The following is a 222,334-nucleotide window of genomic DNA, read 5'->3' as shown; positions in this document are numbered from 1 at the left end:
CTACTAGTCGATGGCCCCAGGGGCTAGTGGGGAGGGAGAAGAGGCCTTGGGAACTTGGTCACCTCACAGGTTTCTCTCTACACCAGAAAAGGGAACATGATTTAGTTTACAATGTGGGAGCAGGAAGACACCGCAAAGGCTACAAAAACACCGTCAGGAATCTCACACAGACAGGACAGGGAGTGAGGGTTCAGTGGACACCACAGCCCCCAGCTCAGCCACCACAGACCAAGGAGCCGCAAGGTAGGGTGCATCCTCCAGGGACGCTGGGGACCTGGTTGGGGGTTGGTCCAGCTCCCTGCCAGCATCCTAGGGTCCCATGACACCATCCCTACTGCTTGCACCAAGGTGACAGGTTAAGCCCTGAAAATCCTCCACCTCCCTTCACATGAAAAGAAGGGGCTCCCTGGTCTCAACAGAGCCAACCCCACCCCCCTCCGCACTCCTGCAGTTGTTTTCTCCCCTTGCCCCCCAGGCTCGCTGTCCCTGGGAGTGTTAATAACTGGCTGCCAAGTCCCCCGGGGACAGATAATGAAACTGCTTCCTCTGGGCCTTGGGCTCCGGTTGCTCTGGTTGCCCTGGAAACTGGTTTCTCTGCACAAAGGGTCAGCGGATGCCATGGGGACAGGGATCCCCTCTCTGGCTCCCCTTAGGCTGGCCTCCTCCCGGGTGGGCACTAATTGGTAAAACCCTTTTCCTCTTCTTGCACAATCTACTGCATATCCCTGAAGGCCTTATTGGACAGGCTGATGGGTGGGCCCATGACTCTCAGAAGCTCAGGTCCTTCCATCACACCTCCTTACTACACACTGCAATCAGGACAGTGTGGGGAGGAGTCAGGCGGCTGCCTACCCCATCCACAGGGCTGACCATGACCACGCCAGTGCGGAGCACGGGCACAGCTGCTCCTCTGTGAGGGGCCAATGGTACCACGCATGCTGCTGCTTAGTCTGACGCCCTTCCCTAAGGGGCCCCAATGTCTTCCCTGACTACTTGGCTACATCTGGGTCATAGAGCTCGACAGACAGACAGGTCTGTCTTCACAGACCAGGCTGTGATCTCTGGTGTCCTAAGAAGCATCCGCTGAGTTTGCCTGCCAGCCACCTCCCCTTCCTCTGGGTGCAGGACACCAATATTACTTGTTGGGGGTTGATCCAGCTCCCTGGGATCTGGATCAATTACTTGGGGTGGGGAGGCCACCCATCATTCACTCTCAGCCCCTGTAGTTCTGGATCCACTGTCCCTGGTGTGGCCATGTGACCCTGGTCTGACCTATAAGAGGACCACATCTTCTTATCCACTTGATTGGCTCAGGGGTGGTCATGTGACCCAAGTGTGATCAGTGAGAACCCTACTTGGCACTTTAACTGGAACCACTGGGGGAAAGGCTCCCTCTCTTCTCTGCAGAGGCTGAACTGGCCCAGTGAAGGCCCGGAGCTGCCAGCAGACATCTTGCTTCCTATGGGAAACCCACCAGGGAGGGGAGCTCATACAGAGTAGGGCAGAGCTGAGAGAGGGTGAGTTACTGGTTTGAGCTCTTGAGCACCAGATGATCAGCCTGCAGATTCCAGAGCACTGTCCATAATAGAGCCCTGGTACATAGAAGTGGTGTTTGATTCAGGCACACGCCTTCAGAGGGCAAGGCTGCCCCACATTCTATGGCAGCCAAACTTGTAAACCCAGGTCCTGGGCTGCTGACACTTACAGTTACTAGAAGAAACCAGAATACAGGTGTACGCTGGCAGCTCCAGGCCCTTACTGGGCCAGTTTAGCCCCTGCAGAGGGGGAAGGGAGCTTTCCCAGGGGTTCCGTCAGGAATGAGTTGCATCAGGAATGAGTCTTGGGAGCACCAACCCCCACATTTTGAGTTAAGCATTGTCCCCGGGCTCTGAGGCAGACAGAACATGGAGTGAGGGTCCGTGGACACCACAACCCCCACCCCAGCCACCATGGACCCAAGGAGCCGCAGGGTAGGGTGTGGGCCACAGCTCTGCAGGCCACATCTTCTGTATGAGATTTAGTTACATCCTCTTTGATATGGAGTTAACCGCTGAAGGCTAACCAGGAGACCCGTTCTATTTCTTTTTTTTTTTTTTCTTTTTCTTTTTAATATATTTTATTGATTTTACACAGAGAGGAATTGAGAGGGACAGAGAGTTAGAAACGTCGATGAGAGAGAAACATCAACCAGCTGCCTCTTGCACACCCCCCACTGGGGATGTGCTCGCAACCCATGTACATGCCCTTGACTGGAATCGAACCCGGGACCTTTCAGTCTGCAGGCCTATCCACTGAGCCAAACCGGTCTTGGCAAGACCTATTCTATTTATTAGGTTAGAATGTACTACTCCCACTTCTTCAGCCTGTGAACTCCAACTCCGCCTTCAAAACACCACTCAGTGTCACCTCCGCACAGTCTCATTCCCACCTCAGGGCCACACAAAGATCATATACAGGATTGGGCAAAAGTAGGTTTGCAGTTGTTCGTATGCAAAATAGTTAATAAATATTAATACAAGAATAAACTCTGTATTTCATGTACTCAAGACTATAAACCTACTTCTGTCCCACCCTGTGTATGAGTGCTTATTATATACTAGACATGCTGTTGCATCTAACCCTGAAACGTGGGGACTAAAATATCCCTGTTTTGCAAATGGGACATCAGAAACTTAAAGTTGAATTAACTTACCCAAGGTCGCCGAAGAAGGAAAGCACAAGGTTCAAAGTGGTAAAGAATTGTGAATCTCTTAGATTGTCTGGATCCCAGATGGGCTGAGCCACAAAATGGCACCAGCAACCAGGGACGGGGAGTCAGAAATTTTGAAGGACTCTAGGCAGGCTTTCTCTGGGCGGAGAATTCTCTGAGTGGGTCCAGACCCTGGGAAGGGCCAAGGGGAAGGATAATGGTCTTAGCAAGGGGAATGTGGTCTCAGTGAAAGGGGATGTCCGTTGGAAGTGGTCTAAAGGGCAGTTCCAAGGGGAGGGCGTATGGATTTGATTATTTGATCAGACCTAACATTCCAGCCTTTTTGTTTTAGGGAAAAGGGAGGGAGGTCATATCTTCCATGGTGACTTGCTGCTGAGGGGGGACGTTGAGATAGGGGGATGGAATGATTGCAGTCAGCTGGAACACTGACTCCTGGTTGGTGTGAGGAGTCGCAGCAGCATGAGCTCCGTGGGAGACTGGGTGGTGAAGACTCACAAACAGTCCTGAAGGAAGCATGGCGCAGAATACACGGGCCAAAAACGAGGACGAGGAATAGGAATGTCAATGGTCCTATGAAGGGAAGTAGCCAGGCACCAATTTATATTCTTTAGCCAGCAGGCCCATGAGTTTGAGTGACATTTTCTAATCTTTGCGGCCCTCTCTGTTAATTTTTGGGTGGCATCCCTGATAGGCCAGACTGATTGACAGAAAAACAACATTCTCCTTCCAGAAAGAGGCAGAGACCCCCCTTCTCCAGTTAGGTCTAGTCCTCTCTGATTTCTGGAAGGTGACAGCTGCTAGTGAGTCATCTGATCCTGAATCTGAACTAAACTTTTGGTCGTGTCATCTAGGCTTTCTTGTAGGTCCTGAGACAGGATTTCAGAATATGACAGAGCAATGGCTAGGCCCCCTGTGCCAGTCCAGACACCTGCTGTGATGCCGAGGGTGATGAGGAGAGAAATCATCTGAACTGCCCTTTGTGTCGGATCTGATGAGTTACGGGGACAGGCAAAGACTGGTCATGGGGAGCTACATCTACATTGGGTGAGAGATAGATAAGAGTACAAGTCCCTGTCCAACTGAGAGACTTCGTGCCAGACTAAAGCATCCACGCACGAGCTGTGACCACAAGAGAATCTTGCAAACACTTCCTCCTACTCATCTTGCTCCCCATTGCCCCCAACTTACTTGTCCCCACCCCTGGGCCCTGGCATCCACTGAGGATCCCCAGGATGTACCAGGAAGGCTGAACTCTCATGTCCCCAAAGGCCCCCTGGGCAAGCAAAGAGGAAAGCTGGTGGAAAGGAGACTTCCGTTAACGGAGGACCTGGTCCCTTCGGAGGGCCAGCATCTCTCCACAGGCATGGAAACACCTGCTTGACACATCATTAAGTCATCAAAGCAAAGGCGGGACCCATTCGAACAAAAGAGAGTTGAAAGAATACCTAGTCATGTTTGTTTGCATCTGCGAGGAAAAAAAAAAGAACTAGAAGCACAGACAATTATCTAATACAAGGGTTTATTTGTGATGAAGGGTTCAGAGCAGAGCAGATGGTGAGAGGTGTGGGAGTTAGATCTTTCCATTCTATGCTGTTTTGTATTGTTGTGATTGTTGAGCCCTATGAATTATTACCTATTTAAACAAACAAACAGAAGATGTTCAATAACAAAGAAAGAAAGGCCCACTCATCTCCCGCTGACGGTGGCTGCGCAGATCCAGGCCCTGGGGTGCGGGCACTTACAACGTGGGCCCCGAAGGAGGAACGTCCGTCCAGCTTCCTGAGCGGCTCCATGGCGATTCATGACGTGGCTGAGTCCCCGCTCATGGGACGGGGAGGGCGGAGGTTCAGCCTCAGTTTCCCCAACTCCAAAATGAGACCGAGGAAGAGGCGCCTGTGAACCTCATGCGGCTTCGGGGTGTGCGTGTTTGCCGGCTCCTGGCACACGGACGTGGCTCCGTGAGTGCTATCACTCAGAGCCACGCATCCCAGCAGCCCGGCTGCTGATGCACAGGAACTCGCAGCAGCAACTGGCCTGGAGGGGAGGAGGCGGCGGAACTTCTCGTTTTGACAAATGGCTTTTATTTATCCACGACCGGCAAACAAACGCTCCACCAGCATGCAGCTAATCACCCCAAAATATCAGCACGTATGTTCCTCTGAGGACTGTTCCTCGCTAACAAGCACATCAATTGTGGGATGCTGGAGGTGGGCGAGGAGGTTCTGCGCTGCCCTCCTGCACCCCACAGCCTGTGAGAGCCACCCAAGGGCTCCGATGCCCTGACCATTGAGCTCGCTGGCCAGGCCTGTTCCCCTGCAGGCAGTGTTTTGGCCACCGCTACGGCCTCACTATGAGAACAGTGCCAGCACACAGTAAGAACTCAATAAAGATTTGTTAATAAATGAGTCCCCCTGTCCAGCCTCCAGGCCACCTGGCAACTCGTCACATTGCAGGGACAGCCCTGCCCCGTCCTCTGTAAGGCTCCCCTGATCACAAATGTACCCCGGGCAGAGGGTCTCACCCCTTGCCTGAGCTGCCAGGGGTTGGGGTGCCCACTGGCCCCACATAAACCAGCCGGTCCTGGGGGCCACCACGCCACAGCACCAAAGGCCTGCAGGTGTGTTGGGCACATTTTATTTTGTTGCTGTTGTTGTTGTTATTGTTAATACTCACCCAAGGATATTTTTTCCATTGATTTTTCAGAGAGAGTGGAAGAGAGATGAGGTTGGGGGCGGGGGAGGAGGAGAGAGAGAGAAACATCAATGTCAGAGACACATTGATTGGCTGCCTCCTGCACATGCCCCAATCGGGGCCAGGGATGAAACCTTGTACATGCCCTTGACAGGAATTGAACCCTTGACCTTTGGTGCGAGGCCCAACACTCTAACCACTTAGCAACACCGGCCAGGGCCTATTTTCTAAGTTAAAAAATAAAAGTGACAGAGAGAAGCCATGTGTCACAGACGGTGGATTGGAAGTCAGAGTATCTGGGGGAAGCCCAGGCTGCGGAGTCCCGGACAGACGCCTCCTTACGCTGCATGACAGCCAGTCTCTCCCCTCCCCGTCCCCTGAGCCAGGAGCTCCTCCACGGTGGGAGCGTGTCCCTTTCCCCTTTGCATCCCCAGCGCCTGGTCCAGGAGGCTCACGGAGGTGCTCCAGGAAGTGTGAGTGAGAGAGTGAGCCATGAACAGCGTAGGGAACTAGCGGGGTGGTTTCTGAGGCTCCTGTAAGGTCTGGTGTGGCTCCTGTTGACCTTGTAGGTAAAGAACACTCCTGGGGAGAGAACAGCGATGGAAACCGGAAAGGGCACTGCACTGCCCCCTCCCTCTGGGTCACATGTCATAAGCACGAGTCCACATCAGCGATCTTAACAACGCGCCCACCGCCCCACCCTAAGGGACAGTGGTTATTACCCCCCACCCCACCCCACCCCACCCCACCCCCGTCCGGATGAAGAGACGGAGACCCAGAGACAGAGCTGTTTACCGGAAGCCACTCCAACTGCAGTGACGGGAGCTGGAGCGGGGCCTAGGCCTCCACCCAGCACTGCTCTGCCGCTGGCCCGCGGTCACATGGCCATGGCAGGAAGGAGTCATATTCCCTGGGCCCTTCTGTACGCCGTCGGCAGAGACCTCTGAGGGGGAGGGGGAGATCCAGAGGGCACATCCGCCTCCGGTGCTGCTCTCCGCCCCCGGGGCAGCCTGACTGGCCTGACCTCCTCCCACCCCTGCTCTGTTCCCTCTTCCTGGTACCACTGCTCCTTTGTCCACGGCAGCTTCAGCCCTACACAGTTCCTCCCCAGAACCATCGCATTTGTCTCAGCATTTTGGGATATGAATGTCACTCCGCACTAATGAGTTGGGCCCACCTGGTCCCAACTGGCGCCTTGGATGACTGCTGATTAATTGGCACAAAGCTCTGGGAGAGAGGGGAGGGGGGAGAGGAGGAAGGGGGAGAAGACTGGTTCCTGAGAAGACACAGGACGCCCCTGCTCACCAGTGATTTCTGCCCTGTCTTTAAGCCTCCGCTGGTCACAGGGCAGATGCTAGAAGGCCAGTCCTTCTTCGGCTGCTACTGTCCCAGGTCAGGGGAATCAGACAGGTGGACAGGGTGCACGGGGTGGGCTGGGGGAGAGCACAGGGTGGGAACTGAATGACCTGGCTTTGCCTCCCCCAGCTCTGCCCGGGGGTTCCTGGGTCAAGTCGTTGGCCTCTCTGAGCCTCATTTTTCTGGTCTATGAAGTGGAACAAAAATCCCGCGAGAGCACAGAGAGCATAAAGCTCTCAGATCTGACCTCTCTGGGTTGTGTGGCCTTGGGTAAGCCCCTTACCCTCATCGCAAAATAAGACGGTTAGCAGCCCCTGTGGGGTGGCGGTTGGAATTGGATGAGCAACCGACGTACAGTCCGGCCTGACCCCAGCAGGGTCCGCTCAGTGACCAGTAAGTCCGGTCACCAATCCAGCTATCGTCCCTACCACGTCAGCTGGTTAAGCGAAGCCCGTGGCTCCGCCCAGTGGAATACGACCCAGCTACCAAACAGGATGCCTGGGGGCGGGCCGGCCAGGAGATGCCTGCTGGGACACCTCTGCGGAGCACCTGGCCCAGGAATCGGATCTCCACATGACAGAAGGAGGAGCCAGCCTCAGAGAAGGGGCTCCATGCGTCCCCCGTCACAGAGGCGGTCAACAGCCGAGCGGAGATCGGAACGCAAGCGAGGCCTGCCTCAGGACGCAGACTCTGTCCCCTCTGACACCATTCCTGCGCATCACATTTTAAAACCCAAGTTACGGAAGTCACGAGCCCCCAGCCATTTCACTCCCCTCTCTGTCCATGTGATCATGATGGGTTTTTTTTTTTTTTTGCCCGACATAACCATTTTTCTAAGGCAGAAATGATCCCTGTCCCGTGCTCCCCGCCTGGCGGGGCACAGATCACAGGAGCTAACGGCTGTGAGAGGCTTTAGAAACAGGAACGGGCTGGGCCCACGGGAGCGGCCGTCGGCAGCGCTGCAGGACCTGAGAGGCTCGGCGGAATATTACTCACCCGTGCATTCACTCAGCAAGCATTCACAGAGCCTCGTCGTGCATGTTCTAGCTTAGGGGACAGAGCAGGGAACAAAAGAGACGGCCTCCCTGCCTCTTGTCGTTGACAACCCTGTGGAGGAGACGGATGATAAACAGATACAAACAGCACGGAGGGTGAGGCACTGGGGGAGGGGCTCTTTGTCCACAGTGTCACGGAAGGTCTCTCTCTAACAGGTGACATGGGAGGCTGAGATTTAAACGAAGTCAGGAGGCACATCCTGCTACCCAGGGGAAAGCATTCTGGCCTGAGGACACGGCAAGTGCAAAGGCCCTGGGGCCGAAGCATATTGCTGGTGTTGGAGAAAGGGAGGGAGAGTGAGAGGAGAGGGGACACAATGGAAACACAGACGACATAGGGCCTCGAGGCCACTGTTGAGAACTTCCGAATTTATCCCGTTCAACTCAAAGGACCACGTTTTATCATTTTCTCAGGTGAGGCATTATTTGCACTTCCTTTCCCTTCCAACCAGTTTCCATTTCTGACCAGATACAACCAGACTCGCTGGCACCCATTCAAGGCCTTTCAGAGTCCGACCACGCACATGGCTCTCCAGCCATTCCCCGCCCCCCGTCTCGGCCCTCCACCCATCTCCGTGCCTCTGCCAGACAGTTCCCTCTGCGTGGCCTCGCTGAGGACAGCACCTGACAAACATATAATATGGCGATCACTATTAGCTGCCAGGCCCCATGGGGGGCACTGGGGACGCAGCGAGAACAAAGCTTTTAGCAGAGAAGACAGACGTTAACCAGGAACGTGTGAGGAAATGGGTACAGGACTCCCGTGAGTCGTGGAGTTTGGCAACAGCTAACAGGGTCCCTGCCCACTGTGGGTGGAGGGTGGGCAGGGAGACCCAAGAGTGGGCAGGAGTGAGCACTGTGCAGAGGAGGGAAGCAGGACTCCTCCCTCCTCACCGCCCTCTGTAAGCAGAGGAAGGTTACAAGACGGGACAGGACGAGGCTGGTCTCAGAGGACCCTGAGGACAAGAGTCAGGACTTTGTAAGGAGGCCCGTGCAGGGTTTTGCTGCCTGGGAGGCACCCCCATCTCCCCAGCGGGCACATCTTCTGCTGCCCCAGTTTCCTGCCCAGCACCTGAGCCGGCCAGGAGCGGAGCTCAGCAAACAGGCAGTGTCGCCCGGCTCAGCTCTGGGTAAACAGGACTCTGCCCGGCACCTGCAGCCGGCTCAGCCTGCAGCTGCGAGGGGTAAATATTTGCCTACAGCCCGTCCTGCCTAATGAGCGTTCGAGTGTCTGCCGGGCAGGCCTGGTCCAAGGGGGGCTGGAAGGTAGGGGGCCCGTCCTTGGGGACGCCAGTGCCTCATTCCTGGGGTCCTTGGGTGCGGGACGACTTGGGAGAACTAGGGCAGGGCACCCTGAAGGTCTTCACAGCTTCAGTGGGGCCTCAGGAGGCCCGAGGCCCAGAGCCAAGGTCACAGAGTGACCCTGGAAGGGCAGCCCCCCTTCCACCTGGCTGGCCAGATAACAGCCAATGCCCTCCAGCCTTCTCACTCATTTCTCCTCCCAAACGCAATGCCTCCTGGCTGGGAGGACATCCGGTCGAGGGACCTGGGGAAGGGAGCTGAGAGAGGACACACCTCCCCTCGGCAGCTTTTGGACCTTTCCGCCTCGTGCAGCATTATTAGGTATTCAACTGTGTGAACAACACCATAAGGGAGTGTGTGTCCATGGTTTTAAAAATCAAATTGTAAATAATAAGAAGCTGAAAGTCAAAATCCCCGGGCCCTCTACTCCTGCTTTTCAGCTGAACTTCACCTTAACATGGTAAGATTTCATTGTTTCAACACCCAGAGCATTGTGTACACATCCTGTTCTCCTGTCGGTAAGGTGCACCCTGGGTACCTTCCCGCACCCCCACAGCCAGGCCACCTCCTCCCTCTGGCCGCTGAAATGTACTCCACCGTGTGGCGGTCCAGTGACTCATTACACAGTCCCTTTCGGATGGACACTTGTCTCCAGCTTTTGCTATTGAAAAAAATAAATACTGTATTGAACGGTCTTTTGCTCGTCTTTGCATATTTGTTGGGATTTCATCAGTAGAGTAAATTTCCAGCAGGAGGCCAATGGCTGGTGTGTTTTCACACTGAACAGTCATTGCCACATCGCCCTGCAGATGCTGTGTGGTCCTACCCTCCTGCCACCAGCTCACGGAGGTGCCTGCTCCCCCGCCCCCAGGCAGAAGCAGCCTGTAGCTCTCTGACAAACTCATGGTGAAAAATAATATCCCATTGTTACCTGGATTTCTTAATGTTTAGTGAGATTAGACATCTTTCAGGGGTGTGTTTCCCATCTGTATCTCTTTTTTCTGGGAACTGCTTCTTCATACACGTTTTTATAATTTGTTTCATTCCAGCAGTATTTTAGCACCTGCTCTGGGGTGGGTTTTGTGTTCCCCTCTCAAAACAGGATAAAGTATGGCTGTACCCCAGGCGGGTGGGCCCCGGAGGCATCCAACAGTCCCTCTGGGGGGCATTCCCAAGACAAGGGAGGCACCAAGCCTCAAATCTTGCCAGACCGGAAGCACCTGGTTACAGATGGTCTGGCCCCCATCTCCTGTTTTACTGTAAAATAGAAAAATGCAGTCATTCCTGTCCATTGTGTGTTTTTAAAAATTCACAAAACTGTTTAAGTCAGAGTCGTTTCAGGTGAAAGTGACAGAAAAATCCATCAAAACTGGCATTTTAAAAAAAGGAGATGTTATTGGCTCGTGTGACGAAAAGCTCAGGCTTCAGCCGGCTGGATCCAGGTGTGCAGACATCCCCGGGCACCATCTGTCTCCTCCCTTCAGCTCCACTTGCTTCGGGCTCAGATGACCCTCTGCAGCTCCGACTTACATTCCATTGCTTCACACCCCATGAAGAGGGACTGTTTCCCAGGAGCGCCAGGAAAAACCCTGGGGTAGTTTAGGTTGGTCAATCCAGATCTTATTTCCATCATCAAGCCAATCACTGAGGTCTGAATGACGGATTACATACATCAGTGGTCGGCAAACCGCAGCTCGAGAGTCACATGCGGCTCTTCGGCCCCTTGAGTGTGGCTCTTCCACAAAACACGGCCTGGGCGAGCCTATGTTGAAGAAGTGGTGTTAGAAGAAGTTTACGTTTAAAAAATCTGGCTCTCCAAAGAAATGTCAATCGTCCTGTTGATATTTGGCTCTGTGGACTAATGAGTTTGCCGACCACTGGCCTAGATTAATCAGGCTCGGAGGTAAAATAGGAGGATGAGTAGGTCCTGGGTATGAGAATGGGAAAATTCAAGTACCACTACTGAAAAAAATGGGCAGACTCAAATGGCAGCTGCCCCTGCACTGGATTCTGGCTCTGCCTTGTCTGTGTGACCATGGACGAGTCACTGCTCCCCTCTGGCCCCTGAGTTCCTGTAAGATTCAGACATTCAATTCAGTTCCTGATGTTGATACCTTTTGTAGCAGCCGAACTTCTTACTGCTCAATAAGTAACACATGGAACCGGTACAGAAGAGATAAGAGCTGGTTTGATTCAAACAGTGTCAGCCCCTCCCCTATCGGAGCCCCTGTGAGGACAGGCTGGGGCCCAGGCCAGCGTCTGTGACCCTCAGACCCTTATTTCTACCAGCCTTGGCCACCCCCCAGGAAGGCGGGATTATTGGTCACTGAACAGAACGCATCAATGAGATCATAAGAGCCCTCCAGGAACGCAGAGGCCCTGGAATCAGTTCCCAAAACATCCCGAACGAGCGCCACAAATTGCTTTCCTGTTTCAATTTCAGCTACAAAAAGCCTTCGGCAGACCCCAGCCTAACAAGTTCAAGGAGAACGCGGGTCAAATCACATTATGCCCAATCCTGTTAGAGCACCACTTCACCGCGGAGAGGACGCCTCTCCATTGGATTACGACCTCCCCGGGGAGCCCGGCTGCCCAGCCTCTGTCCCCCGCCGACCCAGCACAGAGCCGCGCGGTGCAGGAACCGAGTTACCAGAACGCCTTTCACCCACCGTCAGGAATTTTTTGTTTGGTTGACATGATTTCTGTTTTCATTAGATGCCACCATTAACCATTGAGAAAGCTCACTTACAAATGGAGCTTTATGGGAAACTACAAGATTTACAGCCTGAGGCCCAGTTCCCACATGTGGAGGCAGTCTGCTGGGAACGCATTGCAGCTGCCCCTGTCCCCTCCATGTGTCCTCCACTCTGCAGGCCCCGAGTTCCTGTTCTTACACTGAACTTAGGCCCGTGTCCAGCAGGAATCAGCAGGCAGTTAACCCAGGCCCCATAGTTTCCATTCTTAGAGCATGTAGAAAGCCCGTCCGCAGGGACCATCTTGGTGAGCCCATAGAAACCTCTGTGAGTTAGGAATTATCTTCCCCGTGTCACCATATCGCAGATGATAAAAGTGGGGCTCTCAGAGGAAAATTAATTCACCTAGGACCACAAACCCAGTAAGTCACAGAACTGAGACTCCACCATGAGTTCCTGTTAACTGGAGGTAGATTAAAACTTCTGCCAATGGCGTCCACTTATTTAAAGCGAGATTCACTACGGCGACTTTCTGGCACAAAGACGCTGAACCAAACACACCTGGCTTTGAATCTGGACTCCGCCATGTGCAACTATATGGCTCCATCTCATCTATTTCTGCCGCTCTAACATGGAGCATGAAATACCTTCCTCCCAGGATTATTTCCAAGCCCTCATAGATCTTAGTCGATGAATCTAGAAAATGCCACCTGACCCAAGAATAACACGAGTCAGACGAAAGTGGTTCCGGCTGGCTTTGGTTTGAACAGAGTCTCTGAGAAGCTACAGAATCAAAAGCAGCTTTGTTAAAACCATTTGAGCCATGTAGTCATACTTGAAAATGAGGCCTAAAGAAGGTATTCAGAATATCCTGTCTGTTTGGAATAAAATGATGGGGAAGGGTCATTCTCTGTGACTTAAAATACCTACAGCAAAAACTTGTTGACTTCCCCCAAACCTTGCCTTCTTCCTGCTGGTCACACAACAAGGCCACACAACATTCCCCCTGGCAGTTCTGGGTGGCCCACTGGCTGAATTCTGGCCAACGGAACATGAACAGAAGTGATGGCTGTCACTTCCAGGACTGCCCATCAATCCTTCCCGGCATTCTCCTCCACATCCTCCCTCCCTGGGCCTTGAAGCAGATAAGCATGTGGGAGGTCAAGCTTTGAAGGTTGGTGGAGCCACAGAATGGCAGGATCCCGAATCCCTTTATCAGCAGTTGAAGGAGAAATACCAACTATTCAGAAACATCAGTTTTTTTTGGGGGGAAATAAACTTTGACTTTATTTGACCCATATATATTTGGGGGATATTTGTTACAGCAGCGAGTGTGGACCTGAACAAACAACACCAGTATTCCTGTTGTGAAAGGAAGAAGCTAAGAGGTCAGTAGCTGCCCCTCTGTTTTAGTTCATCAGGCCAGCATGACCAAGTGCTGCTACAGACCATGACATAAACACAGAAATGTATGCACTCACCGTTCTGGAGGCTAGAAGTCCAAGATCAGGTAGCGACAGTGTGGTTTCTCCTCAGCCTCTCTCCTTGGCTTGTCGACGGCCACTCTGCTGTGTCCTCAGAGAGTTCTTCCCTCAGTGTGCACATGTGCCTGATATCTATCACAGTCTGTGTTCTCATTTCCTCTTCTTCAAAGGACAGATGGGTAGGGACCAACTCTTATGACCTCATTTTACCTCATTTGGAGCTGAATCTCCAAATACAGTCTCATTCTAAGGTACAGTGGTCCCTTCTGTAGTTCCCCTGTGGGGGATACATTCTAAACCAAGGGGAGTACCAAACCGTATATATACTATGTGTTCCCCATAAATGTATGCACACATACATACTTAGGATAAAGTTTAATGGCTTTCCATCTTCACTAAGCTCTGTGGTTTGAGGTGTGACAGCAACACTAGCATAAACTTCTTTTTCCTTCTTCACCATTTCATGAGTAGAAGATTCATTCTTACCATAGATCTTAGCACTCAGCATATGATTTTTTCTCTTACCTTATTAAGTCAAGAACTTTCCCCTTTTCATTTAAAGAAAACGCTTTACATATCCAAACTGTCAGCATCCCTACTTTTGCATTTTGGAGTCATTCTTAAGTAAAAGAAGGGTTGAACACAAACACTGCAATATCACAACTGATATGATGTGATGACTGAGTCAGTTACTAAGTGACTAATAGGCAGGTGGTATATTCAGCATGCACACGCTGAACAAAGGGATGATTCATGGATGAGCAAGACGGCGTGAGCTTTCATTATGCTACTCAGAACAGTGCACAATTTAAAACTCGTTTATTTCAAGAATTTTCCATTTACCATTTTAAGACCATGGTTGACCACAAGTAACTGAAACCATGAAGAGTGAAACCACAGAAAAGGGGGCGGGAATACTGTACTGGTGGGGGTAGAGCTTCCACATGTGGAATTTGGGAGGCGGCCTGATTTCAGGAATTGTATGAAGCTACATTAATCAAGACAATGTGGCATTATCATCAAAGCAACCGCATAGATAAATAGAACCCAACAGAGTCGAGAAATTGGCCCACACATACATGGGTTTTTGACAAAATTGCTAACGACAAGCAATGAAGAAAATACAGCCTTCTCAACAAATGGTCCTGGAACAACTGCGTATCACAGACAAAAATGCAAACTGGGAGCCACACTTGTCACCATCTATAAAAATCAATTAAAAATGGATCACAAAGCTGAACATAAACCTAAAGCTACAAAACACCTCGAAGAAAACTTAGGAAAAGACCTTGTGGCCTTGAGTTAAGCAAGACTTCCTGGATCTGACGACAAAAGCATCATCCATAAGAGGGCAAACCAATGAACTGAACTTCATCAAAAGTAAACACTTTTGCTCTTTGAAACACACTTATAAGAAAATAAAACAATGACCAACATACATGGAGGAAACATTTGTGAAGCATATAGTATCTGATAAAGGACTTACATCCAGAATAAACAATAAGAAAACAACCCAATTTTTAAAAACCAGCAAAACATTTTAACAGACGCTTAACCAAAGAAGACATACAGATGGCAAATAAGCACACAAATAGATGTTCTACATTATTAGTCATTCGTTATCAAAGAAACGCGCATTGAAACTGCAATGAAATTACGCATCCAGCGGAATGAAGAAATTAAAAAGACTGACCTTACAAGTGCTGGTGGAGGAACTCCCATGCTGGTGAAGTTAAACACACACTTACCTTGCTATATCCCAATTACCACCATCACTACTCTCATCCAGCCATTCCACCATGGGCGTTTACCTAAGAGAAAAGAAAAAAAGAGAAAGAAAAAATCATATATATATATATATATATATATATATATATATATATATATATAACTTTTTTAAAAGAAAATATATACATTATACAAAGTCTGATACACAATGTTTATAGCAGCTTTGCTAATAGCTCAAAACTGGAAACAATGAAAATGACCATCAACAAATTATGAATGGAATACTACTGAGCAATAAGAAATTAGCTATTTATATAAGCAACAACATGCATGAATCACAAAATAATTATGCTTAGTGAAAGAAGCCAAACAAATGATACATGCTAGATGAGTCTATCTAATACTCTAGGGCAGTGGTCAGCAAACTCATTAGTCAACAGAGCCAAATATCAACAGGACAATGATTGAAAATAGACTCGCCCAGGCCGTGGTATTTTGTGGAAGAGCCACACTCAAGGGGCCAAAGAACCGCATGTGGCTCTCGAGCCGCAGTTTGCCGACCACGGCTCTAGAGTATGTAGGCTAATTTATAGTGACACAAATTCAAATGGCGTTTGCTTGAGGGAGGGTGACATCCATGAGGGAGTGACTACAAAACGTCAAGAGCACACCTATGGGGACAATGGGTATGTTCACTACCTTGATTGTCGTAATGGTTTCATAGGTGCATAAATATGTCAAAGCTTATAAAAGCGTATGCTTTAAATTGTGCAATTTACTGTACATATCAATCACATCTCGTGTTGATTAACAAATGAAAGCACAGAGCAATGTGCTAAATGACACCACAAGAATGAAATACACACAATCCAGACTGTCAAAAACTCTACATGCAAATAATCTAGTTCATTCAACTAATAACTCACAAGAAAAAAAGACCAGAGAGACCTATCAAGTAATGGCAGTTATCCTAGTTTGGGTCTGATGCAGACATTCAATTAGAAATGTGAACACTGACTTAAGGGATGATATTAAGAAAGTATATTTAATTTCTAGGTGTAATAACAATGTGGTTACAAGTTTTAGAGTCTCACTTAGAGATTCATGGCAAAATATTTGTGGATAAATTATATGATGTCTGAAATTGGCTTCAAAATAATATGGGAGGGGATATCATTGAAACAATAGCAGCCATGAGCTGGCAACATTCTAAGCTGAATAATGGAAGCACAGGGTTCCTTATATCAGTGTTTCTCAATCTAGTTTTTCATTATCAGCCCCCTAAGAGCCTTTTCAGACATTACTTTGAAATCACTCCTGGACCCCTGAAATTTCAAAGCTGTGTGTCTGTTTATGTACTGTGATCCTTTGGAGGATCACAACCATTCTAACAGTTAAGATGCATTCATCACTCAAAAAAAAAAAAAAAAAAAAAAATTGCCACCTTTGACTTCCTTCTCCAACCTGGTTGAGAATGCATGCATTATACTAGTATGTCTACTTTTTTATGTCTTTTTACGTTTCTATTAAAATGTTTTTAAATAACTCAATTTCAAAAAGAATCAAGATAAGCCCAGCCAGCATGGCTCAGTGGTTGAACATCGCCCTATGAGCCTGGTCAGGGCACACGCCCATTGTGGGATGTGCAGGAGGCAGCCAATCAATGATTCTCTCTCATCATTGATGTTTCTATCTCGCTTTCCCTCTCCCTTCCTACCTGAAGTCAATAAAAATACTTTTAAATATATTTTTTAAAAAGAATCAAAATGAGGAGTATAATTGTTTCTATATCAAGACGTTGGGCAGGGAAGAATCCACAGAACGAGCTTCTGAGCTGCCTGGAACCAGGATTCAGGTAGCACCAAGGTAATTTATCAGTTGAGAAGCTTGTGTTGACACCTGAAACCACGGAGACATATGGCTCCCTCCTCTGAAGGGCCCAGAGGTAAGGCAGGCGTCACGGGAGAACTCATCCAGTACCAGACCCAGGTCCTGCTCGTCTCTCCTCTGTAAGTGGTGACCTCATCCCAAGACTGGCTAAGCCCAAAACGATGCCCATGTGGTAGCTACATGCTTCTTAGCTCACTCGACAGGAAAGAGAAACTGTGCCCCAGCATTCAGTAAAAGTCCTTAATTCATCCTGGCTGGCCCAGCTTTGGTGCTGCCCATCTCTGGCAGTGGGGAATGGAATGTGCTGAGTGGCCCAGCCCAGACCTGTGGAGGGGAGATCGAGGGCAGATGGGGGAGAGGGCGGGTGTCACTGTTCCCAGAACGCCACAGCTCTCCTGACAGAAATCGGGGCTCTGAAGGGGGAAGGGAATGTCCTCTGCTCCTTTGCTCCTACCTGCGTGTGTGTTTATTCTTTCAGGTCAATGTCTCCACAAGGTGAGGCTTGTCAGATGATCGGTGCTGTGTCAGGGACAAACAGGGCTGTCAGCTCATTTTTTAAATACCAGGAAAGGGTGTGACGGGCCTGGTTTGGGTCACATGCTCCGGCCCAGGGAGTGTGGGCAGAGCGGTGGCATACATGCCGGCACAGCTAGGGTCAAACCCCCACCCCCCACCAAGGAGGTTGCTGTGTGTGCAGGGCCTGTTAGGTAGACAGGATCATAGGAGTCCTCTCAATGGTGTTTGCAAGGCAGGGTTGTTGGGAGGTATGAGTCTTCAATATCTTTTTTCCTTTCCCAACTCCCTGCCCCCACCATGCCCTCCAGATCCAAATTTGCCAAACTGAAGACCGTATCCTGAAAATAAAACACCCTTTAGGCGATTTTTATCTAAGCAAGCTCTGGTTCCCCATACATCTCTCTCTCATCCTATATAATAAAAGGCTAATATGTAAATTCGACTGTGAGTTCAACCAGGAGTTCAACCAGAGGGCGGGGCCAGCCAGCCAACTGCCCGAAGCTCCTCTCCCCTCACTGGCCCTGCCCCCAATCAGTCATCCACCCTGATGGGGTGAACCAGCCAGACGCCACCCATGCATGAATCTGTGCACTGGGCCTCTAGCTTAAAATAAATATCAAAGCAGAAGATGCTTGAGCAAGTCACCACATCCCTGAGGCTCAGATCGCTCACCTATCTTCAGCGTTAGTAATAGTCCCTGCTTCAGAAAGTGTGGTGATGTGAAAGTAATGGCATACAGTAGACACTTCACAAATGGTAACTATTGGGCTCAGTTCCATTCCATGCTTAAAACGTCTAAAAAGAATCTTACTTCAAAGAAATTTTCCAAGAGCATTTCAAAGGGGCCCATGGAAAGACCCTATCACCGTCGTCACAGACAGCACCTGCCCCCAAGGTGTCGCCCACCAGTGCCCACCCTGCAACTCCACACGCCCAGGCTGAGCCCCCTCCATCTGGTTTCTCAGAGCTCGGGTCTGCGAATTAGCCTGCTACCACCTCCCTCCCCACCTTACCGTCATCTGTACCGCCCACCCCGGCAAGCTGCACCCTCACACAGCTTCATTGTTGTGTTCCCCCACCTTTCTCACTCAGGGGAGGAAGAGGCGCAGGGACAATCACACAAGGTGGGAGCGTGGCGGAGAGGATGACAGTCAGTTCCACAGCCCCGCCTGAGAACAGCTCCCAGCACTCCGGTACTTCCGTCTCTCCAGTCTGACCCAACTGCCTGGGCTGATCCTTCTAAAATGCCCACTGACCTAAATTGCTTCCTGCTGCAAACTCTACAATGGTTTTATTTATTTATATATATATTTATGTCAGAGAGGAAGAAAGAGATAGAAACATCAATGATGAGAGAGAATCATTGATTGGCTGCCTCCTGCACACCCCTCCCCCACTGGGAACCGAGCCCACAACCCAGAATCGAACTTGTGACACTTCAGTCCACAGGCAGATACTCTATCCACTGAGCCAAGCCGGCTAGGGCTCTGCAGTGGTTTCCATTCTGGCTCTGAGGATGGTAGTCAAGTTCCTTTTAAAAGAGCCCTCGACACCCTCTCCTGAGTATTTTCCAGCCTTGAAGGAGTCATTAAACAGAGTATTTCTTCCTCCCAAATCTATCAGGCATTCACATGCCTTCGCCATGGTTGTTCCCTCGGCCTAGAAGCTTCTTTCCCAGCCTCCCCATGTAAACCCCTACCCAAGGTGCAGTCTGTTCTCACCCTCAGAATGAAGCTCCTCAGGATTAACAGGCAGAAGTGCACATCCCCTTTGGCGTCCCACCTCACCCCTTCATTTGTAACTGAGGGGCCGGTCTCTGCCTTCCCCTCCCCCCGGTACTTATCTCAACCTCTGGCACTAGCCCAGGACTTGGGGCCTTATAGATGCATTGATGACTAGACGAATGGATAAAAACATAAAGTAGATTTATTCATGGGTGGGTGGAGAGAAGCAGATTGATGGAAAGATGATGGATGGATGGAGGGATGGATGGATCATAAACACTTCAAAGACAGATATTTTTTTTTTTTTTTTGCAATTCTGTTTTCTCAGTGCCTAGAATAGACTCTAGAATACAGTAGATGGGCAATATATGTTGCTGAAGGAGTGAATGATTGAAGGACCACATTATTGTATAAAATTTCTGGACCGGGTCAGAAGACCTGAATTCTATCTCTATCTGTATCCTCGAGATATCTATATGAACCTGAGAAACTTAAGCAAATATCTTCAATTCACTCTTCTGTAAAATGGGTAGATGAAATGAAATGATTTCCAGTCTTTTCCAAACAGTCTTGTGCTCCCCGATTCGAAGCTGCCCAGATCTTGAGATAAGGCTCTAGGCTGGGGGAGGCGCACATCTGAGCAAATGTGTGTTTACTTACAACTTGTCATAATGCAAAGCTGGTCCCAGCTGGGAGGCAGAGTTAACACACTCCAGATGAGTTTCTGTTCGAACTGTCTGGCTGGAAGCCTGGTGGTGGAGATGACAGACAGACTGATGGCAGAGCCCGAGGGGTAATTAGAGCGAAACAGGAACCTCTGTGCGGCTGCACGCACCCCACGCCGACCAAAAGGAGGGAGGGCCGGGCCATACAGAGCCTTCCTGGGCCCCTGGCTGCTGGCCAGAGGCACCCTTTCTCCAGAACGGCTGCTCGTCCCCCCGAGCACGTGGTCCGTCCTGTCGGAGCCACACCTGGGCCTGGCGAGCCCTAGAATAATGACTGTACCGAGAATACCTCTCCCATTCATCACAGGCCGACAGGTGCCAGGCGCTGTCTATAGATCACTTCATCACAGCTCCCTGCAGCCCGGGGGGCAGGAGCGATGCTCTGCCCGCCGTGCAGGAGGAGAAAGCAGCCGGTAAGTGGCGGGTTGAGGGTTTGAACCCAGGGGACACAGGCGGCCTGTCTGGGGACAGCTGCCCTGAACTGGTCAGGTGATAATCCAGACTCTAGACTTCATGCCCCGCCCCCCTCCAAACTGCAGTGCCTCCTGCTGGGACTCGCCTGACCCCTTTGTAATGGTGCTGACCATCACTCCCATTGGAGAGGTGGGGCACTGGGACGCAGACTGACAGGTGAAATGGCCACACAGGGATGGGCCTGAGACTCCAGGGCTCTTTCCTGTCCGATTATTTCTGTTCCCGCGTGGCAGCTGTAGTGGGCATCTGTGGAGTTTGCCTAACAATCCATTCCTCCTTCCTCCGGGGACAGCATCTGAATTCTCTTAGGTGGACCGCACCCCTACACCCCCCCCCCCCCCACTTGCCTGGTCAGCCCATGTGACTGAGGCAGAACTAACATGCCCCATTCTCTCCCCACCTTTTGTAGGCGGGCAGATGATCCCTTGGCCACAGTGAAAGCACGTGACCAAAGCTATCTGGTGAAACTCCACCCCTTGACGCTAGAGGAAGCCATTGAGAATCAGGTACCCTTTCTCCTGGGATTGCCGAGCTGGTGAGACGGAAGCCAGGAGCTGCTGGGGGTCACCTGTGACACCGCAGAGGGGCAGGCTGTCAGAGAGCGAAACCAGCCCAGAGAAAGGCAGGGAACCAGGATGGAGAGTGGCAATTTCCCAAGGACCTGTTTTGAGACCCTGGATTCAGCCATGCCTGAATCTATGCCAGGCATCTGAGCCAGTGAATTTCCTTTCCATTGAAACCAGTCCGAGTTGAGTGTCTGTCACCTACACCGAAGAGGCTCTGGACAATACCGCCCCCTCGCCACCGGGATCACCATCACTTGTGCCTTGGGTGTTGCCCATAGACCCAGATCACTGGAGGGTAGGGAATGGGCCAAGGATCCGACTTGCCTCAATGCCCCTTTGTGAGGTTGGAGGGATATTCAGCCCGAGAAGTCTGAATTCTCTGCCCCGGCCCACCTTTCCCTCTCTCTCCTCCATCCATCTTCCAAGGCCTAATGCCAAGGTTCTCTCCTCTGAAACTGGCCCACTTGGCCCTACTCCCTCCCAAAGGGCTCTCACTCATGTCAAGACCTCTGTCCACTGTTCCTGCCTTGTCAGTAATAAGCACCCTGTCTGACCTCACCTACTGGACTGAGCTTTCCTGAGCACAGGGTCTGAAATGGAGTCATCGATGTATCAATCCAGCCCTGGACATCCTCTGGAGCTCAGAAAACATCCTCTGAATCCAAAGGCTCCTTTCATCCCATAGGCATTCACCAACCCCAGGGACTGAGGTTCCGGAGGTGATGCGGCACAATGGTTAGAAACTACGACGATGCCGAGACCGGTTTGGCTCAGTGGATAGAGCACATGTGTCAAACACATGGCCCGCGGGCCAAATCCAGCCCGCCAGGCCTTGCAATGTGGCCCGCACCGCGCTGTCATCACTGCACTCCGCTGTCAGTTTATGACATTGTCAGTTTATGACTGTTCAGCAAACCATTCGGCCCGCGATTTAGGCTGGATTTTAGATTTTGGCCCCTTCTCTGATTGAGTTCGACACCCCTAGGATAGAGCGTCGGCTTGGGGACTGAAAGGTCCCGGGTTCAATTCTGGTCAAGGGCATGTACCTTGGTTGCGGGCATATCCCCAGTAGGGGGTGTGCAAGAGGCAACTGATCGATGACTCTCTCTCATCGATGTTTCTAACTCTCTACCTCTCTCCCTTCCTCTCTGTACAAAATCAATAAAATATATTAAAAAAAAAAAAAAAAAGAAGAAGAAGAAGAAGAAGAAGAAAGAAAAGAAAAGAAACTACGGCGATGATAAGAGCTAACGTTTACTGAGCTGTTCCTTTGTGCCAGGCACTAACCTGAGCACTTACCCTGCATTAACTCGTTTAACCCTCAGAGCTAACTAGCGAGGCAGCTACTGGCACTGTCCCCCATCTTACCAAGGAGGAAACCAACGTCCAAGGTCACAGAGATGGTGAGTGGCAGAGGCAGGATCGAAGTCCGGACAATCGGACTCCAAACCCATGCTCTCAACCGGCCCGCTGAGGGCGTCATGAGTCCTTACCGGGAATTCTGCCACGAGCCTGGCCTTCTTCTGCTGCCTACCTGCCCCGCCTCCGGAAAGAGCTGGGCTGAGAGGAGAATGGACCGTGCCCAACCGTGCTGACCCGAAGCCTGGGTTCGGAGGGAGACACCTCGTTTTGAATTTCACCTTCTTTCGGCCCTGCGTGCCCTGCAGTAACCTCCGTGAGTTTCAGCTGCTCCGGGATTAATAATACCACGGGGCAGCTATTAGGGTTGAAAGGGCAAATAAGTGAAAACCACTTAAGCCCAGGCCCCAACCCACCAGTAAGTGCTGTTGCAGCCACTGGACTCTTCTGTCGTTCACTCGGGCTAAACCACCTCGTCAACGCAGAGAGCCTGGCACAAGGTACGCCATCGAATATGGCAAACGTGCCCCCAGCTTTCTCTGCCCGCACCGCGTCCTGTGACCTGGGAAGAGCACCTGCCCTTCGCTGAAATGACTCAGCTAACGCTGCCTTCCAAGCCCCTCGCAAGCCCGCTTCCAGCCAGCCTTCGGATGAATTAAGGATCTGGAATTCCCTGTATTTCTCCGCCCCCAGGATCAAAGGGAGCCTCGAGGGCTGAGGAGCACGGGGGAGGGATGCAAGACGGAATGGGCCCAAGTTCTGAACTGGCAGAAGCACAACTGCGGTTCAAACTAGGCTCTGCCGGGCTGCCTGTGGGTGCAGGCCCCCGCCCCCGGTTCTGCTCTGCCTGTGCCCTTGGGAAGTAAACACAGCTGCCAGGAGGCGAGCCCCTCCAGCCGTGGCTAATCCCGGGCCACAGAGCGAGCAGGATCCCAGAGGTGCCCTGCGAGCTGACGTGTTTTTCAAAACCGTCAGCAAGTGCACAGAGCAGGGAGGGAGGGGACGGCGCAATGCAAATACAATGAGGCTTCAGAACGGGAGCACAGGCTGAAAGCACAGGCCGCTGCAGCCTTCCCCGCACGCAGCCTGCCTGGCGCGGCCTTGGCTCCACTGCCCTCTAGCGGCCACACGGGGACCAGGAGGCAGGTGTTAGCTCAAGGGCAGGTGCTGGAAGGAGGATCACAGGGCTTGGAGCCTGAGGAAAACCAGACCCCCTCTCCCTAACCTCCGGCCACTGGCCTGGTGCAGCCTCTCCCTCAGCTCTCCCTGCAGCCCTTCCTTTGTATTCATAAGCTGCACAAAGCAACTACAGAATGCTGACTGCAGGCGCTGTGCTAAGCGATTCCCTACATTATCTCAGTGCACTCTTGCAACATTCCTTGAAATTGGAATTTTACAGATGAGGAAACTGAGGCTCGCATGGGTGAGAGGACTTGGCAGAGGCCATATTGCTAGCTTCTGGGATCTAAAGTTTAAACACAACAGTGTCCTGGGCTGGGCCCCTACACCTAACAGCTTCACCGGCAGCAGCAGCTCCTAGGAATCTGACAGAACCCCAACCCCCACTCCAGGGTGGGAACCAACACTCTGGGGATGGGACAGCCTGTGTGCTTTAACCCAGAGCAGTGGTCACCAACCTTCCGGACCTGACCTCACGGACCACCTGTGCTCTGAGGACCAGTGACCACTGCCCCAGGGGACTCAGAGGTCCCTGCGGGAGCCCTGCATTCCACTAGAACTCTCCTGGAATCGAGTGGCCACGCCACCCCAGGTGGTCTTCCTAACACACACTCCCAACTGCCTGAAGCCCTAACAGGCCTTGGGTCTAACTCCTTACCCAGCATCAGGCCCCTTCCCAGCTGGCCTGTCTCCCACTCCAGCCCCACGCCTGTCACTCCTCCCTGGCCCCAGTCTCCCTCCCCAGCCCCACGCCTGTCACTCCTCCCTTAAACCCAGGAGAGCAGCGGGTAGTGGGGAGTGAACCTAACTCTGCTCTGACGCCCTCTGCTGTAACTCCCGTGCTGAGCACCGGGATGACACGCCCTGCCTGTGGGAAAGTCAAGCTGCCCAGACTGGGGAACCTGCAGCTCAGAGAGGGGAGGCCTGCCGACATGTGTGCCACCGGTAAGTGGCAAGACCAAGACCCTGGTGCCATCTGACACCACTGCCCCCGAGCTTCCAAGCCAGCTGGGGCTAAGCTAGTTAGGGAGCGAGGCCGGTCCCTTTGCCGGTGGGCTCCGATATCTGAATAGGCATGGATTTCCCACACAGGCTCTGTCTTTATTTAATGGAACCAACAGGCCAAGGTGCAGCTGATTCCACCCAAAAAGCCTTCTTGACCTCCTTCTCTGTGACCCTAATAACAGGACAGGAGTTCACAGAGGCCACAGCCCGGGCACTCCCGCGCCATTTCTATTATACCTGACATTCTACAGCCCAGGGGAACAGCAGGGCCAGGGTAGTGGTTCTCAACCAGCTAGCTGTGACAGCTCCCCGGGGGCGCGGCTGGGGTAGGGCGGCTCCAGTGTGCAGCCAGGGCTGGGGAAGGGCCTGGGCTTTGGAGCCGCGGAGGTTTAGATCCCGCGCCTCTAGCCCTGCTTCAGATCCGGGGGATGAGGGCTACTCCGCCTGCCTCTGTGGGTCGCTGAAGGTGGAGTGGGGGTAAACCCCCTTTCTTCTCTGGTTCCTGCCCATTACCATCTTTGCCAGAAAGCAGCAAACTCCGATTTTTTTTAATATATTTTATTGATTTTTTTATTGAGAGGAAGGGAGAGGGATAGAGAGCAAGAAACATCGATGAGAGAGAATCATCGATCAGCTGCCTCTTGCACACCTCCCACTGGGGATGTGTTCACAACCCAGGAACATGCCCTTGACCGGAGTCAAACCTGGGACCCTTCAGTCCGCAGGCTGATGCTCTATCCACTGAGCCAAACCGGTTTCGGCCAAACTCCAACTTTGATGGTAACAACCGTCTAGGATTCCCACCCTTTACCTCTGTCTGTGATTGTTAAGCCACGTCTAGACGAGGCTGAACCTCCCAGCTGGGATGTTGGACTCACGTACAGGACATACACAGCAGAAGAACCTGGGTTTCAAACCTGGCCCCCCCCCGGCCCTGGGCAAGTCCCCTAGCCCCCCGGGCCTCGGTGTTATCTGTAAAATGGGTCCAAGTGCAGTCCAGTCTGATTCCTCCCTCGCTCACAGTGCCCAGCACTCAGGGAGCTCAGACGTCTGCCACCCAGCAATGATTCCCGCCTACAGAGGGCAGAGGGCCTCCCCTTGCCTGGCTGGTTTGGCTCAGGGGACAGAGCATCAGCCTGCCAACTGAAGGGTCCCAGGCTAAATTCCAGTCAAAGGCACATACGTGGGCTGCGGAGTGATCCCCAGAAGGGGGCGTGCAGGGGGGAGCCGATCAATGATTCTCTCATCATTGATGTTTCTCTCTCCCTCTCTCTCCCCCTCTTCCACTCTGAAAGCAATAAAAACATTTTTTTTTTTAAATAGCCCTTCAGCCGCCACCCCAGGGATGCACCCATCATGTACGTCTGACAAACCCTCCCAGGCCTCCATGGTGAGGCCCGTTTCAGGAGGGACTGCCCTCCACATTGACTCGAACCCCACTCTGGGAACCGCCAGGGCCCACCCCGTTCTCCTGTGGCCCTCGGGACGTCTTGAGATCTTCTCAGATTCCTGGCTGTATCTGCCGTGGCCTGGCCTACATTCGAGTCTTCGAGGAAAGTAAGAGGAAACCAGGTGAACTGAGCAGCGTTTTCTTGGCGAAAACACGGTGGTCCCAGGGAGCCCCGGTGGCAGTCCCGCCAGGCAGGCAGCACCCGGTGGCTTCACTGTGACACCGCAGGAGGCCCTGTTCTCACACTCCGCCCGCTCCTCCGAGGGGTGACAGGCCGAGATGCCGGGTGCCTTGAAGTTCTACGGCTGCTGGCTCCATGTCTACAACAGTTTCAAACATCTGCACTGCTAGCAAATTGGTGATCACTGGCTGACTAGCTCTCAATTTAGGATCCCTAAATGAAAATCAAGAGCCTTAGTTCTAGAAGTGGGTATTCGACAATGTGTTAAATACTCATTTCCCCAAATTCCACCCTACGCCCATCCTTTATTGTGCCAAATGAGATCAGCTTAGGGGACAAGGAAAGATAAGAAGGCAGGAAGGTTTATATCGCACTACAGATACAGCATAAACACCTGCACAATACCAATAGCTACTGATCAAACATCCACTATCTACCAGGCATATATCAACTCATTTAACCCTCATAAGCTGTACGGTGATTACGAATGTCACAGAACTCAGCCGAGGGCAGCCTATGGAAGTGACGTGACGTGGCCAGTCTCCCTGCGGGTGGCGGCAGAACAAGGAATTGGCCTGAGGTCTATCCTGCTCTTCCCTGCTTACCGGGCGACTCTGCCAACCAGGGCAAAAGGAAATAGCCCGGAGCCTGACACCCTCCCTGCTTCGCTTCGTCTCCGACGCCATCTCCTATCCCATCATCTTCCCCACAGCCGGGGCGCTGTCAGCACCTCGGCTTTGCTCCAAGCTGCGGCGCACGGCACGTGTCCTCTGCCCTCTGGTCACATCTCCACTTGCTCTCGGTCCACTCCCCACACCCCATCCTTTCCAGCGACCTCAGCGAACAGAGCCCCCCCTCCCTGCCTCCTATCTCCGCCGGCAGTGCGCAGTTCTGACTGAAGCTCCACTGCCGGCAGGCACCATCCATCACGGGCCCAGCCGGGAGCAGACAGCAGGTCCCATCTCTCTCCTCTGGCCTATGCCATGCCCAGTATGATGGACAGCTCTGTTCCCGCCACAGCACCAGCTCCGGAATGATTAACGTGGCTCCCTCACTCTGGCATTTAGAGCCGAGAGAGCTGATGGACTGATGACTTGTCTCCGAGGCCGGCCATGTTCTCATGAGAAGCTGCTCCTCCTGGGGAGAGTTGGGGGGTTGGGGGTTACAGTAAGCAGGCCAGGTGCTGAGGTAGACACCTCACAAATACTGCATCTCGCTTAATTATCCTAACGACCCAGAGACAAGAGGATTCGTCGTCCCCTCTGTGAATGAGGAGAGTGGGACCGATCAGTCACTGCTGGAGCGGAGACCCAGTTCCAGTTCTGCTCAGGTAGGAAGCCAGCCTTGACCTCACCGCACCAGTGTTGGAGAGAGAAAAGAAGGCAAGGCCTTACCTACACACAGGTACGTCTGAGTGTGCAATGCACTTCCATACGTGTGACCTCTCTTCCTCCTCTGAAATATGAGGCTTACCTTTCATTCCATTTATGGGCTGTTTTCCCTCCCAAGAGGGTAGACATTCCATGGTCCCTTTTGTGACTAAAATCCTTAGAGATTAGAATCCATCTTCGACACAGGAAAGAGATTAACCTTGTTTTTATGCCATACCTGGTTATTTTCAACTGGACCCACCCATAATTACACCCCAACCAACTCAGAACATACACATAACACAGGGCCTTGCTCTGGGACCTTCTAGAATTGGCCTCTTTCCGATTCGCCTTGTGGTAGGCACTCCACACCTCGGTCCCTGATATGGACCGCATAGCCTGCTGCGTGGTCTCAGGGCCTCTGACCAGGACACCGTCCCAGCCTCCCACCACTGTCTGTGGCACAGCCTGACCCTACACCAGTGAGGGTGAAGGATACCACACACACACACACACACACACACACACACACACGCACACAACCTTCCTTGGACCTCATGCCCCAGAGAATCCAGGATCTCAGCAAAAGTCTTAACTATGTACCTATTTCTTAGCCTGACTCCGGCCATCACAGCAATGGGTCACTGGGGCAGCACACGTGACGTTCCCTGCCAAGTCAAGTGTAGATCAGGGCTCACCTCACCACCCTTCTGGTTTGCAGGTGTTTCAGCAGTGACTCTCTGACAGCCCTACACTCACTGAGCAAGGAATGGCCATGAGCTTGTGAATGGCATCCTTCCTGCTCTCAACTTAACCCTCACTCAGACCAGGTCTGGACGAATCACGTCATTTCTCCACGGAAGAGCCCTCCAGGACTCTGAAGCTAAACAAATGTCAGCAAGACCCGGACAGTCAGGGAGGGTGACCACAAGCTGGAGCTCTTTCTTCATTGTGTTTCCCTGACGCCACGAGTGTCCATCCCCACTAGCTGAAGGCCACCCATCTCTTAGTGAAGTGCGGGCAGCAGGGATCACTACTTCACAAAACCCAGGGGACCACATGGATGCAAGACGAGGGAACCGGTCCAATACCAAGAATCTAGACTAAACTTGTATCACCTGGTTCTGAGGCCAAGGGGAGACGTATGGAAAAACATGGCAGCAACCAGAGGAATGACAAGTAATTGCAAAATCAAGAAACAACGCACCAAAGTTCACTCCACTGACAGGAACACTGAACCTGTGACATAACGAGGTGGCATGCTGTTTGCAATTGAAAAGGTGGGGGCAGAGCCTGTGGCGGCAGCTGGAGGAAATACTGAGCCTGAAGACCGGATGCAACCAATCAGGCACTGACCCAGGCCGGCAGCTGACTGCCCAGAGCCATGGTTTCCTCTTCTGTAGAATGGAAACACGGGTGAAAACAGAATAGCCACTGCAATAGGAGGCACCTCAACACCGTCACTTCAGGAGTAACACGGAGTAACTTAAACTCCCTAGTACCAGCCTCAGCAGGCTATCGCAACACTTGGGTAACAGCTGATGTTAAGTGCTCGTTACAGGACCAGGCGCCGAGGGAATGGCCGGTAACTAAAAATGTCTAAGATTCAGTTTACTTGGATAACACTGCCCAACATGGTGCTGAGCACCTTGCATAATTATCTTGTCATACTTGTCTTCAAGATGTTTATAAAGCTACACATTTTCATGGATAAATATCATGTACACTAAAATGCTGGGAATACGACTGGTCTTTTCGCTTACCTGCTTTTTCCGAAATTTTCTACAAATATCGCTTACTGAGGTGTATTCCTACTTCTTATGCTGAAATACAATAAAAACCAGGATACTATCACCAGTAAGAACCCCTGCGAGAGCCGCTTCTTTCGGAGTCAGCGCTAAGGACAGCCGGGCTCTCCCTGAGGAGCTGGCATGTGCTTCTCTTTTTGATAAAAATTCACTGACTTGTCCCTTCACTTTGCCACCAGGAAGCGCAGAGTCAACATTTTAGTTCATTCAATTGACTCCTTATTCTTTGACTTTCTATTTTAATTTCTTTCCATTCTAATTTCTATTTCTTAACGAGTTTTTAATAACCTGATTTTGTAGTTCTTATTTGTATGTTAGTTTTTCCAATGTTTATCATAATTTGAAGAGGGAAGCCAGGTAAACATACACATACATACAGACGACTGCTGACTCAAAGGACAGCTGCTGCCCACGCCCTTCACGTTCTGTCCCTGCATTTCAGAGTCTTGGGTTAGGACCTTAAATTACAGATTACCACCTTTAAATCCTACTTGAGATTTTTTTTTTTAAATGAAAAACTAAAGTATCTTCCTGTAATAACATCATAATACCATAATTTAAAAAGTCCTAGAAGTCTCACAGTTAAAGTCAGTGTTATTATTTAATTCTCAAAATTATATGTATTTAAATATAAAGAAAACTCCATCCCCAATATTCTTCTTTATTTTTTTAATTAATTGATTCCAGGAGGGAGGGAGGGCGGGAAAGAGGGTAAAAGGGTGAGATGATGAGGGAGGGAGGGAAAAAGGGAAGAGAGGAGGGAGGGAAACATTGATTTGTTGTTCCACTTATTTATGCATTTATTGGTTGCTTCTTGTATGTGCCCTGAACAGAGAGTAAACCTGGCTTATTGGGACCGCACGGCGCTCTAAGTAACGGAGCTACCTGGCTAGGGCCCCCAACTCTCCCTTTCCCCCACCCTCCAAGCTAGGTAATGTCCAAGCAAAAGCAAATCCTATCCCCAAAAGCAGGCCAGGAGATCCCAGAGAACAGGTATGCTTGTGTCATCACCCACACTGAGAGCCTCACGCAGGAGAGAGAGAAAAGGAACTGCTAACATCACACACAAGAAGGCAACTGGAATGGGCAGCCTGAAAAGGACTTTTATAATTTACAGCAATGTACAAATACTGTAGGTGCGCACCAACTCGGAGAGAACAGACCAACTAATCTCAGTTCGGTCTGTCTCGCGAGGTCAGGTCCTCCCATCAGGAATCATTGGGAAGCCCAAACAGCTTCACAGTTCCTGCTTCCCGACTGCTGTCATATTTGCCATCTTTGTCATCACAGGCAAATGCCAGCAGAGGCCTTTTGGGGTGCCAGGCCACAGTGAAGGTCGGGGACTCACACTGCACCTCCCATAGCTTGTCTCCTACAAAAATCAATATAGAGAAACCAATCAATACATTAGTAAGAGAACACACTCATTAAGCACTTAGCTAAATTAACTCATTTAATCCACTTGAGAGCCCCATGAGACAGACACAATCATTCCCCCACTTTACAAAGAGCACGGAGGCGCAGAGAGGTCACAGGTCATCGTGTGGCAGAGCAGGTTCTGAACGCAGACGGGTTAACGTAAGAGCCCATGCTCTGACCTGGCCGACACTCGGTGGGAAAACAGTGAGCAGACGCTGATGTTCACTGAGCATCCTATGAATCACACGGACTATACTTTATTCTCATAAAGTATAACGACAACCCAGCAAGACAGGTCATGGTTTTCAACACCATCGTACACAGAAACGAGTGACTTAACAGGTAAATCACATCTCAAGGAAGCAACGGAGTCAACACATGAGGTCAATGTGTTTCCAGGCAGCAGATCCACCTACTAAGTCTCAATGCTTTCTAATAAGAGTAATATAAGTTCTTTCTCCCAAAATTGTATTCCTCCCACTTGTTGAAATTCGAACCCCACTCAAAGCGGCAGTGAGCTCAGCAGCCACTGCGCTGAGAAGCTGGAACATTCTGCAAGTGAGGCAGGGCCCAGAGTAACAGGTGAGAACCCCAGCATCACAGGAGCTGCGTGTCTGGGTGGCTGGACCACGTTCCCCATGATGTGGCCAACAGTGGCATTCTTTAAATCACAGAATTTCAAGTTTTTTACTACTTCTCTGAAGTTTTCTACATAGTTTTAATTCTTTACTAAAGATTCATGTATTTCCAAAATAATACAGCTACTTTAAAAAATAAAACTGAGGAAATTCTTTTATAATATGATCACACTCTATTTTTCTATTTGCAAGTTCTGTTTTGCTATTTTTAAAGCACATCACACCTACTGATAATTCCTTAAAGTTTAAATATACATATACATATATATGTATATACACACATATATATTCACATATAGGCAAAAAATAAAGAGAAATATATTACAATGCTAAAAAGAGATAGCAATTAAATGATGGGACCACAGGTCCTTCCTGTATTGTAAATTTTTCATTATAATGAAAGAATTAAGAGTTAATAAAATAAAAAATATTTTCCTAAATCACTTTCCTTCAGACCTGCCCTGGCCTTTCCTAATTCTTTGCTCCCTGCTTACCTGACTGTAACAGTCGTAAAAAACAAACTTGCCTTAAGGAGACAAATTCATTGATACTAATACTGATGGAGTGATGTGCAGAAATGAAATCACATGACAGGAGAAGTCATGATGGCCAGAGATGAAGGAAGAGAAGGTTCTTGTTAAGATAGGGAGGTTTTAGTCACCTGTCTCTACTTCAGCAATGTCAATAAAATGATCTTCTGATGCTGAAGCAAGCATTTTCCCATCATGGCTGAAACTGAGGGTCCTCACAGGCCAATCCAGCCTAAGGAGAAAGTAGACAAAGGAGACATTAGAATAACCCAATAATTCCCTATGCTGATATAAAGTTCAGCATAGGGAATATAGTCAATAATCCTATATAATATGGGGAGGGAGGGCAATGGTAACATATGTACACATATAATACCTTAATAAAATTTAAAAAAATGAAATAAAAATAATCCTATATAAAAGGCTAATATGCAGATCAATCAAATGGCAGAAGGACCAGTCACTATGACGTGCACTGACTACCAGAGGGCTGAAGGTCAGCGCAGGAGCTGCCCCCTGGTGGTCAGTGCACTCCCACAGGGGGAGCGCTGCTCAGGCAGAAGCCAGGCTCATGGCTGGCAAGTGCAGCGTGGTAGTGGGAGCCTCTCCTGCCTCCGTGGCAGGGCCAAGACTGTCCAGCTGATAATTTAGGCCCGCTTTCTAGGAGGAGCGGGCATAAGCCGTCAGTCAGACCTCCCCCGAAGGCTCCTGAACTGTAAGAAGAGGCAGGCCAGGCTGAGGGAATCCCCTAATCCGAGTGCACGAATTCCGTACACCGAGCCTCTAGTATTGTAATAACTATGTATGGTGTCAGGGGGTACTAGACTTATCGAGGAGAACAATTTGTAAGTTCTATAAATATGTAACCATTATGCTATATACCTGAAACTAATAATACTGAATATCAACTGTAATGTAATAAGATTTTAAATAACCCAATAAGAAGGCACAATTTTACCTAAAATGAAATAAAATGTCCCACAAGGCAAGTGCTGGCAGTGTCGCTTACCTGGAAAAGCACCGAACACACACTAGTTCATCCACATCCCAGAGGCTGACCAAAGCATCTGCACTTCCTGTGGCAAAGTACTTCCCCGTGGGGTCAAACTTGATACAGATGCAGTTAGAAGGATGGGCATTGATGGACTGCACAGGCTTCAGCTCTGGGTAGCTGCAAAATATGACAGACAGCAATCAAACTGTGCAAAGAGGACTGTAATGCTAAAGTATTGGGTCGGCAACTAAGTAATTGCGGGTTTCACACATATATGGCTTCAGTTGAATTTTTAGGTTTGCAGACGTAGTACAAATGTAAAACACATTTTGTATTTGATAGTTGGCTATTCAGCTGTTAATCAGTAAAAAAAGTTTTTTGATCTGTTTTGTAGTTTTTGTTTGGCGTTCGTTGAAAAATGGAAAATCAAAAGGAACATTTTCGTCATATTTTGCTTTTTTATTTCCGCAAGGGAAAAACGCATCACAAGCTCATAAAAAGTTATGTGCTGTTTATGGTGACGAAGCCTTAAAAGAACAGCAGTGTCAAAATTGGTTTGCCAAATTTCGTTCTGGTGATTTTTCACTCAAAGATGAAAAACGCTCTGGTCGTCCAGTTGAAGTTGATGACGCCCTAATCAAAGCAATAATCAATTCGGACTGTCACAGTACAACACGTGAGATTGCAGAGAAGCTTCATGTATCACATACATGCATTGAAAATCACTTAAAACAACTTGGCTATGTTCAAAAACTCGATACATGGGTTCCTCACGAACTGAAAGAATCACAGTTAACGCAACGCATTAGCAGCTGCGATTTGCTAAAGAAACGTAATGAAAATGATCCATTTTTAAAACGACTGATAACTGGCGATGAAAAATGGGTTGTTTACAACAATATCAAGCGGAAAAGATTGTGGAGCAGGCCAGGTGAACCAACTCAAACAACATCAAAAGCTGATATTCATCAAAAGGTTTTGTTATCAGTTTGGTGGGATTACAAAGGAATTGTCTACTTTGAACTCTTACCACCCAACCGAACGATCAATTCTGATGTCTACATTGAACAACTAACGAAATTAAACTATGCAGTTGAAGAAAAGTGGCCCGAATTGACAAATAGAAAAGGTGTTGTATTCCATCATGACAATGCAAGGCCACACACATCTTTGGTCACTCGGCAAAAATTAATGGAGCTTGGTTGGGATGTTTTGCCACATCCACCATATAGTCCTGACCTTGCACCATCTGATTACTTTTTGTTTCGATCTTTACAAAACTCCTTGAATGGTAAAAATTTCAATAATGATGATGATGTCAAATCGTACCTGATTCAGTTTTTTGCTAATAAAAAACAGATTTTTTTGAACGTGGGATTATGATGCTGCCTGAAAGATGGCAAAAGGTCATTGATCAAAATGGGCAATACATTAAAGAATAAAGTTATTTAGTTCCATGAAAAAATTGTCTTTGATTTTCTTTAAAAAATCCGCAATTACTTAGCTGCCGACCCAATAACAATAGGAGACACTAAAGAGGAAAACCAAAGATAACAGAATATCAAAGACTGATTTAAGAAAGCTTTCCTTAAATACAGATTTCAAACCACACACCACACACCTGAGACTATAAAGCCAGATGTGACACAGAGGTAAAATTACTGATTGAAAAAGGAAATTCAGTTATTATTAGACCCTTTTGTCAGTAAAACTTTATGCCAAAAGAAAAAATACATATTTAAGATACACAAGCAAGGGTTTTTATAGCTAGCGAGACTGATTATCAATTACAAAAAGTTCAAATATGCACAATAATAAAACATCTATAAGTTTCATAAGTATTTGTTATAACTATGAACTCAGGGAATATTGTTCCCATGAACCATTCCTGAAGAATCTAAACTAGAGAATGAGCTTTGACAATCCAAATGACTAAAGATTTATCAACATCGTGCTGGTGACGAGCATTACATACAGTTTCTTGTAGAAACTACATATGGTTAAAAGGAAAGGTATGTGAAATGGCTCAATACTCTGACAATCTATAGTATTACTTTTTTTTTAATAGAAGAAGAATGAGAAAAGCACATACAACGAGCAAAATTTACTGTTTTAAGTAGTTACATTGGTGGTGGTGGTTATTCTGAGATAATTGTATGTGTAATGTTGGATAAAGGTAATAAGCAACCATCGAGCATTCTAATTCTATAATCCCTTGCATCTTTGAGGACCAGAATACTCTGAAAGGAAAGAGATTCGTAATATAGAAGAGATTTAGTAAAATTCCTGCAGTCCTGAATTTTAATTGGAAATCATCAGTATGAATTCCTAATTTTATCATTTAAAAAAACTGTTTAAATACCTAAGTCCATAATGATTCATTAAAGGGCGCGCGCGCACATACACAAAAACCTCTAGTTGGTCATATTTGTGGGGGTTTTTTGTTTGTTTTTAATATATTTTTATTGATTTTTTTACAGAGAGGGATAAGGATAAAGAGCTAGAAACATCAATGAGAGAGAAACATCGACCAGCTGCCCCCTGCACACCCCCAACCGGGGACAGGCCTACAACCAATGTACATGCCCCTGACCGGAATCGAACCTGGGACCCTTCAGTCCGCAGACCGACGCTCTATCCACTGAGCCAAACTGGTTTTGGCTAGCTGGTCATATTTGAAGATGATAGAGAACTAATTCATTACCCAATGATAAAGAGAATCAAGCATGTATCCTGTTTTCCCAAAATGAACTATATTCCTGAGTAACCAAATAGTAGGTGAGAGGACGTGTCTCATATTCCTACAAATAAATAAGCATTATGAGATCAGCAAAATCCAGACTAGGAAAATCTCTACTGGTTTTTCAATAGTAAGCCAAAGCTAAAAGAAAGGGATGGAGGGGGACCTCTAGATGAACAGACTTAAAGAGACTTATCAAATCCTTTAAAAGGGCAAACGCTAGAACATCTAGAGATACTTACTTGGTCGCTAAAATATAAATAACGATAAAACTCAAGACAGTGCTGACTTTTCAGGAGTGGGTTATGATTAGGAAAACGCGTATGGACTGACTTCTGGGATGGCCAGCAAAGTACTATTCCTTGACCTGAGTGGGCTACACAGGAGTAATGCATAGAACTGTTCATTAAGCTATACATTTGTTTTATGTGGTTTCCCATGTCTGTTTTACTTTCTAATAAAAAGGCTTTGAAAGTAAGTTATAGAATCCCCACTGCTTACAGAGTAAAATACAAGTTACCAAGCACAGAAATCCAGGCCTTTTGCGATCTGGTCCCAAATCGTATTTCAACTTTATCTTGCCACGTTCAGACTCTCTTTTCAATACCTTACCTGCCACCGCTCTCAGCAGCCCTGACCTACCAACTCCTCTCCAAATAAGCCATGTCACTCACACCTGCTTTGTCACCTGTGCAGTTCCCTTCCTCTGACTCTTAAAGTTCTACTCATCTTTCAGTCAAACTCAGAAGCTGCCTCCTTCAACCTCCAACTCCAGTTTCTTTCCTCAGGATTCCCCAGCAAACCCAGCCTCTCTGAGGGAAGACCTGCTTCCGTCTGCCTCGCATCGCTCACCCAGGACAGCAGGAAGAACGGCACCAGAGAGACCTGGATTCCAATTCCACCGTTTCGTTCGTTTAGAGAGCAAATATTTACTGAAATCCTTACTATGTGTAGCAGGGACTGGGCTAGGCATTAGGAATTCAACAGTAAACAAGCTAACCACAGTCTCTGCCCTCATGGAACTTAAGTCCAATGGAGGATACTGACAAGTAAGCATACAATTAGAAGATAAAATGAGAAATGGTCGCAATAGGAAGCACATCCAACAAGCCTCTGACCTTGAGGAGGGAGGGGTGTGAGATGGCTTCCTTGTAGTGAGTGTAATATATTTTAGTTGAGATTCTAAGGGGACAAATTAGCCACAATCTGAGGTGCATCCAGTTCTAGAGCTCACCGGCTGACCGGGGACTCTGAACCCCAGATCCTTACCTATCAAATGGGAAGCACACCATCAAACCCTCAGAATTTCTGTGAGGACCCAGCAAAACATAAGGTGCCCAGCTCAACAGAGGCTAGGGGTTATTCCAGTGTATCCGTTAGGCTCCTTCAGGACAGACTCACACCTAATCCATCTCAGCAACCACCAGCGCCCCCAGCTGTTATGGATAGAACGGTTGCCTGAGCTAGAAGCCCCTCACCTGAGGATGTTGATGCAACCATTGCCATTCGTCAGGAAGAACATGTTATTGTCGTTGTTCCAGGAGATTTCGTTGACCTCGAATTTGAACTGCTCCTCCGCTTTCGAACGGTGAGTCTTGGCGTCGATAAAGGTCACCACATCGTCCTTGTTGCCCACGGCGATGGTCTGCCCATCAGGACTCCAACAGATGTTAATGTTCTCCCCTAGAAAACCAGATGTAATCAGTAAGATCATCTGTGTGCCCAGAATCCTCAAGAAGTTTCTTTTGTCATCCTAGAAGGAAGACCAGAGTTATCTCCAGAGTTCATTCACTAAGGTCATGTCAATGTAAGGCAACGAGCAACTAAGAATCAGCAACTATGAGCCGGGCACATTCATCTACAGACTTGCCCATGTGAGCCTCCCAACACTGTCTTTATTAGCAATTCATTATCGCTCTTCACAGGTGAAGAAATGGAAGAGGTGAGCCAGCCTGCCAAAGCTCAAAGAGCCACTAGATATGGCTCCAAACCTGTTATTCTCTTACACCAGCATTTCCCAAACTCCAGTCATTCACATGCCACTTTCACAACGTTTATCCTAATCATGTAATAGCTATACTTTTCTTTAAAGCTGACTCAAAAAATTTAATTTAGCTTTAATTTAGTAATTATTTCGATAAGTTTTTTTTTCTTTTTTTTTATATTTTATTGATTTTTTACAGAGAGGAAGAGAGAGGGATAGTTAGAAACACCGATGAGAAAGAAACATCGACCAGCTGCCTCCTGCACACCCCTACCAGGCACATGCCCTTGACCGGAATGGAACCTGGGACCCTTCAGTCCGCAGGCCGATGCTCTATCCACTGAGCCAAACCAGTTTCGGCTGGTTCTTTTTTTCTAATAGGCATTTATTTGTGTATGTGTGTGTGTGTGTTTATGTATTATATATATAACCGATTTTTAAAGTTCATCCACTTATGCATCATAGGGAAATAACTACATCATCCCACCTACAGGTATGAGTCTTGCCAACACACTGAACACATCAATTAAAAATCTCATCAACTTTACTAATTCTCTAAGATGCACATATTTTTCATATTTTATTTTATTTTTTTTTTTAAATTTTTTTTTTTTTTTAAATCAATCTTTATTGTTCATATTATTACAAAGGTTCCTCATTTCTTCCTCCCTCCACCAGGTTCCCACCCCACCCTCTGCCCCCTCCCCATCCCCCATTGTCCTCATCCATAGGTGCACAGTTTATGTTCAGTCTCTTCCTCCCTCCCTTTCCCCGATAGTAAATCCCTTTTCAGATAGTAAATCTGTTACTTAGCATTTTCTCATATCAATAATACCTCCACAAGCCCAATGATACACTTCACACAAAAGACATTTTCAAATAGGTCAACCAGCCTCATCCAGGCCCCACCCAAGGCACTCACAGATCAACACCCCAGCGCTATACTAACTCAACACATCCAGATCTAAGCCTTCATCACTTGATTCAGCAGACCCTCAAGTTCCCGCAAAAGTTTCCAGCCATGTCTGAGAGGCAGCCGTGGGCAGGTACAGGTGAGGAGCAAGCTGTTTCGGGCCTGGCTGCTCCGGGCCTGGCCTCTGTTGCTCTGGTTCGTTCCACAACCAGCTGCTCCGGGTCTGGTCACTGCCGCTCCCGACCTAGTTGCTCTGGACTTGGCTGTTGCTGCTACAGGCCTGGCCGCACCCGACCCGGCTGCTCTGGGACCGGTTGCTCCGGTCCCGGCCGCTCCGGGCCTGGCCGCTCCCAGCCTGTCAGCCGCTGCTCCGGGCCTGGCTGCTCCCAGCCTGGCAGCCACTGCTCCGGGCCTGGCCGCACCAGACCCGGCTGCTCCGGGCCTGGCTGCTCCCAGCCTGGCAGCTGCTGCTCCCAGCCTGGCAGCTGCTGCTCCCAGCCTGGCAGCTGCTGCTCCGGGCCTGGCCGCTCCCAGCCTGGCAGCCGCTGCTCCTGGCCTGGCCGCACCAGACCCGGCTGCTCCGGGCCTGGCCGCTCCCAGCCTGGCAGCTGCTGCTCCGGGCCTGGCCGCTCCCAGCCTGGCAGCCGCTGCTCCTGGCCTGGCCGCACTATTTTTCATATTTTATTATCTAGGATGCATCTTAAAGTGCATTGAATGCATGTCAAAATCTTTGGAATACACTGTTATCTGGAAGTTTTATTTCCTTTCCTAATGGCACTTAAAATTTTGGTCTATCTTATAATCAATGACATCTTAATCAAAAACACATTTCAAGGTTTACAGGACAATACTGGTGAATAACAGCCTGTAAAGGCACAGGGCCTTTTCTCCCAGACCCCCAAGCCCTTCCAAGCTTCAGCCATCCTAGCCGATGAGCAGTTTCCCAAATGCTCCATGTCTGTGCACACGTTCCCTCATAGAGCTGCCCTCCCTCCCATCGCACCGACCGCTAAATTCCCACGGCTCCTCTAAGAGTCTGCGCAAATTCTGTGAGGCCCTCCCTGTCTCCCCCAGGCAGACCTCAGCATTTCCATTCTGGGCACCCACTTTACAGAGTATAATATAGGCATCTCCATTCCACGATGAACCACGTCATATTTTGTTAGAGGATTTTTTTTTTTAATGCACTACTAAACTGTGATGTCCTTGGAGCTCAGGATGTCCCATAACCAGCACCGGGCCAGGTATCTGAAATGTGCTTGTTGAATGCATGGAAGTGACGTGTCTTCCCATGGCCCCCTCTCTGAGCTCACCTTTCGTGTTCACAGTAGCGATGCACTTGGTGGTCCTCACATCCCAGATGCGGATGGTTTTGTCTCCAGACGCCGTGACGAAGAGGTCAGGGTTGCTTGGATGCCAGCACAGCTGGTCCACGCTATCGCCATGTCCGCGGTAATTGTTTTCTTTGACCTGAAAGAACAGATTCCAGGTGTCACACATGTGTACCTGCCAAACGTGACTCCTTAACCTCATTCACGTGAAAATCCTTAACCTCACGTGTATGTAACTTCTTAACATCACGTGTAACAACTTAATGTGAAGTGTATGTAACTTCTTAACCTTCTCGGACCAACAAAAATTTAGAAAATTAAAACGAGTCCGGTTCTTCCAAATCTCTTCCCCAAAACTCTTCCCAAATGCCCCTCCCCTTCCTCCCCAGTTACCCCGAAACCACAGGAGGCTGGTTTCCACATCAACACCATTACTGCTGCCCAGCCTGGCCTCCCTCCTCTGGTTTGCCGCCTCCTCTGCCACGAGGCTCCCAGCGCATCCGCTCCTTCCCACAGGAGCCTCCCATAGTCACAGGGGCCCTCTCGCCGGACCGGGACCCCACAACAGCCCCCCACCCCACTCCTCACCACACACACCCTTCCCACCACTCCCACACCCCGCTCGCCCGCCCCATCCACCCTGCACCTGTCTGCACCCCCACCTCCACTCCACTCCACACACCCCTCACCACCCCATCTTCACCCCTCCTTCCTACCACTCCCACACCCCTCCTCGTCCCATCTTCCAACCCATCACCCCCCTCCTCGCCCCTCACCACCCCGTCTTCCTCCCCACCCCTCTCCTTACCCCTCACCACCCCGTCTTCCTCCCCACCCCTCTCCTTACCCCTCACCACCCCGTCTTCCTCCCCACCCCTCTCCTTACCCCTCACCACCCCGTCTTCCTCCCCACCCCTCTCCTTACCCCTCACCACCCCGTCTTCCTCCCCACCCCTCTCCTTACCCCTCACCACCCCGTCTTCCTCCCCACCCCTCTCCTTACCCCTCACCACCCCGTCTTCCTCCCCACCCCTCTCCTTACCCCTCACCACCCCGTCTTCCTCCCCACCCCCCTCCTCACTCCTCACCACGGGCCCCCGATACCCCCCCCCTCGGCCGCACCCCCGCTCCGGGTCCCGCCGCCCTCTCCCCCCAGCCCCGCCCGGCCAGCCCGCGGCCCTCGCCCCGGCCGCGCCGGGCCCGCGCTCACCAGCCGGTCCTTCTCCAGCAGGAAGACGCTGGCCGTCTTGTCGAAGGAGCCCGAGGCCAGGCGGCGGCCGTCGCAGCTCCAGGCCACCGAGTGCACCTTGGCGCTGTGCGCCGGGAACTCGCGCGTCTTGCTGTGGCCGCGGAACAGCTCCTGCATGCCCAGCACGTAGCGCGTGGGGCCGCCGCTCACGGAGCTCCAGTGGGCCAGCGAGCCGGGGCCGCCCGGGCCCAGCGCCGAGGGCCCCAGGGCCGCCGCGGGCACCGCCATGCCGGGCCCCCGCCCCGCCGCTTCGGCCCCGCAGCCTCGGTCCGGTCAGCCCGCCGCGGCCCGGCCTCAGCCAGGTCAGTCCAGCCGCCGCCGCCGCCGCCGCCGCACGCATGCGCTCCGACGTGCGGCGTCTCTCCCGCGCAGCCGCACTGCGGCCCACCGGGAAAGGACTACAAATCCCGCCGTGCAGCGCGCGCGCGCCCGCTCGCGCCTTTTCAAACAGTAATGATTCCGCTTTAAATGTACTGCAAAGTGAACGATTCCGAGACTTTCAGGATTCCTATGTCCCCCTTACCTACTTCTGAGTAGGCAAATGTTATAGTAATAGTAATATAATATTGAATAAGTATTAAAGTGTGGCATTGAAGTGTGATATCTGAAAGTGTGGGATGTAAACAATCTGATAAGCACCTTGGAGTGGCCTGTGTGTAGAAAATAGATAATGTGATCTGTACCCCCTATGTAAGACCAGATAGCAGGGCTCCTGGGACCCGCTGCTAAGACACACTGAAGACACCTCTGAGCACTGAAGACACATAAAAAGCGGAAGCTCCACAGGAGATCAGAGATGTCCTGCTCCTCCACAGAAGGTCTCTCTCCATTCCCCCCTGCCTGCACCAGTGAAAGCTCTGCCCGAGCTGGGAGCCCTGAACCCTGAGCCGCGGGCCGTGAGCCATCGTGAGAGGCCTCAACTCCAGCCGAGCTGCAGCTGCAACGTCCTCCGTGAACTGTGTGTCTGTCAGTGCGGATCCCAGGGTGGCCTGCCTAGGATTCTGGAACCCACCAGGACTCTGGCAAATAAACCGTGAGTGATTCGTGCATTGCATGTCTGTCTCCTGTGTGATTTATGCTCGGTGGAATTATTCATTAAGTACCTAGGGTCATATGTGTCAGGTTTCTGGCTGAAGCACCCTGTCACCTGTGCATACGTCCCTTAGGGAATTATTGGGACAGTAACATTTATATCCGTATTTAATTTAATCAAACCAACGTTATCCAAAACCTCGGTTCCTCATCAGTAAAATACCTTTTTTCTAGAGTTGCTTAAGGCCCCTTCTTTCTGGAGAAGGGCATGCTGGTTAGCTGGTTCCAGTAAAGACTAGGGGGTTGGGGAGAGGGGTTATTGAGAAGCGGTCCGGAGATTTGTTTAAATAAACAAATTCTGTGTTTTTAAAAGATACTATATGCACATGATTATATATGCAAAAGATACAGAGTAAATCCTCATTCCCCACCCTTCACACCCCTACGGTAACCTACAGACCCAGCAGTTTTGAGCTGAAGAAAATGGGGGTGAGCGGTCAGCGACAGGCAAGACCCAGGAGAAGGGCTTTGGAGAGGAGGGGTCAGGGGTGGTGAGGAGGTGGCTGGGAATGTGCTTAAAAACATCTTTTGTGACTTTACAATAATCTCAAAATAAAAAGTTGAAAGCAGGGTATTTTAAAAATAACACATACAAATGTAAGATAACTTGGTAACAAATTTAAAAGTACAAAACTAGAGTGAAAAGTAAGTTTCCCTCCCTCGTGTGTCCCCAAATTCCCCTTCAGAAAAACATTGTTAAATTGCTGTGGGCCTCTCAGAAATAGTGGAAGAGTAAACAGGTGTGTGTGTATATCCTTCCCCCTTCCCCCAAAATGGCACTGTTCCTTACATATCTTTTTTTTAAATATTTTATTGATCTTTTACAGCAGTGGTTCTCAACCTTTTTAATGCCGTAACCCTTTTTTTAAAAAATATTTTTGTTTGAAGCATTACAAATAGTAGTACATATGTCTCCTTTTTACCCCCTACCTCCCCTACCTCCCCCCCAATAAGCCTTCACCTGCCCCCCCCCCCGTGTCTTGTGTCCATTGGTTATGTTCATATGCATGCGTACAAGTCCTTCGGTTGATCCCTTACAGCCCCCCTCCCTCAGCCTCCCTTGCCTTCCCGCTGTAGTTTGACAGTCTGTTCAATGGCTCTTTATCTCTGTAACTATTTTTCCCCATTTCTTTTCTGCCGCGACCCTTTAATACAGTTCCTCATGTTGTGGTGACCCCCAACCATAAAATTATTTTCGCTACTTCATAACTGTAATTTTGCTACTGTGAATGAATCATAATGTAAGTATCTGTGCTTTCTGATGGTCTTAGGCGACCCTGCTAGCGATTCTCCACTGTTTTACAGAGAGGAAGGGAGAGGGAGAGAGAGAGACATCAATCAGCTGCCTCCTGCACACCCCCTACTGGAGATGTATAATACCTGCAACCAAGGTACATGCCCTCGAATGGAATCGAACCTGGGACCCTAGAGTTCATCTATCCACTGAGCCTAACGGGTTAGGGCCTTACATATCTTGCTTTCTATGATAAACACATGTAAGAAATCATTTCTTATCAATATATGCAGATGTCCCACTCTTAATGGGTGAAGCACTTAATGATATGAATGTATAATTGTTCATAGCCCCATATTCAACGGATTATTCAATTGATCCCTTGGATGGACATTTAGTGTCTATGCATTTGCTTGTAAACAATGATACAGTGAATATCCCTATACAAACGTCATTATGCAAATGTCAGCTGATGAAGAGGATCTAACAGTCTGCATCCACCCCCCCCCCCACACACACACACACACCCCAGCATCGTAGGGGAATAGAAGGCCCTAACTGAGTCCACACTGAAGCTCCAAGAGGCTCTTGGGAAATGAGTCCTTTCTTTTCCTAATTCCCTTTCCTTCCCCACTGCAACCAGCAATTCCTGGAGACTTCGCTCCTTTTTAGATCCAAAGAACACCAATGAAAGCACTAAACTCCTGGAGGAGGAGACGCACTGGTGTTCCGTTGTCCCTCCCTCACTTCCATCTTCAGGAATCTTTTCCATATGGCCATGGAGCCTACTAACTGCCAAGAACTCAGTTTCTAACTTCCCAAACAGAAAGCCACCCCAGTGTCTGCAGCCGCTCCCAGCAGCTCCCCAAAGGGAAGAGGAGAATGACCACAGGAAACTCACTGGAAATAACGGGACAAAGCAGGGAACTATCCAGCCCTGATCCTCCCCCGGGAAAACACATCTTACCAGAATGAGGCCCCGTCTGCACGCTTGGGGAGCTGGCGGCTCCCCCACAGCCCCCGGGAAGCTGGAGTAGGGATTTGGGACAAGATCCAGGAACCCCAGGTCCCCAGGGGCCTGGATGCCGGGTTGCTGAAGGATGGAGCAAGGCCAAAGGGGTTGTTGCCCAGTTTCCACCACTGAGTCTTTCCGCGTCTCAGCCCTCCCCCTGCAGGAGCTCTCAGGCTGTGCATTCCCCACGCGATGACCAGCTGGAGAAGATAAAAGGGCTGCGCCTCCTAACGGACTGGGCCCTGGCCCCAGGCCAGGCGAGCAGCATGCAGACAGCTGGGGGTTCCTTACGGCAGTGGGAATGGCAGCGGAAGTTTCCAGGACCAGAGCAGATGGCTCCCAAGAGGCCTAGCACCACCAACACTAAGAACAAAACAACACAGCTAAATACACCAACAGGCCCTGGCTGGTGTGGCTCAGTGGATAGAGCGTCGGCCTGCAGACCAAAGGGTCCCAGGTTTGATTCCAGTCAAGGCACATGCCTGGGTTGCAGGCTCCGTCCAACATGCGGGAGGCAGCTGATCGGTGATTCCCTCTCATCATTGATGTATCTCTCTCTCCCATCCTCTCTGAAATCAATCAATAAAAACCAACTGTAGGATAGAAACAACTTCAGCAAGGTCACAGGATATACAGTAAACATTTTAAAAATTGGTTTTTTTCTTTACTAACAATGAACATTCCAAAAGGAAATTAAGAAAGCAATTCCATTCACAACATATCAATAACATCAAATGCTTAGGAATAAACTTAGCAAAGTAAATATAAGGCCTGTGCACTTAAAACTACAAAATATTTGCTAAGAGAAATGAAAGATTTATTTATTTATTCTTAATCCTCACCTGAGGATATTTTTCCTTTGATTTTTAGAGAGAATAGAAGAGAGAGGGAAAGAGAGAAACATATACTAACCCCCATCCAGCAGCAAGTCTCTCTCCTAAAATTACAGCAACAATATGCCATAAACAGATCCAGCACTCATGTGGACTGATACAGAATTTCAAAAATTGAGATGAGCCAAAGCTGGTTTTGCTCAGTGGATAGAGCGTCAGCCTGCGGACTGAAGGGTCCTGGGTTTGATTCCGGTCAAGGGCATGTACCTTGGTTGTGGGCACATTCCCAGTGGGGGGCGTGCAGGAGGCGGCTGATCCGATGTTTCTCTCTCATCGATGTTTCTAACTCTCTATCCCTCTCCCTTCCTCTCTGTGAAAAAGCAATAAAAACATATTTTTAAAATATTGAGATGAATGCCCAGCCCAAGAATGTCAAAAAAATTTGAGGAAAATTCTAATTTCCAAAAGGAGAAACACCACATAACAAAAAAGAAGGAAGTGCCTGGCCAGTTTTCTCAGTGGATAGAGCGTCAGCCTGCGGACTGAAGGGTCCTGGATTCCATTCTGGTCAGGGGCATGTACCTTGGTGGCAGGCTGGATCCCCAGTAGGGGGCGTGCAGGAGGCAGCTGATTGATGTTTCTCTCTCATCAATGTTTCTGACTCTCTATCCCTCTCCCCACTTCTCTGTAAAAATCAATAAAATTATTATTTTTTTTTAAAAAAAAAAAAAGGGGGGGGGGGGAGTAACACCTGAAGAAATAGAACTAACAGACCAAGCAGAACTGCTGTGGTTCGCCTTTCCTCTGAGCGAGGGAGAAGCATCAGGCTCAGAATACCCCACACTGAGCCTCGGCTTTGACCTTCACAAGCCAAGAATTTGCCTCTCTTGCATTCTGTGACAACGGAGAAAGGGCTACATTCTGGGGAGAAACGCAGGGGTTGAAATATCAAAATATTTTCCCAGCCTACCAAACAAAAGATCGTGTTAGGCATGTTATAATATCAATGTAACAAACAGTAGAATTCAAGGTGAAAAGCTCTAGCAGGGACAAACAGTGATATTTCCTATCAGTAAAAGAACAATTGACAAAGAAGCACTGAATTTTTACATCAGAGCCTATAAAGCAAAATCTAATAGAAACATCAGACTTCTGAGTGAAGATGTGTTTTCTCCTTCAATCCCTGACGAGATGAGCAATAAATGGTGCGTACACACACACACACACACACACACACACACACATCATCATCATCATCATCATCGTCAGCCAAGCTAGATTGGTGCCCAAGAAAATAACCGGATTTGTCTGGAGCCAATGGAAAGGTCAGATTCTACCTTCCACCTCCATTGCCAGGAGCTTTCCTGGGAAACTGATAAGATTCTGAGAAGTCTTGTAAATTCCATCAAACCTGATGAGAATCCTATGTCTGGCCTCTCCTGACGAAGAGGAAGTACGTGCGTACGTACGGCTCCTGCAGAAGAAGGGGAAGGGACAAAATGGGGCTGACTCTCGGACAAAGGAGGAAATTTCAGAGCTACCCCCTGACCTGGGAAAATGTCCCAAAGATGAGGAAACCCAAGTGGACAATAAACTGAAAAGGTTGTTTTAAAGTCTACTGACACATCAGATTGACAAAAACTTGAGAAAGTTATAATACACAGTGCTAAGGGAAATAAAAGGAAATAGGTTTTCCCATCGCTACATATATATATATGTATGTATATAGTATCCAATAGTTAAAGCTTTAAAAATTATAGTTACGGAGAATTTAAAACATGTAAAAGAAAACAGCGGTATAATGGACTCCCATTACACCAGCTCCAACAACTATCAATTCGTGATCACTCTTATTTCATCCATCCTTATTTCATCCACTCTTATTTCAACCACCCCCTTGCCAGCCTGATTGATGCCTAACTGTTCTCCTGCCAGCCTGATTGCCCCTAACTGCCTTCCCCTGCAGGCCTGGTCACCCCTAACTGCCCTCCCCTGCAGGCCTGACACCCCCCCCCCCAACTGCTCTCCCCTGCAGGCCTGGGTCCCCCCACAACTGCCCTTCCCTGCAGGCCGGTCACCCCCAACTTTCCTTCTCTGCCAGCCTGGTCACCCCTAATTGCCCTCCCCTGCAGGCTTGATTGCCCCAACTGCCTTCCCTTGCCGGCCTAGTCCCTCCCAATAGCCCTCTCCTGCTGGCCATCTTTGTGGCGGCCATCTTGTGTCCATATGGGGGCAATCATCTTGTGTGTTGGAGTGATGGTCAATTTGCATATTATTCTTTTATTAGATAGGATTTTATTTATTATTTTTTTATCCTCACCTGGGGATATTTTTTCATTGCTTTTTAGAGAGAGTGGAAGAGAGAGGGAAAGACAGAGAGAAATATTGATATGTTATTGATAGATTGCCTCCTGCATGAGCCCTGACCAGGGCCTGGGCCGGGGAGGAGCCTGCAGCCAAAGTATGTGCCCTTGACCAGAATTGAACCCAGGACCCTCCAGTCCACAGGCTTATGCTCTATCCACTGAGCCAAACCAGCTAGGGCAATTTTATATATTTATTTATATGTGTATGTACATGTTTCTGAATATCTCTGTAGATAGTTACATGATTATGGAGAAAAACTTGTGGACTTACACACCTTTTCAAAGGACATTGATTACATGATAGTGCATAAGGCAAGAGGAAATAAGAATAAAAACAGGTTAGCAAAACAAAAATATTTATGGCATATGAAATGTAGAAATCAAAACTCTTGAAACTAATATCATACTGCATGTCAACTAAAATTTTACAAAACTCTAGTCGCAATATTGCTGCAAATATATGAAACTGAATATGTATATGTAGTGACAAGGACACATGAAAACTCAGGTGTGAGATTTTTATCTTTTTCCCCCCCCACAATAAAGTAACATTGGAAAAAAGAAAAACAGATTAACATTATATGTATGTGTGTGTATATACACTCATAATGCTCAGATAAATAACATATTATAACAATTAACCGCCAACCAGGTTTTGTCTTTCGCTTTGCCTATGGAAAATGCTGATGCAGAAAATGTCTGCTCAGATAACTGTGCTTTACAAAACGGTGTTAGTAACTCAGTTCTTTGCTAACTCACGGCAGACCTCACACTTGGTCACACTGCCCCGCACATTCCTGGAATGCCTGGCTTAGTACAGCGTCACCGGAAACTCCTGCCAGACTCAGGCCCGCATTGTGGTCCTGAATGCAGTGTGGCCTGAAGTGGTGTGCTAACCCAATTATGACTCCAGCCGGCAATGTGAAACTCCTGCACTCTGCATTTCCTACCGCTCGCACTCCTGATGAGCACGCCGGCAGGTACAAAGGCAGGATTTATGCAATCGCCCTCCCGGCACCTTTTCCTACATTCCTCGGATTGAATGAATTGCTTTGTGCAGCGGATTCTTTTGAACTCTGCTTCCCCAGGAGTCCACCAGGCCCAAAGGTGAGCTGGCTCAATCCCCCCTCCTCCCCTCCATTCAGTTTAAAGCCATGAGCTACCACAATGCCAACTGTTCTTCAAACAGCATGTGCCAACTCAGACAATTGTAAACAGAAATATAAAACCAACATTAATATTGCATGGCCATAAAATGATTGCAAATGAGCTTTTAATTGTAGTTTAACTAGAGGCCTGATGCACGCCATGCTCCACTGTGATCCTCTGCCTGGCCTGCGGGATCAGGCCAAAACTGGCTCTCCCATATCCCCTGAGGGGGTCCCAGATTGCGAGAGAGTGGTTCTCAGGTGACGCACCCAGAATTGGGCTCCCTCCTCTCTGGTTCCGGGTGCTTCCCCTGAGAACCGCAGCTGCCAAGTCACCGCAGCTCGGCAGCTCCTGCGTTGGGCGACTGCCCCCTGGTGGTCAGTGTGTGTCATAGCTACCAGTCCGATGGTCAGCTGGTCAGATGGTCGCTTAGGCTTTTATATGTATAGATACTATTATTCACTTGAAAATTACAAAAAAATTTTTTTCTTTTTCTCCCCATAGAATTTTCAGACTCCAGGAGGTCTGAGGACCCAAACAGAGAGGGAGATTTAGGGTTTTCAGCATTTTTTTGATGAGAGCAGCGAGGATGAGAAATATCGTCATTGAGCCTGAGAGCTCAACTCTAACGTAAAGCCTATTGGCCTTGCAATTAGGAGCAACTATTGGTTCTTCTATTTTCCCCTCTCATTTTTCCACTTGGACCATTCCCCCATGACACAAAACTATATTTAAAAGTTTGGCAAGAATTCAGCTTTAAATGAGCAATTCACTTCGAGATTCCTAACTTAAAGAGGTATTTTGTTCAGAGCACAAAGATGTTAGTACAAGAATGTTTGAAACAGCAGTATGATATTTAAACATCCTACATGTTCATCATTAGGGACTCAGTGAATAATTATCCAAACAAGGTAATACTTTGCTCAATATATGTTAGCTATTCATACACATTTTACTAACAACTATTGAAAAAAATGAACAGCCGAGGAGAAAAAATAAATAAATGTGTCTGAACAATGAAAGTAAAACTACAAATGGCCAATGAGCATTTAAAATATATCTCAATGATATTCATAATAAAGTAAATGCAAATTGGAAGAAGATAGCACTTTTAATTTATTTGATTGGCCACAGCTAACAAGTTTGGCAACCAATGCTTGTGGAATTTTGGAAAACAAACACTCTCCACACTTTTGTTGGAATGTTATTTGACACAACCTTTCTGGATGACAATTTGGTCATTTCTATCAACATGTAAAATGCATGTCCCCTTTAACCCGGGCTCCAATACTTAAGAATTTCTCTGTGGCTATGCTCGCAAGATTTGTTAAGATAAGCACAAAGATGCTCTTATAGCATTATTGGTAATAGTGAAATAGAAACCACACAACAAGCAAATACACAAAATCCTACAAACAACCAGGATATCCATCATGGGGAACTCATTAAATAAATGGCAGCACATCCTAACAAATGACTTTTTATGGTTTAAAGGAGAAAGGATATTTATCTTGTCGTTACGGAATGATCCCTAAGATACACTGAGTGCTGAGTGGCCAGATTATTATGGTCTCTGAACACATAATACTGTAATCTGGCCACTCAGTATATATATATTAGAGGCCTGGTACATGAATTCGTGCATGGGTGGGGTCCAGCCAGCCTGGCCAGGGGGAGGGGACATGGGCGGTTGGCCGACCTGCCTGCTGCTAGTCAAGGGGACAATTTAGCATATTAGCCTTTTATTATATAGGATACACACTGAGTGGCCAGATTATTATGCGTTCCGAGATCATCATAATCTGGCCACTCAGTGTGTATTAAGTGGGGGGGGGGGGAAGCAAAGTTAATAACTGCGTATAGTGCCATCTTTTTTGCTGAGGACAAAGAGAGAGAAAGAAATGCGTATACGCTGTCGATAGGAATTTCGCATGCTTTGAAGGATTCACAGAAGCCCTATTGATGGGGAGTTAGCCTTGGGAAGAGCTAGGAAAGGGAGGGTGGCTTTCCGAGTTCACGTTTTATTTTGTAACTTCTTGTAGTCTCATGTTTCTTTTAATTTTACAAGCTGTTCCTTGTAAGGTACCAGGGATGGGAGAATGTGATAACTCTTTTGTTGGCTTCCTTGTGCTTTTCTAGAAAAGAAGAGTAAATATCATCCTATTTTAAGAATATTTTTATGAGCCAATAAAGTGGATAGTGTAGATCTATATTCACAGGCACACAAAACCGTAAAGACATATTTCTTAATTTAAGAAAGCCAATCGCGCTGGAACCGGTTTGGCTCAGTGGATAGAGCGTCAGCCTGTGGACTGAAGGGTCCCAGGTTCGATTCTAGTCAAGGGCATGTACCTTGGATGCAGGCACATCCCCAGTAGGCGGTATGCAAGAGGCAGCTGATTGATGATTCTCTCTCATCGATGTTTCTAACTCTCTATCCCTCTCTCTTCCTCTCTGTAAAAAATCAATTAAAAAAAGAAAAAGAAAGCCAATTGCAATACAACGGGCATCGTATGCTCTCGCTTACATAAAAGATGATGGACGCATGTGCACCTGTGAGGACTGACCATCCAGGGACACCTGAAAAGATGCTACAAAGTGCGATGTGGTGATACGCTTGGCTTTGTAACCGTTCTGCATTGCTTGGATTTTCTCAAAATGAGGATGAGTCATCTTTGAATGTCGAAGTCAGAGCAAAATTTTTACAAAGACTGTAACATCTACTCCATAGCTTGGCAAACTGGAAGCTGGTATGGGGGTGGGGACAGGAAAAGAATGTGACTTATCGAAAATGATGTACACCGAGAGGCTCCCTACGAAACGCTGGTAGTGACAGAAAGTGGGAGATTGTACCGGAGCTGGCAGGGGACGGAGTGTTCCAGGGCCGGGGCGGGTCTGACGGCTTCAGCATGAACAAAAGCGGGCCCACCGGCACCAGCCTGCCATACAATGAAAGGAAGAAAATGAGAGAGAAAGACCTTTTCAAGATGTATATCCACTCAGAAAACCCCCATTAATAAGACAGGAAACCTTACTGCTTGGAACATTTTCACTGTGAATGATGGTTTCAAATTTCTATACTAAAGCAGACTTAATCTTTGAAGCAAAAAAAAAGAAAAAAGTCATTTTGACATGTACATATGAATATCGGTAAATAAAAGAAAAACTCTAGGGACCTTTCCCCTCCCCACGTGGAAGTCTGTGTTTGTTCTTTAATAAATCTCCACCTTGGTCTAAAAAAAGAAAAACTCTAGAAGAACAAACACAGAAGCACTGAGGAGGGGGAATTGGATCTGGATGGAGGAGGTGGTCAAAGGGGCCTCTAACCTGTTCTATAATGTTTCAATCCAGAGTAATCTATAATAATAAAAGCGTAATATGCTAATTAGACCGGACGTCTTTCTGGATGACCTTCTAGACGAAGCCGGATGAAGCCCAGGTCCGGGTGTCAGAGAGAAGCCAGTGCCGGAGCTGAGGGAAGGACAGCCTACTCCTGCATGAATTTCAGGCCTCTGGTTGGTTAATAAAAGGAAGGTAGTCACATATTTTTATTGCGCTAAAATATAGATAAAACTTGCCATTGCACCCATTTTAGGTGTACAATTCAGTGGCATTAGAACAGTCACAATACTGTATATCCAGCACCACTATCCATTTCCAGATCTATTTTTGTTGTTGTTAATCCTCATCCAAGGTTATCCTTCCATTGATTTTTAGAGAGAGTGTGAGAGGGAGAGACAGAGAAATATCAATGTGAGAGACACATCAGTTGTTTGTCTCCTGCACATGTCCCTTCCTGGGATCAAACCTGCCAACTGAGGTATTATACATGTCCTTGACTAGAATCGAACCGGGGTCCCTGCAGGCCACAGGCCGATGCTCTGTCCACTGAGGCAAACTGGCCACAGGCCATTTCCAGAACTTTTCATCATCCCAAATGGAAATTCTGCCCATTAGGTAACTCTCCCTTCCTTCAATCCCTGATAACCTCTGTTCTGTTCTCCATCTCTATGAATTTGCCAGTTCTAGGTACCTCACATAAGTAGAATCATACATGTGCCCTCTTGTGACTGACTTATTTCAGTTAGGGACATGTCCGTGAGTTTCACCCATGTTGTGGCATCTGTATAATATTATAAAAGCCCAGCGACCGTTATGGCAGAACTACCCCAATGACACACCCTGACCAGCGCGGGGCAGATGCTCAACGCAGGAGCTGCCCCCTGGTGGTCAGTGCGCTCCAACAGTAGGAGCACTGCTCAGCCGGAAGCCCGGCTCCCACCTCCATGGCAGCTCTAAGGAGCAGCAAGCCAAGCGCTAAGGAGCCAGCAGGCAGAAGGTTAAGAGCCAGCAGGTGGGCGGTTAGGAGTGGCGGGGTCCAGATGGTGAGAGGGCACAGGCCGGGCTGAGGGACCCTCCCCCCTACACGAATTTCATGCATCATGTCTAGTATGTCATAATGTCCTTTTAAAGGCTGAGGAGAATTCTGTTGTGCAGGTAGACGATATTTTACTTATTCTTTCATCTGCTGATGGACACCGTGATCTCCACCGTCTGGCTGTGATGAATAATGCTGCTATGAAGATTGGTAGATATGTTGGCATCCTTGCTTTCAATGCTTTTGGGCAAATACCTAGGAGTGGAATTGCTGGATCACATGGCAATTGTACATCTCACTTTCTGAGAAGCTGCCAAACTCTTCTCCAGAGCAGCTGTCCCCGTTTATGCTCCCACCAACAATGCGTGAGGGTTCTCATCTCTCCCCATCACCACCAATATTTGTTTTCTGGTTTTTTAAATAATAGCCAATGGGTGCAAAATGGCAACCTATTGTGGTTTTGATTTGCATGTTCACATATAATTTTTTCATGTGTAAATTTTTAATTAAAATTACTTTAAAGCCTAGCCGGTTTGGCTCAGTGGATAGAGCATCGTCCTGCAGAGTGAAGGGTCCCAAGTTCAATTCTGTTTCAAGGGCACAGGCCCAAGGTTTTGGGCTCCATTCCCAGTGTGTGGGGTGTGCAGAAGGCAGCCAATCAATGATTCTCTCTCGTCATTGATGTTTCTATCTCTTTCTCCCTCTCCCTCCCTCTCTGAAATCAATAAAATATATTGTAGAAAAATTACTTTTAAAAAGACAGTAAGGGACTAGGGTTTGTTTTCTTCATTCACAAACGAGGGATACCTGCTTCACTGCAAAGTTCAGTGAGGACAGAGGCCATGGCTGTCTTACCCACTGGTACATCCTCAGCCTGGAACAAACTGCCTGGCACCCAGCAGGCACTCGATAAATCCGGTATTCAGTGGATGAATACATAGCTGTGTTAGGCTCTCAGTTTACATGGGGTGGATGTATGAAGAAGACATGAAAAATGCACACTCAAATATTATCCAGCCATAAAAATTTTTAAAAAAGGAAATCCTACCACTTGCAACAACATGGACAGACCTTGTGGGGGCGCTATGCTAAGTGAAATCATTCAGACAGAGAAAGACAAATACTGCATAATCTCACTTATATGTGGAATCTAAAAACATCCGCCCTGGGTGGTGAGCTCAGTGGTTAGAGCGCCGGCCCCCACACAGAAGTCGCAATTCCTTTCTGAATTGTGCACGGAACTCTCCGTGAGTCCATCACCTGAAGAACACAGAAGACGGCTGAGCCTTGAAGCTTCTGCTGGCACTCCCCAGGAAGCCCCTCCAGACAGTGATCCCCCAACAAGATCGCTGCTGGCAGGAACAGGGGAGAATGTCCAGGAGAAAGGGACTGAGGCTCACCGTTCCTGGGTTGAGAGTGTACAGGGGAGGCCCCAGAAGGCAAGGAGGTGTCCAAAGTAAGAAAGCTCCTGACTCGTTGGGAAAACTGTTACTGCAGAAGCAACGAGAAGCAGAAAGAGAACAAACAGCTCTTCATGGACAGTCTTGTGGAGAACATTCATTCCTCCCCCTCCTCCTCATCCCTACGGGGGAGGAGCAAGAGCCAAGCAGAGCAGAAGGGACTGGCATTGCCACCCGTTCCACTGAACGCTGTTGTAGCCACGAGCCCACCTGCGCCAGGATGGAAAGAGCTATGAGTATGAAATGAAAGATGTAAACTGGGCAGAGGGGCAAGCCTAAGTCATCACACTTGGAATGAGACTGTAGTTGCTACTGAAAGTGACTGCCCAGTTATGGGACCAGGGTCGGGTATTTCTAAGGGAATCGGCTGTCCAGGGAGCAAGACAGTTTACTAGAGACAGTGGGGATGGTTAGTGGAGAAAAAATGGAATTGTTTTATATATCTACAGTAATAAAAGAGAAAGATGCAAATTAGCCATACCTCTATGACGCCCACCAGCCAATCAGGAGTGAGTATGCAAATTAACCCAACAAAGGTGGCAGGTTGATTTGCATAAGCAGGTGCTGAGTGAAGACTGAAGACTGAAGAGTGAAGACTGAAAAGGCTTGGTTTCTTCACTGCAGCCGGAGCAGAGAAGCCTCAAGACTTGGCTTCTCTACTACAGCCGGAGCAAAGGCCTGGGTCCCGGGTGCCGGAGGAAAACCGGTACAGTCAGGGGAAGGAAGGCCTATTGCATGAATCTTCATGCAACGGGCCTCTAGTATATATATAAAAGTCTAAGCGGATGACTGGCCAGTAGCTATAATGTGCACTGACCACCAGGGGGCACAGCCTCAGGTCCCCGCCCCAGCCAGGTGCCACGCAGCCTTAGGTCCCTGCTGATTGCTCATTACAGGAACCCCACCTCTGCTGTGGGCACAGCCATCTTGCAATGGCATGAGGGTTAATTTGCATATTACCTCTTTATTATATAGTATATTTTCATTGATTTTAGAGAGGAAAGGAGAGGGGGGGAAAAAAACATCAATGATGAGAAAGAATTGATCAGCTGCCTCCTGGGGATGGAGCTTGCAACCGCCAGCATGTGACCTGACCAGGAATCAAACCCTGACCTCCTGGTTCATAGGTCCATGCTCAACCTCTGAGCCACGCCGGCCTGGCTAAGTCTCACAGTTTATATCTCTGAATTACAGGGATTATTGATGAAACTGCAAGCTGGGCCGAAACCGGTTTGGCTCAGTAGATAAGTGTCGGCCTGCGGACTGAAAGGTCCCGGGTTCGATTCCGGTCAAGGGCACGTACCTTGGTTGCGAGCACATCCCCAGTGGGGTGGGGGGGGTACAAGAGGCAGTTGGTCGATGTTTCTCTCTCATCGACGTTTCTAACTCTCTATCCCTCTCTATTCCTCTCTGTGTAAAATAAAAAAATAATAATAATAAAGAAACTCCAAGCTGGTACAATTTAGAAGAATAATTTGGGATCCTTTATTGAAACAACTAGGGAAACAGCACCTTTGAGCCAGTAACTAACTTCTAAGAATTCCTACAGATGTACTAGTACTTGCACCTGTGCAAAGTGGGGCCTCTTTCCCCCCTAATCACTCCCCCCACCCCACTCAGCCCAACGCCAGGTCCCCGCCCTGGAGGGACCCTGGGGCTCAGGCACAGGCCCGCTCACACCTCACTTCACACTGGAGTCCTTTAGCAGCAGCTGCGGAAGCCCTGGCAACCGCATTCTCCGACGCCCGCCCTCCTGCACGGCTCAGACCTCACCACCGGCTCAGACCTCTCCACCGGATCAGACCTCACCACTGGATCAGACCTCACCACCGGATCAGACTTCTCCACCTGCTCAGACGGCTGCAACGTGACTTTTCTTCCTTGTTCCTTATCTCCGGTCTGGGAGGACGGGCGCCGCCGCCACCACCACCACCACCACCACCACCACCACCACCACCACCACCACCACCACCACCACCGAGCACAGAGACCTCGGCCTTGACCCTGCCTGGGGCTGCCCCCTGCTCGCCGCCAGCGGCCTGGGGCACGGAGCCCAAGAGGGGCGGGGCCGGGGCGGGCTACGCGATGAGGGGCGTGGTTAGGGGCGGGCTACGCGGCGAGGGGCGTGGTTAGGGGCGGGAGGGGCGGGTCCTGGGCGGAAGGGGCGGGGCTCGGTGATGGCCTGGCTCGGCGCCGCCTCGGCTGCCGTCTCCTCAGCAGCAGCGGGAGCCCCAGTCCCCGCCGCCGCCTGGGCCCCCGCCGCCCGCGCGCCGGCCGGCCCGGCCCGCAGCCATGGAGGACTTCATCGTGATCTCGGACGACAGCGGCTCCGAGAGCTCGGAGGGCGCCCGCTCGGGCCGGGCGCGGAGGCTGCGCCGGGCCCTGTCCCGGACCCCGGGCGCCCTGCCCCGCCGGACCGTGGTGAGTGAGCGCGCCCGCGGCCGCAGCGCCGCCTCCGCTCCGCTCCGACCGTCCGCCGGCCCCGCGCCCCCGCCGCCCGCCGCCCGCCGGGTGGCGCCGCGCGGCTGCAGGGCTTCCCGGCTTCCCGCCTCGCCGCCTCCGGGCCGCGGAGCGCGACGGGCCGCACGGGGGCGGCCTGGCCTCCCGGCGCCGAGTTCAAGCCGAGCGGCGGGGCTGCGAGGGGCGGCCGAGCACATGGGCGACGGCCGGGGCGCTCAGGCCGGGCCCGGGCTTCCCCGGCCTCGGCGGGGCGGGGCGGGGCGGGGCGGGGGTTCGGGTCCCGGGGGCCGGGGCTCCGGGGTGGCTGCGGGCGGGGGAGTGCCGCTGTGCGGAGGTAACGGGAGCCGGGCGGGCGGGCGGGCGGAGGGCTGCGGGCCTGGCAGATGGTGGCGCCGCTCCGGGCCTGGCAGCCGCGGAGGGGCCCGGGTGGAGCCCTGCAGGCGGGCGACCTACCCGCTGTGCGAGCCCCCCCCCCCCGCCCCGAGTCCCCGAAGAACGGGGGGGGGGGCGTCTTGCACTGGTTCTCTCCCCCCACACTCGGCCTCAGTCTTTGTCCTTCCCGAGATGGAGAATCAAACAGCTACGGCCCCTGCTTTTCTAGAACCCTCCACAGATACTGGTTGGACCCCCACTGCCAGGGGCCAGGCGTGGGGACGCCGCAGAGAACGCGGCGTCCGTGGGCGCCGTGGGCCCCTCGCAGGAGGGGATGCGTTCATTCAACAGGTGGCAGTGAGCGCCCCGGGGTGGGGGGCCGACAGGCTGTCACCCCCAGGCCCTCCCAGCCCCAGAGCCACGCCCCGCAGGAAAAGAAGACTTTCTAGGTCTCCCGTGGACAGTGGAAACCACCTTTCTTCATGTGCAAATGCCCCTTCCCGGCAAATCCAGCCCCGCTCCTCCCTTCCCCTCCCGCCACTCGGGCCGCCTCCGCCTGACCCGGTGCTGGCACCGGGACGGAGAACGGACGGCTGCAGGACGGATGGACACCCCGCGCTCTGTTGCCCTGGTCCCAGCTGGCGGGTTCTCCGTGCCTCTCAGGAGAGACTTGAGATGAGATGGGCATAGAGAGATTTTCCAGGGAGACGTGGTCCAGCCTGGTAGGCGGGTGGATGTGCCTAGCGCCAGGCAGTGAGGGGGACACAATAGGGCCACAATAAGTATTTTTTGGGGTGAAATAATGATTGAAGGAAAGGGAGCGCGAGTTCAAGAGTGGGAGCAGGCTTGGTGTGGACCTTCAGGGTGTCAGGTGCCGACGGGAATGTGCGTGGAGGTGGCCGCCCTGAGGAATGATGGTCCCCGGAGAGCAGGCGGGAGGAGGGATTGTCGGCATGGCTATAGACAGCACCAGAGGCCTGAGTGACAGAGGGAAAGGGAGAAGGAAAAAAACACCGCAGAATAACTCAGCCACCTCTCCTCCTGGTTCTTCCTCTTTCCTCTGCCCCTCTTTCTGTCCCCTTGAACTTGGTTCTTCCTACCTGCTTCCTTTCATCCCAGGGGCTAGCCCTCCTCCCTCCTCCTAGCCCAGCTTCCTTCTCAAGCACACAGATGGCATCTTAGCCCAGTCTGCGGTGTCTGTTGTGACCACACACACACACACACACACACTCACTCTAACTGCTCCCCATCCCGTGACCACCCACCCGGGCATTTTGCTCTCGAGCCTTTTGAGTTGAAGAGAAGGTCAAGTTCCAGAGTTTTACTTCTGGAACTTCTCTAGATACTTTTTACTTCAGCTTTCCAAAAACCCCAGGCTTTTCTCCGTTTCTCTCTCTTGCCAACTAGATAAGGTCAGTAGGAGATCAGAGGCTTTGGGATACCTGCAAGGTTTTAAAGCCTCCAGCCGCCCTACCCCCTCTTCCCGAAGGCCCTGAGGGCAGAGACCTGTGAGCCTGGGCCGGTTCTTCCACCTCTCCACCTCTTGCAGCTTTTGCTTTTGGGAACATTAATACCTACCTGGTAGAACCCTTGGAACTGTGGTCGGCAAACTGCGGCTCGCGAGCCACATGCGGCTCTTTGGCCCCTTGAGTGTGACTCTTCCACAAAATACCACGGCCTGGGCGAGTCTGTTTTGAAGAAGTGGCGTTAGAAGAAGTTTAAGTTTAAAAAATGTGGCTCTCCAAAGAAATTTTAGTTGTTGTCCTGTTGATATTTGGCTCTGTGGACTGATGAGTTTGCCGACCACTGCCTTAGGAGATTTGTAATGAGGCCACGCAAGGCAAATGCCCAGCATCCGTGAGAACTTTTGTTACACTCTGTGCTGTTTCTCAGCCAGTCCCGACCTTCTCACACTTGGCAGGAATGAAATGAAAGGATCGAGTTTTACGGTTGTTTTCTTTTTTACAGTATTGACTGAGGGGAAGCAACCTGCTTGAATCCAGGAAATGAGAAAGCTGTCTCCAATACTGTCGTTAATATTTTTTTAAAATATATTTTATTGATTTTTCACAGAGAGGAAGGGAGAGAGAGTCAGAAACATCGATGAGAGGGAAACATCGATCAGCTGCCTCCTGCACACCCCCTACCTGGGATGTGCCCGCAACCAAGGTACATGCCCTTGACCAGAATCGAACCTGGGACCTTTCAGTTCGCAGGCTGACTAATCAGGGGTCTTCAAACTACGGCCCGCGGGCCACATGCGGCCCGCAGAGGAGTCTGATCCTGCCCGCCAGGTTTTTTGGGCAGTGAGCGCAGCCGAGGTGTTACAGTAGGAATTAGTAGTTCATATAGTCCGGCCCTCCAGCTCTCTGAGGGACCGTGATATGGCCCCCACTTTAAAAAGTTTGAGGACCCCTGCACCCACTGAGCCACACCGGTTTCGGCTGTAGTTAATATTTTGAACTCCTGGTCTTCACCTGGGCTGTGGTGCTTCCCTAAGTTGATGAGGTGTGTTTGTGTTTTTAATAAGCTTGATTGCGTTTTCTTTCCCATGCAGAACAAGTACAGATAGTCCGTTAATTTTTGGTTGACCTATTATAAAAATATTTAGAAATGTACATAAAGAAGAAAATTTATATTGCCCTTAATCTCACTATCCCCAGGTAATGAATATAAACATGTTTTTTTAATGTTAACATTTTGATGTTTGTCTGTCCGAACTTGGATCTGTAAATGTGCATGTATACTTGTACAAAACGTGTATCCCCCGATACATGTTTATGCAAAAATGAAGTCTTGCTATAGATGTGTGTGTTTTTTGTAGCCTGCCTTTTTCTATTAATGTATTTTTATCTCTTTCCACATCAATAAATACATATCTTTCCCAATAGTTTTAATGTATTTTATTGTGCAGATTTATAATTATTTTTATAATCTATTCATGGTATCATGCTGGTTGTTTCTAAATGTCCTCTATTATAAACATCCCAGCGAGGAATTCCCTCATAAATAATCATTTCTTTGTGCAGGAGAAGAGCCTCTTGGATGTGAGATTGCTGAGTCAAAAAGGCATGTCCTCCTTTGAGGGCTCTTGACATGTATTGTCTACAGAATTTCCTACAGAAATTATAGTCCCAGCGTACTCCTTCCTTCACTGCCCCTCGATGTTGCCATTTTATTCAGTAAATGTTTATTGAATGCCCGGCTCTTACTACAATAGTATACGTGCTGAGGATACAGCCATGAACAAACCAGGTTCCTGCCCTCATGAGCTGTCATTCTAGTCAGTGAGACCACCAGTTAGCAACCACATACATGTAGCATCGGGTTATATACAGAGCGCTGGGAAGAAAACAGGCCTTTTCCTCTTTGCTGAGTTGATAGCCAGATTCTGTGAGCTGTCATGGTTCTAATGCTTTCCTTAGGTTGTGATCCAGTCTTTCAATAAATATGTTCTCAAGGGGAAAGACAAGCAATACACAAATAAATGAACAATATAGTAGTAACTTGGGTGGGAAGGATACAATTTTCAAAGAATGCCTCTCTGAAGAGTTAACAATTTTTAAAAAAAAAATACATTTTATTGATTTTTTACAGAGAGGAAGGGAGAGATATAGAGAGCTAGAAACATCGATGAGAAACATCGACCAGCTGCCTCTTGCACACCCCCTACTGGGGATGTGCCTGCAACCAAGGTACATGCCCTTGACCGGAATCGAACCTGGGACCTTTCAGTCCGCAGACCAACGCTCTACCACTGAGCCAAACCGGTTTCGGCTGAAGAGTTAACAATTGATCGAAGACCATGGTGACAGAAGAGATTTGTTATGGGAAGGTCTAGGGCCGTGGTTGGCAAACTGCGACTCGTGAGTCACAGGCGGCTCTTTGGCCCCTTGAGTGTGGCTCTTCCACAAAATACCACGGCCTGGGAGAGTCTATGTTGAAGAAGTGGCGTTAGAAGAAGTTTAGGAGCAAAGTGTGCACCAAAAATCAAGACTTGGAGCCCGGCTAGTGTGGCTCAGTGGTTGAATGTTTGACCTACTGTTTTGAAGGTGTCAAGACACCTGTGGGTTAGCCAACTGGAGATGCCAAGTGTGATGTTTGCACTGAGTTTATGGGCCAGGGAGGAATCCTCACTAGAAACACAGATTTGTTGTCATTAGCACATCACGTAGATTGTAGTGATTTGGATGTGATCACCGAGGCTGAGAGGCCACAAGAAGAACATCCAGGGCCGGGCCTAGGCCCACTGTGCCTAGCCCCGGTGAAGGCAAGGGGTGAAAGAGCAGCTAGTGAGGCTAGAGGTCAGAGAGTATGCTCAAGCAGGTTCCTTTTCCTGGCTTGTTGGGGTGTAAATATTAGATACATATTAGATTCATTATGGGTTGAATTGGGTCCTCCAAAAAGATATGTTGAAGTCTTAACTTCTCACTACAGAATGTGGCCTTATTTGGAAGTAGGGACTTTACAGATGTAACCAGTGAAGATAAAGTCATATGGGGTAGGGTGGGCCCCTCGTCCAGTATGACTGGTGCCCTTTTAGGATAGAGTGAAGTCAGAGGAAGAACACCATGTGATGATGGAAGCCAAGATGGGAGTTACACAGTAGCTGCAAATTAAGGATGGCTGACAACACCAGCAATGTGTGATGGGACAGCCAGAGGATAAACACAGAATCTGTCCCAGGCTCTTTTTTTTTTTTTTTTTAAGATCAGGTGGGCATCCCAGAAAGCCTGGGTGCATGCCCAGAGTGGGTCTCTGGGACGACTTCTCCAAGCCCAATATGAGGACGCCAGTGCCCACCCAGGGCGATGGAACACTTGTTGAATTTTCATGTCATCCTTGCACAGGGACCGAGCTAATCTCTATACCGTCCCAATTTTAGTACATGTGCTGCCAAAGTGAGCACCAGGCTAATTTTTTTATAAAGATTTTTTGGAACTAAAATATGGATATGTCATAGAGTAGGAAGCAAAATTCACCTACATTTTGAATTTAAAACATGTCAAAATAATTTGGATCTAAAAATCAGGGTCATCTTCCCTTAAGGCTGGAAATAACTTCTTCATCTTCTATTAACAGCTTAATAGTTTTATTAAGATACTAGTGGCCTGGTACACAGATTCATGCACATTGAAAGGAAATTAATTAGAAGAAATATTTTATTATTGCTATTCGCCTTTTATAATAGAAGTGTCGACCAAATTCACGATTGACAATGACAGATTGAAACACTCATATAATTGGCGCCGGCAAGAGCTTTATATGTATTGTGCATGTGTGAGTCACCTTAGCCTTTTATATATAGAGAATAAACTTGCTTAATTAGACCTGCTTTCTGATTTAGCTAAAGTTTTAGCCCAGTGAAGCACCCCAACTTCTCTTTCAGGTAATTGTTACCAACACAGCAGTAAATATCAACACGAAACAGATTATTATTGTAGATCATGCAGGGAGAACAAAGGGTAAAATATTTAACTGCAGAAGTGTTTGACTATATTCTGTGCAGTGAGAAAACTTGACGTCATTGTCAAGGTCCACCATTTCTTACTTAGTTTCAGTCAGGTCAAGTGTCTACACTTTCTAAATCTCCGTTTTCTGGCTAATGAAAAGAAAATAGGATTCTACTGAGTCTCCTATCTACCTACTCCAGGACTTCTGTGAGGATAAAATGGGATGAGGCATGAGAAAAACGCTTCACAGACATTTGGTTAAAAGTGTAAAATGTTTGCACCTGACTATAAAGCAAGTCGTGTTCCTGGGCTGTAGAAATTGCAAGGAGGCTAGTCACTAGGGAAAGGAAGCCAGGTATTGCTACATGACATCATTACCTGGATGGACACTTAACATATTAGCCTTTTATATATATAGATAATTTCATACCAGACATAAAATTCCCTCAGTTGTACAACCACCACCATCATCTACTTTAATAAATTTTTCTTTACTCCAGAAGGAAGTCCTGTACCCTCCAAGGGCTTTCTGGTTTTTTTTCTTTAAAGTACACAATTATATATTTTGAAAAATAAAATTACCCCATTTTAAATTATAAAAATTATAAACAGGAAAAATTTCAGGACATTAGTAAGAATCCTCCTCTGTTCATTCCCACTCTCTTGAGATAACTAACAGTTTTTGTGTATTATTCCAGAACTTTTTTGTGTATGTACATAAAAATATATAAATGTCTAATTTTTTCCCAATGGAATCATACTTTTTAAAAAACATTTAATAGGGAGAAACCAAGATGGTGGCATAGGTAAACACCTATACTGCTGCTTCGCACATTAATTTCAAAACTGTAACTGGAAGACAGAGCAGACATTGTCCAGAAACACCGGAAAGCTGGCTGAGTAGAAACTACAACTAGAAGGAAAGAGAAGAGGACACTGATTCTCAGGAGCTGTGGAGGACAGAGGTGCGGAGACCTGCGCATGCAGAAATAGCTGATGGCTGAATATGCGGCTGGTTTACTCGTCGTGCTTGGAGAGGGCGGGCAGCAAGAGCGAGACTAGCTTTCTCATTCGGGAGAGAAACAGAACCTCCCGACTGCACGGAAATCCAGTTCCAAGTGAGGGTTTGGATACCTGGACTCATTCAGGGAGAAACTGGACTGTCTGGCAGTGGGCAAAACTCGAGAGCAACCTTCTCTCAGATGTGTGTGTAGCCATTGCCGCAGGACACTGAGACACAGAGGCCTTGTAGGGCAGGGCTGACAGGAAACTAAGGCTGTCTGCTCCACCCTGAGACTCCGCCCCATCCAAGGATGCCGAGCATAGTAGCTCTCCCAACGGAGACATAGCTGATACAGCCAATTTGCCTTGTATAAATCAAAACACACATGTATATCACTCCCCCCAGTGATACTAACAACAATCTAGGCTTAACTACAACAAGTCTGCACACACAGCCCACCAAGAGTGTCCACCTCAGGTAACTAGGGAGGCTGAGCCACTGGGCCCTGCTAGGACACCTAGCACACAAAGCCACTCCATCAACTCAGGGAAGCAGTTAAAATGAGGAGACAAAGAGGAAGGCCACAAATGAAGGAAATGGAAGAAAGAAAAAGAATGGATGTATATTTCAAAACCACGGTTATAAGGTTTTTCAAGAATTTCCTAAAAAAAAAAAAAAAAGACTGATAAATTTAATGAAACCTTCAAGTATATGAAAAAGGATCAACTAGAAATTAAGCATACAATGACTGAAATAAAAAAATATTATACAGAGACCTAAACGCAGACTAGAGGATCACAAGAATCAAGTCAAAGATTTGGAATACAAAGAAGCAAAAAACACTCCTCCGGAAAAGCAAAAAGAAATAAGAATCCAAAAATTTGAAGACAGTGTAAGGAGTCTCTGGGACAACTTCAAGCTTACCAACATCAGAATTAGGTGGGTCCCAGAAGAAGAGAGAGAGCAAGATACGGAAAATCTATTTGAAGAAATAATGACAGAAAACTTCCCCCACCTGGTGAAAGAAATAGACTTACAAGTCAAGGAAGTGCACAGAACCCCAAACAAAAGGAATTTGAAGAGGACCACACCAAGACACATCATAATTAAATTGCCAAGACCAAAAGAGAATATTAAAAGCAGCAAGAGAAAAACAGTTAGTTACCTACAAGGGAGCACCCATATGATTGTCAGCTGATTTTTCAACAGAAACTACGCAGGCCAGAAGGGAGTGGCAAGAAATATTCAAAGTGATGAATAGCAAGAACCTACAACCAAGATTACTCGACCCAGCAAAGCTATCATTCAGAATTGAAGGTCAGATAGAGAGCTTCACAGACAAGAAAAAGCTAAAGGAGCTCATCACTGCCAAACCAGAATTATATGAAATGCTGAAAGTATTCTTTAAGAAGAGGAAGAACAAAAAGGTAAAGATAAAAATTATGAACAACAAATACATATCTATCAACAAGTGAATCTAAAAATCAAGTGAATAAAAAATCTGATGAACAGAATAAACGTGAATATAATAGAATCAGGGGCATAGAAAGGGAGTGGACTCACAACTGTCGGGTGGAAAAGGGTAGTGGGGTGCGGGGAAGAGACTGGACAAAAGCATTCACCAATGGATGAGGACAGTCGGGGGGAGGTGAGGACAGAGGGTGGGGTAGGAACATGGTGGAGGGGAGCTATGAGTAGAAAAAAGAGAAATAATTGTAATAACCTGAACAATAAATATTATTAAATTAAAAAAATAAAATAGCTGAAACCGGTTTGGTTCAGTGGATAGAGCGTCAGCCTTCGGACTGAAAGGTCCCAGGTTCGATTCCGGTCAAGAGCATGTACCTTGGTTGTGGGCACATCCCCAGTGGGAGGTGTGCAGGAGGCAGCTGATTGATGTTTCTAGGTCTCTGTCTCTCTCCCTTCCTCTCTATAAAAAATCAATAAAATATATTTTTTAAAAATAAAATAAAATAGCTAAAAAAATAAAAATAAAAAACATTTCATATATTTTTATCATTTAAAAAACATTAGGCCTGCCAAAATCGGTTTTGCTCAGTGGATAGAGCTTCAGCCTGCGGACTGAAGGGTCCTGGGTTCGATTCCGGTCAAGGGCATGTTCCTTGGTTGTGGGCACATCCCCAGTAGGGGATGTTTGATGTTTCTCTCTCATCAATGTTTCTAACTCTCTATCCCTTTCCCTTCCTCTATGTAAAAAATAAATGAAATATATTAAAAATAATAATAATAATAATAATAATAATAATAAACATTAGGCCTGGCTAGTGTGGTTCAATGGTTGAGTGTCAACCTTTGAGCCAGAAGGTCATAGTTCAATTCCTGGTCAGGGCTCATGCCCAAGTTGCGGGCTCAATTCCCAGTGTGGGACATGCAGGAGATCAGTGGTTCTCTTTTGTCATTGATGTTTCTGCCTCTCTCTCCCTTCCCTTGCTGAAGTTAATTAGAAAATAAATAATAATAATTTATAAAAAATATTAGTATCATTCCTACTATTATCCATTTTTGCTCACAATGGTATTCCCAGTGCATAACATGATGCCTGGCACAAATATTCATTCAATGCATATTTTATCAGCTGCATCTTATCTAACACTAGAGGCCCAGGGAACTCCCTCACTGCCCCTGGCTTGTCCTGCTCCCTGGTCAAACCCCAATGAACTCCCGGTCAAGGCACAATTTGCATACTATGCTTTTATTATATAGGATTAACAAAAACTAATCAGTCTCTCATTGAATTTAATTTTTCTTTTGTGTTTCAGATTATGATGTGATAAAGTCTTCATAAAGATATGTCTGTAAAATAGTTTCTTGCAGTGGAATTCGTAATTTTAATACATCCCACTGTTATGGACATTCTGTTAGTCTTTGTGGGATCCATTGGAATTTTGTTTAAATTTATAGGTTAATTAGAGAAGAACAATAATTTAAAATTTTTAAATATTTTGTTTTAATAGTCCTATGAATAGACCATCTGAATAGACCTATATCTATTAAAGAAATTTAATCATAATTAAAAACCTTCAATATCAGAAAGCACCTGGCCCAGGTGTATTCTACCAAACATTTTTTGTTTATTTTCTATTAATTTTTATTTATTTATTTATCTCTCTATATAAAAGATATATAAAAGCCTAAGTGACTGTTCAGCTGTTCGACCATTTGACTGATAGCTGTGACACGCACTGATAGCTGTGACACGCACTGACCACAGGGCAAACGCTCAACATGCAGGCATGGGGACAGGAACAGACTGAATCTTAGAGGGCAGGGGAGTGGGGGGAGGGCGGGAAGAGATTAATCACAGATCATGTATGCATACTAGAAGCCCCAAATCGACAGTCTGACATCCCCTGAGGGGTCCCGGATTGAGAGACGGTGCAGGCCAGGCCAAGGGATCCTACCAGTGCACAAATCCATGCACCAGGCCTCTAGTTTAAGATTATTTTTATTGATTTCAGAGGAAGGGAGATGGAGAGAGATACAAACATCAATGATGATAGAGAACTGATTGGCTGCCTCCTGCATGTTCCACACTGGGGATCAAGCCCACAACCCAAGCATGTGCCTCTGACTAGAATTGAACCTGGGGAAAGAGAAACATCAGTTTAAGAATTCTCTCTTTTTTAAAATATATTTTATTGATTTTTTACAGGGAGGAAGAGAGAGGGAGAGAGAATTATAAACATTGATGAGAGAGAAATATTGATCAGCTGCCTCCTGCACACCCCCAACTGGGGATATGCCCATAACTGAGGTACATGCCCCTGACCGGAATCAAACCTGGGACCCTTCAGTCCTCAGGCCAATGCCCTATCCACTGAGATAAACCAGTTTCGGCGAGAATTCTCTTTTTAAAGTAACCTGGGTCCGGCAATTTTTGGAAGGAAAAAACTTTTTTTAAAATATTTTATTGATTTTTCACAGAGAGGAAGGGAGAAGGACAGAGTGCCAGAAACATTGATGAGAGAGAAACATCGATCAGCCACCTCCTACACACCCACACAGGGGATGTGCCTACAACCAAGGTACATGCCCTTGACAGGAATCGAACCTGGGACCGTTGAGTCCGCAGGCTCATGTTCTATCCACTGAGCCAAATCAGTCTTGGCGGAAGGAAAAAAATTAATGATTTGATTTGTTTATTAGTTAAAGGACTATTTTGACTTTATATTCTTGAGTCAATTTTAAAATATCTTTTTAGCCGGACCGGTTTGGCTCAATGGATAGAGTGTCGGCTTGGGGACTGAAGGGTCCCGGGTTCGATTCCGGTCAAGGGCATGTACCTTGATTGCGGGCACATCCCCAGTAGGGGGTGTACAAGAGGCAGCTGATCGATGACTCTCTCTCATCGATGTTTCTAACTCTCTATCTCTCTCCCTTCCTCTCTGTACAAAATCAATAAAATATATTTAAAAAAAATAATAATAAAATATCTTTTTATCAATATTACGGAAAATTTCAAACATGGAAAAATAGAACAAATCATGTAATTATCCCCCATATACCCAGCACCCAGTTTCTTTTTTATTTTATTTTATTTTTTTTATTTTTATTTATTTATTTATTTATTTATTTATTTATTTTTACATATATTATTGATTTTTTTTTATTGCCCCCCTCCCTCCCTCCCACACATCCCCTCCCTCCCCATAGTTTTATGTCCATTGGTTGTACTTATATGCATTTATACAAGTCCTTCGGTTGATCTATTATCTCCCCCTGATATCCCTACCCTCCCCACTGTAATTTGACAGTCTGCCTGTTGCTTTACTTTCTCTATTATCTGTCTCTTGGTTCATCAGTTTATAATGATCTTTATCATCCACCGATGTGTGAGGTCATGTGGTGTTTCTCTTTCATTGATTGGCTTATTTCACTCAGCATGACCAGCACCCAGTTTCTTAAGTCAGTTTTGCTAAGCTTTATTTTTTCCAGAATTTATCTATTTCATCTAAGTTCCAAAAAGTGTTTTTGACATAAAGTTATTCATAATATCTTCTCATCTTTTTCTCATTTTTTTTAACCTTGAAAACATCTATAATTTTGTCTCTTTTCATTATATATATATATATATATATATATATATATATATATATATATATATATTCTCTTCTTACTTCTACCTAGTTTTTCTTTGTGGAACTATGTTATTAGGTGTATAGTTTTTAAATTGGATCTTGATGAAATAAATCTTTTATTGTGCAGGGATCCTCTTTATCTAGTGATACTGTTTTCAGTGAAGTCTATTTTATCTGATCTTATTACAGCTACCCTGGCTTTTTGTTGGTTGGTTTTTCCTTGTGGCTTCTCCCATGTTTTTACATTTATGTATTCATTCTAGCTTTTATTAGGTTGGCTTATCGGAGTATCTAGTTAGTCTTTTTGATGAGAAATGGAACTCTCTTTAAAAAAAATACTGCAGTTGATTTGCTAATATTTTAGAGAGGATATTGGCATTTCTATTCATGAGTGAGACTGGTTAGTAATTAGGATGACATTATTTATTATACACACTGATACACTTTTGAGAGTGATAATAATTACCCTAGGATAACAGACATAAACCAAGACCATCCAGAGCAAACAAGGAGCGCCTTTCAATTTCTCTTTTCTCCTGATCACATTCTGTTGTATTATGTGAGGTTTGCAAAATGAAACAGGAAGCTTATGGGCCTTTTTACAATGATCTTGAATAGGATAAATTACTTAATGTCTGTTTCTCTAAGTTTTGTAGAATTAGTTTCTTAAAAATCATCTGAACACGAGAAGTAGGTGAGAGTGAGTGTCCCCAGGGAGTGTGACTGGGCTCAGAAAGAAATTGTTAACCTTCCATCTTGTGTACTGGTTTAATTTTTTAAAGCCTCTCTCCGTTAGGGTTAGCTGTGTGATCCTCAGGTAAATGACTCGTGTCTCTGAACTTCTGTTTCCCCTCCGCACAGTGGAGGTGATAAGCCTTACCTGACAGGGTCATTGTGAAAATTAAAGAACATTTCTTAGCACGCAGTGGAGTCTCTTATGTTAGCGTCTCTTTTCCTGTAGTTGATCTTTAAAAGCTCAGATGTATCTTCTTAGATAAAGCGGAGACTGCCTACTTGACCCTTTGTCTTCTCACCATCCTTCAACAGGACTTCATTGACTTAACCAGAGAAACCAGACCGAGGCCAAAGGATCGCAGTGCCATCTGTGTGATTGACCTGACAAGTACGGAGGAGGAAAACAGACCTATTGCCACCCTTGACTTGACTCTGGAACCCGTTGCTCCCTCCCAGAAGGAGTCAGCCAATCCTCAGACATGTGCCAGCCTCGCCGGCAAAGAGGCGATGGAAGGGCGGGCGGACAGGAGCGCGTGGCCCGCAGCGCGGAGGATCATTAACAGCGACCCTGTGGATTTGGACCTTTTGGAGGAATCCGCATTTGCAGGCTCCCACCCCCCTGCATCCATCCGCGGGGCCCCTGTGTGCCCGGCACAGCCGAACTGCAGCTCAGCCGCGTTCAAAGATGACTTGAGCTTCTTGTCCAGCCTAGATGTTCACTCCCTCTCCCCAGTAAGCAATAATGGCAGCAGCAGCAGTCAAAGGGTGCCCTTGCCATGCCCTCAGCAAGATGTCCCTTGCCCACCACAAGCCTTGCCATGCCCACTGCAATCCTTGCCATGTCCACCACGAGCCTCCTCCTGCCCACCACGAGCCTTGTCATGCCCATCACAACCTGCGCAGTGCCAACTACAAGCTTTGCCTAACCTGCCTCAAGAAATGCCATGCCTTCAGAATATGTCATGCCCTCAGCAAAGTATGACAAGCCCACCTCAGGACTCCTGGCATCCTCAGCACTTACCATGCCCACCTCAGGACTCAACATGGCATCCTCAGCACTCACCAGGCCAACCTCAAAACTCATCATGGCATCCTCAGCACTCACCAGGCCCATCACAAGACTCTCTCTGCCCGTCTCAAGACTCTCTGGGCCTACCTCAAGGTGTACCTGGCCCACCTCAGAACATATCCTGTCCACAAGAAGTGGCACATCTGCAAGACATGCCACAGTCACTGGGAGATATGCCACAGCCGCCAGATGTGCCCCAGTTATCAGGAGACATGTCACAGTCATTGCGAGATGTTCCACGGTCACCAAGAGATGCACCACAGACACCAAGCTATGCACCACAATCACCGAGAGATACACCGCTGCCACCAAGAGATACACTGCGGTCACCAAGAGATACACTGCCGTCACCAAGAGATATACCGCGGTCACCAAGAGATACACTGCCGTCACCAAGAGATACACTGCCATCACCAAGAGATGCACCACAGACACCAAGCTATGTACCGCAATCACCAAGAGATACAATGCGGTCACCGAGAGATACAATGCGGTCACCGAGAGATGTACCACGGTCACCGAGAGATACACCACGGTCACCAAGAGATACACTGAGGTCACCCAGAGATGCACCGCAGACACCAAGTTATGTACCGCAATCACCAAGAGATACACCGTGGTCACCAAGAGATGCACCACAATCACCAAGATGTGCACCCCAGTCACCAACAGGTGTGCCACAGTCACCAAGAGGTATGCCACAGTCACCTAGAGATGTGCCATGGTCACCAAGATGTGCACCACAGTCTCCAAGAGATACACCGCAGTCTCCAAGAGATATGCCACAGTTAACTGCAGAAGTCTCGCATTTACCAGATGTGCTACATTCACCTGGAGACATGCCACCCTTGCTAGAAAACAGGCCTGACTCTCTCCCAAATGATGTACAGAACCATGACACTCCTATGGATGTCTCAGGTCCATCTTCTCCAAGCTGCTCTCTCAGCCCACAGTCTCCACAGTCTAAAACTTCCTTAGAGAAAATTCCCTGGCTCTCTGTCACAGAGACTCCAGCCAGAAAGGGGATGTCAACGTCAGAGCCTGCCAACCCCGGGTCTGCCCACATACAGGCACGATCACCAGCAGGCGTGTTGTACAACAGACCATGCCTGCATAGACTGAAGTACTTCTTACGACCTCCGGTGCATCACCTCTTCTTCCAGACACTAATACCCGATAAAGACATGAGAGAGGTGAGCTAACCTGGCTTCCCCCAGGGCTTACATGCCCTCTGAACAGGCCTAGCATAAGGTTAGTATGCTAGCAGGAATCCAAGCATGAGAGAACATGCCCAATATGAACTTGACATTTTTATCTTCCCCTGTTTGTGAAACCATTTAATGTATTGCCAGACGTTGGGCTACATTTAACACCAGTGGGTCTTGATCCGGCTTCTTGAAGGGTTCTAGAATCTGCAGTAGGGTCTGTGTGTAAATTAAAGAAGAGTCCAGAGATGAAACATAATTTAGAAAGGCATTAGGGGAAGGCAGAGGAGCCTGGCTGAAGAAATCGAGTTCTTGCCTCAGGACCCCTTGCTTTTTATTAACACAAATTGTCCTAAGGCAAGGTGGAGATATACACTTCAAAGGTTAGGGTTTCTTACAGAAGCATTGTCAGAATGGGGAATTGCCTTTGGGTGTTCAGGTGTTTGGCCAACAGGAGGCAATGATAGGTAGATTAAGATGCCCTGAGCGTCTGACAGCAAAGGTTCAATTTAACGCATCCTTTTCAGGTTTGGGGAAATGCCTTCAGCCATTCCCAACAGGCAATAACATATGTGACTCAACCCTCAGTGAAACTCTTGCAATTATGACATGCTGGAATTGGCTTCTGGCAATGTATGACAAATGCTTACTTTCTAAATCTCAGGGTTTATTTTATCTATAAAGTAGGAATATGTACTTTTTAAAAAATATATATTTTTTTATTGATTTCAGAGAGTAAGGGAGAGAGAGAGAATCACTAATCAGCTGCCTCCTGTATGCCCCCTCCTAGGGATTGAGCCCACACTCTGGGCATGTTCCTTTGACCAGAATTGAACCCGGAACCTTCAGTCCGCAGGCCAATGCTCAATCCACTGAGTCAAACTGGCCGGGGCAATAATATGTATTTCTTTTTTTCTTTTTCTTTTTTTTTTCTTTCTTTTTTTTTTTTTTAAATATTTTATTGATTTTGTACAGAGAGAAAGGGAGAGAGATAGAGAGTTAGAAACATCGATGAGAGAGAGTCATCGATCGGCCGCCTCTTGCACACCCCCTACTGGGGATATGCCCGCAACCAAGGCACATGCCCTTGACCGGAATCGAACCCGGGTCCCTTCAGTCCCCAAGCTGACGCTCTATCCATTGAGCCAAACCAGTTTTGGCTAATAATATGTATTTCTTAAGGTTGTTGTGAGAAATGAGGATAAGTTCAATGTACAAAAATTGTTTTATAATTAATGCTATTATTCCTATATCAAACTTCTTAATGTTTGTTTTTATTCTGGTTATGAATGTAATATATGTCCATTATGGAAAAATTGAAAATACAAAAGAGCATATAGAAAAAAATCACCTATAATTCCACTACCCAGATAATAGAAACCACTTTTCACTTTTTTCTCTCCCAGACTTTATATACATATTTTTTTGGGTGAGAAAGCAACTTAATATTTACTAGCAACTGAGAGAGAGAGAGAGAGAGAGAGAGAGAGAGAGAGAGAGAGAAAGAGAGAGAGAACAAAATGGGATCTTTGCCTAACAGTAAAACATAATGTAAAATATATTTCTTCCTCTACTTCAGTACCTGATAAATTATTATAACTACCCCTAAATATCTTATCACCCTCACCCCAAAATCAGCTTAGGCTAGCTCTTGACTCTTTGCTTTTCTTGCTATGCTATATTTTAACACAGAGGAAGTCATGTTATATGTAGAATACAGAATTCTTGTTTTTTAATTTAATATAAGCATTTCCCCATGTCATTGAATATTTTTAGATAAGCCCTTCCAGTCTCTCTTTTTTTTTTAATTATGAATATTTCAAATGCATGGACAACTTTGCTGTCTTCACCCTATTCCAGAACCTCTTGTTTTTAAGTCTGTAGAAACCTATCCTAATTTATTTCTCTTTGTCTCTACAGAACAGGGGTCAAAAACTAGAACCCATCCCCCATCGAAGACTAAGGATGGTCACAAACACCATTGAAGAAAATTTCCCCCTGGGGACGGTGCAGTTTCTGATGGACTTTGTGTCCCCGCAGCATTACCCACCCAGAGAAATCGTGGCGCACATCATCCAGAAAATCCTGCTCAGCGGCTCTGAGACCTTGGACGTCCTGAAGGAGGCCTACATGCTCCTCATGAAAATCCAACAGTACGAGCCTTAGCCGTGGGCAGCCCTGCTAGGGAGCCTGCACTGGGGCTCTGTTCTGCTAGCCATTAGAGAGGGTGACTCGGTTATTGGCTTACTAGGTGACATACTAGAGTTATTTGGATTGCGAGGTGACAGGAAAGCCAATTCACACTGGCGGTCACAGATAGTAAAAGACTCTGTAATGCTGCATGTTACTAGAAACCTAGGAATGAAACGACGAAATTCAGTTAAAAACAGTTACAAGGACCCGTTTTTCAGCTCCGCTCTGCTTCTGCTCTCGGGCTGCCTGTGGCCGCCTTCTCAGCCTCTAGCTTTCGCGATCCTCTGAGTGGGAGAGCGAGCCGGCTTCCTTTCCAAGCACACAGCGTTCTGGAATGGAGGCTTAGGCTTTACTTGGCACAACCTAAGACCTGAGCCCCTCTGTGGACAGTCCCTGCGAACTGAGGGTAGACTGTCACCGGACCCACAGGCTTCACCCCAGGGTCCTGGTGGCAAAGCCAGTGGCCTAACTAACGAAGGTTCATTTCCTCAAGGCAAAATGGGGTCACTAATGCCTTCCAGAGGGGAAGTGGATGGGGGGGCAGAGAAAGAGAAGGAAATCCTGCCTCCAGGTGAACGTATGGTATCGAGGGGGCGGGCAGCAGCGCCCAGGATCAGAGGGGCTCTGGCTTCTGTCACCTAGACCCCAGCCCCTCCCCCTGAGCTCTCAGGACACTAACGGCGCGCCCTTGACTTTCAGGCTCCATCCAGCTAATGCCAAGACGGTGGAGTGGGACTGGAAGCTGCTCACGTACGTCATGGAGGAAGAGGTAACCGGGCAGTTATGAGGGGGGTGTCTCCTGCAGAGGAAATTCTCACCAGAAACAACAGTAACAGCAAAGCGGATAGTCAGGTCTTTGCCATTATTTCCTTATTCTCTCAGCCCCATCAGATAATGCCTACTGACATGGTATGTGCTGTCTTCTATTCAAGATTGAGGCGTTCACGTACCCCTCTCTTTCTCGAGCTCCCCTGGGAAATAGCCGTGAATGAGTAGGGAAGTTGTAAATCCATGGCAATGACAGTAAGAACATTCGGTCTGAGTGAAGATGGGGAGATCTGGAGGAAATGTGAGAGTGATGATGGATGAAGCGAGGCAGAGAAGCCAGAGGCCAGAGGCCATGTGGGAAGGGCCGCAGCCAAGGAGGGAGAAAACCTGCCTAAAGGACATGAATGTGTGGCCAGTGGACACAGACCACAATGTGGGGAGGGCCAGAGGGAGGAGGGCGGGGTCTCAGTGAAGGAGGGCAAACAGAGAAATCGGGGACATGTCTAATGTCAACAATTAAAAATAATAATACTGCCCTAACTGGTTTGGCTCAGTGGATAGAGCATCGGCCTGCGGACTAAAGGATCCCGGGTTTAATTCCGGTCAAGGGCATGTACCTTGGTTGCGGGCACATCCCCAGTAGGGGGTGTGCAGGAGGCAGCTGATCCCTTTCCCTTCCTCTCTGTAAAAATAATAAAATATATTTAAAAAAATAATAAATACTACTACTAATAATAAATAAAATGGTGATGGTAGAATAACTTGATATATTTATAACAAATCATTTGTTATACATTTAAAATGGATGAATTTTATGGTTTGTCAGCAAAGTTCTTTTTAAAAATACAAAAAAAAAAATCAATTTGGAAGAGTATTCTCAAAATTCAACACTATTCTTGAGGAGGTGAAAGAACTAAACTGATAATGTCAGGCAGTATAGAAAGGATTCAAAAGAAGCTTTAAGAAAATAAAAAATCTTCACCAGAAAGAAATGATTTTCTTAGTATACTGTATGTATCTCCAATGTAGTAAATAATTTTAACATAGTCCTTACACTGTAAGCAATATTCAGTTATCATGTTTAAAATCAATTTTATGCAAAGCATGGAAGACAATTTTATTCGCTTTGACAGTGGAAAATAGAAAAGTATAGAAGATAAAGGATGGGAAATGAAAAGAGCATCTCTGAGAATAGTAGGGCTATTACAGTGTCCTTATCTTACAGCACGGAGAGACAGACTATATTTTTTGTAGAGGTTGGGACATAAGTTGAGGTAGTTATTTTAGGAAGAGAAGTGGGATATGGCATAAATGAGATAAGTCATAATCTAGCATAGCAGAAGCCAATCGGTAATGTCGAAAGCTGATAAACAAAAACACAGTGTGATAAGAGGGTTTTTTAGAGATCTTTAGAGTAGCCTACAGGAAGTTCAGAGCTCTGCCCTGCGGCCCTGGAGGACAGATGGCTGCGGAGAGGTGTCACCAGAAGATTCAGAAATCAGCACAAGTCCTTGAGTTTTCCAAAAGCATTTATATCGGTAAAAATGAGAGAACACGTACTTTTGGAAGACAAAGGCATCCCATCCCCACATCCTCCGAAAGAAGAAAGGAAGAAATGGTAGATACTCAGAACGGCCTTCTTCCTGCTGACCAAGAGGTCAGTGTCTAGAAAACGTGCTGCCCTGGGTGTTTGAGAAGGCCCCCGCAGAGGCCGGGCGTGGTGGGTGCCCTCTCGTTCTCTGAAGCTTCGCAGCCTGGTGCCCGGCCTGGACCCGGCACCGTCTCCCGGGAAAGGGAAACGCTGACTGTGCCTGCGCCTGTTGAGTGACGGTGACATCGGCTCTGGTTAGAATGACCACAGGAACCCCGGACAGGAGACTCAGGCCTGCGTTAGATAAGAGGGCCGAACAGACCAACAGCGGAAATGAGGTCTGAGGGCCCCCAAAGCGCACGCTCTCCCTGCGCCGGGTGCTCCCTCAGGGCGGGCCTTCACCTGGCACAGAAAGCCCCCAGACCTGCCGGCCAGTGAGGCTGCATCCACTGCTCCCGCTCCGGAGGTCACCGCCGGGGTCATGGGGCTCAGCCAGCATTCGGCAGAGCTGTTTGGGAGCCGGCTCCCGCCTCTGTCCTGAGAGCCGCAGTGAAGGCTTTATTCTGAAACTGATAGACTGAGTGAGAGACTCCCTTCCCTGCGTCTCATCATCGGGAAGTCTGCACCCTGAGCCCCAGGAACACCCTGTTCCCTCTTCCGTGCTGACCCCTCTGCCTGCTCTCCCTGCCAGGGCAGGCGCACTGTGGACTCGTGGCCTTCCTTGGGACTGAGTCTTTTTTTATTTTCAATATATTTTATTAATTTCTTACAGAGAGGAAGGGAAGGGATAGAGAGCCAGAAACATCGATGAGAGAGAAACATTGACCAGCTGCCTCCTGCACACCCCACACCGGGGATGTGCCCTCAACCAAGGTACATGCCCTTGACCGGAATCGAACCTGGGACCCTTCAGTCCTCAGGCTGACGCTCTATCCACTGAGCCAAACCGGTTTTGGCGGGACTGAGTCTCAGTGAGAGCCCCGTGCTCACTGTCACCGGGAGATGCACTATCGATACTTCTCATTCTCTCCCCCAGGGACAGCAGCTGCCTGGGCGCGTCCTCTTCCTGCGCTACGTGGTGCAGACCCTGGAGGACGACTTCCAGCACACGCTGCGGAAGCAGCGGCAGCACCTGCAGCAGTCCATCGCCAGCACGGTGCTGTCCTGCGACAGGCAGCCCCACAACGTCAGGTGGCCAGCCCGGGGCGCTGGGGCGGCGGGAGGCGGGGTGGGAGGACCAGAGAACGTCAGGTGGGGAGGCACTCCAGAGCGGGAGGCTGTGACAGGGATGGTTACTGAGCCATGGACAGCCCAAGACACATTCTCTCTGCCAAGCGGAGGCTGGGCACCAGAGATGCGTGTTTCTCCCAAGGCCATCAGACTTCCTGTGGTCTGTTCACTGTTGTCCCCACAGCCTCAGGAGATCTAAGAGAAACCTCACTGGCAGTCAGTCTAGGGATAGGAAATCAGTAAGTGGAGAATCCCCAAAGAGCGCAGGACAGCGTAGCTGGGTTTTAATTTAAAAATATCGGTTTGAATGAGAGCAGTTCTGTCCACCATTGTGCGGTGTGAGTGCAGGCATTGGATGGAGGAGGCAGCGGGAGCCACGATCCCACGCTAGCCAATGCTGTCAGTCACTTTCATTCCCGCCCCTCCTGACGGGGCCTCTCACTACACAGAGTGATTCTTGGGTTTAAAAACAGGCGTTTGTGGCCTCAGAATGCAAACTGGGTCCTCCATTTGTGCTCTATCAGTGGAGAAAGCCATCTGTTCCAGACGGAAAACGAGCTGTCTTTGATTCAGTAAGAGATGGCTATGAGATTAAGGCTGTGGCTACATGGATGTAGCCAGTGGGGAGACCTAGGGGGTTAGGAGCCCAGGTTAAGGCTGCACTTCTGAGCACCATCCAACCAGACAAAAGGTGAAGCTTTTTCTTACCTCTTTTCCCTGGCAGAGACGTGATCAAGTGGCTGGTTAAAGCGGTGACCGAAGGCGCGTCGCCTCAGCCCCCCAATGGGAGTCTCACCGGCTCGGGAACCGGCCCCACGAAGGCCGGCAGCAGCCTCGCGCCTCCCCCGCCGGCTCTGACGAGGAACGCCACGCAGGTGTAAGGGCAGGAGCCCCTGGGCCGGGGCTGCGGGGATGGACCAGAAGGGCCCCGCTCCCTCGGAGCATCCCCCGTTACCAGCCTCGAGCAAACGGTTCTCACTACAGACTGTCTTGTTTGACCAGAGGCTGAATTTCTAACTCCAAAGGCAGAGCAGCCGCAGATGCCCCCTCCCCCCCAATAGACGGCTAGGACTCCACTGCGGGAACGCAGATTTATAACCGAAGCGAAACAAAACCCAGGGACACAGCCCTCCCCTCTGGACACCAAGAGGCGGTGCAGTGCAGCTGGCGTCCGTCCTCCGCCTCCGGACAGAGAGAGGGGCGGGGAGTGGGCGCTCGGCAGCCGCTAGTCCTCGAGGCCCTGCGTCCCTCTCCTCCCATCCTGGGCAGGGCCTGGCCGTTCACCCTGCCAGTCCTGCCAGCTCAGAACAGCGGTGGCTCAGACGGGGCAGCCCAGGCGCTCAGACAGCACCGGGAAGAGATGCCTGGAGTTTCTTGGTGGGGCTGAGAGCGGTCTGGGTATTTTTTGAGAGATGCCAAGATTTTAGCGGCTGGAGCTGCCCTATACAAGTAACCCTCCCTCCTGTGTCAGTCATGTTGTGAGAAATCAGTCACGCGGCATTTCAAACACACCACTTGTGCTTAAATTCACAACACTATGTCACAGTCTCTTTGCACAGATTTTCGTATAAGGCCTACGGGTTTTGACTAACTTAGGAAACAGTCTTGCATCACAATGGAGAATGTCCTGGAGCAGAAAAGCACTTACGTGGGCAGCCGTGCAGGAGGGTCATCCCAGAACCCCAGCCTACAGATCCGAGAGAGGCTGACACGGGTCCTTTACAGGAAGCTAATCTCACATGAATAATAGTAACAAGACATTTATTTTAAGTGAATATTAATAGAAATAAAAGTCTATTTACTGTGATCTTACCAATAACAATAGGCACTACTGTTTACCATTCTGGCTGCCCCATGTCCCTCAGAGCACTCACTGCTTTCTGAACCAGGCCCTGCCAGTCATTTGTCAACAGGTGAACAGCCTGTCACTGCAGGCCGGAATCTGAGGCCCGTGCCTCTGGGCCACCTACTGTGTCACCGCCTCAGGCTTTCAACAACAGCCTCTCCCACCACCACGAAGATGCTGTTAGAAAAGGCGGGCTCCGGCCTCGCGCCCCTGAGGGCTGTCCAGGTTCCTTCCGCCACGTTAGCCGGTGGGGTCTCACAGGAGAGGGCCACGTCCCACCAGTTGGCGTTCTGAGAAGGAACTGAGCAAAATGAGTGTAAAGGAAGCAGTAATAGGAGAAAACCGAATGGTGAATATCTACTGGGTTGGGCAAAGTAGGCTTGCGGCTGGAAAAGGACAGAATACAATAACTAATAACTAATGCAAGAACAAGCTCTGCATTTCACAGCTGTAAGCCTACTTCTTCCCACCTCTGTATTTCCCCCTGAATCAGAGATTCAGATACTTGGTAGCAGTTTCTCCATCTGCACAGCGAAAGTTATATAGATGATCCTCCAAGTACTCTAGATCCTTATGACTGTCTGTCTCTCTCTTTGAATTTAAAAGCAGCTTGCTTTTGCAGCTCACCCCCAGGTTCTGAGAGGTTCAGATAGTATGGTCTGGCAGAAGGGACTCAGGTAGGTGGAACGGCTGGACAAAAGCATGCTGGTGGCTTGAGTAGTTCTCCCTGACCTGTGTGCTCCTGAGACCTTGTAGATCGCTGGTGGGCTCCTCCCTGCCAGCAGGTGGCTCCTCCCGGCCGGCCGCCGCTCACCCGCTCTGTTCTGGCCCAGGATCGTGTGCCAGCTGCAGAGGCTGCTGTCCATCGCCGTGGAGGTGGACAGGACCCCCACCTGCAGCTCCAGTAAAATCGCCGAGATGATGTTCGGGTTTGTGCTGGACATTCCCGAGAGGAGTCAGAGGTGAGGCTTAGTTCTGTTTTCCTTTTTCATTCCTGGAACATCATTTTGAAATAAATTTCCGAACAGTAGTGGGGGGTGGGGGTAGTTCCTGTTTCTATAACCTGTAAAAGAAGACAGGTTTTTTTGTTTGTTTGTTTGTTTGTTTTTAAATATATTTTATTAATTTTTTTTTTTTACAGAGAGGAAGGGAGAGAGTAACATCGATCAGCTGCCTCCTGCACACCCCCTACTGGGGATGTGCCTGAACCAAGGTACATGCCCTTGACTGGAACTGAACCTGGGACCCTTCAGTCCACAGGCCAATCTCTATCCACTGAACCAAACCGGCTAGGGCAGTGGCCGTCAAATTCATTAGTCCACAGAGCCAAATATCAACAGGACAACGATTGAAATTTCTTTTGAGAGCCAAATTTTTTAAACTTAAACTTCTTCTAACGCCACTTCTTCAAAACAGACTCGCCCAGGCCGTGGTATTTTATGGAAAAGCCACACTCAAGGGACCAAAGAGCCACATGTGGCTCGCCCTGCGAGCCGAAGTTTGCCGACCACGGGGTTAGGGCAAGAAGACAGTTTTCAATGAATTCTTTTTTTTTTTTTAATATATTTTATTGATTTTTTACAGAGAGGAAGGGAGAGAGATAGAGAGCTAGAAACGTCGATGAGAGAGAAACATCGACCACCTGCCTCTTGTACGCCCTCTACCGGGGATGGGCCTGCAACCAATGTACATGCCCTTGACCGGAATCGAACCTGGAACCCTTCAGTCCGCAGACCGACGCTCTACCACTGAGCCAAACCAGCTTCGGCTCAATGAATTCTTATTATTTGCAACTGAGTCATAATTTTTTGGGAGAAGTCGGGATACCTTAAATGGAGCGTAAACTTTCCTACTTTACCCATTAACTAACGATCTTACTCCTTCTTCAAGGTTCACCTGCTAAGCACAACCTTCTCCCCTGACCCTCAGCCAGAGAGCCTGGCGTACATGTCCATGGGCGGCCTGAGAGGCGGAGGAAGCAGGCATGTGTTAGAGATGATCAGAATGGGCAGGGCTGGGCCTGCGGAATGAGCCCAGGCAGAAAGACTAAGGAACCAGTTTCTCTAACATGAATTAATAGAGCATTCCGCTGGGAGGGGATACAGAAACAGAGTTTTTGGCTAGAATTAAGGATTCTTTCTTTGAACCAGCAATTTCAGAATCCAGAGGAAGACAAGTAAACCGGAATGAATATGAATTCGTGAACACTTGCTGGTACGGGGAGTAACTATGGAGAGCAGTGTACATGTGACCCTCGGAGAAATTATCTCCCTCAGCTCTCTGCTCTTCACCCAACCCCAATGCTCCCAGATGCAACCAAGCGTATTCTTCCTCCGCTCTGGTTCCTCCATCGGATGAAACTGTCCTACCAAACATTAGCCATAGGGTGTAATGCAAACACCCGGCTAAGGTTAGCACAGGCGTCTGTTGGGTCCCTACAGCGCGCCAGTCATGGTCACGTTCTCATATTTTCATGAGACTAAAAAAGGAGAAAAATACTAAATGTGAAATAACTAGTCCAGGGTTACCCAGCTGAACAGATTCAGAATCGGAATTTAAGCCCAGGCCTCTAAGTCGCAGGCTCATTGTCCAGAGGAGGCCGTCTGTGAGAGGTCAGGGAGAAGCTGTGCTTAGATGCTGTGTTGCTTTACCGCTTCATTTGGGTCCAACTCACTCCAGTCATTCATTTAAGCCCCGATTCTGCTGAGAGGGGAGAAGTCTGAGGACCACATAACTATCCACAAATTTAGATTCAATATAGACAAAAATAATTAAAAACGTGGCCCTACTTTCAAACACTCAGAAGGGGCAAATTGGCACTCACCAAGTTATACTAAAAAACCCTTTATCTTAAGGCTCCTTGCTGAGAACAGTATCTAGCACACTGTGAACATCCAGAAATACTATTCTTAACATTAATTCTCTTAGTCACAGTATGAAGTAGTTCTTCTTAATGTCCTAAATCAGTCTTCTCCAATACCAAGGTTCTCCCGCTTCCAGTGGTTGTTAATGAACAAATCTGTGTCTGCCTGTCCCCGGGCCTGGTGAGGGTGCAGGCCTCCACCGGGCTCTGTATCTGCCTGGCCCCGGGCCTGGTGAGGGTGCAGGCCTCCACCGGGTTCTGTGTTTGCCCGTCCCCGGCCTGGTGAGTGTACAGGCCTCCATTGGGTTCTGTGTCTGGTGAGAGTGCAGATCTCCATCAGGTTCTGTGTCTGCCCGTCCCCGGGCCTGGTGAGTGCAGGCCTCCATTGGGCTCTGTGTCTGGTGAGAGTGCAGGTCTCCATCGGGTTCTGTGTCTGCCCGTCCCGGGCCTGGTGAGTGTACAGGCCTCCATTGGGCTCTGTGTCTGGTGAGAGTGTAGGCCTCCGTCATGTAGTGTGTAGGTTCTTTCTTAGCCGCCTGTTTCAGGGCAAATGAGAGCATCCAGGGGGAATGGTGGATCGTTCCTGGAAATGAGAGCCGGCGGTGAGCTCCCTCTTCACCTTCTCCACGCAGAGAGATGTTCTTCACCACCATGGAGAGCCACCTTCTGCGCTGCAAAGTGCTGGAGATCATCTTCCTGCACAGCTGCGAGACGCCCACCCGCCTGCCCCTGTCCCTGGCCCAGGCCCTGTACTTCCTGAACCACTCCACGTCGCTGCTCAAGTGCCAGGTACCGCCTCCCTCCTCGGGTCAGGCCAGGACACCTCCCCACCCGAGCGTCACGTCCCAGGGACTGGAAGCTGCTCATGCCTTCGCCGGGGGAGTGGCCATTAGCACGTGCTCTTCTGTCTCCGCAGTCGGACAAAACCCAGTGGCAGACGTGGGATGAGCTGGTGGAGCACCTGCAGTTCCTGTTATCCAGCTACCAGCACGTTCTCAGAGGTAAGATGGCGTGAGTCTCACGAGGACAGTGTGACGCGTTAACGTTACTGGGGATTCCAGCCAGCCAGCCTTGTCCTTGGTTGTGCCTGTGAGGAGCAGGGAGTGACAGCTGGAATCACTGCTGAGAAACAAGAACCGCCTGTTTTCGTGATAGCACATACACAACACATGGGTCCTCACCAGGATTAGGAGTGAGCAAGAGTCATCAGACAGGGGAGGTGCTCAGTAAGTTCCTGACTCGCTCTGACAACTGACGCAGCCCATCCCTGCCATGTCTTTGCTGACTGACCACAGACATTATAGACATCCGTCAGTATGAGGCACAGCGCGCATCAGCGGGAGGTAAAAGCGCACATCCTACAAAAGATGGGAGGCATCCTGAGGCCTGGCAGAGCGCTCTGCTCATCCCAGGCAAAGCGGAGAAAGAGCTGCTTCAAACGAGAATGATTTGTTAGCAGAGAGTAGGGGGGCCTGGGAAAAGCGATGTGATCATTAGTGACAAAAGGAAAGACAGCGGCGTCAGAAGGAAACTGGCATTCCTCTGGAGGGGATGCCCAGGAATGCCATATTCTTGCCAGAAGTCCATGGCCTGGTCACAGGAAGATCAGACAAACCCATTCTGCGGGATTTCACAGAACAACTGGCCTGTCCTCCTCAAAAGTGCCACTTTCTTCAAAACAAAGGACCGAGAAACTGCTCCATTTTAAAAAGGAACTAAAGAAGCTAGAAAGTACAGTCTTGGGGCAATTGATGATATTTAAACAGATTATAGAACTGCATTAATATTAAATTTCCTATTTTTTATAATTATCCTGGCCTATGAATTTTTTAAAATATACATATATTTCTTAATACTGATTTTTTACAGAGAGGGAGAAGATAGAGAGTTAGAAACAATGATCAGTTGCCTCCTGCACACCCTACTGGGATGTACCCTCAACCAAGGTACATGCCTATGACTGGAATTGAACCTGGGACCTTCAGTCCGCAGGCCAACGCTCTATCCACTGAGCCAAATCAGTCAGGGCGACTGTAAGTGATCTTGATCTTAGGAGATCTATACTGAAGTATTGAGGGATAGAAAGAAGGGCAGGATCTTATTCTCAAACAATAGAAAAAGTATGTATATAACATTTATCTGCATGATCCTGTTGAGGTTGATTTTAGCTCAGTAGAGGCTCTTGGGAAGGTAAGGAAGTCCTAGAACTGAGGTGGATGTTATAGAGACAGAAAAAAAAGAAGAAAAAAAAATCTGGATTTAAGACAGAAGAGCAGAGTTTAAATCCAACCCGAGCACTTACTCTGCGCTGTGCAGCTAACTTGGTCTCTGACCCGTCTCTCCTCCTGCAGAATGGGGTTGGTAATGTTTAAGCTGCCAATGCTGCTTGCAAGTAGGTGTGAGGACTACGTAGGCATGGCTCAGGCATTGTGCGTGGACCTTGGTCTGCCTGTTTGCCTAACCAGGGGTAAGCCACAAGGGTCTTCTCTCTTTCAAGTTTTATAGATAGATAGATAGATAGATAGATAGATAGAGATAGATAGATAGATTTTTTTTTACAGAGAGGAAGAGAGAGAGGGATAGAGAGTTAGAAACATCAATCAGCTGCCTCTTGCACACCCCCCACTGGGGATGTGCCCACAACCAAGGTACGTGCCCTTGACTGGAATCAACCTGGGACCTTTCAGTCCGCAGGCTGACGCTCTATCCACTGAGCCAAACCGGTTTTGGCTCTTTCAAATTCTTGTAACTAAACAGAGTGCAAAGTCAAGGCCACAGCATACACTTGGTACCTGTCCTTCTCAGAACAAAGCCCCAAAGGCAAATTCCATGGGTACTTAGCCTCACTGGGCTTTATGTAACTTTCTTTTGGAGATCTAGCAGAAAGTTTAATATTAAAGCAGCTTGTTCTTGTTTAAAGTTCACCTTTAAAACATCTTGTTCACTTGTTTTGCTTCCCAGGAAATAGACCTGTGTCATGGGCAATAGTGACTTAACACAGACATGGATTCTGATTTAATTACAGAATATTCTTATGCTTTAACTAAGGGAAAGGAAGGCCTCAGATCAGCATACCGGGGTGGCAAAAGTAGGCTTACGGCTGTAATACAAATAAAGAACACAATAATTAATAAATAATACGAACACAAACTTCCAGGTCCTCACAAATGTAAGCTGCTCTGGGCACCCCGCATTGTGAATGGGCCGTGGCGCAGTGCTCGCTCCTTGTCCCTGTCACCCTCTCCAGCTGCCGTGGAGACCACGCAGTTTGAAACAGGGTCCTACCCTGAATGGCACCCTGAAATGGTCAGTGTCCTGGTCAGTGAGGGCTCCCTAGTCATCTCTGCCTCTTCACACATCTGAGGACATTGGGAGCGCAGCCTGTTGTCAGAGGCGGGAAGAAGGGGAAGGTGGCTGAAAAGCCTAACATGGAGAGAGGACGCAAGACGAGCACATTCCCATGCACTAGCTTATATCATCCAATGACCTGTGAAAGCCACTGACCTTTCACAGGCGGGACACAAAGACAGAGAAGAAATAAAGGCAGAGCCAGGACTACACTCGGGGCTGTTACCAAAGTCTGCAGGGAAAACACTGGAAGGAATACCTTTTCTGTGAAATCAGAAAGTGAGCGTCTACGGAACTCCCTGTACATAACTAAATTACTTCTGTGCGGGCCCTGGACCTTGGGGAGAAGTCCAGCCGAACCTTCACATTTTACAGACATTCCCCAAGCGGAGCAGCCCCAGACATGGACGCTGGGCTGTCCGCTGAGCTCATCCTCCGGCTGAAAGAAACCACCCCACCCCCGTCTGAACACAAATGTATTTCCTCATTTGGCCTGTTCTACAATGAGAGGAAGTGGTTCACGTAAACCAATACCACAGTAAACATTCTAAAGACAAGTTCAGTATTCCTTTGCAATTCTTTCATACTTAGGAAAAATCTTCCTGAAGATACTAAAAATTCACTTGAATATTTTTCAAGTGGTTATATTGATTTTAAATATAGTTTCATTGTTTAAAGTTTAAACCAACAAGGGGAAATTAAAATGAATAGAATTATTTAAAATCTGAAAAACTTGAGGACCAGCGAAAACAAGAACAATGGACCTTTTGGAAATAGAGTTACCACAAGTGCCCACTTGGCCTTGACTTGTGTCCCAGTAACTAGTCCACAAGTCTGTGCCCAGACCCTGCCTACTAAACTGGACTTCAGTGTCCTAAACCACAAAGGAATAAAAGCATTCATTTCAACTGACTTGTTCCCTCTTGCAGAGCACTTACGGAGTTCGGTGATCGATCGGAAAGACTTAATCATCAAAAGGATTAAGCCCAAGCCCCAGCAAGGCGACGACATCACGGTGGTGGACGTGGAGAAGCAGATCGAGGCCTTCCGCAGCCGCCTGGTGCAGATGCTGGGCGAGCCGCTGGCCCCCCAGCTCCGAGACAAAGTGCACTTGCTGAAGCTGCTGCTCTTCTACGCTGCGGACCTGAACCCCGACGCAGAGCCCTCCCCCCAGCCCTGGGGCAGCCGCTGAGGCCCTCTGCCCCGAGCACCAGAATACCTCTGGAACTGGATCGCCTGCTACTTGCAAGTTCGGAAAGTCTGGAAAGTAGTTAAAAGACTCACAGGACCAAGCCTATCCTATTTATCTGTAGGTTAGAACTTTCTAACTCTTTAGTAAATAGCTTTTTTAAACTAATCCTATCCTAGCCTATTCTCAAATACGGCTTAAATATACAAGGTGTATATATTTTTTGATAAATTATTTATCTATACTTTTTGAAACAGGTACTATAAGCACTTACATGTTTAACATTCCATTCAGGATATGAAAAAAATCCTCTGAACAAATCCTAGACATCAAATGTGACTCAAGGTACTGATGCCCTGTTCTGAAAGAGAAAGACACATCCGCTTCTCCCTAACGGAACACAAACATCAATATTAGACCTGTTATATTGCCTATGAATTTGATTTTGTGGCAAGTCTATTAAGATATAATGTAACGGGGAAAGAATGGAAAGTTAGAAATTAAAGAGGATGAGTGTTAACAAAAAATGTTAAAAGGATACAATAAAAAGGCAATGGTTTTTCAAAATACCAAGTTTACTTGCTTACCAGGACTGTGAGTAAGCAGAATGCAATAACCACTCTTAACAGGACGTTTGAGAAAGTAGTAAAGAATTTTATTATTAAAACAAGTAAGAGATACGAGCTTAACAGAAGACACAATAAATTAATTGTTCTCACCCTTTGAGACACCAGCTCCCCATGCAGACACGACCCCTCCAAAGCACGCACAGCAGTGCTCCGAGCCAGCGCTCAGGACGGGGACGGAGCACGCGCGGTGAGGAGTGAACAGGGGCTCCCCCTGGTTCCTGTCCCCGGAAGCTCTGTGCTCACGGCCTCAGGCTCACTGGGGGCCATGGTTGCGTATAGAACCTTTTTTCATCCTTCCACGCGGCTCTTAGAAAAAGTGGCAGGTCCCGGTGACACCTTTTCACGTGAATGCCTGGACTAGAAGCTCCATCTAGTTACCACCATCTTTATTTTTAAACACTTTAATATCCATTAATCTATACCAAAGCAGTAGGCTGAATTTTCTCCCTTAGAAATTTTCCTACCAAATTGGAGTTAACTTAATCTCACCTTAAAGTGCAGCAGAGGATATGCAAGACTGGTGTTTGCTGACAGGTGAAGAGAAGCCCTGCCCAGCAGAACTGCGGGAGGCATCCCAGGAGCTATAGCGAGGGCTCCATCTCCACGCAGGAGGGTCCCTGCCGAGCCTGGCTCTTCTTCGTGCCCAGATCTCGTAGGTCCCCACACCACGCACGGAGCCCACAGCTCCAGCCGTCAAGAGGGCCAGAGGCTAGTCAGTGAGCACCCCTACTCCCCGACTGGCCCATGCCCTCGCTGACCTTGGTCTTTAAAGGAATCAAGAAGTCTGGGTTTGGGAACAACGTAAGCATTATCTACCTCGTACGCAATGATAAGTTCTTGTCTAGGCTGAATAATGCAAAAATAGGTGCTCAGGCCCCTACACATCACCGCTGAGAGCACTGAGTCTAACTTTAAATTAAAGCACGCACAGTGGCTTCTTCCACACAAGGACAGGCTTTGCACTAATGTTTCTCAAAAACCAATTAAGTCTCCAGTTCTAGACTCAGGTTAAGATTAAAAAACAAACAAAAAAAAACATTCCTATGTCAGAGCCAGGGTGATAAGGAAGTGGGTGCAAGACACTCTCAGTCATTGGAAGAGAAAGCTCTAGAAGCCGGTGGGTGTGAGCACATTCAAGTCCCGGGGTTTGAGGTTATGGGTCCGAGGCGGTGGCTTCTTCCCTTCCATCACCGGCAGGTCCATCGTGGGCGGCTTGAAGGCGGCGGGGTCCTCGGCCATGCGGGTGGCCTGCATGCGCATCACTTCCATGGGCGAAGGCTTCGGGGCTCCTCGGTAGGGCTGGGTGGCAAAGCCGCCTGGAAGGAACCAGAGCAAACCAGTTCAAAGCAGGAAGCGGCGGAGCAATGCCTCCCGCTGCTCGCTCTCCTGAGGGAGCCGGCTTACCGGAATCAGACTTCTGGATGGATCTTGGGCCAAAGAAGCTCCATTTATCGGCCGAGCTCCTGTCTTTATCGCCGCTGCCGGAATCCATGGAGCTAAAATGTGGGCCGGGTAGGGCTGTGGACGAGCCCGAAGAGAACCAGCCTCTGGCAGAGAAGAATAAACAGCCTGATAGATCCTCCGCCCTCTGGAAGGGTCTCGCGCGAAAAGCCTAGGACTGTCAGCTCCCCCTCCGCTCAGACCACAGCCTCAGCCCCGTCCGCACATGCACCCCGCTCGGAAGGCACAGGCGGGCTCACCTCGGCTTCTGCTTAGGGGAGGAGTGGGGGGTGCTGCTGGGCGTGGACTGGGCGGAGGCCGGCTGCTTCTCGTCCCTCGATCCGTCTCCGCTCTGCAGTTTTAGTTTCTGTTCGGATGGGTGAGAGAGACCTGAGCCAAGTGTGGGCATAAATATCCTGGTCCACACCAGCCTCAGACAAAGGGGAAACATTAAGGGGGAATAATTTCGGATTCTGGAACAGATATTCCTTCGTTTTGTCATACTACCGTGTTTCCCCAAAATAAGACATCTTCCAAAAATAAGACCTAGGGCATGGAAAGATAAGACATCCCCTGAAAATAAGACCTAGCGCAACTTTGGGAGAAAAAAATTAATATAAGACACTGTCTTATTTTCAGGGAAACAGGGTAGATGGAAACCCACCTTTTAAAAAAGCGACTAATTCTATAACATTTCTAAATGACTAATTCTAGACATTTCTGCACTAAAAACCACATTAGAGCTTTTAAATTTCCCACCTCGTCCAGCCAGTAAGTACAAGAACTCAAGCTGCAGGCCTTCTGTGCCTTCGCAGTATGGCCTGAACTCTTCCCTACTGCCTCTCCTGCCGCGGACGACCCGCCACGCCGGCTCTCAAAGCCACGGCTGGGCCTGCCACTCCGCCAGCTGCCTGCTCCCTCTGGCCTCTCCCTCCGTGCCAGCCCCTGGCTCCTTCCGCGCTGCACACACACCTCTAACACAGACAAACGGCTGCGGGCGAGGAAGATCTACTTCCCAGTCCTTCCAGGCCGAGGCTCCCTGCCTGCCTCTGTGCTCCGTGTCTGCTGTGCCCATGCTGAGCCCCAGCCACATCCGAACGCACGGCCCTCCTCCAACTCCCCGGCAACCCCTGCCAGCGCGCTCCAGCTGGCCCCTGTCCTGCTGCGGCCAAGACGCAGAACATGGCCAAGGTCAACGCTACCGTTCTGCAGGGGAACCGCTCAATGGGACTCAGACACGGGTCCTGGAAAGTCCTCCGGGTCAGAGACGCACTCTCCGGAAGCATCCGTTTTGTCTGACAGCTTACACTGGCCAACCAACTCTGATCCCCACAGCAGCGGTGGTTATCCCAGCGAGCAAACATCTGGGGTGCTCATAACGAAGTGCGGCCGTCCACAGGTCTCCTCTCCCTCCCGCAGAGCCCAGGCTGCACCCCTCTTCCCTCTACGTCCTGTGGGCATGATCCTCCTCTGGGCCCTGCAGGAGCCAGGGGCTCGGACAACTCTGGAACACGGGGAAACTCCAAGACCAGGGCATCGGAGGCTGGAGCTCAGGTGCTGGGAGGGGTTACACACATGACCTTGGACGCAGTCTCTTTATTCACAGAACATGGAGAACAGTGTCTACCTCAAAGGATCAACCCGAAGTGGATGCGAGTGCCTCAACGCATAAAGCACTGCTCAGCACAGAGCTGTGTTCCCTGGACTAAGGTCATCTGAAATTATTCATACAGCAAGTTGGTCATCAGTAACCTTACCAAAAACTAGCCTTCACTCCAATTTTAGAAGTGAAGAGCAAGAACACCCAATTCTGCATTTGCTTTTAATTGTTAAACACAGAGCGTCCATTCTGTCCAGCGAGTATTGTGCCTGATGATGTGCCGATGCTCCTCCCCTCAGTGTCCATCGCCCAGGTGCAGGAAGCGACCGCCTGGCCTTACTGGTCCTGACGTGCTCAGCACCCCACATGCGAGAGCACAGCGGCTCCTCTCATCCTCCTGACCAGATGCCCCACTTCAAAGGCAGATAAGCAGCGCCTTCGGGGTAAGAGCTCTGGACCTTACGCTCCCCATGCCCACAGGTGGGCTCACACAGCTCTCCCTTCCTCCCCTCTCCTCTGCGTCACTGCCCGCACGCCCCGCCAGGCTAAGCCACCGCAAGCTATGAGTGATGGCGGGTCGCTTTTGTCAAACGAGCTTACGTGGAGTGCTTCTGCCACTCGAAGGTACTTGGTCTCCTCGGTGGTCAGGCCCTTGTGGGGTGTGTAGCCAGCATCTCTCAGCCCTGCCTGCTGCTCAAAGCGCTGAATGCTCTCCTGGGTCTGCTCTGGGACAGAGGAGACGACAGTCAGCCCACCCGCCCTCCCGCACAGACGGGGCAGAGCACGGACACCTGCTCTCCTCCCCAGAAGCAAGGGCCAGCGGCCACCCGAGGTTCCCCGGACCAGCAGGAACCCGAACCCCACACACAGGCTGGAGCCAGAGGAGCCTTCCCTCACACCTCGAGGAAGAACAGAACCTCCGGGAAGCTTGCACTTCCTGCTGTTGTACACTGACCCCCTCTGTGTTAGAAAGGCAGCCCGGAGAGGCAGCTGGCATCCCCAAACCCTCTCCTCGGGGTCACCGCCCGCATGACCCACAGGCCTTCACCGGAGAGAAACGGGCCCCGTTTTGCCTTCATGGCACCGAGGCACCAATTCAATTCAAACCAGAGAACGTGCCTTGAACTAGTCAAGATCCGCCGAGCCAGCGTTTCTCGTGCGTCAAAGTGCCCCTCTCGGTGACAGACACATGTGATCTGCTCCTACTGTAAGCAATACGTCAGTTATGGGAGCATCGGAGATCTGCTTCCTGGCGTGTTGGCAGTTTGGCTCAAATAAAGTCATGAACTTCTCTAATATATATATAAATAAATAAGTTATACCGGGGAATGAATGACAGCTGAATTTTTTACTTTCTCTGGACACAACCTAAGACAGCCCACGCACAGGAATGTCGCAGCTCTGGGCCAGAAGTCCTTTAGGACTCAGTCATTCCCCTTGGAAGGAACTGTTTTATTTCTATCAGAAACAGAGGCTCCGGAAAAATCCTCAGTGTATAAAGCTGTTTCCCTGTCTGACCAGGTAGTCACCTGAACATGTAAAAGGTGGGAAGGATTTAGTGCACCACAGCGCACCGCCCGTCTTTGGAATGCAGCTGTGTTTAACAGTGTCAGACAGACAGCTGCCAGACGGTCCTGGCAGTGCTGGCGGGAAGGCAGGTATGGCCTCCACAGCTGCAGTCAGGTGGAGATGTGCCACCGCGGGGACAATCAGCGGTGGCTGACAGCGGCGCTGCGGGGAGCTGGGACTCTGTGCCTGGGCAGCTGCCTCTCCCAGAGAAGCCGCCCCGCCGCCTGCCAGAACCTTCTCCGGCTCGCAAAGCACAAGCAGTGGCTGCCAATCCAGACGGCGTGTTTCCATGTGAATGAGAGGACGTCCAAGGGCAGTTTGGACTTTCGGTTCTTGGGCGAGTTCTTGAGTGACTGCGCGGATAAAGGATGCCTCCCGGGTGAGAAACGAGGACTTCAGACCTCACAGCTGAGCCAACAAGAGCCTCTGCGCCCTGTCCCTGGCAGAGGCTGCTGCTGCTGACAAGCAGGACTGTGTACCTAACGACTAATTGTTAACTTCCCACAGAACCAAAGTTTAAAAAAAATGCCAGTCTCATTAGGACCACAAAGCACACATCCTTAAAAATGAAGCTGAGGCAACAAACTTGCCTTAAGGTCCAGAAAGAGGAACATCTTTGAACCACTTAAAAAAAAAAAAAAGAAAGAAATACAAGGCAGGCGGAACCCTCCCCCACCTGCCAGCCAGACTCGCCACTCGTTTAGGAGCCAGTCCTGACGAGAGCAGCAGGAATACACCTACACCAGCGGGTGCCTAGAATTTGGCAAATCTTCACCTCAGTGGAGCTTCCCTGGTGAGCTGGCACCTGTCGGGCACAGCCAGGACAGGCCGAGGCCAGTGTGTCTGCAGAACCCGCACGCTCTTCCTCTTCCCACCCTCTTCCACGCTGCCCTGAGGGTGCCGAGCGCTTACTTGTGATGAGAGAGCTCATGATGACGCGGGTGGCTTTAGCCTTCACCACCGGGACCTTGTCCACACTGTCAGGGGCCGAGGGCAGGGCCAGGGCAGGGGAGGACACACTGGCCTCTCCTTCCTCCACCTGCGAGAGAGGCAAGGAGGCACTGAGCAGAGCAGGCGGTCACACCTCCTCGTCTCCCTTTGGGGAAGAAGTCACTGAATCTGATAGGTAAGGAAATCTGTTTTGTCTCCTCCGGATTAGATAAATATCATCCATAGTGGCAAGAGATAAAGACACTTCCCAGCCCATGTCTGTCCAAGAGGCTAGTGGGACCCACTGCTGCGCACTGAGCAGGACCAGGCCCTGCGCTGGCTCTGGCTTCACTCTTGGCTGCATCCTCAGTGCTGTCAGGCCTCAGAGCGCCAGGATTCCCTGCGTGGCCTGGTAAACAGCTCGCTGGGCCCACCCGCATAGGCCTGGGGTGGGCCTCAAGAACTCATGTTTCTAACCGATTCCCAAGTGACGTGGATGCTGCTGGTTCCCGAGACCATGACATCAGGACTGTGGCTCTCACAGTTCAAGGAATGGTCTTTTAAAACAAAAAACAGGCCAGTGTGGTTCAGTGGTTGAGCATCAACCTATGAATCAGGTCACAGGTTTGATTCCTGGTCAGAGCATATCCCCAGGTTGCAGGCTCGATCCCCAATAGGGGATGTGCAGGAGGCAGACGATCAATGATTCTCCCTTATCACTGATATTTCTCTCTCTCTCCCCCTTCCCCTTGCTTGCTGAAATCAATAAATATATATTTTTTAAAATAAACAAATCAGACCAAAAAACTCTATGTAGCTCCTGATCTTTAACGTGAGAGCCAAGAGCTCACCACCTTCTGTCACTCCACCCGATGCCATGCTCAGGACGAGCAGGGAGGAGGAATCTGGGTTCCTGCTTTGCTCTCCACTTCCCTAGAGGAACTAAGGAAGCGGAAAGGAGGGGAGAAGCGTGAAAAGCTGTCCTGGTTACAAACGGGGACTGTGATTTTCAGCTGTGGCCTCACTGGAGTAGAGGTGGCCCTCTGCCTCCTCACGGGGGAGATGGGACAGTGAGGAAGGAAAGAACGTGTGTGCTGATCCAGCCGAGCTTCCCTGCAGGAGCAGCTGTCCGGGCTGCAGCTGTCCCAGCGGGGCCGCCACGGCAGGCGGGAGGCCCCTCCTCTGCCGGGCTCGCAGCAGCCGTTACAAATGGACGGGTGTGCCACCTTGGAAGCACTGGCAGAGGCCCTGGAGCCACTGCTCTGGCACTCAGGCAGGCTGCCAGGGTCCTTCGCACCAGGACTGCCAGTCCTTTCTGCACATTCGTTTACTCCTAGCAACTAACTGGGTCAGACATGGGTACATAGCGCACAGGGCACTTCCCAGAGCTGCAGGGAGCTTTGGAGAAAGGAGCTCCTGTGCTGAGTTAAGGGAAGGGTGAGGAGGCCCATCAGAAAGGCATCCAATTCAGCTCTACCGAGCAGTCAGGCTGGGAGCAGGCGTCAGTGTCCCCTGCACACCTACTGTGTGTCAGATCTTTCACTCTTTTATTTAACCCCACCTCACCTCCATGGCAAAAGCAGTCCTCTCTCTCAAGTGGAGACGCTCACTCAGGCGTGAGGCTCTGTGCCCAAGGTCATTGCTAATAAATGGAACATTAAGGGGCGGTTGGGGCTGGCAGCTGCAGTTTTCACCCACTGATGGCCGAGCGAGCGGGGCTGCACTGAGTGCCAGCAGCAGGTCCGAGCGACTGGTGGGACCTGGGCATGCGTGGGAGTGAAGAATTTTCAGTAACCACCAGAAGCTCGCCCTGCCTTGGTCTGGTGCCTGCTCCACCATCCAGCTGCCGCCAAAGCCCATCATGCTTTGCACCCTGGTGGTCAGCGCATGTCATAGCAGTTGTTCCACTTTTCCATCTATTTGCAGTTTAGCCTTCTATCATATAGGAGGGTGCTCACCATGTACTTCCTGTCAGCAGCTCCAAGTTCAGTAAAGGAGCTGCAGACTAAATGGCCTCATCTGACCTTGGCAGGCCTCGTTTACTCAGCCTCGTTTATTAGAGTCGGCAGGAAGCGCAGGCTTCAGTAACACGCCTGCCAGAGGGGCTGAGAGAGCAGCCGGTGGGCCGAGGCGTGTAGTGTTGGGAGTGGGAGCAAGGCCCGAGGAAGAGCGTGACAAAAACAAGGATAGCACGAGGCCAGAGTCCAGGAAAGAGCCAGCTGTTCCCACCCCATCACTCAGGACATTTTCTGGCACCTGCTCATGCCAGGGCCTCTGCGTGGCACTCAGGCAGAGCGCAAAACTGGCACCGCTCCTGCCCTGCAGAGCTAACGGAGGTGGTGAGAATGGAGGGCGTGTGGCAGGGCCTGTGGGACAGTGGCGAGGTGACAGTCGGATCAGGAGGAAATCCTTGCAGAGATGTCTGAGTTAAGACTTAAAGGACACCACCTGTTGGGGAGGGGGAGCAGGGGGAAGAGGGAGAACAGGATAGGATGGAAACATTCCAATGAGTAGTGGAAGCAGAGACTTAGGCGTCAAATACCCTGGGAAGTGCAAGAAACCTTGGTGACTTGCATGGTCAGATCACTGGGGAGCGGCTGACAGGATCGGGTCATGCAGAGCCAGACTGTGGAGCTGCCATTTTTAATGCTGCGGCAAATGAGATGGTCTGGACAGAGGAGTCGCAGGCAGAAGACATGGCCATTCTAGTTTGAATTAAAAAGGAAAAAAGGCCCACCGACTCCAGCTGAGGCACAGAGAACACATACAGGGACTGGAGGCGGCCAGACCGTGTGGGTGCCGGAGCCTCGGAGCTTCCGGAGCCGGGGAAGGAGCCAGAAGGCCGGGCTGCCAGGAGCAGGCGGCAGGGTCAGGTACCTTGGCGAGATGCTGGTACTTGCGCTCTGGAATCACTGGCTTCCAGGGGATGCTGCCCATGTCCGACGGAGGAGGAGTCATGGGCGTAGGGTCCTCCAGGGCATCATCATAGCTGAATGCCCGGCGGCTCATCCCGATGGGCAGGGACATCTTGCCTAGAGGCCCACTAGGCTCAAGAGCTGAGAACAGAGACACCTGTCAGCGGGTTCAGCAACGGAGCATGCTCACAGCTTAAACCGCTCTGTAGGCAGGACCCGAAACACTCACTCAGGGACACAGCAAGAAAAGCGAGTCCGTTCGGGAAAGGCATCTGTAGTGCTAACCCTGCCTGTGTGCCCGACACCTGGACCCTCCTCCTGACCCACTCAGCAGCCCCAATCCCTTACTTAATTTAAATGACCTGAGCAAGGTCACACACTTCCAAGCGCAGTAAGTCATCCACGTCCAATCCCGTCCGATTTCAAAGCTTGTGTCCTCAGGCCACGGAGCCTGCCCCACAGCACTCCCAACGCTCTCACTCGACACCGAGGCCATGCCGTTCTGATTCCGGTTTTGCAGACGCGGAAAGGCCCACAGGTAGAGTGATTTGCTCCAATCCACAGAGCAGGCAGCCAGCTGGGGCTCGATTCAAACCCTCTGCCTCCCGGCCTCACACAGAAAACAGCCCGGTTACAGGAAATGCTTCCAGCACGCTGCCCGGCGCCGCTCGCTCCGAGTGCTCTGGTGATCTAAGAGCGGCGCCGACGGCCGGCACAGAATCTGCTGACAACCGCCCGACGCTCACCCGCCGCTGCCAACTGCTCCTGCCCTTCACCCGACCTGCCTGGCGGGAGGCCCCGTGTGACACAGCACCGCCTCCCAGCTCTGCCAGGCCCGGAGCAAAGGTCACTGTTTCATACAGAACTAATGTCCACATGCTGCCTTCAGCGTGACGTTTTCCTGTGGCTAAAATTATAGTCACTCTCCAAAACATCAGCCTGGGTGGCACTAAGTCCAAAACGAGCAGACACGTCATTTAAACAGCAAGCGGACCAAGCAGCTACCATTATTATTGCTATTAACAAATAATAATTACCAATAAATCCCTAAAAACAGAAAGAGGGTTAGTGGCTGCCAAGGACTGGAGGGGTTGGAGAAAGGGGGGAGGAATGGGTTTGAGGTGAAGATGTTCTGAAATTAGTGGCCACAGTTACACAAAACACTAAATTATTCATTTTATTTTCTTATTAATTAATTTTTAAATTTTCTTTATTAAGGTATCACATATTTGTCCTCAACCCCCATTCCAATCCCCACCCTCCCCACTCATGCCCCCTAAATTATTCATTTTCAATGGGTGAATTTGATGGTGTGTTAATTACCTCAATAAAAATAAGCCAATAGCATTACCAAATGCCCTTCCTCAACAGGCACTTACTCCCTCATCTTACCATATTCTCATCAAACAGAAATTCTTCCCACTTTCCAGGTCAGGAAACTGAGGCACAGATCCTAAGTGACATCCAGCTAGCAGTGTGGGTGGGGCCAGAACACGGACCTCAGCCAGTGCTCACTCTACATGCAACACTCCATGCTCCCCACAAGCCAAAGCGTTCACATGACGAGTGCAGCACGATGGTCTGGGATGGTCACAGCAGAACTTACGCTGATCACGAGAGCAATGAAAGACAAACTGAAACGCAAGCTGATGGTGTGGAAACTAGAGCGGATCCAGACTGGGAGCCGGGGAAGAGTCCTACTGCTCCTCTTAACTTGGGAGCGATTTCAAAAACATCGTAAGACTCCTCCCAGCAGCCATCCCAACAGCCTTCCTAAAATACTGATAAAGCCAGCTCATACTAAGGAAATTCCTAGAGACCCCACATTTTCTGGGCACTAAATGCGTATTCATCACTAACTTTGACACATCTTCACGTATTTCATGTTTAAACTTCACCGCAGCCTGAGAGATAGGCAGTATCATCTATACTTCACTGACTACCTAAAATTGACTGATTCAAATTTTGATTAAAAAATCACTGCCCCTCCCACTCAAACAGTCCAAGGTGGGACCGATGACTTCGGTAACCCAGAAATGATTGCCCTATTGAGACCCACGACTCATAAAAGGACTATTGTCTTTCCAGTTAGATTTTGGATTCGTTATCTTATTAACTACCCAGCCAGGTAGTTAATTGGTTAATAAGGTAATGTTACTTATCTACCAGGCTGGGTAGTTAATAAGATAATATTTAAGTGATGCTAATCTATTAAATCTAAATACTCTACTGGCGACCCAGAGTAACCATCAATATGTGGTTCCGAAAAAGTGGTTCTGGCTGAGGACAGAACATGACTTCACCGAAAAGAACTGACTTTACCAAAAAGAATTAGGTTTACCAGGCACTTCTGATGGTCTCGAAGCCATTGAAAGACTGGATCCGGGTATTTTTCTAGATAGCTTTCAGAGCTGGGTCCCTGCCACCTAATGAAAATAACAAAAAGCATTTTCTTACAGTGAACACCAAAGCATAGCTCAGCGCTGTTCTTCTGACAGGCACACAAAGCACAGTTTTACGGCTTGTTTACAACGCTGGACACACAGAAATGAGCCGATGGGAGAGCAGCATGCCCAGGCAAAAATAAATAAATAAATAAATAATATCATCAAAGATCTCACCACGCCTGCGGCTGATCTTAACACCTAAGACACGACAGAAACACGACGCCCGGTGAAAAGGTCACCTTACCGGAGTGCAGTGACGCTCAGGCGGCCGGAGAGATACTAATGAGGAACATGGTCCGGCTGCTGCGCGTTAGCTAAGTCGCTTGGGCAGGGTCCGTCCATTCCCGAGAGTCTAAGAACAACAAGCACAGAGCAATGGGCCAGCCGTCAGCCTAATATTTATATGGGTTTTCACACAATTATCTCATGTTTGAACCCTTGCAGGAGTCCCGCAAAGCGGACATTGTTTACCCCCAATTTAAAGAAGAAGAAAACGAAACATCAGGAGGTAAGTGATGTCCTGGGCCGCAGATAAGTGGCCCTTCTGCAGGACAGGCAGTTTCACCCCCCGTTTACCGGGGAGTTCAAACGAAGCCCCGAGAAAGCAGAGTTACTTGCTTTTCAACTGGCTGCACGCCCCCTCTATTCCCACGGAGCTCAGAGAGCAAACTAAGCCAGTTCTTCATGAAAGAGCATCGCAGAGCCGACGTGCCGCCATCCTCCCGCGTTCCGACCAGATACACCCCCTTCCGCTCCGCGTCCCCCGCCCGCCCCGCCCCGCAGAGGCCGGCCTCTCCGCCCCGGGGCCCAGGACAGCGTCTCCGGGCTGTGAACGGCCAGGTCCGACTCACCCCCACCCCCCAGCGAGCAGGGGGCCGCGGAGGGAGGGCCAGGCCCGGCGGCCGCCTGCGGGGCGGGGGGAGCCCTCAGAGGCCAGGACCCGGCGGGGCGGGGGGTGGGTCCGGGCCGGTCCGGCCGGATGGAGCGGAGGCGAGGCCCCGCGCAGAACAGCGTCAGAGAGAAGGCCCAGCCCGGAGCCCAGGGCCTGGGGAGGCGGAGGGAAGGACTCGGACCCAGGGCCTCCGGGGAGAGGCCGCGCCCCCCGGCCCGGCGGAGGATGGAGCCCAGGGAGGGCCCGGCCGGCCCACCTCCATACCTGGGTGCCGCCCGGAGCTGCCGACAGCCCGTGCCCCGGCACTAGACCGGCTCCGAGGACCCACGTCTCTCCAGAGGTTGTGCTGCAGACGGGATCCAAGCCATGGCGCGACCGGGGGGGTGTCAACCGCGACTCAAAAGCCTCGGGAATCGACCCGGGAGCCTAAGATGCCGGCAGAGCCGCCGCCTTCGTGATAAAGCCTCTCAAGTCACGCGAGACTTGGACCGGAAGACGCTCGGGGCATGCTGGGAGTTGTAGTCTACGATCGGAAAGGCACCCGGATCCCAGCTGCTCTTCTAAGAAATGAAATGAACAGGGACCCTCTCCCAGCAAGAGCTAGGTTAGTCAGGGTTAAAACTAAAAAAGGGGGGCAAACCCCATCCGTCTCCCCTAGATAAGGTGGCCCGAATGTCATTTCCCTTTTAAAACACTAACGAAAGTTATGACCTCTCAAATGTCACAACTGGAAGGAAGAAATTTGTTTTCCTTGTAGGGTTTACAAACATGATAAAGCAACGTGTTTCTACCCCACATTCCAAGCCTGCCATTGAGGCTCATCTCTGGAGGGTTGTGGTTGGCTGGGGAGTAGGTCTCGTATTTAGATTTCAGCATTCATATACAGGTATGCATCACCAGTGATCACAGACAGTGGTGTGGTGAAGGCCCGGGGTGGGGCAGGGGCTGGGAGGAGAAGAGTAAAGGTGAGGGTGGAGATGTGGAATTGGGGGACATCTGTAATACTGACAAAAATAAAATAAAATAAAAATTAAATAAAAAGATTTCAGCATTTGACACTTGCCAGGTCTACTGGGGAGGACTGAGAGGCTTTCACTCAGGCAACTTTAAACCTGAGTGTCATTCCCAGGCCACCTCACCTGACTGCACCACACATTAAAGTCTTTTCTACATTTTAAAAGTAGCCCTAGCTGGTTTGGCTCAGTGGATAGAGCGTCCACCTGCAGACTGAAGGGTCCCAGGTTCGATTCCAGCCAAGGGCACATGCCCAGGTTTCGGGCTCGATCCCCAGTAGGAAGTATACAGGAGCCAACCTATCAATGATTCTCATCATTGATGTTTCTATCTCTCTCCCTTCCTCTCTGAAATCAATAAAGAAATATATAAAATAAATAAATAAATAAATAAATAGCCGAAACCAGTTTGGCTCAGTGGTAGAGCGTCGGCCTGTGGACTGAAAGGTCCCGGGTTCAATTCCGGTCAAGGGCATGTACCTTGGTTGCGGGCGCGTCCCCGGTAGGGGGTGTGCAGGAGGCAGCTGGTCGATGTTTCTCTCTCATCGACGTTTCTAGCTCTCTATCTCTCTCCCTTCCTCTCTGTAAAAAATCAATAAAATATATTAAATAAATAAACAAACAAACAAACAAATAAATAATAAATAAATTTTAAAAGTATCTTGTGAATAAATAAATTGCATCCTGGTGTGTGTGTGTGTGTGTGTGTGTGTGTGTGTGTTAATTTGGAACTTTTAAAATAGTATATGCCATCATTTTTAAAAAATATATTTTATTGTTTTTTTCCAGAGAGGAAGAGAGAGGGACAGAGAGTCAGAAACATCGATGAGCGAGAATCATCGATCAGCTGCCTCCTACACACCCCTCACTGGGGATGTGCCCGCAACTAAGGTACATGCCCTTGACAGGAATTGAACCTGGGACCCTTCAGTCCGCAGGCTGACGCTCGATCCACTGAGCCACACCAGTCCTGGCAATATGCCATCATTTTTAAGCCTCCGTGGGAGCAAAGCTGACCCCTTCCCTCCCCCCCCCCCCCCATCAGCAGAACAGAGTGCACACCACGCCCCAGGCAGAAGCGGAGAAAACAGCACTTCTGTGAACCAAAGGCAGGCTCATCCTGTTTCATTCTCATCCCCAAACCAAAGACAGCTGAAGCCTTTCCTGGACGTTGCTGACTCTCTGGCTTGAAACAACTTTATCTCTGACTTTCACAGCACTGATGTCTGAACTATGGCATGATCGAAGCAGGTAGTAGCCATGTGAGAAAATTGCTGTTTTCCACAAAGAGCACACTAACTATAAACTGTTTAAAAATATATATTTTATTGATTCTCCACAGAGAGGAAGGGAGGGGGATAGAGTCAAAAACATCGATGAGAGAGAATCATCGACCAGCTGCCTTCTGCACACCTCCTACTGGGGATGTGTCCGCAACCAAGGTACACGCCCTTGACCGGAATCGAACCTGGGACCTTTCAGTTCGTAAGCTGATGCTCTGTCCACTGAGCCAAACCAATTAGGGCTAACTATAAACTTTTAACCATCACAATTTTATGGGGTTCTCCCCTTTAAATGGGATTATATATTTTAAATTGGGGAGCTTATTCATCTAAACCAGGAGTCCTCAAACTTTTTAAAGTGGGGGCCAGATCACGGTCCCTCAGAGAGCTGGAGGGCCGGACTATATGAACTACTAATTCCTACTGTAACACCTCGGCTGCGCTCACTGCCCAAAAAACCTGGCGGGCAGGATCAGACTCCTCTGCGGGCCGCATGTGGCCCGCGGGCCGTAGTTTGAAGACCCCTGGTTCTAAACCCTGGACTCCCTTCAAAGTTTCCATGCAAGTAAAGTAGTTTTATTTTTTAAATATTTTTTATTGATTTTGGAGAGGAAGGGAGAGGGAGAGAGAAATAGCAATGATGAGAATCATTTATTGGCTGCCTCTTGCCCGCCCCCTACTGGGGATCAAGCCCACAACATGAGGTGCTGCACGCCCCCTACTGGGAGTCGGACCCCGACCTCCCCTAGTTCGGTGGTCGGCAAACTCATTAGCCAGCAGAGCCAAATATCAACAGTACAAGGATTGACATTTCTTTGGAGAGCCACATTTTTTTAAACTTAAACTATATAGGTAGGTATATTGTTATTAACTGAATTAGGGTACTCCTTCAATCGCACGTGGTGTTTTGTGGAAGAGCCACACTCAAGGGGCCAAAGAGCCACATGTGGCTCGAGAGCCACAGTTTGCCAACCACGGCCCTAGTCCCTAAGTTGATGCTCAACCACTGAGCCCTCCAGCTGGGCTGGGCTAGCTTTCTAAGCGTCTGGTTGCAGAGTGAGAGAGGGTTCAGTCTGTCGTGACTGAATCCACAGAACCCAGGAAGGGTGCCTTGGGAGCTGCTTAAAGTCAGGACATCGTTCTGGGCTCCTGTGGTGACTCTCTTATGGCACTAGACGTTCCCTTCCACCCTCTTCTGTGCTTTTCCCTGACTCTGGTTTTGGTTCTTTATTATTATTATTATTATTATTTTAAATATATTTTATTGATTTTTTACAGAGAGAAAGGGAAAGGGATAGTTAGAAACATCACTGAGAGAGAAACATTGATCGGCTGCCTCCTGCACACCCCCCACTGGGGATGTGCCCGCAACCAAGGCCCATGCCCTTGACCAGAACCTGTTAGGGCTCTAAATTAGCTTTGAGCCTGAATTGTCTTTGTGTACTTCCCTGGGCATTTCCTACTTGAGTAAACAAGGAGCCTCAAAGATCAACCAGGGCCCTACCCGATTTGGCTTAGTGGTTGATTCTGGCCAGGTTTGATTCCGGTCAAGGGCACATGCCCAGCTTGCAGGCTCAATCCCCAGTAGGGGGCGTGCAGGAAGCAGCCAATCAATGATTTTCTCTCATCATTGATGTTTCTAACTCTCCCTCTTCCTTCCTCTCTGAAATCAATAAAGAAATATATATTTTTTTAACCGAAACCGGTTTGGCTCAGTGGATAGAGCATTGGCCTGCGGACTGAGAGGTCCCAGGTTCAATTCCGGTCAAGGGCATGTACCTTGGTTGCGGGCACAACCCCAGTAGGGAGTGTGCAGGAGGCAGCTGGTCGATGTTCCTCTCTCATCGATTTTTCTAGCTCTCTATCCCTCCCTTCCCTTCTGCAAAAAATCAATGAAATATATTTAAATATATATATATATTTTTTAAAACCGACCAGGATCTCTCTTGCGTTCCACTTCATGGGGGAAGGGCCACCTACCTTCCTGTACACCTCTCCCCTCTCTGGCCAGGCCCAGAGCTGGCACACCCATCGGCAGACAGGACCCGGGTCACTAGGAAGGTAGCAAGAGTGGCATTGGCATTGACGTGGAAGCCCGCCCCCTTGTCATCAGCGATGGGCATTCCACCTGGCAGTGCTCAGGGACTGTCCATCTCTGGCCCAATTGGCAGCTGAAGGAACTAATACTTCCAAGGGGACCTTGACAAAGGGATCTCTGCCAGGAAGCAGAGGAGGTGAAATCCAAGCCCAAGACTACGTGTCTACCCGACAGTTTGGCTGCTGGCTGTCCTTGGCCTCAGCTCCTCCACTTTTTTTTTTTTTTTTTTAGAAACATCATTGATGGGCTGCCTTCCTGGCAACTACTTGGTACACTGGACAAAGCTCAACCAACTGAGCCACACCAGCCAGGGCAGCTCTCCACTTTTTTTTTCCCCCCCTCCACTTTTTAAAATCCCCGGGGCTGTGGTCGGCAAACTGCGGCTCTCGAGCCAAAGGCGGCTCTTTGGCCCCTTCAGTGTGGCTCTTCCACAAAATACCTCAGCCTGGGAGAGTCTGTTTTGAAGAAGTGGCGTTAGAAGAAGATTAAGTCTAAAAATTTTGGCTCCTAAAAGAAATTTCAATCGCTGTCCTGTTGACATTTGGCTCTGTGGACTCATGAGTTTGCCGACCACTGCCCTGGGGCAGCAGGTAGCTTTCCAAGGAAGAAGATTGGAAGTAACGTCTCCCTCTAGTGGTGAGGGGGGAGAAAGACTTCATTGCAGAGATTAAGGATGCTGGGCTAGAGACTGGATTGTCAGACTGTCCTTGCAAACCAACTTACCCTGGCCAGATAGGTCCGTTGGTTAGAGCCCGCACCCAATATGCAAAGTTGCAGGTTTGATCCCCGGACAGGGCACATACAGGAACCAGCCAATGAATGCATACATAAGTGGAACAACAAATCTTCCTCATGTTCTCTCTAAAAAAATCAATAAAATAAAAAATTTGTCTAAAAAATAAAGCCCTGGCCAGTGTGGCTCAGTTGGTTGAGTGCCATCCCATGCACCAAAAGGTTTGGTTCCTGCTCAGGGCATACACATACCCAGGTTGTGGGTTTGTCCCTCATAGGGAGGCAGCTGATAGATGTTTCTCTCTCACATTAACATCTCTTTCCCTTCCTTCCTCTCTAAAAATCAATAAAATCATATTTTTTAAAAAAAAGGTAAAAAAAGAAACCAACTTATCCAACCTAATATTACAGATGGTGCAATTAAGGAGCAGAGAACAGGGAATCGGGCCCATGTCACACAGCTGTCTGGGGCAGTTGGTTGATAGAAATTGTGTTCTTGTGTCTTACCTTTTGTCAGGCACTCTGCTGGGTGCCTGGGGTACCTGGGACAGAGGACACAGTCCCTGTGTTGGGCTTAATTGTGTCCTACTGTGGACGGAAGGGGCCACAGGCTGACCTGACCAGCTCAGGGGAGGCCTGCATGGCGGTCTTGCAAACTCAGAGACAAGAAAGGATAGTCTGAAATTAAACTTTAACTAAACGCAGTTGTGGTGGGTAGTCACCTCCTAGGCTGGTATCTTCCCTGACAAGGTCACCTTTACCTGAACTGAGCCCGTCTGTCTTTTTGCTTCTGTAACCGGACAGAGACCACAGATTCCTTTATTACTATGTTGATTGTCCCTGCACCCACTTAAGCCTGTGTCCATCATTTTACTTTTTGTCCAATCCCAGGGGTCCCCTCCCATGCCCCCCTCGACCTGCTTTGCTTTAACCCACCTCCCTAATCTGTCACCAATGAGTTTCCTGTAACCCACCTACGTCCCTCCGCATGCTGCCCTGAGCTTGTCCGGTCAGCATGTGGCCCCTTTTGTCCACATTTCTACTTCCCCCTCTCTTTCTGAAATAAAAATATTAAAAATTAAAAAAAAAAGATGGCATTTGAAAACACTTTGGGTCATTTTTCTCCCTCGGAAATAAATTCCCAGTGAGCACCTCGGTGCTCCTGAAAAAGCCAGTCCATCACCCATCAGACGGGCCCTGGAGCCATTTCCTCCCTGGGGTCTGAGGGGAACAGGTGGCTTGGACTCACAGGCACGCAGCACTGGGGTGCGCCCCGGCCTTCCCTCCTGGGGGGCCCTGTTTTACGGGGTAACCGGAGCGGCGGGAGCTAAGCTCTGGGCGCACGGGAGGAGCTCGGTGGGTGCTGATGTCCGCGCCCCGCTCCTCCCGGCGCAGCCTCCGCTCCATCCCGCACGCGGCGGAGGGGGCGGAGGTCCCTGCGCCCCGGCTCGCGTCGCCCCCCAAGTCGCGCGTCCTGTCGCGACAGCAGAGGTGCATTGTGGGGCTTGTGGTGTGCCGCGGTGGGTGGGTGGGCGCGGCGCGGCGGCGGCGCAGCGGGGCCATCTTCGGCGCCGGCCCGGCCTGTGCAGCGCCCGCGCCCCGCGCCCCCGGCCCGATGGCGCCGCGGCCGCTGAGCCCCCTGGTGCTGGCGCTGGGCGGCGCGGCGGCCCTGCTGGGCTCGGCGCTCTTCCTGCTCTGGAAGGCCTACCGGGGGCGCGGGGGCGGCGCGGGCTGGTGGGGCCTCCCCGAGTGGGACGAGTGGGAGGTGAGTGCGGGGGCCGGCTCCCGCAGGCTCCGCGGGCAGCCGGGCGGTGCAGACCTGGGGGCCGGGGTGGGGGTGGGGGGCTCTGGGTTTGGGGGGCCCTGGGCCTGGGGGGGCCCCTGGGCTTTGGGGGGCCCTGGGCTTTGGGGGTCGGCCTCCCCGCGGGCGGAGAGTGGGGCCCCGCCGCGTGCAGTCCGCGCCGCCCGGCGCCTGCGCAGAGCGCGCGGCCCGGGGATGTCGGGAGGCGCTGCGGGTCCCCGGACTCGAGGTCCCATCGACCCGGGACGGGGCTTGCGGGCTTGGCCCGAGGCCACCAGGGGCCGGGGTGTGGGGGGGTGTTCGGGATTCCGAGGGTCATGCTCGTCCCGATGCCCCAGGCCGTGCCTGCCCGCCCCTGCGGGTGGGAGCGGAATGGGCGCCGTGGTGCCGGCGGTCTGCCCCCGGGACGGGACAGGCAAGGCCGGAGGGTGAGACTGCAGCCTGACTGTGCCCGCAGTCTGAGGACGAGGAGGACGAGGAGGACGAGGGGGACGAGGAGCCGGCGCTGGAGGAGCTGGAGGAGCTGGAGGAGCTGGAGCAGCGCGAGGTGCTGGTGCTGGGGCTGGACGGCGCCGGGAAGAGCACGTTCCTGCGGGTGCTGTCCGGGAAGAGGCCGCTGCAGGGCCACGTCCCCACCTGGGGCTTCAACTCCGTGCGGCTGCCCACCAGGAACTTCCAGGTGGACCTGCTAGAGAGTGAGCAGACCCCCCGCCCCTCCACACCCTCACACACACACACACACACACACACACACACACACTGCCTCCCCAGCCCCTGATGGCACCCAGGCCGGGCCCTCTGCCTGGGGGTGGCTCCTAAATGCACACCTAAGCAGATCTCACCCCTGTAGGAAAGTCTTCCCGCGGGTCCGGGCGCAGGGTGCAAAAGCAGCCTCCTGACAAGGGGGCCCTTTATGAACAGGCAGCCCCAGCTTGGTCCTCCTGCCTGCGCCTCCCGCCAGCCGCAGCCCCAGCCCCTGTGCCTGGCACGGTGCTAACGGCTAGCTCTGTGTCCAGTCATCCGCAGGCACGGGGGCAGGGATGCTTCCCGGGAAAGGCGTCCGTAGGGGATCTTATCCTCATGCGAGCACCATGGAGTTCACTTAGACACCTAGGGCCGTGGTCGACAAACCGTGGCTCGTGAGCCACATGCGGCTCTTTGGCCCCTTGAGTGTGGCTCTTCCGCAAACCACCACGGCCTGGGCAAGTCTATGTTGAAGAAGTGGCGTTAGAAGAAGTTTTAAGTTTAAAAAATTTGGCTCTCCAAAGAAATGTCGATCGTTGTGCTGTGGATATTTGGCTCTGTGGACTGATGCGTTTGCCGACCACTGGGCTAGGTGGTGCAGACTGCTGCACAAGTCCGGACACATGGGACTGTGCCGAGCACTGTAGGCAGTTGCAATGTGTTGTGCTCCGATGTCACCAGGCAATAGGAATTGTCCAGCCCCTTTCGAATCTAACGGGACCACTGCCATACACGTGGTTCCATATTGATCGGAATATGTGGTGCAGGACTGGCCAGTAACTGCTGCCTCCACAGGGCCTTTGAGCCTGGACTCGGCCGCAGGTGTCCATTGGAGACCTGGGCCTCTCATCCCCCCAGAACATGCCCTTCGCGTGGTCTCCTACGACGCCAGGCCTGGAACCCAGCTGAGGAGGGGTCTTTGATTTTCCCTCCCCCGCTGCTTATAGCCATTGAATTAGCTTAGTTCTGTCCGCTTTATCCTTGTCTGCCCGGATTCTGGTCTGTCCACTCCTCCCTCCTCCGCCACCGTCTGCCTATCCAACCCCGAGTCCTCTCAGTACAGCAGCCTCCTTGCTGGTCTTCCCGCTCTCCGCCTGTGCCCAGGGCAGCCAGTGGGGTCTTTAGATCGGGTCACTCTGAAAACCCGTCAGGGCCCCATAGCCCCCCCTGGCCTTCCAGGCTGTGAGGCTCAGCCCCGGCCAGGCCTGCTGTCCTGGCTCCCCTCTCCCTCCGGTGGTGCCTCAGGCACTGGCCACCTTCTCCCGTGTGCTCTTCCCTCTGCCTGGAATATTCTCTCTGCCTCTTCATGGCTGCTTCCTCCTCATCAGCCCGGACTCGGCTCCATGCCACCTCCGTGGGGAGACTTTCTCAGATCTGCAATCCAGAGGCGCCCCACAGCCACATTCACTTGTCCTGTCCTATTTCCTCCCTTTCTGAAACGCGCTGGTGTTACTGCTGCCTGTCCTGAGTGCGGGGAACCCCATGAGAGCAGGCCCCTGCTGCCCCGCTCCCCACTGCTTCCCCAGCACCCGATCAGTGCTTGGCACCTGGTGGCACTCAGTCGGTACTTGTTGAGTGCCTGCTGTGTGCCAGGCATTGTGCTGAGGGCTTTGGGGGTCTGAGCTGAAACAGAGAGAAACGGCTCTAACTTTCAGAGCTTAGCATCCGCAAGGGTCAGAATTATAAGCAGAAACACCAAGCTGCAGGGGGACCAGTGGGGACTGTGCAGAGGGACAGAAGGAAAAGGAAGGCAGCCCACATTGGGGGCCTATATGGTAGGACTGACGATGGCATTTCTGGGGGAAGGAAGTGGGGTGACCAGATTGAACAGAAGGAGCTGAGTGGAGAATGGCTGTGCACAAGCAGGGCAGGGAGTCCTGGCTTCTGACCACAGCTGCTTACCCAGGAGGAAGCCAGGAATCGGCAGGAGGCGAGGCGGCCAGGAGGAAGCAGTGGAAAGTACCGTTTATTGAGCACCTACTACCCCCAGCCCTCACACAGAGCAGTGCGTGTGTGCCTTTGGGGTTGGCCGTGAGGGAAGGTTAGCAGGGAGGAGGCTAATGTTTGAAGGGAGCAGCTTGTCCAGGAGACCCCGCGCTCGGGCAGAACTAAACCCGGGTCTGATCGGCTTTGGAGCCCGGTCTTTTCCTTGTTCCTGTGGGTGACGCCGCGGGAAGCTGGGTCAGGGTGGGGATGGGCTGTCTGCAGAGCCAGGGCCTAGGAGGCTCTGAGCTGGCCCCTGGCCTCTCCGCAGTCGGTGGCAGCCAGAACATGCGCTTCTACTGGAGGGAGTTTGTGAACGAGGTGGATGTGCTGGTGTTCATGGTGGACTCGGCGGACCGGCTGCGGCTGCCCTGGGCCCGGCAGGAGCTGCACAGGCTGCTGGACAGGGACCCGGACCTGCCTGTCGTCGTGGTGGCCAACAAGCAGGTGAGGCCCCGGGAGTCTGGCTCAGTCAGACCTGATCACACGTGGCTGGGCTGGGTACCCAGGGTGCACTGGGGAGGGACTCAGGCCCAGGCCCATGACCAGACCCCGGCGGAGAGCCTGTCCCCCACCCTGCCCCTGCTCCTTCCTCACCCCATAACCCCGTCCTTCTGCCTTCCCTTCTGCCTCCTGTCATTGGTCATCGTAGGGGTGTCGAACTCAATCAGAGAAGGGGCCAAAATCTAAAATCCAGCCTAAATCGCGGGCCGAATGGTTTACTGAACAGTCATAAACTGACAATGTCATAAACTGACAGTGGAGTGCAGTGATGACAGCGCGGTGCGGGCCACATTGCAAGGCCTGGTGGGCTGGATTTGGCCCGCGGGCTTTGTGTTTGACACGTGTCCTAGAGGAATGAGAAGTCATTATGAAGTATCCACTAGATGCCAGGTGTGGCTTTGAATGTTTTCATATTATGCTTCTGCTGACCCTCCATGGTATGAAATGCTAGTTCCACTTTACAGACAGGGCATCTGAGGCTCAGAGAGGTTCTGTCATCTACCCACGGTGGTTCACAGTAAAAATAGTGAAAGTGGGATATCTGACTCCAAAACCTGCGCCTTTTCACTCCGCTGTGTCCTTGTGACTTCCGGCTCTGGTCAAAGAGCTAAAGCCGGGAAGGGAGGGGAGATTGACAGAATGAGTTTAATAACTGGCACCGGTGTGCGTGCTCACAGTGCACCTGGCACCTGGCAACCGTGACCTCACATCAGTCCCACAAAACCCCGCACAGGCCTTGCTGCTGTCCCGAGTGCCCCAAGTTCTAGGTGGTAAGTGGCAAAGCCAGGCCTGGACCTCAGCTCGCCCTCAGATAGCCTGCTGTTAACCGCTGCACTCCACCTCTCCTGGGTGCCAGAGCTGTGCCTTGGGCCCAGCAGCCTCCTTCCTCAGTGCCGTTCTGAGCACAGGTGACCTGCCCCAGTACGGAGTCCTGAAGTATTTCCTGTGGCCTGTGCCCACGTCCCTGAGTGCCATGGGACACCTTTCCAACCTGTTTGGGGAGAGGCTTGGGTCTTTGGCGTCAGATTCCCCCTGCCTATTGGGAAATACGTGACATTTATAAACAGGTGACTGTACGTCCTGGCCTGCCTGGGACAGTGCCCATTTATGCCTGTTATTCTAGTATAATTATCGATAGTAACTACTTGGAGTCTCAGAAACACCCCAGTTTGGACAGTGAATTACATCATCACCCTACATACAAACTGTAATTTATAGCAATTTTGTTTTTTTTGGGTTTGTTTTTTTTTAATATATTTTATTGATTTTGTACAGAGAGGAAGAGAGGGATAGAGAGTTAGAAACATCGATGAGAGAGAGTCATCGATCAGCTGCCTCTTGCACACTCCCTACTGGGGATATGCCTGCAACCAAGGTACATGCCCTTGACCGGAATCGAACCCAGGACCTTTTAGTTCCCAAGCCAACGCTCTATCCATTGAGCCAAACCGGTTTAGGCAATTTATACCAATTTTGGACCTACCGGGGACAACACTGAAGGTCCCAGCATTCTGTGAATTGCTCCGAGAAGAATCCTTTCCCTCTTAAGCCAGGCTTGAAATTATAGCATCCCCTCACCAGCAAGCTCTGCGGGGGCTGACTCTCCGGAAGTGACCACTGTAAGGCCTCTCCACTGCTGAGTCAGGACACAGCCGATTCCTGCAGGGTCCTCAGCTTGGGCATCACACCCACCCGAGTGTGAAATGTGGCTCTGCCCGCTCTGTTCCCTTGGCCATGACTTCCCCTGCTCTGAGCCAGTGTCCTCATCAGTTGGTTTAAACTGAGAATTGAACAAGACTCGGTACCCATCACAGTGCCTGCCTGATGCATAGGAAGCGCCGCTTCTAACCCCAGAGGTTGGTGATGAAGAGGTTAGCACAGGGAAGACAGGGAAGAGGAAGGGTTTGGACCAAGGGGCCACTCTGGGAGCGTGGGCCCCGGGCTCCCTGCGGTAGCTCAGCTTTGCTCCCAGAGGCGCTGCGTGTTGGGGAACTCGGTGGTGTTTCGCCAGGACCTGAGCGAGGCCATGAGCCTGGTGGAGCTGCAGCAGGAGCTGGGTCTGCAGGCCGTCTACCGCCGGCGGGAGGTCTTCTTCCTGGGGACCAGCATCGCCCCCGTGGGACCCCGATCCGAAGACCGCGGCACCGTCCACATCTGGAAACTGCTCCTGGAGCTTCTCTCCTAGGCTGGCCCCTGCTCACCACCGGCCCTGGGAGCCCCCGTTCTGCTGCTCCTGCCCCTCCATCACCGGCCTGGGCCGGGGGCAGGAGCTGGTGGCAGCACGTCCCTCCCTCCCTGCCCTCAGCAGGGCCGAGAACCACGCAGAAGCCTTCCTGGTGAGGGGGCCCTGGGGCTGCAGTGGGGTGAGGCGGCGGGTGGGCTCAGTGCTCCCCTCCCTGCAGGGCCTGGTGGCTGAGTCCTCGCAGACAGGACCTAGGCAGGGCCCAGTGAACCCCGGCTCAGTTCCACGTGGCCCTCCAGCCCCAGCTCTGCCCATCTGGTTTGTGGCCTTGACCAGTCTCTTCCCCTCCGGCCCCGGGGCCATCCTTTTAAAAGGAAGGCGATTTCTCTGTGTGTGTGTGTGTGTGTGTGTGTGTGTGTTTGCAAACTGAGCAATGCATTTCCCAGCATCGGAGAAAAATGCAAGGACAGACCTGGAGATCCTGGTAAGGGTCTGCAACCTTCCCGCTTCCCCAAGCTGAGGCCTAGCCCACCCCCTCATGACTGCAGAGTGAGTGGTGGTCACCCTAATCAGAAACACTGAATTTCCCCCCCACACCCGGAGACAGAAGCTGCTGCTGTTGTGTTAACTGTGCCAGCACCAGGTTTCCATAGCGGGGAGACTGGAGTGCCATTCCTGAGGAGACTGAAGACTCCACCAGAGCTGGGCCTTGATGCAGAACTGCATTGTGATTATTTATTTATATAAGGAACAGGCCAAAGATTTAGCCTCTGTCTCTAGGTGCTGTTATCAGAACCCCAGACGACTGCCATGGGAGTCTGGGTCTTCGAGGAAAATGCTAGAATCATTAATGCCGTGATAAGCTAGGCAGGTCCAGGAGCCAAAGCTGTAGCTCCCCCTGCCCTTTGACCTTAATGACACCAGGATGCTGATCCGCATGAACTGGACCTCCATCAGTGCCAGGTCCCTTCTGTGCGGATGACAGAAGACTCTGGGAGAGGAAATTTCAATCGTGTAAATCCCGGTAAAGAAATGGGATGGAGGGCCCAGCCAGCAGGGTGGCCCGGGGGCGCCCAGCCACCGCAGCGCTGGCCGGAATTCCTGGTGTTCTCTCCAGTTCGTTCAGGATTCTTTCCAGCGACCGGCCAGTCAGGAGCATTTTGTCTGCACACTTCTCTTTCATGCAGGCCAGAGGAGCCTTCTGTCTGTCAGGGCCACTGACCAACCAGTGGCCACAAATGGGCTATTTTTTTTATCAATTCTGTTTGCTTTCCATTTGAGAACAGGTTCCGTGCCTTCCTTCCATTTGTTTACTTTGTGCTCAATCTTCAGCTGGCGGGAGAAGAGGGGGAGGGAGGCAGAGCTGAAGAGGAGCTGGCTTTGGGTTAATTTTCCGCATTAAGAAGTCTGCTTTTATTTTAAACAATTAAGAAACGGCTTGGACTGTAGAGCAGCCTTTGAAACTTCTCTGACTTTTCACTTCTGTGTTCTGCGAACCCCACCTGGACCCCAGTGCTTGGAAGTTACCTTTGGAACCAGTGCTGGCAAGGGACCCTTTTTTCCTCCCTGAGCTCTGCCTGTGGCCTGTGAGTATCAGTCTCTCCCTGTGTACAATCTTTACAGTCCCAGTGGGGAGAGGTGAACTCAAATAGAGTTCAACTACATGTACATGAGGTACTTCTAAAGACCGCTCAGAACCAAAAGATGCAGTGCCATCAGAAGTCACACTGCCGAGGGGCGCTGGAGGGCCAGCCCGCCACCACCCTGATGCTCACATGGAACACGGACGCTCAGTCTGCCTGTGTCGAGCCTCAGCAGGCCCGTGGCGGGCCGCTGTGCTCCTGTGCGGGGCTGCTGGCCCGGGCTTGAAGCAGAGTGCCGCCGGGACCTGACTGAGCAAAGCAGAGCAGCAGGCTCTCTTAGGAGCAGCTGGCTGCCTGGCCGGGTGACTGACTCGGGAGCCGAATAAGTGCTTTGGGGAACCAGGCGTTACTTGGAGATTCATCGCAGCAAGGCTCCTGGGAGGCACTTCCCACCGCTGCCCTGACCAGCTCCTGGCCGGTCTCCGCGTGGGAACAGGTAGGGGGTGTCCGGGCCAACCTGGCCCAGAGCTGGCACGTGGACAGTCCGGCCAAAAGGGCTCTCAGGCTGCCGGGACCACCACGCTGGACTGACTGCCCATCCCAAGAAGCCTCTCGCACCTCTTGGTGCCCACAGCTGCCCAGCGTGAGCTCGTGCTGATGGGCGGAGTCAGTCCTCACTGCGCCCCTACCCCACCCTCCGCGGAAGTTCTGGTGAACATCTAACTGGCCTGTGTGCCTGAAGCATCGGGTTCTCCATGAAACCTTCCCACCTGCCTTCGGGAAACTTTGTTCATATGTAGTTTAGTAGCAGCTGCCTGGCCTGGGAGCGGTGGCCTCGTGCTTGCTCTCTGCTCACATGTCCTTTCTAGCAGCTCTGAAAAGGGACCCGCCGACTTTTCCTCATCTGCTGCCCCAGGGGACGGGGCTCTGAGGGACAAGGGGAGGTTTGCCATCGAAGATCTGGAAGCAGAGGGCCTTGCTGCCTGCCTGTGCCTCGCACCCAGACCACAGGCCCAGGGCAGACAGCGGGTGGGGTGCTGGTGGTGTGTGAGGTACTCAATAAATGCCAAAAAGGTGTGCTTTCACTGGAGTCCTGATTCTGACTGGTGGGTGCTAGTCTCCTCGGGGACAGCTGCAGCGGGTGGTTCCAGAACACCTGCTGCGATCATCTGTCAGTCCCAGGCCCGGGGCTCTGCAGCACACAGGGTGGGTGGTGAGGAGCACCAGCTTTGGTCTCTGCCTTCTGGGGAGCATCCGACCCTCCCGCTCCTGGCTCTGGCCCGTCAGCCAGGGGTGGAAATGGGAGCAGGGATATCTGAGCCTCTGTGCCCACGGACAGGAGGCCGCTCCCCCGCACTTACAGGCAAGTCCCTGCACTCTGGTAGGGTCTAGGGGGCGTCAAGCAGATGAAAAGGCAGCTCTGGCTGGTGTGACTGCTGACAGGAAGTGGGGCGTGGGGGCTGGAGGGGATAGTAGTAGGGGAGGCCTCCTAAAACTGGCACTGAACTGGTAAAGAAACAAGGTCAGGGGCCAGGCTAGTCTCGGCCTGAGTTTGGGATGCTGTGAAGGACTAGAGTTAGGAGGTCAAATAACGAAGGCCCTCGAGCTCTGCCATAGACCAGCTCCAAAGGCCGCGTGCTGTGCCCATGGCCGTCACTGCCGGGTCTGTGTGGCCTGAAGGGGGTCAGGGCGCCGCCTTCAGAGCCAAGGGGGAGGAGCAAGCGGAAACTCAGGCCGAGCCGTTGGGAAGACTTGACTTCAAACCCCCACCCCTGATGCCATCAAGCCCGCTTCCTTACAGGTAAGGTGAAGACAAAACCACACACCTCACAGTTTCATGTGAGATAATCTATGTAAAAACACGGAGCCCTTTCCAAGAGCAGCAAGAAGAGACGTTTAGGTGCTTGTAGGAGAAGCCACAGGAACAGGAACTTTCCTGTTATTCACGGCCGCAGACGGACAAAACGCCAGTGCCCACCCACACCTGCCTGTGACCCCGCTACGGAGCAGTCACCCCCTCATGCCGCCCAAACCAGGCAGGCCTGGCCCCGAGAACAGGGTTTGGGCGGTCTCTAGCCACACACCCCTCCTTGCCTTAGGCCCCAGTTCCAGCTTCTGGGTCCAGGGGGAGGCGTCAGCCTGGGGCAGGCACAAACCAGTCACTCCACCTCCATCGCATTCTTCGGCAGAGAATGAATGAAGGCTTCCCACTCGGCTGGGTAGAAGCGCTTATAGACGTTGATCTTATTCCGGATCTGCTTCGGGGTGTCTTGGTAGTAATTCTTCTCGTCCCGGGCCATAGCCTGCGAAGGGAGAAGGGCCGCTTGAGGGAGGGACAGGCAAAGGTTCAATCCTAGCTCCATGGAGGGGGTCGCCACTTCCTGGCCTGGAGGCTCAGCTTCCTCACCTCAAAAGCCACAGTGTACATGGGGAAACGGAGGCAGAAGCCACAGGGCCAGCTGAGCAGCTCACGCTCCATCCACAGCCGACCCCACGAGGCATGGGGGGGGGGGGGGGGAAGGGAGGTCAGTGTAGACCGATCTTTCCATTTTTAACAGCAAGTAGTAAAAACCTCCCAAAACTAAAACAGCAAGTAGTTCAGGTTCTTTGTAAGTACCATGCAAGCACGCCAACCTGTGTGGGCCAGCCCCCCAGGCTACCTTAGCCATTAGCACTGCCAGGAGGACCCACCGCCAGTCTCTTCCCCGTTTCCACGCAGGAAAAGGCCCCCAGCGGGCAGAGATCACAAACAGTCTGCGGCTCACCTTGTAGTCCTCCCCGTGGCTCTCCACCATGTAGCGGACGTAGTCTATGAGGTCCCGACTCAGCGTGTTTCCCTTCTTCTCCGGGAGGCTGGCCTCTGCCTCGAGGTCTGGGGGAGAAGCCGGGAGACAGAATGAGGTGCTGCTCCCAGCCACCCCTCTGCCCAGTCCCAAGCCCCAAGAGCTGCTCCCCAGCCACGTGACGGGCTTGGCCTCCCTCCCCATGTCTGGCCTGGAACCTCCCTCTTCAGCCCCTTGGGGCCCAGGCTCTGCCTGGGACACAATCACTTATCAGTGGCAACTCCCTGAAAGGCAAGTCATCGCTCCGGGCCTCAGGTGTAAAAGGCAGGCAGCAAACTTACAGCTTCACTGAGTGCCAGGCCCTGGGACAGCTGGAGGTCCGTGGGCCGGGGCTCCCTGCCAGCGGCACAACAGCCCCTTCTCTTAACGAGCTATAGCGGGTCCCAGCAAATGAGAACTAGGGTCCGGGCTGGGCCCAGGCACTCTGTCCACTGAAGGGAGAACGCCAATAATGGCTTTGCTTGTAACATAGCTAGGCAAACACTCCCCGTTTCTCATCTCTGAAGGGAGGAAAATATAAATAGCTCACTGAAATGAGGTGGTCAAGTCTTATCCAGATTTAAGTGCTCAAACTGCTTATAGTAAAAAATTTTACTATAATCACAATTTTACATATGCAATCCAAAGTGAGATATATTGGATAGTAGTACCTCAAGCAATTCTGTATCAAATGTCTGGCCATTCAAATCCTACATTCAAAGCTATTAAAAACCTCAGACAGGTGAGCCCTGGCCAGTGTGGCTCAGTGGTTGAAGGTTCGATTCCTGGTCAAGAGCATGTCTCAGGGTTGTGGGGTTCGCTCCTGGCCCCAGTCGGTGTGCATGCAGGAAGCAATCAGTCAGTATGTCTCTCTCACATTGATGTTTCCCTCTCTCTTCTCCCTCTCCCCCTGCCCCTCTTAATTGAAAAAATATCCTCAGGTGAGGATTAACAAAAAATCCCAAAAAACCTCAGACAAGTAATAGGAAGGGTGGGTAGAGAATTCCAGAGGATTCTGTCTTCCCTGCAGAATTTACTGTGTTTTAATATTCAGTTTCTGTGGCCTCTGTGAACATGAAATTGGTCATTGGGAAGATTAAATAAGATGGTGAAATCTCTAAAAATCTGTTCATCCTTAAATTCAGGAGAAGCTGCGCTTTGTGCCTGAGACCTAATGGGATTCTCTTCTGACCTCAGACACCGGCTCATCCTCCCTGAACATTTCTGCCCTCACTTCACACACCTGAGTTTAGCCAGCAGACCACACGCCCCAGCGGGAGACACAGCCCTAACTGTGCGAGCCCCGGGCCAGCTCCCTTCTTCCCTCTGACCCTGCTCTCTCCTCCTGCCCTCTCCAGCCCTGACCGGGCTGGATGGTAACCCAGAGGAACGAGGCCAGCACCCACCGCTCAGCACATAGGGCTTCCGGATGAGCTCCTGACGTCTCTCGCCTCCGTCCACCTCCATGGCCTTGACCTGCAGAGAACAGACCAGCCAGGGAGACCAGGAGATGAAGGAAGGATCCTGGATGAGAGAAACTTCCAGAGGCTCTTGCCCACCCCAATGCCACGGCATGGCCCGTAAGAACCGCTGCACAAGGTTAGGCAGGAATAGACGAAAAAGAGCACCAATGCCCTGGAGATTTCATGATCCTCCCGAGACCCAAGCAAGCAATCCATCTTTCTGCGCCTGTGAAACGGGCACAGGGACCCTGTCTGCCTCGCTCTGTGGGATGACGGTCCAGTGGAATGTCACAGTGACAGGGAGATGTCAGATCTCTCCGGCGAGGAGCCACCGAGCACCCGTTTCCTCTGGCATGAAGGGGTGCAAAGAAACCTGCCAAAGGCGTCGGGACCAATTCAATCAGTAAATCCACTTACTAGGTTAACTACTTATTGCATTTTGCTAGGGGAAAGAGATAAATGTATAATACACCACCAAGTGCTATAAATTAAAGCAGGGCAGACGTTAGTGAGGGGGTGGAGGGGGGAGAAAGTGTTTTTTTTTAAAGGGCTGGTCCAGAAAATCCTTACTTGGGAGAAATGGGTCCTAGGAGATGCCTCAGACCAAGGACAGTTTTGGGTGTCTCGGGGGAGGATGTAAGGAAAGTAGGGGCAGAAAAAGATCAGTTCTGGAGCATACCATTGAGATGCCAAAGGACACAAGTTAATTTCAGAAGATAAACTGTAAGTGGCGAAGCTCCAACCCAGGCCCGGTGTGCTGGGGAGGGAGGGAGAGGCGGGGGGAAAGGACCCTCGGCCATCGGGGAAGGCGGCCGAGTCGGCTGCGAGGGTGGCACACCGGGAAGGACGCGGGGGAGGCGCCGGGCGGGCGTTCGGAACCCGGCTCGCTGCGGCGGGGCGTGGCGCCGGGGCAGTACCTTTCTCTTGTGGAGGGGCACCGCCTTGTTGGGGTCCATAGCCAGCCCCATCTCGGCCAGGTTCTGCCGCACGGACTTGGCGTGGTCCCAGGCATGTCGGATGTGGGAGCTGCGGGGAGAGAGGGAGAGCGTGGAACTGTCACCGCGCCGGCCGCGCCCGCCGGGCCCGCGGCCTCCCGAACCCCGGGCCCCTCACCACTCGATCCGCGGGGCGGCCTTCCGCCGAGCGGTCCGGTTCAGACGCTTCCGGTTAACACTGTAACCGAACTTCTGCCTCCGGGTCTTCCCCTTGGCCTTGGGCATCGCGCCGACCACCGCTCAGGCGGTTCAGACTCGGCGCCTCTCGCTCCCAGAGCCTCGTGCAGCGGTGCGGGGGCTCCTTCCGGAGGCTGCGCGCAGGCTTTCTGGGAAATGTAGTCCTCCCCGGAGCAGTACGGCGCTCTTACTACAACTCCCAGAATGCAACGAGACGTTGCGCCTGCGTACAATGCTCAGCAAATTCCTCCCCCCGCCCCTTTCATGACCAGGAGGCGGGGCTTAAGGTCCAGTTTTCTCTTCGCGCCGTTGCCTGGGACACCGCGTCTCCTGGCCACGTGACTCCCGAGGCATCCTTGGAACCTGCGCAGCGCCCACTAGCACCTTTGCAGCTAATTCTCCAGTCTGCACCGTTCTTTCCTCGGTGCCACAAAGCCGGCTCCTCCCTCCTGGCAGGCCGTGCTTGACCTCGTATGACCCCCTCCCTCTGGGCCCCATCCCTTGCCCGGGTACAGAGTAAAGGGGAGCTGGACCCAGCTGGTGTCCAGTCTTTAAGGCCAGCCCGGCCTGGCCACCCTCTGAGTCTAGGAGGAAAGACAAGCTCTGCATGGTTATGGCAGGTGGAGCGCCTGCTTAGGCTCAGGAATGCCAAGGGGCAGTGGCTTTCACCACCTCCTCCTCACCGCTGTCTGATTCCTGCAAGGCCCTCTGTGACAGCGACGTCACCGGGCCCAGGTTTGCGCACAAGCACCGTTGCAGTCAGGCGCAGAGGGTAAACTGAGGATCGACAGGGGCAGGGACCCTGTGCGCAAGCCCCCTCTCTGGAGGGGGTGCTCCAGGCCCGTTGCCCAGCGCCTGGCACACGGTGGGCTCTGAACCTTTCTCGAATGAAGAGCCGCACCTGTTAGCGTGTGCGTCACCGGCGGAGAAGCTCCGGGGACCACAGGGCCGCTCCGGCTCGGCCGCGGTGCGGGCGCTGAGTCAGAGCCGCAGGCGCAGCCGGGAGGGGAGGGGGCGCGGGCTGCGGAGCGGAGGGGGATCGCGGGGAGCGGAGGGTGCGGGAGGGGAGGGGGGCGCGGGAGGGGGCCCTGAGCCGCTGACGTGCGCCGGGGTCCGTGTGGCCGGCGGCGGCGGCGGCGCGCAGCGGCTCTGGGTCCCCGGCGAGGACGCGCCCGCACCTCCCCGCACCTCCCCGCGCCCCGCGCCCCGCGGAGAGGCCGCCGGCGCGGAGTCCAGCCGCGTCCTCTCCAGCTCCTGCCGCTCCCGGAGCCGCCATGGCCCCGGCCCTCCGGCTGCGCGCCAGCCGCGTCCTCTGGCTCGCCTGCGCCCTGCACCTGGCCCCCGCGGCGGTGGCCGCAGGTAAGGCGCCCGGGGCCGCCACCCGCTCCCCGCGCCCCGCGCCCCGGCCGTGCGGGAGCCTGGGCTGCTCGCACCCCCACCCCCGTGCTGCGGGGACCCCGCCGGCTGGGTGCCGGAAGCCCTCTCCTCTCCCCCTCCCCAGAAGACGTCTCCCCACTGGAGGGGGACCCCCTCGCCCCCCGCTTTTCGCTGCCACGCATCTGGGCCCTGCGCTGCCCTCGGAACGGTGCGCGGTAACCGCGAATCCCACCCGATGCTGGGGACCTGGCAGCCGATGGGGGTGGGGGGCGGTGCGGGGAGGGGGGCGGGTATGTGCGGGGTCAGCCATCACATAACAGCCAGGCTGCCCGCGGAGCAGCAGTCTCTGCTGTAAAACGTCTCCTCACCCGGAGAGCCCTGCGCCCTATCTGTGTTGGATTGCGGGCAGGGATGCGATTTCAAAGCCCAGCCTCCCCCTTCCTCTCTATATTTCCAAATATTTCCAAAATGGACCCCGGGTAGGTTCCGCAGGGCCCACCCCATGTCCCTGGTCCCTCCCCTACCATCTACTTCCCTCCCTTCCCCCCTCCCTTGGCTCCTGCCACCCCCTCACCCCCCCCCACCCCCCTTGCTGGAAAGTCTGCACCACATTTTCGAATTCATTTTCGCAGAAAAAAAGGATTGTCCAGGCTGGAGAGCTGTGGGGGAACAGTTGGGATTTGGACGGTTATGGGAGGGGATGTTAAATATTACCTAACAATTTCATTCACACACACACACCCACACACACACAATTTTACAGAATGGGAGAGAGAGGAAGGCAATTCCGTGCAACACAAGCCACAGGTAAAACCAGAACTTGGACCTCAGCGATGGAATAAGAGAATTCTGTACGTGGCCAGGATCACCTGCCTCCCCTGGAGATGCAGATAGCAATGGCCTCCTGTCCATGGGGTTTACCTGTCCAGATCAATGTGGCCTAAATGACAAAAAAAAAAAAAAAAAAGGGAATTATTTGCAAGTCCTGTGTGGTTCCCAGACTGGCCTACTGTACCCACATATGGTCCAAACAGCTGGGAGTGGGGAGGGGGAAACCCGCGGGGACACATAGAGGCTCGGATGCCCGTCCACCGGCCTGGGTTCCTGCACCAGGGGAGGAGTCAGAAGTCTGTGCCCTGGACCGTCAAAGAGTAACCCAGACGTCACAGGTGCCCAGAGTACACTGCGAAAGGCTGATGTAGCCATATTCTAGAATGTTCAGGGCTCCACACACTTTTGCCAGAGAAAGGTGTATGCTCCCAGGGCTTGCTGGTGGGTGGGTGTTGCTTTGTGGCAGTTACCGCGTTCCTTCTGCCGTGGCCCTGCCAGCTCTCGGTCTCTCAGGACCCGCTGGTGCCCGCTAAGCCAGGCCGTCAGGGCTCTGTCCCTGGGCTCTCAAACTGGCAAAGATAGAATTCGCTGCGTGGGGTACCAGGACCTGAGCTTGGTTCCTCCAGGCAAGCCTTCGTGGTCCCTTCCCGCCTGGGTGTCCTGGAGCCTTCCCAGAGCCCTCAGGCAGAGGGACGGCATCACGGGAGCCGTGAAACACCTGCTCTAAGAAATGCTCCATGTCGGGCCTCAGACTGAAGGGTCAAGGACGTATCTCCATGGCAGGCTCCATCCCTGGCGCTGGCCAGGGCGTGAGTGTGTGCAGGAGGCAACCCATGGATGTGTCTCTCTCACAGGGTGTTTCTCTCTCTCTGACTCTCCCCTTCCCTTCCACTCTCTCTAAAAAAAAAAAAAAAAAGAAGAAGAAGAAGAAAAAGAAAAGAAAAATGTTCTCTGGTGAGGGTTATCAGCAGCAACAAAATGCATAAGAAAAGTGCCCTTGGAGGCATTTTGTGTCTGCACAGGTAGGGGTCTCCCAGGAGCTGTTCCAGGGTCCGCCACAATGTCTGCTGTAGGCACAGCCCCTCCCTCCCGTCCCTCCTCCTCCCAGCTGAGCCCGCCCTCCCGGTTCCATTGCCCTGGCAACGGATCTGCGTCTGGTGCTGACATACGCAGTGACGCACGCTGTCCCTGCAGATGCTGGATGGCCATTCACAGGCAGCCAGCCCAACGTCCCTGCCGCCCGCCAGCCCTGCTCCCCGCCATGCTCCTTGCCTGGGGGTGGGCAGGAGCCAGAGGGTGAAGGAGGGGGTGGTCTCTTACCCGAGCACCTCTTGTCTGCACAGGCCAGCCAGCGGGAGGGAGAGAGATCTCAGCCGGTTCTGCTCCCTGACCACAGGGAGTGGGGTGATCCCAGGGTGCTCAGGGTCCCTCCATGGAAAACACGCCCCTTACCTTCTGGGGGCAGCTTCTGCCACAGCATCTGGAAACCCCTCTCGGGGACATGGGCGGGGGCATTCTGTTTGCCCTGCACCAATCCAAGAGAGCGGGCAGCGGTGGGCACTCCTGAGCAGCGGCTGCCAGGGTTCCTCCTCTGGCGGCCGGCAGTCCCCTCTCATGGCTGAGATGCAAGGCCAGGAGGGCCAGGCCATGCCATGCACACGCTCTGGAAGGTAAGTCTGGGACACTGGGAAGAGCATGTGATTCGGAGTCCGCCAGGCCCCGGTTTGAGTCCCAGCTTGACAATGAACTAGCCATAGGACTCTCGGGCGAGTCAGCTGAGCTGCCTGGGCCTCAGTTTCTCCCCCGGTCAAGTAGAGTAACAGAAGCCAGCCCAGAGGGTGGCCCTGTTGTTCCTGCCACGTCCCCTCCTCCCCCGCTTCCTCAAACGCAGTTTGTGTTTCTGGGCTCCTAGGCCTGTACGAGCTGCGCCTCGTCTCGGACGGCCCCGTCACCACGGGGGCGGAGGTGAAGGTCACGGCCAGCCTGGGGGCCAAGGACAACGGCAGCCTGGTCCTGCCCGCCGGCGCCCGCGCCTTCCGCTTCCACTGGGTGCACAGCCCGCTGCTGCTCACGGGGAAGACGGACGAGGCTTTCCGGTCCTCCATCCGCGCCGTGGGCTCCGTGCCCGGGGACTTCCCCGTCTCCGTGTGGGTTACCGCCGACGACTGCCACGCCTGCAAGCCCGTGGCGCGCAGCCTGGTCGTCCTCTCCTTCACAGGTGGGGCCTCCTGTCGGCTCATCTGCCTGCAGATGCGGGTGCGGGGGGCCGTCCAGCCTGGCGGTAACGACAGACGCGCAGACTAGACCCCTGACTCCTCTGCGGTCGGTTAACAAAGGCCCCGCCCGGCCCTCATGGCTCCGGGGTTGCGTGTCGACCTGTGAACCAGGAGGAGGTCACGGTTCCATCCCCGTCAGGGCACAGGCCCCGGTTTCGGGCTCGATCCCCAGGGTGGGAGGCAGCCAGTCCATGATTCTCTTTCATCGTTGCGGTTTCTCTCTCTCCCTCTGTCTTTGAAATCCATAAAAGTATGTTAAAAACAAAACAGAAACAAAGGATCAGAAGAGGGTAACGCTGGCAGGGCCGTGCTGAAACCGGCACTCAGAGCGCCTGCTGCTCCTGGGGCCGGAGTGAACGCGGCCCCGTGGAGAGCAGCGGGTCAGCATGTAAACGCTATTCTACATCCGGCCCGCTCATTTCCGTTCTCTCTCCTCCACCGCCCTCCCCCCTCCAGAAGGCCCCTGCTCTCCTGGAATTCACAACCTTTTCAATCACCTGCCTTCAGGAAATAGCCCCCGTGTGGGCGATGCTGTATGCACAGGGGTGTTCATGGCAGTGGTGTTCATAAGAGTAGAAGATAGAGGCCGGGACCGGTTTGGCTCAGTGGATAGAGCGTCGGCCTGCGGACTGAAAGGTCCCAGGTTCGATTCCGGGCAAGGGCATGTACCTTGGTTGCGGGCACATCCCCAGTAGGGGGTGTGCAAGAGGCAGCCAATCGATGATTCTCTCTCATCGATGTTTCTAACTCTCTATCCCTCTCTCTTCCTCTCTGTGAAAAATCAATAAAATATATTTTAAAAAAATAAAATAAAATAAAAAATAAATAAAAAAAAAAAGAGTAGAAGATAGAGACAAGCCAAGAATTCAGCCATGAGGGGGATGGTTAAGTATACTGACATTTTTTTAAAATATATTTTTACTGATTTTTCACAGAGAGGAAGGGAGAGGGATAGACAGAAACATGGATGAGAGAGAAACGTCGATCAGCCGCCTCCTGACCGGCATTGAACCCGGGACCCTTTGGTCCGCAGTCTGACGCTCTATGCACTGAGCCAAACCAGTCAGAGCAATATACTGACATAGTTTGTGTAATGAACAATAATGACCTTTACATTGATTGAGTTTGGAGTTTGTAATGTCCTGGGAGGACACTCATGCTTGTAAAATTTTATTTATTTATTTATTTATAAACATATTTTTATTGATTTCAGAGAGGAAGGAGAGAGAGAGAGAGAGAGAGAGAGAGAGAGAGAGAGAAACATCAATGATGAGAGAGAATCATGCATGAGTCGGCTGCCTCCTGCATGCCCCCACTGGGGGCGGAGCCCGGAATCCGGGCATGTGCCTTTGACTGGAATCAAACCTGGGACCTCTCAGTCCCCAGGCTGACACTCTATCCACTGAGCCAAACCATCAAGGGCCTTGTAAAATTTTAAAAAGCAAAACAGCTGGTGTGGCTCAAGGGTTGAACATCGACCTCTGAACCAGGAGGTCATGGTTCAGTTTTCGGTCAGGGCACATGCTGGGGTTGTGGGTTCGATCCCCAGTAGGGGGAGCGCAGGAGGCAGCTGATCAATGATTCTTTCTCATTATTGATATTTCTATCCCTCTTTCCCTCTCCTCTCCTCCTGAAATCAATAAAAATGTGTTTTTAAAAAAGCAAAACAAAATTTTATAACCAGTTTGATCTGTTGTGTTTAATATAGATATACACTTGCGCACTCAAAATGTGTGTGAGTGATAAGAATTTTCTTTCTCCTTTTCAGCATTTTCCAAATGAGCACCATTGAGCACACCTTACCCTTTGGCTTTATGCTGGAGAGAAAAAAAAAAAAAAATCAGCTCTTCCATTGCTTTTAGAGGACACAGCACAGAGGTCCCCCCAGACCATGGTGAGGTGGTCCATAGACCTGCTCATTCTTTTTTTCTTTAAAAAAAAAATATATTTTATTGATTTTTTTACAGAGAGGAAGAGAGAGGGATAGAGAGCTAGAAACATCGACCAGCTACCTCCTGCACACTCCCTACTGGAGATGTGCCCGCAACCAAGATACATGCCCTTGACCGGAATCGAACCTGGGACCTTTCAGTCCGCAGATCGACGCTCTATCCACTGAGCCAAACCGGTTTCATTCTTTAAGGCCCATGTGATACTGTGAAGAACTTCCCAGAAGCCACTTCCTTCTCATTCTGGGCATCTTTTGTGCCAGAAAGGCCAGGGCCCTGTAGAAAGGGGTGCGGGCGGAAGCTCTGCCCGTCCCCCCGGCTGTGGGTCTCCACGCTGTCCACCAGCGGGCGCCATGACTGGGGGGACGAGCGCCTGTGTGTGCAGTGACCGGCAGGTCCCCTCTCGCACCCAGCTCTGACAGCCGGAAGGTCAGGTGTGTGTGGGGGGGAGGGGACGGCCGCTCCGCCTAGCGGCCCTGGGGTCACTCCTGGCTCCGCCCTCCCGGCCCCTCCGTGGACCCACCCTCCCTCGGCGGCCCTCTCTCCCAGAGTCCATCGTGGGGAAACTGGTCATCGCCCAGAACGAGTCCCTGCCCTGGCCCAGCAGCTACCGCTTCAAGATGGTCTTTAAAGCGTCCTTCCTCCTCCACGACCCCAGCGACTTCTTCCGGAACGCCTCCTTTCTCTACAACTGGGACTTCGGAGACCGGTATGTCCCTGTCCCTGGGCGCCCCGGCCCTGGGCCCGCGCTGGCCCCGCGGTCCCCGCAGGGGCCTGTCCCGTCCCGCCTCCACCCACTCCCTCTCGCGCACCGCACTCTTCCCTTGAGCCTGCTCAGTGGCAAGCTTGGGGTGCGTGGGGACCCGTGGGGAGTCTCCGGGGACCTCGTGGAGGGGGTCACTGGTGCCCCGAACAGCCCTGTGAGGAAGGCCGAGGTCGGCAGGGTTTCTCTCCATGTGGCTTCGGAGGGGCCTGTGCCGGCCTCCTTTCCCCCTCCTCCTCCTCTGCAAACCAGCCAGGCTGCAGGGGCAGGTGGGGAGGAGCCCAGGCAGCCCCCGGGCGCCCCGAGTTCATGCAAAGGGGGGTGCTCAGTGGACACCCCTCGCCCACTGGAGTTCCCCCAAGCCCCTGGCCCCCAGTCCACGTGCTGAGCCTGTGATCCCCTGGGGCGAGGAGGGGGTGGGGAGGGCTCCTGAGCCTTCGATGAACCTGGGAAGCGTGTGGGCTCTGAGGGCTGATGTCCTGGGCGAGCCTGGCCCACATCTGTCCGCGAGGGACGCTGAGGTTTGGAAGGCGGTCGCCGAGGCCTGTCACGTGACTTCTTAGAGTCACTTCTGTCCCCTGTCTCCCCCCTGTCACCTCACAGCACCCAGATGGTGACGGAAGACCCCACCGTCTATTATAAACGCTCGATCATGGGCACCTTCACCGTGAAGCTCAAAGTGGTGGCCACGTGGGAGCAGGCGGCGCCGGCGGCCGGGAAGGGCCTCGTGCAGAAGACGGGGCACTTCTCAGACTCGATGAAGCTGCAGGGTGGGTCCCGGGGGGTGGAGGATGGGGGGCGGGGTGCAGGTTCCGCCTCGGCCTCTGGCCCCGGGCACAAGGCACGGGCAGAAACACCGAAACCCTGGCTTTGGCAAGAGGGCGCTCACGCAGCTGCGCCTGGGAGCCCCGAGACCTCTGACCTTGGGCACCAGGTCTCACGGGCCCTCTGCCTTTCAGAACACCTTCGGGACATCCAGGTCGTGGGGCCCAGTCAAATTGAAGCCTTCCAGGAGGTGACAATGACCTTGAAATTCATGGGGAGGTGAGTGAGCCCCAGAGTGCACTCTGTGACCTGTGGCCCCGCCGCTCTCCCTCCACAGACGTCCTGAGCCTGCTCCAGATCCCGAGGGGGGGCAAGTCTGGGGGCTCTTGGAAGGCTGGTGCTAACCGGCCCCTTGGCTGTGCCCCGGGAGAGCCGTGGGCACCGCTCCATTCTCAGGGTGCAGGGGAGAGGGCACTGGCCTTTCGGGCTGTCTGCAGGGTGGGCATCAGGGCAAAGGCCGATGAGCGAGGGTCCCCTTCACGAAAGGCCCTCCGTTTGTGTCTCGGGCCTGCGGTCCAGCCCCCGGAAGCCAGCCATCCTGGGGAGGACGGGGCCCAGCTCTTGGCAAGAGGGCGTTCGGCTGAGGGTAGTGAGTGACACGACAGGGAGAGGCCGGGGGTGCTTGCCCCAGGAGGGTGGGCAGAGCTGCCAGAGGGCAGCAGCTGGGGCCCAGCCCTCCAAGGGGAAGACCAGTTCCCCCACGGGACAGGCTGGAGGGAGGATGAGCGGAGTGGCGGAGGAGGACACACAGTGGGGGTGGCTGGTGAGGCCTCAGGAGGCTGCGGGGCAGGGCAGGCACCTGGAGAATGGGCTGGGAACCAGGGCCTTGGCAGCCTGGTTCTCGAATGTGTGCGTTACCCGAGCCTGGGATTGTGCGAGATGGGACCCCTCGCCTGGCGTTCCTTAGACCTGCGCCTCCCCGCTCGGAGCCCATTCTCAACCCACCCCAAGCCGACCTCCCCTTCCGGATCCTCCTCAGAGGCCACCTCCTCCGGGAGGCTCGCCCAGCACGCCACACGCCTCACTGGGCATTCCCTCGGCCTCCCCCAGCGGCCCGGGCGGGCGGGCCGTTTGCCTCCTCGCGGCCTGGCATCCCCTCGGGGTCCCCACCGCCATCCACGGCCGCCCCCCAGTCCGGAAGGGGTCCTGTCTGGAAAGGTCACGGCATTCAGGGCCGCCTGGCCCTTCCTGGGCGTGGTCTGTGCCCACACACTCCTTGCCCAGCCTTCTCTGAGCCGCGGCCTGCCTCCCCCGCAGCCCCCCGCTGAACGTGTGCTGGAGGGTCCAGCTGGAGTGCTTCCCGCTGATGGAAGAGGACTGTCGCCGGGAGTCGGTGACTGGCACCGTCTACAACATGACCGTCATCCTCATGGACCCCGGGGACTACTGCATCAACATCCGGGGCCAGAACGCCGTCAGCATTACCTATGTGTACCACAGGGTCCAGGTGTGGTCCCCCTGTAAGTGACACCTCCCTCCTGCTCCTGCCAACCCCTCTAACCCTAGAATCACCGAGAACCTAATGATCACCCAATACCATTGTCCGTCTGCCCGTACCTGCCCCCCCCCCCCCCAACCTGCACCAGCGCCACCACCAGCCAGCTCTAGCACCATTCATTCTAGGTGGTGCTTCCTTCTGGCCTTTCCCGGGGGGGGGGGGGTGGTGGTGGTGGTGGTGGTGGTGGTGGTGGTGGTGGTGAGGGGCTGGTCTTCCCTAGGAGAGTCCTTGGAGGGCTGGGCCTTGGCTGCTGACCTCTGCAGCTCCGCCCACTGTTGTGGGGCAAAAGCCACCCTTGACCCCACCGCTAGCAGCAACAACAGCCAGCTCAGCACCACCGGCCCACCTGGCCGGCACCATGACCACATGCACTGCCGATACCTCCCAGCTCTGTAACTGCTGCTCCCATCTGCACTGCCATTAACACCCCTCCTGCCAGGCCACGCCACTTGGACCAATGCCACCACGGCCATGGCACCCCAGCGTCTCCGCTCTCTAGCTGCCACCGCCATTGTCACCCACATCCCTTCCACGTTACCAGTGCCACATGTGTCCCCAACATGAACACGCCCACACAAAATGAGCCACCATGATCCCCATCTCCTATTTACCCCCATCTCCCCAGCACGTGGCCTCTGTCATGATACTGTTGCCACGTGCAACTTGGTTTTTGTGAAATTCTGGATTTTCCTTTTGAAGTTTCCTAGTTGGGATGCATATACATAAGAACAAGGCTCTGGTGGGGTTAATATTCTCTCTTCTGTGGCCTTTTGAGAGTTAGCATTCAATACCAAATACTTGGGTTTGTGACTTCACCCTTTCTCACTCTCAGTCTTCCAGCCGGCTAGCTTTGCTTTCCCTTATCTCTATGCCATACTGACCTCCATGATGATGGGATTTATCATCTTCATGATCCTGAAGAATACTGGTCAACAGAAGGACGTGGTGGAGGTGGGTGCTAAGGAGGGTGGGAGGTTGGACATCTAGGTCCTGAGAGGAGGAGGATGGAGAGGTTGTATGGAGAGACATGGGGGCAAGGCCAGAGGGCTTGCAAGGGTCTGGATCCAGGGCAAGACCCTGGGGCTGGGGGAGATGTACCCAAGAGGCATGCATAGACCAGGCAAAATTCTTAATTTGGCTTCTTCCCATCTGACTTACCTCTTGCTAGGCAGCTGTGCCCAGGGGCTAGTAAGGGAGAGGGGCACTGAAAGAGGGATCCCCAGGAAGCAGAAAAGCCCAGGGCACAGTGGCGAGCTGTGCGGTGCCAGAAAGGTTTTTGTAGATGCTGCCACTAGGCAGCTGAGCTCGTAAGGCCACCTAATGAGGCTCCTGGTGGGTGGGTGATTGACCCTCGGGGTTTTGTTCATCATAGGTGTCTGACTTTGACTTTCCCCCCATGTCTGACAAGAACCCGGAGGCCCCCGTGTCTGACAAGGACCCGGAGCCCAAGAACCCGGAGCCCCCCGTGTCTGACCAGAACCCAGAGCCCCTTACTGAGGCCAAGTGCTGCCCGATGTGCTGCGTGCCCTTCCTGCAGGAGACCCCGTCTGAGTACCTGGAGGTCGCCCGAGAGAACCACGAGCTGCTGCCACCCCTCGCTAAGTCTGTCAAAACGTTCACAGTGTGAGCACTCCCCACCCAGCCTCCGCTTTAACTAACTGCCGACTCCACGCTTTCTGCAGGAGGTGCCTGCCACCCAGCAGGAGCGGTTCATGTGTGCGGAGCCCTCTGCCCTGGCCATCCGTCCATCTGTACAGTCCAGCTGCTGCCACAAGCCCCCTCGGTCACACTCCCCACCCATCTGTCCACCTGTCCAACCCAGCCACTGCTGTAAGCACCTCTCAAGTCCTCCCCACCCCTCACCTCTGAAGAGACTGGGTACCTTCTCTCTCCGGGTGTGCTTGGCTGACCCTACCCGATCCTCCCATGTTGGCATGTCTGCTGGCCACGTGGTTCGAGCTTTCCTCCCCCAGGTACCCCTATCTGGGTCAGAGACCTAGGAGGAAGACCACAAACGATTAGGGATACATCCCAAAAGGTCATGCATAGAGACAAGCACACACACACACACACACACACACACACACACGTGCCACACAGATATCTTGGACGACCTTTGTATTGTTCAGCCGGTTGCTGGGATGTACCCTGAATTAGAACAAAGATGAAATCTGACCCCCACTGGGCCCCAGTAGCTCCTGGGCCTGGTCCGTCCCTTTGTGAACTGTGTCTGCAGCTACCCGGCCCCATACTAAGGATGCCTGCTCCCTGCCTGCTTCCTGGGGGCTGGGAAGGGGCGGGGCTAATACTTGGTGAGAAGGAAGTGCTTCATAAAAGCACCTCCTTTCACGGAGGCCCTGTTCCCGTCCACCGAGAAGGCCTTGAAGCAAAAGAGAAGTGGAGCGGGCTGGGACGTGGGAGGGAGGGGACGTGGTGTGGCCGCCCAGATGCCCCCAGAGGAGCCTTGAGAAGGAAGAGGCAGGACTGGACACAAGCCCAGGCCTCTCCCCCGCGAACCAGTGGCCGGGGCAGGCAGAGAAGAGGGAGGGAGCAGGTTATGGTGCAGAGGAGAAGCACGAGGCCCCCGCCCACCGTGCAGGGGTGCCGGGAGCCACGTGGGCCTGTCTGGTGGGGGGAGGCCAGGGCGTGGGGGCGGCGCTCTGTGGCTGTGATTGTTGGCTCTGAGACTTTGCACAGAAAACACACCCGTGCAGCTGGTCCTCTGAAACACCGCCATTGTTGCTGAATAAAGCCCGCGTGCTCTGACTATAACCACGCACCTGCTGGGAGGCGGAGGCGCTTTCTTTTCCACGCGCGGCGTCTGAGTGGTTCTTGGCCCAGGCAGGGTGTCCTGGCGTGTGTGTCTCTGGTGATGTGGTCTGGATGGAGCTGCTGTCTGGGGCCTCAGGACCGGGTCAGTGATGCTCAATCTGCTGCTCGGGCCGCATCCTGATGAGGGTCTGATGAGGATCTCTCGGAGGAGGAGGGCTGTCAAGGCGCCCTCTGGTGACCAGTGTGCAGCTGAGCCTTTGACCTTGATGACCTTAACACACACACCTCCCCCACCCCCTTCCAGCGCATCCCTGTGACTCTGGCTTCCTCAGGCTGAGCTCTAGCTATTCCCCGTGCCAGATGCTCTTCCCTACAGGTGTCTCCCTCACCTTCTTCACTTTAAATATATATATATATATATATATATATATATATATATATATATATATATATATATATATGTTTTATTGAGTTTTAACAGAGAGGAAGAGAGAGGGATAGAGAGCTAGAAACATCGATGAGAGAGAATCATCCATCAGCTGCCTCTTGCACACCCCGCACCGGGGATATGCCTGCAACCAAGGTACCTGCCCTTGACTGGAATCGAACCTGGGGCCTTTTAGTCCGCAGGCAGACGCTCTCTCCACTGAGCCAAACGGGTTTCGGCACCTTCTTCACTTCTGTTCCCGTGCCCCCGCCTCGGTGAGGCTGACCCAGCCCTCCTGCCTCCCGTATCTTACCCCCCCCCCCCGCCCTTAAAAGCGCGGGTCACCTTCTAAGATCCTATTACTTTTACTAACTTACTTATCTCATCTGTCTCCTTCTGTAAAAGAAAAACTCCGAGAGCAAGGGCCTTTGCCTACTGCACTCACTAGTCCTAGTTTCAGCACCTAGAACAGCGGTCAGCAAACCTATCCGTCCACAGGGCCAACTATCAACAGGACAACGATGGACATTTCTTTGGAGAGCCACATTTTTTAAACTTAATCTTCTTCTAACATAGGCTCGCCCAGGCCGTGGTATTTTGTGGAAGAGCCACACTCAAGGGGCCAAAGGGCCGCCTGTGGCTCGAGGGCCGCAGTTTGCCGACCACAGACCTAGAACCATGCCTGGCACAAAGTAAGTGCTGGTGAAATATCACCAAGAAAAGGAGGGTGGAAAAGTCCCCCCCCCCAAGAGAAACTCATGTCCCCCCAATGTCTAGAACTCAAGAGAAGAAAGGGCACGTTCTGAGGAAAGGAACCCCTGTCTCCCCAGATTGTCCAGAAGGAAGCCCTGGTCTGGATCTTCTCTCCTGCACCCTGGAGAGAGGGACCATTGTGTGTGTGTGTGTGTGTGTGTGTGTGTGTGTGTGTGTGAGGGGGGCAGGGGGGAGGGGAGGGGAGTGTCCTTCCCGGCCTGGAGGACTTGGGACTGCCCCAAGCATGGCGGCATTTGAGAAACCAGCTCTGCTGCCTGTCCATCCTCAGAGCGGAAGCCACGGGGCTGGTTTCTGAGTGGGGCGCGGTGTTCTGTCCTGAGAGAGGGGGTGTCGGAAGGGGTGGGGGACGCAGCTGGAGTGTGGAGGGGGTACCAGGGCTGGAGAGGCCAAGCAGGGCCGGGACCTGCTGGGCCAGAGAGCTGTGGAGGAGCTGGGGCCGCCAGGCAGGGTCTGGGCCGCCATCGGCTCTTAACCCGGGGTGCCCCCACCCAAGGGGTCCGTGGAGAGCATTCGCGAACGTCCATGGGAGCAATCACATCCTGGCTGTTACAAGCCTCCAATAGCATCGTGCATTTCCTTTCGCCGTGGATACAGACGAAGATCGGCGGCGGCGGTGGCAGTGGCCACAAGGAGGCCGTTGGGAGAAGGCACACACACACCTGTGTGTCGCAGCCTCATTGCCGGGGACCTCACAGGAGCACCTGTGCGGGTGGTGTCCTCAGCTGCTGTTTTCCTGCGGAGGGCCTCATTTCTCTATCAGATACCGTATAGTCACTGCTTTCATATCCGTATTTCAGTAAAATTGGTTTACTTTGTAATCCTATTACTTTACATGCTTTCAAAACATTATTCTGAGGGCTTGAGTGGGCTAGAGGGGGGCTTATGGCGCCTGGGGCCCTGCTTTCTTCCAGCCATAGGGAAGGAAACATCTGGGGTCCTAAGGCTGCGTCTTCCCCCCCACCCCCACCCCCTCACCCCCAATCTGATCCAGGAGCCCAGGTCTAGCCCGGACAGGCTGCCTGCCTGCAGTGCCTGCAGTGCCCAGTGTGAACAGCAGGTGGCAGCCCTGCCTGGCCATGCTTCCTGCAGTCTCTTACCAGTCTCTTACCAGAGGTAGCAGGTGGGCGCTGCGGGGGAACGGCAAGCATGTCGGGAACATTTCGGTCATGGGAGTCATGTGACGAGTCTGTATTTTGGAGACTGTGGTCAGCAAACGGGAATGTGGGCTTTGTTTTTTCATTTTCTTCTTCCAAATGCCCCAATGTGCTTCCAGGATTAGACACCAGGGGGCGCCATAAACTCTTCTGAGAGGAAACCGGCCGCAGAGCAAAGACTGGAAGGCCAGGCCTCCCCTTCCAGAATCAGTGGCTCCCACTTGATCAGTCACTACAGTGACCCTGAGGGGTCACTCCCAGGTCCCCAAGGAGCATGTGACCGGGCCCCAGGCCGCTCCTAGCCTGACCCCGGAGGCGGGATGGGGCTGTGGGATGGGGCTGTGGCAGGCGCCGCATCTTCTCTCAAACAGGAACCGCAGCCCCTGGCCCCCAACAGAGGCCAGATCAGCTCCCTCTCCTGCTCACCACCCTCAGCACCTCCGCATGACCCTTCGCACCTCGGCCAAACTCTCCGTTTGGCATCCGAGGCTCCCCCACGTGCACCCCCGCCGTCTGTGCACAGCATTCACCCTGGGCCCGGACCCTCAGGGCGCACCCTCCCTTCCTTCCCCCCTCCCTCCCTTCCTTCCTCCCTCCCTCCCTCCCTCCCTCCCTCCCTCCCTCCCTCCCTCCCTCCCTTCCTTCCTTCCTTCCTTCCTTCCTTCCTTCCTTCCTCCCTCAGCAAACGTCACGGTGCCACGTGCTGGGAGGTGCAGCCACGAACAAAGCCAGGCCCAGCCTCTTGGGCTTCCCACCCTGTGGACGACCAACCAACACGGAACCAAGAGCCACGGACAGGCCACCACCCGCCAGGGGCCGCCCGTGCCGCTCTGGCGCCTCTCCTTCACTCTCTGCCCCGGAACTCGGCCTGGTGCCGAGAGGCTGGGAGTCCCGGCTCGGACCGGCCCAGCCATGAGCGTCCTGGAGGCAAGTGTGGCTTTTCAGGCAGAAAACGAGGCTCCCCAGGCTCACGCTTGCCATGAGATGCTCTCGGATTCCGAGCTCCAGGGGCCGAAAACAGCAGCAGTGCCCCGCAGGTGCCTGCTGAGGCCGCCCAGCTCCACCGAGGCCGTCCCTCCGCCAGGTGTAAGCGTCCTGGGGAAAGGTGGTGCATGGCCCACGTGCTCTCACATTCCACTGTGGGCACCGTGGGCGTCCGGGCTGTTTGCAGATCCATCCCCTCGGCCGGACGGGTGCCTGAGCCCCTGGTCTGCTGGGAATGGCCCCTGGGTGAGCCGCCTCGCTCAGCGGCCTCTCCTGCCCGCACCCTGGGCCGCAGGGCGGAGGGAGGAGGCGCCCAGGATTGCACCACCCGCTGCAGCTCCCACCTGGCGCTGCGGCTCCCTCTGCGGCTCCTCAGCCTTCAGAGGGGCCCCCTGTCCTGGGCCTGACAGGGCAGAAGCTGAGCTGCAGGGGCTGCTCTGGCCACCAGGGGGCAGTTAGGCCCCAAGGATGGCGAGCCGATGGGCCTGAAAGCAGGGCTGAGAGCAGCTCTAGCCCTGTCTCCCCCTTTCTTCCCTCCCTGCCTGAGACCTGAACAGCCGAACCCAGTACCGAAGGGCAGGGCCCAGCCCCGAGAGTCTAGGAAGCCCTGACCGGTGCAGCCTGGCCCCGAGTGAACAGCCCAGCCAGGAATTCAGAGCCGAATCCAGACCCAAAGGGTGCACACTAGTTCCGAAGAGCCGAGACCTAAGACCCCGCCTCGTCCCGGAGAGCCAAGCCCTCCCCCTGTGAGTCCTCCCCACAGCCCTCCCTCCGGGAGAGCCAGGCAGGGCCGCCGGCTCAGAGCCTTCAAGCCGGGTGACCGGGACAAGTCTCACGTCCCTGGTGGTGACCGAGGAACCACAGAGACAGAAGAGCCGGGGGTGTGAGCCCGCTGGGCCCCGTGCAGCCACTGACCTCTCTGAGCCTCGGTTTCCTGGGATGAGGCCCTGGAAGTGGCTGGGAGTTAGGTGTGGGGGTGTGTCCCCAGGGACCCTGGCCCCACCTTGGGGTTCCTGGAGGACAGGGGCCAGGTCTGAGGTCTTGTTCCCCGGATGTGCAGTGACCACACCCCAAATGCAGGCAGCCATGCCATGGGGGTCCGGGGGTGAGGGTGGATGGCATCCATGGGAGTCAGAGGAGGAAGCCTGGAGGGAGGGTGTGGGGCAGTGGGGGGCGTGGGGAGGGCGTGGGGCAGTGGAGGGTGTGGGGTTGGGGAGGGCGTGGGGCAGTGGAGGGCATGGGGAGGGTGTGGGGCAGTGGGGGGCATGGGGAGGGCGTGAGGCAGTGGAGGGTGTGGGGCAGTGGAGGGCGTGGGTCTTCTTTCTAAAAATGCGATGCTCAGAGTGCGGCAGCAGCCAGCGTCATCCTGGATGAGGGACTGGGCTTAGGGGTCGCAGACGCCCTTGTCTGAAGGGACCAGGCTGGGATGCTGTGGAGGATGGGGGGCCACCTGTGTGCCTCCCTGGTGCCTATGGGCAGGAAGGAGCTGTGTTCTGGAGCCACACCCAGGACCTCTGCCTCCGCTGGGCGCCCAGAGGTGCCCCCCCCCTGCGTGTCGCCCTGGGGCCGGGTGACCTTCAGCAGGCGGCTCTGTGATTGTCCTCGCAGCCAGGCCCGCATCTCCAACTTTAAAAATAGTTGCAAAAAGCCCATTGCTTATTCAATGAGCTCTTTTGTTAAAAAAAAAAAAAAAAAAATACCCGCAGCTTTGGTTTGTTTAGTTCATAAAAAGCTGACAGATTATAAAAGAGGCGGCTCATTAAAGAAAAATGAGGTGGAGAGGGAGGGGGCCCGGAGGTGTGGGGGCTGGAGGGGCCAGGCCCCTCTGAAACCTGGGCCATCAGCCCCCCTCTGGAAGCCTCAATCTCATCTGTCTGTTGGGGGTAATAATAATAATAATAATAATAACACAGGGACCCCCACCTCCCTGCACCAAACCCCTCCCCCTCTGCCCCCCCAGCCCAACTCTGGAAGGAAGTGACCCCCTCAGGCCTCGCCCCCCTCTCACACACCCCTCCTCCTCCCTGCTCAGCGCTCTGCCAGCTGCTCTTCCCAAGGTCATCAGGGTGGCCAGGCACCTCCTGTGAGCAGGCAGCTCCCTGCGGCTTTCGGCTCTCACCTCGCTGGGCTGGGCGGCAGCCTTCTCCTGGGCAACAGCCCGTCCTCCCGAGGCCTGCAGACCCAGCTCTCCGGAGCCTGGGTCCCTCCCCCCGCCCCACGACAGAGCCCCCTCCCCCCAACGCTGGGCGGAGCAGGGCGTAACCTGTGCCTGGACACACCTGAGCGCCTAACCAGGCACCATCTATAGACTCTACATTGAACCACCCACCGGCACCTGCCAAACACCCCCGTGGTTGGCACACTGCGGCTCGCGAGCCACAGGCGGCTCTTTGGCCCCGTGAGTGTGGCTCTTCCACAAAATACCACGGCCTGGGCGTCTATGTTGCAGAAGTGGCGTTAGAAGAAGATTAAGTTGAAAACAATTGGCTCTCCGAAGACATTTCAGTCGTTGTCCTGTTGATAGTTGGCTCTGGTGACTCATGAGTTTGCCGACCACTGTCCTAAGCCCTTGCCCCTAAGTACCTGAGTGCCTATGTCCCTTATGTGGACCGTATATTAGCCACCAATCAGCGTGTGCCGAGTACCCTAAGCCCCACCCTTCCCATCCCCCCCTCCAAAGGCGTGTTCCCCTCCGCACGGGCTGCCTCTCCCTGCGGGACAGCCCGGAGGCCCCTCTCCGCTAAGGAGGCCTGAGTCCTGTGTCCGGCCTCGGCCTGACCTTCCATGACGCCCTCCGTGGACGTGGCTGGTTACCTGCCCAGACTCTGTCCCTTCCGTTTGCATTAGGACGGTGGTCCGGTTTCCTCTGCGCCTTCCCCAGCGCCCTGTGCCTCTGCTGGGGCGGGGGTGGGGGTGGGGGTGGGGGCTGATGAGAAGAAACGCCCGCAAAGTCCCCTTAAGAGGGAGGCAGAAGGCTCCTCCCGATCCTGCAGCCGCCACCCTAATCAAAGCCAGGAGCACTGATGGCACCGGCTTCCCGCCTGGTGCCCGCTGCCCGTTCTCCCCAGCGCTGCCAGAGGGACCTTCTGGGCGTGGACACGGGACCCTGTCACTGACCTGCTCAAGCACCCGCTGTGGTTCCCCGGGACCCAGGACGGAGTTCAAACCCTGTGCTGAGCCAGCAGCCCTCCTCGCCGCGGCATCCCTCTCCCTCCCCGCCCGGCCCCTCCTCCTCCCTCCAAGCCCCAGCCCCACACTGTCCCACAGAAAAGAACTCCAGCCACGCGTGGCATTTAAACTTTTCTAATGTTCTCATTTAAAAAGAAACAAAACACGCCAGGTTATTTTAATGATATCTTTTTAAAAATATATATTTTATTGATTTTGTACAGAGAGGAAGGGAGAGAGATAGAGAGTTAGAAACATCGATGAGAGAGAGTCATCGATCAGCTGCCTCTTGCACATCCCCCACTGGGGATGTGCCCGCAACCAAGGTACATGCCCTTGCCCGGAATCGAACCCGGGACCTTTCAGTCCGCAGACCGATGCTCTATCCACTGAGCCAAACCGGTTTCGGCTAATGATATCTTTTTTAAAATATACTTCCTTATTGGTTTCAGAGAGGAAGGGAGAGGGAGAGATAGAAACATCCATGATGAGAGAGAATCATTGACTGGCTGCCTCCTGCACGCCCCACACTGGGGATCGAGCCCACAATTCAGGCAAGTGCCCTCGGCAGGAATCGAACCTGGGACCTTTCAGTCCGCAGGCTGACGCTCTATCCACGGAGCCACACAGCCAGGGCTTCCAATAATATCTTTAAAGCAGCATCACTGAAATGTCACCGTCCAACGTGTGAGCAATGGAACTGTAGCCCGTGGGACGCGGCGCCTTCGCTTTCTCCGGCCTCGCCTGCGCCATCTGGCGTGGTACCTCCTGTCGCAGGCGTAGTTTCCCTTAGATTTCATGGAGTGTGCAGCTGGAAAAACGGGCGCACGTTCCCCCCCTCATTCCAGCTACGACCGAGAGTCTTCCAAGGACCGAATTAAAGGCCGGCTTCTCGATGTGAACGGAAAGGACGTACATCTGAGACTCCGTTCCTCGGTGGCACCGACCGTATTTCAACTGCGTGGCGGCCCCGCGTGGCTGAGGGCTGCCACCACGGAGGGTGCAGCCTGGGGGCCGGCCCAGCGGACGGACAGCTGCAGAGAAGATGGAAGGGTGGCCATGCCGCCCGCGGAGGCCGAGGGCTTTGGAGTGCTGAGCGCCTGCGTCCTGTTTTCATCGATTGATTCCTCCGGGTAAGCTGCTGTCATCCCAGGCCTCTCGCCTCCGGGCCTTGGCCTTGGCCTTGCCTGACCCCCTGGTCTTCCCCTTGCCTCTCGGCCCCTCCTCTGTGGTCCTCCTTACCCTCTTCTGTTCTCCATCCCGATAGTGACATTAAAAATACATGTATTTTTATTGATTTCAGAGAGGAAGGGGGAGGGAATCATTGATCGGCCGCCTCCTGCACACCCCCTATGGAGCCCACAACCCAGGCATGTGCCCTGACCGGGAATTGAACCGCGACCTCCTGGCTCATAGGTCGACGCTCAACCACTGAGCCACGCCGGTCAGGCCCAATACTGACATTTTTATCACAATTAATTGTGTTAGTTTTCTTCCCAGGGGAAGGGTGAGCTCCAGGTGGGCACCCGCCATATCTATCTTGCTCTTCACTCTCTGCCCAGTGTCCTGGGACTGGTACATGGTGAGCGTTCCATAACACTTATGAATGAATGAATGAATGAATGAATGAATGAACACTCAAGAATGAATGAAGTGTCGCAGGGCCTGGAACGCCACTATTAGATCATCGTTTGCTCTGTGGTTCAGCTTTGTCTTCTTTCTCTTCTCAGACCTGTTTCCCCTTGGAGGGCGAGGGGGGCCCCTGACAGGCTGCCCGGCACACACACGCCTGGATCCTCCCGCTGAAGCCCGGGTTGGGCTTCTAGAAAGCCCAGGGGATGGACTTCCCCGAGAGGGGCCAGGAGAGCCCCGGGCAGGGCTGGGAGGGTGCGGTCTGGCCCACGGGGCAGCCCAGGCTGAAGACCGGCCGGAGTCCGGGCGGGCGGGAGGGCTGTCTGTCCAGCCGCCGCTGGTGGGACGCTCTGGCGCCGCGGCCTCGGCAGGGCTGGGCAGGGGCAGGGCCCTCTGGGCAGGACGGCGCCGGAGCAGACCCGGTCACGGCCTCGGGCCGGCTGCCTGTCTCAGTTAAAGACACCGGAGGCTGCCGGGAGCCGGAAAGAGCCGCCTGCAGGGCGAGTCCCTGAGCCGGAGTGTGACGCCTGGCGGAGGGCGGCGGGCCCAGGGCGACACGGCCTGGGGCAGACGGAGGGTCAGCCAAAGCCGCCGTGGCCGCCCGGAGCGCGTGAGGCTGGTGTCCCCCCCCCTCCGGCCCTGGGCAGGGCCAAGGCCAATGCCGTGGAGATGGAACAGGACGAGGTGACTGCTGCCGCTGGCGGGCAGAGGGTGATAGAGAGGCTGGAGAAGCCCGAGCTGTGGTTCTGGCTGCGTTGCCCACGCTCACCGACTGCTCATACACCTGGGCGGGCACCACACCGGGCGGGCACCACACCGGGCGGGCACCACACCGGGCGGGCACCACACTGGGCGGGCACCACACCAGACAGGCACCACACCGGGCGGGCAACACACCGGGCGGGCACCACACTGAACGAGCACCACACCGGGCGGGCATCACACCGGGCGGGCATCACACCGGGCGGGCACCACACCAGACAGGCACACACCGGGAGGGCACCACACTGAACGGGCACCACACCGGGCGGGCACCACACCGGGCGGGCACCACACCGGGCGGGCACCACACCGGGCGGGCATCACACCGGGTGGGCATCACACCGGGCGGGCACCACACCGGACGGGCACCACACCGAGAGGGCATCACACCGGCGGGCACCACACCGGACGGGCACCACACCGAGATGGCACCACACCGGACAAGCACCACACCGGACGGGCACCACACCGAGAGGGCACCACACCGGGCGGGCACCACACCGGACGGGCACCACACCGGGCGGGCACCACACCGGGCGGGCACCACACCGGACGGGCACCACACCGAGAGGGCACCACACCGGGTGGGCATCACACCGGGCGGGCACCACACCGGGCGGGCACCACACCGGACGGCACCACACCGGGCGGGCACCACACCGGGCGGGCACCACACCGGGCGGGCACCACACTGAACGAGCACCACACCGGGCGGGCATCACACCGGGCGGGCATCACACCGGGCGGGCACCACACCAGACAGGCACACACCGGGAGGGCACCACACTGAACGGGCACCACACCGGGCGGGCACCACACCGGGCGGGCACCACACCGGGCGGGCACCACACCGGGCGGGCATCACACCGGGTGGGCATCACACCGGGCGGGCACCACACCGGACGGGCACCACACCGAGAGGGCATCACACCGGCGGGCACCACACCGGACGGGCACCACACCGAGATGGCACCACACCGGACAAGCACCACACCGGACGGGCACCACACCGAGAGGGCACCACACCGGGCGGGCACCACACCGGACGGGCACCACACCGGGCGGGCACCACACCGGGCGGGCACCACACCGAACGGGCACCACACCGGATGGCACCACACCGGACGGGCACCACACCGGGCGGGCACCACACCGGGCGGGCACCACACTGGGCGGGCACCACACCGAGAGGGCACCACACCGGACAAGCACCACACCGGGCGGGCACCACACCGAGAGGGCACCACACCGGGCGGGCACCACACCGGGCGGGCACCACACCGGGCGGGCACCACACCGAGAGGGCACCACACCGAACAAGCACCACACCGGACGGGCACCACACCGGACGGGCACCACACCGGGCGGGCACCACACCGAGAGGGCACCACACCGGACGGGCACCACACCGGACGGGCACCACACCGGGCGGGCACCACACCGGGCGGGCACCACACCGGACAGGCACCACACCGAGAGGGCACCACACCGGGCGGGCACCACACCGAGAGGGCACCACACCGGACAGGCACCACACCGAGAGGGCACCACACCGGGCGGGCACCACACCGAGAGGGCACCACACCGGACGGGCACCACACCGAGAGGGCACCACACCGGGCGGGCACCACACCGGACGGGCACCACACCGAGAGGGCACCACACCGAGAGGGCACCACACCGGACGGGCACCACACCGGACGGGCATCACACCGGACGGGCACCACACCGGACGGGCACCACACCGGGCGGGCACCACACCGGACGGGCACCACACCGAGAGGGCACCACACCGAGAGGGCACCACACCGGACAGGCACCACACCGAGAGGGCACCACACCGGACAGGCACCACACCGGCGGGCACCACACCGAATGGGCACCACACCGGACGGGCACCACACCGGGCGGGCACCACACCGGGCGGGCACCACACCGAGAGGGCACCACACCGGACGGGCACCACACCGGGCGGGCACCACACCGGGCGGGCACCACACCGAGAGGGCACCACACCAGACAGGCACCACACCGAGAGGGCACCACACCGGACAGGCACCACACCGAGAGGGCACCACACCGGACAGGCACCACACCGAGAGGGCACCACACCGGACGGGCACCACACCGGGCGGGCACCACACCGAGAGGGCACCACACCGGGCGGGCACCACACCGAGAGGGCACCACACCGGGCGGGCACCACACCGAGAGGGCACCACACCGGGCGGGCACCACACCGAGAGGGCACCACACCGGGCGGGCACCACACCGAGAGGGCACCACATCGGGCGGGCACCACACCGAGAGGGCACCACACTGGGCGGGCACCACACCGAACAAGCACCACACCGGGCGGGCACCACACCGGGCGGGCACCACACCGGGCGGGCGTGCGCCCAGCCAGCCGGCCGCAGACACACTGGCACACACAGCCACAGGCTCCCCTCCCCTGCCCCCAGGCGTACACCCACACCTCCGGTTCCTAGAGGTGCGATGCCCTAGAAATCCCTTCCGTTCACCGACTGCTGGGTGTGCAGCCAGTTGGCATCCCTGCCACGGCGCTCTCCGCAGACCTGCCAGGAGCGCCGCTGTGGGTTTATTTCGGGCGGAGAGGCAGCGAGGGGAGGAGCCGCAGACGTCTGGATGCTGCATCCACCGGAGCCTCCGAGCCGAGCCCCGGAAGCCAGGCCTGGCTCCCTCCGGGGTGGCGGCCGGAGCCCGCCCTGGCAGCAGGGGAGGGTGGTCTGCCCTGTGGCCCAGCACCCAGCACCGCGCCGGGCCAGAGGGCAGGAGTGCAGTCTGCCCACAAGCAGGTGTCAGGACAGGATTCTATGAGGGGGTGCTGGGCGGAGGGCTGGGCGTCCCCTCCCCCCAAATTCACGCCCTCTCGGCCTCAGAATGTGACTTTGGGAGGAGGGTCTGCGCAGACAGGCTTAGATAAGGACTCCAGAGGGATCATCCTGGCGACGGAGGACCCTGAGCTGTCCCGTCAGGGGAGGAGAGGACACGGAGACACAGGGGAAGGGGCCGTGTGACGACGGAGGAGAGACGGGAGTGATGTGGCCGTGAGCCACGGAAACCACGGCGTAGACTCACTGAGCGGGTCAGACTCCTAGGGGGTGGGCAGAGACGCGGGGGGCAGAGACGCGGGGGCAGAGTCCAGGAGGCTCCCCGTGCCCAGCTCCCACTGCCCCTCCAGGGAGCCTCTCCTTGGGCAGCACGCACCTCTCCTGGCAGTGACACAGGGTCTGCTCCTCCGGAAAGTCCCCTGAGCCGTGGTGTCAGTTTCCATCAGACTCCATCACAGACACAGTTCATTGTCCACATGGCTGACCCCAGCCCCTCCGGAGGTCAGGCTTTTAGGACCTGACCCAAAGCCCCCCCCCTATTCACATGGTTAGACTTCCTGGCAGGCCCCAGGGCCCCAGGTAAACAAAGTCACCGTTATCAGACGAGACATCCTGAGGGCTTAGAGGGTGCCTCCCAGGGGCCGGCTGATTCTTTAGTAGACACCCATAAACGGACCTTGGACAAGACACTCAACCTCTTGGGACCTCAGTGTTCACACCTGCAAAATGGGTAGATGGGCGTGCGCCTTCCTTCCCGCATGGCCGGGAGGATTGTGGGAGATGGCGTCTGTGCGCACAGCTGGTCTTCAGGAAGAGGAGGCCGCGCGGGCTCAGTGGGACGCCTGATTCGCACGTGATCCATCCCCCCTCCCACCGTGGCTCCGAGATCTAAGGGCTTGTTCAGGGTGCGGGTTCCTAAGGGAGCTGACAGCCGGCTGCAGAGCAGAGCCGAGCTCATTAGGTGCGACCTTTCTGATGAATTAGGAAGAGCGGGAGCCACATGCTGAGCAGGGGAGGGAGGGCGGGAGGAGGCGGATAGAAGGAGAGGGATCTGGTTCGGTACCAGGAGAGCTGGACCCTCTGCAGCACGGCCAAGCAGGCTCAGGGCTGAGAGGTGCAGAGCCCTGGGGCAGGGGACCCACCAAGAAGACGGCGGCGGACCAGGTAGCGACGGTGCCTTATGGGCTACGCTGCTGTGCCACTCGCTGGCGTGAGAAGGAGCGCCCTGAGGGCTCCTGCAGCCCGGGGAGGCCCGGGCCTGCGGGCGGGCGGTGCTCTGTGGGCAGCCTCCCTGCAGAGGGCGCTCAGGAGGCAGAGGGGGCGGGCCGAGGTCCTTGGACCTCCCACTCCCCTGCCCTTCATTCATCTTCCTGTCTCTCAATAACTTTTTAAAAATATATCTTATTGATTTTTTACAGAGAGGACGAGAGCGGGATAGAGAGTTAGAAACATCAGTGAGAGAGAATCATCGACCAACTGCCTCTTGTACACCCCCTACTGGGGATGTGCCCGCAACCAAGGTACATGCCCTTGACCGGAATCGAACCTGGGACCTTTCAGTCCGCAGGCCAATGCTCCATCCACTGAGCCAAACCGGTTTCGGCATGTCTCTCAATAAATTTTATTGATATTTTACAGAGAGGAAGGGAGAGGAAGAGCGAGTTAGAAACATCAATCAGCTGCCTCCCGCACACCTCCCACTGGGGATGTGCCCGCCACGAAGGCACATGCCCATGAGCGGAATTGAACCCAGGACCCTTGAGTTTGCAGGTCGATGCTCTATCCACTGAGCCAAACTGGGTAGGGCTGGACCCCACTGTTCCAAACACCACATGTGTCTGTCCATAAGTCCCTTTGGCAACTCAGTGATTACCCAGAATTTGCTTGTCTCTTCCCATTCCACAGCTCCCAGCAGGCTTGTCACCCCCCAACGGTCCCGGCATCACTGCCGTCAGCCCTGGGCTGTCTCCTCGCCGTCCAGCCTCAGCCAGTGTAAACCACGTTGATTAAAACCTACGTTGCTTAGGCCTCACCCCTGCCCCAAACCCCCCATGTCTCCTGATCTGGCTCTGAGTCCCCGACCTGCTCCCTCTGGGCTCCCTGTCCTGCAGAAAGGGGGCCTCAGTGGGCAGCAGGGGGTCAGGGTGTGTGTGTGTGTGTGTGTGGGTCACCCGGGCCCTTCAGTGCTGGGAACACCCGCCCTGTACACAGGTATCAGAGTGGGCACCCGGGCCCCAGGAGGGGAGAAGGTACACCTGGGCCTTCACCTCTCTCTCTAACCTCCACCAGGTGGGAAACACCCCGTGCCCGGCCAGGATCTGCCCCCGGGAAGGATGCGGCTGGCCCTTTGCTTCCTAACGGCAGCCGGAATCCTGGAGAAAACGCTCTAATGTACGCATCGGTGTGCACACACGCACGCACGCACAGCCCTCCGCTCCACATTCCTGATGCGATTGGAATCATCGAATCACGGAGCCCACAGGACCGCCCCCGAGACAGACGGCGGCTGCTGTCTGTCTCCAGGTGTGCGGGTTCCCCTCCATTCCCTCTGGAGCCGCGAAAGTACCGTCAACACCAGCTAACCGCCTGGGACGCCTCCCGCAGGCGGACAGGGGAAGCCTGCCCAGCTGGGGGGACACCCTCTCCCGTCTGGGCCACGGGGGCTCGGAGCCACCGGCCCTGGGATGAAGCTGGAAGGGTTGGCACCCAGCCCCTCACTCCAGGGGAGCTCGGGGCGGGACCACAGGCAACTCCGCTGCCCTGAGCGCCAGGCCTCACCGCGGCGCCATGGCGGGCACGGGCCAGGCCCGTGGCCAACTGCTCTGTGCTCTCTGGCCGCCTCAGGCCCAGCAGGGCCCTAGCGGCATAGGGGTGGGGAGTGGGGGTGTAGGGCGGCCTCTGCCTTACAGATGAGGGCACCCAGGTTCAAAGAGGCCACACCAAGTGCTCCGAGCCACTGAACGCTGAAGCTGAAGAGCTGGCCCCGAGCCTGGGGGCTCACTCTGGCCCCCGCTGGCCCTCCTCTCCAGGCTGGGGTGGAAACACGTGAGCTCTTCTCGCCTCTCACATCTCTCCCCTCCACATTTCCCACAGCAATACCTAGCCTGCGCGCCGAGGGCCACCTGCCCGTTCTCCAGGCCTGTCCACCCTTATCCAGGCTCTCAGGCTCTCCCCAGGGACCCGCTTCCAAAAATACACCTCGGCTCCGGCGAGTGGCTGAAGGGCAGGGCAGCTGGGAACTGGCGGGGGCGGAGGGATAGGGGCGGGTGGAGGGGGAGGGGGAGACACTGAGAGAGAGTCAGCTGGTAGCTCCCCTGATGGAAAATTTCCCCCAAACTCCTCAGAGGTGGTGGGAGCCACTCCGGACCCCAGCACCGGGGCATGGATGGTGAATGACCATCTCTTTGGCGGCTGCTACCTGCCGGGCGCCTCTGTCCCGGCTGGTGTGGAGGCTGGAGCCTCCGGGTGCATTCCTGCCGGCCTGGTGGGGGGGGGGGGGGCAGGGACCCATCTCATCAAGCTCCTCCTGTCCCACAGCCCCCTGCGGCCTCCGGGGCGGGAGGGTGAGTGGGGGGTGTCCCGGGTCCTCGCAGCCTGGCTGGTTCTCCCGGAGAGCCCCATCCGCGCCCTCACGGCCGCCAGGCGGCAGCCCCGTGCCCCGTGGGCCGCAGGCCTGTCGGTGCGGAAACTCGAAGTCGCTTTTTTTTTTTTAACTTCTGCTGACAGCCTGAGAACGCTGTGATGTATACGATTAATATGAGAAGCAACATCATCATTCCGTTAATATATTATTCATCTCACCCGTGATCTCCTCCCGCACGGAGCCCCGGGTTTTAATGGAGCCGCATTGTGCGCGGAGCGCGGCGCATTAAACATGCATGAGATGCGATCGCAGTCCATCCGCCCCTCCGGCGGAGACAACAATGCCGGCCCCCGGGCGGGCGGGCGGAGCAGCGGCTCTCATTAAGGAATAGTCCCCGCTCTGAGGGCGCCTGGCTCCGGGGCCAGGGGAGCCGCTCTGCCCTCCTCTCCCCGCCTCTCCCGTCACCCCCAGGGCCAGCACCTGCAGCTCAGCCATCCGCCCCGGGACTCTTTCATCTCCCTGCTTACTCAGCAGACCTGCAGGAGGGGGTCGGAGCACCTCCCTTCCAGGGCAGGGGCCCACCCCAAAGTTCCCACCGCCCCAGCCCCGCCCCCACCGAGGCCCAGGACAGAGGGGGTCGCCCCACCGGGCGTTGGTCCCTCCGTCCTCCGGGGCCCACAGAGCTGTGTGCAGTGCGGGCTGCACGGTCTCCAGCAGCCTCCCCACGTGGATGTGTGACTCCCCACCCCTCAGGGCCCAGCGCCCTCTGTGCCCGGCTGCCCAGAGGATAAGGGATGACGCTGCTCCAGCATCACCAGGTCCCGGGTTCTAAGCCCCGTTCGCCCTCTGGAGCCCTGCAGCCCTCTCTGACCAGCCCTTTCCAGGGGGGACACAGAGACACGTCACCCACAGGGAGCGGGTGGCGGCAGCCCTCACCCAGCCGCCTACAGGCTGTGGGTGTGCGGACAGCCAGGGCCTCCTGGGGGTGGGCTGTGCCCTTTTCTCAGAGTCAGGCTCCCGGCCACGGGCAGAGGGAACACCACAGGCTGCGGTAACGAGGTGGGCACGGCCGGCCGGGGAAGCTGACTGCCGTGTGCCGGGAAGCAGGTAGCAGACTCACCAACACAACCTGGGTGCCCGGGCAGATCTGGGGGTGGGGGTGGGGGTCGTCTCTGGGCGGGGGGGCTTAGGTCACATCAGGGCTCCTGTGCGATCCAGCCTCCTCGGAGCCGAGGCCTACTCCTGCCCCGCCCACCGGACAGCTGCCTTCCCGCCGCCCATGTGCACCCACTGCCGGGTCCCGGGCAGGTCTCCGACCTCCCTGCACCCAGGAAACGAGCAGCTGCCCTGGGTGGCCTCGGGGGCTGAACCTCCTGATGTAGAGCCTCCCGGCTCCCCGTTGCTGCCTCTGGGGGTCCCCCCGGGAGAGCTGGTCCCGGGAGCTCCGCCTGGAGCGCTCAGTGAGTGGCAGGACGGACCCCGCCGCCCCTGGCAGCCCTAAGCTGGTCCGAGGCTGTGCTGTTCCTCCCCTCCGCCTCCTCCCTGCCTCTCCTCTGCCCGCTGCTCCCCGCGCCCGCCCGTCACCCCCTCGCCACCTGTTAATGAGTCCCAGGGAGAGGCCCTGCGCCAGCGTCGCCTGCCCGCCTCCCCGCTGGCAGGCGAGAGGCCCCGGGAGCCCCGGGCACGCCTGGCTCTGCGGAGTGCGGCCCTGGCTCACGGTTTCCATGGCAATGGCACTCGCTACCAGCCTTGGCTTGTTACCAGGGCCGATGACAGCCATGACAGCCGGGCACACCGAGTCCAGCTGCGCCCGCTCCCTGCCTCCCTGTCCTCGGGGGTCCAGCCTGGGGCGCTGCGCCCAGGAGGCTCGCCCCGGTGCTTGGACAATTGGGTGTTGTCAGCAGGAATGTTAGGGTGCAGGAGGAGGACCGAGGGCAGGCCAGGCCTGTGCCCCCCTGGGCAGGGCTGTGTCCCCTCAGGGCCTCTCTGCAGGAGGACAGAGGTTCCGGGAGCAGATGCTGCTTGGCCTGGAGGGAGCACCTCCTCTTGGTGAGGTTGCGATCACTCTCCCCTCGGCCGGCATGGGCTCTACTACGTGGCCTGCCTGACCCTGCTGGCTCCGCGGAGAAGAGAAGGCTCCCTGCTGATCTGGCCCGGCCCCGCGTCCCCCAGACCCTCCTCAGAAGGGCCCCCTACCGGTCACACCGCGGCCCCCAGGCTCGTAGTGTCCTCAGGCCCCGCTGCTGCCAACAGGCCCCCATCTTCTCCGCGAACGCCTCTGAAGGGCCGAGGCGGGCGGTGGGCGGACACAGGCGCCTCCTGCCCCCGGGCCTCGCCGGGCGGTGCTCACACGCCACTGACATTTCCCAAGGAGCTCTCGCAGGTTCCAGCCCGAGGGAAGCAGAGCGTGAATGAATCACTGCTGTTTCCCTCCCTCCCTCCCTCACTCCCTCTCACCCTCACTCCCTCCCTCCCTCCCTCCCTCCTGCAGAACAGACCGCCCCGCAGCTGTCCTGTCTTCCCTCTCAGTCCCTGGGCTGGTGGGGCTCAGCGAGCAGTTCTTCCTGCCCCTGCAGCCCTACAGCCTTGCAGGGATTGTCGTCTGTTGGTAGTGGCGGGTGTGTGTGTGTGTGTGTATCCATAGGACACGGGGGCATCTCTCTGCTCCGTGTAGTGCTGGCGTCTGCCCCTCCGGGCCAGCGTCCTAACCACCCCCCGGCAGCGGAGCGCGCGGCCTCGGCCTCCCGGCAGTCGCCTAAAGCCGTGGTCGGCACACGCATCAGTCGGCAGAACCAAATACCAACAGCACAACGATCGACATTCCTTTGGAAGCCAAACGTTTTAAACTTAAACTTCTTCTAACGCCACTTCTTCCACATAGACTCGCCCAGGCCGTGGTATTTTGTGGAAGAGCCACACTCAAGGGGGCCAAAGAGCCGCATGTGGCTCGCGAGCCGCAGTGTGCCGGCCATGGGCCTCAAGGAACCAGGTGCCGCACCAGGAGTGGGGAGGTTACTCTCCCGGGGACGAGGCTGACCAGAGGGGGTGGGAGATGGGACACAGCTGGGAGACACCTCTCCTCCGCTCCTCCTCCTGAAACACTGCTCCCAGTCACTCCGCACACCCTGCCGGGGCGCCCCCGGCCCGGTGCCCTGGGACACGCACCTCTGCAGGTGCGGCGGCGGCCAGCCCGGGGGCATGTCTGTTCCTGTAGGTCTCCCCCGTCCTCACTCTCACCCCCCTGGGGTGGCACAGCTAGGCATTAGCCCTCGAGTCTTATCTTGGGGTCTGTTTTCTAGAAAACCCGACGGAGACAGACTCGGCTACGGCGCACACCGTCCTCGCGTCCTAGGGAGGGCGGGCCTTTCTCCCGGGCGGGACAGCAGGCAGCAGCTGAGCTTGGGGGCGGGAACTGCTTATTCAAACCCATTCATCTGTGGGTGGGCAGGGGGCCTGCCCCCACAGGCACGTGGCAGGATCTGTGGAGACCCTGCTTCCCGTTCTTTGGGGTTTGAACCAGCGTTGGGGTGACTGGATCACGGGGCAGCTCTGTTTTTAACTTTTGGAGAAGTCATCCACGTCTCTCAGGCAGCGCCTCTCGGGCGTCTGCAGGAGAGCCAGGGTCAGGCCGGGGACAGTCTAGCATCGAAGGCGTCAGCAGTGGGGCGTGGCGGTGGGAGGCCGGGCCGCCGTCTGCCCTGTTCCAGGCGTGGCCGGGGAGCTGAGGCCTGGATCTCCTGAAGGGAGAGGAGAAAGGAGCTGACAGGGAGGCCGCAGGACGCAGAGGCTCCTCCCGAGAACCTCACTCTGCACCGCTCCGTCTGACGCTGGTTCGCAGCTATTATCATCCGCCCGGCAGGACAGGAGAGGACGGATCCCTGGTCCCCAGCGGGGCTCAGTCAGGGCGGGAGCCAATGAGTCAACACCCATGACGGCACCGCAGTCCGTGACGCACGGGCGGCATCCCAGGGCACGCCCGTCACACCATCCGGACTCCAAATGCCGCGATGGCCCCGGGAAGGGGCTGGCCGCTGTGCTGCCCGAGGGGAGACACTGTCCCGAGGCCCGCGGCCGGTTGAGGAGACGGGAGAATCAGCATGATGGGCGAGCCTGGTCCGTGGCCACCCTGCTGGGCTGGGAGGAGAGAGGCAGGGCCCAGTCTTCGGGGAAGGCGGGTGGAAGGCGGGGTGGGAAGGGACACGGGAGGGGAAGGCGTGATGGGGATGTAAAAGCAACGGCAGAGGCCAGCACAGCAGGCGGCCCCTGGGGCTCAGCACCCCGGGCCCCAGGTCCCAGGACCGAGCTCAGGGGCCTACAACGCTCCGAGGCTGCCGGCCACGGTGGGGTGCATGAGAAAGAGCACACCTGTGTGTGGAGCAGTGCGCACCTCTGAGAGGAGAGGGTCCGGGCGTGAGAGAGGGCCTGTCACACCCTGCTCCACCCTGAGAAGCTCAGAATGATGCCTGAATCCACCACAGCCCTCTCCCCGCTGCAGGCCTCTGAGCTGCTGAGTCACAGTTCTGGTGGCTACAAGGCCAAGGTCAGGTGTGGGCCAGGCCCCACCCCACCTGCAGGCCGTAGGGCAGGACCAGCTCCAGGCCTCTCTCAGGGCTTCTGATAGGCCTCGGCTGGTGGCAGCCTCACTCCAGTCTCCACATGGCATTGTGTGTGTGTGCATGTGTGTGCATGTGTGTGTGCCTGTGTGTGAGTGTGCCTGTGTTCCCCTTTTCATAGGGATGCGGCTCCTATTGGATTGGGGCCCCAGCCACTCCATTATGCTCATTTTACCTAAATTCTTCTGCAATGACCCAGTCTCCAGGTCAGGACTGGCGTTAGGAGTTCAACATATGGGGGGAGGAGACACAATTCGACCCATGACACCCCAAAGACAGAATCCAAGGGGCGAGCGAGGTGGCCCCTCAAAGCACAGTCAGGGTGTCATCCCCAGAGGAGGGCAGTTCCACAGCAGTTGCCCTCGGGGCCTGGAGAGGGGGTCCCCAGGGGCCGGGCCGCCATGTAAATGAACCTTTAGCTTCCTCCCGCATCGCCTCCCTCAGGCTGAGAGGACCACACTCCAGGTGCCCGCCCCGCACCCACCGGCAGGAGTGAGCGGGGCACCCTCAGCTGCTCTGCTGGGCACTGGGCTGAGCAGCCAGCAGACACACCCTCTCTGCCCTCGGGGGCCGCCACCTGTCCCCCCGTCCCCGTGTCTTTCTCCGTCTCAGGAACGGAAACGGGAGGGAGTTAATCAGACACACTGGCTCGGGGACCTCATTCGGTTTGAGCAGTAATTAAAATAAAAGCTGTTTGGAAATATGATTATAGATTGGCCCATCAAAGCAAATTAAGTCTTGGAAGAGTAATGGCCTAATTAGCTCCCAGATTCTGTCATTTAAACATCCAAACGCCCTGTTGTCCCGAAGCAGGAAATGCCGGGGCCCAGCTGTGACAGGGGCGGGTCAGGTGACTGCGGGTCTGAGAGGGGAGGGGCCGCAGGTGCAGACCATGCATCCAGGCTGACCTCGGATCCTTAGTTATCCATGTGCTTCCTTTTTGGTGGCCTCTGTGCATAAACCACCCACTCGGGGCTCCTGGGCTCCAGACCTTGGTGGGGCCCAGCCCTCACTCACACCCTTCCTGTCCCAAGCCCAGGACTCAACCCCAAACATCTGCTCCCTGTTTCCTCAAGACTAAGCCTGTCTTTGCGACAGTCTCCCCAACCCCGACTCTGCTCACCTCCAGTTTCCCCGCTGGCCTGGGAGATAAGGTGGGTGGGGTTCTGGAAAGTTCTGGAATGTGCAGGGATGCCTCAGGTCCTGTCCCTGTCTACTGTTTCCCCCTTTAGAAACAGTACGCAGGTCTCCCCGCAGGGACCTGCCCTCCACTGTGGGCCCAGGTGCCTTGTGCCGGCTAACCCCACCCCTGACCCAGGAACAGACACGTGATCCAGGTCTGGCCAATCGGAACACTTGATTCCCCTGGCCTAAGTGATTGGCGACCCAAGCCGGCCAATGGGAAACAGGGGGGCCACGTGAGCTTTTCTACAGAGTTGCTCAGTGGCATTGCCCTCTTGCTGCTGGAGGGGCGAGCCCCCCTCAGGCTGTCCAGCCCCAGGACAGCGGAGCCCTGGACCTGCCTGGGCTGGAAGTGAGACTTCCTGGACCCTTCAGTCTCTGCACCAGCCCTTCCATTTTCTATCGGGCCAGGTTGAGCCAGAGTGCTGGGCCTTGCCAATGCCCTAATCCTGCAAGTTTCCCAGAGGCCTGGTCACCAGATTCCTACCAGAGCCCCCTGTCTCCAGTCTTCACTCCCCAGGAGAGTGACCACCGGGACCTCATCCCTACAGGTCCCCTCAAAAGCAGATAGGGCCCCAGCCGGGTAGAGCATCAGCAGGGTCCTTGGTTCGATTCTGGTCAAGGGCACATGCCTGGGTTGCGGCCTCGGTTGCGGAGGGCATGCAGGAGGCAGCTGGTCAATGATTCTCTCTTATCATTAATGCTTCTCTCTCTTTCCCTCTCCCTTTCTCTCTGAAATCAATAAAAATATATGTTAAAAAAAAAAAAAAAAAAAAGCAGCCGAAACCGCTTTGGCTAGGTGGATGGAGCATCGGCCTGCGGACTGAAAGGTCCCGGGTTAGATTTTGGTCAAGGGCAGGTACCTTGGTTGCAGGCACATCCCCAGTAGGGGGTGTGCAGGAGGCAGCTGATCGATGTTTCTAACTCTCTATCCCTTTCCCTTCCTCTCTGTAAAAAAATCAACAAAATATATGTATATATAAATAAAAGCAAATTTTATTCACTGCAGCCCCTGAGAAGTGGATGCTAACACGGTGGTAGAATTTCATTAGGAGAAACGCCCATGGGGGAAGTGGAGAGGGAGTCAGGAAGGACTGGGGCCATAAGCCCGTGATGCAAGGTGCGCCCCCCCCCCTTCCGCCCCCCCTCCCCTCCCCCGGAGGAGAGAGGCTGGGCGAGGAGGTTGGTGGGGTGTCCTGGACGCCATGGAACCCGAGGGAGGCTGGCAAGGCTGTAGGGAGGCCTGGAGCCCTGACTCCACAGCCCAGCCGCCCTCCTCCTGATGCAGGACTAACAGACACGTCCTGAAGACGGTCAGACTGGGCACGGGTGGGTCCTACCACATACATACACGGTGTGTGTGCGAGCATGATCTCCTGTCAGCTCAGGCCAACCCAACCAGGCACCAGTGGCTCTGCACCCATTTTACAGCTAGGGACACGGACCACAGAGAGGTCAAGCAACTGGCCCAAGGTCACACAGCTGGCACGAGGTGGAGCCAAGACCGGGACCTCAGCTCTCACCTTCACGGCACTGCCAGGAGCCTCAGCCCTGGGGCTGCCACCGTGACCCTATGTCCCTGGGGACCTTCCGTTCCCTCCCAGGCCTCAGTTGCCTCACGGGAAATGAGGGTGTTGGAGTCCAGCAGGTTCCTGAGCAAGGTGTGTCCCAGAAGCAGAAGGAGGACTCCCGGTAGATCCCCCCGGCCACACCCTGTGAGCCCCACGGGAGCATGCATTGCAGGCACGCCCCCTGGGTGACATACCCTGGCAGCGCCTTGAGAACCCCCGGCCAGGAGAACTCTCGGATCCCCCCCAGTTACACCAACTCCCTCGCGGTGACAGCGGGCGCCAGAAGGCTGGATGGATCCCTGCTCGTGGCTGTGTGCTCCGCAGAGCTGCGGGGAGATGGGCTGGCGGCCGGGCTGCAAATGAAAAGCAGACACGTTCTAAATTACGAGCTGCACACAAAGCCCGGGAAGCCGGGCTCTCCATTCAGACCCAGAGAGCTCGGTGCCGTCGCTGTGGCAACACAGTGTGTGCCAAGAACCCGGCCTGGCGCTGACCCGGGAGAGGTGGGGGGGGGGGGCGGGGAAGGCTCCACGGCCCCCGGAGAAGGCGGATTGGAGGCACAAAGCGGTCCACGGGGGATGGAGGGACACGGGGAGAGGAGCCGTCAGACCTGGCGAGGGCCCAGGTGCCCACGGGGGATGCACCCTCTAGGGCAGGGGTCCTCAAACTTTTTAAAGTGGGGGCCAGATCACGGTCCCTCAGAGAGCTGGAGGGCCGGACTATATGAACTACTAACTCCTACTGTAACACCTCGGCTGCGCTCACTGCCCAAAAAACCTGGCGGGCCGGATCAGACTCCTCTGCGGGCCGTAGTTTGAAGACCCCTGCTGTAGGGGGTGAGGTCCTACTGCAGCTCCCACGCTGGCAGGGCGCCCCACCCCGTCCCTGTATGCACAGTGGCCGGGTGGGTGCCCAGCCGTGAGGTAACGGAGCAGGCGTGCTGGGTGCAGGAGGGAGACGGAGGAGGAAGCCTGGGGTAAAACAGTGTCCCTCCAGGCGCTGCTGACAGCGCTGTCCCTCCAGGCAGTCCCTTGGTCCCTGCTCGGCCACCCGGGCCCTGGCCTGGGACCCCTCCCCGCAGCGGGGCCGGCTGCCCCTGTGCCGGCGCCTGCCCGCTCCCGCCCAGCGTGCGTGGGTCACGCCCAGCTTTCTGTATTTCTGTCCCCGCCGGGGGTCGGGGTCCCTCCACTCGGCAGGACGTGGGTTGTGTGCAGGGAGGACCAGCTTTCCTCCGGCCAGAGACGGCGGGGCCTCCTGGGCAGAGCGGGTGTCCTCCTCAGAGGCGTCGTTAAGCTGGAGGCGCAGGGTCCTCGGGCTGCTGGCTTTTCAAAGGCGGAGGGAACCTTCAGGATCTGGGAAAAGTAATTTTGGGCTGTGAAATATGATCAACATTACCAAGTCGTAATCGATAGAAGTCTAATTAAACATCTACCGAACGTCACGTTGCGGCTGCGAGGCCGCAGGGACGGGGTCCGACTCCCGTGTCATTGGCTGTAAATGATATTGAACGAGGGGTGCGGGGCGCGGGGCGGTGCTGGGGGGGACGGGCTCTGTATGGGTCCCCTGGGGCCGCCCTGAGGAATGACCGGGAGCTGGGGGCGGGGGGGATGTGTCCTTTCACGGCTGTGGAGGCCAGGCGGGCAAAGCCGAGGTGTGGGCAGGGCTGCGCCCCCTCAGAGGCCCTGGGATGACCCCTCCGGCCTCTCCCAGCTGCTGGTGGAGGCCGGCCACCCTCCATACCCCCCTCCCCCCGGCTGGTGGCGGCATCGCCCCATCCCCGCCTCTCCCTCCCCATGTCCTCCTCCCTGGGTGCTCCGTCCACGTTCTCTCCTCTTCCCCGAAGGACACAGCCATGGGCTGTGGGGCCCTCTCACCCAGTGTGACCCTCACTTGCTGACACCTGCAAAGGCCCTATTTCCGAATGAGGTCACAGGCGGAGGTTCTGGGTGGGCGTGAATTTCAGAGTGCTTATTGGACACCCCACAGGTAACGGTCTTAAGGGGAGGGGCTGTGCCTTGAACCTCCAAGGAGCGGGTGAAGGAATGGCCCACTGGATCCCAGCTGGCTGACCTTGGCCCTGGCTGCCGGGAGGTTCGGGGGGAGATGGGGAGAGGACGAAGCAGGGAGGTGACCTGAGCGGTTTGCAGGAAGGGATGGACAGTGGGGACAGAGTGACGAAGGGCTGATATGAATAACAATAGGACAGCAGTCAGCGCTTTGTGAGGATCTCCTGTGGGCCGGGCACAGCTCTGCGCTGAGTTCTCCCACAGCCGTAGGAGGAAGGTCCGAGGACACCGGCTCAGAGAAATGAACTTGCTCAAGGTTATACACTGAGTGGCCAGATGATGATGATCTCTGAATTCATAATAATCTGGCCATTCAGTGTATATTCTATATAATAAAAGACTAATATGCAATTTGTCCCCTCGGGAGTTTAACTGCTCGCCATGACTGTATATATATATATATGACTGTATACACACACACACACACACACACACACACACATATATATATATATATATATATATATATATATATATATATATATGTATATATATACACTGAGTGGCCAGATTATTATGCGTTCAGAGATCATCATCATCTGGCCACTCAGTGTATAGCAAGTGGGAGAGTTGGGATTTGAACCCAGAATCCCTGCAGTCTGTACCCATCCTCACAACCCAAAGCTGGCTTACATGGGTGATCGGAGGGAGCAGGTAGGAAGGGGGTGTGGGGAAGGGGGGCACCACCCCTCCTGAGATGGGGAGTGGTGGGAGGAGCGAGTTTGGGGGTACCCAGTGGGTCACATTGGAAACGTAGAGGAGGAGGGCCCGTGGGGTGGGCTGAGGTGAGGTCGGCGAGATTGGCGAGGTCGGTGAGGTCGGTGGTCAGGCCGGGGGGGCGGGGGAGGAAGGAGGAGTTGGAGTGCAGGGAGCCTGCGGGCCAGGATCTGAGTAAGCAGAGCCACAGCCCTCCCCACGGCCCACCCACCGCTCTCTCTCTCCCTGGGCTCCGAGTCCTCGCCCCCTTTTCTGCTTTATTAAAACTCCCTTGACAACGTGCCGCCCTCTGCGCGTGGACCCGGCACACACGGTGCCTATTTCGGGACGCGGTGCCTCATCGCCACGCCGCTCCCTCTCCCACAGGTTCTATTCGCACCGGCTGCCGGGCCCAGGGTCTGAATGGCTGGTCGGTGCGCTAAATTCGTCCCCAGAAATGCCAAGCACCGCCCGCCAGGACCGGTTCCGTCCTTTGTTCCCAGCTCCTCTTCTCACGCACAGAAGCAGCGCTGGAACCTCTCTCTCTCTCTCTCTCTCTCTCTCTCTCTCTCTCTCTCTCCTGAGTGAGCGGAGAGCTGGGCCCTGCCTCACACCCCAGGCCGCCGCCTGTGCCACTGGCCCCTGAGAGGATTGCTTAAAGTCCCATAAAGGGAAAGGGCGTGGGGCGTGGGGGGTGGGGGGGTGTCTCAAACCCCAAATGAGCTGTGAAGCCAAGTCATCACCTCCTGGGAGGAGCATCACACACCTGCCCACGTCCCCCGAGAAAGTGAAACAAATAAGAAAGAAGCTTCAGGGATTAAAACAGACTTGGATCACCTATTTTAAAAAAATTACTTCTATCTGGTTATGTTATCAGTTTGATAATAAAGTATGGCCCATTTATTTATGTTCATAATCATTCTTTTATATATATATTTTTTTTAATTGATTTTTTTACAGAGAGGAAGGGAGAGGGATAGAGGGTTAGAAACATCGATGAGAGGGAAACATCCATCAGCTGCCTCCTGCACCCCCCCCCCACTGAGGATGTGCCCACAACCAATGTACATGCCCTTGACTGGAATCGAACCCGGGACCCTTCAGTCCACAGGCCGACGCTCTATCCACAGAGCCAAACCGGTCAGGGCCATAATCATTCTTAAGCCTTCCCCTCCCAATCTTGTTGAGTTAATTTTCTGACACAGAAGTGAACACGATACAGAAAGGTACAGCCGGGGAAGCCCTCTCTCCCCCCGCATCTACCCTGCGGGCGGCCCATTAATTCCGGGCTTAGCCTCCGGTGTTCCTGCTCGCAAAAGCCAGCGGGGATAGATGTTCGTGTGGTTATATTCCTTCTTACCAGAAAACAGCCCGCCGTAATGCCTTCTCGTGCCTCGCTGTTTTCACTTCACAATACATCCTGGAGAAACACCCGCGTTAGTACATAGAGAGCCCCATTTCCGAGAACGGCCCGCCGTCCCCGCCCCGCGCCGCCCTCGGTGTGGAAGTGGTTACGGCCGGTGATGCCGCCATAACTCAGCGGTGCCGGGCAGCGGGGTTTCAGGCTCGATTCCTGGAAATGGGATTGCTGGGCGGGGAACACGCACGGGTGTTGTGGGCTCCGATCGCATTTCCCTCCCGGGGAAGGAGGCTCCGTTTTGTCCTCCCGCCAGCAGTGCATGAAAATGCCTGATACACACACACACACACACACACACACACACACACACATATATATATATTTTGCAGGGATGCAGGGGGGACCCTAACAGACAGGTCCGCACAGAGCCTCGCGGTGTGATGCCCAGATGGTGTTCCTCCAGCGGCAGGGACATCCATCAGAGGCAGGACGGCAAGTGGACGGAGGGACGTGCGTTTGTCTGCGAGATGTTTTCTGCTTTAGTTAGAAAGGGCCGAGGAGGGGGTGGGGGCTCCAGGAAAGATGGCAGTCGAGCCTGCTCTTTGGAGACATGTCCTGGGAACGCCTCCCCAACTCACCTACCTGCTGTCTCCTCTGAGAGGGCGGGGGTGGGCCAGAGAGACCACAGCCTCCCTCAGGAGGGGGGCCGGAAGGCCCCTCTGAGAGTGAGCGAGTTGTGGGGTGTCACAATGCTTCACATCACCCAGCCGGTGTGGCTCAGTGACTGAGTGTCAACCCATGAACCAGGAAGTCATGGGTTCTATTCCCAGACAGGGCAAATGCCTGGGTTGTGTGTTCAGTCCCCAGTAGAGGGTGTGCAGGAGGCAGCCAATCCATGATTCTCTCTCATCATTGAAGTTTCTATCTCTCTCTCCCTCTCCCTCCCTCTTCCTCTCTCTCTAAAATCAATAAAAGCATATTAAAAAATAGTTCACATCGTCATGACTTGGGCTTTGGCCTCTGGGTGGGCATGGCCATGTGCCAGAGCAGGGGCCTGGTACCTGCCAGGCCAGGGATGACCCCCTATAACTGAGGGACCAAGAGAAGGTTTGGGAGTCCCAGGGGAGTTGCTGGGGTGGCCAGGACAGCAGAGAGACACTGAGGGAGCTTGGAGCAGAGACCATCTACCATGACCTATCCCAGGACACTGACTACTGTAGAGCGCACAGACTGCTTCAGTTACCTGTATCAGCTACCTACCGCTGCATAACAAATTGCCCCCAAACTTACCAGCTCAAAATAAGCGTTGTCTCACCCGGTTTCTGAGAGCCAGGACTCTGGGAGTGGCATAGCTGGGTGGTTTGGCTCAGGGTCTCTTGTGAGGATGCAGTCAAGATGTTGGTGGGTGTGATGACCCACGTCCCCTGTGGTTCAGGGTTCAGGCTCCGGAGAAGGGGCCGCCCGCAAATGACAGAGGTGAGACAAGAAATAGTAATTTGGAAATTGGGGGGCCAGGCGGGAGCCAAGAGGAAGGACTCTGCTTGGGCTCAGGCCTTGCCATCCTTTTATTCAATTTGGGATCCACCCGTAGCCCTTAGGCAGCAATCTCCAGTCACAGACTAGCGTATCCGTAAGGATCTACATGACCGTCGGGTGGGGCAGTTGCTTCAGCTGCCATTGTCTCCACTAAATAGGGGATGCCTAGCTCTGACCTTTGCCTGGGCTCCAGGGTCACCCGCCTTCAGGCTCCTAGTCCACACCGCTCTGCAGTGAAGACCCCAGGCGGTTTCCCTCAGGTGGGTCTGCTGGGCTGGGACTGCTGACCTCATCTCAGAAGTCGCACACCATCATTCTTGCCTTACGCTGGGGACTCGAAGTGAGTCACAAAGTCCAGCCCACGCACAAGCAGAGGAGTAGCAGGCTCCGTTTTTGTTTTGTTTTTTAAGGGAATGTCAAACCATGTATGGACATATTTTAACCTACTATCAATACATGTGCAACGCACCCCCCAGAGCGTGGTGGCTTACAACATCGGACATTTCTTTATTCCGTTACCTGGGCTGGGCTCAGATAGAAGGATCGTCAGCTGGTCTCCTGGGCGGGCCGCCTGAGGCCACGAAGAGCCAGCACGCACGCCCTGGGCCCCGGCCACCATGGCTTTCAGAGCCCCTTGAGAGAGTGACGGGGAGAAAGCCGGGCCCTCCAGGCGCTGATGGATGGGGGTGCCATGTGGGTGGGGAGCTGTGGGCACTACCTCGACCTGCCTTCCTGGGCATGGCTGCTGGAAGCCAAGATCAACAGTTATCAAGATCAAGATCAAGATCAAGATCAAGAGTTTGTCAGAAGGCTGACCTGGGCTCCTTGATAGTCACAGGGTGGATGTGCACTGTATTACCTACTGCTGACGCAATGGCCTAAAGCCGTGGTCAGCAAACTGTGGCTCGCGAGCCACATGAAGCTCTTTGGCCCCTTGAGCGTGGCTCTTCCACAAAACCCCACGGCCTGGGAGAGTCTATTTTGAAGAAGCGGCGTTAGAAGAAGTTTGAGTTTTAAAAATTTGGCTCTCCGAAGAAATGTCAATCATTGTACTGTTGATATTTGGCTCTGTTGGCCAATGAGTTTGCCGACCACTGGCCTAAAACAAATTCTCCCCCTAACCTGATCGTCTTACTGTTTACTTATCAACCACCTTTGATATGTCTGCGTTCCTAGAAGTCAATTGTGCATATAGTAAATAAAAGCTGACTGGACGGAGACTCAGTGGAACGTGACTGCTACAGTTAGGTTTTCCCTGGCCTCCCCCCATCATTTCAGAATTAGTCTTTCTTGTCTTGTGTTCTCATTTGCGCCATCAGCTCTGTCTCCCAGCCTTTGAGCCCGGGAGCCACGCTGCCCGTGGCTTTTCCCACGGGGCCCAGGACCCGCCCTCGTTTTCTAGATGTGGGATGTTTTCTGGACGTGACAGGAAGATACTGCCATTGGGATTTAAGGGGCAGCCCACCCCGCGTACCAGAAGCTTTCATTTCTAAGCGTCACTGAGCGTTACTCTTCTCATAAAAATAACAGCCCGTCCGCAACTTCTGAACAAAGAGCCATAGAAGTGACAGATGTGGGCGCACCGCACACCGGGTGTCACTTTGGATTTACTGCCCCCCGACTCCTCCCGGGGAGCCGCACTGAGTGCGCACCTCAGGGCTCCGTCCATCACGCCGTCTGTCTCTCCTGCAGCGTCTCATCCCTCCCCCACACTTCTCAACTCGGCTTCTCCAGTGCCTGAGGGACTGACTATCCTGCGGGATGTGTTTGAGACACAGAGCCTGGACTGGGAAGCCTGAAAAGCTGCCTGACACACGATAAATGTAGTTCCTGGGGTTCATCCCGGGTCATCCGACAGCAGGAAGAGGGGGGCTTGTGGGGGGTCCCCTTTGAACTCAGGCTGGGAGGCTGGTCCCTTCGAGGTTTTAACCTCGGTGACGTGGGCAATGCCGTCTCTCGCAAACCAGCCCCTGGATGCTGCCGTCTGGGGGCCCCCGGAGCCCCACACGGGGCTGGAAGGGAGCCTGGGAGGCTCCGGGCACCTGCCTCCCGCTGCGGGAAAGGAGGCTCCTCGGCCTGGGAATTCCTCCCAGAAGCCACAACCGCGATGAAGGGGGCACATGACTGCCAGTGTCGTTACCGGCAAGACATTCGGGGAACATCTATTTCACCAGGAATGAGTCACTCGAACGGTTCGGCTTTAACTTAGAATAGCGCCGATTATTCAGCGCGGGAGGGGGCGGGGGGGGGGGGGGGAGCGGGCTGCCAGGCCGGCACCGCCTGCGGGCGGCACAGGCAGAGGGGCGAGCGGACAGCTGTCTGGGGGCGGCCCGCGGTCGCTCCATCGTGGGACACCTGGATTGCTCCTGCGTCTGGTAAAACCCCAGGACGTGTGACGCGGAGGCACGATGTGCATCAGGACACGCCGGTTTCCTTCGGTGGTTCTGGGGCCGTTCGTTCAGAGGGAAGAGGGAGGTGGTCCTGCCTCTGAGAATCCCCCGCCCCCCCCACCTGCTGCCCTCTGCAACCCAACTCCACCCCCCAACCCCCACCGCCCCAGCCCCACTCCACCCTGCCCTCCCTTCCTCTCTAACCCGTGACAGGGGTGTGTCCACGCCGCTCAGGGGCCGCACCCGAAGCTCAGGCCTCCCTGCCCCAAACCCAACCGGCTCTGGGCTCAGCCCTCACCCGCTCCCTCCGCGGCTGCAGCCGCCTTCTGGAAAACTCTTCCCTCGGCTTCCTGGACCCACTTCTCCGGCTCACCTCCCGCCTCCAAGGCTGGCTTCTCTCTCCACCAGGCCCTCCCTCACTCATGTCCTAGCTGGGTCCCCGGGCTGGGACACATTCTCTCCACCCCCTCCACCCCCAGTGCTCTCTCCCCCCCTCCACCCCCAGTGCTCTCTCCCCGCCTCCACCCCCAGTGCTCTCTCCCCCCTTCCACCCCCAGTGCTCTCTCCCACCCCCTCCACCCCCAGTGCTCTCTCCCACCCCCTCCACCCCCAGTGCTCTCTCCCACCCCCTCCACCCCCAGTGCTCTCTCCCCCCATCCCACCCCCAGTGCTCTCTCCCCCCTTCCACCCCCAGTGCTCTCTCCCCGCTTCCACCCCCAGTGCTCTCTCCCACCCCCTCCACCCCCAGTGCTCTCTCCCCCCTTCCACCCCCAGTGCTCTCTCCCACCCCCTCCACCTCCAGTGCTCTCTCCCACCCCCTCCACCCCCAGTGCTCTCTCCCACCCCCTCCACCCCCAGTGCTCTCTCCCCCCACCCCACCCCCAGTGCTCTCTCCCCGCCTCCACCCCCAGTGCTCTCTCCCCCCTTCCACCCCCAGTGCTCTCTCCCACCCCCTCCACCCCCAGTGCTCTCTCCCACCCCCTCCACCCCCAGTGCTCTCTCCCACCCCCTCCACCCCCAGTGCTCTCTCCCCCCATCCCACCCCCAGTGCTCTCTCCCCCCTTCCACCCCCAGTGCTCTCTCCCCGCTTCCACCCCCAGTGCTCTCTCCCACCCCCTCCACCCCCAGTGCTCTCTCCCCCCTTCCACCCCCAGTGCTCTCTCCCACCCCCTCCACCTCCAGTGCTCTCTCCCACCCCCTCCACCCCCAGTGCTCTCTCCCACCCCCTCCACCCCCAGTGCTCTCTCCCCCCACCCCACCCCCAGTGCTCTCTCCCCCCTTCCACCCCCAGTGCTCTCTTCCCCCTTCCACCCCCAGTGCTCTCTCCCCGCCTCTACCCCCAGTGCTCTCTCCCCCCTCTACCCCCAGTGCTCTCTCCCACCCCCTCCACCCCCAGTGCTCTCTCCCCCCCACCCAGTGCTCCCTCCCCCCCCACCCCCAGTGCTCTCTCCCACCCCCTCCACCCCCAGTGCTCTCTCCCCCCCTCCACCCCCAGTGCTCCCTCCCCCCCCACCCCCAGTGCTCTCTCCCAACCCCCCACCCCCAGTGCTCTCTCCCCCCCTCCACCCCCAGTGCTCTCTCCCCCCCTCCACCCCCAGTGCTCTCTCCCCCCCCCACCCCCAGTGCTCTCTCCCCCCCCCACCCCCAGTGCTCTCTCCCAACCCCCCCACCCCCAGTGCTCTCTCCCCCCACCCCACCCCCAGTGCTCTCTCCCACCCCCCCACCCCCAGGCGGAGCAGCTGCTGAGCTGGGCCTCCGGGGCCCAAAGCTGCCCTGACCCACAGGGACAGCTGCCGGTTGGTCTGTTTTCTCCGAATGACAGATGTTTTCAGCCTGATCCCTCGCCGCGGGCAGCTTTATCCCCGTCATGCTGGGGGACGTGCTGTGTGACTCGCTCCCTCCTGCCACCTCCGAGCCTCTCGGATGCGCCCAGAAGCCTGAGGAGGCGCGTTTGCCGAGGGTGGAAGGTGGGTCGTCTGGGTGCAGCTTATGGAGGGGCCCATGGGTGTGGGCTTCGGAGGACAGAATGACAGCTCTTCCGCTTTGGATCAGGGACCGATGTGCAACTCCGGGCCGTTCCAGCCGCCCCTGCAGGGCGAGAGCCAGCTGGGTGTGCGCTTCACATTGAGAAGGACTAAGAGCAGAAGCACCCCGGGGAGTGCCCTCAGAATATACCCACGGGAACCCTCTGAATCACCCGGAAGATAGGCCGCAGAGGGAGGGAGTGGGGAGAGAAGGACAGATTGCCGAGAGGAAGGACCAATTTCTGCTGGAATCACACCTCCTGGCTGCCGTGTCTCCAGGCGCGCCGCGCCCAGGTGCAGGGCGGCCACCGGGCTCCCGGCTCCGCACCCAGACCGCTCAGACATCAGACACCCGCTCCCCTCCCGCCGCAGCTGGCAGGCCTGACTGCGTGCTGGCAGCTGGGAGGGGTTGCACCAGGTCATCCAGGCGTTGGTTTGGGGGAGAAGGGTGCCTCGTGTTCCCTTCCCAGCACCCCTGGGCAGTGGACAGGGTCACAGGACAGCGCCCTTTTAGCGCACCCGCGCCACCGCCAGGCCCCCGGGACCCGTGGCCACCCAGATAACAGGAAGACGGATCACTCCCCCAAACCACCACCCCGGAAAGCGGACTTCTCTCGCTGCTGGGAAACAGTTTTCCCAGTGTCTCCTGTCCGTCTGGAGCTGGCTGCCGCCCTGGCCAGCTTCCCCTCATCCTGACGCCGGCGATGGATGCTTCCGAGGCCTCCGCGCTGGGGACGCCATTGACCATCCCAAGCACGAAGGCCGCGGAGGGCCCGGAGGGAGCGAGCGCGCACGTGTGTGTGTGTGTGTGTGTGTGTGTGTGTGTGTGAGAGAGAGAGAGAGAGAGAGAGATGTGTGATGGGCTCGCTTGCCACGTTTTAATTACAAGACTGGGTGGCATTACAAATTAGCGTTCAATTAGGCGCAAGCCATCAGCTGCTGAACGCATTACACGCCTGGTTCCGCCAGCCCCGCCGACGTGACCAGCACCGCTGTCACAGCCAGCAGAGGCCCGGTTCTCAGGTCAGCTTAACCCTCAGCCCCCTTCGAGCCCGCACGTGTGGCCACACAGCGGTTAAATGGAGAGAGAACAGCCTGGTCAGGGACGGGAGTGTGGACATGGGGCCAAGCCTCCTGCGTCCTGCAGAGTCCACGGCAGATCTGGGATGCTTGCTGCCGACAGGCCCGTGAAGGGCAGAAATGGGGGGTGGACAGGGCAAAACTCAGTTCCCTCCTGAAGAAAAGAGGGCGACCAGAGAGGCTCAGAGCAGGTCTCTGCAGATCCGCCCTCCCCCCTCCCCAGCTGCAGCAGTTTTGAGTGGGGTGCGCTGGTTGGCTAAAGATTCCAGCTGGGAAAGGAAAGGGGCTCCAGGACCCAGGTGGACACCCCAAGGGGTCCCCAGGGTCCCGCTCTCCTCCCGTCACCGCCCACGGCAGCCGCTGTCTTGCCATTGGCCCGGCCGTGGGACCAGCTCCAGCCGGTGAGGCCGCTTCTCTCCATCAGAATCCAGCCCCGGCTGGGCCGCATCTCCGCAGTCACCGCCTTCCAGGCCCGCTCGAGCACCAGGATCAGAACCCGGAGACACACTGTCCTGTGGTCTAAACCTTCCCCCGGCTCCTGGTGAGGCCGAGGAGCCACTCTCCACCAGCCTCCGTCCGGCCCTCCCACGTCCAAGGCCAAGGTGGCGGGCGTTTCCTGGGAGTTGCTGAGAGCAGGGGTGTGGGTGGGAAGCTGGTGTAGCTGTCCAGGCAGGAAGCAGTGAGGCTGCGGAGGGCCCCTCTGCCTGCGCCCTGCCTCCCAGCATCCCGCACCAAAATCATTGCTGCCAGGGAAAGCCACAGACGGTCCCCAAGCCCCAGCGGCTGTCCGGACAGCGTTACGTGGTGGAGGGGTGTCTGCAGCAGCTGCAGGGTGACTGGCCCACGTCTCATCCTTGCCACGACCTCCTGACCTTCAACACCCTGGTCTCAGGGCCGTCCTCCCTCTTCCGGCTTCATTGTGCTGTGGACGGAAGGGGTGCGTGCTCACCTGGCAGCTCAGGGGAGGCTGCATGGCGGTCTTGTGAACTCAGAGACCTAAAGGTACCACAAAGGATGGTCTGAAATTAAACTTTAACTAAACGCAGTTGTGGTGGGGAGTCACCTCCTAGGCCGGTATCTTCCCTGACAAGCTCACCTTTACCTGAACTGAGCCCGTCTGTCTTTTTGCATCTGTGATAACACGCCTGTGAAACCTCAGGGTAACTTGAACCTCCCTCCTTTCCGGACCCCTCACGGCACAACCAAATACGCTGGGCGCCAGGACAGACACCGCAAATTCCTTCCTGGTCACTGTGGCCATGTGAGTTGGTGACTGTGAACTATCCTGCACCCACCTCAGTAAAAGAAGTGTGTGTCTATATTTTTCACTTTTTGCCCAATCCCAGAAGTGCCCCCACCCCTCCCCGCTTTGCTTTCTCCCGCCTCTCTGATCTGTCGCCAATGGATTTCCTGTAACTCACCGACATCTCTGCCTTTGATTGCAATCATAAAAATAGGTGAGAAACGGCCCTTCTCCGGAGCGCTACCCCAATCCGCTGAGATTCCGCTTCCCGGCAACTGTCCACCGTTTGGCTCAAACTCACAAAGACCGTTTTCAGGTTTGGATGTTTTTACGTTCACAGGGACGTAGAGGAAAGGGCCCTGGGCTTGAGTGCGGACACCTGGCTTCTGGCCCTCAGTGACCAGCCCTGTGATGATGGAAAGGTGCTGAGCAGCCGTAACCTCGTCTGTCCAATGAGGACCAGCATGCTGTCCTCGCCGGGCTCAGGCAGGGCGCCAATGACCTTGTGCTGAAGGAACGGTTGGTAAAACGCCCGGGATACACCTTCTGTCCACTCGTTCACACGCGCCTTTGGCAAACATTCAGGGAGCGAAGCTGCCCCCGGGCTCCGAGCGGTGAGGTCATGACATACTCCTTCTCCAAGTAACATCACCTGTGGGGCCCTGACCGGTGTGGCTCAGCGGATAGAGCGTCGGCCTGCGGACTGAAGGTCCCAGGTTCGATTCCGGTCAAGGGCATGGACCTGGCTTGTAGGCACATCTCCAGTTGAGGGTGTGCAGGAGGCAGCTAATCGATGTTTCTATCTCTTTCCCTTCCTCTCTGTGAAAAAATCAATAAAAAATATATTTGGAAAGTTATCTGTGAGCCATCTGGGAAGACAGGCCAGGAAGATGGGCTGTAAACCTCACGGCCCACTGAGACTGAGGGGAAGGTGGTATTTTATTATTTTATTTTTTCCAAACTTCAGCGTACCATGTTTTACTATCATTTAGATGTTTCCCCAAAGAAAAAGATTTATAGCATAAAAACCCAGGCATCAGAAAGACTCCAGCGGCTGTTCTCCACTTTGTTCACGTTTTGTTTCCGGGCGTCCAGTGTGCCACACGGTCGCTGCCATGGCTGTGTTCCCATGTCCGAGGTGCGCGTGACCCACAGCCACTTTTCGCTGCGTCTGACACTTCAGTGCTGCAGTGTGGTCAGCTGCAGTCTGAAGTTCCTGCTGCGTCATGTCAAAGGAATTCCTTTATTTTCCACTGCCGTTACCATAAAAAGTCAGTAGTCTCATTGCTGCCATGTTCTGCTCATGGAATAGTCCAGGTGAATCTATGAAGTCTTATATCCTGATAAAACTTGACATCTGATGCCAATTTAGCATTCACAAAAATGCTTAAAAGATCATGACTAAGCTCACCATTCAAAAACTCGACTGGTGTGGCTGGAAGGAGCCACATGCTGACCTGACAAGCTCAGGGGAGGCCTGTGTGGCGGTCTTGCAAACTCAGTCCTAAAATAACTACAAAAGATGGTCTGAAAATTAAATATCTAACTACAAACAGGTTATATTGGGCAGTCATGTCCTAGGCCGATATTTTCCCTGACAAAGATCACTTAGATCTTCTTTACTGAGCCCATTAGCCTTTTTGCCTCTAAGATAACATACCTGTGAGATGTCTGGGTAACTTGCCTTTTTCTGGAGCCCCTGGGGCACAACCAAATGTGGTGGGCGCCAGGACAGATGCCTCAAATTCCTTAATTATCATGTCAATTATTCCTGCACCCACCTAAGTATGTATCCATCATTTTACTTTCTATTCAATCCCAGGGGTTTCCCACCGCTTTGCTTTATTACACCTCCTTAATCCGTCACCAATGAATTTCATTTAGCCCACCTATGTCCCTCCTCTGATGGCAATGTATAAATACAGACGTAACCCGCCATTCTCCATTGAGGTTCTGCTTCTGGGCATATGTCAACAGTTTGGCTCAAATAAACTAAAAAAATGCTTTACAGGTTTCAATGTGTTTTTGTTTGTTTGGTTGTTGTTGTTGTTGTTTATGTTAACACTGGTTTTCAAGTAAGATGGTCAGAAAGAAATGCATTTGGGCCTTTCAGTGCTCGTACAATACACCTGTGGCCTCGGTGCGGGCCTCGGAGGCATTGTCCTCAGTGTAACTCCCTAGGGGTCGGCAATCTTTAGAGCCACTTGGACCCGTTTTCGAAGGAAAAAAAAACACCTTGGAGCCGCAAAACCATTGCGACATAAGTGATACAGCTCCCCGCCCCGCCCTGCTATCTGCCCTGCTAGTGTCGGACCTGCTGGGGGCCGCAGCAAAGGTTCAAAAGAGCCGCATACAGCTCCGGGGCCGCAGGTTGCCGACCCCTGCTAGGCTAGCAATTCCACCATCACTTTCCTTACAGCCCACACGTGCCTCACAAAGCAGCCTTACAGGGGGTGTGTCTTCTCAGTGGTTAAGGTTCCAGTCGGAAACGCATTTTCTAACCTGACCCCGCTCAGCTGGAATAGATTGGATGGCCCCACAAGACGCTGCCACTTCAATGAGGCTGCGATCTGCTGTCTATGTGACAGGGGTCTTCTCATCCCTCCTGTGGAAAAGGTTGCTTAGCAACTGCAGCCTCAGAGACGGGCGCTCACCTTCCTGAGATGTGCCCAGCGCTTCACGGAGGTTTTCAGTCGGGGCTCTTGCTTTGCTGGCTCCCGGATCGCCGGGAGGGACGCCAGGCTCTCATCACACGCTCAGCGTCTTTGTCATCTTCCTTTGTCATCTTCCTCAGGTAGAAACAGCTGTTTGTTCTGCACTTACTTGTTTGATAAAACCATGGGAAGTTACTTTGATTTTTCTGAACTTATGTATGCTATCCCAGTACTCCGTTGAGGATGGTTTGAATGTCCCATTGATTGTGATCTCCCTGGTTCCTGAAGCACATTTTTCTGGAAACTAAGACAGATACCTGAGTTTCGTTCGACTCAGTGGTCCCGGATGAAGAGCACAGATTATCCTAAATGGCCTCAGTAGCTACAGAGAGTGCGTTCCTGTGGACTCAGGGGTCCCGGAATCCGGACAGCACCGGATTCTAAATTGCCCCGGTGGTCCCATGGTTTCTGTGGATCAGTGATTCCTAGATACTTTAGATCACTAACCTGCTCTGTGTCACTTCTGTAACATAGAGAAACAGGTTCCTCGTTCCAGACCCAGAGATGCAATCGATACTTTTGTGACATTTTGCCAATATAAGCCAGAGCTGGCAAGCTGTTCGGGGCTGCGAGGTCTGGAGCGCTTTTGCTCCCGCATGTGCCGCCGGCTTTAATAAATGACTCCATACTTTTTTTTGAGGCACCCTTTGTGAGATGGGGATACCCTACACCACCTTCAGACACACGTCCCAGGCATCAGTACCTGGAGCTGAATCTGCACGAAGCCCACCCTCTGAGCTCTCTTCGGAAATCTCTGTTCCTCTCTGTGAGATGAGCCCCAGGGCAGCAGCCTGCCTCCCTCACGGATGTGCAGGAGGCGGGGATGAGCACGGGGAAGGCCCGGCATGGCTGCTGCCCCGAAAACCACGCCCGGAAGGCGGGCTTTTAGGTTTTACAATTCAATTGTGCCCTCGGTGGTTTGGCTCAGTGGTTAGGGTGTAGGCCCTCAGACTGAAGGGTCTCGGGTTTGACTCCGGGGAAGGGCACGTACTCCAATTGCAGACTCAATCCCTGTTCGAGTGTGATGGAGGCAACCAATGCATGTGTCTCTCACATGGGTGTTTCTATCTCTCTCCCTCCTCTCTCTCTCTCTCTCTCTCTCTCTCTCTCTCTCTCTCTCTCTCTTTCTCTCTCTGTCTCTCCTCCTCCCTTCCACACTCTCTCTCAAAAAAAAAAAAAAATCAATGGGCAATATCCTCGGGTGAGGATTAACAAAAAAAAAATTTTTTTTTTAAATTAAATTGTGAAACTTTTATCTCTTACCACTCCCTCTCCCTCCTCCTCCTCCTTCTTCCAGCCTCTTTTCTCTTTTTCTTTTGTAAACCAGAAGCCATTGCGCTGTTATCAGCACACTTTCTCATTCACGGTTTCCTTTCTAACGATAAAAGCCTCCTCACAGGTCCCTTTACAAGGCTCTCTGGGGTTATTTGCATTTGGAAAGTTTAAATCGAATTATTTAAGAGTGGTTCTGAGGAAAGCAGTAAATCTGTGACCCAGCTCCCTCCCAAGCAGATAGTGAAGATCCGGCGCCAGAGTCATAAACAACGTAACGCGGTGGCTCATTAGAGTTCGAGATCCATCATCGTGATGGACAAGCATTTTAATGAACAGGGAAGGGACCACGGGAAACCAAGAGGCTGGCTGGCCTTTGCTCTTCATCTGGACTGATCCTGGTGGTTCTGGGTGATTCGTTCTGAGGATGAGCGTTCCCAGGTCTCTGGTTCTGATGCATCAGTACAGTTAGAGCCGAGCTTGCCTGGGCAGAGACAGGAAAAGAAGGAGAAACACATGCCCTGGTCGGGAATCACCGGGTGAGTCAGCCATTTTCTGAAAAGCTCCCATTCCTTTTCCTTACTCATACTCCACCGTGTTTGGGCCAAATTACCCCGTATTTCCGGAGATCTGTGACAATCCATGATCGCCCTGGTGTTCAGGGGGAATGTAGGGGGCAACCTGGGGAGGGGGGCGGGCGGCCAGCAATCTGAATCTGTGCCAGTGACCGGTATCCTGGTGCACATTCCTGTCAGCCTGTCATTAAGTCACTGCCCTTCCTCAGGCAATAATCGGGTTTCCTAAATGCTCCCGGTTTACAAGGGCCAGGAACCAAGAATTTAACAGCTTAGCCAGGGTGAGGTCACTGCACCTCCCAGGCCAGGCCCTTGGGTGAAATCTCACTCCCCCACCCCACCCCACAGAGGGGCTGCAAAGCCGTGAAAACATATTTGGGGAGACTAAGAAACCAGGGGATACATGGGAGGGACCCCCACATTCGGTGCTCAGGCTTCGGAGGACCCCCCTGAGTCACCGTCCCAGTACACCCCCCCATAAAGGGTTTCCCCTGAATCTTCTGAGCGCCTGCTGTGTGTTTTCTGGTTGCCTGGTAAACTCTGTACCAGGGTCACCACAGCGACTCTGGCGTCTTCAGGAATTATAATTAGTGACCTCTGGCTGCATAGCCCATTACCCACATTTAGCAGCTTACAACAACAAACGTCATCACCTGGTGAAATCTCTGCCCGCCAGGAGTTGGAGTGTGGCTTAGCGGGTGATGCTGGCTTAGCCGGGTGATGCCGGCTTAGCCGGGTGATGCCGGGGCCGGCCCACAGGTGTGAGGCCTCAGCTCTTCTCAACCAGGGCCTCTGCACGGCTGCTGAGTGTCCTTAACACACTTCTCCCGGAGTGGGAGGTGGGAGATGGAAGACCGGCAAGGCGAAGCCACGCCTTCCTTTATAATCGAGTCTCCGGAATTAGGTCCCCCATTTTCTCTCGGTCACACGGATCAGCCCTTGTCAGAGAGAGGGGCTACCAGCAGGACAGAGAGAAGAGAGATTGGGAGCTCTCTTAGGAGCTGGCTACTCAGTTCAGGAAAGTGTGTGTGTCTGTGTGTCTGTGTGTGTGTGTGCTGGGGGGAGGGGATATTTGGTTCCAGAACTTCTTTTGAAATCCCTGGGAAAGAATGGTCTTTTTTGCAGCAAGGCTAGTAACTAAGCCTGGGGAACCCTGACCCAAGAAGCCTTTCCCAAGCCTTCCCAAGCCTTATGTATTAATTTAACACACACAGGGCATCTCCCCCCCAAAATATATTTACTCTCTGAATGGTTATTAATTCCAATGGGTTAAACCTGAAAAGAAAGAAATATCAGTTGGTCTATCAGCTGTTAAGTGTGTATACACTTTTTGGGACACCCCATATATCCTCTTATTATAAAAACTAGAGGTCCAGTGCATAAAATTTGTGCACAGGGAGGGTCCCTAGGCCTGGCCGGAGATCTGGGCCGATCGGGGCCTTCTGGCTGCAGGCCGGGGCCTTCCTTCATTCCGTGCTGCCCACTGGTGGTCAGTGCATGTTGAACTCCCTGCCAAACTCCTGAGGGGACAGTTTGCATATTAGCCTTTTATTATATAAAAGGATAATACAGGAGAAACCAAGATGGCGGCGTAGGTAAGCACCTAAGCTGCCGCCTCGCACAACCATTTCAAAACAACTAAAAGAGAGAATGGACATCATCCAAAAGCACAGGAAAGCTGAGCTGAGTGGGAAATCTACAACCAGAGAGAAGGAGAGAGGCTCACGGATCAGGGGAAAGCGCTGAGGTCATGGAAGAGATGGCTTCCCAGGAGAAAAACATCGCATCTCAAAAAGGGCCTGCCAAGGTGGCTCCTACCCGCCTGGGGACCGGGACATGTCGGCCTAATGTGGAGCTGTGTCACCCAGGACAGGCTGATCAGGGAGGTCAATGAGACCGCCCACAACGCTGCAAGATTAAAGGAGACATTAGGTGTCATTAGGTGTCTCCAAGATTAAAGGAGACCCAGGCTCAGGTGGAGCGGAGAGGGCTGGACCACGGACAGCTCTCCCTGCAGGAAGAGGTGCAGACCAGAGAGAACACCATCTACATCCACATGGCGCTGTGTGTGCACGTGAGAAAGTCCGTCCCACTGCGGGACGGGGATGACCATGGGGAGCAGGCCCGGGGCCTCCGCCCCAACGCTGTCTGCTAACAGTACTAAAAGTAGTGACCAGCCGAAACCGGTTTGGTTCAGTGGATAGAGCATCGGCCTGCGACTGAAGGGTCCTGGGCTCGATTCCGGTCAAGGGCATGTACCTTGGTTGTGGGCACACCCCCAGTGGAGGGTGTGCAGGAAGCAGTTGATTGATGTTTCTCTCTCATTGATGTTTCTAGCTCTCTATCCCTCTCCCTTCCTCTCTGTAAAAAATCAATAAAATATATTAAAACAAACAAAAAAAAGAAGTAGGGACCAGATGCTCAGATGCTCATTAAACCTTATCACCCCCCCCACACACACACACACACACAAAGCGGGCGGGGGGGGGGGGGATAATACACATATTTTTATAGAGATAGTTTAAGGTTATTCCTAATCTGGCCACTGAGAAGAAACTCTTGCTAACATCTTGTGTTTCTCCTCTTCTTCCTCCTGGTCTCTGTCCATGTCTGTCTGGCTTCCTCTCTCTTCCCACGGCCCCCACCCATCACCGTTTTCATGGTGAGACATTTAGATCGATCATGCTGTGGCACGTCTCCTGGGGCACAAACCTAAAAATAATAGCGCGTGAGTCACAGCATCTGCAGCCTCGTTCCCCGGGAACCGGGTGCTGGGAGCGGCCTCACTGCTGACTCCCCCAGAGCCCAGCCCCTCCCGGGGTAGGGCCCTGGCCCCCCGGCTTCCCCTGAGGGCTGGCAGGACAACCCGGGCCCTGAGGAGTCAGCCAGAGGCCGAGGGTCTGGGGGAGGCTCGAGGGAGGGGCATCTGTGCACACTGGGAGCCCAGGGCCTGGGGCAGGTTGGCCTGAGGGGGCAGGGCCCCTGTTTGCCCTTCTGCCCTGGCTCCCCAGGCGTGGTCTCCTTCCTGGGCTCAGCCACAAGGGGCGGGGCGCCCCCGGAGCAAACCTGGGCGGCTTCTCATGGCGGCTGGATCAGTGACATTGTGGACTGGCCGCCTCTCCTGCCCCCCACACCCACCCTCCCTCAGGATTCTGCTCTCTCTGTTGCATCCTCCAGTAGCCACAGGGCCTGATGGTGCCCTCCCTCGGGCCATGGCAGAGATGGGTACACCCCCACACCCCCACCAGCACACATACCTTCGTGTGCTGCAGCAGGCAGAAGCAGGGGAGCCTGTCTGGCTGCAGCTGAGCCAAGACCAGGAGTCCACTGATGCCAGCTTCTGCCCAGCCCTGCTCTCTGTCCCTCTCCTCTTCCTCCTCCTCCTCCTCCTCCCCCTCCTCCTCCTCCTCCTCCTCCTCCTTTTTCTCCCCTTTTGGGGTTACCTCCCAGGGCCTCACCAGCTCTGTTCACCCCCCATCACGCCCATCCGCCAAGTCACTCCTGACCCCAGCCCTCTTTCCCCAGCCATCACCTCCGACTGTGGCAATTCCCCAGCCAGCACACCTGGTGGGAATGAGGTGACTGGGGGTGGGGGTGGGGGGAAGGCAGCTTCAGGGTGGCGCTGGTCACACCCACACCTGGGACCAGAGGGTGGAACTTTCAGCCCCAGCCCCCAAACTCCAGGGAGGGAGACTGAGGTACACACATTCACACGAGAACTGGGAGGCGCTGGGTGGGTGGAGGAGGCACAGAGCCGTGCTGTGAGCCTCTCCCGCTGCCCTGAGTCCTGCTTTTATAACAAAGCAGTCAGCGTGAGCACCGTCTCTTCCCGGCCTGTGAGTGTGGGAGTGGAGGACCGGACCCCAAGATGGCTCCCCGCCTGGAGGGCTGTTTGGTCCCTGGGACTTTCGACCAAGGTCTGACGTTGGGGGCCATCCTGTGGGGCGGAGCCCTCCCTGGGGGATCTGCACCAGCCCCGGAAGCCGGTGCCAGGACAGGACTGAGTGGGGGACACTCAGGGGAGAGATGAAAGGTGGAGAACCGGAAATGACATCACAGCCCGGTGTCGGGAAGGAAACGGACAGCGGGCAGCCCCGGCACACGGATACCTTGGGAAATGGACTTGAGAGCAGCCAGGAGGCCTGGGGTCTTGGGATGTGGGGTGATCCGACCACTCAGCTCCCCGACCCACTCAGCTCCCCCACTGCTCCCTCCACCCAGCTGCTCCCACTCAGCTTCCTGACTCACTTAGCGCCCCCCACTGCTCCCCCTACAGCTCCCCCCACTCAGCTCCCCCACTCAGCTCCCCGCCCTTCACGTGTGCTCCCTCCTGGTCGGAGGGGCGAGGCCATTGGCACGTGGGCTGTGAGGGGAAGAGCCGGGGTCCCTGGTGCTTGGCCCCCCAGGAGCCCACAAACCCCTCTTTCTTTGCTGTGGCTGAGGCGCTCGCTCCGCTGCGGAGGGAGAGCGGCTTCGTGTGGCTCGTTCAGAGGGGCCTCCTTGGAGCCAGGCTGCCGTGAGGAAGTCGCAGCCCAGGAAACAGCCAGTACCTCACGTGTGCGAGCGGGAGCGGAGCTATTAATTCGGCCTCGTACACGGAGCCGCAGGAGCAGCCCTCCGTCTTGCCATGCGGCCGCATTCCGCTCAAGTGGGGACCCATCTTTCATCCAAATAATTCCTGGCTCTGAGCCTTGGCTCCACAACAGCACAAACACCCGCCGCGTCCCAGCCTGCGTTCCGGCAGGAGCAGCCCAATGCTCTGCTCTCCATCCTCCCCCGGGCTCAGCAGGCCGGCCTTGGGCAACGGGCACCCAGTGCTCATTCCCAGCAAGTGTGTCTGCCTGCGACGAAAGGGGAGGAGGAGGAGGGACAGAGGCCACGGGGAAGGACGGAGAGAGGGAGGGAAGAGCGAGGGCAGGAGGGACGGAAAAGTGGCTGAGTCTCCGTTAGGACCCAGAGCAAGGACTCGGACATCTGACGACCACCCGGCCTGGCGGGGGATGGGGTGGGAGGGGGACAGGGAGCCAGCGCCCTGAAACCACCCCGCGGCCGTCGACAGCTCAGAGTCTGTTTCCTCACGTGGTAATGGCATTGTCCACGCTGCCTCACGGGACTGTCCCGGGGAAACAGGAAGAAGACACGCCATTCCCTAACAGGGGTGAACGCCTGAGCAGACACTTCCCCAAAGTGAGGACACGGAGGGCCAGGAAGTGAGTGACAAGACGTTCCCCATCACCCGTCCCGAGGGAGCTGCCATTCCCACCACAGGAGGCACTCACGGAGAGAGACGGACTAGAACTGTGGTCGGCAAACTGCGGCTCGCAGCCACATGCGGCTCTTTGGCCCCTTGAGTGTGGCTCTTCCACAAAATACCACGGCCTGGGCGAGTCTATGTTGAAGACATGGCGTTAGAAGGAGTGTAAGTTTAAAAAATGTGGCTCTCCAAAGAAATGTCAATCATTGTCCTGTTGATGTTGACCAATGAGTTTGCCGACCGCTGGGCTAGAGCGAACGCTGGGCCGGCCGCTTCAGAAGAGTCTCCTAAAGGTCAGAGCCGCTCCGGCCCAGTCCCCGTGCGGCCGCGTGGGCTCTGCGGATGGTCAGTGGCATCCCCTCCTCACCCCGGTGTGACAGCCAGGTGACCGGGCCGGGTGAATGTCCCCGAGGGTCACGGTCACCTGCATGGAGAACCATCGGCGAGAGGCACTGAGCATCTGACCCAGGAGCACAGCCCCGAGAGGCGGGAACGGTCTCCACAGAGGCCTGTGCGCTGATCTCCACAGCTCCAATGCCATCGCCCTGAACCGGAAACCACCACCTCCCTCCGCGGAGGGAGGGACAGACAAACGGTGGCACGGAGGACAGCTGCGTGTGTGCTGTGCTGAGTGAAAGGAGCCAGACGCAAAGGCAACACACAGATGATCCGTTGGCATGGCCATCTGGACAAGGCGAAGCTCGCTCTTCGGGAGAACAAGGCCGTCTGTGGTGGCGGTGAGGGGGTGAGGCAAGCCAATTCCAAATGGGGCATCAGGGCGTTAAAAAATAAATAAATTAAAAAAAAAAATATATATATATATAATTGATTTCAGAGAGGAAGGGAGAGGGAGGGAGAGATAGAAACATCCATGATGAGAGAGAATCATAGATCGGCTGCCTCCTGCACGTCCCCCACTGGGGATGGAGCCTAAAACCTGGGCCTGTACCCCGACAGGGAATCAACCTGTGACCTTCTGGTTCAACCTCCGAGCCGCACATGCGGGCACTCAGGGGATTTTTAGCTCAACGGGAATGCTCTGTGTCCTGACTGGCAGGGACACATGGCAGGCGGCTGTCAAAGCTCCCAGGAATGTACGAGATAGACGGCACAAGGCGTGGCGTGAACAATCTCATTCTCTGTAAATTGTGCCTCAAGAAATCTGATCTCCAAAAAAATAAATAAATAAAAAGGGGGAAAGAAGGCAGGAGAGCGGGGGAGATTGAAAGTCACACCTCCCAGTGCCCAGAGGACAAACACTCAACAAACAGAAGCGTTCTGAATCCTCTCCGTCCTGAAGACAGAGCCAAGGAGACAGGGACAGCTGGACAGGCACAGTGACCCGGCAAGACCCAGCATGAGGGCCCCGTTTGGGGTGGAGAGCTGGGGTCCCCACCAGCAATACTTAAAATCTCTCCCCCCACTTCCCCTCCCCCCTAGGACATGTTCCTGGCACCATGCACGAAGGAGGCGCAGTGCTGGAAGGTGAATGTCAGAGTCTCTGGCCTGAGCCCCCCACCCCAACACATGCCTATTCCGATGGGAAACACGGGGCTTGTTCAGAACACGCAGTGCTAAGAGCCTGACCTGACCCGGAAGGCCCAGCAGCCCCAAATCTCCCCCTCCTGCCTCGCCCAGGAGGATTCCCGCTCCAGAGGGAGGGGTGGGTGTTACCTGCCTGCATCTCCCCCACCCACGGGTGAGGCCTCTGAGGACAGGAGGCCCATGGTACTTACCCTTGGCGCTTAGTACAGGGCGGAGGCCACGCAGGAGGTGGAAACCCAATGAATGCTGTTCTCGGCCCTCGGTGAGTGAAGAAATGAAAGCCCTGGTATGCTAATCAATGAGCACACCAGGAAGCCAGTCAATGAGGCAGGCCTCTGCTCTGTGAGCACAGTCTCCGCTGGCTCCATTGGGAACACCTGGAGCCCTCGGGCAAGCAGGGGGTCGGCACTGAGACAGCCGAGGCCCCATGGCTCCCAACTCCTGATCCTCAGCTTGGGCACCTGTAGCTGTAGCCGGGCTGGTTTCACCGCCCCCGAGCCGCCCCCACTCAGCATAACCTTCCTTTCCCAGTCGGTGCGGACACCATGGGCAGGCCCAGGAGACAGAGAGGCAGCGGGGGCAGGCCCAGGGGACAGAGAGGCAGCGGGGGCAGGCCCAGGAGACAGAGAGGCAGCGGGGGCAGGCCCAGGGGACAGAGAGGCAGCGGGACAGGCCCAGGGGACAGAGAGGCAGCGGGGGCAGGCCCAGGGGACAGAGAGGCAGCGGGGGCAGGCCCAGGAGACAGAGAGGCAGCGGGGGGCAGGCCCAGGGGACAGAGAGGCAGCTGGGGGCAGGCCCAGGGGACAGAGAGGCAGCTGGGGGCAGGCCCAGGGGACAGAGAGGCAGCTGGGGGCAGGCCCAGGGGACAGAGAGGCAGCTGGGGGCAGGCCCAGGGACAGAGAGGCAGCGGGGGGGCAGGCTCAGGGGACAGAGAGGCAGCGGGGGGGCAGGCCCAGGGACAGAGAGGCAGCAGGGCAGGCCTAGGGGACAGAGAGGCAGCGGGGGGCAGGTCCAGGGACAGAGAGGCAGCGGGGGGCAGGTCCAGGGACAGAGAGTCAGCGGGGGGCAGGCCCAGGGGACAGAGAGGCAGCGGGGGGCAGGCCCAGGGGACAGAGAGGCAGCTGGGGGCAGGCCCAGGGGACAGAGAGGCAGCTGGGGGCAGGCCCAGGGACAGAGAGGCAGCGGGGGGGCAGGCTCAGGGGACAGAGAGGCAGCGGGGGGGCAGGCCCAGGGACAGAGAGGCAGCGGGGGGCAGGCCCAGGGACAGAGAGGCAGCAGGGCAGGCCTAGGGGACAGAGAGGCAGCGGGGGGCAGGTCCAGGGACAGAGAGGCAGCGGGGGGCAGGTCCAGGGACAGAGAGTCAGCGGGGGGCAGGCCCAGGGGACAGAGAGGCAGCGGGGGGCAGGCCCAGGGGACAGAGAGGCAGCGGGGCAGGCCCAGGGGACAGAGAGGCAGTGGGGCAGGCTCAGGGGACAGAGAGGCAGTGGGGCAGGCCCAGGGCTGATGTTGGAAGGGGAAGCTCGGGGCGCCGCAGTCAAGCACAGGGGTCTGTAAGGGATCCATCCCCCGGGTTGTTTCCAACGTGCGAAGGCAGCTGCCATCACAGACCTCCCCTCCAGCCTGGCCTTGCAAAGACGCCCTCTTTCTCGTTTCACAAAAAAAGAACAGGACCCCTGACTCTAACTGGAACCGAGCGATGCAGAGAGAGCACACAGATCATGAAGTTCCTGGTACTGAGCTTTCCGCCCACCCGAAAGGCCAATGGGGTTGTCACTGATGGAAGTTTCCAGATGACGATCATTATGTGAATGTTGGCACCCAGCTCTGAAGCTCAAAGCTTTGAGCGGGGGCTGCTACGACAAGACCCCTTTCCTTCCTTTCCACCTACTTACTTTAGGAACCAGAATATACATGGTTCATAAAATATGTTTTTATTTATTTCAGAGAGAGAGGGAGAGGGAGAGAAACATCAATGGTGAGAATCATTCATCAGCTGCCTCCTGCACGCCCCCTACTGGATTGAGCCTGAACCCTGGGCATGTGCCCTGACAGGGAATCCAATTCTTGGTGTATGGGATGACACTCAACCAACTGAGCCACACCAGCCGGGCATGAACCAGGATATGGTTTTAACCTTACACTAAAAAACAGGAGAACTGGCGCTGCCCGGTGGCTCATTGCGGCTCAGCCACGGGGCCCGAGCCGTCCGTAGGAAAAGAGACAGTTTCCATCCACTGGACAGATGCGATTCTAACAACCTTTGTTCTTCTGCTAATGATCACCTATAAAAACGTGTGATGAATTGGTTTTGATAAATGGGATACTCATAATTATACTGTTAGCTCAATCCAGGAAAAAATTTTTTTATTATTTTAATTCCAGAGCTTTATGGTCACAGGTAATTAAAAAATGTAATTTTAACTGATACTTTCTGCTGAGAGAATGATGACGGGGTAATTAATAAAGTACCCTCAGGCATAAAATACACTGCAGGAGAATACGGTTCCTCGGGGGAAATGGAATGGAAATTCGAGTTCAAGGAATTGGAAAGTTTCAGAGTTTCCGGCCGTTAACAAGGAGCTTGTGCCCGGGTCCTCCGAACAACGAGGCCATCAAACCGCCGTGGCATTTAGGTTTCCTTGGAAACCTTCCCGAAAGGTGACGGTTTCACTTCTCAGGCGTCAGTGTTTTACAATGCATAGCAAATGTGAGCCTGGGCAGCCACTTTCGTTTATGAAAGATTTTTAGACGTTAATTAAAAATATGGGAGAGGGTACAAAGCATTTTAAAATTCTTTGTCGTGGCGGAAGAAGGCACATAAGCAAATAATAATTAATAATCATAATAAAAATTTCTACCCTCAGAGGACCCCTCAGACTCTTACCTTGAGACCACTAACTTTTTTTTAAAGACATATTTGTATTTATTTCAGAGAGGGAGAGAGAGAGACATCAGTGATGAGAGAGAATCATTGCTCGACTGCCTCCTGCAGGGCCCCTACTAGGGGATGACCCCTCAGCCTGGGCATGTGCCCTGTGCCTGGAATCGAACCCGGGACCCTTCAGTCCACAGGCCAACACCTATCCACTGAGCAACACCAGCCAGGCGAGATCATTAACTCTTGTTTGCAAACAGCCTAGGAAGCCTCCCTTATCTAGCTTCCCAGCCCCCACGTGAGAGAAGAGGCAAAATAAAATAACAATGGGGGACAGCCCGCAGGGGTGCCTCCAGGTGGGAACAATAGCTACGGGTTAGGAGGGAGGAGACGGGAAAACTGGGACTCAGAGTGGCGGGGTGCCTGGCGCTCTCAGGGTAGAGCAGACACCTGTCAGGCTGGCCCGGGGGCAGGGGTGCCAGCGGGAACCATGTGGCCACCGTTGCCCCGTCAGCTACGGAAGACAGCCACAGTCCGAGACTCAGACAGACCCAGCCCTGGTGGACACGGGGAAGCTAGTCAGTGAACCACCGAGATGGACGACCTTGGAATTGTGTGAAAATTCATCTTTTCTTACTCAAAGCCGTCATTTGGCTCCTGATTTTGAAAAAGAAGCTCAAACCCGAAGGCGTGAGGCTCTTTGGGGTGTGAGGCTCTTGGTGTAGCCGGCGTCACCCTGCAGGTAGACGGGAGACGCAGGCTTGCTGGCGTGCGGTGTGAGGTTGTCTCCTGGACCTGTCTGTGAAGCTTGTTCCAGAAAGGCGTGGTGCTCTCACGATGGTATCTTCCAAATGTTCCCAGATCGGGTTAATTCAACATGTGCCATGCCGCAAATGACACGATTGTTTATTTCTAGACGCATTCATCTTGGTTGATGGGTAGCTTCTCCCATGAAGGTGCAGCCAGGGAATGTGACAGAACGGAATCCACAGGCTCAGCCTGCAGCAGCTGGGCACCTGGTTCCAAACGCCACAGAAGCAGAAGGAAGGAAACGAAGGCCACGAGGAATGGGAATCCGACGATTCAGCCGCGTTCTGACAGCCGCCAACTCTGGGTATGTTTACTGATGAGAGAGAGAGAGAAAGAAGAGAGAGAGAGAGAGAGAGAGAGAGAGAGAGAGAGAGAGAGAGAGAGAGGGAGAGAGAGAGAGAGAGAGAAATATCCATCGGCTGCTTCTTGTACGCACTGAGACCGGGTATTGGACCCGCAACCTGGGTATGTGCCTTGACCAGAAATTGAACCCACAACCTTCTGATGCATGGGATGATCCTCCAACCAATGGAGTCACCAGGCCAGGGCTTGTTATGTAACTTATGATTTTATTTGATTTTTCTCCTCTGACTTTGGAGGAGAGGAGAATAAAGGAGGCAAAGGATGACTAAGAGCATGTTCAATGTATGCAGAGAATAATTAATTCTTTGCCTTTGATAAGGAGCAGCATGAGGGCTTTCATTATTCTGAACAACCCATCCATCCCCAAAATTTCAAATATTCCTATTCTAATAAAGAGGGAATATGCTAATTGGTCTTCATGCCGTTGCAAAGATGGTGGCACCCACAGCCAATAAGGTGGGAATATGCTAATTGACTGCCCAGCCTTCAAAGATGGCAATGCCCACAGCCACAGGATGGCGGTGCCCCGTCCCCTCTGTCCCACCAGGGCAGCAGGTGTGCAGCAAGGCCAGGCTTGTCCCCAGGCAGGCTTGGCCACTCTGCCCGCCTACCTCCAGAGTCCCTCAGTCCCATAAGCCCCCCAGCTGCCCTGGGTGGGCCCAAGGTGTAGGCAAGCCTTGGATGGTGGCTGCCCAGCCACCCAGGGCCGCCTGAGGCTCAGGTAACCAGGGCCGGGCAAGGCTTGCACTGCCAGCAGTGGCAGCAGCAGAGGTGTGATAAGGCGTTGCCTTTACCTGATTGCCGGGCCATCTCCTGCCCCTGAGGGCTCCCAGACCATGAGAGGGGGCAGGTCAAGCTGAGGGCTCCCCCCACCAGTGAATGAATTTTCATGCACCGGACCTCTAGTTTTTAAAATAAACGTATAGCTTCAACTCCTTTTTTTTTTCTTTTTTTTTGATATATTTTATTTTTTTACAGAGAGGAAGAGAGAGTTAGAAACATCGATGAGAGAGAAACATCAACCAGCTGCCTCTTGCACACTCCCTAACTGGGGATGTGCCCGCAACCAAGGTACATGCCCTTGACCGGAATCGAACCTCGGACCCCTCAGTCTACAGGCCGATGCTCTATCCACTGAGCCACACCGGTTTCAGCGCTAGCTTCAACTCCTTTTAAGGTGCTTGTCAAATTGCAATATTTTAGTTAGATAAGTGACATGTTATCCATCTGTGCCATTTGAAATACTGACATGTATAAAATTATGAGAAAAGGTTTAGTTACTGCGTATAAAAGATTGGAGGTATTTTATCGTATTCCCAGGGGAGTGAACCTGGCTCTCTGACAGCCTGGGGAAATCATGGCAACCATAAAAGATTTAGTGTTGACAATTTTTTTTTTTTTTTTAATAAAAGGCTTTTCTGCTGTTAACATTAATGGAAGCTGCATGAAAAGGATAATGGGAATCCTTTGTAGAACGTTTGCTACTTTTCTGTAAGTCTGTAATTACTCAAATCTAAAAAGTTAATTAAAAAAATAGATTATTCTGCATCCTCATTAGACTGGCTAAAATTAAAAGAAAGAACAATATCAGATAGTAACAAGGGCCCAAAAAAGCTGGGAAGGCCAATTGGTATGCCATTTTGGAAAAGTGTTAGTTTTACTGAAGTCATTTGTGTTGTGCGCCTTGAAGATGCCAATCCAGGTGTCTACCCAACAAAAACCAGTGCTTATGTTCAAGAACAGACTTGTACATGAAGGTTCACAGAAGCATTATTTTTATTATTTAATAATATTTTTATTGATTTCAGAGAGGAGGGGAGAGGGAGAGAGAGAAAGAAACATCCATGATGAGAGAGAATCATTGATCGGCTGCCTCCTGCACACCCCCTGCTGGGGATGGAGCCCACAACCTGGGCATGTGCCCTTGACTAGAATCAAACCCGGGACCCTTCAGTCCGCAGGCTCTACCCATTGAGCCAAACCAGCTAGGGTAGCAGAATTATTATTTTTTAATATATTTATTGATTTTTTACAGAGAAGGAAGGGAGAAGGATAGAAAGAGAAATATCGATGAGAGAGAAACATCGATCAGCTGCCTCCTGTGCACCCCCTAGTGGGGATGTGCCCCCAACAAAGGTACATGCCCTTGACCGGAATCAAACCTGGGAACCTTGAGTCCAAAGGCCTACGCTTTATCCACTGAACCAAAACCAGCTAGGGCAGCAGCATTGTTCCTAAGAGCCTATTACAAACCGAACTGTGTTCACCCCAAAATTCATAGGTTTAGGCTCTAACCCTCACCATGACTGTATTTATTTATTTATTTATTTATTTATTTATTTATTTATTTATTTTATTGATTTCCCACAGAGCGGAAGGAAGAGGGATAGAGAGCCAGAAACGTCGATGAGAGAGAGACATCGACCAGCCGCCTCCTGCACATCCCCCACCTGGGATGTGCCCGCAACCAATGTACATGCCCTTGACCAGAATCGAACCTGGGACCCCTCAGTCCGCAGACCGACGCTCCATCCACTGAGCCAAACCGGTTTCGGCGATGACTGTATTTAGAGAGGGCCCGTACTGAAGTCTTTAAAGTTAAACGAGGTCATGAGGATGAGACCCTGGTTCCAATCTGACCGGTCTTCTTATCAGAAGAGAAAGAGACACCGAGGATGCACCCACAGAGAAAAGGCCACGTGAGGACACAGGGAGAAAAGGCCATCTGCACGCCCAGGAGGGAGGCCTCAGGAGAAGCCAGCCCTGCAGACACTTTGATCTTGGACTTCCAGCCTCCAGCAGGGCGAGAGTAAATTTCTGTGGATGAAGCTGTGCTGTGCGTGGCAGTCCAGGCAGACTGAGACGTGGCCCAAGCTGGACCCGGCCCACCAAGAGCAGGATGCATGGAACGGGTGGATGAATGAGTTGCATATGTTCATGCAACACAGTAACATGTACGCATAAAGGAAGAGCAAACGATTGAGATGTGTGACCTCATGGATGAATCTGAAAACACATGGAGGGAAAGGAAACAAAAATACGTAGGTTTCATTTACAGGAAGTTTAAAAAAACCAGGGAAGATTAATCTTAGGCAATAGAGGTCAGGACAGTGGTGACCTTTGGGGGTCTCTCTGGGGAGGCAGATATTCAGCAACTTGACCTGGTGGTGGTTAAATGGGGTACATGCATAAAAAACCACTGAGCTGTGCACTGAGCCCTGTCCACTCGATCACATCATGTGTCTGTAGAACGTGGACAGACAGACAGAAGGAAGGAGGAAGGAGAGTCATCTTGTCCCCATCAGCTTTATGCTTTTCAACACACAGCTCTGTTGCACACACACAACCTCAGGCCTCTCTCACCTCCAGGTGGAAGGGACAGTGACAGCCCCTCCCACTCGCCAGGAGCCCCCCACCATGCCCTGCCTCTCCTCAGAGCCCCGCTGATGGCACTTGGGGCTTGTAAGCCTTAAAAGGAAGCCAATTAAAATATCAAGACCGTAGCAATGAGTCTTAAAGCCCAAACATCAGCCCAAGTTTGGAAATTAAGTCGGACTGCCTTGCACATTGGTGTTAAGAGCCCGGTGCGCTCCCTCTCATGAAAGGGCTGCTTAAATATTGCATGGCGGCCGCTCTCCCCGGGACTGGAGGCAGCCAGCGTTTCATCTCCTGCCGCCATCAAAGGCGGGAGGGCCTCATCACACATTCAGAGAGCGAGTGCTGGGGCTCCCCGAGGCCCGCCCACGGAATTAATATCTTCTATATGCAACTGATGAAACGTGGAATAAAACAAGGCAGACATGATGAAGAGGAAAATGAGGGCTGCAGTCAACAGGGCTGTGGCCGTGTGAGGTGAGGTTGGTCCCTGTGGGGAGTGCAGCCAAGGGGAGCTTCCTGGAAGAGGCAAGTGTTGAGATGGGACTGCATTCAGCAGCAACAACAACAACAATAATAATAATAGCATACCCTGAGACAAGGATTCAAGGGAACGTAGTTCAGCCCTGGCAGGTTTGGCTCAGTGGATAGAGCATCAGCCTGCGGACTGAAGGGTCCCAGGTTCGATTCCAGTCAAGGGCACATGCTCAGGTTGTGGGCTCGATCCCCAGTGGGGGGACTTGCAGGAGGCAGCTGATCTATGATTCTCTCTCATCATGGATGTTTCTATCTCTCTCTCCCTCTTCCTTCCTCTCTGAATCAATAAAAATATAAAAACAAAAAACAAAGAGAACTAAACTATGAACAAGAGCCGAAACAGGTTTGGCTCAGTGGTAGAGCGTCGGTCTGCGGACTGAAGGGTCCCAGGTTCGATTCCGGTCAAGGGCATGTATGTTGGTTGCGGGCACATCCCCGGTAGGGGGTGTGCAAGAGGCAGCTGGTCGATGTTTCTTTCTCCTCGACATTTCTAGCCCTCTCTCTCTCTCTCTCTCTCTCTCTCTCTCTCTCTCTCTCTCTCTCTCTCTCTCTCTCTCCCTTCCTCTCTGTAAAAAATCAATAAAATATATTAAAAACAAAAACAAAAACTATGAACAAGAGAACGTAGTTTGTTTGGGAGGCACTGGGAATACCGATAGGAGAGTGAGGACATGAGAAAGGGACAAGAAGACAGCCAATAAGAGAGTGATGACAAGCCGCCTCCACCGTGGACAACGGGGGCCCCGGGCCACGCTGTGGAGCGCCAGCCTGGAGTCCCCCCACCCGAGTGGAGGGAGCTGGTGTTCACACACCGCTGGCTGAAGGCTGTCGAGAGGGGCTGGCATGCTCCCCTGCACGTCCATTGTGCTCCAGGCGCTATCACAGCAGGCTCTGGCTGCCAGGAAAGCCGCAGGCAGAGGGACACAGATGGTGCCAGATGGCAGGACACGGGTGGGAGGTGCCAGTTGCAGGATGGCCCGGCTCCCGTGGCCGCCATGCACTGTGTCCCTGTCATGGGCTAATGCTTCACCTGCACGTTCATGCCATCCAGGCAGCCCCTGACGTGGAAACTGAGTCCCAGAGAGGATGCGGGATTGGTCCTGGGAGGGACACTGGGATTAATCCCGAGGCTATGTCAGCCAGGTACGAGCCACCAGGCCTGCTGACAGGGGTGTGCTGGCTGCCCTCCACCCTCCTTCTCCATCCACGCCGGCTCCTCCTCATCTCGCCAGCACAGACTCTGAGGCCCCGTCAAGGAAAAGCAATTCAGTAACTAAAAGGAGAAACACACTCTCTGAGGGCTCAGAACAGCCAGAGGCAGGAAAAGGTGAAAGCAACCCAAGTGCCCATCAGTGGATGACGGGTAAATGCAACAAGTCCATCATGCAGTGGAGTATTACTCACCCAAGAAAAGGAGCAAGCTCAAACACAGGATGCCAAGGAAAGAAGCCAGACGTTAAAGACCACTTACCTTACAAACCTACTTACATGAAATACCGGAAATGGACAAATCCATGGAGGCAGAGCATAGATTAGTGGTGGCCAGGGGCTGGGGGAGGGGTCAGACTGGGGGGTCATCGGGTACAGAGTTTGGGCTGTGGAAAATGTTTTAGAACCAGAAGGTGGTGATGGTTGCATAACATAGTAAATGTCTTTAATGTCACTGAACTGTACACGTAAAGGTGGTTAAGATGGCAAGCTGTATATTTATATACTAGAGGCCCGGTGCATGAAAATCCATGCACTGAAGGAGGGTCCCTCAGCCCAGTCTGCCCCCACTCTCACAGCCCAGGAACCCTCAGGGGGCAGGAGGTGACCTGGCGATCAGGGGAAGGCGATGCCCATCACACATCTACTGCTGCCACTGCGGCAGCGCAAGCCTTGCCGGCCCTAGTTATCTGAGCCTTGGGCCGCCCTGGGTGGCTGGGGGACTGAGGGGATTGGGGGACTCGGGGAGGCAGGCATGTGGCAAGGCTGAGAGGACTGGGTGCTGCCATCTTGTGGCTGTGTGTGCCACCATCTTTGAAGGTGTGTCGGTCAATTAGCATATTCCCTCCTAACTGGCTGTGGGTGCCCCATCTTTTCCATGGTGTGGGGGTCAATTAGCATATTCCCTCTTTATTAGATAGGATATTTTAGCATAATTTAAAAAATTAATCATGTACTATACCAAAATCATTTGGCTTGTACATGCTAAGTGGGTGCATTGTAGTGAGTGTGAATTATACCTCAGTAAAGTGTTTAAAAACCCAGGGGCAGCCGAAACCGGGTTGGCTCAGTGGTAGAGTGTCGATCTGGGGACTGAAAGGTCCTGGGTTCGATTCCGGTCAAGGGCATGTACCTTGGTTTCGGGCACATCCCCGGTAGAGGATGTGCAGAGCAGCTGGTAGATGTTTCTCTCTCATCAACGTTTCTAGCCTCTCTATCTCTCTCCCTTTCTCTCTGTAAAAAATGAATAAAATATATATTAAAAAAAAAAACAACAAAAAAAAAAACAAAACAAAAAACCCCAGGGGCAGGGTGTGAGCTCAGCAGGAAGGCCCCACCTCCTGCCTCAGCTGGCCTCCTCCCGCCATTCCTGGAGGGAAAGCCGGTGCTGTGGAAGGCAAGGGGCATGCTGGTGGCAGCTGCCACATCCAGCAGACACTGGCCAGTCTGGGCAAACTTTGGGACGTCCAGAGGGTCCCTTCCGAAGTGGGTGGAGGCCCCCCTCGAAGGCCATGATCCTGGAGGCCACCGCAGAGCCCCAGGAAACCAAGCCCAGGGAAGGGCCAGTAGCTGAAAAGTTGCAATCGGCCGTGAGCTCGGGACGGCTGACTGGCTGCAGTGCGGTGCTTTGCTTAGCCAGGACGGCGTAAATGTTTTCAATAAATACAGCTTTGTCCCGCTTTCCCGGTTATATAAAAACACATGCTCATGTAAAAGAAGTTGCAACAAGATAGAAAATTATCAAACAGAAAATGGCCTAAGTGCCACTGTTAACATTTTAAGGACCATTATTTCGTGCATCTCTACAAGCATTTACACACACACACACACACACACACACACACACACACAGGTTCATCCATGGGCTTGTGTACACGCACTGTATATCACAGACGTGTGTTTTTTATTGCCATTCCCTCCTGCCCCCCTCTTCCCTCACCTCTGATTGATGTTAACAGCCTGGTGTACGTCTCAATACAGACCCTTCGGAGCTCATTAGTGAGCAGACAGATAACTGCTTATTCGGTGTGCATTGCTGCAGAACAAGCCACCCATGCTGCGCAGCACGAGACACAGTCACCTGAGGAAGCTCCTGGCTCCCGAGGGTCTGAGGTCCAGGCAGGGCCCATGGATTGTTGCCAGGTGTCTGGAGGCTCAGTGGGAACACTCAGCAGTGGGGGCTGAGCGGTCACCTGCGGCTTCTCGCTCGCACGGCTGCTGTCCCGGCAGGGGTGTCTTGAAGGCTGGGCTCAGCTGGAACTTTCCTCCCCATTCTATGGCTAAGAAGCGAGTCCTAAGGCCAGTCCAAGTTCAAGTTCAGGGACAGGCAAGGCCACCCTGCAGAAGAGCTGGTGGGATGGAAGAGAATGTCGCCGCCATCATTGGAACACAGTGTGAACTGTGTCTGTGGCTAAACAGAAGGTCCTTCCTCTGCACATGGCGCCCATGGTGAGGAGGTGGTACATACTGTCAGCTGCTCATAGCCACAGCATCTGGTAGGATCCTCAGTGAAGCTCATGCCTCCTTACATCCTACAGACCAGGCCTGCGCTGCACAATGTAAGCAAAGCGTGTGTGTGTGTGTTCCTTCTCTCTGAAATCAATAATATATAGACACTAGAGGCCCAGTGCACAAAATTCGTGCATGGTGTGTGTATCCTCAGCCCAGCCCTGCACCCTTTCCAATCTGGGACCCCTTGAGGGATGTCTGACTGCCCATTTAGGCCCAATCCCACTGGGCAGTCGACATCCCTCTCACAATCCAGACTGCTGTCTCCCAACCGCTCACCTGACTGCCTGATTGCCCCTAACTGCTTCTGCCTTTCCAGCCTGATCACCCCTAACCACTCCCCTGCCAGCCTAATTGACATATACTGCTCCCCTGGCCAGCCTGATTGCCTCTAACTGCCCTCCCCTGCTGGCCTGGTCACCCATAACTGGTGTCCCTTGCCAACCTGGTCACCACTAACTGCCCTCCCCTGCCATCCTGGTCACCCCTAACTGCTCTTGGAATCCGACCCTCTTTTAAAAAGCCAATTATAAGATTTTATTTTCAACAGTATTCTTTATTGCTGGCCATCTTGTGGTGGCCATCTTGTGTGGTAGAGTGATGGTCAATTTGCATATTACATCTTTATTATATAGGATGATGGCAAAAACACACAGCTGGTCAGAAGATGGCCAGAGAGCTCCGAATTTCCTCCCAATCGAGGAGTGGAAAGTCCGCCTTGATTCACTGAAAGGGGAATGCTGGCCCCTCATCGGACCCTGGGATTTGGTACCGCTGTCTGCAGAAGAGCAGCGGCAGCAGAAGCAGGTGCACAGCAGAGCTAACGGAATTCAGGCTTCCGCCCTCTCCTTTGCAAGGCCGTTCCAACGCCTGCTCCTAGCGTTTCGTGGCAACTTTGTACCTTCCTCCTAAGGAGGGCCCTACATCAGATGAGCTAGGGGCCTGCAAACCCTGGACCCACCCAGGGAAGCGCTGTCCTGTCAGGTTCCGAAGGCAGAGTGTCAAGTGCCCCGTCGGTGACTTTGAAACTTCTAGCGATCCCCAGAGGACACATCGGGGAGGAACCCACGGCCGCACCTCAGCCGGGAGCCTTTGTCAGCTTCTTATCTCCCGGGGGCGCCCAGGCCAGCGAAGGGACAGAAGCGGGGAAATGGAAAAGGCATTTGCATGCTATCAGATTATTAAAAATAAATAGGTATACAGTGATATTGACTTCCCGAATCCAAATGCAAATGAGGGCAGAGATCCAGGCCTTGGAATCCGGCCCTCTTTTAAAAAGCCAATTATAAGATTTCATTTTCAACAGCGTCTTTTATTGTCAAGCCCTCTGGCAAAGACGTTGAAAGCAAGCCAAGCCTGAAATGGCCACAGTGACAAGCGGCATGCTAATCCATTGCTTCTCGTCCTGACCGAGAAAGTCTCCATCGTGGCTGTTCCCCATACAGCAGGAATTCAGCACCTTTATTTCTCCACAAGGACCTACTCAGCAAACCCACCCACCACGCACGCAAGGGAAGACACGGATGTGGTGGGTGTGGCTGATGCAAACAGGACAGGAGGTTGGGGGTGACTCCGGGATCACAGGCAGGAACTGGGGAGGCTGGTTCCGGGTCAGCCGCCGGCCTGGCTTGGGGAGGCCCCTGATGCTGACCCCTCAAACAATCCAGTGGGGTGGCCTTCACTGAAACACTGGACACAGGTCCCCGGTCTGTGGGTGCTATCGCTGATGCCACGGTGAACTCTACTGGCGCCTCTGATTCCAATCACAAGCTTCCAATAGGCAGAATGAGCTGGATTGACCAAGACCAGATCACATGACCCCAGGTTAGTGGCAAGGGACACTTGAACAGTGACTACCAGGCTTTTTTGGTTTACATGAGAGGCAGGCTTAAATAGCATTAGGATAGACGAAAGATTTGAACAGCAGACGCGTGAAAGGTCAATAAGCATACAAAAAGATGGTGACCATCGCCACTCGCCAGGACACTGCAAATTAAAACCCGGGTGAGATGCTACCACATATCTACTCAGGTGGCTAAATGTACCTGTGACAGTGACAAACGCTGGCAAGGACCTGGAGCAATTAGAACTCTCAGATGCTGTGGGTCAGCGTGTGAAAGAGCACACCCACTTTGGGAACCATTGGGCGGTCTCTTATAAAGTTACACACACACTCACCACACAGCTCGAGGGTTCCACTCAGGTATTTACCCGAGAAATGAGAGTATATGCCCACACAAAGACGTGTACACAAATGTTCCTGAAAGCATTGTTCATAAAAGCTCAAACATCCACCAACAAGTGAATGGACAAACAAATTACAAATGTGGTAGGGATGAAATGGAAAGCTACTCGGTCTTAAAAAAGGAAGCAGCCACATGGACAGACTAAAAACAGGAAGGTGAGTGAAAGAAGCCAGTCCCATAGGGTACCTACAGTATGGTTTTATTTTTCTTTTTTTAAAACATATTTTCTTGATTTTTTACAGAAAGGAAGGGGAGAGGGATAGAGAGTTAGAAACATCGATGAATGAGAAACATTGATCACCTGCCTCCTGCATGCACCCTACTGGGGATGTGCCACAACTAAGGTTACATGCCCTTGACCAGAATCGAACCTGGGACCCTTTAGTCTGCAGGCTGATGCTCTATCCACTGAGCCAAACTGATTAGGGCAGTATGGTTTTATTTTCATGAAACTCCAGGGGAGAGTTGTGATAGAAAGTAGGTTGGTGGTTGGCTGCAGCCTGGAGTAATGAGTGTGTTTAGTCTGGGAAAGAGTTCAAAAAGGGAACCTTTAGTGGTGTTAGAAATGATCTGCATCTTTTTTATTTTATTTTAATCTAAAAAAAATTTTTTTTTCATTTCCTATCTACTATTTTTTTAAATGAATCTTTATTGACTGATGGCTTAGGCCCTTCCCCAAGAGACCAGCTTCTGGCTGAGCAGCTCTCCCTGTGGGATGCACTGACCACCAGGGGACACCTCCTGCATTGAGTGTCTGCCCCTGGTGGTCAGTGTGCATCATAGCAACTGGTCTTTCCACCACTCGTTTGATTTGCACATTAGCCTTTTATTATATAGGATGTCCAGTCAGATATCATCAAACAAAAATGTGTGCTTTTATTGTATGTAAATTGTACCTCGATGAAAGTGATTTTAAAGAAGCTGTAGGAAAAATGCAGGGCCTACTTTCAGACAATTTACCTTTCCTAGAAAAGTCAAGGTGAACACTCAGGTTAGTCCAATCAGAGCAGAGGGCAGGAATCTTCGATGGTGTGGGAAGCTGATCTCTTACCCGCCCCATCCTCTCTCATCCCCCTCCCCATGAGAAGGATGCCCCCTGCGGCTGCTGGTGCGATTTCCTAAAGAGGCCCCAAGCCCCTTTACCTCTCTTCTCTCTTTTCCCCCCTAATGGATTCTACTCTGCTCTCCACACATTTGCATTTCTCTCTTAGATATGCAACTTATGAGATCACGTCTAGAATAAAAACCCAGCGCCTATCTGGTTGAAGCGACCTCTCTCATCCCAGGCCTTTACAATCACGTTCATTCTCACCCGGCGTCTGGCACCATCTCCCATTAATGTGTCAGCACCGCGGCCCCTCAGATGGAGTACCGGAGCAGGATTGCGGAGTCGGGCTAATTAAAGATGTGTATCACGGGTGGAATTGTCTCTTTGGAACCAAAAAATTAATTATGTTTCTTTGGCCCGGTGACCAGATGTGGGAAACAAACCAACAGATACACATGATTGCGTGCTATCTACAGTTCTCCCAATAAATTATCTTCCGTCCTATTTGCGTTTTTCAGAGTCTCTGGGCACGGAGGATGAATGTCCGGTGGGATCTAAGAAGATGGATTTGGAGGGTCCGCAGCTTCTCAGGAAGGGTTAGTTTTCCCCGGACACGTGACCGGGGCGGGAGACACAGGGGCACAGCCCAAGGATGAGGCTCCGAGGGCCACGTCCCCAGGAGGGGCTGTAACTCAGGCTCAGAAATGGGCCTGCTTGTCTGCTGGCATCGGAGCGGAGTTTCCTGTGAGGGACCAGGTGGCCATGACCTGAGCTTCTGCGGAGGAGCGGCTGCTGGACTGGGCCACCCAGGGACTACCTCCACTCCCGCCTTCTCTCATGTCCTCCGGGGCTGCTGTTTGCAAAGTTAGGGGAACAGTCCCCAGACCACCCTCTCTCCTGACACCAGGGGAAACACACCCGGGACATCGGGGTCCTTTGTGCTCAGGGCCCAGGAGCCACTTCTTCACTTGCCCAGTCAGGGGGGCACTCGGCCTGGCACTTGAGCGGGATCTTCAAACACGGAGGAGAGAGGGTCTGTTTTGGGGACGGCTTGGGGGTTAGTTACAGATCGTGGGCCCGGGACAGCCACAGACGGCACGTCCCAGGGAGGAAACCAGGGTCTGAGAACTCTCGGGACCTGACAAGGGGAGAACCCAGACCGAACCCCTGGTTTACAGACGCAGAAGCTGGCTCAGGAGAAGGAGCCGGCTTCCTGCCTGTGCCTATCGGCCAGGCCCCGCGGCTCCTGTCTGCAGCCAGCACCGGCAGCGAAAGGGTTTCGTCGTTGATGTAATGAATGCCCTTCCGTGGGTCTCCGCAAAACCGCCAGATTAGAAGGGCTAACGTGAGATCTTGTCTGATCACAGGCTAAGGCTCCGTGATGAGCTGCCAGCGGGGCTGAAGCCACGCAAAGGACAAGACCTGCCCCTCGCCAGCACGGAGCCCCCGCGGCATTGAAGCCGGGAGACGCGGGGAGACTGCCCGATGGGCCCTGCCCGGCGCGGGGAGGAAGGCCGAGCTTGGGGAGTGACGGCGGGGACCCCGCCGACTGTCCATGGGAACTCGCCCCATCACGCCTGCTCGCTCGCTTGCTCTCTCTCTCTCTCTCTCCACACACACAACACACACACACACACACACACACACTGGGCACCGTGTGTTTCTATGGCTTTCTTATTCTTTTGCATTTGCTGGGGAGGCATGCTTTTCACCCTGCGTCCGATTTATGGATGCATACCTGTGCTTACTCCAGGGTTCGGTGGCCTCATTCTACTCAGCAGAGAAGTGGTCTGTTCTCTAAGTACCGTAGCAGCTGGCCGCAGGTCTGTAATTACAACACGCACTCAGAGGCTCATTAGGAACCTCAATTACATCCTGGTCTCCAGGGAAGCTTACTTCTCGTTCTGCAAGGGAGCACGGTGGTTGGCTGCAGGCGCTTTGCTGTATCATTCATTCACTCATTCATTCATTCTTTCATTCGTTCATTCCTACAACACCAGATGGAGAGATGCTCGGCGGCTGGCCACAGCCTCCCCGGTCATGTGTGCAAACTGACAGGGTGACTCTCTGCAACATTTCGTTCGAGGGCCAGCCCAGCCCAGCCTGCCCTGCCTTCAGCCAAGTGAGTTCTGAGTCCGATGTCAGCTCCATTGGAGATGTGTGGTCGCAAACGTTGGCCAGGGCGAGTCGGAAGCCTGGGTGGAGACTCAGCCTCACACGTCTGGACCGCTGTCCCTGGGGACACCGGACTGTCGTGTGGAGCCGGGAGCGTCTCCCTGTGACCCGATGCCTGGGTTCCCGGGGACAGCTCGCCGTCCAGCTGACTGTCCCTGTGGCTCAGGCCCCGGCCTCCTGTGATGGCAGGCCTTCCCGCCTCCCCTCAGAGCCCCGCAGTGCTCGGTCCCCACACGCTCACACCCGTCCTGCCGGAGTCACTCCGGAGAGGCCTGCCCTTGTTACACCCCTTCGGGGGCTCCCATCGCCCAAGGTTCCGTCCACACACCTGGTGTGACCTGGTGCTTGCTACCTCTGTCCTCACTCACGCACCCTGCCCCTCCCTGCCCCTCCCTGCTCCTCCCTGCCCTTCCCTGCCCCTCCTAACCCCCCTCCCTGCCCCCTCCCCGCCCCTCCCTGCCCCTCCTGCTCCTCCCTGCCCCTCCCTGTACCCTCCCTGCAGTATCTCAGGATTTCCTGGGCCCGTGTTCCTTCCGGAAGCTGCTTCCGTGGCCTGGAACGCCCTTTCCCAGGGACAACTCACCCTCTCTTTTTCTTCCAGACTCAGCTCCTGTGTCCACACTGTGACACTGTCCGGACGCGACTAAATCCACGGGGAGAAGAGCTCATCCCGGGAGGGACGGGCACTCCGCGCTGAGGAGACTGACATGCAAACGGCCGGATGGGCATGAAAACAACTGACCCACAGCCCCGGGCATCGCCCCGGCAGCGGGGACTCCAGGGACCGCGGCAGCTCCCCAGTTCCCGCTCCCGCGTCCCACTGAGACCCCACAGAAAGCCAGTGCGCCCCTAACCAGTCACCGGGCGCCCCGCTTCCAGGGCGCCGGCCCCCCTTGGCTCACGGACAGCCCCCCCCCCCCCCCGCCCCTAGTCAGGTCTCTTGCCAAATGCAATGACGCAGGGGCTGAGGGGCTGGAGGGGCCCTGAATCAGGAGCCTCTGCTTGTTCTCAGTATTTCACACCAACAGCCCTCCCCCCAACCCGAGGCCTGCTCCCCGAGCTCCCGGCCTCACGCCCTCCACCAGCTTTCTCACCACCACACCTTCCTGGCAGGTGAGAGGCTCAGTGCGGCCTCAGCTCTCCGGAACCCAGACATCGCCGGGAAGGGCTGGGCCCAGAGGAAACTCCCTGCCCCGGATTCCCTCCAGGCCCCTCCCTGGCCACGCTGTCCCGCCATGCTGTCCTGGGTTAACGGTCTATGTTGAACCGACTGACCTTATTCAGGAGGAGGGACCCTTTGAAAACGCCACGGAGCCAGGGTGGGGGTGGGGGCCGAGGATTAGCCGTGGAGACACTCTGAGCATGCATTCGGGCGCGTTTTTAAAAAGAATTTTGGGAGGTTATTTATCACGGCGTCTGCACGCATTTGAGAAGTGATCCATCGCGGGAGATGTTTTCCCCGCAGCAGTGTGGGGGCGGAGGAGGATGCGGCAATCCTGGGGCAGCTTTCTGCTGGGACAGGGGGTTCGGGGAGCGCCTGAGCGGGATGAAGGCAGGGGTCTGATGACGGTGGTAGCCCCCTCAGGTGCTGACCCTCAGCCTGGATCCAGGAGGCAGTCTTTGGGCCCGGGGCGGGGGGGTGGGGGGTGTAGGTGGGAAGGGTGAGGCCTGTAGGAGAAATGGGCGGGGCCAGGCTCCTGGGGCTGAAGGACCGGAGTCCAAGGCAAGGTCCCTGCAGAGGCACCACGGGCCCTGGAGAGCCAGGTCAGTGACCTTCCCTGAGGAGGACAAATGACCGGAGGAACAAGGCAAATCTGCCTGCAGGTCAGGCCGTGGGGGTGGGGCGGCCGGCAGGGGAGGGGCTGGGAGGGTGGACAGCTACTCCTGGGCCCAGCTCAGCCCGCGGCCTCAGGGGGACACCCGGTCAGGCAACAGCCTCTGATTTCCTGCCCGACTCCCACCCCACGGCGGGCAGCCCGTCCCCAGGAGAGCCGGCTGCCCGGTGCCTGCTGGGTCGGCCATCAGGACAACTCGGTAGGATGTTCCGGAGGGTGCCGGCCACCTCCACCTGCCGTGAGTTTCTGGAGCACCTACCTGTCCCCGGCTCCTGCTCACGCCACTCGGGCCACGGGGTGTGTGCACAGGACCCGGGGACAAGCCCATGTTACTCCCCCGGGACCAGAGACTGACTGCTTAGAGATCAGCTCCAACCCCAACGGGCTGGGTTGCCCACTGGTCAGAGTCATCCACTCTCCCTAGTTTGGTCCACGGCCCCTTGGGGGCCTTGAGGCACCTAGGCCAGATAAGCAAGGAATTCTGTGTGTCTGCCTCTTCTTCTTCTTCTTCTTCTTCTTCTTCTTCTTCTTCTTCTTTCTTCTTCTTCCTCTTCAATAAAATATATTTTTTTCTATTGATTTCAGAGAGGAAGGGAGAAGCCGAGATAGAAACATCAAAGATGAAAGAGAATCACTGATCGGCTGCTTCCTGCACGTCCCACACTGGGGATCCAGCCTGCACACAACCTGGGCAGGTGCCCAGACTGGGAATGGAACTGTAACCTCCTGGTTTGTAGGTCGATGCTCAACCATGGAGCATACGGGCCGGGCTGTGTCTGCTCTTCTTATTCCCTGGTTCTCATCCCCGGGGGACCCCAGGAGCTGGGGCAGCCCAGGCCGAGCCCCCAGCTCCACCCGAGGCCGGTTCACCTGCTGCCGCCAGCTCTCAGCGCCTGCCGTGAACCTCAGCGCAGAAGGGAGCTGTTCCATTGGCAGGACCTGCAGCCCAGCTTTCTTCTCCCTGTTGTTTAAAATAAAATGCCTCCCAGTGAGTGGGTGAGGTGGGGCCCAGCTCCACCATGGAGAAGGCCAGGGCCCGGCATACCTCCGGGTCAGCCTGCTCTGGACCTCCAGGCCTCGTCTGTCTGGCCTGGTGTCCCTCAGGGCCAGGCGGGCTCTGAGCTGCGGCCTTGGCAGCCTGCTGCTCACATCCCTCCTCTGTTTGCCCTCCTCCCATACCCCCCACCCCCCGGCTCCGAAGGAAAACAGGTTAGCAGTTTCCACCCTCCTCAGCCTCAGGCCTGTTCAAGGCAGAGCTCTGAGCTGCCTCTGCAGGGATTTTCGGGAGCGGTTTCTGTATAATTGGGGATGGTTCAGTAATTTCCAGAAACGCAGGAGCTGGGCTGCTGCCTGCCTTGTATGTAAATGCGGTCTCCCCATTATAATAATGATAATGCTGTTTACGGTGTGTTAGACACGCACCGTGCTCCAGGCGCCGCGGCTCCCGCAGCGACGGTGCGCGCTTTCCAAGGGGGACAGGCAGGAGTCCCAGCAAGTGCCTCCCGCAAGGTCGCACTTTCAGCGAGGCCGCCAGCCCGGCCTGCCACTGGCAGATCGCGAGGACCAGGTGCCCAAAGCCACTCTCCGCCCTCTTCCCTTCGCCTTCCTCCTCCTAAGAGGACAGAAAGCTAAAACGCTCCTCTCGCCAGACTTTCTTGCAGCGGAACGTGGCCACGTGGCCAGTTTTGGCCTCCACGATGTCCTTTAAAAGGACCCGACAAAAAATAAATAAGTAAGTAAGTAAGTAAGTAAGTAATAAAATAAAAGGACCGGACAGAGGATGCTAGGATAGCGGCATCCACACAGATGTCTCCTTTCCTTCTGCCCGGAGTACAGAGGTGGCACCTGGGGGCACCGCAGCCACGGTGCAGCCAGGCGGTCAGGCCCACCTGCCAAGCCCGGCAGACAGGAAGGGGAGCAGTAACCTGGGGTTTTGATGATGCCGGTGGGCTGTCTTCTCCAAGACCCTGGCTTCATGCTCAGACAGAGATGGAGCCCCCGGGCCTGGGAGCCGGAGCCAGAGGGATGCGCTGTGTGGGCCGAGGAGGTCGGGGAAGACAGGAGGCAGTTTGCTGGCCCAGGAGAAGCAGGGGCAGCGTCTCCATGCAGAGGCTTCGGGGATTGGAGGGAGTGCGGCCATAAAGCCCTGCAACGAGGAGACACAAACGGGTGACACGCACCTTCGTGAGCCGGCTCGGGTGATGCTGCCACATGCAGATGGGACAGGCATCGCCCGCCCGCTATTCATCAGCGAAATGCCAGCCTGCAGCTGTGGGAGGGGCGTCTGGCCTGCGGGTACCGGGAGCCAGTGTGTCCCTGCAGGGAGGGTCTCAGGAGCCTGGGCTGGACCTGCTCAATCCCGTAACCCAGGCTTCTCTCTGCTTCCAGGACCAGGCCTGGCCCAGAGCCCTGGGACCACACTCCTGCCCCTGTTTCATTGGCTCATCCTGCCCTCCCACCTGCAGCCATCTCTGCGAGAGGCTGGTTCTGCAGTGACTTGCCCCGAGTTCTCTCCGTGTGGTGTTTGCAAGGACGTTGCTGCAGAGGGTCCCAGCAGCACCACCACCACCCTGCTCCCCAGCGTGGGGTGCCCAGCGCTGGCTTCAGACCCACAACGGAGCTACGACACGTTCCTGCACCCATTTTACAGATGAGGACACCAAGGCCCAGAGGTGCCAGGTTCTAACCAAGGTCACGTGGCCAAGTAAGTGGTTGGTGCCGGTTTCAAGCCCAGGACTGCGGACCCCAGAGCCCTTTCCCCTCCCAGGAGCCAACCCAGGGAGGTCTGACTGATGGACACAGCACCAGGCTGGGCAGCTGGCAGGAAACGCCTAGTGGCCCAGGAGGCTGACAGCAGGTTCAGGGACATGACCGTGACCCCAGAAGAAATCTGGGCAAGGGTCTGGGGCAGCGGTTTAGGCACGAGTCTGAAACCCCAGTGTGGTCCCAGGGCTCTGGGCCAGGCCTGGAAGCAGAGAGAAGCCTGGGATGCGGGTTTGAGCAGGTCCAGCCCAGGCCCCTGAGATGCTCCCTGCAGGGGACACACTGGCTCCGGTACCCCCAGGCCTGACGCCCCTCCCACAGCCTCTCCGCTGCGGGCAGGGCGTTTCCCTGGGCAGCTCTGCAGTGAAACATTGCCTGCATCTGGAGGGGAAATGAGGGCCTTTTTCTTTTTTGTGTGTTTTAATCACTTAATAAGCAACAAAAGGGGAGTTTTCCTCCTGGGAGGTTCCAGCAGATGTTGCTGTTTCCGTCCAGGCTGTGCTTCCCGGTCCAGCTGCCTGCCCCAATCATGTGACGCAGGAAGGGCCCCCGCCCCCACCCCCTCCCCTGAGTCACAGAGGCAGGATGTGGCCCGGCAGCAGTGAGGCAGATGATCAATCTGGGTTCTTTCTGATGGGGTTTGTGTGTGTGGGTGTGCGTGGGTGGGTGTGTATGGGGGGGGTGCAGATTGAAGTTGCTGCTTTTTTCCCAAAATGAAAAGACGATTTAATCACCACGATGCCAGCTCATAGCCACTCTCTTGGGGCTCTCCACCTGCCTGCAGAGAGCCCCAGACTGGCTCCTGCCCGCCCACCTGCAGCCTTCCTCCTCCCCCCGCCCCCTCCACCTGCAGCCCTCAGCTTCCCCTCCACCTGTAGCCCTCAGCCCCCCCCCCTGCCCCCTCCACCTGCAGCCCTCAGCCCCCCCCGCCCCCTCCACCTGCAGCCCTCAGCCCCCCCGCCCCCTTCACCTGCAGCCCTCAGCCCCCACCCACCCCCCTCCACCTGCAGCCCTCAGCCCCCCCCCGCCCCTTTCACCTGCAGCCCTCAGCCCCGCCCACCCCCCTCCACCTGCAGCCCTCAGCCCCCCCGCCCCCTTCACCTGCAGCCCTCAGCCCCCACCCACCCCCCTCCACCTGCAGCCCTCAGCCCCCACCCACCCCCCTCCACCTGCAGCCCTCAGCCCCCACCCACCCCCCTCCACCTGCAGCCCTCAGCCCCCCCGCCCCCTCCACCTGCAGCCCTCAGCCCCCCCCCCGCCCCTTCCACCTGCAGCCCTCAGCCCCCACCCCCCCCTCCACCTGCAGCCCTCAGCCCCCCCCCGCCCCCTTCACCTGCAGCCCTCAGCCCCCCCCGCCCCTTCCACCTGCAGCCCTCAGCCCCCCCCCCGCCCCCTCCACCTGCAGCCCTCAGCCCCCCCCCCCCCCCCCCCCCCCGCCCTGCAGCCATCTCTGCTCAGAGGCCGGTTTTGCAGGAACTGTCCCTGCTCTCAGCGATGTGCTGCAGAGAGGAAATCTCGCTGCAGAGCGGCCAAGGGCGGGGGCCCTGCTCTGAGCGGCCTCGGGTGACCTGTGTTTCTGACCTTGTGGTGTCTGGAGCTGCCTGACCCCGAGAGACTGCCCTCCCACCGCCGGCGGCTCTTAGAGACCGCGGAGGACTCTGCCTTGGTGGTGGTGGGGGTGTCTTTCCTACACAAACCAACTCATCCAGAGGCCACATCCCAACCCTCCCCACGTGGCCACCCTCCCCCTGCCCACCCCTCCCCAGCCACGTCCAGACCAGGGCGTGCTCTAAAGGACCCTGAGGCCCCAAACCTGCCAGGCTCACGCCTGCCTCTGCGGGACCCCCAGGGCGGCTCTGGTCCTGTCTCCCCTCTCCCTTTGCTTCCTGCCGGCGTGGTGCTGCCCGGGGGGGGGGGGGGGGGGGGCACGGTGCGCCCCTCCTCCTGGGAATCGGGAGGAACAGACAGAGGGTGACGCGGCCTTCGGGCCTCCGTTTCCTCGTAGGAAATGGAGGCTGACGGTCAGCTCACAGGGCTGCTGGGAGGGGCCGCCGGGGGGAGGCACATGCGGTGCTGGGCACAGAAGGGTCTGTAGCAAATCTAGTCCCAGACCTCGATCGAGCGCTGATTTCCATCTAACCCCGCAGGGAGGCGGCTGCTCTCCTTCCATCGCTGGCCACGGGGATGCCAGGCCGCCAGGCCCCTCAGGGGAGCGGGGACTCAGACTGCTCAGCACCGGGTGGCCATACAAGCTCTCTCCTCTGGGGGGGAGGTAGGGGGCGCGAGCAGGGGGCCTGACCCGGGAGCCTCCGGCCTGGCTCCCCCTCCTGCCTCCACTGCACTTACTGACGGTGCCACCGGCAAAGGTGACTTTATCGCCACGGGCCTGGTTTGTGCGTCTGGAAAGCGGGCCCTGGTGAGGTTGGCACGGTCCATCCAGGTAAAGGCTCCGGCCCTGCCCGCCTGGGTCCCCACGCTCCTCTCACCTTCGTGCTGGGCCCTGAGGACAGCAGCGTGGGTGAGGGGCGCTCGGCCTGCGGCCCTGGGTGGCCCCGGAGGAGCGGGGGGTCAGGAAAAGGCACACCCGTGAACAGTGTACTGAGCACCTGCTCCGTGCTGAGCTCGGCCCGGGGTGGGGAGGCTGGGGACTCAGAGGGAACCAGGAGAGCCCAGCGCCATGGAAGTGGCATTCCAACAGGGGGCCGGACAAGCAGGAAGCCAGTGGCACCCATAGAAACGCCCTGCCCCCGCAAGAGCCGTGGGGAAGAGACACCTGGGTGTCCGGAGAGAGGGATGCTTTGGTCGTGAGATTGGAGGCGGTGACTCTGGGTGCCCCGGGGAGGAGTCTGCACTCCAGTCTCAGCGTGTGGGTGTCCGGGGAGCTGGGGTCCACCGGCCTTCCCGCAGGGCCCCCTTGGGGAGCTGGGGGGAGGCTGCAGGCCCCTGGGAGGGGAGAAGCCCCTCAGAGCTGTTTTATTTTATTTTTTAAAATATATTTTATTGATTTTTTTACAGAGAGGAAGAGAGAGGGATAGAGAGCTAGAAACATTGATCAAAGAGAATCATTGATCAGCTGCCTCTTGCACACCCCAACTGGGGATGTGCCCACAACCAAGGTACATGCCCTTGACCAGAATCGAATCTGGGACCTTTCAGTCCACTGGCCGACGCTCTATCCACTGAGCCACACCGGTTTCGGCAGAGCTGTTTAATTGAGAGCGCTTCCTCCCGGTGAGCTGGGCCGCAGCGGGGCTTTGCATTAAGCATGAGCGGTGATTTATTTATCAGGCCTCTGAAAAAGGCCCTCATCCATAGGTGCATGATTTTTGTCCAGTCTCTTCCCAAACCCCCACACCCATTTCCCCTCGAGGATTGTCAGTCCACTCCCTTCCTATGCCCCTGAATCTATTATAGTAGCCAGATTATTCTGTCCAATCTGCGTATTACTTTTTTGTTAGATAGGAGGATTAACAAGAAAAGATTGATTTTTAATCATTGACCTATCTCCCGGAATATGGTAGTGCTCTAGAGATCTAGATGGCTGAAACTTGGGAGGGAAGGTCAGGATAACAGTTACATTACAATTCTTTGATTGAATTTACAAAATACAGAGGGGTGGGTTCACCTTGTTTGTCGTTTGAGGGATGTCAGAACAGAGAAGGAGCCAGAAACCTTCTCAAAATGGTAAAGGACAAGGGAAGCTGAGCTCACATTTAATCATCAGATCACCTCCAGGTGCTCCTCATTTTCCCAGCTGAGTGAGGTGAGGCCGCTTGCCCACGGTCACGCCACAATTTCAGTGGAAATGCAGGATTTAAAATCAGATCTGATGCAATGCCTTCATTACGCCATGCTAGCAAACTTCGTCCTATCAATCCAATAAATACCTCGAGGGCCCTCTCTCCCACTAAGGTCACCATCCCAGCACCGGGGGCTGGGGCCTCGTCCTATGAATTTGGGGAACACAATTCAGCCCCTAACAGTGGGGTTACCCTAAGGGGTTTAGAACAGCCAGGGCCCATAAGGGAGATGGGTGTGGGCTCAGTGCCCCCCCCCCCCCGACACAGTGGAGAAGGGAGGGGTGTTAAGAAGGCTGGAGACCCCAGTATCCAGCACACAGTCCGTTAGCTGCAGTTCGAAGGCAGGGGAGAAGTCAGGTGTGGCCAGGGCCACTTCTGGAGCAGGGGGTGCAGGGGGAGGGAGCTGGGCCTGAGGACGGGCAGAGCAGAGATGGAAAGAAAAGGCATTACTATGGGGCTGGCATTTTGGGAACCGCCCTGAGCACCAGCACAGCAGGGGTTCATAATCCTGCCGCTGGCCATGGCCCCCCCTTAGCGGGCAGGCGGGTGGACCAACCCCTCGTCCCTCCTGCTGGTCAGGTCCCCCACCCCCGCCCCCTCCCAGTTTACAGTTGATCGCCCACACCCACCCAGCGGAGGCGCCCGGAAGCAGCCGGCGCTCCGAGAGAAGATGTTAAAATCTCCACGTTAATGCAGGAAACACGATTTGCATTCCAGCTGGGTGGCGTGTCATTTCTTTCTCGGCTTCCAGCTAATTGGAATTTAATATTCGGTTCCCCTGCCGGTTGTCGGAGTTTGGTTATGAATCCGGAGCGATCCGGGCCAGCGGAGATGGAAACGGGGCCATGGCCGGCCGCTGTCCTGGGAAAAGCCAACGGTCCCGTAGGGGCTGGGCCGGTCTCACGGCTTTGTCCGAGTCTCCGGGGCAGGAGGGGGCGGGAGGGGGGGGGCAGGTGCTCCCGGCCTGAGTGCCAGCCTCTGCCCTTCTTCGTTCAGTTTTTCTGCAGATGCTTCTCCGGGAGCCCGGCGGGGCTGCTGCTGCCTGCGCTCAGGGGGGTTCTCCCCAGGGCGCCTGCGTGGTCTCGGGCTGTTCTTCCCGCCCAGGGCTGCAGGGTCTGGGGATCCCTGAAGCCTCCTCCAGCCTCCCCAGCTCTCCACCAGCAAAGGGCTGTAAGCCTAGAGCCGTGGTTGGCACACTGCGGCTCTCGAGCCACAGGCGGCTCTTTGGCCCCTTGAGTGTGGCTCTTCCACAAAATACCACGGCCTGGGCGAGTCTATGTTGAAGAAGTGGCGTTAGAAGAAGTTTAAGTTTAAAACATGTGGCTCTCCAAAGACATGTCAGTCGCTGCACTGTTGAAGTTTGGCTCTGTGGACTGATGAGTCTGCCGACCCCTGGGCCAGGGCGCTGGGCCGCTGTCCCCCGCAGACCCGTTCCAAGAAGCGGCTGCTGACTCTGGGTCTTGGATGTTAAAGCGGTTTGAGGTCCAACGTGGACCCTCAGCTCCCAGGATGCTGTCTCCATGGCAGCAGCTCACCCAGGAATGGCAAATATTTGCTAAGGAGAGAGAAAGAACCCGGCAGGGGTGAGGGGAGCCCCGAGGACATGGGAACCGGGCTCTGTCCTGGGCACCTGCCAACGGCTGCCCCAGGTTCCCACCAGGGGCCTCAGAGGAGCAGTAACCCCACCTCCTGCCCTTTGCCCAGGTCTCTGTGTGACGTGTGCCCTCAGGACTGCAAGGCCAGGCCAGATCCTGAGCGAGCCTCCTCTGCACGAGGAAGTCCCTTCTTCTCCACGAGCCTCAGTTTCCTCATCTGTGAAATGGGAACCACACGCCTGCCTGCCTTTTCTGAGCTGTCACGTTGCTAAAATGAATGCCAGCCCCCTGGAGCACATTTTAGAAATTGCTCTCAAGACCCCCTGGCTGGATTTCGGGACAAGGGATGCCAAAAGCTCCAGGCCTCGCCAGATGGCCCGGCGAGGGGAGGGTGTGTGTGTAACTTGTTTGAGGCCACACAGCAAGTGCAGCAGGGCCAGACCCAGTCAGCTGTCACCTCAGCCACCAGGCCTCCCTGACCAGCTGTCAGCCGCTGAGCGGCTGGGCATCAGGGCTGTGCTGCCCTGTGGGCATGCTTGGGGCTTAGCCACAATCTGGGTCAGGGCCGGGCATGCCAGGCACGTGGACAGTGTCTGCCAGGGGGGTCCCAGCGGAGAGAAGCTGGGGAGGCAGAGCCCGTGGCCCCGAGCTGCCGAGCAGGGGCTCCCCGTTCCTGCAGGAGCCCGAGGCCGGGGCGCTGGGCTCTCCCGCTGGCCTTCCCCACCCCCCTGGCTCCGGGTTCATCAGTCACGTACACACCTCGATTTGTAAATAGGCCAAACGCTGAATTTATTTTTAAATTACATGCCAGGGAATAAAACCGATTCCATCCCACCGGTAAGAGAATAAGGGGTGCGGGGCAAGCATGAGGAGAAGCCTGGGGGTGAGCCTTGGTTCATCAGAACTCTGGGGCCTCAGGTCCCCCGATGGAGACGGGGTGGTCCCAGCGTCCACCCGTCCCCCCCCCCCGTCTGGGAGTGAGTCTGCCGCTCTCGGGGACGCTCTTCTGAAAGTCTCCTCCGCGCACTCCCCTCTCTCTGCGGGAAGCACACATATGTTTATTTATTCTGCTTTCCTGCTTCTTGCCATGGGGACTCCGCTCTGGTGGTCTCAGGTTTCCGTGGCCTGTAGATGGCATTCTCTGTGTCTTCACATGTTCTTCCCTCCATACTTGGTGGTCTCTGTCCGGATTTCCCCTTCTTATGAGGACACCAGTCATATTGGACTAGGACACGCCTTAATGACCTCATCTCAACGTGACCATCTGCGAAGACCCTATTTCCAGATACACTCACGTGCATAGCTGCAGGGGGTTAGGGCTTCCACCTCTGAGGGAGCCACAGTCCAGCCCATCATACCTGGTTCAGTGTGAAGATGCTCCTATCTTTCTGCCCAGCCATTGCATCCCGGGCACCGGCCGCAGAGAACATTCTGACAGACTGTACTGGTAGATACACACCATCCAAGAGCTTACAGTTCTCTCCCCTCCTTCAAGTCCGCTCAGACGTCATTTAAGTTGCAAATCCATCCCCACCACCACACTCTATTCCTCCTTCTCCTACCCTACCCGTCCTTTCCCTCAGCCCAGATCCAGCTTCTAACAAATCAGCGTAATTTTCTTACTCCCGTGGATAGTACTTACTGTCAACCTCCAGAATGTTGGCTACACAAGGGCAGAACCTGTTCCCTTTTGTTCATTGATAAAACAACGTACCTACAATCGAACCTGGCACACAGCAGGCACTGAACAAATATTCCTAAAACCGCGTGGTCGGTACGCAAATCTTCATGGATGGTTATTGTAAAGCTGTGTGTACGTGTCACACCCAATCTGTTGTATACGTGATGTCTCCCAATAAGTAGCCTTTGAAGAAAATAGATGTAGCCCTAACCAGTTTGGCTCAGTGGGTAGAGTGTTGGCCTGCGGACTGAAAGGTCTCAGGTTCAATTCCGGTCAAGGGCAGGTACCTTGGTTTCAGGCACATCCCCAGTAGGGAGTGTGCAGGAGGCAGCTGGTCCATGTTTCTAACTCTCTATCCCCCTCCCTTCCTCTCTGTAAAAAATCAATAAAATATATTTAAAAAATAAAAGAAAGAAAATAGGTGTATTTCTTGTCAGACCTGAGTGTTGAGCCAAGACACAGACCCTGCATGATGGGTTATCCCCCACCCACACACCTTGCCCTTCACCACAGAGAGCCAGGGCTGGGCTGCGTCTCTCCCCGGGGACATGTTCTCCTGCGTCGGATAATGAGTGACAAGGAAATGTCAATCTCCCCGCGAGAGGCAATCTGCTGTGTCTTACTTCTGCTTGAGCAAGGCTTTCAGACGTGCCCGTGAACATTGGCGCTGGCAGCTCCGGAGAGAGAGGTGGAGCCGCCTGGTAAATTTGCCTCACGCCTCCCTGAGAAAACAGCGGGCAGCCGGCCGCCTGTCAAGGCCAAGGTCACGTCACCACACATGCACAGCCTGGCCTTGACAAGCTTCCCGATCAAGCTGCACGTTGCAAACATCCCTGCCTCACCGATCCCGTGTTCACCTGGGGACCGGGATTACCGGGGGAGGAGGGGGGGAGGTGGATGGCAGAGCACAGAGGGGCCCCAACAGGGGTCAAGCCTGGGGCAGGGAGCCCTAGGTTGTGTTGCTGAATCCGATTCCCGGCTGGGAAGACAGGGCTGGGCGGGGGACAGGGAGGCCGGCAGAGCCTATGGGGCAGGGCATCCGCCGCCTGGGCCTGGAATGAGTAGGGAAGGGCACCGCTCCCTCCTGCCAGCGCCCTCAGCTCCCTGGGTCCACCAGACACCGGGCCCAGCCGTGCCCCAGGTGGCCAGGCTCAGGCCAAGCAGGGTGGCTATTCTGCCTCCTCCCGCCCTGCCCTCACCCCGGACACAAAGAAAGCCAACGCCCAGGCCTCTTCCTGTGAGCTTTAATCACCACTCCACGGCCGGCGCTGGGTACCGGCCACAGAGCGCATCCACACAAGGTCAGCATGGCAGGTCCTAGTGGCCCTACACATGGGATCTCCACAGATTTGCACTTCGAACACGTATGAAAAATAAAATATATGGTATTTCGCTTTATAAATCTCCCCAGGCCATCGCTCTGTCTTTACAATAGCCACGACCCCCTCCGTCCAATCCACGCACGCGGCAGCCCGGAGCCCGGAGGCAAGTTCTGAGCCCGATGACGCCCAGGCCCCGGGGACGCTCCGGGGGCAGCGCCGGGGACAGTCAGGTGCGCCCAGGAACCAGCGTGGATTAAAACGCGCCGACCGCTCGCCACCAGGGAGACATCGCCTTTTCTGTCACCGGGAACATACATCCCCCAGAGCACTCCGAGGGGCTGGCGAGCTGCCTGGACCGTTGGCACCATGGAGAGGAGAGAGAGGCCTTGGAAAGCCACAAGCGGTGACAAAGCACTGACCCGAGGGAGAGGCGACAGAGGGGACAAGACGTGGCCTGAGCACCCCTCCCAGCTCCCTCTCCGGAGCCACAGACCCCCCTCTACCTTGGCAGGGGCAGGGCACGTCTGGCTGCCCGCCCTCCTGGTTCGTGGCATAGAGGACTGGGGGGCAGGACGGGTGGGGCTGCGTGCTACGTGCTCAGGGGGCAGCAGGATGCACTCAACACACAAAGGACACGGCCACTCGGACGGGATGGCTGCACAGCCTGCGAAGGGGACACACAGAGAAGCTCACGAGACACCAAGGACCCAGGGGTGGGCAGGGTGGGGTGCACTAGCATTTTCAGGGGTTCTGAACAGCGCCTGGGGGTCTACAATCCCCCGAGGAGGAAGTCAGATCACAGCCCGGCGGCTCAGGGCTTTCCCCGGGGACTCTGACCTGACCCCCAAAACAGCAAACCCGGGGTACGGAACAGAGAAGCCAGAGGCAGTGCTGCCATAGAGCCTCGGGCTGGTCAGGCAGGAGGTGCTGGTGGGGCAGCCGGGGCCTGAGCAGAGCCGGCCCCCGACCAGGAGCGGCTACAAGTCCAGCAGCCGCTCCTCGCAGGTCTCGGCCGGCCACTTGGAGGCGCCCCCGAACACGTCCACGTTGCCGTCCACCCAGGGGATGACGTTGCCCGGCAGGTTGGTGGAGCAGTTGGCGATGTTGGCGATCTCCTGGGCGCGCAGCACGCGGTCCCAGATGTTGAACTGGCTGAGCTCCCCCACGAAAGCCTGGGTGGCGTCAAACCGGCCCCCGATGGCGTCCTGCGGAGGACACAGAGCCATGTCAGAGCTGCCCTGAGGCGCGTAGCTGCCCCCTGAGCATGTAGCAAGGAGCCCCCACCCCGCCTGGCCCCACGGTTCTCTCTCCCCTGGCAGGGGTGTGGGCTGGCTTTGGGGAGAGGATGCCAGCTCGAGAGAGACAGAGCTGGGGGACGGGGTGCAGGGACTGGGGCCGGGGACATATCTTTACTCCACCGCCCAGTGTACATGGGGAGACATTTGGGCAAAGTCCCAAAACCAGGTCTAGACCTGGTCTCACAGCTCAGCCCTCCCCAGGGAGAGGTGACAGGGAGGAGAGCAGGGTGTGGGCCAAGGAAGGGCAGGGACTTAGCCCCCAAGGCCCTCGGCGCCTGCCCCCTCCCTTCCCATCAGCCTCCTGCTCAGCTTTGAAGTCAACAGCTCATCCACCCACGACCAGGTGCCAACCTGGGACCCCCGGGCACTCCGTTCTGGAAACTGTGTGAACCCACCGCACCAGCCTGGTCCCCCACCCCCAGAGAGCAAGACGGTGTGAGCAGAGCTGCGGGGGGAGGGGGGACGGCATGCCTCACCCCTTCAGGTAGCTGTCATGCTACGGGGTCCCCTCCAGCAGGCAGACAGCCGGGCGGGGCGAGGGGCGGCCTGCAGGCCCAGCCGCTCCCATCTTTCAGCCCCCGGACCCACCTGCTCCTGCCCGAGGATCAGCACGCCCCCCGGCTTGATGGGGTGCCAGGGGGCCAGGTTCTCCCCGGTGCCGAGCTTCTCCCCGTCCTGGAAGGCCTCCCACAGGCCGTCCCGCGTGGTCCAGGTGACGCAGATGTGGTGCCACTTGCCGTCGCCGACGAACAGGGGCAGCTGTGCCACCTGCGGGGGCAACGGGCAGGTGAGGCCCTGCGGGTGTCCCGGGCGTCCAAGCTGGGGGGACGGAGCCACGGGGTCCCTCCTGGTCGCCCCTTCTCTTCTCTGTTGGTGACATGCCTGGCCCGCCCGCCTCAGAGAGACCTTCGGGCTGGGAACACCAGGTGCCGGCAGACACTCGAGAAAAAGGGGACCAGGTCCCGGGCCCCGGGACAGCCCTGCTTTCAACAGGACACGCCTGGGCCTGGCATGGCCGAGGGGCCAGGACACTGTGCCGAACCAGCGGGTGTGACAGACAGTGCCCCACGCTGGCCATGGACGCCCGGGCTGGAGAAGCAACCGGGCAGCGAGGGCACCCTGGGCAAACGTCTCCAGACAGGAGTCAGACCAGGCGCCTGCACTCACAGGGGAGGTCCCAGCGCCCCTGCAGTGCCCGCCGGGGACTGCGTGGGGGCGCCTGCTGAGCGGAGCACAAAGGCTGCGCCTGCATGAGTGTGGGGGAGGGGCGTGCTGCCCGCACCCCCTCTCGCCCTGGGAGTGCTCTGCAGACCAGCTCCTCTGCCAGCTGTTGTTACTGCTGGTGTCCTAGCAACCCCGCCTCTCCCTTCCCGCACCTGGCTGTTCACAGGGCGTCTCACTGGAGAGGAAAACTAAGGCTCTTGGCCCTCAGGGCAGTGTCCAAGGAGCCGTTTAAAACCATTAGTGCCTGGCTCCGGAGCTCCGGGCTCAGAGACGTGGCCACTGCGGGGAGGAGCCCGCCAGGTGGATGACACTGCATTTTCCACTTAAGCAAGCTCCACCCAAGGCGGACAGAGCGAGGGGCTGGGTGGAGCCGCCCCGGCTCCCACAGCCATCCCGACGCTCAGCTCCAGCAAGGAGGCTGCGAGGGCGCAGCTCTGGCCACGTGGGGTCGGACCCCAGAATGAATGTCTGAGTGGGGCTGCTGGAGGGTCCCACAGACGCCCAGAGCTTGTCTCTTGGGGAGATCACACTCCAGAAAACCAGCCCGTCTATCCAAAGGGGACGTTTGCTCTGAGAAAGGCAAGACCGTAGGGATGAGGATCAGGTCAGCAGTGGCCACGGGCTGGGCTAGAAAGAGGAGCTGACCACCAGGGAAATGAGGGAATCGGGGAGGTGACGCAACCCTTGGGTTCTCATTGCAGGGATGGGTGTGCAATGGGCTGCATCTGTGAACGCTGGTCCGCTCAGTAAAAAGTGTAAATGTTAGTTACTGCATGTAAGTTATACCTCAACACCCCCCCCCCCAACAAAATATGCTCACGAGAACTATCACACACACACACACACACATACACACACACACACACACACACACACACGTACACACACATGTACACACTGTCCTCTTATCAGAGCAGTCCTGGGAAACGCCCTCCTGGCCAGGCCTCAGGGCCCATGACAACTCAAACTGGCAGGCAGGCGTCCCAGCTCATTCCCTGCCTCCCTGACCTCTGGCCTGGACCCTCGGCTGTTTCTCCCCAGCCTCACAGCTCAGATCTCCACGAGCTGCAGCGGCCAGCCCCCTGCGAGTCAGCTGTCCAAAGCAGGACGGAGTCGGTGCAGGGCGGTCCCCACCATGGGGAGGACAGCCCGCCGTCAGAGTCCCTGCGATTCCCTGACTATGACGAGGAAGGGGCGCCCAGGCCGGCCTCACCTTGTCGTTGATGAGCAGCTCGATGGGGTTGTTGCCCCACTCGATCAGCACGATCTCGTTGGCCTGGCCGGGCACGGCGTAGGAGAAGGGGGTGCCGATGCCGGGCGAGGCGCTGGACCGCAGCCACAGGCAGATGGTGAAGGCGTACAGCTCGGGCAGCGTCTTCTTGACCTTGCCGTACAGGTAGTTTGTGCGGAGCGGGAGGGACACTTTGAATGCATCGGGCGACTTGAATGCACTGTTGCCTGGGGGGGAAGAGAGGCCCGCAGCCTGTGAGCCCACCCAATCCAGCAAGGACCGTGTCCCAACTCACCTAGACCCTCCCCCCATCCCCCATCCCCAAGTCAATCCTCCCATCCATGGAGCATCTGCTGCAGGACAGCCACTGTCCAAGGTGCTGAAACTCCAGCGGGAACCCAGAGTGACCTCCCTCTTCAACCCTCGAGGCAGCAGGCACAGACAAGCTGGACCTCGTTTCCTGGTTGAATTAAGCCAGAAAGCCCTTTCTCAGCCAGGTCTCACTAGGTCCTTGCACCCTCAGCTCCCCCAGCGAGGGCGGAGTCGGGAACCACTTGATGGGCATGGAGGCAGGACACGTGACAGCGTCCCAGGCACTCGACAGACACGTGTGAAGCCAGCAGCAAGCCTTTGTCACTTCTCCCAGGAATGAGCCACCGCTGCCAGGGCAACAGAGTCAGGTGATTGTGTCCTGACTCCACAACTTAGCTCAGACGTGGCCTTTGCATAAATCCTGACAGGGATTGGCTCGTGGCGTGGCGTGGCTCAGGATCTGCCCTTTCCTCTCCACTTGGGTAACAACCTGACCAGAGCCTAGACCCTCCCCTGGGCCCACCTGGGACTGGTGAGAATCTGCTTGGCTGTCCCCATGTAAACGGTGCTTTCAAAATCCTTTAAAGTGACAGGTACTCTCACATGGGCCTAAGCAATTTTCAGTGCAGCCTGGATTTAAGTTCAAAATTAACAACAAAAAATAAACACATAGGACGCAGGACCTGCCTCTGGTCACCAGGTTCAAACGTTTGCAGGGTACCCCCTGATTCTGTGAGCTGTCAGGCCAAAAGCTCCCCTCTGATCTGGGGACCAGCTGCTGTCAGGGGAGGAGCCTAAATGCCCTCCGTGGACAAGTGTTCGTTCGGCACCACGAGGCCAGATGGTCCCCATGTGCCACCAGGGACGGGCCGGCTCCCAGGACCCAGAACCAAGCCAGTCCCTTCCTCCCTCCTGCAGAACGGGAGCCAGAATGATCGACCTTTCTCCACCGTGACCCCCAAACTCCTTCTCTGTCACAGCAATAACACGCCGGCCAGGGAAGAGCTTCTGAAGGCAAAGCTGAGGCCCAGCGTTACCCTCCCCACCTCTTGGGAGCAGGCAGCAGAGAAGTGCCTGAATCTGGGCTCCACGTGTGGTCTCACTCCTCTCTGCTGATTGTGGAGTCTTTTTTTAAAAATATTTTTTATTTTATTTTTTTTATAGAGAGGAAGGGAGAGGGATAGAGAGTCAGAAACATCGATGAGAGAGAAACATGGATCAGCTGCCTCCTGCACACCCCCTATGGGTATATGCCTGCAACCAATGTATGCCCTTGACCGGAATTGAACCTGGGACCTTTCAGTCCGCAGGCTGATACTCTAGCCACTGAGCCAAGCCGGTTAGGGCTGATTGTGTAGTCTTGCCTGATGCCCCCTGACCTCCCCCGCAGGGCGCCTTCCACCCAGGCTGCAGGGCTGCAGGGCTGCTGGCCACCTGGCGAGGGCTGAGAAGACCAGGTCACCTGCGGGAGCCAAGGGTGAGGCCAGGCTCTAAGGCCCCACAAGAGGCTGAGACAAAACTCAGAGAACCAGGAAGCCCCAACCCCTGGCTTGCACCACAGCTCAGGGCCCTCAGGAAGGAATGGCAGAGCGGCGAACAGCAGCCCCTCTTTCTACTCTGTGCAGTCACCAAGTTTGTGACCTGCAGGTGCCCCTGTGCCTCACGAAGGCGTGATGATCTAATAAAGAGAAATAGCTTCGGCCCTTGCAGGTGGGCAGGCTGCGTGTTGGTAACACCGTGGGCGTGGGAACGGCAGATGGGTTTAATTAGAGCCAGGAGAGCCTAGGGCGGGGGGGGGGGGGGGTGTCCGTCCTACCAGAGCCAGTGCCCTCCGTTTATACTACATAGCTGGGACGTCCAGAAGAAACTTAGCTAAAACCAACGAAGGCATTACAGGGCCTGGCCAATGCATCAGAGGCTGCGGGTGGCAGACAAGGCTAAGCAGCCCTGGGGCCAACGAGGCACGGCCTCTGAGCCTATCTCAGCGGACCACCAGGGAACAGAGTCAGCAGGTGGGGGTCCGGGAGCAGCCACGCCCTCCCCCAGGTGGCCTGTCCGTCAATGGACAAGAGCACCCTGGACTGGCCCCTCTCTGCCTGCCCTCCCTGCTCTGAGCCCAGCTTCCCGGACACTGCAGCCGAGAACCAAGGCGGGGGGGGGGGGGGGGGGGAGGCGGTGGCTGGGGGGGTGGAGGAGCGCGAGGCAGCGGCCACAGGGACGCGGGCAGCAGGGCACCCACCTCGCTCCAGCTCGCTCACCCTCTGCAGCAGTGCGCTCAGGGTGCTCTCGGTCTTCTGCCGGTGCGCTGAGGTCTCGTTGTGCAGCAGGGACTTCTCGTCCTCCAGCTCCGCGACCTTGCGCAGCAGCTGCCTCTCCAGCTCCCCCAGCCGCCGCTGGAGCAGCTCTCGGAAGTCGCCGGGTGGCAGCGCGGCGCTAGACACGTTCCCTCGGAGCTGGTGCTGGGGGGAGGGTGGGGGGGGGCATTAAAGGCCGGTCAGAGAGAAACGGGGACCAGCTCTGACGGCCCGCACCGAGGGAGCTGCTTCCAAGCATTTCAGAGGCTTTTTTTTTTTGGTTTGGAAAGGATTTCAAAGTCAGACAATTACTTTGCGGCAGTATTTGGAACTTGGGAATCTCATTTTTCGCCCCCCCCCCAAAAAAAAATCGATTTTGGCACCTCTAACTAGAAAATGTCAACCGACTTCTATCATCTTCCAGCAAAACCCCAAGCACAGCCAGGATCTTTTTTTTTTTTTTTTTTTTTTTTGAGTTAGTCAAACGGTCCTCAACGTGGATGCACTTTCATCTAGAAATGGGAACACCCGGTGTGGCCAAAGGCTGCGTGTGGAGTCATCCCTGGACACAGGAGATCCAGGCACGGACATCCTGAGATCCAGGGACCGGCTACCGCCTCCTGCCTGTCCCTGTCTCTCCCCGATTCCCATAGGGCTCGGGAGGAGCCTGCTGCTACCCAGCCCCGAGTCCTAACCAAACCATCTCTCTCTCTCTCTCTCTCTCTCTCTCTCTCTCTCTCTCTCTCTCTCTCTCTCTCCCTGTGTGTGTGTGTGTGTGTGTGTGTGTGTGTGTGTGTCTGGTTACCGTTAGATACTCTGTCTACACTTCAGTGCTCCCAAAGGCTAGCTGTCACCCATCACAGTGAGTCCGGGGACAGGCAGACGCTGGAGATGCTGTCTGTACCCATCACCCCAGGAAACCCTCCAACAGCGCTGCACTAATCACCGCTCATCATTGAAACCTGGCTTTGGGAGGAGGATTTGGGTAAACGTGTTGCACAGAAACGTCCCCACTTGGTAGCAGAGACGGGGATGAAAGGGAGATTTCTCTCTCTAAGTTCCAAAGGGCACCGCCTTCCGAGAGAGGCTGGGTAAGGTCCTTTCCCACCAGGCACGCGGGAGGGCACCTTCGGACCGCACGGCTCTCCAGCGGCTGCCTTTGAAGTTAACCGGCTGCCTCCTGCCTCCAAGGTGAGTCCCGGGCGGTGCGGCCGGTGACCCGCCACCAGCGCTGCGCTCGCGCCCCGCCAAGCGCCCTCCCCCCACCCCCTCAGGCCCCTGCCCGCTCCGGACCACCCCGACCTGACTGAATAACGGAAATGCGGGGGGCCAGGGGCCGCTGACCTCACACAGCAGCAGCCTCAGGTCACCCCGAAACAGCCTCCGGGAGCGCCCCCCCCCCCGCCCCGCCCCGGGAGACGAGGAGACTTGCAAGGAGAGAGCAGGCCGTCCGGGTCGGCCAGCCCGAACCTCACGAAGTGAATGGCCGCCCCGTGGGCTGCCCTGGCGCGCGCGCGGGGGGGGGGGGACTTCCAGGGTGGAGGGTTCGAGCCGCGCCGGTGGGATCTAGAACTCCCGCCCCAAACCCGGCTCCGTTCCATTCCCGCGTGGCATCGCGGGCAGGACCGAGCGCCCCACCCCCGCCCAGCTGTCCCCCACACCCCACCCGCCCTCAGGCCCCCGGCGCCCCGCTACCTCGAGGCTCTCCAGGCGGTCCTTGAGGGCCTGCAGCGAGCGGCCGAGCTGCTCCACCAGGTGCCCGGGGTCCCGGGGCAGGTCGCCCATGGTGTCCTTGCCGCCCGCCAGCCCCTCGCAGCGCGCCAGCTTGGCCGTGAGCTCGCGGATGGCCTCGCGCTGCGCGCCCAGCGTCTCCTTCTGCCGCACGACGGTCTCCCGCAGCTGCAGCACCGCCGCGCGCAGCTCCTCCTCGGGCGCCGCGGGCAGCGGGCAGCCGGCGCGCGCGGCCTCCGGGGGCAGCGCGGTGCACACGAAGCGGCTGCCGGGCGCCGGGACGTCCTGCGCCGCCGCCGCGGCCACGGCGAGCGCCAGCCCGGCGGCCAGCAGCGCCAGCATCGCCCCGGCGCCGCGGCGCTCGCTCGGGCACCGGCGGGTTGGCGCCGTCGGGGCGCGCGGCCGGGAGCCCTCGGGGCGGCCGGGAGCCTCCTCCGGGCGCGGAGCTCGAGGGCAGTGGAGCCGGAGTTCGCGGAGCCGCCGCCGCACGCCCGCTCTGGCCCGGCCGCCCGCGCGCCCTTTCTTAAGCCGGGGGGCGGCGGCGCGTGGGGCCGGCGCCGCGAGCGCTGATTGGCCCGGCCGGGCGCGCGTCACGCGAGGGGCGGGGCCGGGGTGCCTTCTCCCGCGGGCCGGCGCGGGGGCGCGGGCTCCAGAAGCTCTCCCCCCAGGAAAGAAGGGGCTGGATTTTTAAAAAATCCCCGGGTGCCCTTAGGAACCTTGGCCGGCGAGTGGGTGCCCCTTGGACCCACCCGAGGAGGCCGACTTCGCGCCCGGAGAGAAGCTGGGAGCCCCCGGGTGCCCGGCGCCCCAGGCGAGGTTGCTGGGCTCCGGGCGCGGCAGGAGGACCCGCTTAGCGGGCGCCGCAGCCCCGAAGCTGGAGGGGGGCTGACGCCCACTTCCCGAGGGAGAAAGGTGAGCAATCCCAGGAGGGTCTGGGTCCCAGGGCTGTGGCCTGGGGGCACCGTGGCTGGTGTGGGCTGCTGCCACTTGGCCCTGAAAGCGGGAAGGAGACGCAGGAGGCTCCCTAGACACCCTTCGCATCCGCGTCCCTGTCCCCGCCTCGGGGAGATCCTCAGGTCCGCGGGGATGGACAGAGGCTGCAGGCGCTGTGAAGAGGGGACACCTGCGTGCAACAGGCATGGATGGAGTGGGGCCAGGGTCAAGGCCACGCGCAGAGCTCTCCACAGTCCAGCAGATGGTGACCGTATTCAGCAATAACTGGGCGGGCTGGGGTTCATTCCACCGCAGTCATCATCATGGTGCCTCCGAGGAAAACCGGGCCCCGCCCATGCACTAGTATATGGGGTGCGCACAGGTCCAGTGTCTCCTTTTGAGGCCCCCTGTCCTCAGATTCTTGGAGAGAACAGATATGGGCAGAAACCCCAGAAGGCAGGCGCACATTTGTTTCAAAATCTTGCCTGTGGTTTACACACAAGTTCCAAGAGATTTTCCAATGCACAGCAGTAGGCTGAGCTGGTTTACTGCATGTTATAAATGGAAATCCTTATTTTTCTCTCTCTGTTTTTTAAGAAACCCCGTTGCAAGGCCATTAATCACATTATCCGTTACGCCAGAAACAAATGGTTTTGTCACTTGCGCACAGAAGCGGAGGTTGATGCTGTGTCAAACTGTATCGAAATAGATGAAGTTGTGATGATGATATAAAGTAGGCTGCAGTGATTAATCCTCAGCAACCCGATTTTGATCTGCTTTGCACTTCAAACAATAGCTTCTGTGATGGAAAGAGTTCTTGGATATTCAAGGACAGTGTTGCTAAGTTATAAGGAAAGTCCTATTCATGAAAATCTCTTCATGGATGAAAATTAGAGACAGGAAGTCTGGTCTAATAACACCCGAAGCAGAGGACAAAGAGCGGGGTGATGGCTCAGGTAAGGGCACTCGTTAGTGGAAAAGGTGTGGGGTGGGCCTGGGGGTGGGGGTGGAGGTATTGGGCTAATGTCTCTTTCAGTCTGCCTCACCAGCAGAGCGGATATCAGCTTCACATTGTACCTTTGACCTTGAATAGATTCATCTCTTCTGCATCTTTCTGACTCCAGCCACTTGAAAACTCCAAACGTTTAAAGGAGCTTCCCACATACACAAATTGCAATCATGGAGGTAACGAGGTTGCAAAGCACTTTTATAAAACGCTACATTTTAGATGATTCCATGAGGCACCAAAATCCAGACAGGTTCAGAATTACCCAGATAAGGATTTCACTTTCAATTTTCAACTCACTGGGCTGATCTTTATTTTTATTTTTTAGGCCACAGTGGATCTTAATCGCATGTGACAATAGAGTACCACAGCCTCTGTTGCTCCATATATCCTTTCTTGACAGACCGAAGCATTTATATTTGCAGCTACTTGAAATACAGGCTGGTTCCTTAAATAATTAAATAAAACCGAGTGTTTCCAGAATTCTAATTTCCCCCTGCACAAAGAAAGCACAAAACAAAAAAAAAATAACCAAGCGTATATCCCCAAATAATTACATTTCTCAAAAGAGATTGCTATGTGAGACCCAATCAGGGACAACACCAAAGCCCGGATGGAAAGACGGAGGCATTTAAGATGTTGTTTGGTTTGAACACGGTACAATGAGAGGCCCTTGGGTAAAAGGGCGGATGCTATTGGGGGTTTTATTTTGTCTTCCTGATGGCTTAGGAACAAGGGACCGAGGCCTAATAACAACAATGTCACTAGCTAAGTGGTTTGGGGCGAGTCAGGCACCCTCTCTGGACATCTGTTTGCTGTGTAGAAGACTTGGGCATTAGACTGGGCTCTCCAAAAATACCCCTCCTGTCCCCCCTCCCCCCTGCCGTCCCCCGGTTCAGCTCAAAAGCTGCTAAGTTTGAGCAAGAATCACTGTTCAGGGAGATGAAGGTCCCAGGACTTTGTTCTTCCTGTTTGTGTGATGAACCACCTGTGTCCAGGGTGAGCATGGGAAGGCAGGCAGGGTGAGTGTGTGTGCACACAACAGGTCAGCGCCCACCTCCGGGGATGCTGCGGCCGTGATTGACACCTGCTCTCCACAACAGGAAAGCTCACCCTCGGTCGACTCACCGCACAGCAATCTTCTCTGCCTGAAGGATCCCGCCGGTCTGACTCACGCTCCCGGCGAGGGTGGCGATGAGTGGCAGAGACCAGGGCCCACAGGTTTCCCTCTGCTCGGAAAGTCGTGCAGCTCTGCAGCAGTGAATCAGCGCCACCCAGTCTGTTCGTGTAACTGACGCAGCCGCCTCGCAGCCACCCACTCATCCCCTTTGTCTCCGGGCTCCCAGGTCCGCTGAGAGCCCCAGGTGGACGCACGCCGTGTTCTGGGAATCCTGAGGAGCTCATTCTGACTCCATTTGAGTGCCCCATCTGTCTGGTTCCATTTTTCTTCTCACATGCATTTTTTTTTTTTATCTCGATCTTCCGGGAAACATGCTAATTTCCACCATGGTGCCAGAGGACCCCATCTTACACTTTCTTCCATCTCCTCCTCTGTCTCGGTGCCTCTTGGGAAGTCAGGAAGGCGGTGTGAGCTCCAGAACAGCCATCAAGGACAGCTCCCTGCGAATGGAATTTGGGAGCTGTCCTCGGTGCTGAATTTCAATTGGGCTGACTGAAAGAGTGTGGGGTGGAGGTGTGTGTGTGTGTGTGTGTGTGTGTGTGTGTGTGTGTGTGTGTGTGTGTGTGTGTTTGTAGGGGGCGGGGTGGCATTCAGTGCAAATACCAAATGAAATGTAGAGGCTCCAGAGACTTGTAACTAAAACTCTTTTATGCCTAAAATGGAAAGGCCCTTTCAGGAGTGGATTTCCCCCCCCCCCCCTAGACTGAACTCCACTGGTAGAGTAGAAAGTGCTTGAGCTTTGGAACCAGGCAGCTCTAGTTTCAACCCTAGTTTTATAACTTGCCATTTGGCCTAGAGTGGCTAGCTTAACCTCTCTGAGCTTTGGTTTTCTTGTCGCTAACATCAGAGCTAAATTTACTATGAAGTATTATTGTCAAGCTGCCGTGAGAATGAATGTGACATGTCTGGCATATAGCAGGTGCACAGTAGATGTTAATTGTCCCCTTTTCTTCACTGTGTTCAGAGCTAAATTATATAAATTCTTTTTTTAAAAAAAAAGTTAGACATTTTACTTTATTTTCTACAAAATTCATTTGAAATTCATTAAAGCACGAATTCTTTAAAAAAAAAAAAAGAGCAAGCTAACATCTTTGGAGGAGAGACAGCGAATGAGAATTTCAGGAAAACTTACTGGTGTCTTAACAAGGGGAAGTTATCCTACTTTGTGTGTGTGTGTGTGTGTGGGGGGGGGTTAAAAGATAAAATTGTGTTTTTTAAGCTTTAATTACAGGATTCAATTAAACTATTTCACACCTACACTCACTCAGCGGATATCACCAGACTGTGTGCCCAGATCCAACTAAAAGCTTTGTGGTCCTTAAACATTTCAGTGATCCTGAGTTTGTGTTGCTATGGGATACCAACAGATAGAAGACACCCCCCCTATCCCCTCCCCCCCCCCCCCCACAATAAAGCAAATGTTCTGTCTCCAGCTCACCTGGTTTCTTCCTGATGAACATATTTCAGGCTTAATTTTGGGAGCATGAGACACTGAGTTTCAGGAAGGTTTCCTGTACCAGTGTATGATCACATGTGGATGTAAAGATATGATTTGGGGGGTTTGTTGTTAATATTACCCAACTGTTTTTAATAAACAAGCAAACAAACAAAAAAGGCTTTTTGGTGGCATCCTCTGATTTCAAGCAATAGAACAAGTGGCTTGATAGATCAGTTGTAACATATTGGTTCTGTTTTTTAAAAGAAGAGGATAGTAGACTTGGGATGAGAGGAAGCTGTAGGAAAGGGCCTCATCGACTGAGTTTGCGTGGAGAAAATACTCCAAGCCTCAGTTTCTCTGTATCAGGAAACTCTGAAAAACTGCATCTCTTTCACACAAGTTACAAGTAGTGAATTTGGCCTGTATCTAATAAAAAATTTGTAGCCTAAGCCCAGGCAGTGTGGGTTCAGTGGCTGCGTGTCAACCCACTGAGAAGTCCTTAGTTCAATTCCCGGTCAGGGGTTGTGTGCACAATCCCCTGTAGGGGATGTGCAGGAGACAGCCGATCAACATGTCTCTCTCATCAATGTTTCTAACTCTCTATCCCTCTCCTTTCCTCTCTCTCTAAAATCAACAAAACATTTTTTAAGTTATTAGCTTAATAGCTCTGTATAGTTCAGGCACACAGGTAGCTTGCTTGAATCTTGTAAAGTGAGAAGTTATACATGTATGCATAACCCATGGACACAGACAATAGTGTTGTGAAGGCCTGGGGCAGAGGTGGGGGAGGCAGGTTAGAAAAGATCAAAGGGGGATATTTGTAATACTTTCAACAATAAAGATTGAAATATATATATGCATCTCTCTGTATATAAAAACCTAAGCCACTGAACTAGTCGACCAGTCACTGTGATCTGCACTGACCACCAGGGGGCAGACGCTCAACACAGGAGCTGCCCCCTGGTGGTCAGTGCACTCCCACAGCGGGAGCACCACTTGGCTGACCTGCAGGTGCCAAATGCCAGGCACAGTTGGCAAGCACAGCTGCCATGGCGAGAGCCTCTCCTGCCTCCACAGCAGTGGCAGGTGCAGTGCAGTGGGCTGAGATGAGCAGGAGCAGTGCTGGCCCAGGTTCAGGCTCCGCCCCCTGAGCTGTGGGGATTGGGCCGAGGGGTCCTGGATTGCAAGAGGGCTCAGGCCAGGCTGAGGGATCCCACTCATGCACAAATCCATGCACCAGGCCTCTAATATGTATATTAGAGGCCTGGTGCATGGATATATATATATATACTATATATATATGAGTTGGAAGAGATATGAGTATAGAATTTTGAAGACTAGGAGATAGTTTCAGAAAGGTTAAAAGGTTATCTGGCTACTTAACAACAGGGCCAGGCTGGACTGAGGGCCTCTAGTTCCCTGTCGTCTCTGTACTACTCCCTAACTTCCTCATTATACCTTTTCCAATGCTTGGCTTACTCAAAAACGGCTTTCTTATAAACCAGTAGTTTTCCACACCAAACCCAATGATCATTTTTCTATAACTCTCCTGGAACATTGTTGGCTAAGTCATTTTTATTATTAAAACTTTCCATTACTGGTTTATACAGCATTGTATTCTTTTGGTTTTCCTTCTTGCTTTCTGAGCAATTTCTTTCTTTTTTCCTCTCTCTCTCTCTCTCCCTCTCTCTCTGTCTCTCCCCCATTACCTACCTTCTGAATACATGTGTCCAAAGTTGAGGTGTCATAGCGCTCTCCTTCCTATCACCAGTCTCTACATGAGCAGCTCATGCTCTTAGCTATGATTTCTATGTTAGTGTCTCTACCGCTCATCGGCACAGAGCTCCGAATGGCATGAGAGACATCTCAAGGATGTACTGTTAGCACCTCTAACTCAATGGGTCCCCAACTAAATTCATTGTTCTCTTCCCACATCTCCACTTTCCTCCCTTCTGTAGTCCTGATTCCTGATGTATTAATGCT

At 54.2% G+C, this 222,334-nt stretch overlaps 7 protein-coding genes and 1 long non-coding RNA gene across 15 annotated transcripts; 3 read left to right on the top strand and 5 right to left on the bottom strand.

Moving 5' to 3' along the window:
• Window positions 1-30,349: 30,349 nt before the first annotated feature.
• Window positions 30,350-41,411, bottom strand: THOC3 (THO complex subunit 3). The gene is made up of 6 exons (XM_084886194.1): window positions 41,026-41,411; window positions 39,798-39,954; window positions 37,066-37,270; window positions 32,863-33,024; window positions 31,985-32,085; window positions 30,350-30,638 (listed from the first exon to the last, which is right to left on the bottom strand). The coding sequence occupies exons 1-6, from the start codon at window positions 41,290-41,292 to the stop codon at window positions 30,475-30,477; spliced, it is 1,056 nt and encodes a 351-aa protein (XP_084742320.1). The 5' UTR covers window positions 41,293-41,411; the 3' UTR covers window positions 30,350-30,474.
• A 136-nt stretch (window positions 41,412-41,547) lies between these two features.
• Window positions 41,548-88,679, top strand: SIMC1 (SUMO interacting motifs containing 1). Of its 2 annotated transcripts, none has more exons than XM_084886140.1 (10): window positions 41,548-42,097; window positions 70,023-71,972; window positions 73,905-74,137; window positions 74,877-74,946; window positions 77,573-77,727; window positions 78,491-78,643; window positions 80,446-80,574; window positions 83,108-83,264; window positions 83,392-83,476; window positions 86,753-88,679. In XM_084886140.1, the coding sequence occupies exons 2-10, from the start codon at window positions 70,218-70,220 to the stop codon at window positions 87,013-87,015; spliced, it is 3,000 nt and encodes a 999-aa protein (XP_084742266.1). In that variant the 5' UTR covers window positions 41,548-42,097; window positions 70,023-70,217; the 3' UTR covers window positions 87,016-88,679. The 2 variants fall into 2 exon arrangements, with proteins under 2 accessions (XP_084742266.1, XP_084742265.1); XM_084886139.1 differs by lacking the exon at window positions 41,548-42,097 and adding an exon at window positions 56,760-57,009.
• Window positions 81,155-83,112, bottom strand: LOC311623799. The gene is made up of 2 exons (XR_014795209.1): window positions 82,829-83,112; window positions 81,155-82,641 (listed from the first exon to the last, which is right to left on the bottom strand). It is a non-coding gene; the product is annotated as an uncharacterized lncRNA (long non-coding RNA).
• On the bottom strand, window positions 87,646-99,905 carry KIAA1191. Of its 7 annotated transcripts, XM_084886196.1 has the most exons (9): window positions 99,699-99,905; window positions 98,787-98,894; window positions 98,437-98,521; window positions 96,058-96,236; window positions 93,163-93,289; window positions 91,282-91,406; window positions 89,342-89,448; window positions 89,046-89,188; window positions 87,646-88,957 (listed from the first exon to the last, which is right to left on the bottom strand). In XM_084886196.1, exons 3-9 carry the CDS (start codon window positions 98,462-98,464, stop codon window positions 88,749-88,751), a joined length of 918 nt encoding a protein of 305 aa, XP_084742322.1. In that variant the 5' UTR covers window positions 98,465-98,521; window positions 98,787-98,894; window positions 99,699-99,905; the 3' UTR covers window positions 87,646-88,748. The 7 variants fall into 7 exon arrangements, with proteins under 7 accessions (XP_084742322.1, XP_084742324.1, XP_084742323.1 ...); XM_084886198.1 differs by lacking the exon at window positions 98,437-98,521; XM_084886197.1 differs by lacking the exons at window positions 98,787-98,894; window positions 99,699-99,905 and having other exon boundaries at window positions 98,437-98,731.
• Window positions 99,906-106,129: 6,224 nt separating this feature from the next.
• ARL10 (ARF like GTPase 10) lies at window positions 106,130-114,447 on the top strand. Its single transcript, XM_084886224.1, has 4 exons — window positions 106,130-106,325; window positions 106,819-107,056; window positions 109,360-109,535; window positions 111,604-114,447. The coding sequence occupies exons 1-4, from the start codon at window positions 106,176-106,178 to the stop codon at window positions 111,775-111,777; spliced, it is 738 nt and encodes a 245-aa protein (XP_084742350.1). The 5' UTR covers window positions 106,130-106,175; the 3' UTR covers window positions 111,778-114,447.
• A 743-nt stretch (window positions 114,448-115,190) lies between these two features.
• NOP16 (NOP16 nucleolar protein) lies at window positions 115,191-118,960 on the bottom strand. Its single transcript, XM_084886230.1, has 5 exons — window positions 118,756-118,960; window positions 118,560-118,668; window positions 117,586-117,655; window positions 116,123-116,229; window positions 115,191-115,660 (listed from the first exon to the last, which is right to left on the bottom strand). Exons 1-5 carry the CDS (start codon window positions 118,860-118,862, stop codon window positions 115,517-115,519), a joined length of 537 nt encoding a protein of 178 aa, XP_084742356.1. The 5' UTR covers window positions 118,863-118,960; the 3' UTR covers window positions 115,191-115,516.
• Window positions 118,961-119,610: 650 nt separating this feature from the next.
• TMEM130 (transmembrane protein 130) lies at window positions 119,611-131,132 on the top strand. Its single transcript, XM_084886187.1, has 8 exons — window positions 119,611-120,173; window positions 122,935-123,240; window positions 125,797-125,956; window positions 126,614-126,780; window positions 126,970-127,054; window positions 128,093-128,295; window positions 129,166-129,284; window positions 129,742-131,132. Exons 1-8 carry the CDS (start codon window positions 120,089-120,091, stop codon window positions 129,958-129,960), a joined length of 1,344 nt encoding a protein of 447 aa, XP_084742313.1. The 5' UTR covers window positions 119,611-120,088; the 3' UTR covers window positions 129,961-131,132.
• A 76,478-nt stretch (window positions 131,133-207,610) lies between these two features.
• Window positions 207,611-216,275, bottom strand: NPTX2 (neuronal pentraxin 2). The gene is made up of 5 exons (XM_084886774.1): window positions 215,759-216,275; window positions 214,009-214,228; window positions 211,440-211,684; window positions 209,591-209,770; window positions 207,611-208,909 (listed from the first exon to the last, which is right to left on the bottom strand). Exons 1-5 carry the CDS (start codon window positions 216,134-216,136, stop codon window positions 208,682-208,684), a joined length of 1,251 nt encoding a protein of 416 aa, XP_084742900.1. The 5' UTR covers window positions 216,137-216,275; the 3' UTR covers window positions 207,611-208,681.
• Between the last annotated feature and the right edge of the window lie 6,059 nt (window positions 216,276-222,334).

The sequence above is a fragment of the Pipistrellus hanaki genome, assembly GCF_964339955.1.
Source record: "Pipistrellus hanaki genome assembly, chromosome: 5".
Lineage (NCBI taxonomy): Eukaryota > Metazoa > Chordata > Mammalia > Chiroptera > Vespertilionidae > Pipistrellus > Pipistrellus hanaki.
The sequence above is the reverse complement of the archived record's forward strand: the minus strand, read 5'-3'. Positions and strand labels throughout refer to the sequence as shown.

Excerpts from the sequence above, each read along its gene's own strand:
- SIMC1 (XM_084886139.1), top strand. The coding sequence starts at position 56,881 with ATGGAGGACTTCATCGTGATCTCGGACGACAGCGGCTCCGAGAGCTCG. Across the intron at positions 71,973-73,904 it reads CCGATAAAGACATGAGAGAG|AACAGGGGTCAAAAACTAGA; the intron begins GTGAGCTAACCT and ends TTGTCTCTACAG. Across the intron at positions 80,575-83,107 it reads ATTCCCGAGAGGAGTCAGAG|AGAGATGTTCTTCACCACCA; the intron begins GTGAGGCTTAGT and ends TTCTCCACGCAG.
- TMEM130 (XM_084886187.1), top strand. The coding sequence starts at position 120,089 with ATGGCCCCGGCCCTCCGGCTGCGCGCCAGCCGCGTCCTCTGGCTCGCC. Across the intron at positions 128,296-129,165 it reads GGTCCAGGTGTGGTCCCCCT|TCTTCCAGCCGGCTAGCTTT; the intron begins GTAAGTGACACC and ends TCTCACTCTCAG. Across the intron at positions 129,285-129,741 it reads AACAGAAGGACGTGGTGGAG|AACCCGGAGGCCCCCGTGTC; the intron begins GTGGGTGCTAAG and ends ATGTCTGACAAG.
- ARL10 (XM_084886224.1), top strand. The coding sequence starts at position 106,176 with ATGGCGCCGCGGCCGCTGAGCCCCCTGGTGCTGGCGCTGGGCGGCGCG. Across the intron at positions 107,057-109,359 it reads CCAGGTGGACCTGCTAGAGA|TCGGTGGCAGCCAGAACATG; the intron begins GTGAGCAGACCC and ends GCCTCTCCGCAG. Across the intron at positions 109,536-111,603 it reads TCGTGGTGGCCAACAAGCAG|GACCTGAGCGAGGCCATGAG; the intron begins GTGAGGCCCCGG and ends GTGTTTCGCCAG.
- KIAA1191 (XM_084886195.1), bottom strand. The coding sequence starts at position 96,591 with ATGGCCTCGGTGTCGAGTGAGAGCGTTGGGAGTGCTGTGGGGCAGGCT. Across the intron at positions 89,449-91,281 it reads GAGTGGCAGAAGCACTCCAC|AAACTAAAACTGCAGAGCGG; the intron begins GTAAGCTCGTTT and ends CCATCCGAACAG. Across the intron at positions 89,189-89,341 it reads TCCCCTAAGCAGAAGCCGAG|AGGCTGGTTCTCTTCGGGCT; the intron begins GTGAGCCCGCCT and ends CTTCTCTGCCAG.
- NOP16 (XM_084886230.1), bottom strand. The coding sequence starts at position 118,862 with ATGCCCAAGGCCAAGGGGAAGACCCGGAGGCAGAAGTTCGGTTACAGT. Across the intron at positions 118,669-118,755 it reads GCCGCCCCGCGGATCGAGTG|CTCCCACATCCGACATGCCT; the intron begins GTGAGGGGCCCG and ends CTCTCCCCGCAG. Across the intron at positions 116,230-117,585 it reads GAAGCCCTATGTGCTGAGCG|ACCTCGAGGCAGAGGCCAGC; the intron begins GTGGGTGCTGGC and ends CTTCTCCCCCAG.
- NPTX2 (XM_084886774.1), bottom strand. The coding sequence starts at position 216,136 with ATGCTGGCGCTGCTGGCCGCCGGGCTGGCGCTCGCCGTGGCCGCGGCG. Across the intron at positions 211,685-214,008 it reads GGTGAGCGAGCTGGAGCGAG|GCAACAGTGCATTCAAGTCG; the intron begins GTGGGTGCCCTG and ends CTTCCCCCCCAG. Across the intron at positions 208,910-209,590 it reads TGATCCTCGGGCAGGAGCAG|GACGCCATCGGGGGCCGGTT; the intron begins GTGGGTCCGGGG and ends TGTCCTCCGCAG.
- THOC3 (XM_084886194.1), bottom strand. The coding sequence starts at position 41,292 with ATGGCGGTGCCCGCGGCGGCCCTGGGGCCCTCGGCGCTGGGCCCGGGC. Across the intron at positions 37,271-39,797 it reads CGCTACTGTGAACACGAAAG|GGGAGAACATTAACATCTGT; the intron begins GTGAGCTCAGAG and ends CTGGTTTTCTAG. Across the intron at positions 30,639-31,984 it reads CATTGCTGAAGTAGAGACAG|GAGACAAGCTATGGGAGGTG; the intron begins GTGACTAAAACC and ends TGATTTTTGTAG.